Source organism: Pelobates fuscus, chromosome 6, assembly GCF_036172605.1.
Source record: "Pelobates fuscus isolate aPelFus1 chromosome 6, aPelFus1.pri, whole genome shotgun sequence".
NCBI classification, from domain to species: Eukaryota; Metazoa; Chordata; class Amphibia; order Anura; family Pelobatidae; genus Pelobates; species Pelobates fuscus.
In genome coordinates, this window is record NC_086322.1 from 146,827,907 (window position 1) to 147,116,264 (window position 288,358).

Consider the following 288,358-nt stretch of genomic DNA (forward strand, 5'->3'; position numbering starts at 1 on the left):
CTTGAAACAACTTTTCCATCACTATTGTGGCCAGAAAGAGTCCCTGTGGGTTTTAAATTTCGCCTGCCTATTGAAGTCTATGGCGGTTCGCCCGTTCGCGGAAGTTCGCGTTTGCCGCGAACGGAAAATGTTATGTTCGCGACATCACTACCTAAAAGGTAAAGGCGTCAACCTGGCTTCTCTGCTGATTGCCTCACAGGATATTGTGGAGAATAAGACTTATGCTTATGATGATGTGTCTATTGTGGTCAGATCTAGGGACGCCTGCCTAAACAGGAAACTGACTATTCCCGAGTTTGTACTGGCCTTTGGTATTTACCGGGATGTCATCTGTGCAGTCTATCCCAATAGACGAGAGGAGTTTTATCTTTATATGCACAAGCTGGTAGACCTGGGCAACAAATATGGTGGATCAGTCTTCTATGACTACCATAGGTCTTTTTCTGCAAAAGTGTCTGGAGCCTTCTCCTAATATGGAACAAGATCCAACTGGGGAAGGATTGATACCGTCATATTTTGCAGACACTTTGCAGGTCTAAGAACACCGGCTTGTGCATACGGCTCCTCTACGGCACATACGACAAATTTCTGTCCCAACACGGTGGACGAACATGCCTCCACACAAGGAGCTAGTTCCTCTGGTGTTCCAGAGAAATTGACCAGAGACAAACTGGGACGCCCGATCAAGTTTCTGGGCAAGTCCCAGATATGTAATAATTTCAATGTTGGGTCTTGTAACTATAGCGGTTGTAGATTAGTGTATATCTGTTTAAAATGTTTTAGAGCACATGCCAAAACCATGTGTCCAAATAAAATGTACTCCAAGCCTTATCTAACGTCCATTAACATTTCAGTATTTACAGCATTTCTGTCACATCACCCGTCTAAACACTTGGTAGACTTTATCTCTGGTTTAACAGAAGGCTTCCATACGGGTATTCTACACATACCGTCCGGGATTCTGGAATGCCCTAATCTACAATCCGCACAACACAACCCCACAGCTGTTGACACCCTCATAGCCCAAGAAGTTGCTTAAGGTTTCTTATTGCGGCCTTTCAAGGCTCCTCCGTTCAAAGAATGGCGCACTAACCCCATTGGTATTGTCACAGGGAAATCTTCCCTTAAACAGAGACTCATCATTGACCTGTCTGCACCACTCTCATCAGCTAACCCCAGTCTCAATTCCCTCATACCCTCCGAGGAATTCTCCCTGCAATACACTACCATAGATCACGCCATTACAGTTATCATACAAGCAGGGGTCGGAGCATGGCTTAGTAAGACCGATATTACTAACGCCTTTAAATTGCTGCCAATCCACCCCACACTGTGGCACCTGCATGGCATCAAGTGGTCCGGGAACTACTATTTTTTCTTCCGTTTAACTTTTGGGTCCAAAAGTAGTCCAGCTATTTTCAACACATTTGCCAAAGCATTGTGCTGGTTACTATTGAACATAGCCAGATGCCCTACTGTATTACATTACCTGGATGATTTCTTACTGGTCGAGGAGAACACTTCCCCTCCCAGTAGCCTCAAAGCTACCACCAAGCTATTCGAGCAACTAGGTGTCACAATCTCCCCTAAGAAAACTGAGGGTCCAGACACGATTATCACATTCCTGGGTATTCAATTAGACTCAACCACAATGCAAGCAAGCCTGCCACACGACAAGATAGGAAACATTCTTACCTACATCAACCACTACCTTCAACTCGGTTCTTGCAACCGCAAAGAGCTACAGTCCCTGCTGGGTTCTCTAAATTTTGACATGCGTATCATACCTCAAGGCTGCTCCTTCATATCACGACTCTTGTATCTTTTTCCACTCTTCCTACACGACACACACAGGTTGTCCTTAGATACTCAAGCTACGGTAGACTTACGCATGTGGAAGAAATTTTAACCACTTGGAATGGTAAAAGTATGTTCCTCCCTCAATTGACTGACTTATCACCTACCATTTGGTCAGATGCGGCATCTTCCACAGGTTTTGCAGCAATTTTTGGGAACGAATGGCTTTGGGGTAGCAGTTCAGGATTTGGAGGGTTTTTCCACTACCTCAGCTCTCTTTGAGATCTATCCCATCGTGGCGGCTACATGTTCCAGGTATATGTAACACAGCTGCTGACCGTTTCTCGTTTTAAATTTCAGGCATTTCATCAAGCACTCCCGTCAGCTGCGCTCACAGCCACAACTATTCCAACATTTCAACAACTAATACTGGACTAGACACCATCATGCATCATAACAGGGCACTGTCCCAATTGGCACTGTCAAAAAATACGCACAAAACATTCGACAGGGCCTTTACCTTTGGTGGTGGAGATAAGAAGTCAAAAAACAATACCTTAGTATAAAAATGCACAATAACTCTTTAAGATTTTCCTTAGTATGTGAATTCACAACAATTCTTTATGGGTTTCCTAGAGGTATAAACAGAAAAACCCAAACATAGTGCAAACTGTAACAAAGAAATAAGTAAAAATAGGAAGTTACAAAATTCCCACTCACACTTTCGGGAGCTATAGGGGTATAGCTCAATATACGCGTTTTCAGAGTCCGTAGAGGCGACTCTTATCCCTTCTTTAAATATCTTCCTCTCTTGTGTTCTGGAATGTATAAGGGAAAGTGCCTCTGGTGCAATAACGTAAGTTGTGTATTTAATAAAGAGTAAGGAAAATAGGGTACTTACAAACCCAGAGCCTTCCACATCGGCTCTGATCAAATCGCATATGTGGATTAAGGACCACACTCCTTATTTACAATTAGCAGGAAAATGCCAATAGTGTATAAAAAATATATAAACTTTATTATACTATGTGCAATAAGAATATAAATATAAAAATATATATCAGTACAATAAAATACACTATATAGGCATAAAAAGTCCAGTGTTCCAAAAGTCTTTTAAGCTCACAATGTTCCCAGAACGCGTTTCGCCTTGGTGGCTTCCTCAACTGGATGTGAAAAAAGTCTCTGTTTCCTCTTGTATTCAGCGTTGAATGACCCTCCCACCACACCACATTATAACATTTATTTTCCTTTTTATTTATTTTTCCTTGGTAAGCCCTCTTCTTTTTCAGGCCTACCTCATCGTTGGTTCCGGCACACCACAACCGACTTGCTATTTTACTATCCTACATTTCATTATGGTATTTTACTCTGTACTATCATGAGCACCTAACACAAATATATAAATATATATATATATATATATATATATATATATATATATATATATTTCGTTCTATGTGTATTTTGATATCAATATATATACATTAATATCAAAATATAGTTACAACGTAATTACAAATATTTTTTTACATATTCTTGAACGTATTTACATATTTATTTTATATTATATATTTAATCAATATTATTTGATGTGTACTTTGATATTAATATATATATATATATATATATATATATATATATATATACACTTAGATTACATATATGATCTAAGTATATATAATTGCATTTTACACTGTATTAATCTCTTATTTTTTTATTTTTTTTTTGGAAGCAGCAAGGGCAGTACCTGCCATTACAGGCACTACCCCTACTGGAATTGCTGTGGACGACTCTGCCATCCATGTGATTGTGAGGTCCTCGCAGAAAAATCTTATGTCCAGGTTGTTGACAAATTTAAGATTTAAAAACAAAGATATAGTAAACTCAAATAAAATGGCAAAACCAATTAAAAAGTTGTAGAACTTCAACACAACAGCCATGGTCCCACTTCAGAAGAAAGGATGCACATCTTATTAATAAGCTTTAAGAAGTTCCTATCACAGAGTTTAGCAACTGCAAAAGATTTTTGAGGCTAACAGGCACCTTTTCATCCATCATTGAACTTATTCGGTGGACTCAGTGGAATATTCATCCACTTCAGAGATACTTCCTTTGATAATGGAGCAGAAGATCTCAGGATTGGGATCAGAGGATTTATATTCCAAGTATTAAAAAGAGCGCTCCATTCTTGGATTCCGTACAACAAACTCTCCAGAGGATTTCCTCTCAGAGAGGTGTAATGGCTTGTGATAACTTCAGATACCAGTCTAACAGTCTGGGTTAGAGATTTCATTCTCCCTTATTTACTAATACCAAGTATTTTTTACTTCGTTTTAGTGAAGAAGGCTGGAAGATAATTTTGTACTTTCTTCCTTATTTACGCTTCCTTTATTGCACATTTTGTATAATTTATCTCCTGCTCTTTCACTAGCTATGAGCCTCCCCGGTGTGATTAAAGTTCATTTTACAGAGCAGGAGAGAAAATCTGTTAAAGTAAGTTACACTGGATTGAAAATAAACTTTTTTTTTTTTTTTTTTATGCAGGCTGTGAGAGTAATAAAGTTTCACTAAACTTCAAATACGCATATCTGCACATTCCAATAGCAGAAGAAAGCAAGACATTTCTAAGATACGCAATAAAATAAAAAAAATCAGATCCTTCATTTTCCGTTCAGAGTTATCCCGTTTGGTCTTTCATCAGTCCCAAGAGTGTTCACAAAAACACTGGTAGTTATTACAGTCTTCGACGTGGAATGAATATTATTCCTTACTTAGACAACTGGCTTTTAATAGCTCCCTCAAAATAACTTTTTCAGACCTAAAGACTGCTTTGAAGTTGTTACCAGACTTACGGTTGGTTAATAATTATCCAAAAAAAATATCCAAAAAAATCAGAATTGGTACCCACAGAAAGTATCTAATTGCTTGGTCTAATTACAGATTCAGTCCAAATGAAGATCTTTCTACCAGAGGAAAAAAGAAAAAAAAATCCCTATCCAAAAACTGAGAAGTCTAAATGCTATTTCAGGATCAAGGAAGGCCCTTAGTCTGCATCCATTCCGAACATCATTAATTTTTTTTTTTTTTTTTAACTGGACTTTGCTAAAGGGTTTTGACCTGCCACTCTCAAGGTTCAAATTTCTGCCATTAGTTTCTTCTCCTTTAGAAACGTGGGTACTAATATTCTAATTTCTAAATTTTTCAGGGATTTGTCTCATTCCAACAATTAGGGGGATTGTTCCACCATGGGATCTTAACCCCTTAAGGACGTCGGGTGTTCTATGCTGTCCTTTTTGGGGTGGTCCTAAACGCCGGCAGGTGGCATAGAACGTCCCCACCGTCCTTTGTACTTACCGGGTCCTCCTCAAGCAGACCCTCCTCTACCCGATCCGTATGCACATACATAATTAATAAAAGTGTATTTTATCATTAATATATTATATATTAATATTAAAATAAATGTAAAATTATGTTAAATATATATATATATATATATATTAGGGGAAAAAACAAATAGAAAAATAAATAGAAAAAAAGTTTCAAAGTTATATCCTTTTAAAATGCATTTTTCACACACAAACGGTACTTCCCCAACGATATAATTGTTGGGATACGTTTTACTATTTTGAAACGCTAATATTTGTGTTCGGCGAAGTATCCCGATTATAACAGTACACCCCACGTACAGTTTTTTATGGTGTTTTCAAAAGTTACTGAGTCAAATATAAGGCTTGTTTCCTTTTTTTCACATTGATATTTGTCCAGTTGGTTATGTTGCTTTTGAGACCGTATGGTAGCCCAGGAATGAGAATTAACCCCATGATTTGTAATACCTTGGGTTGTCTACTTTTGCAAATGGTATGCCATCATGGGGGTAATTCTCATTCCTGGGCTACCATACGGTCTCAAAGGCAACATAACCAATCTACATTTTTCAGTTTATACACATTCAAATTTGCCAATGTACTATATTTAACCCTGTGACTTTCCAAAACACCATAAAACCTGTACATTGGGGGGGGGGTAATGTTTTACCCGTGAGACATCGCTGAATACAAATGTGTACTTTATTGGAGTAACAGCTTAACAGTACTGTGACATTCACAGTTAAAGGGACACTGTAGTCACCAGAACAACTATAGCTTATTGAATTTGTTCTGGTGAGTAGAATCATTACCTTCAGGCTTTTTGCTGTAAACCCCGTCTTTTCAGAGAAAATGCATTGTTTACATTACAGCCTAGTAATAACTTAACTGGCCACTCCTCAGATGGCTGTTAGAGATCCTTCCTGGGTCATTGCTGCTAAAAATGCATCCAAACATACAGTATCTCCTCCCCTGTGCATGCAGACACTGAACTTTCCTCATAGAGATTCATTGATTCAATTAATCTCTATGAGGAGATGCTGATTGGCCAGGACTGTGTTTGAATCATGCTAGCTCTGCCTCTTTGTCAGTCTCAGCCAATCCCATGGGGAAGCATTGTGATTGGATCAGGCTACCACTTCTGCTTATGTCAGCAGGCAGTGGGCAGGTCTAAAGGAAACTGGGACAGAGCCAGCAACTCCAGACTTGAATACAAGTAAGATTTCTATATTTATGGAGGCATGAGGGGCCCAGGGGGGCTAGATGGTGGTTTTAACCCTATAGGGTCAGGAATACATCTTCGTGTTCCTGACCCTATAGTGCTGCTTTAAAATGCCATGCAGCACTAAATAAAATATTAAAATCTTTTTCTCACATTCTTTATATTTTATTTATATTAAATTATGCTTAATATACGAATATTTGATGTGACATGAAAGCAGTGTTTCTCCTGAACAAAATTATATATAATAATTGTGGGTACACATAATATGAAAGCGGTGAAATACGCCTGAACAGACATATAGCGCAAATTCACGGTTTTGTTTACTTTTTTTTTATTTGATCACAACTTGCATAATTGGCCCAGTCCTTACGGGGGTTAATATAGTTTTATCAGCATTATGCGAACCACCGTTTGATAATTTTGGAAAAAGCATCACTCTAAATTATCACTTTTAAAACATTATTTTTAGTGGCAATTACTTCAGCCAAGAATAAGGGTGAACTATAAGCACTGAATTCTGATCCTCCATTCCTGATATTCCATCAAGACAAAGTAGTATTAAAGCTTGATCCATCATTTATTTCTATTTATTAGCTAACATCAATAAGAGACTATTCTGCTAATTTTTGCCAAAATCCTTCTAATTCATTAGAAGAAAAATGTCACTGCCTTGAAGTTAAATGTGCATTACTGCAGTACTTGGAAAGAACAAGTTCCATTAGAATATGAAACAGACTGTCCTGTTCCAAGGTCCAAGAAAAGGTCTAATAGCATCAGAGTCCTCTGGCCAGATGGATAAAGGAATCTATTTGATTATGAAACAAAGAAATAAAGTATATACACTAGGAAAATACACATATACTGAGATGGTTTCAGGTGAACTTCACAACCACCTGTGGAAATATGTAACAAGAGAACAAAAGTGGAAACCACCCAGAGTATGTATAGTGAACAAAATACAAAAGGACAACCTGATATAGGTCAAATATCCTCAAATGGAATCTGTGTAAGAATAGAAAGCACTTTCATAGCGTAAAAAAGTTAATCCAAGTAGTGTTTAAAGTGAGATTAGAAATACACTCACAAACAAACGAATATTCAGGCCTTTCACCCTCTCAGGGGTAGTGTGATGAGCAAAGAAGTCCTCCGACACGATATATGTGGATGTAAAAAATGCAATATAGTGAAGATTGTTTATAAATATATAAATTCACATTTATTCATTGCACTTACAAATTAGCAGCCTAAAACAGGCATCTCTCCATACATATATGGAACTCCTGGTGATGATAATCGAGTATCCACAGTCCAGAGGCAGGGAGAAAATACAGCATTCAAATAAAAATAAATAAAAACAAATATAAGTACATAGAAGTAGAGTTATCCAACGCGTTTCGTCCTATTTGGATGTCGGACTTCTTCAGGGACCCAGGAAGCCTTGAAGTTAAATGTGCATTACTGCAGTACTTGGAAAGAACAAGTTCCATTAGAATATGAAACAGACTGTCCTGTTCCAAGGTCCAAGAAAAGGTCTAATAGCATCAGAGTCCTCTGGCCAGATGGATAAAGGAATCTATTTGATTAGCCTACACCTCCTCTCAGGTTACTCCTCTTTAATCTATTAAAGCTCATTCCACGAGAGCAATGTCCACATCTTGGGCCTTCAAGGATTCTGCTTCTCTTTCACAAGTTAGTTCCATAGCCACTTGATCTTCTCTCCACACGTTTACTAAGCATTTCCGGTTAAATATACTGGCGCAAGGTGGTTAAATAATTCCCGGGATTTAGGGATTGCTTGGTGATCCCTGATGTCATGCATTGCCTCTAATCTTTAGGGAAAAGCATACGTTTACTTACCCTAAATGTATTTTGCCTTTAGATTAGAGGCAGTGCACATATTCTCCCCATGCCCCCTATTTTATCAATTCGTTTTGCAGATATCTGTCTTTTGTAATTTCTGGGGTTTGTTTGGGTTAGAAGGCATTTTATAGTGCTGGGGGAGGATCTGTAAAATATTATCTTGGGTATGCCTGCCTGTATTTCACTCCAGATTAGAGAAAGTCCTATTGTCTGGAGGGAGGAGATATCCCCGACGTCAATTACTGCTATGAATAATAGCCAATAAAAGAGAGTTTATGGTAAGTGTAAACTACATTTTCCTTTAATATTGGGTGCTGGTAGAAAATTATGTATATGTTAAGATAACTTTTTTGTTTGTTTATTGCAATGTACTTTAGTTTGGTAGGAACCACATTTGTTTATTGTAAAACTACTACTTGAAAAGTATCTAAAATTCTCATTGTAAATAACACAGGGCTGCCTCTTTTTAAATATGTGTTTTTATATATACTCTGCTATGGAGTAATTTCACGTGTATGCTGCTTGACATGTGAAGTGGACCCCAATAAATTGTGGAAACTTTTATGCATTTCTCAAACTTAACCCAAGTGCAAGGAGATATGCTGTGGTGTGATGATGTACCAGAATATGATTTATAATATTTTTCTATTCCTATATCAGTCATCATCCTCGAAACCGTCACAATGCAATTTGTTTGTTGTCATTTTTGACGCATTTTAAAACTTTACCCCATAAGCTGGGTGCATGAAAATCATTGAATTGAGGTTTCTTTAGAGACTGTGCAACTGCAATCATCCATCTACTTCATGCCATTCTCCAAGCTTCCCAACACTGTGCCTCACCAAGGCACTGCTGAAGACCCCATCACCAAATCCAACTTTTGTAACAAATCTCTCCTTTTATGGCTCTGGTGGATCCTGTAAAGAATATTAGTGCCGCAACCCCAATCTCAGTGTCTGTGGTGACCTACTTCATTCTGATGTTTTAGATGGACTAATCCCAAATTAAAGTCTTACCACCTTGCTCCAAAAGGTCCGCACTCACTGCCATCCATAATATATAAAAGAGGTAGTTCATTAGTAGTGCATCTTTATTTGTTAAAAATATAACATGACGTTTAAGTAGCAGGCAGAAAAATGGACACAAAATAACGGGAACCCCTAGAGCAGGAGGCCGAAAAAAAATCTCTAGAGGCAATCCCCAAAGTAGAGTAAAGTCATATTATAAGGTAGGTAAAGTAAAAAGAAAACAAAAACCTAACCCTAGAAATACCTTAGTACCGTGGGAGATTGCACTAGCACCTACCTTGATACTGTCCCTGCCTAACAAAAAGAAACTTATAAAACTAAACAAACAAAAAAAGCATAGTCCAAAGTATAAAAGAAAACTCAGCGTGCCTATACACAAGTGAAATGAGACTTGTCTCATCCTGGTCTTAAATACCCTCTAAATGACAGTAAACCATTACCTACAGCTGAAGAGAAACATTATCCAATCGGAATAATGATACAAGAGGTGTGTGTATGTAGGATGTCATAGTTCACTCCCCCTATAATCAGCTGTGTATTAAGGTGAATGAGGATACACCACCCCATTGGACAGCTAGCATTAACGTACAGAAGTGTCAACCAATTCCGGGATTGACTATGTAAAGCTCAACCTATCGTCTCACAAGGGGAGTGGTGAGTACATCAGCCAACTCCACGGTGTAATATGATTGGTCAAAAGCATGTATGATCACGTCCCATTGGACGTGATCGTATATGCTTTTGACCAAACATATTACACCGTGGAGTTGACTGATGTAATCATATTACACCGTGGAGTTGACTGATGTACTCACCACTCCCTGCACAATAGTGCACAATAACCTGTGGAGTACTGTATTAAAATGTTCTGACAGCATGCTTGCTGGATGGGGGAACAATGCAAAGGCACCTTCCCAGCTCCAGCCACACTGCTCTGTGCAGGATATAAAATAATTTATTATTTTGGTAGACAAGGAGGATATATCAGCCATGCCTTGCAGCCCCAAGCAGTCAGATCTTGCAAACCTAGCCTACCTAACTCATTAACAAGGAACACATTTTTTTTAAATGCGGGACAAAAAGACATTTATTTATATAGCGCAACAAGACACCAAAAACCGGCAGCGTCTGCTGAAAATTGGGACAGTTAGCAAGTATTTGAGGGTGGGAGTAGAGGCTGCACACTGTGGATTAAGATTATAATCAAGGAAAATAAAAGGTAGATTTTCAATTATTTCATAGCACCATCACATTTGCAATAAGCTGTAGATGCCCCTTATGAAGGATACCACACAATAAAAAATAAACTGTCTTGCCACATTAGGCCCAGGCATTGCTTACTGTCTGATACATCACTGTTTTGGGGGCTAAACCATAAAAAAATTACCACTTTTTTTTTTAGTATACAATAGCTTTTTTTTTATTGCCATCACTCTGTACATAAACATTATATACAACTTATTCAACTGCTAACATCCTGTCAGACTTAACGACTCTTGTTTGACAATATAATCAAATGCAAATGGCATTCACATAGGATACTTTAGTTAAGTGACACTTACCCATATTTATATAATTTTAATTTTTTAAGGTTTTTTTTTCTGTACACAATATAGTTTTTGTTATTCTTGCATTTTTACATTTTTTTTAAAGCAAAGGCTGCAGTTTAAATATGTTAAATTCTTAAACAGAAAGTTAATAATGAAATTCTCCTTTCAAAAGACCCTTTATCAAAGATCTATGTTACAGCATGCACAACTAAATTATTTGTATTCATGATAACGCTAATGTAATCGAGGACCATATTTCTCCTAACTTATTTGATGCTCCTTTTGGCATTTAATAGATCCCTTGTGTTCCACAGCTTGTAACAACATTACATTTTTCTTGAAAGTAACACAAGAGCTAGCTTTATTTTTTGACAGATAACACACTTAGAGAAAAGCATAATTATTCAGCTACTGAGTTGTGTTTTTTTTTTTACTGTTGCAGCTAAGATTGTATCCATACACACTGCCACCGAAAGTGTTCTTGTTCTGTAGAGTTTTCATTAAAATAATGCTTATCTTGTATCAAACATGATAAGGAAGACAATGTATAATTGATTTTTTTTCCAGTAAAACTGGAATGGTAATTATTAATTGTAATAGAGAAATATGTCCACTAGAAGGTGCTAGAGGTTCTAAATTATTCACTCACCCACTTTGATTCAAGCAGATTGTTTCACCAAGTTTTTACTTCATGTCTAAATGTTGTTTTACTAGCTACTACCCCATTATATATTAACTATGCTAAAAGGGTTGAGTTTAAGATCTCTTTTTTTGTTTTATATTACACCAAAGGTTCAATCCAAAAAAATATCAAATTACGGTAATAATGGGATTTGAACACATAGTAATATTAGGTTATACAATTAAAATTGTGTTTTTACATTTCTTGCTTTTCTGATGTGTAGAATTTCGATATCGCTGTTTAAAAATGATTGCTGTATCGCACGTGTGTGTATGTGTGTGTATGTATATATATATATATATATATGTAATAGTTAATTTCATTTTTGTTGCAGGTACATATAACTGAGTCTTGAGAGATTCATCACGGGTAATTTCATGAAGGAACAACAAATTAGCCAGAGAAATCAATTATTTTATTAATCAACTCATCATGTTTGACAAAGCTCATTTTCATTTTAATGGCTTCGCCAATAAGCAAAATTGTCATTTCAGGGGTACAGAAAATCCACTGTTAATTTATCAGCGCCAACTGCGCCCTACCCAATGCACCACCACCTGGTGCGGGGGACCTTGCAGGAAGTTATCGGGCAGAAATTTGAGCACTAGAGCCTCAAACATTAACTAATGTTGTGAGCAATCAAAAAAAACAACTTTGTGAGGCTGCAATTGGAGCTCATTTAAAATATGTCATCTTCCATACCTAGTCAAACAAATCTCTATATGTTAAGCATTTATTATATGTAATATCATTGAAATGGGTTCATTATAAAAAAAAAATTGACTCCTCAAACTGAATTTTGGCCTTCCTTGTATGTTTGTATGCAATAAATATATTATATATATATATATATATATATATATATATATATACATATACATACACATTTGAAAAACTATTTTCAGTACAATATAAGTTTCTCAGTATAAGATGTAGACAATTGTATGCCTTATTAAATAAAATACAAAAATTAATGCAGTAAATAAAGCATTATTTATCTGTGAGCAAGGCATTGATATTATTATTATTATTTTTATTTATATAGCGCCAACAAATTTCGTAGCGCTGTACAATAGGAACGTGCATTTTCTGTTTGGCCTACTGTTGAGAAAAGTAACTCTCTTGCTTGCAATCCCCAGGCTCATTCATGACAAGTTGGCTATGAAAATAGTTTTCTTATGTACAATACTCAAAAAAATGAGAAACCCTCAATGTCAAATTATGGCTAATATTTTTTTTACTGTAATCTAAATTTGATAAAATGAAAAATGTATTATTTACAGGAAATTCATTTGGATGATGGAGTTGCTTAGATTACAATAACACCCTGTAATATTTTAATATAGAAGTCATAAAATACTATTTATATTTTCAAAGATAACATTACTAAAAGCTATGTTCAGCATGATACTGTAAACATTTTGATTATATACATATATTGGTATGTACTGATATAAATTAAAGGACCACTTTAGGCACCCAGACCACTTCAGCTCAATGAAGTGGTCTGGGTTCCAGGTCCCCCTAGTTTTAACCCGGCAGCTGTAAACCTAGCAGTTTCAGAGAAACTGCTATGTTTACATTGAGGGTTAATCCAGCCTCTAGTGGCTGCCTCCCTGACAGCCACTAGAGGCTGCTTCCGTGATCCTCAATGCAAAAATCGCATTGAAGACATGCTGATGTCCATAGGAAAGGATTGAGTAATGCTTTCCTATGGGTGGTTTGAATGCGCGCACAGCTCTGGCCGCGCATTCAGAGCGGACGTCGGCAGGGGGAGAAAAGGTCACCAGCGCCGAGGGAGCATGGTGCTGGATTAAGGTAAGTGGTTGAAGGGGTTTAAATCACTTCAGACCAGCGGAGGGGGGGACCTAATAACCCTATAGTGCCAGGAAAACAAGTTTTATTTCCTGGCACTATAATGCTCCTTTAAGTCACAACATGTATAGTGAAAGAAGTTAGATAATATATGGTTCAGGGTGAATCATTTGATCTGAATGTCAACAATGTCTTTTATGGCATACGTCACATTAGAACCTAATACATTTTGCTACAGTTTTGTTCGCTTCAAAGGCCATTAACCATTTTTTGACCTTTGACAATGTTGGACATCATTACTTAAGCAGGTTCAGAACAAGTTTACTAAAGCCAAAAGTGGGCCTATTCTATGCATATGGTTATAATTTAACCACTTAACCAAAAATTTTGGCAATTACAGTACATCAATATCTAGTGTTTGACCGGGATAATGCTGTACAAAGCTAAAGTCTGCTGTTACCTCTTTCAAACTGGCAACTGCATTGGATGCACCCGTGTGCCTTCCTCCTCATGAACTGAATGCCTGTCATGCACTAATTATAGAAGAAATGGGCATGAACATCTTTTTCTGGCAGTAACTCTAGCTGTTACAACAAAGCTGACAGCATACAGGAAGAGGTTAGAAACGTAATATAAGAATACAATTGTATCAATACTTTTGCTAGTAAAGTAACTAACAGCATATAAATTAAAATTTCTTATCTATAATTCAGATAATATATTGATCTGTATTTTTTGTACATGACATATGATTCAATATACCATAGAAATGAAGGTGAAATAATTTGAAAGGGTGCCTTTATAGCCAATGCCATCGAAGTAACACTGATTTGTGGAGTCTTTGTAATTATTTCTAAGTCCCTATACATGGCCTATCTGCTTGTAGGGTGGGGAAGAAATGGAAATGTATTTGCCTGAAATTCTGATTGTTGCCATTTTTTTTGGTGTTCATCTCCCGGCAGATGAAGTGACAAGCGAGAGTGCAAAATTGATCCTCCAAATATTTTTTCGCTCGGGCACAAGGGAAATGTCACTATACAGCAAATATTTTTAATGCTTACATAATACAATTTATTCTCTACATTGTCATATACATTCCATTTGATTGATTTAGTGTATTTTCAAGTTTTATAAAGAGTCTCTAAATATACTCTAAGCATCTTTTTGTATTATTTATGCTGCTAGGGAGATGTCCCTTTTACTCCATTAGCATTTTCTCAATTGCTAATTAAATGGCTAGAGGCTGGCAATCCTGGCATGGCTCTTTAAGGTAATGCCTTGGGTACATAGCTTAGCTGTAGACATTTAGATTAAATGATTGCATGAAAGTAAACGTGCACACTGTCCAATATTGGGAACATATATGTTAACCTAGCTACAAAACAAAACCAAAAAAGAAAAATCACTGGCAAAAAAAAAAAAAAAGAGTAAATAGATTTTGCCGTTTAAAACCCAAATGAAAAGCATTAACAAAGAGGTGTTATTTGTAAAATCTAAATCTACAATGACAGACATAGTAAAAGTAGTGTGTGCTATGCATCTACCAGGCATTTTTATTTCTTCAAGTATCAGATGCTTAAAGTTTTATTGCTGTTAAATCAAATCATCTTCCTCTGTTTTTCACTCGCAGCGTGACATGTTGGGACTGAGCTTTTCACTCAGTTTGTGAATCAAGGCAGACAATTCTTCTGTTGCTTGTGATTTATCTTCCAGCAGTTCATACCGGAGACTGGAGATATCTTGTTTTATTTCTTTCAATTCACCTGTGTTAATAAATTTGTAATTACTATTTTCATAAATTGTATTTTTTTTTTTACTCTTTTCTTATGTGTTGATTTATTTTTCATGACAGCATTTAGTTTAGTTTTTAAAACGAGCAGAATGCACAATAAAGCCTTATTTTTTTTCTGCTTCTGAGTGATCCTCTCTTATGATAACTCTTTTATGTGTGCTGCTGGGTTTTCTCTGTGTTCACAAAAGACTGCTTAAGAGAGAAACCTGTAGGATGCAGTAAGAAAGGAGGCATATAGCTAGAAGGCTGCTGTTTATTATACCCTTCACACCCAGAATATGGTTTGGGAGATGTAAACCTGGGGCTTTTCATTTACCGAGGTCCTGTAAACACCCAGTTAATATTTGTTTTATTCCAATAATTATGTACACCTGACTGCAAATACATGCATAAGGTAATGCTTCTATTAGCATAAGGCCGTGATTTCAAATCTGTGGGTCATGATTTTCCAAAGGGGGGGGGGGTTTAGCAGTTTAGCAGTTCATCTCTGAAAAGTTTGTTTGGACTTGGAATTTTACCCATACTGATTCTATTATCTACAGAAACATTTTAATGTGGGTGCCTTGGTTGGCAAAACCATTATTTATATAAGCTCTATCCTTTTTCGGAATCACTTTACATAAAATGTAGGTCAAATTCCCAGGGCACCATTTTTGTGACGCGCTATGGAGGCCACACTTATACCTCCCAGCATTTTAAATGGACAAAGATGGATGCCTTAATTGTAGGGGTGTGAGTGAAGGGTGGAGCTATACTGAGAAATATTAGATGGCTTACTAATAATTTATTAAACTAAAAAGTCATTTAGAACAAGAACAATGCATCTTATTTACACAGCCTGATTTCTAACATATTTATCGTAGTTTAAAGACACATTGCTACAAGTACTATTGCTATGGAGCTCTGCTACAGACTCAGCAGCTCCAAGAAAATAGGAATAGTGAGGGACAGAAGGATTTGGGTTCAAAATGGGACTGTTCTGCCTAAATAGGGACACTTAGGAGGGCTAAATGCTTATATGTAAGTATGCAACCTCTGATTAATGTGGTTTTGCTAAATGACTTTCTAACATGATGTGACCTTGCTGGGTCCTGCTAGACTCTCTCAGCTTTATGCATAGCAAAACATGTCCTATATTTGAACATGGTAAACGATTTATGCATACTGAATATGATCATGAATATGGGATTATGCTGGTTCAAGATCAACCACGAGGCGAATAGCAGATTGAGGTTGAGGTCAGTCAAATTAGAAACCACGCGTTGCCTTTGTAGACCTGCATGGGCTTTTGTGCACATAGCTTCATACATGTATGCATCACTAGTAATGTTTAAGTGAAGAATAAGGATAAAAATAAAAAATAAAAAAAAGCTTTAAACTTTAATTTGATTCTATTTAAAATTCAAACAAAAATGTATCTTACCTTCATTTACTTCATCATTTTCTCTGTCCACTTGTGCTCTCAATACATATCTCTTTATCAGTCTTTTCATAATTTGCTGTCAGAAAAAGTAAAATATATGGTCGTAAGGAAGAACAGAGTTAAGTTTAGCTCTAGTTATGTGCATGAACTGCTAAATCTCTCTCTTTTTTTTTTTTGCTCAAACATTCTCTAATGGGAATCAGTCTTAAAGAAGAATACGTCCGTGATGCTTGCTAATGTCACTTCTCTTTCAACCAATTTTTGTCTTATCATTTCTGTTCTTACAATCTGTAGACACTTTATTGCATTTTATTAGACAATAGATCATATCGGAAAGGAAAAACAATTACATGCCTCCTGTTTATGATTTGTATAGAATTACGTGCATATTTTGATTTGAGTTACAAAAGAAAAAAAACACTTACCTCGTAGCGAGATGGCTGATGGAGAATACTATTAAAACTACGCGACTCGAAAACCTTTGCATTGGACTGAGAAAAAAGATTTAACTGCAAGAAAAAAAGAAATAAAATTATCATTAAACTATCAGTTAATTAAAATTTGATAAAAATATGATTTAACAAATGCCAAGAATTTAGGGAACTGGTACTGCTGAATCTGTTTAGTGTCACTAGGTTAAATGTACTATTCACTCTCTAAACAACGACATTGTCATAAAGTTGTTTTAGGGAATGGAGCACCTGGACGCCATCTTAGTTTAAAGGGACACTATAGTCACCTGAACAACTTAATTAAGCAGTTTTGGTGTATAGAACATGCCTCTGCAGCCTCACTGCTCAATCCTCTGCCATTTAGGAGTTAAATCCCTTTGTTTATGAACCCTAGTCACACCTCCCTGCATGTAACTTGCACAGCCTTCCATAAACACTTCCTGTAAAGAGAGCCCTATTTAGGCTTTATTTATTGCAAGTTCTGTTTAATTAAGATTTTCTTATCCCCTGCTATGTTAATAGCTTGCTAGACCCTGCAAGAGCCTCCTGTATGTGATTAAAGTTCAATTTAGAGATTGAGATACAATTATTTAAGGTAAATTACATCTGTTTGAAAGTGAAACCAGTTTTTTTTTTCATGCAGGCTCTGTCAATCATAGCCAGGGGAGGTCTGGCTAGAGCTGCATAAACAGAAACAAAGTGATTTAACTCCTAAATGACAGTGAATTGAGCAGTGAAATTGCAGGGGAATGATCTATACACAAAACTGCTTCATTTAGCTAAAGTAATTTAGGTGACTATAGTGTTCCTTTAAACTAATCTAGTTTAAGCTAACCTGCCCATCTGCAACGCTTCCTCTCTCCGCTGCTCTGCCATTCTACACATCATGAATTGTTGCCTTGGACACAGAGTATCAGCTGATGCTTTCAGTCTATCACTGGCAGATAATTGCGAGTAACAATACCTATGTGAACCCACCAGCAAGAATATAAATTAAAACCTAAATAGTACATCTTATTAGATATCAAAAACATGGACAAGAAGACTCCTGGACAGCTGTGAGTCATATTTATGCTCAGGATAAAAAAAATTACCTGGCTTGTGCATATTCCACAGGTGTTGAATAATGAAATATGTGCAGACTAAACCTTTGGACTTTTTCTTACCCAACAGCAAACAGGAACGTTAACTTGAAATCAGGTTGCAGAACTTTGGGTGTGTCCATCAATGTCAATAGGTTTGTATGGGAATATGTCTTGAAAATTTAAATATAACTAAAAGCTTTTGTGGGAGGGGATTTTTTAGACATTTTAATAGGTCTGTAAAATGACATGCAAAAAAATGGGAAAAATAGTTTACAAAATAGGGGGGGCAGAGCCTGACACCGTACCGGAGCAAACATACCTTACTAGAGCTCCTTAATAGCCCATCTTAATCCACCAAAATCGGGGACATCCCACTACAATTCTGGCCACATACCCTGCCATAGCTCAGAGAGCGTCCCGTTGACACTGCCGATGTCGTTCTTTCTGATGCCTGGCTCCAAAAATTGAAGCCAAGGCGGCAAGGCCTACCACACAGAAGGACAGCAGTGAGACACAGCTGGAGGACTCTGTTTTTTTATGTTAAGTTGTCTATTATGTTATACAAAAGTTTTTCATATAATCTAATTTTAGTTAAATTTGATGTTGCAACTACCAAGCAACAGTCTATAAGACGAGAAAGGGGCATACTGAGGCTACACCTCCCTGCTCCGGTGATACCCACTTCCCCCCCCCACCCTCCCTGGGGTAAAAGGGTATTGAAAGCAACGAAGCTCCCTAACTTAGCACTGAGCTTTAAGACATATGTGCCACCATTAGAACTACGCCCTATTGGCGCAGCTCGATCCTCTTACACTCACACCTACCTAGACTCACACAGGGCATAGTTACAAAACCATGTCGCGACTATACATAGTCGTCACCACTATCACATAATAACCTGAGGCACACAGTGCACTACAACTACGAGCAACAGACACTTAGTCACAGTTGGTAGCCACCATTGGTGCAGGCCACATTAAAGCAAGGAGCCCTTCAGAGGAATGCCACACTGCACCACACGCTAAACATAGCTTATAAATAAGGTGCCACGGGGCGACCATAAACCACTAACCTTAAGAGGTAATACCGTGGCGTAACTACCATAGTTAGAGGCCATAGTCTATACCACCCACCCACCATGATAACTGCACTGATCCACATAGTCGGGTGTCTTATACCCCCACAGTTTTACTTGTTAATTCTTTCGTTACAACATATCAGTCCATTATAATTATACAATGTGTGCAAATTGTACCCCTGCCGTGCTGTGTATTTACTGTGTAATGATCTTGAATTGCGTGTATTTGCTGTTGTGGTAATACACATATGACTGTCATATAACCGGACAAAAAATAAAGAATAAAAAAAAACAAAAAACTAAACATAGTTTACAAAATAATGGTCTGAAGTAGCACTAGGCCATATTTGTCTCCTACTCTGGATTAAAGCTCCAGTGTTCCAGATTTGTGTGTACTAAACATGTGCAATTCGTTTCGGTCCGAATATGAATTCAGATGAATTTCGGGCAGTTCGGACATTCGGGTACATCCGAATAGCTGAATTGCCGAGGTCCCGAAGTTCCAAAATTACCGAAGTGCTGAAGTCCTGAAGTTGCCGAAGTTCCTAAGCACAGTATTGCCTAAGTAATAATATACTTACCCAGTGGAAGAATAAGAATGTTACACTGTATACAAGTTTAAATAAAAAGTATACAAACATAGCCAGGATTCAGCTGTAAGCATTTGCAACACTTACAACAATCAAGTAACACACATTCATATAAAATGTAAGTTACTTGGCCAGTCAATGTAATGACAGGAATGAATAAATAGATAACTCCCTAATTCCCACGGTAGTAGGGAGCTATCTACTAAAAGGCTGAAAGACCTGAATTGGTCTTTAAGCCAAATTTACTAATACTAAGTAAAGATTACTTAGTATTCGTAAATTATGCCCCTACTCGCTATACCGCGAGTAGGGGCATGTCTAGTAAACAGTGAGCAGCCTGTCCCCCCTCCCAAGCCCCCACCCGTGCCGCGCGAGTGGGGGCTTCTAACCTGAAGGGGGGACCTATTGCCCCCCCTGTCCCCCACCCCTGAACGGTGGGTGGGGGCCCTAAATTAGAATAAGGAGGGGGACATATTGTCCTCCCCCCGGCCCCCACCCCTGAGCGGTGGGTGGGGGCCCTAAAGTAAAATAATGGGGGGGGGGACCTATTGCTTTCAAGCCAACCAATCAGAGTGCTGTGACAGGTAAATGTAGAGACTTACCTGTCAGTCTCTTCATTTACCTGTCAGAGCACTCTGATTGGATGGCTTAAACCCACCAATCAGAGTGCTCTGAGCCTAATTGCAGGGCGGGGCAAGGCTTATAAGCCTTCCCCCGCCTTGCAGAGCTCAGTCTGTGCGGAGCCCTCCATGGGTGAAGAAGGATTATTTGTTATTGTTATTTTTTTTCTAAGTCGGTTATTATGGCTTTTTATTTGGCCTTTTTGGGGGCTGAAAAAAGAAGATTTTAGAAGAAAACATCAAATGGTATTTTTTTTTTTTTTTTTACAGGTACTTAGCTAATGGTCCCCCTTCATTATTTTTAGGGTGAGGGGAGTAGGTAGGGGTTAATTTTTTTGGGGGAGGGGGGTGACTTGGGGTTTGGGGACCCCTAGTAACCTGGGGAGGGGGGGTTAATTTTTTATTTAGGGCCCCCACCTGCCGCTCAGGGGTGGGGGCCAGGGTGGAGGACATTAGGTCCCCCCTAATTAGTATTTAGGGCCCCCACCCAGGACAATAGGCCCCCCCTTTAGTTTAAAAGGGAGGGGGGACCCTTTTTTTTTTTTTAACAGTGAGCAGCCACAGGATGCTCACTGTTTACTAGACATGCCCCTACTCGCGGTATAGCAAGTAGGGGCATAATTTACTAATACTAAGTAATCTTTACTTAGTATTAGTGATGTCCCGAACGGTTCGCTGGGGAATTGTTCCTGGTGAACATAACTTGTTCGGGTTCGCCACGGATGGCGAACATATGTGATGTTCAGTCCACCCCCTATTCGTCATCATTGAGTAAACTTTGACCCTGTACCTCACAGTCAGCAGGCACATTCCAGCCAATCAGCAGCAGACCCTCCCTCCAGACCCTCCCACCTCCTAGACAGCATACAATTTAGATTAATTCTGAAGCTGCATTCATTTATTTTTTTTATTATTATTTTTTTGTGTTTGTGTTTGTGTTTATTATACATTATCCTCCATAGCCAGTAACCTGTGTTTATTATATATTATCCCCCATAGCCAGTAACCTGTGTTTATTATACATTATCCCCCCCATAGCCAGTAACCTGTGTTTATTATACATCATCCTCCCATAGCCAGTAACCTGTGAATATTATACATTATCCCCCCATAGCCAGTAACCTGTGCTTATCATACATTATCCCCCCCATAGCTAGTAACCTGTGTTTATTATACATTATCCCTCCCATAGCCAGTAACCTGTGTTTATTATACATTATGCCCCCATAGCCAGTAACCTGTGTTTATTATACATTATCCTCCCATAGTCAGTAACCTGTGCTTATTATACATTATCCCCCCACAACCAGTAACCTGTGTTTATTATACATTATCCCCCCACAACCAGTAACCTGTGTTTATTATACATTATCCTCCCCATAGCCAGTAACCTGTGCTTATTATACATTATCCCTCCCATAGCCAGTAACCTGTGTTTATTATACATTATCCCCCCCATAGCCAGTAACCTGTGTTTATTATACATTATCCCCCATAGTCATTTATCGTTGGACCTAGGCAGCATGATGTCTTAGGCCGGCCCAGAGAGTGAGTGAGTGAATAATATAATATATATGTTCAGAAACATATTAGTAATATATGTAAATCGGGTTCATGCAAAGAGGGTGAAAAGGTATTAAAGAAAAACACACTTATTGCATCAAATTTACAAAGCCAAACTTTTAAAAGCTTTCCTCATTTATTTTTCGGGATGAGGAATATATCGGTTGTAGACTGAGGATTTCCATCTGCCCAATCTTTTAATAATATGCACTGGAGTGTCAGTGTTGAAGGAGACCAAAGCTGCCTCTATTCTAAATGAAAGACCCGAGACATGGATACAACCCAATCTTAGGAGTAGTGTTCTGATGTAGAAGATGAATTTAGCCGTAGTCAGAGGGATTCAATGAGAGTAGTGGTGAAATGTGTGCGGCATGACTGAGTGTGGGTAAGAGTCAAGTATTTTAACTGGGCACTAGTTCTAGGTGGGATAAAGTGATATAGCGGATGGATGAGTAGTTTGGTTCTTTTTAGAGGTTTGTAGAGAAAGTATATAGTGATCATGATTTTTAGCGATATCCAATATTTTTAAGGTGGTCCCAGTGCCACCACTCATATCTGGTGTCACAATAGCTTGCATTTAAAAAAAACAAAAAAACTTTTTTGACTGTAATATAATAGCAGTCAGTTTCCTTCACATGTGTGCATTTCAGGGCCTGCCAGGGCACAGTGTCACACCAGTGCAACTCATATCTGGTGTAACAGTAGTGTACATTTAAAAAAAATACAGGGGGCTTGTTGTCACCTTTCGGGGACCCTTGGTGTTGTACGTGGCTGGGTGAAGGAAGAGACCTTCAATGACATCAGTGAGGACAAGGAACGGGACATGGTTAGCTTGGTATCCAACCTTGTGCAAATGGGGAGTTTGCGGTTGTGCAAATGGACTGTTTGCGGTTGTTTGCGGTGCGTTAAATGGGGAGTTTGGTCTGTCACTGTGAAGCGGGTGTAACCCTTACACTACCTGATCGATACAACATCATACCTGATGTTTTAACGCACGTTATTCCAAACAATTTAGGACTGTTAGGTGATTTATGCCCTTTATGGATTAAAACCAGACTCTGCATCAACTATGTAATTTTCCATGTGAGTTTTGCCATGGATCCCCCTCCGGCATGCCACAGTCCAGGTGTTAGTCCCCTTGAAACAACTTTTCCATCACTATTGTGGCCAGAAAGAGTCCCTGTGGGTTTTAAAATTCGCCTGCCTATTGAAGTCTATGGCGGTTCGCCCGGTTCGCCCATTTGCGAACATTTGCGGAAGTTCGCGTTCTCCGTTCGCGAACGGAAAATGTTATGTTCGCGACATCACTACTTAGTATTAGTAAATTTGGCTGAAAGACCAAGTTAGGTCTTTCAGCCTTTTGGTAGATAACTCCCTAATACTGTGGGGAAATAGGGAGTTATCTACCAAGCGGCTGCAAGAGAAGTTCCGAAATTCCAAAGTTCCAAAGTGCCGAATTGCCGAAGTCCCGAATTTTGGAATGCCGAACCGAACCAAAACATTTTCCCCATACACATGCTTAGTGTGGACATTAAATGCATTCAGATTTAATTTTTGGTTTCTTACCAATCCCTGTAATGAGTAGATTATGCAATTTGTTTTTTTAACGGAACCTATAAGTAGACGTTATATTCATAATACGTCTTCTCTGGCAGATGCTGGAACCATATGGATAAAAGTATACATTTGAAGAACCCAGTGGGAATGTAACATTTAGTAAGGAAAGTTTTTTTTGTTGGGAAATGGTTTTCTGGATTTACTTTAAACTCTGCATTTTTATTTAAACTCTGACCTTGTCAATAGACAGAGATAAACAGCACTATCATAAAATCAGAGAGCAAAATAAGCATAATTAATAAATGTATGCAAAAATCGGAAAATCTCTCATTATGAATATATGTATTCATAATTATTACATGTGCTCATTTTTTATTTTCTAGTTTTTGAAAAATATAATAAATATTTCAGAAAGATTTCACTTTCTCATTCGACTGATAAACTAAAGATAGAAAACTAAATAAAGAGATGTATCAATGCAACTAAGGTTTTATAGTCTTCATACTTTGAGCTTTATAGGATTTTGAGCTTTTTACAAGAGAATAATCTTTGACACAGATAGAATGTTGATTCATTATAAGCACTTCTGGTTCTTTTATAAGATACAGATCAAAATCCTGTCCTAAAGTCAATATATCTTTTTAATTACTTAGCCATGATGAGCTACTCTCAGTTCTACCTTCATGACCTGCAGAAAAAAAAATTATACAAGGAAGTATGACTACATGCCAAGATATCTTGTATATGAAAATTATCTAATTAATCTTGCTTGTAGTTTATGTACTGATGTTTTCTTTTTTTTCCCTTCAGACCGTGTTCACAGTAAATTAACAGTATAAATATGTAGCGATTAAATGTTATAAATTTGGGGCGGAGCTAAGCGGCCATGCCGAGCGGTCGCACTGAACATGGGCTCCGTGCGAAATCGCTCTTAAATCGCTATTAAACCGACAAAATCAGCGCAAAACCGGATCAAAACGACGGCTGGGCGACCCGGAGAAGGGAGACCTAGCCCTATAGAGTCAAGAGCCAAGCATCCAGACCGTAAGCGGAGGCTCCTACCCGGGGATGGACCTGAGGCCTATCAGAGGCCTACCCAGATAAAGCAAGGGACTGCAGCCTCTCACCTGGAAGTCTCCCCGGAGTACATCTCCCCCCCCCCCCGCCGGAGAGGGATATCCCGGCACCTAAAGCGACGACTAAAGCACAGAGGTAACTGTCCTCCTGAGCCAGCACGGCACCAGCAATAGCCAGGTCTCTGAGAAGCAGCTAAGATGGCTGCCCAGCAAAGCACACAAGCCCAATCAACCCTAAACCCTCTCGGGGACTTTGACCGTCTTTGTGCGACCTTCTGCTCACTGCTGAGAGATCGCGGAATGGCTTTCAATCTGGCAGTGAAATTAGTGTCCAAATGGATCCGTCCAACGACCAGGCGGCGCCATTACAGGCATCTTCTCCAAGCACCCAGACAGGCAACCAGACCCCGCAAACGCTGTCAAGCCCAAGGGCGGGAAGCAACGCCATACCGCATGGGCACATACAAGGGCCCCCACACTCGAGAGAACACGACGGCTCAAAGCGCGACTTCACCACTTGCACGCAAGACTGGGGTTGTGGTCGGAGGAAAGAGGTGCCCTGTTCCGGGCAGAACGATATACCCCACGCTGACTGCAAACACACGTAGCCCGCCCAGGCTGAGGGCCGCACGGAGAGAGCCTCCGAAGCATCAGCCACCCTGCGGGAAGACTGCCCACCGATGGCGGCGACGGAACACCGGCAGCGACCGCTACACCCACAAAGGGACTGCCTCGAACTCACCGAGCTCTCGAGCCAGTGGCAGGAAGATGCCACCCTCAACACAGGCCTGGGGCTGGAGGGGACCCTCACACCAAGACTGCAGTTCCGACATCTCGATCCCCCACGCGTCTCCTACATCATTTCCCCTGCTGGGAATTGGATAAAGAAGGACTCACATCGCAAGAACGCACAGGGGACACGGTTTGGTACCTCTGCCGCAATAAACCCTTGCTGGTCCATTCTGCAACTCTTTAAACCGTGCTCTACTTCTTGGTATTGCTCAAACGCTTATGATCACTGCATACATCATTGATAACTGCATGTTAATATTAATGCCTTATGAGTTTTTCGTTAGCCTACTACTGGCCAACATTGTGCCAAATAGCCTATATGTCTGAGAGCTTACAGGTTGCCATGACCCCAGAGTTCAACCAAGTCGTATCAGCAAGTTCTTATTTGTTTGTTTTTCTTGTATTTTTGCTTAGTTTAATCGTAGGTAGCCATGCATACCCTATTAACGCTCCACGCTCACTTATCCTGTAACTACAACACACAGGACAGGCATGGAAAGCATGGAAATCAGCAACTTATGCACATGCGGAGTCACAAATCTGTTATCACACAGGCCTCACCTAAACTCACACAACATCTATTTTAGCTAAGCCTAGGCGTTCTCATCCCACAAAAATGACAATTTGTGACTCCATATTAGTGCCTCATATGCTATAACGTTTACCTGGCACATAAGATTAACTCTAAATAAAATTTAACATGTTCATAGATTCACTATAACTCACCTATGTAATTCTTCTTAGATAAGATGTTGATACTGGTGAAACTATTGTTACTCTTAATAATGTTACCCAAGCATAATCTAACTGACGTCGCTCATTTATCAGTAACTTTATCACATGCATGTTTAGCGTAGAATATGTAAAACGACTACTAATGTTACAAAGCTTGTAAGCGTACAGTTAATCGATAAGCTTGTTTTAAACCTTAACGAACTCTCGACATGTACTAGCCTAAAACCTAAACGTTGTTCATTTGTTGTGCTTTTCAAACTCTCCAAGCAAAGTTCATCATTACGGTTTATCTCCTTACTTTTAAAAAAAATTGTGTGCAAGATCTCATGTCTACCCCTATGTTCGAATTGTACCTAACGAGCTAGAGGATTGCCTTTGGGGTACCTCATAAGCAATTGTTATCACTGTGCGCACTTCAAAAATAAAGAATTAAAAAAAAAAAAAAAAAAAAAATGTTATAAATTTGAAGTACACGTGGCTGTTTAAACATAAATATTGTCTAGACAAATTAATTTTCATTTTTGTCTTAATTTGTTATCTCAAAATAGTCAAGAGGGAAAAATGCTCAAAGTCAGCTTTGCTTTCAGTTTTGCTAATCTGGCCTTAATTTTTAAATTCCCTTGGAATTCTCATGTTAGTAAACAGCCTTGCACGCACCAAAATCACAGCATCGCATCTTAATGTAGTAGCTTTGATGCCTAGATGTGGTCCCTTGTTTCTGATAATGTATGACATTGCCATTTTCGAGAAACAGAAATCCTTACATTTCTCTGAAAACATGTCTCTATTTGCTGTCAACCAAACAGCCACAAGGCTGCTTCCACCTACAGATCCTTCAATAATTGAAGGACTTTACATGTGACATTCTCATGCTCAGCATGCTGACACCAAACAAGGCTAATTTTCTCATGGAGATGCACTGGATTGGTGGTTCTTGGCAACTGCCACTTCATATACTGTAAGTCAGTACCACGGGAATCATTGGCCTGGACAAACATCATGCCTGATGATCTCACTGTGGTCAAATCAGGCTGTGGTGAGAAGACTGTCCTAGTGCTGTAATAAAGTTAAAGGAACACTATAGTCACCTAAATTACTTTAGCTTCATGAAGCAGTTATAGTGTATCGATCATTCCCCTGCAATTTCACTGCTCAATTCACTGTCATTTAGGAGTTAAATCACTGTTTCTGTTTATGCAGCCCTAGCCACACCTCCCCTGGCTATGATTGACAGAGCCTGCATGAAAAAAAAAAAACTGGTTTCACTTTCAAACAGATGTATTTTACCTTAAATAATTGTATCTCAATCTCTAAATTGAACTTTAATGACATACAGGAGGCTCTTGCAGGGTCTAGCAAGCTATTAACATAGCAGAGGATAAGAAAATCTTAATTAAACAGAACTTGAATAGGGCTCTCTTTACAGGAAGTGTTTATGGAAGGCTGTGCAAGTTACATGCAGGGAGGTGTGACTAGGGTTCATAAACAAAGGGATTTAACTCCTAAATGGCAGAGGATTGAGCAGTGAGGCTGCAGGGGCATGTTCTATACACCAAAACTACTGCATTAAGCTAAAGTTGTTCAGGTGACTATTGTGTCCCTTTAAGTTAAATTGCTTTATTACAAACTTTTGTTGTTGTTTTGTTTATAGAAGGGAGGATCATAATGTAAGGGCCACATCGGAAGTATAAATAATATAATGAATGTATCTGTTTATCTGGTTATAGGAGCAATGGATGTATTAGCATTAGTCGTTACAGCATATAATAAACTATAAATGAATCAAGCTACAGAAGGGATATACAGTACTTAAGCAAAAAATAAATGAATAATATATATATATTTATATATATATACACACACACAGGAATTTTTTACATGTGGTATAATCTATATATTTTCTTACAGGGTTATTCACTAAAGTCCAAATTGCCCTGTAGGAAATTGGATTTTGCAGTCGTCATGGCTCCCCATGGAGCAGAGTTGGTTTCGTCCCAACATTGTTCACACTATTTAACAATGTCAGACTTTGCAATTCAGGCACCAAACAGGCCTGAATTCGGTTTGAATAGTTTTTGGGGGTATACGCTACTGGATAGCTAAAATCCAGACCTGAATGTTTGAAATCCAAGCCCAGATCCCTAAAACACAGGCCCATATTTTTGATAATCCAAACTATTTTTCTGATTTTTTTTTTTTTTTTTAAATTTAATAGTACATAGTAAATAAAATTATAATAAAATGCTAATAACAAGATTTTCCAACATGCCCCCTCACATCTAATCATCAATAGGAAGGGTGATATATCTTATTAAACCTTTTGCAATATAGAAAAAAAACAGTAAAAATAAAATGTCATACTTATATTAACCAGCGTTATAAAATAAGGCCCTTAGAATCCTCATCTTCTGACAATAGAAATATAACATTATACAGTATAAAGTTTTTTTTAATGTTTTTTTAAAAACATTTTGAAAGGTCTCTTCTTTTTCAATACTAATTAGAAGTGTACATCAATTTTTATTATAGTTGAGAGGTTATTGCACTATTAGGTGACCATCAATTTGGGCCTGTTGTTTGAGTTACCCATTAATGAAGTTGATTATAGTCTTGCCAGTCGGGCATCCAGAAATTATTAAACTGCACCTATAGTGGCAAATCTTACCCTGTACAACTTGCTATATGAGCAATTCATCAGATAGTGTAAAAAAGGGGGTTTATATTGAATACATGAGAACCAGCAAATCTTAATAGGGTTAGATAACACAAATTTTACTTAAACCATAGCTATCGATAGCCTCTACATAATTTGGCTTCCTCTTTTCCTTAGCCAGTTCAGAAGACACCCCTCTCCACCGCCAGTACACTTTATGCATTCCATAAGATATACATGAGCTCACACCTGGCTTCTGATGGTCACTAGTATTGTATGTTTACATGTCAGATGGCTTGACATGCTGCATTTTATGATGACAGGCTGGAAGCCGTAATCTTCCTGACTATTATTCTGCTTCTATTTTTGTTGAATATTGTTAACCTTTTGTATGTCAGAAAAATGTAAATACTGTCAAAAAATAAATAATTAAGACAACAGTTGGTTAAGAATTGGATACAGAAATCTTAGAAAAAAAAACACAAATCCCAGCAAGACACCTTGTATGTACCGTATATCAAGCGTTTACTACTGTTGAATTGTTTGTGCTTTCTGCTAAAAATGTCAAAAGCAAAATATAACCAAATGTGGCCAGTTTAAATATGTGCAAAATCAAACCGATTTGATGAAGGGAAGAAGAAAAAATAATTGTTTCATTTTCATGAGTCTACCATAGCATCTTTTAAGAAAAGATCTATACAACAAGAAAAACGGAAGTTTCATTTAAAATCGCCACACTACACCTAGATGTCATGTTCATCTTATATGTGTGAGTAATATAACTTGATAGATACAGGTTGTGTGAAAACATGCATTGGTTTAGTAAGCTTTTATATTCCTACCCGAGATTTGGAATCACCCATTCCAATTTCAATATCCTTTTGCAACCTTCTAGTTCTGCACTTGGACAAGCTGAAGATTCTCAGGATGAGGTACACAAAGGATTTTGGACTTGGTACAAGGCTGAAGGGAGGAGGCAATGTTTTTCCTTCATCAAAATAAGATAACCAAAGCTTTGATCTTGCAAATTTCCATTCTACGTCACTGTCATCCTGAAAATAAAACACAAACATGTTATTTATGTCCATGCTATTTGTGAAATGTTTATTATATTTATATTAGGACTGGTTATATTCAAACACTTACACATATGTTTGCTTAGCTGTCTATTTCCTTAGAATTCTTTTAGCTAAACCTTTCATTTCAGTCTGTTAGACGTTTTTCTAGCTGTTACTGCAGTGTTGGATTTCATTCCATTAAATAAATGGATGAGAGCAAAAGTGAAGGCAAAAGCCAGAGGTGATGGATGGGGAAAGACATATTTCTCTTTTTGACCCCCAAAAAAGGACATAATATACGCTTTATTCCTGTACTAATTTACTTTTTTTTTTGCCTAGGCAATTCTAATTACAACACGCCGTCAAAGTGACACAGAGGTGAACAAAGCAATGGGGAATTTACCTCCCTTCTTTAGTGGTTAATAAAATAAGGCAAGCAGAATTACCGGTATATCTATTCAAAAAAAGAAAAGAAAAAAGGAATAAAGAAGAGACTGTGGATACATCCTCTTTCATACATTTTGTTTGTTTTGTTATGTCTCCATTCAGACTGTGCAGGGCAGGGCCCTTGATCTCAGGGCAGCATTAGACATACATACAAAAAGTGCAGCTAGAACAAGATATGTGTGTTCACAAACCAAAAAGTGCAATTAGTGCAAATGAGATGTTAGCAGGCAGAACCTTCCCTGTATGGGGTGAATCTGCCAAAGGTACCCTGAAGACTTCCTCCTGTCTTCCACAAAGTATATATACAACACATAGGGGATAATCTGCTGAACCAATAAGAAACAAGAAGACATAGCGTATAACTGTGTGGATAATGTGCCACAAATGTTGTTTCCCCAAATGGCCACTCACACTTTCACTGAAGTATTAATGCATTTAACTTAAATTCCCTCCAAGGGTCCAGTCTTCACAGTGGGTTCAGATCACCATGTGTTGGCTGGAGCACATTTACTCAAAAGAAAAGATAAAATTGTAGTGCACAATCGAGTGTGTAAAAAAATCTCTGATGGAATTCGTCATATTATCTCTTTAGAGTAGCATTGGGAAAGTGATAAAATACAATTTTTTTGGCCTTCATTGTCATTCAAGTTGGTGAAGCAGGGCTGATGGGTAGAAAAGCTCAGAACATAAAAAAAAAAGTTCTAAAATAAGAATACTAAAATAGATTTATCAAATATTATACATTTGGGCTATATTGGATGTGCTATTATTTAACATGTATTGATCTAACTGTCATATTTATCAAACCACAATCACTTTTAACTCTCACCGACCTCAGGAGACTGCTCTTTGATCACTATGTGTTGATTCATTATACTTTGCTTAGAAGAATAGGATATTTATCTGGTTAAAACCATAGAAACACTTTCAGTTATTTTATAAAAAGAGAATGAAAAACAGGTGTGAGGAAGGCTGAACTTGATGGACGCAAGTCTCTTTTCAGCTATCTAACTATGTAACTATGTAACATTAAAATAAAATAACGGTCAAATTTATATATATGTTACCAAGGCCACTATGAACCATCTTACGTATAATTTTGAATGAACATTGAAATAAAATTACTGTCAAATTTGTATATGTTACCAAGGCCACTATGAACCATCTTACGTATAATTTCGCTGATGTGTACAATATTTATACAAAATTTTATATTTATTTGATCGTTCTATAATTACAGTAAATATGGGGCAAATACAATTCAACAATTTGTTTTAAATCCTGTGTACAGTTTGTGAGGGACAGATTATATGTATAATTATGAAATAAAAAAAATAAAAAACATGATAAAATAATAATAATAATTGGCATTGAAGAGCATCCATTTTTAATGCTCCTACATACAGAGAAAATATGTGAAAAATCTGTAAGGGTAATTACATCGATTAAAATTTCAGTAGCTCGCATAGTAAATAAGAAATTTTAATGGGCCTGGGCTAAACTTGAATATAAATAATTCATTTCTATGTTTTCAGTCTATACTAGTATTTAGCAATATTATGTCACTGGTTAATGCTTGAACCTCTGCATCTAGTATGATATCATTTTATAGTGTTCCACAAAATGCATTCACACTAATAGAATGGGAAGGAGAAATGTCACACTATGACTCCCCATCCATGTCATACTGTATTATGATTAATATAAAAGAACATTAATATTCATAATTACACAATAATTTTAACATTAATTTAAACAGTATTGCCTTGTGTGTTCAGTCAGTTAATGTAGTCACTTGCTGGCTTAGTGTTGAAATATAAATTTTAAATGCTTTCAACAACTGACATAATTTAAATTAGCATCGTTCATTCAATGAGAATAGTTTTGTGTTCCAGATAACGTTAAGTGGCAGGCATATAAGATTATTACATAAGTGTGCAAATTACCTCTATTTCCTGATAAGAGCTGTTAATCATGGCAATTAACATATTTAGCAGAACGACAACCATAGTCACATTGTAGATACCATAGAGCACATAGCCGATGTTCTCTATAAACTTGTGATCATATTTCAGAACTACGGATGTAACTTCAGACAGGCCAAATATGGACCAGAATAAGGTTTTGAAACTTTCTTCAACTCTTAAAAATAGAGAAAAACAAGACAGCTGTTACTATATAGACTGTGTTTTCTAAGAAAAGAGAAAGAAGTAGAATAATTCAGAATATTTAACAGTATAGAAAAATACTTTATGATAATTCCCCATATTCAGGTCACATTGTTAGTGACTTTTTGCCATGACTGCCCACATTATATACAGTTACAATTAGATGAAGGGGCAAAATAGTAACTGCATACAACTGGGACATTGGTTGTCCATTCTGACATAGGGACCACTGTGAGACTTGCCCCAAACAAATTAGTACTATTCATAAACTAAGATTTCATAAGGTAAGCTTCTGAGTAGTAGAATCTCAGTTGGAATTAATCCAAAACCCAAAGCCTAAGTTATACCATAAATAAAGGGTATATCCGTCACCCAGTAGTTCACAATTTATTGCTTACCGGTATATTTCCAGCCTCTTAATCAGCATGCCACGATTCTGGCTAGGTTTTAATAGATATTAAAATATATGTTATTGTTATTTAAATGTGACCAGGGCTCATCTTGGTGGGGACGTAGATCACCCATGGCATGATGTGAACTTGATTCCACTTGGGGAGCAGAATTTTTGTTTTGCTGGTTGCAAAGTTCTCTCCCAATTAGACTTTTCTAGTTCAAGCTATTTTAAAGACAGGGATTGACAAAATATTGGCATATTCAAAAGCCATTGCCTAATACCTTAGTTTATCCAAGATAATTTATGTTTACTTTAACAGCTTGACGTTTTGCTTATACCAATTTTGGAAAAGAACAGGGTGCATGAGCGTATGCACTGGTCCAAATTACAGGTCTTATGTTTAAAGAAGAATATTGTTAAATGGTTTATTGCTACAGTGTTGAGTGTTTTGGAAGGATACTGTGGTTCAGAGCTTTAGCTCTGGCAGTAACCATTAGTATGAAATGTTATAACTGTTCAATAAAATACAACTATAATGATAGCATGTCTATTTATGTGTCCTGCTTGGTTTCTTTATATCCCTCTTTTATTTATTGGATAATAAATTGTAAGTTAAGTTAAAAAAATAATAACCATGTCAGTTGATCTAAGATTTAAGATACTTACGTTGTGAATGCAGAATTCACTTTAGCTCCAAGATAATAAGAGTACAGGATAAACATGCCGATCATGAATGCAAGAAACACCATGATAAAGAGAACCATGAATTTAAAAATGTCTTTGACTGTTCTCCCAAGCGATATCTGTAGTGGTCCAAAGCTCTCATTGGCTGGCAGGATATAAGCAATTCGAGAAAAGCTGAGTACTACAGCAATAGCATAGAGCCCCTCGGATATTATCTGTGGATCAGACGGGAGCCATTTATCTCTGGCTGAAAGAAATAAAGCGAATGAAAAACATCTAGTCTCATTATCGCATGACTGTCATCAAATATTGTGAAGATCTTTTTTAGGATACGAAGATGGAGAGATGGCATTCACCCCTTGATCCCTGTGCATTTCTCATTAAGTGCACTCATATATATTATGAATTATTTATTATAGCTTTCTTATGATACATATATGTAAATATAAATACAATTTAAAAAAATAAAATAAAATCTGAATTTTATTTATAATATTTTCTTCTCAAGTAGCTCAAAATGCATACATTAAATAGTTCTTATGTCTAGGATGTCAAGCAATTTTAGCAGTTATAGGTCAAACAATACAAGGAGAGAACTGCTTTTAAAGCTGAAAGTTTAATAGTAGGCAGAATAAAAGTCCAGAATACACATATTTATGCAATCAATGCCAAAATCACAGGTTCGATGCATATATTGTTTGTTATGGTCCAAAAATCACACATGCACCATTGAATTTTCACTATGATTAAAAAAAAAAAAAAACACTTTACACTGACGGTTTTCCCTCTTGTTCTCCCGCTCTACTCAACCCTTGCCTTATTCACCCCCCTTCTTTTAGCCTCGTACTACCCCATTTTCTTTTTTTTCTCTTTTCTTCCTCCCTCTCTTCTCGCTCCTTTTCCCTTTCTAGCTTCTTTGTCCTCTCTTCTTCTCCCTCAAAACCGAGCTCGAAGGCCTGACTGTTACGGTACCACCTTCCGAGCTCCATACACAGTCTTTAGTCACTTGTAATCCCGGTTCCCCCAATAACGAGACCAAGCTCCATTATGAGGGTAAAACATGAACTGAGGACTGGATCAGCCAGACTGCCTTTTATTTGCATTTCACACACACAGGCCACACCCAATCCCTTCAGTGAATAAAAAGTTACTCGAAAGTCCTTTTATGACCGACCGCAGGTACCTTTTCTTGCCCAAAATAGTTCCCTGGATTCGGGCTGTGCGGTCGGTCACTGGCTGGCCTAAAAATGGCTAAGTCCCGTTCGAAGGGGGTCGGTACTTCGACTTTCGTTGAACTGTCGAAGTATCGTCGAGATTACGGGTCGGCGGGTTCGAAGATAAAATGGCCGCCGCCACGTGGTCCTTTGTCCGATGTCGGCCACCTCGAGGACTTTGGTAGTTTTAACGCTTCGTTAGTTGTCCACTGTATTTGCAATGTCATTTGTTCAAAGTCACAACCCTTCGTATGATCTCTCAGGGACCATAAGTACGGGGCAAATCAGACGAACCCACTAGGCTTAGTCCAGACGGATGGGTCTGTCACATGGCTCCCTCCTTGTGGAACACTCCGGCAGACCCGGCTTGACCCTGTGGCGGGTCAACTTGGGGATGACCGGACTTAGGGAGAATAGGGACGTCTGTTTGCCGGGATAACCCATCCGCATTCCCATTCTGCTTACCGGGCCGGTAACTGATGGTGAAATTATAAGGCTGCAATGCCAAACTCCACCTCAGCAGTCTGCCATTGTCCCCGGAGACCCGGTTAAGCCAGACAAGGGGGTTGTGGTCTGTTACGAGAGAAAATTCTTGTCCGTATAAGTAAGGGCTTAGTTTCTTCAGTGCCCAGACCAGGGCTAAACACTCCTTCTCTACTGCCGCATAGCTCACTTCTCGAGGTAGTAACTTTCTGCTGAGATATGCGACAGGGTGCTCTCCTCCATCCTCCCCGACCTGGCTCAGCACAGCCCCCAGTCCATACATGGAAGCGTCTGTGTGGACAAGAAAACGTTTGTTAGGGACTGGGGCAGCCAGGACAGGGGCATTCACCAGAGCCTGCTTCAGGGCCTGAAACGCGGCTTCACAAGCTGGAGACCACAGGACCTGCCTAGGTAGGTTCTTTTTAGTCAGGTCAGTCAGGGGCTTGGCAATCGTGCTGTAGTCAGGGACAAAACGTCGATAATACCCCGCTGTCCCTAGGAAGGCAAGCACTTGGGTCTTGGTGATAGGTGTGGGCCAGTTAGCTACCGCTTCCACCTTAGCAGGTTCGGGTCTCTGGCTCCCACAACCCACCCTGTGACCCAAGTACTGCACTTCTGCCATGCCTAAATGGCACTTGTCTGGTTTCAGAGTCAGGCCGGCGGCCCGAATCTTGTCCAGCACTACCCCTACGTGTACTAGGTGGTCTTCCCAAGACTCACTGTAGACCGCGATGTCGTCCAGGTATGCACATGCAAATCCCTGGAAGCCATTGAGGAGCCTATCCACCATACGCTGGAAGGTAGCCGGAGCATTCTTCATCCCGAATGGCATAACCCTAAACTGGTATAGGCCAAACGGGGTGACGAAGGCCGACTTGGGGATGGCATCCTCGGCCAGGGGGATCTGCCAGTACCCTTTACATAGGTCAATGGTGGTCAGATAACGCCCCCTGGCAATGCGGTCTAATAGCTCGTCTATCCGGGGCATCGGGTAGGCGTCAGTGGTAGTCCGCTCGTTGAGCCGCCTGTAATCCACACAGAACCGGGTGGTCCCATCTTTCTTGGGTACTAGGACTACGGGCGACGCCCACGGACTATCTGAGTGCTCAATAACCCCCAGCCGGGTCATCTCCTGTATCTCCTTCCGCATTCCTTCTCGGACTGCTTCCGGGATACGGTATGGGGGTTGTCGTAGGGGGTTCTGTCCGGGTGTCTCGACCTTGTGTATGGCTAGGGGGGTGTACCCGGGTTCTTGGGAGAACGTCGCCTGCTTCTCCCACAGAAGCTGTCTTGCCTGGGTTTTCTCGGCCGGGCTTAGTCGGTCACCTAGCTGTACGAGGCTAGTAAGGTCGGTCTGGGGATCCCTTTCTAACAGGTCAGGTAAAGGTAAGTTCTCTGGGTCGTCAGTAGCTGGGGCACAAACTGCTGCAACATCCTCGGGTCGTTCCTGATACTCCTTGAGCATGTTCACATGAAAGGATCGTTGTACCCTTTCATCCGAACAGCTGGCTATGAGATAGGTAGTATCACATACCTGAGCTAATACCTTGTACGGGCCCTGCCAAGATGCTTGCATCTTGTTTGCCTTCACAGGTTTGAGCACTAGAACCTTCTGCCCAACCTGGAAGACCCGCTGTCGAGCACCCCGATCGTACCATCGCTTCTGTCTCCCCTGGGCCGCCCGGAGATTTTCCCTTACCATCAGGGATAGTTTCTCCATGCGGTCCCGGAGTTCCAGAACATATGGCACTATGGGGGTCCCTTCTTGCTCCGTCTCCCCCTCCCAGTGTCCTCTAATGAGATCTAGGGGTCCACGAACCCTTCTCCCATAGAGTAACTCAAAGGGGGAGAACCCAGTCGATTCCTGGGGCACCTCTCTATATGCAAATAGCAGATGAGGCAGGAATCGCTCCCAGTCTCTGCAAGTGTCAGTAAAGGTCCTCAGCATCTGTTTGAGGGTGCCATTAAATCGCTCGCAGAGACCGTTAGTCTGTGGGTGATATGGTGAACTAAGTAGCGGGTTGATGCCGCACACCTTCCACAGCTGCTGGGTGAGCACAGCGGTAAACTGGGTTCCCTGATCAGAGAGGATCTCCTGAGGGAACCCGACCCTAGTAAAGACTTTAACCAGGGCATCAGCAACCGTCTCTGCCTCTATATTAGACAGCGCTACTGCCTCTGGGTAACGGGTGGCGTAGTCTACCACAGTAAGAATATATTTCTTACCGGATGGACTAGCCCTGGCCAGTGGACCCACAATGTCAACGGCTATGCGGGAAAAGGGCTCTCCAATGATAGGCATCGGCTGTAGCCTAGCTTTTGGATGATCTCCCCGCTTACCTACCCGTTGACAAGTGTCGCACGTGCTACAATACATCCGCACATCTCGGTTAAAATTGGGCCAGAAAAAGTTTTGGGTGATTCTATGAGCTGTGCGGTGGGAACCTAGATGACCTGCCAACGGCACGTCATGCCCAATCCGCAGAATCTCCTGCCGATACTTTGCAGGTACTACTAGTTGTCGTTTCTGCGGAGGGGCGTTCGGTTTCGGGGAAGGTTTCGGGATCCTGTACAGCCTATCCCCCACCCACTCGTAGTGTTCCCCACCTGCTCCTTCTTCCCCAGCGTCGGCCCTGGCCCTGTACTTGGCTAACGTCGGGTCCTCCCTAGTTTCCTTCCCGTACATCTCTGGGGTATCCCAGCCTAACGGGGCCTGGTCTAAGGTACAAGTCGGGGTAGAGAGTCTTACCTGGGTCTCAGCAGCAGGTGGGCCGGCCTCAGCGGCACGAGTCTGGGCACGGGTTGTGACAGCGTCCACTGCAGCGGGGCCCATGGGAGCAAAGGCTGAAACAAGGGGAGCCAAGTCGTTGCCAAGGAGAACATCAGCGGGTAAATCCTTAATGACCCCCACATTCACGTGTCTAGCGCCCACTCCCGAATCCAAATGTACCAGGGCCACGGGTAGGCGAAATACTGCACCCCCGGCTACTCGTACTGCCACGGTATCCCCGGTATGTTGAGCTTCGGACACTAGGTGCTTTTGGAGCAAAGTCAGGGTTGCACCAGTGTCTCGTAGCCCACTGACTTCCCTTCCGTTGACCTTTACACTCTGTCTGTGGTGTTGTCGATTGTCTTGGTGGGCAGCCTGAACAGGGTCTGCCTCATGTAAGATGCCCCAGCATTCCTCTTCCTCTACACAGTGGGCTGCTGGAAGAGGTGCTCGGGGAGGGGCCTCCGTGGGTTTCCTCCAGGACTGGTTCCTGTTGGCACGGTTCATCGGGCACTCCTGTCGCCTGTGCCTTAGTTGATTGCACAGGTAGCACCGAAGGGGTTCAGAGTACTCTCGGGCGTTAAACCGGGGTGGACGTTGGTACTGGGCAGACGGAGGGGGTGCGGATGGTCTGTTCATGGGAGGCTGATAAGTGGTAGCGGCTGGTTGGTATTCCGCTCTGGCGGTGGCCTTGGTGATGGAATTGTCCAGTCTGCGAGCGTCGGTGTACTCATCGGCCAAGCGAGCCGCCTCGTGTAGAGTGGAAGGCTTACGGTCCCTTACCCACTCTCTGACCCCTGTTGGCAATTTATCAAAGCAATGTTCCAACAAAAACATCTGCAGCACCTCTTCCCCTGACACCGCCTGGCACCCTGCCATCCAGTGGGCAGCTGTGCGATGTACCTTGCAGGCCCATTCAACGTATGAGTCCCCAGTTGTTTTCGCAGTGTCTCGGAACCTCCTCCGGTATGCCTCGGGTGTGACGGCATACCGGGCCAGTAAAGCTTCCCTGACGGTCACGTAATCCCCGATCTCCTCATCCGGAATGGCCCGAAAAGCGTCGTTGGCCCGGCCGGATAACTTGCCGGACAGTATAGCAACCCAGTCTTCCGGGGGTACCTTGTGTAGGGCACATTGCCGCTCAAAATCCGCAAGGTACCCGTCGATCTCTCCTTCTGTCTCACTGAAGGCTTTGAAGGCCGCAAATGGCACTTTCGGTTTGTCCCCCGGGTTTGCTGTGACTGGGGCTGCTGCAGCACCGTTTTGGCGTAGCAGGCTGGCCTCCACAGCGGCTTGAACCTGGGTGATGATCTCCGCGGAGGGGTTGGGGCCATAATGGGCCAGCCTAATTCTTACCGCCCGGTCAAATCTTGCCTCCTCGGGGGTTCTGTCGTCTAGGCTGGGTCCATTGGTTCCCTCTGCCGCTGGTACTCCATCCATTTCCAGCAATAAAGCAATAATGTCCCTCTTCTTGAGGTTACTGGCCTGTCCGCCCCTTTGTTCCAATAAGTCTTTTAGGGTGGCTCTTCTCAGGTTTTGGTATTGTAGTTCCATTTATTCCTGGTCGTAGCGGTCTCTTTGTGCGTTGAGGATCATCCCGTCGCTTGCCACCAGTTGTTACGGTACCACCTTCCGAGCTCCATACACAGTCTTTAGTCACTTGTAATCCCGGTTCCCCCAATAACGAGACCAAGCTCCATTATGAGGGTAAAACATGAACTGAGGACTGGATCAGCCAGCCTGCCTTTTATTTGCATTTCACACACACAGGCCACACCCAATCCCTTCAGTGAATAAAAAGTTACTCGAAAGTCCTTTTATGACCGACCGCAGGTACCTTTTCTTGCCCAAAATAGTTCCCTGGATTCGGGCTGTGCGGTCGGTCACTGGCTGGCCTAAAAATGGCTAAGTCCCGTTCGAAGTGGGTCGGTACTTCGACTTTCGTTGAACTGTCGAAGTATCGGCGAGATTACGGGTCGGCGGGTTCGAAGATAAAATGGCCGCCGCCACGTGGTCCTTTGTCCGATGTCGGCCACCTCGAGGACTTTGGTAGTTTTAACGCTTCGTTAGTTGTCCACTGTATTTGCAATGTCATTTGTTCAAAGTCACAACCCTTCGTATGATCTCTCAGGGACCATAAGTACGGGGCAAATCAGACGAACCCACTAGGCTTAGTCCAGACGGATGGGTCTGTCACACTGACACCCTCTGCATTGCCGACCAGCAATGACATGTCCATTCTACCTCACCACGTACAGGTGGTCTCTGAGAGCTTTAATGCACTTAGCAACAGGGCCCAATCTCAAAAACTGGCAAAGGTAAATATCCTCCCTGACAAAGTAGAGAAGATGGTCCTTGTAACAGAGATCCCTGTAACCCAGCTGTGTACCTCCGACATGGACCGCTTCCTAGCTGGAACAGGGGAACACCTCAGTGCTTCTGCCCCAGTCGCCGTGGCTTGCCTGGGGTCTTCCTGGAGTCTCTCCATCCTGGAACACAAAGACAAGCACAGGGACTTGCCCTATTCCCTCCCAGAGACTGGATGACACACAGTCCTGGGAGTTCTAGTCCTTAAAAGACTTTCCCAGCTGAATCCTCCATGAGCTGGAACAAGGTGCTGAGCAGTGATTTTCCCTTACCAGCAAGTAGACAACACATAGTTCTGGGAGTACAACTTATTTTAATGAACCTATGAACCTTTTATGCACAGACCCCAGCAGGGGGTCTCCATTGTATTCAGCACAAGCCCCACCCAGGAATCTCTGGGCCTGTGAGATAATTAAATTAAAGCGCTATGGAATCTGTTGGCGCTATATAAATGGCAAAAATAATTGTGTTAAAGACCTGTAAGCTAATTATCTCCCAGGAACAGAGAGCCAAACACAAAAATATAAAAACATGTAGATACCCCAAAACATAATAAAAACATAAAATAACCCAACAAATAATACATCTTTAAATAACCCTTATCTGAGCGCCCAAGTTCTGCAAATAGCGCTCAGATACATGTAGTGTAGGGGAAACGCCACCGTGTTAAAGTCCTGACCAGCCGCACACATGGTCCAATGCCCCAAATAGTTCCAGGGCATTTGGTGCTTTTGCCAGTCAACTTTAGGGAGCTGCTGCAGCCACAATATGAGGTGCTCCGCCTGGCTCTTAGGTGGTGTTTGTTCCCCATAGTCTCAGGGACCTTCCCTCCAAAAAGTGCTCTCCTGGCGAATTTCAAAGGGGTTCAAAACCGCGAACCAAATTGTCCGGGAACCGTATGATCACCTCATGCTGAAAACAGTTCCATAAAATTTGTGGTTAAGTAGCGTTGAGGACTATTCATGGGTTTGGTTCATGCGTACGGCCGCCAGAGAGCCAACATTCCGTTCCATACGCATGGAGGGAAAGTGCCAAACCAGGGGTACCCAGGGCAAGCTATAAATGGCGGCTGGGCAGGGTAGCTCCCAAACTGTGTCCCAGACCTGGACCATGGTCCGTGGGCAGGAGGCCAGCTTCCACAGTCCTCCAGGAGTCCGTGGCAAATGTACATGGGAAAGAGCGTTTGCCACAGTCCTCATAGCTTCACCCCCCCCACACTACCTACCCCATAACACAGGATGTACTTCTACCACTACACTGAGATAATGAACCCCAAACAACTGTCTCCTATGCTGAGGAACCCTCTCACTCGACAAAGATTAATCCTATGTAAGAATGCTGCTTCCACTTGAATGTATTGACAAGTCCTTTACCCTTAATATTTCTTCTTTATTCTGTAGCCTAATTCCTTGATGACATTTTTTTAAAAACATACATAAATAAAGAATTTATTTAAAAAAAACAAAAAACACTTTCAAATTTAACTAAATCCCCCGAGATTAGTTAAAGGGTCAAATAAGAGACTACCAGGATTATTTACTAAAGTTAGAATTCAATTTAAAGTGCATTCAAAGTGAACTTCACATTTGGGGGCGTGGCCTGGAGCTCAACCGTGGCGGTCGCATGTCAGGGTAGCTCCTGCTGCACAGGCCTGAAACCACAGCACAACATACACCCCACTAGCCATCAAATACCCACAGTGATGTCCCAGCAAAAGGGCAGGCGCCAGATGGACAAAGGCGACAAATCAAGCTTTTTCGCGGTCCACGCGACCCAAACAAAGACCGCGGGAGCCCTGGAGGAGGCCCAAGATGGCGCCCACGACGAAATCGGCGAACAACAGAAAGAGACCACGGCAGACGCACCGGTAACCCAGGGCATACTGCAACGCATGCTGGATGTGATGCACACCAAGCTCCAAAACACCCTCCAGACCTCACTAAACGACAACAGATCAGATATAAGGGAGCTGGGAGAGCGCACTTCCATGCTGGAAGACAAAATGGCCGACCAGGCCGAAGCACATAATGGCATAAGCGCCAGTATGGAGGAAATCCAAACCAACATGATGGCATTGGAAGCCAAAATAGCGGATATGGAGGACCGTTCTCGCCGCAACAATCTCAGGCTGAGAGGAGTAGCGGAAACAGTGGGGGCGGCAGACCTGCACACTCATCTGCAAGGCCTATTCAAAGTCCTGGCCCCAGATATGCATCAAGACATGCTGCTGCTGGACCGTTACCACCGTGTCCCAAAAGCGCCCTTCCTAACATCAGAAGCACCGCGAGACGTCTTGGTACGGCTGCACTATTTTCATATTAAAGAAATCATATTGAGAGCGAGCAGACTACGTCCTAACCTACCACCTCCCTACCAGGGAACCACGATATATGCGGACATATCGGCAGCAACGCTGAAGAAAAGAAAAACCTTTGCCGCCATCACGGAACAACTACGGCTGCACAAGAAGCCATACAGATGGGGATTCCCAGTCAAGCTTTTAATTACACACGATGGGAAAACCACCACCATCATGACCCCAGAAGCCGGAGAGCAAGCCCTTAAAGACTGGGGCCTACCACCACCGCTGAACCCAACCAACGCAACAGGCCGGAACAAGCTCCAGCCGTCATGGAACAAAAGTACATAGAAACTGACTGAGTGAACGTTCATGGGCTGCAAGAGGTGGCAAGTACAAAAAAGAATGACTTTGGGGCTAACAAACATAGGGGGGGGGGGGGGGGGGTGAGGTGCACACAGGGTAAGGGACTACAGAGAGCACACCTCCCCGAACCCCAACATACATATAGATAAGCCATACGGTTGACCCAGGCGGCAACCACAAAAAAAATAAGAAACTTGAGTCCAGAAATAACCAAACGATATAGTTTACGGGTGAAAGATAGTACATGACACAACCAGAAAGGTTTCAGGCCTAAAGACCGCACCGCACAGGCATGGAAGCATAACGCTTCCTCCCTCACAGCGCCTTAGCTTTTTTCCAGTTTTTCTATTGTGACCTTCATTTTGAAATTCACCTTGAATTCTCACTTTAGTAAATAACCCTGTAGGCTATTTCAGTTTTCAGATAAGGAACAATCATAAAATAGTACAAAAAGAATAAGGTTTCAACCTTTCTTGGAAAAAAAATACTGGCCATGATAATTTGCATGACATCACAGGGAGCAGCATAAGATAAAAAAATAAAATACATTCAAAAGGAAATATTCCCTACACTAGGTTTTTTTTTTCTATACAGAGGGATTGCAATACAGCGAATCATACACAGCCAGCCACATCACTACTTACAGCTACCCACCACGCACACCAACATCACAGTAACCCACATAACACAAAGACAAAACACAAACATTACAGTCACACATAAGCGTCTTACACACACGGCTGCAGACAGGCATCATACACACAAATGACACACAACCATACCACACACAACCGGTCAAACATAGTGATCACACACATCACAGCACTGACAGCAACCTTGCACACACAAAACACATTCACACAACAGGCACACCATTTCTACACATATAACTCATTGAACAGAACAACAGATGTGAAAATAGACACTCAACATGTACAAATATATATCAAATAAATAAACAGCTGCACAAGAAATTCCCTAAATAGCTGTGTAGCTTTATAAACAGTATAGTAATCAAAATAGAAAAAGACAATAATGCGCTCATTAAAATATAGTGATACTTTTCAATGATATCAAGATCACTCCAAACAATGTAGACTACATGAAAAATAAAACAGACTACGCTATACAGAGCAAATAAAAATATAAAAAAACTAATGTTTACATAAACGTTCTAAATTGGATGCTTAATATAACCATATAAAACAATCAATGTTTGAGAGATAGCAGAACTCTATATGAAAAGAAATATATATATATATATATATATATATATATATATATATATATATATATATATATATATATATATATAAAGAAAAGAAAAATAGTGATTTGGAAAGAGAACTGATCTATAGAGGAGGCTGGAAAAAGGACATGAACCCCCAATGATGGAATAAATAGTATAATAATGAAAAACGATCCAGCCTGATTATATTTAAAATGTAACTTTTATTTTGAGTGTTAAAATATATATCAAACAATTTGTAAACAATTAGATTTACATCCAAAATATATTATACAAAAATAATGACCTTTAGAGTAAAGTTAATAGAACAGCCAAATAGGCTGCCTTGATCCTCAGAAATAGAATTTGTGAAGATTATATTATTCTCAATACAATTTCCATATAGATATATGTATATGAGTTAATATACTGATACAGGCAGGGGGAAGGAGTCATAGGTTGCCTCAATGATAAACAAAAAATAGAATTTAAATGAAATACAAATTTAAAAAAAAAGAAATCAAAATAAAATGAACAATGATAAATAAATAATTAATAGATTGTAAATAAATTTTAAAATGATGAGGGTTACTAACCTGTGTTTTCAATGGCACCTCTGTGCTAGAACTCCCCCCCCAGCTCCCTATGGTAACTGAACTCTAATATTGCTGACCAGCAAAATGAAAAATACAAGTTACAATAGAACAAAAAAGCGGTAATCAAATACTATTTACAGGGTATTAAAAGAAAAATCTCTGTGTGCGATCATTTGTATAAAAATCCTAAATTAATATGTAAACCCCAGAGACACACAGTAACCATATGCATGCAGGGGCAGACTGACCGGTCGGGCACTTCGGACATGGTCCGAGGGCCCGGCCGGGAGGGGGGCCCGCCATCAGGGGGCCCGGCCGCCCCTTTAAATGCTGCAGCCGCCTGAGCGCTCTCTTAAGAGCGCTCAGGCGGCTGCAGCTTCTCACCTCACCTCCCCTGTAGCGTGGCCGAGCTGCTGTGCGGTCCGGTGCCCGGCCGGAGTGATAGGAAGGTGCACACTGAGTGTGCACCTTCCTGTCAGTCCGGCCGGGTACAGGAAACAGAAACTCCTGTTCCGCGCGGAACAGAAGTTTCTGTTTCCTGTACCCGGCCGGTGTGCACCTTCCTATCACTCCGGCCGGGCACCGCGGACCGGAGTGCAGCTCGGCCACGCTACAGGGGAGGGGGTAAAAAGAGAGAGGGAGGGGGGTAAAAAGAGAGAGGGAGGGGGGGGGGGGTGGGGGTAAAAAGAGAGAGGGAGGGGGGGTGGGGGGTAAAAAGAGAGAGGGAGGGGGGGTGGGGGGTAAAAAGAGAGAGGGAGGGGGGTGGGGTTAAAAGAGAGAGGGGGGGTTAAAAGAGAGAGGGACGGGGTTAAAAGAGAGAGGGGGGTTAAAAGAGGGGGGTAAAAGAGAGAGGGGGGTTAAAAGAGAGGGGGGTTAAAAGAGAGGGGGGTTAAAAGAGAGAGGGGGGATAAAAGAGAGAGGGGGGTAAAAGAGAGGGGGTTAAAAGAGAGAAGGGGGGTAAAAGGGGGGGTTAAAAGAGAGAGGGGGGTTAAAAGAGAGGGGGGTTAAAAGAGAGAGGGGGTTAAAAGAGAGAGGGGGTTAAAAGAGAGAGGGGGTTAAAAGAGAGAGGGAGGGGGGTTAAAAGAGAGAGGGAGGGGGGTTCAAAGAGAGAGGGGGTTCAAAGAGAGAGGGGGGTAAAAGAGAGGGGGTTAAAAGAGAGAAGGGGGGTAAAAGGGGGGGTTAAAAGAGAGAGGGGGGTTAAAAGAGAGGGGGGTTAAAAGAGAGAGGGGGTTAAAAGAGAGAGGGGGTTAAAAGAGAGAGGGGGTTAAAAGAGAGGGGGGTTAAAAGAGAGAGGGTAAAAAGAGAGGGGGTAAAAAGAGAGAGGGGGTAAAAAGAGAGAGGGAGGGGGTAAGAGGAGGGAGGGTAAGAAGAGAGGGAGGGGGGTAAGAAGAGAGGGAGGGGGGTAAGAAGAGAGAGGGAGGGGGTAAGAGGAGGGAGGGTAAGAAGAGAGGGAGGGGGAGTAAGAAGGGAGGGGGGAGTAAGAAGGGGGTAAGAAGAGGGGGAGGGGGGAGTAAAAGAGGAAGGGGGGAGTAGGAAGAGGGGGAGGGGGGAGTAAGAAGAGGGGGAGGGGGGAGTAAGAAGAGGGGGAGAGTAAGAAGGGGGGTAAGAAGAGAGTGGGAGTAGGAAGGGGGTAAGAAGAGGGGGAGGGGGTAGTAAGAGGAGGGCAATTGCCCCCTTCCCTGTCCGCAGGCACCGTGCGGGCAGCCGGCAGGGGAGGGAGGAAGAGAGGACCCGGGAGCTCAGCCTGCAGCTCCTCTGGGTCCTTCTTGCGCGAGCACAGATCGTTGCCGCGGTTACCACGGCAACGTTACGGCTCTTGCGATAGTAAACTCTAGCCCTGGAGCTACGGGCCAGAGTTCACTCTCAACACTGTGACCACCAGGTATTCCTGGTGGTCGCAGTGGTGAGAGTGAACTCTAGCCCAATAAACACACTGCCCCCACACACCATACACATTTACACACATTGCCTCACACACACACACACACACATACACTGCCCACCCATACACACACAGCCCCCCATACTAACATTGCCACACACATACACAGCCCCCTCGTACACACATTGCCCCACACACCCTACACATTCACACACTACACCCCCTCACACACACTGAACCTTTCACACACACACTGCACCCCTTACACATTGCACCACTGCTCCTATACCCTACTACAGCCTCATATCCCAGCAGACCCCAGGTAAGTTGTCAAACTGTTCTTAAACGGTTTGACTACTTACTCTAGGAGGGGGGCCCGGCCCTCCTGGCACCATAACGACTACACAGAGCAGTAGTGGTTATTGTGCATGGATTATTTCTTTAAATAATCTACGAGTGCCCCAGTAGCCAGCAAGCCAGCCAGCCCACAGGCCGGCCAGCCAGCCAGCCAGCCCACAGGCTGGCCAGTAGCCAGCCAGCCCACAGGCCACCAGTTAGGCTTAAAGCCAGCAAACCCACAGCCTGCCAACCGCAGCCAGCAAGCCACAGCCTGCCAGCCGCAGCCAGCAAGCCACAGCCTGCCAGCCGCAGCCAGCAAGCCAACAGCCTGCCAGCCGCAGCCAGCAAGCCCACAGCCTGCCGGCAGTAGCCAGCAAGCCCACAGCCTGCCAGCAAGCCCACAGCCTGCCAGCCGCAGCCAGTAAGCCCACAGCCTTCCAGCAAGCCCACAGATTGTCAGCCAGTAACAGTAATTAAGGTAAGAGGAGCCAACTTGGCCTAGGTATCAGCGAGCTATGTTGTGTTGCTATATTGTGAATAGGAACCAGAGTGTTGGAGAGACCCCCCTCCAGGCCCCATTAGACTCCATTGTAGTCTCTAATGGGACCTGGAGGAAATTCTTTCTAACACACTCTCTAAAGGACACTGAGATAGCCTCTGCTAGAATGCTCCCCCCCTCCATGGCCCATTAGCCCTCAATTGTATTCTCTACTGGGGCCTGGAGGCGACTGTTTCCAGCAGGGACACTGAGATGGCCTCTGTTAGAAAGACCCCCTTCCAAGCCTATTAGACTCCATTGTAGTCTCTAATAGGGCCTGGAGGGTATTCTTTCTAACACACTCTCTAAAGGACACTGAGATAGCCTCTGCTAGAAAGACCCCCCTCCATGGCCCATTAGCCCTCAATTGTAGTCTCTACTGGGGCCTTGAAGGGATTATTGCACTTTTGTTCCTTGTGTCTAAAGATTGTGTAGGGTGTGGCTGGAGGCGGTGCATGGAGGCGGGACATGGGTGGCGCTTGCTGCGGAGTATGGGGGCCCTTTATTTATTTTGCCCGGGGGCCCTAAGGGTTCTCAGTCCGCCCCTGTATGCATGTATTTTATACCCTCACAGCTTTTATTTATTTATATTCAAGACCCCCACAGACATATTTTGATTTCAGAATTTGACAGTTTGATATACTGATCCATGTCATGTTTGGGGCCAAATTGACATTTGCCAATACAGATGGTCCTCCTTTTGTGCTTTACGATGGCTCGTACTTACGACCAGCTCTCTCGCGGGGTGGTAATTGCGAGCTGTTGTTAGAGGGTTTCCCTGCTCTGCTGTGTTCTTTTATGTTTGGGGAAATTTACCCAAGCATAGATTAGAGGGATTCCCTACTCTTGTGCGTTCGTCTATGTTCAGGGAAATGTCTCTGAACACAGACATGCGCACCAGAGTAGGGAATCCCTTAAATTTATGTTTTGGGAAATTTCCCCATACATACATTAGAGGGATTCCCTGTTCTGTTGCATTTGTCTATGTTCAGGGACATTTCCCCGAACATAGAAGAATGCAGCAGAGCAGGGAATCCCTTAACTCCCCACTTACCGACCAATTTGTTCTACGACCGGGTCGTAGGAACGCAACATGGTCGGTAAGTGAGGAGTGTCTGTATTGAAGTTAATAAAATCTGCAGAAATGGTTGCTCATAGATGCTTGCATGCTTTTCATAAATTGAAATTCATAGATATGTAGTTTTCTTTTTACAAAACAATTAAAGAGAAATGTATGGACAAGTATATATAATATATAGACATACTTCATGTTCAATGACTGACAAATATGTATATATTGAAGCCAAAAAGCAGTGTGAAGCTAAACTTTACTTTGTTTTTTTTTTGTTTTTTTTAGTATTCTTCACTTATCTTATGATTTATGATATTCTTTGCTTATCTTATGATTGCCTCTTTCACATATTGTTTATGATGTTGGATATTTTTTATTCTTCACACTTATTTAATGCCAAATAATAAAGGTACAGTGCATTAAAAAATGATAATTATATTTAGGAAGATGAACACTACACTGCCAAGAAAGAGCAGTCAGTTTGGCTAAAAAATAGAATGTCATTTTCTTTTTTTACTCAGAAGATATAAATCTTGGTTTGAGTGAATTATTAGGAGGGATTGATAGTCCTGCTATTGAACAGCATTGTATGAAAATCAAGAAAGTAAATCAGAAGACTGTTCTTATCAGATGAAAAATGTAGGAGTCTGCTCAGGGAAATATTATTTAGTGTAAGTATGACACGAGCCTCTGTATATGTGTATGATTTAAAGGGTCACCACTATTAAAGGGTTCTAATGTTTATTTTTCTTTAAACACAGCCTTTACTGTTATAAACATTTTTTTCCACGTCCATCAAGGCTTCCTCATCTATGTAGTTATAGACAGATATAAATATATATATATATATATATATATATATATATATATATATATATATATATATACACACACACACACACAATATCTATGTCTATCTATCTATCTAACTATATATACACACGCACATAAACATATGTATAGGAAGGGATAGGATGGCTAGAAGGTTGGAGGAGATGTTAAACTAGTGTTAGGAGGGGAGGGACATATAAATCTACGTAATGGAGATAGGACAGAAAGGAGATGGACTTTAGCTCAGCATAAGCGAGGTGGAGATGAGGGGTGGGGCAAGACTAGAACAGGGGAGGTATACAAACGTAATAACAATTTGAACAAAGTGACCCATGATGATATTAAATGTATGCTTACTACAAAATGAATAACAAAATGGGGGGATTAGAGGCAATAGCATACACTAAACAATATGATATAATATGCATAACAGAAACATGGTGAGATGAGACATATGACTGGGCAGTTAACTTAAATTTCTGAATAATGGGAAAAACAAGAAGAGTGGTGGGGTATGTTTGTATGTCAACCATGAGTTAAAGTCAAATCTTAAGCATATGGAGTGTGATTAGGAAAACGTGGAAGCTTTATGGGTAGATAGCTGCCTGGGCAAAAGAAGGGAAATCAATTATTGGTGGTTATAAACCACCTAATGTAAATATTAATGAGGAAAAACAGCTGTTAGAGCAAATTAGGAAAGCTGCACATCTGGGTAATACGTTAATTATTGGATATTTGAATTACCTGGACATAGTTTGGGGTAGAGTGACGAGTTGTTCAGCAAGGGGAGTCAGGTTTTTGAATGTGTTAAATGACACCTTCATCTCACAACTGGTACAATAACCAACTAGAAAGAACGCTTGTCTGGATCTGGTTATAACAAACAATGTTGATTTTTTGACCAACATTTAAGTAGGGGAGCATTTGGGAAATAAACTTAAAAAAGCAAAAGCACGTGGGGTATACTAAAGTGTATAATTTTAAAAAAGCCAATTTCAATAAGATCAGGGCAGCTCTACAACATATTGGCTGGTGTAAACTACTTAGTGAAAAAAAAAACACTGAGGAAAAATGGAATATCTTCAAACAATTAGAAAGGTATATACAATTGAGTAACACATATAACATAACAAATATATAAGAAACAAATTTAAACAAATGTGGCTTAGTAGGGCATTTAAGAAATTTAAATCAGACAAAAAAGTGGCATCCTATATAAGATATAAGGAAGCCAATAATGCTTGCAAAAAAGCAATTAAAGTGGCTAAACCAAAAACTGAGAAATTGATAGCCAAAGAAAGCAAAACCAACCCCCACATTTTTTTTAAAGTACATAAAATCTAAAAATAAAATAAAAATGAAAGTGTAGGTACACTGAAAACAGAGTTGGGAATGTTAGTTAATGAAGACCAGGAAAAGGCAGACATTTTGAATAACTATTTTTCTGCATATATATATTAATGAAGATCCTATGGCAAGAGATATGCAAATGATTGCTGCAAAAAAAAAAAAAACTTGCAGATAACTTGTGATTGGATCACTCAAGACAAGGTGCTACAGCAGTTAAAGAAAATGAATGTCAATAAAGCTCTGGGGCCTGACAATATTCACCTATGAGTACTTAAGGAGCTAAGTGTGGAAATAAGGGAACCTCTGTATTTAATCTTTCAAGATTATTTGCTTTCAGGAAATGTACCAGAAGTTTGGAGAAAGGCAGATGTTGTTCCTATATTTAAAAAGAGTTTAAAATCCTTGCCTGGAAATTATAGACATGTGAGCTTAACTTCAGTGACTGGGAAAGTATTTGAAGGGTTATTAAGGGATAATATTCAGAAATTTATTGGGAAGAACTTTGTTATTAGCAACAATTAGCATTGTTTTATGAAACATAGGTCATGTCAAACTAGCTAATTGCATTCTATGAAGAAGTAAGTAGAAGTATTGATGAGGGAGTTGCAGTGGATGTGATCTACTCAGATTTTGCCAAGGCATTTGATACGGTTACTCACAATAGGTTAGTCTTCAAACTAAAAGAAATTGGTCTAGATGAATATACTTGTTCTTGGGTAGAACATTGGCTTAAGTACATTTTCAAGCTGGACAAAAGTGGTAAGTGGTGTCCCTCAGGGTTCTGTTTTGGAACTGCTTCTATTTAACACTTGCCGCTTCAGGGCAACTTACAACCTAAATGGTAGTGAATTAGGGATATCAACACACGAGAAGGATTTGAGAATTGTTATAGACAGCAAATTAGGCAGCAATATGCAATGTCAATCGCCAATTGTTAATGCCATTAAAGTTGTATGTATAAATAGGGGCATAAATTCTCAGGAAGAAAATGTAATTATGCCTCTATATGAATGGCTGGTAATTTTGGGCACCCATTCTAAAAAAATACATGTCAAAAAAGTTATAAATTTATTTGCATGTCAATGAGTGAAATAAGTATTTGACCCCTTTGACTTAGTACTTGGTGGCAAAACCCTTGTTGGCAATCACAGAGGTCAGATGTTTCTTGTAGTTGGCCACCAGGTTTGCACGCATCTCAGGAGGGATTTTGTCCCACTCCTCTTTGCAGATCTTCTCCAAGTCATTAAGGTTTCGAGGCTAACTGTCAGGATCCTGACAAACAAGACTTTATGTTCAGTTTATTGTGTTCCTTTAAAACCAAGTTCCTGCACTAAATATGTTTTACCATTAGTGGTCTCCCTTGCCTCTAGTTCTGAAAACTTACCTTATAATGCTCACCTGCCTGGACTAATTGAGCAACCTACAAAAGGCTACAACCAACTCACCACAGGGCCTTTATAATGAAGTTGATGCTCATCCTGAAACATTTCAGATCCTGGCTCTTTTGAACCAACCTGTGGACTTGCCTTCTTTGCTTCAATCCTGCTTACTTTCAAACCTGCACAATACCAGCCTGAACTACTCCTAAATCCTTCTTACTTCCAACTCTGCTCAATACCAGCCTGAAAGGGACTCTCCAGTGTCAGGAAAACATCAGTTAACCCTTTAGAGCAGGGGAGGTTGAGACCTGAAACTTGACCACCTCATTCCATATATTAACCTAACAGCCTCAAAATTAAGGACATACCCCCAGCCTCAACCCCCGCTGTTTTACGCCTAAAAACAGCGGGAGACCCCACCAAAACCATTCAAGGCCTTTTCCACCACTTCCTGCAGGGCGAGATTAAAGAGGTCGAGCCCGATCTCCGTCAAGTGCATAATAGAAATAGATTGGCAGCACTCAAAAACCCTATGGCGAACTGGAATACCCCACTCAAGGCAAATCTAGAAACCCTCCTGTTCAGTTTCTGATGAAATTACGGGCGATAACCTTGGACCAAACCAGGCATACATCCGGGAATAAAACTAGGGTGCGTGCCATGTCCCGCTTAATGGCAGACACTAATTCCCATATGGGCACTGAACCCAGGTCATTCCCCCCCAGATGGATGACAAGGACACTCGCGAACCCCAGGATAACTGAACCAGGTCGGGGAGGAGCCGCACCCACCTCAGGTGCCGCTGGTGCCAAACCACCGAACCACCGCTTCAGAAGGTGTAAGACCCAACCACTCGCCTCCAGGCTGGACTGCCGCATACCTCCTGGCCTAATAGACATAGGATTGTCCCATGATCCATATTCTGGGGGGGATCTGGACCTGTGGAGAAAAATCAACTTAGGAGACCGGCAGGGCGAACATAAGAATTATTACGCCCTGACTACCACCTCCCAATTCTCTGAACTACCTGAACCGGCACACCAAGCCTAGAGGCCTCTGTAGCCCTGAACTCCCTGCTATCAATTCCCAGGAATTCGAGCTCCAAGCGGAACACCCTAATGAATTGGAAGTGGGAGAGAAAACTGCCATCCTTGTGAACTAAAAGGGTAGGGGCCGAAGAAGCCAGGTGGAAGGAACAATACTCACCGAAGGAAAAAGCGGGACAAATGCCGGAGCCAGGCACCGCACCTAAGCACTTACCCTTCCCAAAGATGTCAGTTTTCAAATCCTGAAGGAAATATGGTCCTCTGTGCATGGAACATCACCAAAAAGCACCCCCCCCACACCCACACGCCGACGACAAGGGCACACCAACTCACCGATCCGCATGGCCCCAAAGAATGCCAGGGAAAATGCCAGCCGAAATAGACAGGCTTCAAAGACAGAATGACAAACCTTTGGTAACGACTTACACAAAATAGCCAAGAGAGCACCCCTGAGACAGAAAACCTTGAGGTCCGAGAGGACACACCCTGCGTCAAGCCCTTAAGGGCCTGGCGAATCATAAATTCCTTGGTAGCATCCTCCCATCCCTGCAACTTGAATAGGAAGCTGAGCACTGCAAAGCGCAAAGAAATCACAGAGGGGGATAACCCAGCAGACTCCCAAGCCCCCAAGAGACGTAATAAACCCTGTAGGTGAGAGGACGAATCTTGGAAACCCCTGAGGGAATGCTCCCACCCGCCTCACTCACTCCACATCTTACTGTAGGATGCAGTCAACTGATTGATCGCCTGCACCACCCCCAGATTGTCGCAATGGAAAACTACCCGCCTATCTGTGAGTTGGGGACCTCACAATAGCGAAGAGCTCTAGGAAAGTTAGATTCCGCGTGAGCCTTGCTGCCTGCCAGCCCACTGGCCATGAGGCAGCACACCATTGAGAGCCCAAAATGGTCCCAAAACCCCCCCAAGTCTGCTGCATCGGTAAACAGGTGGATGTCGGTGTTAAAGACCTCCAGGGCCTGCCAGTATGTTCTACCATTATAGGAGGCCAAGAAGGAATCATAGATCGTTCGGTCATTCCGCAATGGGCGAGTAAGCCGAATAAAGTGCTGAGGGCGGGTTACCCTCGATGTCGCCGCCGCCAGACGCCTGTTAAAGATGCGCCCCATGGGCAAAATCCAACAGCCTACGTTCAGCTTACCTAGGAGAGACTGCAGGCAGCGCAGCTGAATCTTACATCGCCCCAGGGTCAGCGCCACCTTCTGCCTGAGGTCTTGAACCTTAGTCAGGGGCAACCGACATTCCCCAGCCATGGAATCGATCTCGATACACCCAGGAAAATAAGGCACGTAACCGGACCCACGGTCTTGTCATGGGCCAACGGAACACCGAAAAGCTGAAACACGTCCCCAAGAACCCTCAGTAGCAGTGCGCAGACGTGCGACTCTGCCGGCCCCACACACAGGAAGTCATCCAGATAGTGCAAAGGTGAGTTGACCCCCTCTTCCTCTCGCACTGCCCTCTCCAGGAAAGAGCTAAAGCACCCATAGGGGAGGCACATATCCACATAAAACTGATCAACAAAAGTACAGGAGATGATGACAATCCGGGTGCATCGTTAGCAGTCGGAAAGCCGATTCCCCATCTGCTTTCGCCAGCAAGGCCCCAGGGCCTGAAGCCCGGACCATCAGAACCGCCACATCAAAAGACGTGTAAGAAACCTGGCAACGTTCTGCAGAAATGTCATAATTTATCAAACCCCCTGGAGGGTATGACAAATGATGAATCAGGCGATATTTACCCTGCTCCTTCTTGGGCACAACGCCCAGAGGAGAAACCCGCAGATTGGGCATAGGAGGCACACAAAAGGGGCCTGCCAACTGGCCCAATGAAACTTCCTTGTTAAGCTCCTCCTGAACCACCTGAAGGAATTCCCATACAGACTCCGAACTGAAAGTAAGGGAGGGCGAACTGAAAAGGGGATCCAAAAACCCAGCTCAATACTCTCCTATGGGATCGGTGTAGGCCGACAATTCTTATAAAGGTCGTGCCATGGACGCATCACATTACGACTACCGGAGTCATCGCCCTTAGCCCCTATGTCCCCTTTCTTTCCAGTTTTGTCCCTCAGAAAACAGTAGGAGATGGGATGGGCACCACCGCAACCGGAGCACTTGTGCTTGAAACGGCACGAGTATCCCCACTTACAGTGACTGTCGTTGAATTTCCAACAAAAGCCTGGCCTCTAGTTGGGGGCCGATGAGGAGGAGTACGATCCCCTACCGGCCCCCTTTAGAAATGATGAAAAAGCGCCTTGTTGAGGCACCGGGCGAGTCATAATTGAGAACCAGAGGCCTATGGCCATCTGGTTCCAGGACAAAGAGGGTCCCACCACCAGCCGCTGACGAAATAGTTTGTCGTATCTCCACCAACCTAGCCCTCCATAGGTACAACACGTGTTCCAGATAGTGTCCTGAAAGCAGAAGCATTTTTTCAAGGGAAAGACCAGGGAATGGAGGGGGTGAAAGAGACAGAAGGGAGACAGGGGGAAAAGGGAGAGGAGGCTCCCAACCCGCATGAGGTCCTCCCCCCCAGCCCTCAATGGCGGTATCATGGTACCCCGCATGGCCCTGCAGGACCTACTCACCACCAGGGCCCTGGACACAGACCCGCCGTCCTGCCTGCCACAGGAGGATCTTGAAGGCCGCTGGGCGGCCGCACGCTGCCGGGGAGGTACATCCCCACTCCCACTGCTGCCGGCCCGCGTTTCAATGCTGGAGGCCAGGGCAGGCTGTGATGTGGATGCAGGCTGAGTAAGCCACGGGTCCTGCACGGCATTAGTAGGCCACATATCCTGCATAGCAGTAGCAGACCACGTGTCTGGAGCCCCAGACACACGGGCCTGGCAATGCCTCTGGCCTGGGCTCCTACTCCTCAACTGGGCCTGAGGTGCAGTGTCTGGGGACAATCTAACCGGCGGGTGGGAAGCGCCTCCAGTGGTTGTATGTTAGACAGACACTAGAGGTGGAGTTAACACTGCAATACAATTATTGCAGTTTCTCAATAACTGCAATAATTACAATTGCAGGGTTAAACTGACAGGGACCGTGCACCTAGATCACCTCAATGAGCTGCATAAACAAATGCCAGCAAACCTCAATGAACTGAAGCAACGTTGTAAAGTAGAGTGGCCAAAATTTCTCCACAATGATGTAAGAGAAGGATGAAGTCATACAGACAATGCTTATTGCTGCTAAAAGCAGTTCTACAAACTATTAAATCATCAAAGGTGTATTTAGTTTTTCACACACGACTTCTCAATTTTGGCTTTATTTTTGTTAAATAAATAATGACACAGTGTAATATGTCATGTGTGTTGTTCATCTGTGGTTGTATTTACCTAATTTAAAAACCTGCCAAGGAACAAATGATTTTTTCACCCCTCCAGCTGGTATATATTTTTTTTGTGTGGATGTGTGTTCCTCATTCTTGGGTCCTCTACCAAAGGCCTGGGAGTCTGAGGGTTTTGTGCAGTATCTTAGCTGTTCCTAGAACTGCATTCTTCTGGAAAAGCAATCTCAGATGTCCCACCTGGAATCTGCTAAATATTTTACAAAATATAAGTCATTTTAAACGTTTTTATAAAAAAATATTACGTTACATAGCTGAAAAGAGACTTGCGTCCATCAAGTTCAGCCTTCCTCACATATGTTTTTGCTGTTGATCCAAAAGAAGGTAAAAAAAAAAAAACAGTCTGAAACGCTTCCAATTTTGCAACAAAATCTTGACCCCAAAATGGCAGTCAGATATCTCCTTGGATCAAGCAGCTATTATCCCACTAATTAGAAATGATATCCCTGTATGTTGTGTTTTTGGAAGTATTTATTTGGACTCTGATAAAAAACACCTCTTCAGGCAGAGATTTCCACATCCTTATAGTTCTGTAAAAAAAACTTTTCTTTGCCTTAGATGAAATCTCCTTTCTTCCAGCCTAAATGAATGACCTCTTGTCCTATGTATAGTCCTGTTTATGACTAGATTTCCAGACAATGCTTTGTACTGGCCCCGAATATATTTGTATAATGTTATCATATCCCCTTTGAGGTGCTGTTTTTCCAAACTAAAGAAATTTAAATTTTCTAACCTTTCTTCGTAACTAAAATGCTCCATTCCTTTTATCAATTTTGTAGCTTGTCTCTGCACTTTTTCTTGTGCCATGATATCCTTCTTTAGAACAGGTGCCCAAAATTTGCACAGCATATTCAAGGTTTTGTCTTACTAGAGATTTATAAAGAGGCAAAATTAGATTTTCATCACGAGAATTTATGCCCCTATTTATACATGACAAAACCTTACTGGCCTTAGCAACTGCAGATTGACATTGCATATTGCAAGAAGTTAAGCTCACAGGTCTATAATTTCCAGGCACAGATTTTGAACCCTTTTTAAATCTAGGAACAACTTCTGCCTTCCTCCAATCCTCCTGTACAATACCTGAAACAAAAGAATCTTGAAAAATTAAATACAGAGGTTCACTTATTTCCACACTTAACTCCTTAAGTACTCGTGGGTGAATACCGTCAGGTCCCGAAGCTTTATTTACATAAATTTTCTTTAACTGCTGTAGCACCTTGTCTGGAGTCATCTAATCACAAGTTATCTGCAAGTTTTTTTGCAGCAATCATTTGCATATCTCTTGCCGTAGGATCTTCATTAATATATACTGAAGAAAAATAGTTATTTAAAATGTCTGCCTTTTCCTGGTTTTCTTTAACTAACATTCCCAACTCTGTTTTCGGTGTACCCACACTTTCATTTTTAGTTTTTTTAGAATTTCTGTACTTTATAAAAAATGTGGGGGTTGGTTTTGCTTTCTTTGGCTATCAATTTCTCTGTTTTTGGTTTAACCACTTTAATTGCCTTTTTGCAAGCATTATTGGCTTTCTTTTATCGTATATAGGTTGCCTCTGATTTGTCCGATTTAATTGCGTTAAATGCCCTTTTCTTATTTTTAATCTCTTGTTTTACTTCTATACTAAGCTACATTGGTTTCAATTTGTTTCTTTTATATTTATTACCCAATGGCACATACTGAGAAATGTACCATTCTAATATTTGTTTGAAAAGTTTCCATTTATCCTCAGTGTGTTTTTTTCATTAATGAGTTTATGTCAGTCAATATGTTTTAGAGCTGCCCTAAACTTATTGAAATTGGCTTTTTAAAAATGATACGCTTTAGCATACCCCACGTGCTTTTGCTTTTTGAGTTTATTTTAAAAATAGCCATATTGTGATCACTATTTCCCAAATGCTCCCCTACTTGAATGTTGGTCAAAAAAAATCAATATTGTTTGTTATATCGAGATCCAGACAAGCATCCTTTCTGGTTGGTGCTTGTACCAGTTGTGACATGAAGGCAGGGCCGGCCTTAGGGGTGTGCGAGCTGTGCGGCCGCACAGGGCGCCATGGAGCAGGGGGCGCCGTGCGGCCGCACAGCCGATTAAAAAAAAATATATATATATTTTTTTTTTTTTAAATTTGCAGCGGGGGCGGAGCTTACCGTGCGGCGGGGGCGGAGCTAAAAGCGCCGGAAAACGGCTGCAGGGGAAGCAGGAAGGAGTCCCTGCTTCCCCACCAAACAGTCACCAGGAGCTGCACTGCCTCAACAATGAACTCCACAGGTAACTGTGTGATTGTCAGGTGAGTGTGTATGACTGTCTGCCTCTGTGTGTCTGTGTGTATGACTGTCTGCCTCTGTGTGTGTGTGTGTGTGTGTATGACTGTCTGCCTCTGTGTGTGTGTGTGTGTGTGTGTGTATGACTGTCTGCCTCTGTATGTCTGTGTGTATGACTGTCTGCCTGTGTGTGTCTCTGTGTGTGTGTGTGTGTGTGTGTGTGTGTGTGTGTATGTATGACTGTCTGCCTGTGTGTGTGTGTATGACTGTGTGTGTGTGTGTATATGACTGTCTGCCACTGTGTCTGTGTGTATTACTGTCTGCCTCTGTGTGTGTGTCTGTGTGTATGACTGTCTGCCTCTGTGTGTATGACTATCTGCCTGTGTGTGTGTGTGTGTATATGACTGTCTGCCACTGTGTGTATTACTGTCTGCCTCTGTGTGTTCGTCTGTGTGTATTACTGTCTGCCTCTGTGTGTGTGACTGTGTATGACTGCCTCTGTGTGTATGACTGTCTGCCTCTGTGTGTCTGTGTGTATGACTGTCTGCCTGTGTGTGTCTGTGTGTATGACTGTCTGCGTGTGTGTGTGTATGACTGTCTGCCTCTGTGTGTATGACTGTGTGTGTGTCTGTGTGTATTACTGTCTGCCTCTGTGTGTGTCTGTGTGTATTACTGTCTGTGTGTATGACTGACTGTCTGCCTGTGTGTGTCTGTGTGTATGACTGTCTGCGTGTGTGTGTGTGTATGACTGTCTGCCTCTGTGTGTATGACTGTGTGTGTGTCTGTGTGTATTACTGTCTGCCTCTGTGTGTGTCTGTGTGTATTACTGTCTGTGTGTGTCTGTGTGTATGACTGACTGTCTGCCTGTGTGTGTCTGTGTGTGTGTGTGTGTGACTGTCTGCCTGTGTGTGTGTGTATGACTGTCTGCTTGTGTGTGTGGATGTCTTCCTGTGTGTGTATGGCCGTCTGACTGTGTGTGTGTGTGTGTGTGTGTGTGTGTCACATACAACCAATACACGCATATCACACACTGTTAATATACCCATTACAAATATCACACATAGCATACATATCACACACAGTCATCACACGTACTATTACATACACAGACAACACAAACATTACAGCATACATGGATGACGGGGGAGGGGGGGGGGCGCTGTGAAGATTTTTCGCACAGGGCGTCTAAATGCCTAAGGCCGGCCCTGCATGAAGGTGTCATTTAACACATTCAAAAACCGGATTCCCCTTGCTGAAGTACTAGTCACTCTATCCCAATAAATGTCTGGGTAATCAAAATCTCCAATAATAATAATAATAACGTGTTACCCAGCTATGTGCCTGTTCACCAACTGTCTCACCTCCTCCCACTCCACTACCTGCCCCCACTAAACTCTGCTCAGTGAGCAGAAGATTTCTCTCAAGATTGTAAATCTCCCTCAGTGTTGCAATTTGCCTCTCCAGATCTCCAATCTGAGCTTTCAGAAAAGCCACTCGCTCACACCCACCACAGAGGTATGGACCCTGGACAGATTCATCCAGGCATACATACATGCAGCTGAATGTGCACTGAGTAAAACTCGCAATCTTGCTAGCACTCATCCCCAGTTACCAAAAACACAAGCGAGCAAAATAATATTTACCCTTTTGGTTTAAACTTGCTTATAGTTTAAACTCCTGTTGTTTCAACTCCTACTTAAAATAGACTACTTTAAATAGCCTACTTTCAAGCAAACTCCAGTTGTTTGAAAAGTTTACCCTACAATATTAAATTAAGGGCTAAGTATGAATAAAATGGTAAAACAATTAATAACAGATAGTTTTGCCTATAATAATTTCTGCACAACTAAAGCAACAGAAGAAAATGGACTCAAAATAAATTAATTTATCAGTCGTGAATATTTCTAGAATGTCACTTAATTTTGGAAAGTATCAGACAATATGAAGTATGGTTTTAAAGGTTAACATTGGCAAAATTTGGTTTGCTGAGACTTTGGCTAGAATAGTAGTTACAAAATCAAACACCCATACACACAAGTTTATATTTATATACATTAGATCGCCCAGGGCATTTAACTCTATTTTGACATTTTTTATTTAAACATTTTATCATTAGCCTCTGAAAAAAATCTGATGGTTACACAATATATTTTGTGTTTTCCAAATATATTTTTTTGAGTAATTCCCATTGACCTCTGGTACAGTAGTAACCTCCATATAGACCTTCAAGATTTCCAAAACATAATAGAGGTGAATTATACATGTCGATTTCAGTTTTAACATTTTTAGTTTACACTGACTGCTTGACATGGTCCAGGTCATGTTTATAACAAAATAGCAACTCCATCACGATATACCATTTGTACATGACCGAATGCAGTGGTTTAATTTTTCACTCATATGGACCTTAGATGCACTAGCCATGGCTTGGTAAGTGCTTATGTAAACATACATATTCACTCTCCAACTTGAGGGTAATTAACAGAGCAACAAAAGGTCTGGCTCTATTTGAGAGATGGCAGCTATGAACTCTGCACTATCACCACTATCATGAACTGTACTGGTTATACTGTTTGTGTGCCCATTGAAAGGGACACTGTACCATTAGGAATACAACAATACATAAGGGAACAAGGACATTTCAATGATATAAAGTGGTTAGGGTGCCTATAGTGTCCCTTTAAGAATCACTATAAACTGACAAGTCGTTTGAGAAAACAGAAAATTTGTGCATCTCTGTTAAATTGTATACATGTAAAAAAATAAAATAAAAATTCAGTTGACATGTCCAGAATGAAGGACTAAAAATAACAAATATACCACGAAACCAAAATGATGGGATGCAATTTTTCCTGATGCTCTCCTTTATTCATGCAGGTCTTAAAGACAATCTATACAGAACTTATGTACAATACATCAGTTCAAATTGCTCTGTTGGGGAAAAGAAATACAATAGAAAAAGCAATCAGGTCTACAAAGAGCATTTAAAGATGTCCATTTTGCTTCTGATTCCTTCGAAGACATTCACGGAAATATACTGATGTGATCTAAACATAGGGACAATGACTCTTACTGTATATAAACATTAACATGGTATTAAACCTTTCTATGTATTCCTTAAACACTACTGTATATGAATAAACCTATTCAAAAGAAAAACAGCAACATTTAAAGGCATTTAATGGCTATTTTAAACATGCATTTCTGATGCTTTCAATACGCTTTCTTAACACAAAGACAAAAATCAATAACTGGTATGAAAAAGCAATCCAACCTATTCTAATACGCAATTGCTTTTTAATAGTTTTCATTCAATGCTCTTCAAGCTTCTTTAACCCCTTAAGGGCCAAGGCTTTTTTGAGATGCAACACATTTGTAACCGAGGCCTTCTACCAAAATGTTTTCCGAGGACCCATACATATTGTATATACATTTTAAATGACAAATAGGGTTTTCTTTAGATACCCTATTTATATACATAATGCTGTATTAAATATGACAAAATCTTAAAAACAAATGAGAAAAAAACTTAAAAAGCACATTGTTTTCTTAGTTTTACATGCAATCATTTCCACATACCAAGTGCAAGTAAAGAAAACTAACTCAACAGCTCCTGCACATCTGAGCTTAATCTAAGCATTCACACTCGAATCGACCAAAACTCAGAGAGGAGCAGATAGTGGATTGATAATACAGCGAGTGGGTACCCGTGGGTGTCCCTTTTTCTGTCTCAGCACCGAGGAAATCCACCATCCGAACATGCGGCCTAGTGGGAAGGGCAAAAAGGTACCTGGGGGAGACGGCAGATCTCCCGGTGCAGGGCCTGCTGTGATCGATGGTGAGTCTGCTGCCCTGCAACCCTCCCCTCTGGACCGGTGGGGGTTATCCCAGTCCCCCCAGGCTCGCCCCACAGACTCACCTGGCAACCAGGCAACCCACATGGCACCCCAGACAGAAGGGCCCAAGATGGCGGACGAGCTCTCCTTGTGGAGGCGCGAACTGCACAGACAAGAGTCGGTCTAACCGGGCTCGCCAAACTGTACACAACAACTCCTAGACAAAGCGTTCCGAAGATTCTGGCGACGGCTGGAGGATCGGATGTTGGCGTCGCAAGCCCAACCTCAGGAGAGAGAACGCGAGGCTGAGACCCGCAGAGGGCCTGGGCCTCCTCTGAGCAAAATGACTCCTCAATCCACTGGGAACCCCGATCCTGACCCGACAAGTCGGAGGCCCACTTTGAACAAGAAAGTAAATCGACGGAGGAGAATCCGCACCTACATAAGGCGACGACGCGGCACGAGATCTATAAAGCCCCACTTGTCTGCACACACAAGCGGGAGCCAAAGCGACAGACACCTGACCCAGAGCTCAGAGGTGGCCCACATCAAGCAGCAGGGATCATACCAACGCCATTGGAAAAACTCAGTGTATGACCGCTCACCACAGAAACACTCAAATCAGGCTGGGGAACCCAGACTGAGGACCAGCATGCGGCACAGACCAACTGGAGGGCGAAAGGAGACACCAGGCCGAGCTATACAACAGATTACTTATTAAAGCACATCAATGGCATCGAATGAAGATTTGCAGCTGCCTCCATTCGGGCTCCCAGCCTGTTCACAGTGCGGAACTTAATTGGCTGAACGCCCAGAGTAACAACCGTACCTTTTCATTTAATTTGTTCAGTTTACTTAATTTGTTTTATAAGTTGATGAGCAGTTAAACGGACCCATAATCTTGTACCAACACCCTGAGCATATCATGCCATTAACCCTCGCTGCCTTGCTTAGCCTGATACTATAGGTTCCTACCATAATGACTGAGCCTGTTTAACGCACTCTTTAAAAATGTTTAGGCATTTATTTTTTAGCTTGAGCCCTGACGCCAGTTAACCTACCTATTTGCTCTTACATGTTTTACTATTAACAATGAGGGGCGTGGGGGTTCCACGGGTATATGCATGGCAGAAATTAGCGACACATTTTCAGCATGTTTAATTTTCATTGGGGAACAGCAGTTTAGCATGTATCTAAATACCCGAACTAGCTTGTTATAACAACCAACATTTTGCAGCAACGTTTAACGAGACAAGCACGGTTAGCATGTTTACTACTATTACTATATGTTGTTATCTTCGCTACGACTTCAACCTGATTCACAATCTACTTACCTTATGTGTGTCTAAGACCTTGCATAGTCTAGTATTACTCTTAATAGTCTATCTAGACAGGCATTGCTTCTGTTTTTTTTTTACACGACATAAAAACAAAAATGAGGCATCACTATCCAGGAAATGTAATTTATCAATGTTAACAATGTATTAACCCTAAACTGTATACCACTCGTACATCTCCCTCTCTTAATTCTGTATCCCATCTTGCATGCCTTAAAGCGGCACTGTCATGCCGAATCCCGTTTTTTTTTTAATCCCCCTCCCGCCTCCACTATGTCCAATTGACCCCTTAGTCACCCCCAAATGCCCCTAAGCCCCCCAGATTACCTATTTATTAATCTGTATTTTCTGCCCCAATCTATATTCAGGGCGCCGCCATCTTTGTGTGGGTAGGTGAAGTCCCTGTGGGACACATCATCTGCCCACACTAGACAGACTAAGATTCCAGCACATGCCCAGTGAAACACCTGAACATGCGAACGGGAATTTCATCTATTCATTCATTCATCAGACAGACAAATTAATGAATAGAAAAGTCAAATGAACAAACAAACATTGAGTATCACTGTTCGTTTGTTCATTCGGTTTATAACAAGGAGGGAGCTACCGGCTTGCAGCTCCCTCCTTGTAATATGTAAAGATAGAAGCGGCAGGGAGCAGTGCTCCCCGCCACTTCATAAGCCCCCCAGGTCCCCCTCTCACTTTATGGGGTCAATATAACTCCCATAATAGCACAAGGGAGATTAAAATCTCCCGAAGGCCCTTACTCACTTTACCGCCAGTAGGGGCATGTCTACTAAACAGAGAGCAGCCTGTGGCAGCTCACTGTAGAAAAAAAATTACATAAATTACAATAAGGGGGGCGGACCTATTGTCCACCCCTCCACCCCCACCCTGAGCGGCGGGTGGGGGCCATGAAGATAATGAGGGGGTGGGACCTACTGTCATCCCCCCCAGGCCCCCACCCCTGAGCGGCGGGTGGGGGCCATGAAGATAATGAGGGGGGGGACCTACTGTCCCCCCCCGGCCCCCACCCCTGAGTGGTGGGTGGGGGCCCTAGATAAGAATGGTGGGGGGGACCTACTGTCCTCCCCCCGGCCCCCACCCCTGAGCGGTGGGTGGGGGCCCTAAAAAAAACGAGCGCAAAAAAAAAAAACCTGACAAAAAAAAAAAAACCTGACGAAAAAGAAAAAGCCCGAGCGCAAAAAAATAATCCATCTTCACCCATGGAGGGCTCCGCACAGACTGAGCTACGCAGGGCAGGGGAAGGCTTATAAAGCCTTGCCCCGCCCTGCAATTAGGCTAAGAACACTCTAAACACTCAAAATTTTCCCATGCTGTGTAAAATGACACAGAGCACTGTGATTGGATGGTTTTCACAGTGCTCTGTGTCATTTTACACAGCGTGGGGAAATTCCAAAGAACTTTCCCACGCTGTGTTTTTTTGCGCTCGGGTTTTTTCTTTTTCATCTGTTTTTTTTTGCGCTCGGGTTTTTTTATTTTTTTTTAAGTTCGACGGGTATGATGGCTTTTTGTTTGGCCTTTTTTGGGGGCTGAAAAATGAAGATTTTAGAAAAAAGAAGACGTCAAATGGTAAGTTTAATTTTTTTTTACAAGTTAGTTATTTTATTCCCCCCTCACTATTTTTAGGGTGAGGGGGGTAGGTAGGGGATAGTTTGATTTGGGTGGGGGGGGATTTTCATTTAGGGCCCCCACCCGCCGCTCAGGGGTGGGGGCCGGGGGGGACAGTAGGTCCCCCCCTTATTGTTTTTTTAAGGGCCCCCTACCCACCGCTCAGGGCCGGGGCCGGGGGGGAGGACGGTAGGTCCCCCCATTCTTATGTAGGGCCCCCACCCACCGCTCATGGGTGGGGGCCAGGGGGAGGACAGTAGGTCCCCCCTCTCTATATTTAGGGCCCCCACCCACCGCTCAGGGGACAGTAGGTCCCCCCCTTATTTTTTTTAGGGCCCCCACCCACCGCTCAGGGGTGGGGGCCGGGGTGGAGGACGGTAGGTTCCCCCCCATCTTTATTTAGGGCCCCCACCCACTGCTCAGGGGTGGGGGCCAGAGGGAGAGGACAGTAGGTTCCCCCTATCTTTATTTAGGGCCCCCACCCACTGCTCAGGGGTGGGGGCCAAGGGGAGGACAGTAGGTCCCCCCTCTCTATATTTAGGGCCCCCACCCACCGCTCAGGGGACAGTAGGTCCCCCCCTTATTTTTTTTAGGGCCCCTACCCACCGCTCAGGGCCGGGGCCGGGGGGGAGGACGGTAGGTCCCCCCCATTCTTATGTAGGGCCCCCACCCACCGCTCATGGGTGGGGGCCAGGGGGAGGACAGTAGGTCCCCCCTCTCTATATTTAGGGCCCCCACCCACCGCTCAGGGGACAGTAGGTCCCCCCCTTGTTTTTTTTAGGGCCCCCACCCACCGCTCAGGGGTGGGGGCCGGGGTGGAGGACGGTAGGTTCCCCCCATCTTTATTTAGGGCCCCCACCCACTGCTCAGGGGTGGGGGCCAGAGGGAGAGGACAGTAGGTTCCCCCTATCTTTATTTAGGGCCCCCACCCACTGCTCAGGGGTGGGGGCCAAGGGGAGAGGACAGTAGGCCCCCCCTTATTGTTTTTAAGGGCCCCCACCCACCGCTCAGGGGTGGGGGCTGGGGGGAGGACAGTAGGTCCCCCCCTATCTTTATTTAGGGCCCCCACCCACCGCTCAGGGGTGGGGGCTAGGGGGGGAGGACAGTAGGTCCCCCCCCTATTGTTATTTAGGGGGCCCCCACCAGCCGCGCAAGGGGGGGGGAGGTTATCACTGCTTACTAGACATGCCCATACTCGCGGTATAGCGAGTAGGGGCATATTATTTACTAATACTAAGTAATCTTTACTTAGTATTAGTAAATGTGGCTGAAAGACCAATTTAGGTCTTTCAGCCTTTTAGTAGATAGCTCCCTGATACCGTGGGAATTAGGGAGATATCTACTAAGCGGCTGCAAGATGCAGCCGCGGCAATGAATCGGATCGGAGTTTCATTCATTAGAATGAAATTGCGATCCGAATAAAGTGCCGAATTGCGTTCTAAAAGAAAATAACATACTGTTCTCATTCAGTTAGAACGCAATTCGGCAGTTTCGTCTAAAATGACAGGAAGCATCGCGGGAACACAGAGGAAAGGTAAGAATTATGGGAAAATTGCTCTGACCAGCGTAAATGAAGCACACTTTGCTCCTCCGCTGGTCAGAGCTGGTCAAGCGGAGGAATCCTCCATAAGGCAAAGAGTCCCTACTTTGTCTTATGATTTTAAAGAAAACTAAAAAAGACAGGAAGAAATGGAGAACAGATCCTGAGAGAAGAGGAAGAGATTGAGGAAAGGTAAGTTCAGCATGACAGTGCCGCTTTAATAAAAGAAAGATTGACAAAAGAAGACTAACTAAAAATAGATCCCCATATAATTCCACATGTATACCCTTTCCCTTAATCCTGCCCCTAATCCAACCCATAATCCAAGCATACATCCAAATACTATTCCAACTCATAATCCTAACTATAATCCAAGTCTTAATCCCACCCTGTAATCCCACCTTTCAAGGTATTCCCTCTGCTGATGTCAGTACTGCATCTTGGGGGCACTGTTCCAGGCAGGGGGTCCTAAAATGCACTACTGAGACATTTAATGGGCTATGAACAGAGCTTGTTGCCCTCCTGTCAGTCTGGGCCACAAACATTAATCTTTCCCCTTTTTTACATTGGAGGCTAGGGACAGTGAAAGAAAAAGATCGCTCAGCTGCGGGATTTAAAGGGAAAAATACCTGGGGATCCTCAGTACAAGTAGTGGTATTCACCCCTAATAATACCTTTACGGCCTGACGGTCTATGCTGTCAAGACTATGAACATCATGTGGTTAACCTACGATTTAGTGCACTAAAGTTGAAATATCGATCCTAGATTAAATAATTTGTTTCAAGACTATAAGAATCATTGGTTTGCACAGTCTAGAATAAAATAATCTAAATATTTGGAAATTATTTTAAAGCAAAATGAAATAGAACAGGTGGCAGACTACTACTTTCCCAAGGCTATCACAAATATAATTTAAAAAATTGTAGATTAAAAAAAAAATCAACCCAACTATTATTGCATTTCTAAGTCCACCACTCAGAACTGTAAAAGGGTTAACATTTACAATATAGCAATGCATAAAAGCAGATAACAAATATCCCCACATTTAAATCAAACATCACTTGCAATTTTGTTACCTACATTATTAGGATACTGCTGCTGTAATTCAGTCATTGGGGGCATATATTTACCTGTGCTAGCACTGGTAAAATAACCCCACTAATTTATTTGTGAAAAGAAATTATACCAATTGTCTCTTAAAGTGCCTGTGCTAAAATAATGATAAGAAAATCAACCACAAAATTACAAAATATATTTTCAAAGAACAAGTCAACAGATTCACTATTTCCTGTATGAATTGTACTTTTCTTGATTTATGACTTAGATTACCACTGTGTGTCAGAATAATGTTTTTGCTTGCAAACATTTTGTGTGTCTTGAAAAGCACATATTGGAATTGTGTAACACTTAACGATAATTAAAAAAAAAAAATTCACTCACTAAATGGAAAACATAAAAACTTAAATTATTATTGATATTGTTCACTTAATGAAGTTCCCTGTTTTTTTTTTCTCTTACAATAGATTTTACTGTTTCATGGATGTCTGTGATGAAAAGATGTTACATTGATTAATTTGGCATCCAAAGAATCATGCATGTTTGGACTTGCAGTTTATATAAAATCGCAACCCAGGTTCCAGATGAGAGTTTACACTGGTGTCAGTATGAAGCTTTGTGTGAGAATTTAATGATATAGCCCCAATCTATGAAATGTGGAGCTTATTACACAGATAGTTCAAACCTAAACCTAAAACAACTCTGGAAGATCATAGAACAAGAAGAGGAAGCAGCGCCTTGATATGTTTCTCAGGTAGATGCGTTCTCAGAGGTAGTATGGTATGTGGAGATAGAAAGATACAGCAGAATATAGTGTAGTATGTCCTGCAAACAGTGGCTAAATAAGAAGTTAAGATTAGAAAATTACTCTGTTGGTGAAATGCGTGTGTTTTTTACTGCTTCATACTGCTTTTTATTATTTTATTTAACTTTTATACTAGTTTATCTAATAACATTAACATTTTATAAACTACATTTTTAGGATTGAAAACGAGTTAATAAAAACATTATCTTTCTCAAAGTTACTAAGCAGAAATATGGGGAAAAAAAATCTATTTTATATGAGGAAATATTTCAGTAGGATTGATAAAAATGAAAGCTCTATATAGCTGAAACGTTTTTTTGCTATTGTTAGCAAATATTTGTTCAGTTATGATTCTCGCTCTTTCACACATAGGGGAATACTGAAATGAATTCCAGAAGATATAAATTAATAGACAAATATTAAATATTTAAATGTGTACGTACGTCATTATTACAACTCTTTACATTTACAAAATGCTCTCTCTCTCTGTTGATCTGTCTATTATTATAACCGCTGATGTTTATTTACAACAAAACCAATAAAACACCAAAATCATGCGAGAGGAGATTCTGACAAACAACATGAGATTATTTTGTTTAAGTGAAACACGGTAAAATAGCTATAAAGTCCAATAATGCTATTAATTAATATATTGCTATTAACAGTTTGCCCTTTTTTAGTAGCAATGTTGTAGGATAACAACTGTTGTATTAATAACGTGTTATTGTAAATGACTTCATCTGAGCTGTGACAAAATCCCTATTTTGCTTTCCCCAGAGTCATTCCTCTACCCCGTTCGGGCATTTAGTTACTATTTTGTTTTTTCATCCAAAGAGACTAAGTACCGACCACCCCCCTGGCTCATTAAGTTCAAACAGACCACAGGAATTCAGTGCTCTCTTTGTGTGGCCGCCGTTTGTATAACTGAACGCCACGTGGTGGAGAAAACGACCATCTTGGCGCACGAAAGCAGGCAGCGGGACTTGGTCGTTGAGTGCCTGGAACTCTGAGGCAGCCACTTGATGGCCCGAACACTGGTGAAAATGTAAGAACGCCTGCTTCTGTTAGCGGCAAGCCAGGAGAGCGCTGTTCGACAGATTGTTCCACGGGATCTCCTGAACAAACACCCACTTGGAGCCAGGGGACCCGTTCTCCTTGTTGGATTTGTTCACCTTTTATTTCATATAAAAACGCTCGAACTAGACCGACTGCTATCTCTGGGCAGACATCTCCAGAGCAGTCGATCAATTCTTCACCCCAGTGGCGATTCGACTATGTTCGTGGGATCTGAGCGCTTTTCAGATATGTTGTGCGCTCAGATCCAAGCTATGGGGGTTCGGTTGTACAAAATAGGATTTTATGTATTTTAAAGTGTTTTTGTGAGTTTATGAAAAAATGAATATTTTCTGTACCTGGAGATAATTGAGTTTAAGACAGCAATTTAACCCAATTATCTCACAGGTACAGAGGAGGGATTATACTGTTTATGTGGGAGTGTCCTGGACCTGGGTGTCATTGTCATTGGGTGAATGTTTTGTGTTACTGTCCCCACTCAGGTCCAGGGGAGAGTGCCCCTTGTATGGGGACCTGCATAAAAGGCCATCTGTGGCTTCAATAAAACAGAATGCCCCCCCTTTATGAAGTCTTGGCTCATGTTTGAGGGATTGGGAGTTATAATCACTACAACTTCTTCTATGCTTGGATTCGGGAGATTCTTCACAGATATACTCAACCGGAGTATAGGGGATCCGTTACATGAGCTATTTTAGAAAGAAGTGCATTGAGGGCTTTTCTTTCTTTTGCTATTTCTAGCGGCTTTAATTATATGTATCTTCAAGGGCTTATGGTAGCTTTAAACCCCATGCTGTTCTCTGGTGAAGATTCCTTACAGTTGTATTAAGTAGATGCTCTCTCCTTTCCTTTTGGTATGCTTTGGTTTCCTGTACTCAGAATATATACTTTCCAAGGTATCCTGACTGGAGCCACCTAGTTCTATTTCTGGTTTAATTCTAGTTGACAGATTATGGGCAGATGAAAATTCAGTCAGGCATCTTGGCATGTATCATATTATTTATTCCCATTATTCCCTAACACGATGAGGAGAAGCCCATTCATGGGATCTCGGGACCTATATATTAAAGGGACACTCCAGGCTCCCAGACCACTTCTGCTCATTAGAGTGGTATGGGTGCCAACTCCCACTACCCTTAACCCTGCAACTGTAAATATTGCAGTTTTCATAAACTGCACTATTTACATTGCAGGGTTAACTCCTCCTCTAGTGGCTGTCTACTAGACAGTCACTAGAGGGCACTTCCGGTATTATAGCACACAGTCCGTGTGCTATAGCGTCGCTGAACGTCCTCACGCTATGTGAGGACCTCCAGCGTCGCTGAAATCCCCATAGGAAAGCATTGAAAGCATTTTTCAATGCTTCCCTATGGGGAGGGCTAATGCGCGTGCGCGGCATTGCTGGCCGCGCATGCGCGATAGGTCTCCCCCGCGGATACGCGGCATTGATGGCCGCGCATGCGCGATAGGTCTCCCCCGCGGATGACGACAGCGGAGGAGGAGCATGGGCGGATCCTGAACCAGCGCTGAGGGACATCGGAGCTGGATACAGGTAAGTCACTGAAGGGGTTTTAACTCCTTCAGCAACTTGGGATGGGGGATGGGATGGAGAGGGGACCTGCAGTGCCATGAAAACGGTTTCCTGGCACTGGAGAGTCCCTTTAAATAACAGGATGGAAACACATACAGAATGCAAAAGATTTCATGAGCTCTAAAACTACAATGTATAACTTTGTATTGTTGTTGCTTCCTTTACAGAGGAGGTTTCCCCTGACACTTTTATAACAATACTCCAGCAACATTACTAGTAAAACAACATTTTGAGATTGTTTTATGGAAGAGAATCACGACTATAAGGTAAGACTACATATATAGATTTTCTTAGCACATAACTCAATACATTTTAATGCATGTATCACTTCTTCTACACACTGGGGATTTCTCTCAGCAAGGGGTTTACTAATGACATCAGTGAAGGCAGAGGCGTAACTAGAAACCATGGGGCCCTGGTGCGAAATTGCCCTGGCCCCGCCCCCTGTACAACCACCCCCCCCGCAACTCTCCCCCCATACGTCTACCGTCCCCCTCCCATACGTTTCCTTCCCCCATACATGCAAACACATACACATACAGACACACATAGACATACACACATACAGGCACCCACACACATACATACAAACATATACACACAGACATATATACACAGACACACAGACATACACATACAGAGACAGACATACAGACATACAGACACACAGCCATACACACAGACACATACATACACATAGACAGACACGCACACTGCACACATACACACAGCACACAGACAGACATACACACACATACATACATACCTTTCCCCTGGATCCAGTGGCTCAGCCTGATGGGAGTCAGAGTTCCCACTCTGGCTCCCTCGTCTTCTTTCTCCCACGCGGCTCCCCGTGGTTGCTGGTTGGAGTGACCGGGGCAGTCACTTACTCCCAGCGCAGTCTGACATAATCAGAGGGTGCCTGGTCGAGCTGTTAAAGCGCTGACCGGGCCCCCTGGAAATACGTGGAATCGGGTGGCCCTAACATCATAGGCCCCTTCAATGCGGCCCTAGCGGTTACACCGCGCGGGCCGGGGCCGCATTACTTAGCCATTGGGACCCGACAACAAATTGGGACTTGTTCATATTTAGTGATATTTCACATTGGGGAATATCTATAAATAGTGATTTCTCACACTTTATTGTAACCCTTACCCCAATGGTTAGGGTAAGAATACAGTGTGAGAGAGGTTAAAATAACTTTCCTAACCCTAATTTGAACCCTCACTTAACCCTAAATGTCCCGTGTGCCTAAGCTTAGTGAATGCACTAACTATAATGAAAGTGTAAAACTAGTTTTACTTACCTTCCAGGACCTTGCGGTGGAGGAGTAGCAGGAGTGCTAGCACAGGATCCAGCTGATTCCCCTCACCAGAAGTGACAAGGGTAGGGGATTTTCACGAGGTAGGGGAATATGATAGAACACTGGCATAAACCCAGCATAATATTGGCTAATGTAAGCCACAATCTTGATAAAAGCAGTCCAGTTCAGAACAAGTCATTTACAATAACACGTAATATTAAGAGTTTTTACAAAATGAGTTACGGGCTATTGTAATACAAGTCTTTGTTCCTTTCTGGTTATGAAGCTTCACGATAATGCAGAACAATGACAGGCAGAACAATGACAGGCATAATTTAGTTTATTGGGGAGAAGGGAATATATGAATGCTCAAAAACGGTCTTCAAAAGCAAAAAACATGCTTACCGTAAAAGTACACTGTGACTAATAGTATGTGGAGAAAAATGTTCATTACAAGTATGTGTTTATCACAATGTTTGCTCTAGTCTTCATTTTGTGTATTTTATTATAAAAACAATGTTTTTGTTAAGTGTAAAAAATAAAATTAAAAATATGCTGAACTGAGTGGAGACCTGTGGCTACCCACCTCGTGAAATTCTGGACCGAAAATTCCACACTCCACATATGTGGCCTAACGTGGAAGGCGAAAAACAGAGTTAACCGTCAAATACTATATAGCACGCAGTACCCTAGGTTTATAAGTGTACCCTTATAAACACTCAAGAAACAATTGTGACAAGAAAAAAGAAAAACCAAAGGTACGAACTAATGTGAATCACCAAAGTGATAATATGTAAATAAATATAATACCAACTGTAAATATGTAGAAAAAACTCAGATCCTGTTTTATTCTGCTTTTAAACCGAACTTGTATCTGTATTTTGTTTGGTGCTGCCACTACTGTTCCTGATTCTGTATCCTGATCGGTCCAGTTGCTGCTTTTGAATACCACCCAGTGTGGAGACATGCTGTTTTTACTTTGATACACTGTAAGTGCAATATATGCAATTAAATTGTTATACTTTAATACAATCTGCACTATCTATTGTCTTTTCTCTGTTTGGAGTGCATTAGAAGATTTTGTCATCCACTCATACTGAGAACCATCGCTGGAGGTTTCCTATATTGTCCAGTTCCCTAATTACAGAGGGAGATATGCCTGATTTCATCTTACTTTTGTGAGTTTTCCACCACCCATATCTCTTAGTGGTTCTTTACAATATTACCTTATGTATTGTTCATATTTTTTGCAGATACCATTCTGAGTTTTTTCTACATATTTACAGTTGGTATTATATTTATTTACATAACGTGGAAGGCGGCTGGGAGAGGTGGCCGGGAGAGGTGGCCGAGAGGTGGGGACCACAAGAAGCAGCAACTCTCCTGGCGACCCGCATCCCCTCCCCCCCCCCCCCCCCATCTGGACCGGCGGGGGATATCCCGGTCCCGGCTGGGGAAACCAACATGCTTACGTCCTGAAACTCCTCGGCCGGAACGCAGACTGCATGTCGGGCCCAAGATGGCCACCGAGCAACAACCCCTGCAGTCATGAGAAAGCCCAGAGATACAGGCGTGGAGAGAGTGCTTTGAAGCTCAGTTTGACCGCATCTGCCAGGACTTTTGGAGGCGCATAGAGCATAAAGCCACCCATCCTGTTCTAGCTACCACACAGGGGAAAGAGGCTGAAGCGGCTGCTTATCGATCCAGCGCCCACATGGAGAAGCGTCCATCTCGCCGACAGGCCCACCGGTGGACTCTCCAAGTGCTGAACCACACAGCAGCACGACATCACTGAACACGCACCTTACCACCTCACCGCTGCGTCCCTCCACAGCACTCATGAGGGAGCTTTTATGATTACTAATTGATCCTGCACGTAGAACTGCATCACACCTAGGATTAGAAGGTATTGTCTTAGAATGGCCGGACTTACCAGAGAATAGTAAGAATACTGCTAAGGTCGGGGTCACAGAATGGGACACAATGATAAGGGAAAGCCAAAAGTCAGGGATACCAGAATACAGGGAAGTCAAAACGAAGCCAAAGTCAATTACCAGAAATAAACGCTCAGGAACACACTCTTGGACAACAACTAAGGGAAACCACGACAGGGCAATGAGTAAAAGGAAAAAAGGAGTTTAAATAAGCCTCCTTCAGATCCAATTGGCTGTACCCGGTCTTTGACCCCAGAACGTGCATGCGTGTCCTTTACGTGACGTCACACACACACATCGACATTGTCAGTGGCGTGGGCGGACATGGAGATACATATTGGTGTGGATTCACAGCGGCCGGCGTCTACCAAGATGTCACAGGAGTCAGATATATTACTGCATGAGCGCTGAACGGCACTTCCGCATTTATCAGGAAGGCAAATACCGCAAGGTGAGGCTAAACAGGTTACTGGAGCTAACTCCACACTGGAATGCCGCTCAGTTGGAGAGCTTACATATGGTACCACAAATCAAGGGTACTGAGACGGACTGAAGGCCATTACCCAGTTACTGGACTAAGTGGCTTAGCGGTCGGTGAAGAACAAGACCACACAGGCACTTGGGACCGGCGGTGCCCTCACCTGCAGCAAGGTGGACTCAGTTTCCCAGGTTTGGTAAGCTGCCACTAGTGGGCATTGGTTAAGCAGCCTCAAGCAACAGCTACAGACCACCTAATGCAGTGATACCCACTGAAACTGGCAGTAGGCCTCTAGCCAGCCAAGCTAAATATACATGTTATATACCAGGTTATTGTTTCAGGAGACTGCAAGCTATTAGTGTATAGCAGCCATGTTTTAGAAGATACAGGAAGGAAGTACACAACCCAACAGGAAACTCGTGCAATAGAGAATAAACCATAGAGTTAGTTGCATGTAAACAAAACATAACATCCATTACATCTCCCTCTTTTAGTATTAATAAATCAACATTGTGAAACACTGTCCTTGTAATAACATTCTAGAGGTTAAGTCTCTGAGGTGGTTGCGAATGTCTGCCACTACAATTGACGACTGGTCCAGGTTGTGCAAATAGTCTTTTAGCCCTCTCTGAGGTTACTGGACTCTTCCCACCACTTACTGACATGCTTTGAACTTGACTGCTGTCAGGTCCTGCTTGCTCAGGGCTGTCATTAGTACTAGTCTGTGGTATCACTTCTTCTTCACTGCCGACATGTGAGTGTGTCCTTGGAACTCAGGTGTGTCTGGCTTGTCAACTGGATATTGAGAATTGTGCTTCTCAGCCACTCGCAGATCCACACGATCTAGACACGCAATCAAGAACTAATCTCAAAAACACATTCAAATAGATCTATGCACAAAACCATTCTCAGGCAACTAAATGAGCCATACACACATACAAAACAAAGCTGTCTCTCTAACACACTTACACAAAAATCAAATAAATTGTCTCAGATGTACAAAGCATAAAGGGTATGAATAAAACATTTCAAGAAGGGGGTGTCTTCTTAATCCATTGAATCACAATTAAATAAGGAAGCAGATAAAAATTTGTGATGTAAAATTGTTAGAAATTGGAAACTGTCACATAGCTGATGCACCCTCTCCTGAAATAAGGACCTAGTATAATGATGTTAGTTGGTAGTTTAACAGACTTCCCTCAGTTTCCCATCTATTAAGCCTGAAACATTGCCAACCCTTCCCATGACTTCCTTAATGTTTAAAAATTGTATTCCTACCAAAAGTTATTCCCAAAGTATTTATTATTTTACCTCAGACTACTCTAGCCACAAATATAGTTGTATTTTAGTACATCCAATGTCATCAGTCAAGAACCCCCCCCTAAAAATCAGAGTATGGAAGACATTGTGGTTTAGACATAGGTAAAGAGGAGCACTGAGGGCAGGATAGGTAAATTGCTGGAACACACACACACACTCACAAAAGTAATAATCCTTCTTTAACCCCTCAGCCTAATAATAGGCTGAAACGATCGTCTGGGGTTGCTGTATCTCTCCTGCAGAGAGCAGTTGCTGGAATTTCGGTTCTGGACTGCCCTTATGGGTGGGACCAGTCTAATATGAAACAGAATATGTTCTCTGTAATGGCACAAGTGAGCACAAACTATTTTGTCACATGAAAACATATCTTGTCACATGAAAAGATAATAAAATATTTACAAAATGTGAGCGGTGTACTCACTTTTGTGAAATACTGTATATATACATATCTCAACAAAACCAAAGAATATGAGAACTCTTAGAACGGACAAAAGTTTAGAGAAAACACAGTAGCTTGACCTTTGGTAAGTCTCCACTCAGGTCTCAAAATAGTAGTAAGAGTTCTCATATTCTTTGGTTTTGTTGAGATATGTATATATACAGTATTTCACAAAAGTGAGTACACCGCTCACATTTTGTAAATATTTTATTATATGTTTTCATGTGACAAAATAGTTTGTGCTCACATGTGCCATTACAGAGAGAACATATTCTGAATCATATTAGACTGATCCCACCCATAAGGGCAGTCCAGAAGCAAAATGCCAACAACTTCACGAGAGATACAGCATCCCCAGACGATCGTTTGGCTCGGGATTGGGGACCCATAGCCATCCACGGGTAAGGAGGGTGTCTATGCCACTATTTGGGGGTATGACAATGACATGTCCACACCCCCATTGAATAATTATTTAGAGCCCCCTGTCTGCTATTCATGGGTAGGTGCCGGGGGAGTGGGGGGGGAGGACACTTAGTTAGGGCCCTCACCCACTATCAATATGTGGAACCTGGGTGATGAGTCACTAGGGTCCCCCCTTTATATCACAATAGATTCCATCTGCTTTCTATGGGTGAGGGCAGGGGGGACTTAAGGATTTCATTTTCTTCCAGGGGGCTAGATAGATTTGTATTGTATTTATTTATTTTATTTACATTTTATTTTAAAGTCCCCTACCCAATACCCATGGCTTCCTACACTGATTATTTTATTTATTTTAAAGTCTACCACTTGATGTCCATGGCTGCCTAGTTGCTAGTTTTAAACATGTAGCAAACATGTCACCAATGAGGGCATAGGGAGTTTAAAACTTTTCTTTATAGTGATATGAGGGCCTTATTGATCCATAGGGTTTTTATTTATTAATTTAAGCTTTTTTTAACGTGGCAGCTGGTTAGCAAGTGCTGGTCAGCTGCCACACAATTAACATTTAACATTCACTTCAAAAAAAGCAAGTGAACAATAATTTGTGAATGTGCTGTTTGCCAGACAAATTTGGTTCAGAACTGTATTAATTTCAGAGCTTAGTGAATCTTTTTAATCCTATTCGTTGTATAGGGTTTGGATGCTAAAGCACTGATTTTAATTTGGACACTGAATGCATTCGGGTGATTGCTGCAGATTGCTCATACCAAAAGGTTTCTAACTTTAGTAAAGTTTAGAATTGTCATTGCGGTCAGAATTAGGAGATATGGAAAAAATCTGGTGTTTAGTGAAATACCCTGTTAGTGTTGATTAGGTGTTTAGAAGATGATAACATTCTAGACCTTCTCAAAACTAAACTGAGAAGGAAGACATATTTTAAGGTTCATTCCCACACATAAACTTTACAAACTAAAGCAAAAATGTGTGTAATGCTCAGCAATGTGCTGATAAAGCCCAAAAGGGTTGATAAAGCCCAGATTATCAGAGTTAAAACATTCTCCAGCTCTGCTCAAGTACGTTCACTGCAAGTCATTGTTTAGTAAATAAACACCTGAAATGAAAACCACTACCTGTAGATTTGTGTTTCCAATTAAGAGAGTAAAAGGAGCAGTTTTCAAAATAGGGTATGTATGTAATTGACTGCTTGAAGTCTTGTTCTTGGAGAACAATCATCATATATTGTCATTCAATTAGAATGGTGCTCTCTGCTTATTATATGTCAGAAATCTCTAGTACATACTAAATTACATCTAGCAAAATATGGAAAACAAAGACAGTTCCACTTAAGTGCTTTGATCAATTCTGTGTGGTGCAGAAACCATACCATTGCCGAAAGCATTAAGATTAATGACACACTTTCTATCTATATTTCTTTGGCCCAGCATAGTAATAGCATCTATTTAGACGATGTAACTTGATATAGATTACCAGTGATTTATTAATGTAAGTAGTCTGCCACACTCTGTGACTCACGAAACAGCATCATCGTCATCGCAGAACACAAAACAAAACAATATTGAGTTTAGCTATCAGTCACAAATTGAATTATCCCTTTCATGTAAATTACATCATGTTATTTAATTAAGTAAACTTTAATCGTGGCTAATGCAGGAAACGGAGCTAGTAGTATGCCGTCCTAGATCTAGTTAATGTTAATTACACCGTGCTTCAATACCTATTGCTTGATTATCTTAAAATTATATTAACCATTTAATTCTCGGTGATATTTTAAAAAATACTGCACAATTATCTTTTAAATACATTTTAAGTATTTCAATATCTAAATGTAATGCAACCTGCTTTAATAATACTCATCTAAATTGAATTGTATTAATGAAAGGATATGAAAATATTGACTGGTCAGTATGTGTCAGGGTTCAGCATCTTATTTCTGTACATAGAAAAGGCAGGCGTTTGTTCCAATCATAGACATGCACGGATGGCTTTTTTGAGGATCGGATTGACAATTGCATGTTTGAGGGAACAGGGAAATATGGCAGTAGACAGAGAGAGGTTGAAAATATGCATTATGGGTGGTACCACTCTAGGGAAACTGGATGGTGAGAGCAGAAGAGATCAAAAGGACATATCATACAGTTGTATAAGAGTATGTGAGAAATTTAGATGTCTCTTGCTGAGAGAGAAGGGTAAAAGAGTGGAAGAAGGAACAGAATAGACTAGGAGTATTGAAAGGGAGGAGGAAAAAGGGGAGATTGCATTCCTAATCTAATTAATCTTGTCAGTAAAATGGCATGCAGAATCACTAGCTGTGAGGTTAATTAATAGCTTGGTTGGAGTTAAAGGTATGAAAAAGGTGTTTGGGATCATTGGAGTAGATGGAGATGGCACTACTCCTGAGGAAGTCTGGTGACCCAGACGAAACGCGTAGAGACTTGAGACTTTTATTTGATTGGCATTTTATTATTTTATAACGGTATATCTGTTTTGCCTGCCTGACCTCTTTATAAGGACGTTTTGGCCCCACATTGATGGAAGAAACAGAATTGTTTTGATGAGCCTTTTTACAACTATCATATTGTAAGTGTAACCATTAAAAGCTGTGATTTAACTTTTTAAACAGTGTTGCACTATGATATTTTTTATCTTTTGCATGCTTAATCTACCATCCTAATTTCGAGGAATTTGATGAGCTCGAAAACTACAGAAATTCTGTAAGTGCGATATAAACACAAGGGGATACTTATGGTTTAACGTTAATCCCCTATGAGCGCTTTCTTTTATTTTTCTATAGGTCTAGATATATTCTATTTTGTCTTACATGTACTGTGAGGATTGAGAGGAATCCTTTTGTTATATCTGACCAAAAAAAGGAAGTAATTATTCTTTTTTCTCTAATTTTTATACACTGCACCTGGGTGGTCTAAATCTGTATTTGTGTATTATAATTTTTTCCTCTTGTAAATAGACCACAAACTCAAACATGTTTTCTGAACTAAAACAGAGAAGGGCGGATAAATTCCAATCCCTATTTACAGATAAGTGTGTTGATCCCCAAGATAATAAACAGGGAATCGATATGTTTTTTAAAAATCTAGAGAGATTATCTATCAAAGAGACTAAAAAGTGGTGGGAGATCTCCTTTCTGGAGGGTTACATTAAAGAAGGCCTAATACCAAGGGGCCTGAGGTTATCAAAAAATCCCGCGAACGGATTGGAGAACTCACGCCACGCTGATAGGTGGGACAAAGCCTTAGAAACATGCGCGACAGTTTTGATGGAAATTATAGTGGACTTCGAAAAGGAGAATTTAAATAATGTTATATAGGAGTTGGGTAACTTAGAAAAAAGCAATACTTTTGACAAAAAAAGTCCTGAGTTCATACAAAAAGAAAAAGTAGTATATGACAGGGTCCAAAAAATGGACGAGAGAATTGCAGAGACTAAGAATAATAAATATAGGAGAGATATAAAGGATAAGGAGATCCAACTTTTTTCCATAAAAAACAAAAAAGACAGACGCAGTATGCAAAATTTCCATTTTAACTATAATAAAAGAAAGCCAATTAGCACAATAAGAAATGATACTCATTTGCCAAGAGAAACTAATGAGAATTACAGACAGCATTCCCGGAAAAGAAATGTCACCCATTTGTCAAGGAAAACCAATGAGAATTATAGACAGCACTCCCCGATAAGAGACAGATATGTCCCTACTTACAACCAGCAATCTAAATGGAGTTTAAGAACACAAACGCAAAATGAAAATAGACCCAATAGAGTCGAGACACATCTGGAGAGAGAAACATCCCAAGATAGAGATTTTTTAGAGAGGGGACGAGACCAAAAGGTCAAGAAAAAGGGCATAACACAATATTTCGCTCCAAAGCCCAACAGAATGGATCTAACCAACCGATTCACTCCATTAGTGGATCAGGATTCCCCAGGAAAAAGAAGGAGAATAAGTCTAGAGAGGGAAACTTAAATATGGACCAACGTGTGAAAGAGGAATCGATGGGCATCTGTCAGGGTACCTGTTGTCTCTACCTCAGAGGAGGTGAGACACTTAGAATTCCGCCCTCTCAGAGGGGCTGACTCACTCGTTCCTCGCAGTCCTCTCGGCCGTTTACACGCCGGACGCCTCTGTTCCGCCTCCTTTTATGACGCGGCTCTAGTAGCCGACGTCATGACGACTATCCGTTCCGACCTGTCAATCAAGTCCTGAGCACGAATCAGGACTCGTCGGGGCGTGATCATCTATTTAGAACCAGGGTATAAAATAAGGTTTTGTGTATTGGTTCATTGCCCTGTCGTGGTTCTAGCTAGTCTAGTCACTCAGCGCTCTTATTTCTATTTGTCTCTTTGGTTCTGACCCGGCTTGTATTATTCTACCCTGCTTACCTCTATTACCATTTTGACCCGGCTTGTCTCTCGTTTACCTGCTCTCTCGTTCCCTCGACCTCGGCTTGTCTCTAGACCATTCTTTGCTTACTCCTTACGTTAGTCCGGCCATTCTAAGGTCCGGTATACGTAACTTCTCCTGTTTGTACTCTACGTGTTGGATCCCTGTCCCGATCCTGACATTACGACAGGGCCATGGATCCTGCAGGTACAAACACTCAGGTCGGTTCTCCTGACTCTAGATTTGAGGCCATGGATCATAGAATGGACCAGATGGCTCTAGCGTTGCAAGCCTTACTATCTCGTTCTAGTAACCAATCAGAAGAGATGCGTACTGCATCCATCTCTCCTGTAAGTTCAGGCCTAGAGGTAGCCACAGTAGGTGCTTCATCCCGTATAACTCCCCCTGTACGTTATGGTGGCTCTCCGGATACGTGCCGAGGTTTTTTAAACCAGATAGGTATTCATTTCGAATTACAACCCCGCTCCTACCCTACAGATAGGGCGAAGGTTGGATTCATAATCACACTACTCATTGATAAAGCTTTGAGATGGGCTAATCCTTTGTGGGAGAATGATAATCCGTTAGTCTATAATTATAACGCCTTTGTCACTGCTTTTAGAAGGACTTTTGATCCTCCAGGTAGAAAGGTTAATGCTGCTAGACTACTGTTACGTCTTAGACAACATAACCAAACCCTTGTTGATTATGCCTTAGAGTTCAGATCCTTGGCAGCAGAAGTCAAGTGGAATGAACAGGCTTATATGGACGTATTTCTAAACGGACTATCAGACGAAATTCTAGATGAGGTTGCCACAAGAGAGCTTCCTGAAAATTTGGAGGATTTAATTTCTTTTATTTCTCGAATTGATGAACGTTTAAGACAGAGACAGAACACTCGAGATAGAACCCGTAGACCTTCCTTTAGACTAGCTCCCTCATTCCAAAGTCCTGAATCTACAACTTTAGCGCTTCCAGAACCTATGCAGATAGGCAATACTCGTCTCTCAGAAGAGGAGAGACAGTACAGGAGAAAGGAGGGGTTGTGCATGTATTGTGGAGCAAGAGGTCACCTACGCCTAAACTGTCCTAACCGCCCGGGAAACGCTCGCACCTAAGTTCCTCTAGAGGACAGGCCTTGGGTGTTTCTATCTTGTCCTCTATACATGACTATAAAGATCATAGGCTTCTACTACCTGTTTCTTTAGCTTGGGAGAAGGGAGTATTAAATACTATGGCGTTGATAGATTCCGGAGCTGCTGAAAGCTTTATTGACCAAGTCTTCGTCACTAAACACTCTATCCCATCCCAGCTAAGGGATACACCCTTGGCCGTTGAGGCCATAGATGGTAGACCATTATCTGAACCTGTTATTTTTCATGAGACCATACCTGTTAACTTAACTGTTGGTATCTTACACGAGGAAGGTATATCTTTTATGCTTATTTCATCTCCTTCTGTTCCAATAGTCTTGGGGTATCCTTGGCTTAAGAAACATAACCCCATTATCGATTGGGAATTGGGTGAAATAGTCTCTTGGGGTCAAGGTTGCCAAAGCAGGTGCTTACAGAAGGTCTCACCGGTTTGCGTAGCTGACACACTGGTTAATTCTACCCAATCTACAGACTTACAAATACCACCCCTATACCTGGATTTAAAGGCAGTCTTTGACAAGAAGAATGCTGACACTCTACCTTCACACAGGTCCTTTGACTGCAAGATCAGACTCTTGCCCGGTACCATGCCTCCGAGGGGCACGGTATATCCTTTATCTACTAAGGAGAACCTAGTCTTAGAGGAGTATATTCGTGAGAACCTGGACAAGGGATTCATTAGGAGATCCTCCTCCCCTGCCGGGGCCGGGTTCTTTTTTGTGAATAAGAAAGATGGTACATTAAGGCCTTGTATTGATTATCGGGGATTGAATAAAATAACTATTAGAAATGCCTACCCGATTCCTTTGATTACTGAGCTCTTTGATCGTTTAAAAGGCTCCAAAATTTTCACCAAGTTAGATCTCAGAGGGGCGTATAACTTGGTGAGAATTCAACAGGGAGACGAATGGAAAACAGCTTTCAATACCCGTTACGGGCACTATGAGTACACGGTAATGCCTTTTGGTCTCTGTAATGCACCAGCAGTATTTCAGGACCTGATTAATGAAGTTCTTAGGGAATTTCAACATGATTGCGTTATTGTATATCTGGATGATATACTTATACACTCTAGTGAGATTGAGACTCACCACAGACAAGTCAGAAGGGTATTGCGCAAACTTCTACAACATGGATTGTACTGCAAATTGGAGAAATGTAGTTTTGACCAGTCTCAGATAAACTTTCTTGGGTACGTTATTTCTGGGGACGGGTTTAAGATGGATCCGGTTAAACTCCAGTCTATTTTAGATTGGCCATTGCCCAGGGGACTCAAGGCCATTCAGAGGTTTATTGGATTCTCCAATTATTATAGGCGCTTCATTAAAGGATACTCGTCTATTATTGCGCCTATTACCAATATGACTAGACAGGGGGCTGACACTAAGACTTGGTCTACTGAAGCTCTCGTTGCTTTCAAAACACTCAAGGATCTTTTTGCTTCAGCACCGATTTTAGTTCATCCTGATACGTCTTTGCCTTTTCTACTCGAGGTAGACGCCTCGGAGACAGGTATAGGTGCTATCTTGTCTCAAAGATTAGGTGTGGATAAACCGTTACATCCATGTGGTTTTTTTTCCAAGAAATTGTCTGGGCCTGAAAGCAGATATGACATTGGTGACAGGGAACTATTAGCGGTTATTATGGCTTTAAAGGAGTGGAGACATTTATTGGAAGGGACCTTGCACCCTGTTACTATTTTGACAGATCACAAGAACTTGTCCTATATTGGGGAAGCCAAGCGCTTGTCCGCCAGGCAAGCTCGTTGGTCCTTATTCCTCACTCATTTCAACTATGTGCTCACTTATAGACCTGGTTCTAAGAACTCTAAGGCCGATGCTTTGTCTCGCCAACATGAACCCTCTACTATATCTGATGCGGTTTTGTCCTCTGTAGTTCCCAAGTGCAATATTATCGCCAACACGAATCTCAGGATACACTCCCCGTTGCTTGCCGAGATCATGAAGGTACAGCATCTGGCTCCCAGACAGGCTCCCGGGGCACGGCACTTCGTTCCTCCTGAACTCCAACTGGAACTGTTGCAGTGCTTTCACAACAGCAAGGTGGCTGGGCATCCTGGCATACGCAAGACGTGTTCCTTGATTTCTAAAGATTTCTGGTGGCCTTCATTACGTAAGGATATTAAGGATTTCGTTGGGGCATGTGAGGTCTGTATGAAGACTAAGCAACCTCATACGCTTCCTTGTGGGCTCTTGCACCCCTTAGAAATTCCCGAGAGACCATGGTCCTGTTTGGCTATGGATTTCATTGTCGATTTGCCTATTTCTAAAAGACAGACTGTTATTCTCACGGTGGTTGACAGGTTTACTAAGATGGCTCATTTCGTGCCCTTACCTAAACTTCCGTCTTCTCCCGAATTGGCTGAGATATTCGCGAGAGAGATTTTTCGTTTACATGGTATACCCTCCGAAATTGTCTCTGATAGAGGTTCCCAATTTGTTTCCCATTTTTGGAAATCCTTTTGTTCTCAATTGGGTATCAAATTGAATTTCTCTTCTGCATATCATCCCCAGTCTAACGGAGCTGCTGAACGCACCAACCAAAAGATTGAACAATATTTGCGTTGTTTTGTTTCCGAACACCAGGACGATTGGGTCGGTCTGATTCCTTGGGCGGAGTTTGCACACAACAATCTCGTTTGCGATTCGACTCGTTCTAGCCCCTTTTTCATGAATTATGGCTTTCATCCTCCTATTCTTCCCTCGGTTTCCCCTTCCCAAGGGGTACCGTCGGTTGATGTCCATGTTGCCAATTTGAGGAAGTTGTGGGATCAGACTCGACAAATTCTCCTTCATAATTCCACGTTGTTCAAACAACACGCAGACAAGCGTAGAAGGGCGGCTCCGATTTTTGTTCCAGGGGATAGGGTATGGTTGAGTACCAGAAACATTCGCTTGAAGGTTCCCTCTATGAAATTTGCGCCTCGTTACATTGGTCCTTACAAGGTTCTGACTCAAATTAATCCTGTTGCGTATCGCCTTGCCCTTCCACCTGGCTTGCGCATTCCTAACTCCTTTCATGTTTCCTTGTTGAAGCCTCTAGTTTGTAACAGGTTTTCCTCCGCTGCACCCTCCCCTCGCTCTGTTCAGATAAAAGATACAAAACATCTATTACAAGAACTGGATTCGATCGAATGGTGTAAAGACTACATCTGGATAACGCTGGACGTTAGCTCTTTATATTCCGTAATAGATCACAGACAAGGGCTGCAGGCTGTGAGGGAAAATCTCGAGGGAGATTAAACATTGGATCCCAAATTCAGGTCATTCCTACTTGAATCAATAGAGTTTATTTTGACACATAATTTTTTTATGTTCAATGATGATTTCTTTCTGCAAGTCAAGGGTACTGCTATGGGCACCAGGTTTGCCCCCAGTTATGCAAACATCTTCATGGACAGTTGGGAACGTTCATTCATTTGGACCGATAGTCCATTTGGGGCAAACCTGGTGCTCTGGCGTCGGTACATTGATGATATTCTTGTAATCTGGAAAGGGTCTGATGAACAACTCGATGATTTTTTCTCTTATCTGAACAACAATACGTTGTCCCTAGTGTTTACACCAATTTTCAATCCAATGAGCATAGATTTTCTGGACCTGACCATTTTTATTGAAGATTCAGTAATAAAAACAAAGACCTTCTTTAAGCCCACAGATGTAAATAGTTTCATTCAATCAAATAGTGGACATCACCCTAAATGGCTCTCAGGAGTCCCCAAAAGCCAATTCACTAGGCTGAGACGGAACTGTACGAATGAAAAATTATATGAAGAGCAAGCAGACCTTTTGATTAAAAAGTTTGTAGAAAAAGGGTATAGAAAAGAGCAATTAAAGGCAGAGGCAAAAAGAATCAGGAATACCAATAGGGGGGACCTTTTGGTCAATAGATCCAAACCACCAATTAATACAAGAAATCCTTTTGAGTATTCTTTTAACACGCAGTTCAACTCAAAAGCGTTTCATATCAATAAAATCTTTAGAAAACATTGGTCCATCCTTCAGCTTGATGAATTTTTGGGACGTAAACTACCAGACATTCCCAAAGTTATATATAGGAAAGGGAGAAACCTTTCGACACATCTTACACCTAGTTTCTTTAAATTACCCAATACAACTGGAGGTAAAAGCAGTAGAAAGGGTTTTTATACCTGTGGGCAATGTAAAGCCTGCAAATTGAGACCAAGCCATATTGAAACCTTTAAAAGTACAACCACTGGAGAAGAATTTAAAATCAAAGGAAATGTAACATGCTTATCCACTCATGTAGTATATTTACTCATGTGTGGTTGTGGGGCACAGTATGTGGGGAGAACTGGACGGAAAGCCAAAATACGCTTTTTGGAGCATTTGAACAACATAAGGAAGGGGGTCCAGAACCATTCAGTCCCCACACACTGTAATCAGTGTCCCAGTTTCAGAACACATAGTTTGTCTTGGATTATCATTGAACACGTTGTTTTGGATGCAAGGGGAGGGGACATCATCACCAAACTTAGACAGTGGGAGGGATTCTGGATCCATAGGCTTAAAACCCTACAACCACTAGGACTAAATGTGGATTTTGATTTGATTTGTTTTTTATAATTTATAATTTATAATTAATGTTTTAACATATCTATTTTTATTTTTATTTTTATTCATATTTTTATTTTTATTTCTATTTTTATTTTTATTTCTATTTTTATTTTTATTTTTCAAATGTATATTTCATATGTATATTTTTGGCCAGTGGCTCCAGAATCTTTCCCTTTGCTACCATCACCTCTTGCATATACCCTTTTTCTGTTGCCCTCTCAATAAGTTTTGTTTTTCTTATATATTTAGACAACACTATATATTTTTAATATGTAAATAAGACAAGTGTAATTACAATACACAACCTTATCTATGGTACGAATTGCTCAGTAATGTTATAGAGCAGGAGATCTTAATATGCTAATGGACAGTATCTAGGTCCTGAAAGACCAATATTAATTGTGGGAATACAAAAATCCTGATCCTATTATGCCTTAGACTTAACCATACATTTGGGCTATAACAATACTTCATGTATAAAGAAAGAAACACGCTAAATTAACAATGACCGTGTATTAAAACTAACACGATTAAATTTTATTTTTTGTTTCCACTATGGGGACCTTTTGATGTTGATACGAAAATCGGATGAAGTGGAACGCACGTGCGTTCCAGTGACGTACGTCCGCTCAGATGGGGAGGAAGTGGATGCTTCCGGGTCTATGGAACGCACGTGTGTTCCACAAGCAGGATCCGGAACTCCATATATGGAGTGAATTAACAAACTAACACCCAGCTGATCGGAATTTGAAAATTGGATTAAAATACCGGCGGGGAGACCTATAAAAGGGAGTTGAAGCCCCCAGAAGGATTGAAGCACTACTCCTGAGGAAGTCTGGTAACCCAGACGAAACGCGTAGAGACTTGAGACTTTTATTTGATTGGCATTTTATTATTTTATAACTGTATATCTGTTTTGCCTGCCTGACCTCTTTATAAGGACGTTTTGGCCCAACATTGATGGAAGAAACAGAATTGTTTTGATGAGCCTTTTTACAACCATCATATTGTAAGTGTAACCATTAAAAGCTGTGATTTAACTTTTTAAACAGTGTTGCACTATGATATTTTTTATCTTTTGCATGCTTAATCTACCATCCTAATTTCGAGGAATCTGGGGATATCCATCAATTTGATGAGCTTGAAAACTACAGAAATTCTGTAAGTGCGATATAAACACAAGGGGATACTTATGGTTTAACGTTAATCCCCTATGAGCGCTTTCTTTTATTTTTCTATAGGTCTAGATATATTCTATTTTGTCTTAGTTGTATAAGAGTATGTGAGAAATTTAGATGTCTCTTGCTGAGAGAGAAGGGTAAAAGAGTGGAAGAAGGAACAGAATAGACGAGGAGTATTGAAAGGGAGGAGGAAAAAGGGGAGATTGCATTCCTAATTTAATTAATCTTGTCAGTAAAATGGCATGCAGAATCACTAGCTGTGAGGTTAATTAATAGCTTGGTTGGAGTTAAAGGTATGAAAAAGGTGTTTGGGATCATTGGAGTAGATGGAGATGGCAAGGGTGAGGGTGGAAGTATGGAATCTTAATATGAATTTGTAATGTAGGAAGCCAGGTGTGGTGCTTGTCTGGGGTGACTGTTCTTTAAATGTAGGGTAACTGTAAATGCTATAGCTCTAAGTGATGTGTGTTGCTGTGTAAGTAGCAGTAAGCAATGTGTGTGAGTAGCTGTGAATGGTATGTGCAGCTGTAATAGGTAGCTATGAGTGATGTGAATATCTATATGTGGGCACCTGGTTTGTGTCGCTATGTGTAGGTAGCTGCTGTCTGTTACTGTGTGTAGGTAACTGTCAGTGATGTGAATAGGTAGTTGTGGCTGTGTGTTGTTGTGTGTGGAAAGTTCTGAGTGATGTATGTTGTTGTGTGTAGGCAGTTTTCAGTGATGTGGTTGTGTTTGGCTATATTTGAGTGATGTGTGTGGCTGTGTGGCTTTGTTTGTTCCAGCCTCCCCACAATTTACTAGGTAATAAATGTAAAAACACCTTAGTCAGAGTAGATATGATCCTGCACCCTGGTGGTCCAATGGTGTAATTTTCCTGATCCATGGTGGTCTGGTGGGAGGAGCTAGTGGTCTGCAGCTCTGGCTGGTGCAGACCACTGTAAATGCTCCTTCCAGTCCAGGCCATAACGGAGTAATTCACATGATCTGCAGTCCAGGAGTTTCTCATTAAACAGGAGATCTCAGGGCCAGTCAGATCTTTTGAGCTCCCTGTCAATGCTTGCAGCTGCTGCAACGCCATCTAACAGCCGGTGCTAAGCTGTTTTAGGTTGTGCCTGAGCATATCAGGCACACCCTGTGCACATGCATATGGTCCCAATATACAGTAAATCATAAAGTGTTTGTGAATTGTTCAATGCTTGCTTATTAATTCAATCATATGTACTTTTGTATTGGCTGTGATGTCATAGTAATACTGACAAATAGATGCAATTATGTTTTAGACAACGTTTACATTCCTTTAAATAACTGTTTAGTAATATATTGATCTTACCATATGTAAAATATTCAATTTCAGGTGGTAGTGTGACAAGTGAAAGATCACTTTCTTGGATGTGTTTGTCCACATACTGTTGAGCTTTTGTGGCTTGCAGGAAAGCAAGGAGTCTAGCAGTAAATGCTGCAATGAAGATGGACAGCATTCCAAAGTCCAGCACATTCCATAGCTGCAGTATATATTCTCTGGGTCCTTCCAACCAGAGCTCCTTACACTCAGACCACATCATTCCTGTAAATGAAAACAGCATCTATGTGTCACTTGTACAACATAAAAATCGTAAGGTGCAGTATGTTTCCTATTCTAATTATAAAACACACTTGATGTAGTGGACTATGCCAATTTCACAGACCTACATAATGTGCAGCTGAAACTGATTTTTGTAAAACTGACATTTTGTATTCCCTGTCCTGTAGTGCTTGCTGCATTGGTTAGGGTGCCAGGTGTGCTCTGGCACGCTCCACCTCCTGAGGAACTTCCAGCAGAGTGAAGGTAGGGTGATATGCCCAACGTTCCTCAGGTAAGAAGAATAACTATTCAAAAACCTTTCTCATTTAAACATATTGCATTGGGGAGTCTGTTGCTTGTGACTTCTCTCTGTTGTCTCCATAAGTGGGATAGAGACCAAAATGACCAAGAGAGTATTATTGTCTCTGTAGAGAGTGAGCGTGAATAGGTGCTGTAAGGTGTGTGTATAGGGGGCATAGTGTGTGTATAGTGGATGTAGGTGCCATAAGGTATGTGTATAGGTGATGTAGTGTATTTAGGGGCTGTAGAGAGTGTGTATTTAATGACTGTACTGTAGTGTGTTTGCATACAGATGATCTAGTGTGTGTATTAGAGATCCCGAGTGTGTATATCAGGCATGTTGTATGTAGTTGGGGCAGAACGTGAATATAGAGGATGTATTGATTGTGCAGAGGATCCTGACTGTTTAGGAGATCTAGTGTAGTGGATCCACAGTGTGTATAATAGATCTAGTGTGTGTAGAGGATCAAGAGTGAGTATAACTAACGTAGTGTGTGTGTCTGGAATTGAGTAAGTGGTGCAGTGTTTGTATAGGGGATCTAGTTTGTGGAGGGGTGCAGGATGAGTAGGGGTGAAGTGAATGTGTAAGGCACAGTGCGTGTAGGGCACAGTGTGTGTGAGGAGTGCAGTGAGTGAGTAGGGAACAGATTGTGTAAGGTGCACCAGTGTGTATGACCTGTGCAGTGTGTGTGGGGGGTGCAGTGTGTGCATGAGGGGTGCAGTGTGTGAATGTGTTGAGAGGTATAAGCCTATATTGTGCTTTAGGGGGGCAGGTGGTATATTTAATAACCACAGCGATGTTCTGAGCTTGCAAGAGAAACACTCAAAACCCCTATATCCTCTTTCCACCTCCTTTCCGTTGCTGGTATGAATCACCATTGGCTTGTGAAGGCATACAGCAAGATCAGCACTTAGATAGCACCAACTTTGCCTGCGCTGGCAGGAGAGATCCTCTGCCCCACCGGGCATTTGCCTAGTTTGTACGATGGCCAGTCGGGCCTGTTTTCACTGAACAGTAGGTGAACTGTTAATGGTAAGTATTGGGAATTCTTAGAAACCTCTAAAAACCCAAAGGGGTACTGCACTCATTCTTATTACTTTAACCCCAATTGCCATAGAATTAAGCATTACTATAACAGATTAGGCATGGGTGCCTACCTACTATGTTTAAAGAATGGCCCAAAAGTCCAAAATCTCATGGACAATACATTTGTCCTAAATTCAAACTATAATCTCAGAGCTAGTGCTCTGCCCAGTGTGAAGTTATATTTGTAATTAACTCCTGGATTTCTCAGTAATTTAAACCTATTTCATAAATATACATTGTTTATTTTTATTTAAGTACCAATATGCATTATATTTTCTGGACGATTTAACTTATTGTTGGTGGTGCATTTTGTCATTTATTGATGACACCTGGTGCTTACTATGACAGAATGGCTCCCCCAAGATCTTAGCCAAAAGCATATTCTAGTCCTTTGATACCAACAGGGCTATCTCATCCCCCAAGAAAGTTACCAGTGGGCATTTAAGACCACACGTTCCTAGATGAACTAATTCCATTAGTTCCATGACCTTTCCCTATTATGTTAAATAACCTGCAATATAAAATATGTTAATTCTTAAATCCAGCATAGTCTTCAGATACCCATTTATCCTTATCTACTGCAAAACGAAAAAGACATCCATAATCATGCAGTAAATATCATACACACTCTAAATGCCAGCACAACCTTAAAATAATATTCAAAATACTTCAAAGTTGATGACAGAAAGATTAAATCTGATTGGAAGCGTCATCAGAACCATATGTCTTTGTAAAATATGTGGGTTGGTTCACCTCTAAAGCAAGGGATTGATTTCCACTATGGATCTAAAGAAGGGCAGATGCTATTGGTCATTTTATTAAATCAGTCACAAAGTTCCATTCATTTCTCATCCTAAATACCACAGGGGAAATAAATGGGGCAAAGTGATTGACTGGATGAATCTTGCAAATCATAATTGCCTCTTTGGCAAAGATACACTGATTGTCAGAGCCCTATGTCAAATCTGAAATAGCTATTTTAATGTAGCTGTGAGGCTGAGAATGTAGCTGTGAGGCTGCAGTTCTTTATTTTTATTGAACGTGGAGTTGAGGACTGAAGCTTTTGTATAGTATATTAGGTAGGAGAGAAGAAATCTTTCCAGGCTCCCTGGTGCACTTCAACGTTTTCAAAATTGTAGCCACTCAAACCTCATACACAGTGTGAAGGAATGGAGAAATGCAAATAAGGGATTAAAAAACATGGGGTCTATTGGGTTATTATTTTTTTTCTTGGACACATTTATTGTGGCTGAATAAAATAATTAGATTTTCATTCAAGATAATCTCAGGTAAGAATTAAACAAATTATTTTACATGTTTTGTTTTTTAAATTTGGCCAGTGTGGAGGAAGGGTTAGCGGCCACATCTAAGGCCTCATTGGTATTTATGGTGAGTGTGGAGGAAGGGTTAGCGGCTAGAAGACTATAATACAATGCAGTAAATGGGGGACAGAGTGACTGTTTTTATTCTTCGCCAGCAAGTGTTCTCTCTCTGGGTATACATTTCATTTGTTTTCTAGTGACACTGTTTGTTTCCACCTTCTAATGAATCTTATCTTGGTGCAAACATGCAGCATCAATAGATTAAACAGCAATGTTGTTTAGTAAATTATCTCCTTTGACTGAGGTTATATTCATTTATTTCATGGCTACTGCACAAACATACAGCTCCAATTTGTCTATATATTTGGTAAATTCAGTATAAATTGAAAGAAAACAAACTATGTAGATATTAACCAAGTTTTAAATTACTTTAGAAATGGTTACCTGTGTATAATTCATTGTTTTAAATGCATTCATATACCCAGAGCTATGGATAAATCTTAAGCCAACTAAATATGACTCTGTATTCAATTATTACTAACAATTCATATACAGTGAGGTAAAAAAAAAAAAAATTTGATCCCCTGCTGATTTTTTATGTTTTCCCACTGACAAAGAAATGATCAGTCTTTAATTTTAATGGTAGGTGTATTTTAACAGTGAGAGACAGAACAACAAATAAAAAACATCCAGAAAAACACATGTCAAAAAAGTTATAAATTGATTTGCATGTCAATGAGTGAAATACGTATTTGATCCCCTATCAATCAGTACGATTTCTGTCTCCCAGGTGTCTTTTATACAGGTAATGAGCTGAAATTAGGAGCACTCTCTGAAAGGTAGTGCTCCTAATCTCAGCTTGCTATCTGTATAAAAGACACCTGTCCACAGAAGCAATCAATCAGATTCCAAACTCTCCACTATGGCCAAGACCAAAGCTGTCCAAGGATGTCAGGGACACGATTGTAGATGTACACAAAGCTGGAATGGGCTACAAGACCATCGCCAAGCAGCTGGGTGAGAAAGTGACAACAGTTGGTGCGATTATTTGCACCACTCTCCTTCGGTCTGGTGCTCATGAAACATCTTACCTCGTGGAGTTTCAATGAGAACAGTGAGGAATCAACCCAGGTCAAAGTGTTGTGGTCAGATAAGACCAAAATCAAGCTCTTTGGCATCAACTCAACTCGCCATGTTTGGAGGAGGAGAAATGCTGCCTATGACCCCAAGAACACTATCCCCACCGTCAAACATGGAGGTAGAAATATTATGCTTTGGGGGGGAGGGGGTTTTCTGCTGCACCGCATCAAAGGGACGATGGATGGGGCCATGTACCGTCAAATCTTGGGTGACAACCTCCTTCCCTCAGCCAGGGCATTGAAAATGGGTTCCAGCATGACAATGACCCAAAACACACAGCCAAGGCAACAAATGAGTGGCTAAAGAAGAAGCACATTAAGGTCCTGTAGTGGCCTAGCCAGTTTCCAGACCTTAATCACATAGAAAATTACCAAACTTCAGCCTTGAAACCTTAATGACTTGGAGAGGATCTGCAAAGAGGAGTGGGACAAAATCCCTCTTGAGATGTGTGCAAACCTGGTGGCCAACTACAAGAAACGTCTGACCTCTGTGATTGACAAAAAGGGTTTTGCCACCAAGAACTAAATTGAAGGGGTCAAATACTTATTTCACTCATTGACATGCAAATCAATTTATAACTTTTTTGACATGCATTTTTCCTGGATTTCTTTTTTTTTTGTTATTCTGTTTCTCACTGTTAAAATACACCTACCATTAAAATTATAGACTGATCATTTCTTTGTCAGTGGGTAAACGTTCAAAATCAGCAGGGGAACAAATACTTTTTCCCCACGCTGTATAAAGCATCAACTTGTTCTAGAGTGCAGAAAATAGCTGTGAATTTTAAAAATGTAGACAATAGAGTAAACAAAAATGAGAATGCTATTACAAAGATAATGATTCTAAAAGAGATCAAGATAAAGAAAATTAACATCCAAACTTTATAGAATGTATAGTTTTCATGTTTTTTTAAATATAGAAAATATTTGCACAATCTACAAACCAAGACATACCTAGAACCCACACCATAATGAGCATCTCAGTCCATGTAAACCGTGTTGTTTTCACTCTGAAGATTTGCTTTGGATATTCAATAACAGTGATGTTCGGTAATGTTTTGATGCCTTCAAACCTGTCAGATGCATTGAACACTAACAGGCACAGGAAGATGATAAATGATGCAGCATGAGCCACAAACTTCATGAACGGACTACGGAGAACTTTGCCAAGCTGGAATGAAAGGGTGAAGATCTTTATAATGTGTATGGTTTGAACATTATCCAGAACATATTGTTTAGAAAAATCAAAAAGACCTTAGCATATATTTGAATTTATTTTAAATTTGTTTCTTGAAACTGAGCTTTTGTTGCATAATCAATGAGTAAGTGTAATAGATATTAAATCAAATGCATCTACTCTAAAATATAAAGGTCAATGTCGATGTCTTTCGCTCAACTTTAAACACTTTGTATGGATCCAGATATGCTATTACTTTTTATTTTCAGTCTATATGATACATCTGCAGTCTCTGACAGTTTTGTGACCTACCTGTATATGTTCACCAAATTCAAGCAGAATGGAAAAAAACTGCATACAATATATCATTGGTTCTATGTATGGCAAATGTGTTGAAATTAAACTATGACATTTTAATGACGTTCAACATAAATAGATTGCATGCTGTTCCTTATTCACATGTAAGAAATATAAAGAGTACTTTTTATATATAAGTTCTCCATTATAAAACTTTATGATCTTGTATAGTATAGATTGAAGCTACATAACTCATCGTAAGATTTCCATGATTTCATTCAGCAAAATCTCTCTCCTTATCTACCTCCCAATGCAGCAATAACCAAATTTCTAGAAGAAAGCAACTGCTCATATTTTGTTGATTGGATGTCTACGGTAGAAAATGTTGATTAATTATAAAAACCGAATTATGCTGTGTAAAATTGAAACCGAGAATAAGAACATGCTACTCTTGTATAATGTCAGTGTATGCATTTTAAAGGGTGATCCATTGCCTATTGTCTGCATGGCTGGGTGGAGACAGGTTGAGGGGAAGTGGCAGTTTTGCTTTAATGATTTCTGTTGCTATGGACACAGGAGAAAAAAGTTAAGAGACTTTAGAGAGAAAGATAATACAAGTGTGTGTGTGTGTGTGTGTGTGTGTGTGTGTGTGTGTGTGTGTGTGTCTGTCTATATACTTTTGCAATAGAAAATATTAGGTAATAACCACAAATGGCAAATCTTGAACTTAATTCTAATGTATAACACTGTTACAGTAATTTTGTTAAGGGGTGAAAAACATCACACAGATCTAGTCACTAGTCATACAAAGACATGAGGAAGATTTGCAATGTTTTCATGAACTCAAACAGTATTGCTTGTCTATTGAACTTTAGATAGCATTATATTCACTGGTAAAATAGTAGTGTTAGTCTGTATAAATGTTTTTAAGCTGAAGCTGTAAGTTGCTTTGGTAAAGGTCAAATTCTTATAGTTTATGGGCAAATATATATACCGTATTTTTCGCTCCATAAGACGCACTTTTTTCCCCCTCAAAAGTGAGGGGAAATGTCTGTGCGTCTTATGGAGCGAATATGAAGCTTTACTTACCTGTCTTGCAGCGTTGGCCAGCAGCACAGGGCGCACCGCGGTAGTGGAACTTGAATTTCATGTTCCGGTTTCCGGCGGGACTGAAAGGAAGTGTGCACAAGCTGAGTGCGCACTTCCTTTCAGTCCCGCCGGAAACCGGAACATGAAATTCAAGTTCCACTACCGCGGTGCGCCCTGTGCTGCCGGCCAACGCTGCAAGACAGGTAAGTAATTATGGGACAAGGGGAGGGGGACAGTATGGGAGAGAAGAATATGGGGAGGGAGGGGGATGAAGTCTATGGGGAGGGAGGGGGATGAAGTCTATGGGGAGGGAGGGGGATGAAGTCTATGGGGAGGGAGGGGGATGAAGTCTATGGGGAGGGAGGGGGATGAAGTCTATGGGGAGGGAGGGGGATGAAGTCTATGGGGAGGGAGGGGGATGAAGTCTATGGGGAGGGAGGGGGATGAAGTCTATGGGGAGGGAGGGGGATGAAGTCTATGGGGAGGGAGGGGGATGAAGTCTATGGGGAGGGAGGGGGATGAAGTCTATGGGGAGGGAGGGGGATGAAGTCTATGGGGAGGGAGGGGGATGAAGTCTATGGGGAGGGAGGGGGATGAAGTCTATGGGGAGGGAGGGGGATGAAGTCTATGGGGAGGGAGGGGGATGAAGTCTATGGGGAGGGGGGGAGATGAAGTCTATGGGGAGGGGGGGAGATGAAGTCTATGGGGAGGGGGGGAGATGAAGTCTATGGGGAGGGGGGGAGATGAAGTCTATGGGGAGGGGGGGAGATGAAGTCTATGGGGAGGGGGGGAGATGAAGTCTATGGTGAGGGGGGGAGATGAAGTCTATGGTGAGGGGGGGAGATGAAGTCTATGGTGAGGGGGGGAGATGAAGTCTATGGTGAGGGGGGGAGATGAAGTCTATGGTGAGGGGGGGAGATGAAGTCTATGGGGAGGGGGGAGATGAAGTCTATGGGGAGGGGGGAGATGAAGTCTATGGGGAGGGGGGGAGATGAAGTCTATGGGGAGGGGGGGGAGATGAAGTCTATGGGGAGGGGGGAGATGAAGTCTATGGGGAGGGGGGGAGATGAAGTCTATGGGGAGGGGGGGGAGATGAAGTCTATGGGGAGGGGGGGGAGATGAAGTCTATGGGGAGGGGGGGGAGATGAAGTCTATGGGGAGGGGGGAGATGAAGTCTATGGGGAGGGGGGGAGATGAAGTCTATGGGGAGGGGGTGGATGAAGTCTATGGGGAGGGGGTGGATGAAGTCTATGGGGAGGGGGTGGATGAAGTCTATGGGGAGGGGGTGGATGAAGTCTATGGGGAGGGGGTGGATGAAGTCTATGGGGAGGGGGTGGATGAAGTCTATGGGGAGGGGGTGGATGAAGTCTATGGGGAGGGGGTGGATGAAGTCTATGGGGAGGGGGTGGATGAAGTCTATGGGGAGGGGGTGGATGAAGTCTATGGGGAGGGGGTGGATGAAGTCTATGGGGAGGGGGTGGATGAAGTCTATGGGGAGGGGGTGGATGAAGTCTATGGGGAGGGGGTGGATGAAGTCTATGGGGAGGGGGTGGATGAAGTCTATGGGGAGGGGGTGGATGAAGTCTATGGGGAGGGGGTGGATGAAGTCTATGGGGAGGGGGTGGATGAAGTCTATGGGGAGGGGGTGGATGAAGTCTATGGGGAGGGGGTGGATGAAGTCTATGGGGAGGGGGTGGATGAAGTCTATGGGGAGGGGGTGGATGAAGACTATGGGGAGGGGGTGGATGAAGACTATGGGGAGGGGGTGGATGAAGACTATGGGGAGGGGGTGGATGAAGTCTATGGGGATGGGGTGGATGAAGACTATGGGGATGGGGTGGATGAAGACTATGGGGATGGGGGGATGAAGACTATAGGGGTGGGGGGATGAAGACTATGGGGATGGGGGGATGGGGGGATGAAGACTATGGGGAGGGGGTGGGTGAAGACTATGGGTAGGGGGTGAGTGAAGACTATGGGAGGGGGGGACACTATGGGACAGGGGAGAAAAAGGTTTGCTGTTGATATCCACTTACATGCTCGTTACTTTTCAACAATGAACACAACCTGATGTATTTGTGTAAATAAAATATATATAAAAAAAATCTATCTACATTGTGTTAAGACTACCAGGAGGCTTGTGAAAATGAACAAACTGATTTGGAAAAAAATATATACTAATATGTCAGAAACAAAAACAGATAACAGTGAAGATGAATAAGCACTTAAATTAACCTATTCAGTGCTGGAGTTACCTGCACCTGTCAGTGAAGATCTTATAAGATATCATTATAACATGTGGAATTCAATACCCGGCTACATGGTGCAATCCAATAACCCACAGCCAGAAGGGGGAGACCTAGCGCCACGACCAGTACAACGAAACACTTGATTGCGATGGGCTGTTCTCGTAATCCTGAGAGATTTTCATACCAGATTGTTAACAGTTGCTGCTGGCAATTGGGATGTGCCACAAACTGCAAAAATACAAAGTACAAATTTAAAACATTTCAACATATAATAAGAAACTGTATTCCATATATTCCACAATTATTATTGTTATTATTATTTATAAAGCCTCAATAAATTCTGCAGCGCTGTACAATGGGTGGGATGGACTAACAGACACATATTTGTAACCAGATGAGTTGGGCACACAGGAACACAGGGGGTTGAGGGCCCTGCTCAATGATCTTACATGCTAGAGGGAGTGGGGTATAGTGACACAAAAGGGTAGGGTATACATGTAGTTTGCTAAAATAGTATTCACCGAGGGCTTACTTTTTATTGAGGGGGGAGGAGGGACCTGGGGGCTTTTTTTTAATGACATTTGCAGAAGAGGAATCAGGGTGCAGGGAAGGAAAGCTTTTAACATTGTAAACATTTAAATACATATAGGGAATCAACACAGTAAAGGAGGAGACTATATTTAAAAGAAGAAAAACCACCACAACAAGAGGACATAGTCTTAGAGGGACAAAGGTTTAAAAATAATATCAGGAAGTATTACTTTACTGAGAGGGTAGTGGATGCATGGAATAGCCTTCCAGCTGAAGTGGTAGAGGTTAACACAGTAAAGGAGTTTAAGCATGCGTGGGATAGGCATAAGGCTATCCTAACTATAAGATAAGGCTAGGGACTAATGAAAGTATTTAGAAAATTGGGCAGACTAGATGGGCCGAATGGTTCTTATCTGCCGTCACATTCTATGTTTCTATGTTATAATTTGGCAATCGGAAGTTACAAAAAAAATCTATATTAATATAGCATATCATGAAATTACATTTAATATAAAAAGTGTTTTCCATAAATGTATGATCAAAATACTTTGGAAAACATTACAATGTAACTCAAATTTACCTTGAACTTTTTAACAGGAACTCAAATTACATATATGACATTTGCTTGGTGACCCATTGTTCAGTTGTATAGTTAGCACAGTGGCCTATTATTAGATTGTTATACAATATGTACTAACATATGTTCTTATATTCTTCGAACCATCTTTAGTAGATTCTACACAACATCAAAGGGTCTCCACTGCCCTAGGAACAGCAGTGCCTACAGAGTAAACAATACCTCGTCAACTGTTCCAACCAGTGTGGGAGACCACTAAGATAGCATAAAGAACCAATTTTAAACAAAATGATATATAATAAGTGTGGGTGCATTTAATATGAAATATGTAAATTATGATTGAACAGACATATAACTCAAATTCTAAGTTTTTGTTTGGTCAGAACTTGTACAATTGTCTCTGTTCTTAAGGGGTTAAAGCCGAACACAATAGCGTTAAAGAAGTTAATCCACCAAGCACCAACCCGCTTTGCAACAGAAGCATTATTTTTGCTGAGTAAAATTGTGTCACTGTCAGGATTTCTGTAGATGCCCAACACGCAGAACTTAAGTAGAAAACAAGAAAATACCTAAGATGTATTACCGGGCCTTAAAATGGCCGGATTTAACGTAAAAAGGCAAAAAGATATAAGATAGGGAAAAGCCAAGAGAAAGGTATAACGCAAACGATAAACAAGCCAAAGGTCAAGGAATGGAGAATTCAGAATAGTCAGGAGCCAAGCCAAAAGTCAAGGAATACAGAGATCGGATAGTCAATAAGGAAAGCCAAGGTCAGATACACAAGAAAAAAACAATAGGGGTGCGCACTCTCAGATAACCAACTGGAAACCACAACAGGGCACAGAGAAATGAACAAACAAGGTTTAAATAGCTAAAGGTGTTTCCTGATAGGCTGTAGGGAAACATGTGATCAAGCTTGTGTGTAACACACCCAAATTAAAGTTATTGATCTGGCCCTTTAAGGGTTAAACAGGAAACCCTTTATTATTCACAGCAGCAGCGGGCGGCGCCCTTAATGATACAGAGCCGGCTACTGAGAGAGGAGAGGTCACCTCTGGTGAGTGTTTGACAGTATTACCCTTAGTTTGTGGGAATACCGCTGTAGCGATACGTGCAGCGCCGGCGGGCGGCGTGACAGTCACATTGCATATTTTACTAAGAAAAACAAACCCACCATAATCAATTTCATGTACTAATCCTTAAGAAATGGTTGTGTCCTAATCCCAAAATTTGTTTCCCAATCCACCCTCAGCTTTAGTACCATATAACCTCTGAGAGTTTAAACACCTCATCCTTTGCCATGATGACTTCTACATCACTGCAGCCTCCACTCCAACCACCACAGCCACCACCACTAATAGTAGTATTCAGCCTCAGTATAGTGGGATTAGCAGCATGTCTGTTATGTCTAATTCACCACTTACTGTGGCAATTTTTCTTATCCGGTTCATGCTGCAATAACTTGTGCTGCCATTTCCCCCTGATACATTCGGCCACAGCTAGTTTAAGCTTTATACCTTTTTGGAGCCCACCCCAAGAAGCAACTAAGGGGCAAAGCAGGCAGAGTCTACTTTGTGGGGATCATCAGAGTTACTCTTTAGTGAAGAGTAGAGTACCAAAGTGACCTGATGTCTTGTCTTGGTGGTGGTGAAAGAGATGAATCTGGTGATGATATTTTCCCCCCACCTCTTCAGACATAGAACCTTTACCTTTGGCGCAGGACCTATATGACTATGATGAGCCAGTGGAATTATAAAAGGAGAGTGAGAAGATGATAGGCAGCACTCCAGCATTTTCTCTGGCAGCCAGTATCAACTTGCCTTCTACATCTTGTGCAGTATCTCTTAATCAATCTGTGTCTGCTTTGGAAACATCTTATTCATTAGAGACATGTCAAATTATCTGTCCCTGCTACCAGTGGCACAAGCAGCTCATCCACTGTCTTTATCACCACCATCAACATTTCCATTCACATTAACCAAGTGTGAGAGCTTCTACTGCCATCAATGCAAATCCACCTGCATTTTCCGCAGACAGAAGGAATAAGGTTGAGGGTACTGTATTGCACTAATGAAATAAGCTTTGTGATCACTTTGACTGCCTCCAAAAGGTCAACGTGCAAAGTGGAAATAGTGATGCAAGAAAGTAAATATTAGGCAATGAAAGGTTTTTTTAATAGTGCCAATATGTAGCAACATCTGCAAAGGCATCACTATGTTGTTTTATTGAGTGATGAGGCAGAACAGGAAAGCACTCAGTCAGGCAGCAGGCCCCCTGATGCTGTTTGTGATTCTACGGAATTGTCAACACCAGCGGCACCCTTCTCCACTACTACTACCATCACTCTTAGGCAGAGGAAGAGAGATGGTGAGGATGGTGCAACAGAAACAGGTTGGAGATTAAGTGTCAGACCCCTCATCGTCTGGTGAATTAAAAAAGAAAAAAGGAAAAAAAAAACATTTTCCTCTTGCCTATGCCAGTGCCACTTGCAGCCGCATTGGTTTACACATTTAAAATAGATTTATTAAATTGTGAATTATTTTTTTATTTTATTTCTAGTGAGAGACAGAATATTTGATTTGCTCTGTGCCTCTGTGCCACTGCTTGTGCTTTGAAAATTGCAAGCTTCTTCCCTCAACAGCATATTACACGGTATAGTTTACTGCACATGTGAACCCTGCCTGCACTGAGTGTACCAGGTAATTTATTTGTAGAGAAAAAGTATTCTAAAATGTGGTGGTAGTACTGGTGGTTTCAATGTTTTCAAATGCATTTCACTGTACAGGTTTTGTCCTGCCTGGCTGAGTCTTGTGTTTTTTGTGTGTCTATTTAACAATTTGCCTGCTTTCTGTTAGCGCTGCAGTAGTCAAGCATTTAGGCAATATTGTAGATGTATTTGCGATGCAGCAAACTAGTAGTCACAATTTTTCTTGCTTTCTTGGCTGCTCGAATTTCTTCCCCAAATTTGTTCCAGTAATTAAATTCTTACTAGCTGAATTGCAGAATGGAAGGAATTCTTCCATCCCAATTTTTTTGTTTATTTCGGACAAAGTGGCTGATTTTTACACCTTGCACAAAGTCTAATTAACACATTCCCAGCAATTACCAACACCAAACTGAAAATGATGGAGGCTGCAAAATTGATTGTACTTGTGGCACAACCAGCCTTACAATTACACAAAGGATCCAGGAAGGAGTAATACACACCTGTATCTTATAGGCTAAACCTAAGGTAGTGCTTCTGAAAGATAGATAAGGATATTGCTATTTTTATACACCAAATTATATCCACAAAGTGTACCCATGAATCATAATACTTTTTATATATATTTTAGTTGTAACTCCAAAGGTCAAAATGCAAAACACTGTATTACTGTAGAGATAAAAACAATTCTTAAAATAAACTTATTATTTTATTTTAATATACATATACATTAGGAATGTGAAATTTGATGGAAGCCAAATCCCAGGCATCCTAATTTAATAAAGCAGATTAAATGTTTATGAATGGAGTTCAGCAAGAGCTGCATAAACCACATAATAATAATAAGAAACAACATGTAAATTAAGGCAATTCTTTCTGAATCAATTCAAATGGACAACATTTGCAATTCCTTTCCATCTATTCTCTCGGTTCTTTCTGTCTGTTAGATGGCTTGATCATTTGCTTAATTCCATGATTCCTGTGTTCATACTTGGAGATGTTGACATATATACTGACAAGCCTTTACCATCTTCTGCCTCAAAAATATATTTCCTTATCCCTACCACTTCTGGACTCTACAGTGGAATACCTCTTCAAAACACTGTGGTGGTCACTCTATTGACCTTGTTGTATCCATCTGAATATGCTGCTAAGAATCTAGATATAATAAGACTCTTGAGCTGCCTGCCCTTATTTCTGGATACCTCCTCATCTTGACAATACTAATTTCAAACCAGTTCAACTCTCTTGCCACCAGCAAGTTCCCGACTTCCTACAACTTACTACAACCATACACTTATGTCTATTCTAAAGATGCTTCCTCTTTCTTCTGTAACTCAGTCCACCACTCGACTGTTGTAAATACGGGAAACACCATATACTACATATCAAATACTACAAATACATCCATACATGTTGTTCTGGTTGCCAAAATGGCTTTTCCAAATATTTTTTGGTACTGAAACTTCGCCAAGCTGAACATCAGCATGAACTTAATACATGTGTTGTTACACAATTTACAAACTACACATAAAAATATATACTTCCACGTGTCTTTTTCTCTCATTTTTATTAAAGTGCATATTTCTTTATTGTCTCTTTGATTGAGATTTAGGAGAGTTCCTGTAAATACACATATATCAGCTAAGGTCTTTGAGGTGAAAATATTAATGTAATCTCATGGTAAATGTATTAAACTGAAAGTCTTAAAACGTGAATTTTACGAGTGTCATTTGTATTAAATAACAAATGACATTATGAGCTATGGCATAGTTCCTTAATGCACAGTGGCTGATGGATGTAAGCTACAAAAACTGTTATTCATCAAAGTCACATTCTGTTTAGAAAAGCAAGTGAGTTTCTCTTGGCCATTGCATCTACTAGATCTTGAAGAAAATGTTATTATTCCAATCTAAAAAAAATGCACAATTTACATTAGGCTCCTTAAGTTGTATAAAGTCAAAACCAGAATAGCTGTCTTTTTGATGTCGACACAGATATTCTACTGAGATTTGGAGCTCTTGTATTAGTATATAGGTGCACACATGTGAAAAAGACCAGACTATAGGTATGGACTAATGTACTGTGCCCAGATCATGATAAGGTCGGCCCCTCCAATAACAAAGGTAGAACTATACATATATAACCACAGCAGCGCTCCAAATACAATTTATTTATTATAATTTGTAATAAAAATCATTCACAAAACGTTTAATCGTATATTGACAAAATATCTTAATACACACCCTGACATCATTCACACTTAAAGGGAATAAAGCAAAACCACCAACACAAATCTCACAATAAATGACATGAAGCTGGTCAAAGTAATAAAGTGTTACCTTCTAAAGTAATGACGGGAGCAGAGTATTCCACCATTTTGTCTAAAAAGCCTTTCTCAAGGGAGTTCTTAACAAATAAACAGTAGGTGCCCCTATATGTCTGGATCTTAAAAATGATCATAAGCTGCCCCAATATGTCTGCTGTTAGAGCAGAGAAAACAACTTGCTCTGTCCCTAGAGGAACTCTAGTTTAATGCTGCTAGGCCAGTTACGGGATTTGTAAGGCCAAATTCACACTAATATGATGGTTACTGTTTATCAAAACAATTAAAAATCTTCTTTTTGCAAATTTCCAACACTGCAAGACTCCCAAATGTTCCGTCACAGTACCGCCCCTTTGAAGGCCTGCCTCTTAATGTTGGGAGGCATGCCATTGCCATGACACTGTGTAAAGCAAATAAAAAAACTATATAGAGGAGAAAAGGAGCACAGCAAAATTAATTATTTATTAAAATGGACAGCATTGTAAACCAAAGTATTGCAAATAGAGATGTCCCGAACGGTTCGCTGGCGAATAGTTCCTGGCGAACATAGCTTGTTCGCGTTCGCCACGGAAGGCGAACATATGCGATGTTCGGTCCGCCCCCTATTCGTCATCATTGAGTAAACTTTGACCCTGTACCTCACAGTCAGCAGACACATTCCAGCCAATCAGCAGCAGACCCTCCCTCCCAGACCCTCCCACCTCCTGGACAGCATCCATTTTAGATTTATTCTGAAGCTGCATTCTTAGTGCTTAGTGCTGCTGCTGATTTAATAGGGAAATTGATAGCTAGGCTAGTGTATTCAGTGTCCACTACAGTCCTGAAGGACTCATCTGATCTCTGCTGTAAGGACAGCACCCCAAAAAGCCCTTTTTAGGGCTACAACATCAGTCTGCTTTTTTTATTTTTTTCCTTTGTAATCTAATTGCAGTTGCCTGCCTGCCAGCGTGTGTGTCAGGCTCACAGCGTATACTGTGCCCACTCATATCTGGTGTAACAGTAGTGTACATTTAAAAAAACAACACTTTTTTGACTGTGAAATAATAGCAGTCAGTTTCCTTCACGCGTGTGCGTTTCAGAGCCTGCCAGGGCACAGTGTCACACCAGTGCAACTCATATCTGGTGTAACAGTAGTGTACATTTAAAAAAAAAAAATACAGGGGGTTTGTTGTAACCTTTCAGGGACCCTTGGTGTTGTACGTGGCTGGGTAGAGGAAGAGACCTTCAATGACATCAGTGACAAGGAACAGGACATGGCTAGCTTGGTATCCAACCTTGGGGAGTTTGCGGTTGTGCAAATGGACTGTTTGCGGTTGTTTGCGGTGCGTTAAACGGGGAGTTTGGTCAGTCACTGTGAAGCGGGCGTAACCCTTACACTACCTGATCGATACAACATCATACCTAATGTTTTAAAGCACGTTATTCCAAACAATTTAGGAATGTTAGGTGATTTATGCCCTTTATGGATTAAAACCAGACTCTGCACCAACTATGTAATTTTCCATGGGAGTTTTCCCATGGATCCCCCTCCGGCATGCCACAGTCCAGGTGTTAGTCCCCTTGAAACAACTTTTCCATCACTATTGTGGCCAGAAAGAGTCCCTGTGGGTTTTAAAATTCGCCTGCCTATTGAAGTCTATGGCGGTTCGCCCGGTTCCCCGTTCGCGAACATTTGCGGAAGTTTGCGTTCGCCGTTTACGAACGGAAAATTTTATTTTCGTGAGATCTCTAATTGCAAACAAACTTACAATTAATCCAATACTATCACCCTAAACTTAAGTAACTACAACACCAACTGTTGTTATACACTGATCTGCACTGATATAAAAAAAATTGTTTATGAATAGCAGATTGTGATAAACTGACAAGGAATTTTTTTTAAAAAAAATGATGAAATATTGAAGTATGTTTGAGATTTTTCAAATTTTTCAAAAAAAATTCACGATTTTGGATATTTTGGTATATATTTTACAAATTGTTTGTCACCTAATATAACATAATTCATAGTTTCTTCATAAATCATAACACACAGCCAACATGTTTATTTGCCAACCATAGACATAATTATGGGACACGTAATACAAATACACGTAATTTTGTTGTAGCATATGCAGTTTGATATTCTTTATATAAAGTGTTATAAAAATATTTCAACCTACCTGCTGTGAGACCCTATTAACCATGTCATGTCCCCAGCAATCTAATTGCCACTCTTATCTATCTTATCTTATCTATCTCCCCTGGTCATCCATTGCATTACCACTACCTTGCAATGCCATAGCAGTGAAAAGATTGTACATTTTTTTTACCCCTGTGATGTGCAAGATCAAGGATTTCTCAAATCAAAGATCTCTCTGCACCTTACAAGCCAATGGCGAGGACTTTAGGAAATGTTATTTATCAGACGGTTTCTGTTTTGGAGTGTGCAAGCTATTAAACAGAGCATGGTCATATGGTGGCACGGTGAAGAATGTGAGACAGGAAAAGACATGAAATTAGAATCGGGACGAGGGAAACAGACTGCTGGGAAGGTAAAAAGGTGAAGAGAAAAATAGTCACATGACTATTGACTACACATACAACATGACATTTTGTAGTAAGTGCATCACTTGTATAGGGTTCCAAGTCCATCACTGTTTATACATTTTTTCTGGTAATAAATGTGTAAAAACTACCGAGTATAGTTATAAATCAATTATTCAACTGTTTGATAATCCACCATAAATCTATTATATTTGGGGCAGTTCCTAGGAAGGTAGGCCGTAAAGTATCCTAGGCAGAAGACATCTCTGGTTTATACCGCTAACTCTACATATCATCACTGCCTCCATGTCTTGGCAACTGGTCTCAAGCAGGATTCTTCACCAATATATAACTTCTAATGTAAATTTAAAAAAAAATTGAAAAAGAGATTTTACAATTCTCTTCAGAAGCCCAAGGCTGGTGCCTGGCCCACTATCCCTGGCTAGTTATAGTCATAACAAAATATCTGTTGATGTATTTGATTGTTATACAGATAGTCCTATATTAGTTCCTGAGGAACTCTCAATATCCCAACAAAACAATGAAGCAACATATTTCATTACCTTCTTTACTTCATATTTAATGGCCAGTTTGACTCGGCTAAGAGAAGGTCTATGAGAATCCACAGGTTCAGCATCCACATCTCCATTCAAAATTGCCTCTACTTCTTCTGAGTCTCGGCACAAATCAAGGACGCCTACCACAAAATCCTTGCATTGCATAGAGAGTTTACGGTAGTCATTCTAAAAAAGACAATAGGATTAATATGTATGTTTTCGGTTATAAACTTCAGCCAGTGCTAGTAATTACACAGCGCACATAAAAAACACATTGAGCATTATTTAAGAAATCGAATCAGCAAATATATCAGTCAAACAAATATTTTTCATTTATAATGTTCTAACAATTCAATGGAGCAGGAAAGAAAGAGTCAAGTCAATCATGTAGTGATTCAGCATGAAATAATTATGGTGACATAAAGTTCTTGAAGTTCATAAAATATAGTCTAACCTAGGCAAGTCATCTGTACTCACACATCACATTCTGTCTGAAATTGTGGCAGAAATACAATAGAACCAGGCTGGTTATTTTATAGCTGTTTAAGTTAACGTGTGTCATGTCCAGGCAATTTTAAGGAAATTAAAGAGGTTTGCAAGTCAGAGACAGCATCATCCAAGTGATACTACATTTAAGAATCATAGCCACAACTCTGGTTGTGACTTGCACAGCCTGCATGAAAACAAAATGGCTTAATTTTCAATCAGATGTTAATATAAGTTTTTATCTCCTTCTCTGTAAATTGAGCTTTGAGCTATTGAGCTATTAACAGTGCAGGAGATAAAACATTTTTATAAATTAAACTGACTGTGCAATAAGGGAAGTGTAAACATTACATCTCACTTAACAGGAAGTGTTTATGAAGTCTGTGCACTATACTCGAAGAGAGGTGTGACTGAGGCTACATAAACAAAATGATTTACCTCCTAAATGGCAGATAATTGAGCAGTGAGACTGCAGGGGCATGGTCTTCATTAAGCTAAAGTTGTTTTGGTGACTAGAGTGTCCTTTTAATTTTAATTTATACAAAGACTATTTATACACCAGACATCTGCTATGTTATAGGAGATTCAATACTACCCTACAAAGTGTGTAATGGCTATAGGTTTTGCTGTAGGGGGACAAGTGCCCCTCCCTCAAACCATACATTGCCCCCCTAAGTGCCCACCCCCCCATGAACCTCTAGGACTTTAAGACAGCTGTCTTTTCCTCATGTAGATCAGAACCTGTCAGCTTGTGTTGTCTCTGCAAGGTCTCTTTCTCAGTTTCCCAGAGGAGGTGCTATGTGTTGAATGAGAGAGGGGAATGAAATTACATCCCTTCCTCTCTATACACACATACAGAAGGCTCTTACCGCATGTGTCAGATGTGGGGAGGAGAGGAAAACAGCTCTGTGATGGCATGCTGCTGGAGAGGATTGAAAGTGAAAAGACACAAGGGGGTGATAAGAATTGTACTCACTATAGCCCCTATTACCCCTATATTAAGTACAACCCAGATTAGCCCCTGCATTCACTAGAACCTATATTACACCCTATAGTCTCTATTTTCCCTGCACCCACTACAGCTCATATCCCTGTGCATCCTTTACAGCCCCTATCCCTCCTTTATATCCACTATAGCTTTGCGGCCATTACTAATATGATTTAGTGGTGGGTTTTGCTTGCATCTTCCCAAAATCACGAAGTTCCGAAGTGCCGAAGTCCCGAATTTCCGAAGTGCTGAGCCAAATCGAAGTGCCGAAGTGCAAATAGATGAAGGAAAAGGAGAATTATTATTTTACACACCTTTGTTTTTTTTAGCTAAAAAATATATTGTATACTCTTGAGCTAAAGACTTAGTCACTTTTAAAATGCTGTCATGCGCTGTACGCCTACTATATATAGCAAAAAATAGCTTTTTTATCATACAATTATCTACTAGCTATGCACCCCATGTTTCAAATAACTCATATACTGATATTTGTTTAACAAAAGTTTTTGGTAGTGAAAGGTTTAACCACATGTCATTACGTCCTAACTCTATTGGGCTTTATGCCGTTAGAACATATTAACTAATGTTTAGGTGTAAACACGGTTAAATCCCTGTTGTCAGGCTGACTGATGAGAACTCAATGTGAGTATTACATATAGCCCTTTGTGGCGAAATTAACATCGCCACTTGTGCCTGGAGAGGATTACTTGCCAGCCTCTTGCCAAGCGATTTATGTGAATGTGATGCATACCTTTAAAGTTATGAATAATGTAGAAAAACTGTATTTCTCTGCCTGTGATAATTACATTACCCATTGTGTAAGGTAATTGTATCACATGCAGAGGAGAGGATTTTGTGTGGGAGTGTCTGAGTGTATTGTACCTGTTTATTGGTTGTTTTCCAAAACCCTGTGGGTGGTACTAATGTGTATATAAGAACAATAAACCCACAGCTCTGTCTGTTCCTGCTTGACCCTCAAAACGGAGCCTTGTCTCGTTCTTGTGGGGATTTATTGTATGCTGTTCCAGTTTGACTGCTAGGAGTGTAAACCTATTCATATGGTTTTTCCTATTCGGCTGTTTACAGCATTCGTATGTTTGAGAGCATTTATACGCTTCTCCGGTTCGGTGGATTGGTGTCTACACTAGCTGTGCATGTGTCTCTGGAAGGGGAAGATCTACTAAACGGCTGTTAACCCCTTTTATGCCTGTGGCGAATTTAAAATCGCCACTTGTGCCTGGAGAGGACTACTTGCCAGCCTCTTGCCATGTGATTATGGTCCCTGGGAGGTTTGGCCCTTTAAATACAAGATTTGGGCATAATGGATTTGTGTTGTGCTGCTGCTGGCCCTTTAAGAACCATCTGGAGACATACTGTGACTTTTGGGAACAATGCCCCTTTAAGATTATGGCCCCTGGAAGATATTGCCTGTTAAAGACTATTTTAGCAGATTGGATTTTAAAAGACTTGCTGCCCCTTTAAATTGTATTGGAGCAGTTCTGCAGCTTTAAATTGGCACTTCGGATGCAGCCGAAGTGCCGAAGTAGTCCAAGTGGCCGCCATTCGACAAATGAACACATGGCGGCAGTCATCTTTGTTCATTTGAACGAGGTCGGCGGTATGTGTAGCCAAATCCATGGAACTGAAATTGGCTACACATTTCAACGAACACCGCTGACCCTTACCTTCTCCTACACTCCGTTTTCAGCTGCAGAGACTAAGTCTGGTTTGGAAGTTTGAACTCACTGCTATACTAAGCTAAATGCACGAACAGCCCCGTTCGTGCATTCGAATGGGACTTAGTCATTTTTCTGTGTAAAATAGATCGACCGCACAGCCCAAATCTATGGAACTGTTTTGGGCAGGAAAATGTGCTTGCGGTCGGTCATAAAGGACTCCCAGCTAACTTTTTATCTACTGGGGGGATTTGTATGATTTTTTGTAATGTTTATATTTAAAGTATGCTGATTCTGAATATGTATGTTTTATGTGAATATGACGCATATAGCTTCTCTCTCACTCAAACTACTCTACACGCTTGCATACTCATTTTTGCACTGGTACTTTTTGTTTTGTTTCATGAATGTGATCGGTGCTGGGCTTTGTAATCAGCATGCTGGAGTTTCATCATTACCAGGAAATCCTGGCAGCAGCATATCATTCTCTTCTGTTTTAACTGTGAACCCCATCTGCTGATATCAGTACTGATTTAAGGTTGGAGTTAAGGTTAGAGATTGTATTAGAGTTAGTGTGAGGGGTAGGGTTATAGTTAGGAATAGGTTTATGGTAGGGCTAGTGTTAGAATGGGGTTCGTTTTAGGATTAGAGCTTATGTAGGGTTAGTGTTACTGTAAATATAGTATTAGGGTGGTTGGTATTTGGTAAGTGTTAACTACCAAAAACTATCAAAAGACATATGAGTCATTTAACAATCAGGACTAATACATGAATCTATTTTGAGCTCGTATTATTTAGTTATACTAAATGCATAAAAATTATTATAAGCAAAAATGTGACGAAAAGCAATTTCCCTATTTTTAATGTTTTCTGCACACTTAATGTTGTGTTACATTTACATATAGGTTATTAAAAGTCAACCTACTTCTGTCCTTTAAAAATCAATAGATGATATGTATGGGGACATTTAAAGAGAAAAACTTAAATTACGGTTGACTAAACTCATTATGCAAATTTTACTACGGTTCTGAACTTGGACAATCGCCTTTGTCCTTAGGAGTAAGAGATATGTTATGAGAGTGGTGCATTTAAAAAATATATATTTATTTGTGTACAGGTACATATGAAGACATACAGTTGCAAGAAAAAGTATGTGAACCCTTTGGAATGTTATGGATTTCTGCACAAATTGGTCATAAAATGTTATCTGATCATCATCTAAGTCACAGCAATAGACAACCACAGTCTGCTTAAACTAATAACACACAAAGAATGAAATGTTGCCATGTTTTTATTTAACACACCATGTAAACATTCACAGTGCAGGTGGAAAAAGTATGTGAACCCTTGGATTTAATAACTGGTTGAACCTCCTTTGGCAGCAATAACTTCAGCCAAACGTTTCCTGTAGTTGCAGATCAGACGTGAGTAATTCTTGACCATTCCTCTTTACAGAACTGTTTCAGTTCAGCAATATTCTTGGTCTGGTGTGAATCGCTTTCTTGAGGTCATACCACAGCATCTCAATCGGGTTGAGGTCAGGACTCTGACTGGGCCACTTCAGAAGGCGTATTTTCTTCTGTTTAAGCCATTCTGTTGTTGATTTACTTCTATGCTTTGGGTCATTGTCCTGTTGCAACACACATCTTCTGTTGAGCTTCAGCTGGTAGACAGATGGCCTTAAGTTCTCCTGCAAAATGTCTTGATAGACTTGGGAATTCATTTTTCCTTCGATGATAGCAATCCGTCCAGGCCCTGACGCAGCAAAGCAGCCCCAAACCATGATGCCCCCACCACCATACTTCACAGTTGGGATGAGGTTTTGATGTTGGTGTGCTGTGCCTCTTTTTCCCCACACACAGTGTTGTGTGTTTCTTCCAAACAACTCAACTTTGGTTTCATCTGTCCACAGAATATTTTGCCAGTACTGCTGTGGAACATCCAGGTGCTCTTGTGCAAACTGTAAACGTGCAGCAATGTTTTGTTTGGACAGCAGTGGCTTCCTCTGTGGTATCCTCCCATAAAATCCATTTTTGTATAGTGTTTTACGTATTGTAGATTCGCTAACAGGGATGTTAGCATTTTCCAGTGACTTTTGTAAGTCTTTAGCTGACACTCTAGGATTCTTCTTCACCTCACTGAGCAGTCTGCGCTGTGCTCTTGCAGTCATCTTTACAGGATGGCCACTCCTAGGGAGAGTAGCAGCAGTGCTGAACTTTCTCCATTTATAGACAATTTGTCTTACCGTGGACTGATGAACAGCAAGGCTTTATTTGGAGATACTTTTATAACTCTTTCCAGCTTTATGCAAGTCAACAATTCTTAATCGTAGGTCTTCTGAGAGCTCTTTTGTGCGAGGCATCATTACCATCAGGCAATGCTTCTTGTGAAAAGCAAACCCAGAACTGGTGTGTATTTTTTATAGGGCAGGGCAGCTGTAACCAACACCTCCAATCTCATCTCATTGATTGCACTCCAGTTGGCTGACATCTCACTCCAATGAGCTCTTGGGCTCTGAGATGTCATTAGTCTAGGGGTTCAGATACTTTTTCCACCTGCACTGTGAATGTTTACATGGTGTGTTCAATAAAAACATGGCAACATTTCATTCTTTGTGTGTTATTAGTTTAAGCAGACTGTGATTGTCTATTGTTGTGACTTAGATGATGATCAGATCACATTTTATGACCAATTTGTGCAGAAATCCATATCATTCCAAAGGGTTCACATACTTTGTCTTGCAACTGTAGATTGACACATTGTGTACCCAATTTTCAGTTTCACAACTTTATATTACCAGCGTCAGTGACAAAATATGTTTTAAGTGTTGTCCAAGTAATGCTTTGTATGGTCTTATAAGTTCGATATTTGGTACGCGTAGTTCCAGTACACTGAAGCTTGAAAATTGCTGTTTAGCCTATTCTATTCATATGATCATCAAGAATACCAACAAAAAATATAAAACTAACAAAGAAACAAATAAAATACCATACCCATAACACAGTACCCTCTGCAAGACCAGAGCAAGCTCTATGAATACGAAGTCCCACTCCCTTAGCCACAAGACCTTTTTTTTTAAAATTTATTATGGCCGTCAATTTATCCACAAGGTAGTTATCGGTTATTTCGTCTTTTACCTATTCTATAGTGGGCAGCGTCGCCCATAACCAATGCTGTAAGTAGCACATTTTTATGCAAAGATATTATTTCATAACTGTAATTAATGCTGAGATTTAGAACTTGCCTTTTTGCAAACTATATTTTAAATGTATATAACTTTTTTTAGTAGTGTCCAGTCAACTTGAATACAAAGCATTTTGCATACCAAATCTAAAAAGAAAAAAAAGAAAGAAATAACAAGATGAATTATAGCAAATGTTTCCTCTCCTAAGAAAACTTTCAATAACTATTGTCCTTATGCAACGCTTGCCACAGATTTGCAACCTTAACCCATTAACCACTCACCAAATGACCTGTCTTTATATGTTTGTTGCATTGGGCAAACACAAATATCACAAATTCATCTTCTAATACATTTTCTTGTCCACTTTTGGCTAATTAGGTTGCTCTTAAATAGCAACATTTTCATAAAAAATGTAGTTTAGAAAGCGTCCCAACATACACATCAATAGTGCCATCTGTTTTATTCTTGCATAAACTACAAAATACTGTAAACAACATGTGTATACGTAATGCAAAGTATTGTTTACATCTGGACACTATACTGAACTCTACACAAAATAACTGGCATAGTGAGGTTCTTTCAGAAATTCATACAAAGTTGCCCCATGACTGTGTCCAATGCTGCCAACAATTATTGTATTATATGAGTCCTGTTTTACAGAGAATACGTAAATATAGAGTGTCAATTATTTATCTATTGTGTTCTCCTATGTTCACATTTATTGACTTGAACAATGCATATGTTACCGCATTTTGTTAACTGCAGTTTATCTATTTGATCTGCAATAAACATGACAATTTTCTTCCGCTTGTTGACATGTTTTGGCTACCACAAACTAATAATACTGCGCTGAGATTGACATGGTGTCCATATAGGACGTATACTTACTTTTGGGATAAAGGATGCTTTTGTATATATTATTCTTGTGTTTGAGCTATCTGTATATTTTTTAATGGAATATAAGTAAATATATTAAAAATGTGGGATATATTTTCAGCCTATCGAGGTTAGAAATTATTTCCATTATTTTATATCCCAAACACTAAACTTGAACACACAGACAATTTACTGTCTTTCTGCAGAACTCTGAGTTTGCTTGTGCGTGCATATGCATGATTGAAGATTAGTTGAAAGGAGTAACAGAGTTCAAAAAATTCTTAGAGCTAGAGAAGCAAATATTGAAGAGCATAGGGAAGCAATACTATGTTCAAAGTCATGAAGATAGCAAACTCTAATTACTTGCCAGCCCTGGAGGAAAACTGGTTATTTTCCAAAAAGTTAAATTACTAGTAATACAAAGAGTTTTATGCAGGTATCACAATTTGAATTTTATAACAAGACACAGAGGCTCATATTGCAAAACCCTTTCTTTACTGTCCACCAATAGCAGAAAAGAACACAAAACAGTAAGAAAAAATATGATATACATAGTGATATAAGCCACTCCCATACCAAGTCCCAGTATAATGGACAGCATCTCCCTTAACACTTCCTCTTTCTTTGCTGCTCCACATTCAGTTAAGTAAAATGTTTCTGTCTCTTTAGATTTGAGTTGTACTATTTTGGTAGATTTCTAATTGTATGTCTGGGGACTTTGGTTTAACTTATACTTTAGCTTAATGTATACTTTAGTTTCACTTATACTTTGGTTTAAATCATAGAACTGTTTTTTGTACCCGTTATTGTGTACTTGCTTGTTCTGTGCTTGGGGTCCCAGAACAGCTGTTTTTTTTCACTTGGGGTTGTGTCTCCTCATTTGCTTCCTTCCCTCCTTTTTCTGTGATTTTTTTCTGCTTTCCCATCGTGAACACTTGTTTTCTCTTTTTTCTGTCTTTCGCTGCCTTTTGTACCGGGTCCCTTGTTCGATTTGGCGCCCTTTTGGTTTTTTTTCTCACCTCCGTTCGGCACTTTTCTCGTGCCGTTTTAAAAACTGACGTTCGGACGTTCGCATGCAAATCATGGACCACGGATCCATTCATGCACGCTCCGCATCCTGAGTTGGATTCCATTGGGAACGCACCTAAAAAGGCTAGCCATAAAACTAGGCATGTCTCCCCCTCTGCCTCCAGAAACATTATGATTGGCGTACCAAGCCCCTGAAAGTGTGTCCAATTCACGCAAAAGAGCCTTTCCGCGCCAGGCATAATGAGCGCAGAGATAGAAATGTGCGAGAGCACAGAATGAGAATGACTCCGACTCAGAAATCGGGTCTAGCGGGGAGGCTGGAATTGAGTCCGATAATGGCTCGGAGAATGTTAATGGGGACTTGGGTCTTGACCTCTTTGACGTCCGCCAGAGCGGGGATGATGAGAGGCAACCCTGGGGCTGATCCTTCCGAGGGCATGGGGACTGCCCTCATGGACCCGCTGGGCAAGCCCTTGTTCGACTCGGATGTAATAAGCTCAGGCTGAGTGCCCTAGACCGTTGGTACCTAACAAGGTGTGTGACACCCCGGAAGTTGACCTCAAGATGACACAATTCTTGCCTAAGCTGAACTGGAACCCACGTAAGGGCCTAGATTCAGCAGTCAGGTCATGCCAAGACAAGCATCTGGATATTTTTGGGCCCCTGGCCAAACTTTTTGATCTGGCAGAGGATGCCAGGGCTGATAACAGGCAGGTTGACCCAGAGGAACTCGATGGAGCGAAGTAAAGCCATCTTATTATTATTATTCGAACCGAAACTGCCCAACATTGCACTCTCTGAGGCTGGTAAAGATTCCCAGGGCCTCCTATTTTGGGATTCATTTATTAAGGACCTAGCCCGTTTTGTTGGGGCATTTACTGCCCTAGATAAAGCCCAGTCCTCCATGAGGACGGTGTTCCAGGGGCGGGTCTCTACCATGGCCGGCAGATCCAGGGGCTGTCTGGCTGGCCGCAGCTACTTCTATTCCCATGGCTCGGGAAGAGGCTCCTTTAACAGCGGACCAACTACCGGGAGGCGAAGACACGAACTCCCTTCTTCCCTTCCCATGGTCGACCATGTTGGTCAAGGGGATTCAGAGAAAATTCAGAAATTCCGATGGCAGATGACCGATCTCTTTTTCACTTCAGGATCGCAGGTTGATCAACAAGGAATTGTCAGCCTTACTTTCCAAAGAGGCCATAGAGTTGGCTCCACTGCACCCATCGGGGGTCATCAGCAATATCTTCCTGGTAGAGAAAAAAGGTGTCCAGATGCGGCTGGTGATCAATTTATGCCCGCTCAATTCCAGGGTACGCTACTGGCGTTTCAAGATGGAGGGCATCCACCTCCTCAGAGATTTGCTCCTACATGGGGATTGGTTGACAAAGCTAGATTTCAAGGACGCATAAATGACGGTGTCGGTGAACGAGGTTTCGAGGGACCTCCTGCGCTTCCTTTGAAGGAATTGAATATGGCACTTCACCTGTCTTTCATTTGGTCTCTCTTCGGCGCCTTGGTGCTTCATCAACTGCTACGTCCTGCGATGGCCAGGCTCCGCAGTCGAGGAGTGCCTTATTGTGCATCTGGACGAAATTCTGATCATGGCTCAGGACCGCTCCGTCCTCCTTCGACATCTGCGATGGACTGTGGATCTGTTGACCCGACTGGGTTTCCTCATCAATTGGGAAAAATCCTGTCTGACGCCATCTAGACGCATGGAGTTCTTGGGTTTCCTTGTGAACTCGGAAGAAGACTCCTTGGGCCTGCCTATGTCCAAGATTCAAACATTCCACAAGGAACTCTGCAGGGCACTCACCCGACAACATCTCTACCTGCAACACTTGGCGAGAATTATCGGACCGTTGGCATCATCGATACAAGCGGTGTTATGGGCTCGTCTTCACTATCGAGCTCTCCAAAGGTTAAAGATTGCACATCTCCGCGAGGGGGCGTCATATGCGGACCTGGTCTCATTGGACAGCTGGAATTCACATAGACTCGGACGCAAGCCTCCATGTGTCTACAGGAGGGCGCTGGTCGGAGAGCAAATCCAGGATGCACATCAATGCCTTGAAACTTCTAGCGGGATCATTTGTGATTCAGAGTTTCGCGAAGGGGACTGCCAATGCCTGCATCGCCTACGTATGGGCAACATATCAGTAGTTTGGTATGTCAACCACATGGGTGGAACTCAATTGGCATTTCTGGCTCACCTGGCAATGGATTTCTGGGAGTGTTTGTCTGAAGCAGAATTTAGTGGTCCAAGCGGAATACCTACCGGGCCTGCAAAATATTCAAGCGGATTGGAATTCACGTTATCTCTCAGATAGCAGAGATTGGAGATTGGCTGTAGAGGTATATCTCATGCCTATGTGGTCCTTTTGCCATCAACACCCAACTACCTAATTTCTTCAGGTGGCGTCCAGACCCGTCCGCAAAGGCGGCAGATGCTTTTCTGCAAGATTGGCATGGCCATCTCTTCTACGCCTTCCCTCCATTTGCCATGATTACCAGGGTACTGCTTCAGGTTCGCCGCCAAGGGGAGGGCTGGTTCTTTTAACCCTATTCTGAGGGACTCAGTCGTGGTTTTCTCAACTTCTGGAGATAGCAGTGGAGATGGCAGTTTTCCCAGGTTGTTGCCGACCCATCCGGACTTGCTTCGGGATCCAACAGAACGTCACAATCCTCTCCTCCTAGAAGGCTCCCTACTGTTGATAGCTTGGCGGATTTCGGGGGACCCTGGCAGGTCTTGGGAGTTTCGGACGTAACTCAACCACTCCTGGCTGACGGAACTTGACGATCATATGCAGTGGCATACATACCGCGGTCGCAGGGGTCGCAGCTGCGACCAGGCCCGGCACTCCAGGGGTCCCGTACATTTTGCGGCCCCGGCCCGCACGGCAAACCGCCGGGGCTGCATATGGAGGGGTCCATGCTGTCAGGGCCACCCGATGGATATGGATTTTCAGGGGGCCACCCAATGGATATGGATTTTCACAGGTAGGAAACATTTTGTATATGTATGTCTCTGTGTGTGTCTGTGTCTCTCTGTATGTATGTGTGTGTGTCTCTCTCTGTATGTGTGTGTATCTCTGTATGTATGTGTGTGTGTCTGTCTCTCTGTATGTGTGTCTGTGTCTCTCTGTATGTATGTGTGTGTGTATCTCTGTGTGTGTGTTTCTGTATGTATGTGTGTGTGTCTGTGTCTCTGTATGTGTGTGTGTCTGTGTCTTTTTATGTATGTGTGTGTGTGTTTGTCTCTCTGTATGTGTGTGTCTCTATGCATGTGTGTGTGTCTGTGTCTCTGTATGTTTGTGTGTGTGTCTGTGTCTCTATATGTGTGTGTCTGTCTCTCTGTATGTGTGTGTGTCTGTGTCTCTGTATGTGTGTGTGTGTGTCTCTGTATGTGTGTGTGTTTGTTTGTCTGTGTCTCTGTATGTGTGTGTATGTATGTGTCTCTGTGTGTGTTTGTCTGTGTATATATGTATGTGTCTGTCGGGGGTGTATGTGTGTGTGTGTCTGTCTGTGTGTATGTTTGTGTGTGTGTGTCTATGTATGTGTCAGGGGGAGAGAGGTGTGGGGGGGCCCACGGATCAGTTTTGCACCGGGGCCCCATGGATTGTGTGTACACCACTGATCATATGGGTCAGCTTGGAGATATTGGGCTAGCTGGTGCCTGGCTAGGGACATGGATTCCATTTCAGCCCCATTAACAGCAATTCTCCAATTCCTCACATCTCTTTTTGAAGCTGGCTGGGCTTACCGAGCAATAAATGTATATAGATCAGCCATTTCTTCAACCCATCAAGGTTTCGAGGGTTATCCAGTAGGACAACACCCCTTAGTATGCCGTTTTCTACGTGGCTACCGCCTCTCTCGTCTGCCCAGACCGAGGTATTCCTCCACCTGGGATGTCTCAATCGTATTATCGCTATTTGTCTCGTGGTCATCTAATGCAGGCCTTTCCTTATGCCAATTGTCTGTGAAATTGGTCATTCTTTTTTGCCTGGTGTCCTGTAAGAGGGTTCTGGATGTGCGTGCCTTGGATTTCAACGCACATTTCTTCACTCCAAATGGGGTGACTTTTAATATATTCAGACGCATAAAAACTTTGATTAGATCGGTATCTTATCCGGCTTTTCCTTCGACGCCAGTGTTGTGTCTGGTGGCCTGTACGAGTATGAGGTTCGCACCGGGCCGCATCGGTCGTCATCTACTCTTCATCTTTTTCTTCCCATTCGGCCTCCATTTTCCCCAGTGACGAGTACTACCCTGGCGCATTGGTTGAAATGGGTATTACAGCAGGCGGGCGTAGACACTTTGGTGTTTGGAGCCCACTCTGCCCGGGGTGCTTCGGCTTCGTCAATGATTACCTCGAGGGCACAGCTAGAGGACCTGATGAGGACAGCCGACTGGTCTCAGGAATCTGTGTGTTTTTTTTTCTATGTTTTTTCTATGGTTGTCAGTCAGCTTTAAACTGACTGAGCCTCTGTGTCTTGTTATAAAATTACATGATTTTGCTATTACATGACGAAAAGTCATGATTTTATTAAAGACATGGAGGCGAGTATTGTCCAATCCTAGCTATACTTCTGAACTGGTTAACGTCTTCCCTCCCTGATATACTTCTGGTTGGATAAGGTTGATATTACGGTAAGGGGGTGTATTATTACACTATGCTTTGGTGGTCAGTATATTTTTTGTATGTAAGATTGTTCAAGGTTTTCACGTTTGTTTGATATGTTCGGTCTATTTATGCTTTACCTTTGCACTAAGTTGCAATGGTCGAAGTAACCAGGTGGCTCCTGTTCATTTATGTTTTCACAGCCCGATTCAGATTTATTCTGTGGATTCCTGCTGATCATCGAATTCTTGTTCCTGTTATGGATTTTTTCCTGGCTCGTTGGCTTGTTGCCTGGTTGGACTTCAACTGGATTTAACTGCAGAGTTATTGTGCGGTTAGATTGATTCATCGGTTCCTGTTTATTGTTTGTTTATCGTGTTCGCATCTCCAACGAAAGAGGATGTGTTAAGGGAGGTGCTGTCTATTATACTGGGACTTGGTATCCGAGTGGCTTATATCACTATGTATACCATATTTTTACACTGTTTTGTGTTCTTTGCTGCTATTGGTGGACAGTAAATAAAGGGATATATATGCAATACCCGCCTCTGTGTCTTTAATAAAATCATGACTTTTCGTCATGTAATAGCAAAATCATGTAATTATATAAAATTATAGCATTGTCACTGAAAAATAAAAAACTGAGGTTTATCACTCATTCTGTCAATACTTGCACAATTATAATAATGATCAGAAAGTAGATAAAGCAAACAGGCTTGTACTGCACTCATGTAGTATTCAATACAATTTCACAAGAAAATCCTATGGAGAGTGATGATTAAATGGTTATACAAAGCAAAGATCAGACCACATAGGTGCAGAAGAATATAGTGACTAAAAAAGAAAGGTACACACATCTGAACATATAGGAAACGGAGAACAGCAATGCTAAAGAAAAATGGGACGCATTTCGCTTCGACTAACACTTTCTCAGCAGTTAGGTGACTAAAAAAAAGGCTAGAGGAAGGGATGATACACTTTACCCACCTAATTATCTGAATTGTTAAAATACCCTTTGTGCACAGATACTTATGTGAAAAGAGGAGTGTAATACATGATTGGAACTATAGATTGCCTTATCACAAAATTTAAACCAGGGAGATAGTAGCCCCAAATTAAAATCTGAGCTACATAAAACACCAACTACATTGCAAAGGTAGGTTAGTCACCTTTTGCAAAATAGCACACAGAACAATTCTAATCAGAGAGTCGGAAGAAATTAAACTTTTATTGTTTGTTATTATTAAATTGTCTGGGTCTACTACCACCTTATCAAAAAGATTCTGTAAACACAGACTAAAGTTAAAGTAACAATATGCATTCAAAACATAGTGGATACAGAATCCACTAAAGTGGAATTACTATTCATATCAGTATATGTTAAAAGTAGATGATAAAACTAAACTTCATGTGAAATTAGTAACCTAATCTAATAGGTCATTATCCTATAGTGAAAGCATTTTAACTGCATGAACCTAAATTTGTATCTGGGAACTATCTGTATTAGGCAGAAGTAATCAATGCATGATTCCAGAACTAACTCTATTAGTAATGCCTCCTGCGTGTGCACAAGCCTTCAAATCAATATCAATGATCTCGGCCAAGTAGGTGAGGCCAGCCACGGAGACTGGTGCTGTGAAGGAGAAAAGCAAAATTAAAAACTTTTTTTTGTCCTGCAGTTGGGGGACGGTCACTTAAATGGCAACTGGGGCGCTATAGCGTTTGGAATACACATTTGTATTCCCAACACAATAGTGTTACTTTAAGTATATTTTGTTTACTTAATAGATCACTAGCCAATACTCAAAAAACAAGTTTGAAACGTTTCTACATACCGGTACATTTCTTATGATAAAATGGAAAGGGACAAGTAAATTCACATACGAAGCAGAAGAAATTGTAATGGTCTGTTTATTTAATTAATTTTGAAGCCACAGATTGGAGAATTTGCTAAATTTATGTCAATACTGTTTGGTTGTACAATATCTTGATCTTCCAATACAGGTATTGAATCATATTATATTTTCTTCTATAGTCTTGGTTATTATGTGCGGCTATTAATTTAAGTTTTCATCTATGAATGCTTTTTTATACAATTTTACTTATAGATTTTAAGGTACGCTAAAGTGTTCATTAAATTACCCACAAGAACCTTATGATTTCCTGTTTAACATTATAATTCTGTAATATATTTTGTTAAGCCATCCTCTCATTTCAAATGTTCTAAACATTTTTAATTAACTGTGTGTATTACCATTTAGATAAGCAATTTATCATTTCTTTAGTTTTTCTAGTTAGTTAGAAATATATTTATATTGGTCATTAACGTTTAATTTTCACAGGAGAATAGAGGCAGGGAGTGAGTACATAAAGGATGGGTATCTGATGGGTGCAAAGTATGGGTTATTCTGTTAAGTGGAAAGAGAGCTAAGGTTGAAAATGTTTGAGTGTATAGTCATTTAATGACGCAGGACTCATCTACTGGAAGTAAAACGCAGAGAAATTGCTGAAGCTATAACAGGGTTGATGCCTTGTTCAATCCTGTGGGAAATATAAAGGGAAAGGCTTAAGATAAAATGAAAAGTCTCTTGGCTTGCACAAGGGATAATTAACACAATAAAATAGGCAATTACATCTTCCAGGTCAATCTGAAGAAAACTTAACTGATTGCCCCCTGCGCTTTTTAAAAGACAGAGGAAACATGGCTACCCTGTTTCCCCTTTAATAAAGAACACTTATAAAAATGTATAAATCACTAAACGAGGTGCTTGCTAAGTATTACAAATGCAGTTTCTTTAAAGGGGGGATTACAGCAGTTCGTCCAGCCCAGCGTAAATATATACAGAAGATAGAACAAAATGACAGAAAAAAAAACATAATTTACCTAAAGGTTATTTAAACAGCATTGTATGTCCCCAGTTGGCCTCTTCTGAAAATAATCATACCTTACTTGCATTAGCAAGATGTTCCCAAGAAATGCCAACACTTAAATGTACTTTTCTAGCATGTTGGAAATTCAACTGCGTATTTAGTGGAAGTTGAGAATTGCTTGATATGTTCAGTATATACACACAGACACATACATACACACACTGGCACATACATATACACACAGAGGCATACACAGAGATACACGCTGACACTAACAGATACACACACAGACACACATAGATACACATACCTACACATACACACTGGAACACACAAACAAAAACCAAAACATACACACTGGCACACAAACAATTTGCAGTTTACATATTGTTAACTACCATATTGTTAACTACCCTGCTTCCATACCATTTGGTTGCATGGAGGTGACTTTCCAGGGCGGGCTGCCGCTGATAGAAGTCTTAGATTGACTGCCTGCAGTACTCTCCTTCCTCCTTCTCAGTGCCTCCTGTGTATCCTAAGCCTGTGCGGTCTCTAAGCGGGGAAGAAGTGACAGATAGTCACTTCCTCCCAGCATTCTCTGCAAACATTAAAGGGGCAGCACCCGACAGGTCCTTGGGGGGGATCTGCTTGGATTCCTTCTGGCATTACTGACATTACAGGGAACCAGTCAGGTTTTTAAAGGGTCACGGCACCCAACCAGGCCTCTGTTTAGCAATAAATACCCATCTGGTGGCCTTTAGTGCATGGGCCACCCAATGGGCCACCAAGGTGTGCGGGACTTGATACAGCCTTACCGGCTGTAGTTCAGCCACTGATCACATTCATGGGAGTCCTAATTCTTTTGCAATCATTTTTCACACATGATCTTTTTTTTTTCTATAAACAATGTATTTTATGAAAATTAGGTTTAGCATACCAATTTTTGTACACGGGAAGGTGCTGGTTGGGATTTGGCAGCAAGAGAGTGAAATTAAATACAGTGTAAGATCTTTGGAAGAAAAGGGCAAACGTATGAGTACAGTATGTCCTGATAGATGACGAAGCAATTTTCACTGAGTGATAATCAAAAGGATAACTGTGTGTACTGGATAATAAGGCTAGCAGCAGAATATCAGGCGAACCTTAAATCTATGAACAAAAAAGTCAGAGACAAATTGGGTAAATAGGTTGTATCTTGAGAGTTTAAAGGGACTCTTTCAGCATCCACACCACTTCCTCTGAATAAGGTGGTCTGGGTGCCATGTCTCTTGTCTTTTTAATCTTGCAACTAAAACACTGCCGTTTTGTAGGAACGGCAACGGTTTAATTGCAGGATTAACATGTCTGTAGTGGTAGACAGTCACTCGAGGCGCTTCTACACCAATAACCAAAATAGAGCATTGCGGCATTTTGGGGTGCATGGGCACTATCCTGCCAATACTTCCCTTATGAGAAGCATTCGATTGGTTGAGATTGACACTGATGACCTCTGCCAGGATGGGAGAGTGACAGCATAGAGACTTGCGTCTGCAATATATAAGATAAATAAATCTTGCCCGGGGTGGGGGGAACCTATATAGAGGACACTTACATAAGTAGAGCAACACTATCGTGTTAGGAATACATCTTTATATTCCGAAAGCTATAGTGTTTTCTTAAACTAGCCATGATACGAATTAGGCAATCTTGGAAAGATTGAAAAATACAAACACTATAGACGTTAACGGTGATGTAGCTATGACACCCACTGAAAATGATTTCCTTTTGTTGAATGTCATTGATCCAGCACATTAAAATAAAGACACAGCAACGAAACATCGATTTGACAAGTTTTGTACAAAAGCACTTAATCAAATGAGAAATGCAATGCTGTGAGAACTGTAAAAACAGCAATGCTTTGACAACAATGGATGTTCTGAAATGGTGGTTTTATGACGACATAGTTGCAAATTATGGATTTATATTCTGGTGACCATGGAGTGAGCAGGAAGGAGATCTTTTTTTGTCACCTTTAGCTCTCCTGCTCTCTAGTTATACAACAGAAGACCTCTTCTCTATATCTCCTTATCCATAATTGAAGGTCAGAGAAATTTTTCATCCACTACACGAGTGCCACACCTTAGATACAAAGTAAATACAATTACAATTTAGGCCTCAGTGGTATTCTTGGATATGCTTTCTAAATTATTTAATATTTTTGGATAATTTTTTAATGATTTTTCAAATATATGATATATAATGTATTAATAAATCAAAAATATCAAATAATTACAAAATTTAAATCTGTTTCATAATATTCCACTATACAAAAAATGTATCCAAAAATATGAAATAATTTGGAAAGCTTACCCGACAATATTAAATAGAGGCCTTAATGACATAACAGAAGTGATCCAGTCCTGGAATTTGAAGGAACGTTTTCCTCCTGTTCCCTCCCCAGCCACACTGTAAAAGTAAAAGTTTTTTCTTTTCATTTTTTAATGAAATGAGAAGCCATCTTATGATACAGAGACCTCTCTATTTTCTCACAAAGAATCACACAGACAGCCTTAGTTTGCCATGCAAAATTGTTTTGCCCATGCACTGACCTCCGAAACCCCTGGTTTGGAGTACTACCCCACCAACTTCAGTCATTTACTGATCCAATAAAAAAATATAATTATAGATGTTTAGCAATAAACTCATCCATGCTACTATATGCATATTCAGTATATTTTGTGTTTCCCATTTTAAGATCTATTTGAATTACTTTCTGAATGATAATCAGTCTTAATGTTTTCCAGCCTTACTTTGCCATTGCATTTAATTGTAATTCAATAATACTTAATCTTGATTTGCATTTAAAAGTTCCCTTTAGCAAGATTGTAAGTGTGAAAAATGGGCTGTAGTTAATGAAATCAGCAGCAATAATTTTAAATGCACAACTGATTTTCAAATTTGTTTTTTATTACTGTGTTTTAGTTGCTATAAACATTTTTAGTATCTTTTTTTTAGCATGCAATGTTTGCAACATAGGCATAACTTCAATATCATAAAAATTGTAAGTACTGTTTCTTTCTAAGGGCTTGGTAGAAAGATAGGATTACAAAGTGAACACATACAAGGCAGCATTTAGGATGGAAATTGGGCACGCAATCGAAATGGCAAAAAAGAGACTTTGCTTTAGAGGTTGTGGCTTGAGGTGTGGGCAGGCTTATTTCAGAACATTTTAAGTGACTTAATAGACTTAATGACCAAAAGTAATTTGTTTCCAAAAAACAAACCCCAAAAACATTTTAAACAACATTACATTACATTACAGTATATTATTTCATTAAGTGATTTTAACAAACTATTTATTGCAGTTTATAGTTTTATTTACTTTTAGATTTCTTGCTTTCACTGTTTTTACAGAAAAGTTAATCATCGAAATGCTAAACTTATGGAAAAGCTGGAAATTAGGAAAGAAAAGAAAACAAAATTGGACTTGGATCATAAAGCGGGACTGTTAAGAGGCACGATTTAGTCCCTGACTACCTGGTGTGGGCATAAAATGGTTACTATCAGACTGGATGTTTGCTGACCACTGGACCTTCTGTGGCTATGGGTGGGATGGTTATAATTCTACACATTATATTATTGTATTTCTTCCACTCCTGCACGTAATTACATTGTAAAAAATTTAGATTAGGATGCACTATACTAAAACATTACAAAAAACAATAAGGAGCCACACCACCAAAATAAATGACAAAGAGATGGACTCCGCCTGTGTGGAACTGGCTTTGTGGCCACAACAGCAAGAACAAGCCAATGCAAGCATTTCAAAGTAAAAAAAATACATCATGGCAAAACTGCAAAATCTTTTGGTAAAGGAAATGAAAACTACATACATTGAGATTTCCACTGAGAATATAAACAATGCTATAATGCCATGCCACTCAAAATACAAAAAACAATTAACCATAGCAAAAAGAAGAAAGGCAGACTGGAGTAGAGTAATATTAGCAAGTGGTGTAACAAACGTTTGCATCCACATTTTGAGCGGAGTGCTAGCCCTCCCTATCTGCTTTGTACTAATCTAAAACATTAGCTTACAGAAAGTAAAATACATGCATAACCTCCAACCCAAACTTTCGGGATTGACAAATGCTTTTCTCAAGGGACAAGAACCGTAATTTACTATGAAAATATGGAAGCCTTATTACTATTTTGTATGTCTGTGGATGGTGTATATAGTTACAATTATTTTATAGCATATTTAAACACACACATTTAACCCCAAATAACCACATTACACACACACTATAAACACCCTGCACCTATAATGGGCACAGTGACATAGACATAGGAGCCATTTAGGAACCACTGTAAACTGTCCTTCTGCTCCCAGTGATGGTGACCATCACAATGTGCATCCTCATATTAATTACTACTGAAAGATTAACATCTGCAATCGGTGCTTATAGAACCCATATTCTGAAGTAGGTCAGAGTTTCTTTCTGGTTTAGTGCAAGAGCAAGAGGCTACCTTAACACTGCTGTCCAGTACCGTAACTCTCACAGAGTTAGGAAGGGTTCAACAAAAACAAGTGAATTCTAATCATTTTGCTTTCATATCCAAAATTCATTGTTTAGAAAATCAAATGCTCCATGATTACATTGTTCCCTTTGAAAAAATGTGATTCTAGAATTTTAAAAACCATGTATATGAATTTTCCAAATTCAACGTTCATGTTTAAAAGATTATGCATGGCACCCTAGGTAGCGAGCTAATGTAGGCTCACTAAAGCAATGCAAGATCCTCTTACTACAATAATTTATACTGCATGAGAATGAATGGAAAATATTACATGACGTAATGTGATTGCTGCAGGTGATAACCTGTACCTAAAATTAGCATGATTTATGCCAATCTTATTATTTTTTTTTAAATCAGCTGAATAGCTTAATGACATTATGTATTTCGTGTTATACAATTTGCATTACTGCTGTAATGTTTAAATCCTGCAAAAACAGAGAAATGATAAATAATCATCATGCCAATCAAAATTATGAATTGGATCCTGTAACCAGCTAATTTTCCCTCTGCCGCTATTACTTTCTCTATTTGTGATTATTCTGCACATCTGGTAGTGTATTTCTTCCAGATCTGCACATCATTAACCTGTTCATATCGCCTATCCCTTGCCTGCAGCCACAACCAATCTGCCAGCCTTTCTACTATCCATCTGTCTCATCAAAGTGGAGGTTGCACACAGCTGTGGAAAGTATGTGAGTGTTTAATGTACTTTCAATATAATGTCAATCGTAAGACAAATGCCAGTTAACTAGACTATACTAGACGGGGCTTTGAAACTTTGTTCATATAGCAGTCAAAGCATATATTTGCTGTATTCATTAAGATGAGATCTTTTTGTGCCAGGAATTTGTCCAGGCATGGTATGGCAGACTTTCTATTGTACAAAAGAAAACAGTATATATATTTTAAAACAGTTATGACTGCAGATATCAATTTGAAATGTTTACAGGATTGAACAGAATTAAACACAAGCCGCACAACTGCAGCAATACTATTACCAGACTTACATAAAATGATGCTCACATAATATGTCGAAAAAAAGAAACACCCCCTTACGGGGATAGATTCAGTGTGCCGAGATCTTGTCTCGATAGGGGATAACCCTAATAATATATAGAAACACGAACAAAAGAAAGTGTAGACCTAGGACCAAAGGTCCAGGAAACACTAGGTGAGATATAGATCTCAGTTGTCTGTTAAAAATATCATTTTAATCGGTATACATAATCATGAACACACAAAAAGAGATAATGAAAAAAATAATAATAATAATAAAAGTGAATATAGATCACCCACTCTGGAAGGGAGATCTAAGGAGCTCCGGGAGCTATAGGAGGAGTTTGTATAGGAGTATACAGCTGTAATCACCAAATCACTCTGTCAGCCGAGAATATACCGTGCTACCTCTAAATAGAGGGCTGGTAGTGGTGATGGTGCCTACAATTTATTGAAAGGGACACCTAACTCCTAGTAAAGACATAGAGCCTACCCCTAGCACACACTGACTAGTAATTGCAGATAAATCCTCGATGCACGCTCCCTACTAAAGGGGTAGAGACAATCAGGTCTCAGTGGTGACTGTGAGAATACTGCTTAAAACAGTGTTACAAAGTAGCTCATGTGAAATACTAGGTATAGTTCAGCATACTATCGACACTTTGGAATCACACTAGGTTCATGACCGCAGAGCAAACATCAGTATAATATTACCAACATTAAAGTGGGAACAAACGTGCCTTTCATAGAGGCTATACTGAGGAATACTTAGATAGAGCGGTGTTCTTAGGTAACCAAGGACAACAGGTGGGTATGATTTCTCAGACTCCCAGTACTAGGTGGACAGGAGAAGTAATCAATTAAGAGTTAAGGAGACATTCCGGTATTTGACAGTTCATACCGATTAGGCCTTCGAGTCACTATGATCTGGATCTAGATCAGTATAATGAGTGGATAAATACTGATAAGTAACTTGAAAGAGCTCTTAAATAGTAGAGATATAGCTCGTACAATAACCCCATCCAGCCCAGTGCTGGCTAAACTGCATACCCAGATAGCAACCAGAGTGTCAATGGTCTCACACTGTCTACCTGTCAGACAGTCGGTGAAAATTCAATCAGGATTATCGATAGCACGTCCCCTATGAATCACTCCATACAGGCTCCAACTCTTACTTCCCTAACTAAACACCTCAAACATCGTGAAGAAAAGAATTAAATTAAAGTGCTGTGGTTATAAAAACATTATCTGCCTGCCTAACGCGTTTCGGCGCTACAGAAAGCGCCTTTCTCAAAGGCTGTAAACGGGCAACTGCTCGTACTTGGATTTAAATATGTATCGCGGTTTCTATTTGGCCAATCAGTGATGGACGTAGGAGGCGCTTAGTTTGTGTGTGCCCCTAGTTCATTGGTGCGTGTGTGAGCCGTCAATCATAAAGGCTCACGCCAATCAGAGCGGGTCGAGGGCGGTGCTAAATGCCGATTCTGAGACGCATGCGTATTGTGTTCTCAGGGCATCAGCTGAAATCCTCAGAGGACTCCGGTGATTAGCTCGCATTGTTAGTGCCAACTCAAATAATATTAGTGTAGTACAGTGTTTAACCCCTTATTCAGAGTAGTCATCAAATATCACTAGGACTAACTAAAAAATAGTCGGTCCCACATATTTAAAGGATTCTATATATTTTGTAGGCTTTGGTACCCCACAAAGTATGAACAGTTCCTAGTGAAAGAACTAGTTGCTGAGTACTCTGTAATTAGAGAGGTGTAATGTCCCTAACAACATTCAAGTGGTTGCTGAGTGGCTAAATTCTGGTTTTTGACCGCTTTTATTTGGTTCATGAGATGACATATTGGCATTATGATAAATACAGATTCACTGTATATTAACAGACAAGAAATGTAAGTCCATTGGAGGAATGGAATTCTAAAAAAATATATATATATAAAGAATTTTTTAATACTCTTCTTTATATTTAGTTATTATTTATCAAGTTATGAAATGAAGGGGGTGAAGGTGAAACCTTCATTGAGGCCATTAGGGGACAAGGTATTAAGTGTCTCAATCCAGAAGCATTCTCTCCTCTTGAGGATTAAGTCAAGGTCCCCCCCTCTTTTGCCCACATTGACCTTTTCAACCCCTGCAAATTTGAAACATCTGGAGGTATCACTATGGTGTGTTCTAACATGTCTGGCTACGGGAGTGTCTCTCTCTGATGAAACCGAGTGGACATGTTCCATCATGCGCCTCTTGAAAGGGCGTATAGTTTTCCCTACATATTTTTTACCACATTTACATGTTAGGAGATACACTAGACCCATGGAGTTGCAGTTGAAAAATTGTTTGATTGGGGTTTTATGTAGGCCGGAGGAATCAGTAATGAATTTGGAGTCTCTATCTATGTAGCAACAGGCTACGCAGCGTCCGCATTGATATGAGCCATAAACATTCAGCCAATTCTTCTTTTTCTCAATTTGTTTCGAAAAATGGCTGGGTACCAGCATATCCTTCAGATTTTTGCCCCTTTTTGCAGTTATTGAAACCCGTGACGGAATCACCTCCTTAAGGTGACGGTCTTGGGTGAGTAGTGGCCAGAATCTAGCTAGGATGTTTTTGGATGCCTCCCAACCTGCATCAAAGTTCGCTATACAGCGAATTGTTTTAGGGGGGGAAGGTTTTGGTGTGTTATCAAGCAGGACCTCGCGATCACTTAGGAGTGCCCTTTGATATGCCTGTTTCAGACACCTATTTGGGTAGCCTTTGGCTTTAAATCTAGCTCTTAGTAGTGCTGCTTTTGCTACAAAATCTTCCATAGAGGAACAGTTCCTTTTCAGTCGCAGATACTGTCCCACTGGGATCCCCCTCTTCTGTGGGTTGGGATGATAACTGTTCCAGTTGAGCATGTTATTGGTTGACGTCGGTTTACGGTATAGAGAAGTTTGTATCCTGAAATCGTCACTGATAGTAAATGTACAGTCAAGGAAATTCAGAGAGGATATACCGATTTCCATCGTCAAACGTAGGTTGAGATCGTTTTTATTTAACTCTCCCACGAATTCAATAAACAGCTCCTTTGTACCTGTCCATATGACCAAAATGTCGTCTATATAGCGTTTCCAAACGTGAACGAAGTCCATATAATATTTCATATGCTCCGAGTAGACGATATATTTTTCCCACCACCCCAGGTGCAGGTTCGCATAGGAGGGGGCACAAGACGTCCCCATCGCAGTCCCCTGCACCTGGTGGTAAAATTTGTTATTAAAAAGGAAAAAATTGTGGGTCAAAATGAACTTTAGGAGGTCAAGAACGAATGTGGTATGGCGTGAGTGACTGGGACCCCTTGTTTCAAGAAACGAACTTACGTGTTGTAAACCACCCAAGTGGGGTATCGAAGAATACAATGACTCCACATCGAGGCTACATAAAATAGCTCCCTGTGGTACTGCAATTGTCGTGATGCATCTAAGAGTGTCTTTGGTGTCTCTAAGGTAAGACGGTAAATTCTCTACGTATGGACGAAGAATTTGGTCAACATATGTACTGCCTTTGCATGTCATGTTGTTAGTGCCTGACACGATTGGTCTAGCTGACAGTGGCTCATAGCCCTTATGCACTTTAGGAAGACAGTAAAATGTAGATATTACAGGGTTTTTAACAAAGATACTTGCATATTCATCTTTTGTGAGTACACCATGGTCAAATGCTTGGTCAAGAAGAGTTTTGAATTCAGAAAGGAATTTGATAGTGGGGTTAGACGGTAAGACCTTATATGTTTTTACATCACTAAGGATCCCTTCGGCCAGCTGGATGTAATGGGGTCTATTCAAAATGACAATGTTTCCCCCCTTGTCCGCAGGTTTAATAATGACATGTTCGTTTTCCCGTAACTCGGTCAATGCTTTCCATTCATTTCTAGTAAGGTTATTTCTAGGTTTGACCTTCAGAGTATCTATCTTAAGATCTCTGATCATATGGGTAGTGGATTCCACAAACATATCGATGTTTTTAAACTCCCGGATGTTAGGGGTGAACTTACTTTTTGGATGCAGATCTGTGTAGGGTGGGGGGGAAGCATTGTCATTTGTCTCTAGTAGTGACACCAGGTCTAGGAGGCATTGATATTCTTTATCATTAAAGCCTAGTTCTTTGGCTTTTTTCTCCTCCTTTACTTTAAAGAATTTATGAAGGGCAAGTTTTCTCCCAAATAAGTTTATATCTTTGATCCATTCGAATTTGTTGAATGGTGGAGTTGGGACGAAAGATAAGCCCTTCATAATTACTTGTTTCTGTAAGGTTGTGAGTGGAGTGTCTGAGATGTTAATTATTCTAGTGTCCCCTTCTAGTGACGTCTGCGGTATCTCCCCCTGTTGCGGGTCTGTCTGTACTGCATCTGTTGTTCCCCCTCTCGGGGGAATTGTCCTAAAAAAGTTACTCCTTTTTTAAGAATACCTTTGCCCCTCTGTGTATTTTGTCTAGTTTGGGGCACTGATGTCGCCTCACTGTCTGTATCTGAGGTCTCGTACTCGGATGTCGTGCAATAGTCAGAGTCAACCCTTGAGATTTTTTTGAAATGTCTATAGATTTTACCTGATTTGTAGTCATCATTATCTCTAATAAACTTTTTATGTTTACGAGATTTAATGATATTCTGATATTTATTTAGATTTTCTTGTAATCTCTGTTCTTGACTCTGAAATGAGGGGTCGCTAGAACATTTTTGAATCTCTTCCACCGCAGTATTGACTTTATCGTCAATCAATTTTAACCTTTCTGTTTCAAATTTGACCAAGATTTCCATATATTTTTTTGAGCACACATTAGATGCATCCTCCCATTCTTTCAATAGGCCTGGATCATCCATTTGGGTATTGGGTGTAGTTTGTATCCTCAGCCCTCTTGGAATCATAGATTTACCCAGATAGTTCTTCAGGGAAGTGATTTCCCATCCTATCCTGATTTGCTGTTTGCATAAATTACTTAGCGTCCTAAAGGGGACACTAGAATAATTAACATCTCAGACACTCCACTCACAACCTTACAGAAACAAGTAATTATGAAGGGCTTATCTTTCGTCCCAACTCCACCATTCAACAAATTCGAATGGATCAAAGATATAAACTTATTTGGGAGAAAACTTGCCCTTCATAAATTCTTTAAAGTAAAGGAGGAGAAAAAAGCCAAAGAACTAGGCTTTAATGATAAAGAATATCAATGCCTCCTAGACCTGGTGTCACTACTAGAGACAAATGACAATGCTTCCCCCCCACCCTACACAGATCTGCATCCAAAAAGTAAGTTCACCCCTAACATCCGGGAGTTTAAAAACATCGATATGTTTGTGGAATCCACTACCCATATGATCAGAGATCTTAAGATAGATACTCTGAAGGTCAAACCTAGAAATAACCTTACTAGAAATGAATGGAAAGCATTGACCGAGTTACGGGAAAACGAACATGTCATTATTAAACCTGCGGACAAGGGGGGAAACATTGTCATTTTGAATAGACCCCATTACATCCAGCTGGCCGAAGGGATCCTTAGTGATGTAAAAACATATAAGGTCTTACCGTCTAACCCCACTATCAAATTCCTTTCTGAATTCAAAACTCTTCTTGACCAAGCATTTGACCATGGTGTACTCACAAAAGATGAATATGCAAGTATCTTTGTTAAAAACCCTGTAATATCTACATTTTACTGTCTTCCTAAAGTGCATAAGGGCTATGAGCCACTGTCAGCTAGACCAATCGTGTCAGGCACTAACAACATGACATGCAAAGGCAGTACATATGTTGACCAAATTCTTCGTCCATACGTAGAGAATTTACCGTCTTACCTTAGAGACACCAAAGACACTCTTAGATGCATCACGACAATTGCAGTACCACAGGGAGCTATTTTATGTAGCCTCGATGTGGAGTCATTGTATTCTTCGATACCCCACTTGGGTGGTTTACAACACGTAAGTTCGTTTCTTGAAACAAGGGGTCCCAGTCACTCACGCCATACCACATTCGTTCTTGACCTCCTAAAGTTCATTTTGACCCACAATTTTTTCCTTTTTAATAACAAATTTTACCACCAGGTGCAGGGGACTGCGATGGGGACGTCTTGTGCCCCCTCCTATGCGAACCTGCACCTGGGGTGGTGGGAAAAATATATCGTCTACTCGGAGCATATGAAATATTATATGGACTTCGTTCACGTTTGGAAACGCTATATAGACGACATTTTGGTCATATGGACAGGTACAAAGGAGCTGTTTATTGAATTCGTGGGAGAGTTAAATAAAAACGATCTCAACCTACGTTTGACGATGGAAATCGGTATATCCTCTCTGAATTTCCTTGACTGTACATTTACTATCAGTGACGATTTCAGGATACAAACTTCTCTATACCGTAAACCGACGTCAACCAATAACATGCTCAACTGGAACAGTTATCATCCCAACCCACAGAAGAGGGGGATCCCAGTGGGACAGTATCTGCGACTGAAAAGGAACTGTTCCTCTATGGAAGATTTTGTAGCAAAAGCAGCACTACTAAGAGCTAGATTTAAAGCCAAAGGCTACCCAAATAGGTGTCTGAAACAGGCATATCAAAGGGCACTCCTAAGTGATCGCGAGGTCCTGCTTGATAACACACCAAAACCTTCCCCCCCTAAAACAATTCGCTGTATAGCGAACTTTGATGCAGGTTGGGAGGCATCCAAAAACATCCTAGCTAGATTCTGGCCACTACTCACCCAAGACCGTCACCTTAAGGAGGTGATTCCGTCACGGGTTTCAATAACTGCAAAAAGGGGCAAAAATCTGAAGGATATGCTGGTACCCAGCCATTTTTCGAAACAAATTGAGAAAAAGAAGAATTGGCTGAATGTTTATGGCTCATATCAATGCGGACGCTGCGTAGCCTGTTGCTACATAGATAGAGACTCCAAATTCATTACTGATTCCTCCGGCCTACATAAAACCCCAATCAAACAATTTTTCAACTGCAACTCCATGGGTCTAGTGTATCTCCTAACATGTAAATGTGGTAAAAAATATGTAGGGAAAACTATACGCCCTTTCAAGAGGCGCATGATGGAACATGTCCACTCGGTTTCATCAGAGAGAGACACTCCCGTAGCCAGACATGTTAGAACACACCATAGTGATACCTCCAGATGTTTCAAATTTGCAGGGGTTGAAAAGGTCAATGTGGGCAAAAGAGGGGGGGACCTTGACTTAATCCTCAAGAGGAGAGAATGCTTCTGGATTGAGACACTTAATACCTTGTCCCCTAATGGCCTCAATGAAGGTTTCACCTTCACCCCCTTCATTTCATAACTTGATAAATAATAACTAAATATAAAGAAGAGTATTAAAAAATTCTTTATATATATATATTTTTTTAGAATTCCATTCCTCCAATGGACTTACATTTCTTGTCTGTTAATATACAGTGAATCTGTATTTATCATAATGCCAATATGTCATCTCATGAACCAAATAAAAGCGGTCAAAAACCAGAATTTAGCCACTCAGCAACCACTTGAATGTTGTTAGGGACATTACACCTCTCTAATTACAGAGTACTCAGCAACTAGTTCTTTCACTAGGAACTGTTCATACTTTGTGGGGTACCAAAGCCTACAAAATATATAGAATCCTTTAAATATGTGGGACCGACTATTTTTTAGTTAGTCCTAGTGATATTTGATGACTACTCTGAATAAGGGGTTAAACACTGTACTACACTAATATTATTTGAGTTGGCACTAACAATGCGAGCTAATCACCGGAGTCCTCTGAGGATTTCAGCTGATGCCCTGAGAACACAATACGCATGCGTCTCAGAATCGGCATTTAGCACCGCCCTCGACCCGCTCTGATTGGCGTGAGCCTTTATGATTGACGGCTCACACACGCACCAATGAACTAGGGGCACACACAAACTAAGCGCCTCCTACGTCCATCACTGATTGGCCAAATAGAAACCGCGATACATATTTAAATCCAAGTACGAGCAGTTGCCCGTTTACAGCCTTTGAGAAAGGCGCTTTCTGTAGCGCCGAAACGCGTTAGGCAGGCAGATAATGTTTTTATAACCACAGCACTTTAATTTAATTCTTTTCTTCACGATGTTTGAGGTGTTTAGTTAGGGAAGTAAGAGTTGGAGCCTGTATGGAGTGATTCATAGGGGACGTGCTATCGATAATCCTGATTGAATTTTCACCGACTGTCTGACAGGTAGACAGTGTGAGACCATTGACACTCTGGTTGCTATCTGGGTATGCAGTTTAGCCAGCACTGGGCTGGATGGGGTTATTGTACGAGCTATATCTCTACTATTTAAGAGCTCTTTCAAGTTACTTATCAGTATTTATCCACTCATTATACTGATCTAGATCCAGATCATAGTGACTCGAAGGCCTAATCGGTATGAACTGTCAAATACCGGAATGTCTCCTTAACTCTTAATTGATTACTTCTCCTGTCCACCTAGTACTGGGAGTCTGAGAAATCATACCCACCTGTTGTCCTTGGTTACCTAAGAACACCGCTCTATCTAAGTATTCCTCAGTATAGCCTCTATGAAAGGCACGTTTGTTCCCACTTTAATGTTGGTAATATTATACTGATGTTTGCTCTGCGGTCATGAACCTAGTGTGATTCCAAAGTGTCGATAGTATGCTGAACTATACCTAGTATTTCACATGAGCTACTTTGTAACACTGTTTTAAGCAGTATTCTCACAGTCACCACTGAGACCTGATTGTCTCTACCCCTTTAGTAGGGAGCGTGCATCGAGGATTTATCTGCAATTACTAGTCAGTGTGTGCTAGGGGTAGGCTCTATGTCTTTACTAGGAGTTAGGTGTCCCTTTCAATAAATTGTAGGCACCATCACCACTACCAGCCCTCTATTTAGAGGTAGCACGGTATATTCTCGGCTGACAGAGTGATTTGGTGATTACAGCTGTATACTCCTATACAAACTCCTCCTATAGCTCCCGGAGCTCCTTAGATCTCCCTTCCAGAGTGGGTGATCTATATTCACTTTTATTATTATTATTATTTTTTTCATTATCTCTTTTTGTGTGTTCATGATTATGTATACCGATTAAAATGATATTTTTAACAGACAACTGAGATCTATATCTCACCTAGTGTTTCCTGGACCTTTGGTCCTAGGTCTACACTTTCTTTTGTTCGTGTTTCACATAATATGTCAGCTAGAATAAATTTTGTGTTGGGATTGTAGTGTACGGCTATGGTCTATCCATTCTTATTTATGATTAAGGTATTGTGACTGTATTTTATTTGCTCCTGTGGGTACATTAGTTATCACAAATTTCTTTACTGGCAAATCTAGACAAAAGGAACCCACAATTATTATTTATGAATAGCTCAAAGGCATTACAATAGGTTATTTCTGGTCCAGGTTTCATTTAAAATACTTACTTATATATAGGGGCAAGATGATATATTTTTGCAGTGTGGCAGGGTGCATTATCCACACCACTGCCATCGGGGAACACCACAGTCATGAATGTGGTGTATGTGAGCTGCAACAATCTCTAGGTAGGTCATACGTGTCAAAGTACCAGGTTTCCCAGCAGAACATTGCCCAGAGCATAATACTGCATCTGCTGGCTGGCCTGCCTCTTTCCATAGTGAATCCTGCTACCATCTCTTCCCCAGGTAAACCACACATATGCATGCACGCATGCACGCACACACGCAGACATTAACCTGATCTGAATGAAAACATAAGACCAGGCAACTTTCTTCAATTGCTCCATGGTCCAGTACTGATGCTCATGTCCCCAGTGAAAGCGCTTTTGGCAGTGGACAGGGGTCATCATGGGCTGTGGCTACACGCCCCCATAAGCAGCAAACTGTGATGCATTGTACGTATGACACCTTTCTATCATGGCCAGCATTATGTTTTTCAGCTATTTGAGCTACAATAGCTTTTCTGCGTGAATAGTCTAGTCGGGCTAGCCCTTGCTATCCACGTGCATCAATGAGCCTTGTGAGCCAACGACCCTGAAACCGATTTACCGGTTGTCCTTCCTTGCACCAATTTTGTTAGGTACTATCCATTGTATACTGGGAACACCCCACAAGACTTGCAGTTTTGGAGATGCATCACGATTTGGCCCTTGTCACTCATATTTTTCCTGCTTCCAGCAAATTAAATTGAAAAACTGACTGTTCACGTAATGCTAAATATATCTCAGCTCTTGATAGGTCCCATTGTAACAATATAATTAATGTTATTCACCTTACCTGTCATTTGTTTTAATGTTGTGACTGATCAGTGTATTAGACATTTTTACTTGCTTAGAAAAAAAAAGTCAAATATACTAAAAAGGAAAATATAAGAAGAAAATTAAATGAATCATCAATTTGAGCAAATAATACAAAAGTTAATGAAATATGCATTATCCAGTTCCCAAATTTGTATGTGTATAAACCCCACAAACTATGCACTTGCTATTAACTATATATATATATATATTTCAGATCTTGGTGCTTAGATCATTATGTTGTAGTAGGGGTTGCTGAACCAAAACTAAGCACTAAGCACATCCAAAACCCGAAACCAAGGTCTTGCTGATCTACTAAGTACTAAGTAAAAATTAACAAAAAGTGATCATTTTTTTGTAAATGTTCTGTAGCCTATAAAAACTGTGGCAAAAAAATAAAAAAATATATTGAGTGTTTTCATTTAAGAGATCCCTTCCTACTTTCTTTCTGGCTAAACAATTGACAATTGTCTGCTTTCTCTGTTCTAAACCAATAACTTTGATCATATTGCATTGCAGAGTTTCAGAGGCCAACTTTTAGCAGAAGGCATAGATACACAGCAGGGTTTATTTCCTAAACAGGGAATGTAATTAATTATAAAATAGCAGAGTTGGTGAAATTCTTCTTTTGTTACTGGACTATTTTGGCCTATTCACTCAGAACGTCCCCATACAGATTCACTGACTGGTTTCTATTCTCAGAGTATTAAAATTTGAAACATTTCATCATGCTAAGAAAACAAGTGAAATATTATCTGAGATCTGAGCCAATGTGCCCAGATTTCTCAATTAAGGTGTCATGCAGATAAAATGCATACTTATTTATTTTTTTTCTGATATAGTATATTTACCTTTAAATAAGGCATTTCAACAACATAATCCTCATCCAACAAGAATTTGGAACTGAATGCACAAGAATATGAATTAATTTTTGGTTTATTTTCTTTTGCTTAAACCATTTCTCTGTGATTTCTATACTGTTGTTTCTATACTGTCTATTGACTGTTTAGAACTCTTTGTGAATAGCTCCCAGAACAATGCTGAGAAAAGATCTTTAACCCCTTAAGGACACATGACGTGTGTGACATGTCATGATTCCCTTTTATTCCAGAAGTTTGGTCCTTAAGGGGTTAAATGGGCATAAAAATGCTTAAATGTGTATACCATTGCATTAATTAATATTTATTCTGCTTCTGTTAGCTATTCTTTATAACACTGACCCCATAATATAATATATTAATATAAATGGCTTCACAAATGTGTCTGTTGTTGACTAGAAAACTAATGGTAACATAAAAACCCATTTAATTAATGCTAAATTAATAGAGCTGGTTAATGGAAGTTTTAAACATAATTTCAATTGAAAGTAAAAGCAAAAGCAAAATAAAAATGAGTAGGACTGGGCTATGATTTTCTCTGGCCTAGTTCAGAGACTCAGCATTACATAAACCCTAGACAGAAGCCTCCTCTACAGTGCACATGCCTGATTACTTAGACAAAGTCTGTACCACATTTCTATTGATTTATTTTTTGGAGATTACGTTCAAAGACTTGAAATAACCATTTTTTTCTGTTATACAAATCCAACTATTTTGACTGAAGAAAAATATTTTTTTCTTTGGCCCAAATCATAGAGAAAACCAGATTTAGTATATTTAATTAAACACTAATTTAATTTGATCAACTATAAGTGCTTTCAATGAGAAGATATTTAGAAGTCTAACGTATAATTGAAATAATGTACCGTAGGTTATTCAATGAACACAATGCTTTTGAATTTCTGTTGTTACAAATGTAGCATTGCTCTTTAGAAAATAAAATTGTAGTAAATCTAATTATGCATACATGAGTGATTGAACTAAATATTTTGCAGTGGAACCAGCAGCTCAGATGTTTTATGAAAATAACATTTCTACTGTTAGAATAACAGTTCTTTATGTCTTAATATTACTGACCAGCAATGCAATTATAGATAACTGAAGAGGATACGTTTCTTATATACATTTAGTAATTTATAAAAATAGAGGAAGGTAGTGCCAATATATTTTTTTTTACCGCTAACAGGTAAAATATGTAAAATATGTAAAAAAAAAAATTGTATTGTACAAGTGAAAAGATTCTTATTTCTTAAAAAAAATTAGACAGTAATTGTATAGAAATGATAAGCATTGCTAATGACAACAAACTGTCTACTGTTTACTTACCCAAACTTACCGATAATTTGGCTAGTGTTGACATATTTACCAAGCGTGAATTTAATGTGAACTTAAGTTGCAATAAATGTAAAATAACTAAACAAAATTAAGTATATAGCAAGGTTTTAAAATAGGCATGTGCATGGGGAAAATTTTCGGTTCGGTTCGGTATTCCGAAATTCGGGATTTTCGCAATTCGGGACTTCGGCAATCGGCACGTCAAGACTTCGGAACTTCGGCAACTTCGGAACTTCGGCAACTTCGGAACTTCGGCAACTTCGGAACTTCGGCACTTCAGCACTTCAGCACTTCGGAACTTCGACACTTCAGCACTTCGGAACTTTGGAAATTCGGCAACTTTGGCACTTCAACACTTCGGCACTTCGCTCAGGGGGGAGGATATTAGGTCCCCCTTATTATAATTTAGGTCCCCCCTTATTAGTATTTAGGGCCCCCACCCACCGCTCAGGGGTGGGGGCCAGGGGGAGGACATTAGGTCCCACCCCTTATTTTACTGTAGGGCCCCCACACCCGCTCAGGGGTGGGGGCCTGGGGGGAGGACAATAGGTCCCCCCCCATTATTTTACATTAGGGCCCCCACCCGCTGCTCAAGGGTGGGGGGCGGTGGGGGCAATAGGTCCCCCCTTTAGTTTGACCTTATTTTTTATTTTATTAATCTTTACTTAGTATTAGTAAATTTGGCTGAAAGACCAATTTAGGTATTTCAGCCTTTTAGTAGATAGCTCCCTAATACCATGGGAATTAGGGAGTTATCTACTTATTCATTCCTGTCATTACACTGACTGGCCAAGTAACTTACATTTTATATGAATGTATGTTACTTGATTGTTGTAAGTGTTGCAAATGCTTACAGCTGAATCCTGGCTATGTTTGTATACTTTTTATTTAAAATTGTTTAAAATGTAACATTCTTCTTCTTTCACTGGGTAAGTATATTAGTACTTAGGCAATACTGTGCTTCAGAACTTCGGCACTTCGGCACTTCAACACTTCGGAACTTCGGCAACTTCAGAACTTCGGCAACTTCGGCACTTTGGTACTTTGGCACTTTGGAACTTCGGAACTTCGGATATTCGGTAATTTCGGAACTTCGGGACCTTGGCAATTCGGCACTTCGGCAATATGGACATTCGGAAGTACCCGAATGTCCGAATTGTCCGAAATTCGTCTGAATTCATATTCGGACCGAAACGATTTGCACTATTTTAAAAGTAATGGAATATTTGCATCAAACATACAAGAATAAAAAGCCAAGAATTGCTCAGATTGCATCTATCTGTGACATAAAAGACTTGGTCACAGAGACTTCAAGGCAATTCTCATCTATAGAGTAAAGGTTTGACAAGAGAAAGAGACATAAAAACTTGCTAGTAGGATCTCAACAGATAGCATGTGAATGTTCTCTTAGAAGACCCCTTGTTCATAAACAAAGTCAAGTGAACTCAACAAAGCCTCTGCAATTAATTTCCTCAGATACATGTTATCGAAAACAGACAATTTTTTGTGGGTATTATAAGTATAGATTAGCATTTATTGATTGGTATTCCAGAAAGTCCATGCCATATCTCATGAAAGACAAAGCAGAAATTGCAGAAAGTGTCAAGAAACAGTTTGGGCTAAAGTCTAAAGCAGCCAACCGATAACAATGGTAAGTACATGTCACATCATATTACATCATATTACAAGAGAAGGGCAGATAATTATTTTTTCTAATGCATGCATTATCTCTAAGCTCCACAACACTCCACGTCCTCTCTCAGATCACAAACTCTTATCATTTGTTCTTGAAAGACCCCTCACCCAACAGCCTCACCCTAACCCCCTCAAATCATAAGATTGTTATGACAGGCAACTCTCAGTTCTCTCTTTTGAGTAGATTCAGTCTAGCTAGGATAAAAAGTATGCCAAATATTGCAAAAAAAAAACTCTCCACAATATGCTTTTATTAGAATATCCCAATTGTTTTCACAATTGTTATATGAACTTAGCAATATGGGTTAAAATCTATTTCATGGGGACTCATCCTGGAAGTTTGCACAGAGATATAATGTGAGAGTGTCCATATTTAACCCCTTAAGGACCAAACGTCTGGAATAAAAGGGAATCATGACATGTCACACATGTCATGTGTCCTTAAGGGGTTAAATAAGCAGAGTCTCATTTTGAGAACTTGTTAAAGGGAGATAAGATTCATTAAGAATATAAGTTGCTTTCCATTAAAGGTCTAAGCTGTGCAAGGTGTGCATATTCAGGCTGATAATGCTCCAAAATGTATATAAAAGAAAATACATTTTCACAATAAGGCCATTATAACACAGATCAAATGGTCACATCAAAATCATAAATTGCAAAAAAAACATCATCTATCTGTCTTAGATGATTAATACACCAATCCCATTGTATTCCTTACTAAAATGTACCCATGACTACCTTTACAGTCACACATACATTATTCACACTCCAGAGACCCTTATTCACATGACAAAGTAAATCTGCATAACTGTTCACTTACTAAACTATTAGTTAAAAATCTATATCTACACAAAAATAATTCCATACACACACTACACACTTACTAACCATCACTAACATTTATGTAATTCGGTTATTGCAACAAGAACAGAAGATATGTTATCACGAACTGACATAAAATATTCTTTAAATCTGTACAAACCATCTAGATTACCATGCTTCAATTAGAACGTGGAGAGCTTGACAGTGATGCAGGGTATGAGTGGACAGTCCAAGCAGAGCAGTGTTATCTCATACACTTGTTGTGTAATGTTAGATGAATGTTGACCACAGTTGGTTTTTCCCACAAGCAACTTGAAAAAAAAATTTAATAGCTTGCCTGTGGGAATACTCTTTGGATTTTTGACTGGTTAAAAATAGGTGCTATTTTATTTATCAATATACTTATTTATGAAAATTACCTACTGTACTTCCTCTACTTGTTTAATTATAAAAGTAACCTATTAAAGGTTCTCTTCTCGCTGACCATTATTCATTGTCTTCTTAACCTTTGAGCTTTTACCAGTAATGTGTCTGTGGTCCTGACCTCTGCCTGCAATCATTATTTATCCATTTGTTAACAGCATTGACCCGTACTATTATCTCTTTTGTTTATGTGACAGCACTGTCTTGGTTCATTCCGTGTTACACCTTCATTCGGTACTTCACACTAAATTAAAACTCCACTCAGCTGTGATCTGTCACTATAATAAATCACATTCAATCATTTAAGTATTCTGAATGTGACTCTAAATATTTTATAGTTACAGCTTAGGTACAGAAGAATAGAAACAGTCATGCTATTGAAGATGGAATAAGGGACATGCCAGCTTGTTCTAAGTTGGGTTTGTATCATTTGATTCTGGGTATTACACTAAAGTTTGTCTTGTAAGTCTTGAGTTCCTCTTGGGGGAGCTGATGATGATGGACTGGACTGGTAATATTAAATTGCTGGTATCTACTATCTTCCATACACAGACTATAAAGTGTTACTCAGCTCCTTTTTGATCTTATCCAGCCATGATTCAGCTTAAATCATGCCTCTCCTCCAATTAAATGTTCCTTAAGTCATCGTATTCTTCTCTATTATTGTACTGCAAGGGTTACCTTTATTGCCGTCATACAGAGTTATGCACAAAAGACTGGATTTTGTCTAGATGGACCAAACCAGTGGCAAAACCATCCTTTTGCGCCCCAGACGTACTAATTGCCTATTGGCTGCTAGTGCTGCCACTGGGCAAATAGTTCAGATTTTTTTTTTAAATTCTGTCCCAGATTTTAAGTATTCAGTCTGGATATCAGCCTTTTGGCAGTGTTTGGTCTGGCTTAAATCTGGACCAAATTTAAACCTTAATGGTCCCATATGCTGCCAGATGGTTTTGCCTCATTCGTTAAGAGGCCATTCAGAGATTAGCATATAACATCCATAGTGCAGGTCAGCACTGGATAGACTATATTAATAGTAGTAGAATTTATAAAGTAGTCATTTTCTGTAGCTCTGTAAATTCATTAACACAGGTTTGACTTACATGAACAAAATGTAGTACGAGTCCTGCTCATAAAAACTCACAATCTAAACAACATGGACTTGCTTTGGCCCATCAGCACCTATTCCATGTGGTAACAATCTGCATCCTTGGTCTTCTCCTCATTCATTAATTTTAATAGGAACTAAGCTCACATATTAACGTTATAACATTTAACAAATACTTTCAAGTAGACAAGAGTTACTGGTCTGCAAAGTCTGTGTCACGGCACAGCCCAAGCCCTGCAGACAGCAAGGCATGGCTGACCCCTTTAAGAGACCTGGCTGGGTTTGAACTCACAGCTCCAGCATCCCAGTCAGGTTTGCTGCGGTGCTGTCCACCAGGGGGCTTCAGTTTCTGTTTGCATTATTCTGCTTCCTGACTCCTGGCCTGGATTAAGCAGTGCTGATCCAACTGTAGCCCTTTTCCAATAAGGGTCAGCTGCATCTAATTAGCAGGCTGTAAAAGCCAGCTCTGCCTGAAACCTAGCATCTGGTCATTTTGCCTGTTTGGTGTTTCCTGCCGTATCTTTGCTACACTACAGACTGATTTCCTGGACTCTGACCTCTGCCTGCTTTACCAACTTCGTTACTCCGCTGCCAGCCCTGACTTCTGCTTCTCGTCTGACCCTGCCTTTGGATTTCCCCTTGATCTGTACTGAGCTTCTGGTTTTTGCCTCCTTCCTGTGCCATCTCCTGCAACTGGGCTCCAACTCCTGGTAAACTGTTACATAAGTCCCCAGGTGACTGTTACAGTCTGCAGCTAAAGTGAACTATGCATTTAATATTGGCAAGAGAAATGTGAAACTTTCAGATAAACTCCAATAAATTGTTAGATTATTTGGTCTAAGAGTAATTCAGTGTCCCATCTTGGGTCAACTCAAGCCAAAAGCCAAGTGAGTAAAATACGCTTGAAATAAATGTGGTAGAATTGATTATATTGTTTAAAGTTATGGGTGAATAACAGTTTTTATGTTTTTTCATTAAACTCATTTGTACTGACTCTAACTCCACAACTGAGGTTAAATTGCCTTTTCCGATAAATGTTCAAAGCAGTACAGTTCTTGACCAGACATCAATGACTATGTTTCTCAGGATTCTTGTAATTACAGTTTGGAATGCTTCAGGAAATTTGTTCTCAACGATATGAGATCCTTATATTTGGACACAAACAGAATAATAAATCAGAAAAAAAGACATAGAGATTTATACTTTTACAAAATATATATTTATATATTTTCACTTGTAATCCTTGCCTGTGTGAGAAGGGTTACTCTCTAGACATGTGTGAATTTTTATATAACCACAAATTCACTTTGTGGTCTGAAACCTCAACTACTTTCTGCAGTTTTAGAAAAATACAATTAAATATTTAGAAAAAGGGTGGAATTGTGGATTAGAGAACATATCATGACATGATAATATTGGAATAAACGAGTACTTTAAAACTCTTTGAAGCTGAAAGAATTTTCTCATCTTGTATTATTAGGAGATAGTTGGGGTGTGCTGCACAGTGTTATCATACCCAAGTGACACTAAAATAAACATTCATACATATTAGAAAGAAAAGTTTTGCCTCTGCACACATTTTATTAGCTGGCATTGTGCAGGGAAAGTGCATGTCAGAAAGATGAAAGGAAGCCATAAAACTCAAATATAAAAAAAAAAGAAAAAGCTATCTGACTGGTGCTTGGAGCTCACTGCTATAATGATGCTTCTATGACTACATTTAGCTAACTTGTGGCTGCTATGTAGGTTAGATCAGTGTGAAATCTGTACTTAGATGACACCTGTCAATCTCAGAAAGCAGCGTGCCAGACATGATTATAGTCCTGCTAGTGCAATGCTTGAAAAGTAATTTTACGTTGTCTTTTTTTTCATTTCTTACTTGTTTGCGAGGAAATTACTAACCTAGATAATGTATAACATCATGGATCACTTTAGACCGTAGACTTGCAAATTTCACACACATCTTTTTTAGAATAGAAAATGGGGGATAAAATATAATTTCATTCATGGATGTTGAGAACCCAAGAGTCATGACTTATGATATCAGTACATCTCAACCAGAAAAGGTAGAAACATCCATAATGCAATGCTTCAGCATGCTTGCCCCTCTCTTTCTCCAGCCCCTCCTCTAGAATCCTCAGGTCTGTTTCTGCCTCCCAGGAGGAAGGTGGATTTGAAGAAGCTCTGACAGAAGTAAGTAGATTTTTTTTGTATTTGTTTTTATTTGTTAGAGGTGCTCCTCAGTAGCAGCTGGTAAAGTTTAAAAATGGTGGGCATCAGACTCCTTCCTCAAAATTGTGCTCCTCCCTATACAGTACAGAGATACTTATACAATACAGAGAGCTGGGCATATTCCAGAGATGTTCATACAATAAAACAAGGTGTGCGCAACATAAATACCGTATATCTATAAAATACATAGAGTTGAGTACAATACAGACATAACCATAGCACAAACAGAGCAGAGAAAAAATGTAGATATAATACACAGAGCTGGGCACAACACATCTTTACATGTACAACATACAGAGATATCCATACAACAGGTAGATCTGAGTAAAATACAGAGAAATAACAGAGTTGGACCCAATATAGAGATGACATACTCCCACACAGCCAGGATCACTGCACTTGATTACACAGAGCTGCTATAAAGTACTTGTCTCTGTAAAATACTTTAGCTCTATCTCTATCTTCCTAGCCCTCTCTTAGCTATCCCTTTCATGATCTCATCTTCAGTAATGCTCCTGCTATGATAACTTTAGCTTTCTATTAAATATTACTGATGTTATGAAATATGACAGCTACTCCAATAACTCTTATCACACAGTGGTTAAAGCAGCAGGATAGTGATATACTCTGAATTACCTTTGCAGCTAGCATAATAGTCAGTAATCTCCAGTGATAATATGGAGCCAAGAATCAACAATCATTACAGATGAAAACAGACTAAAATCACAATCAGCTCAGTCCTCAGAGTGACAGCCCAAGTCCTGCAGTTTGAAACTTCAAAACATTTTAACTAGCCACTGCATGAGTGTCTCAGCTGTAGAGTGACTAAGCACTTTAAATAATATGGTGGGTATGTGTAGTTATTAAAACTATTACTGATAGGCAGCACAGTGCTCTGTGTCAAACATGCCCCTTCCCCTTGTCATTCCTGGGCTTTGCTGGCATTTTTCATAGTAAATATATATTTGAGTAAATCCCTTTTCTTGAACAGCCCCTAGGCAGTTACTAGGGCAAGGGGAGGCGGGAGATAATATTATGCACTTAAAATTGGCAGTTGCCAGGAGCTGCTGCAGCTGTGCTCTTCTTATGCTGCTTCCAAGATGGCTGCTTGCTTCTCTTTCATGTGGGCACTGTAACCCCACCACATGGTGCTATCAGCCAATGATAGCCCTTGATAAGAGAGAGCAATAGCATGCCTCCACTCATGGGAAGCTGGCTCTGCTGCCCAAATGACAACTTAATGAAAATACCTAATATTCCTTTTCAAAGGACACTAAGCATGTGCAAAACCTTCTGAAACAGGGCAGATTTCAAGCCAGCCTCAAGCTCAGAGTGATTTACCTAGATCTCCTCCCTTGGCTGGAATTTCTTTTTGAGCATTTAACATCACAAAACGCAACTGCCTTGATAGAATTTCCAAAGATAATCTGGTGGGTGGAAGCTTGTAATGTGATACTGTCATGGATTCATATTCCTGGTATAGACAATTCGGAGGCAGACTAACTCCAGTGTCAGGCCTTTTACCCGAGGGAATGGAATTTCTAGCTACATATCTCCTTTTGGCTTGTTCAGCACGGATGTTTCTCTAAGATAAACCCAATGGTCTCACATTTCAATGTTCAGCTTCTGGTGTATTGGACCAGGAGAAGGGTCTCTGGTTCAGTCTGTAAGGCCACCCTTTGATTCTGACATTCCTGTGTCAATGATTACCATCCTCATCCCTCCAAATGCTAGTGTTATATTGTGAAAGCACTTAATATTTATGCACCACTCTCATCTTTACATATTTTTTTAAGGGTCAGATTGAGTGGTCTTTCATTGATATTGATGCACCCACATCAATTTCTTGCCAATCTGTTCCATTTAGGCGCAGCATCATTTTCAACAGGTCATGCTCACGTCATTCAGCCCTCAAGCTATCCTAAGATGCAAGCAGGAAACTTTTGCGGCTTTTATCAATATTGGTTGACGCACTGCACCTGTGCAAGACCAACACCATTTTTACAAAAGGGACTAGGTCCTTTTAAAACTCCTCTAGGTTTGGGACCAGTGCCCTTACATGGTCTCACAGCCGTTAAGTGCATTTAGTGGTTATTCTTGTCCTTTTGTTCCTGTTCTGGCTTGTCCTTGACTCCTGAATCTTTTATGTTAGAGCTGTTTACCAAAACCACACAAAAAACAACTCTTTGCCGAGATAGTGAGTGATACTCTAAAGTGCCTAAAAAGAAGAAGCAGCTCAACACAAAAAGTGGAACACCCTTATCCACAGTAAAGTACAAATATTACAGAAAAATGTCTATACCTTTTTCTGTAATATGTTTACCAAAACCAATCTGGACCAGATTATGAGATTGTCCAGTTCTGTATTCCACTGTTCCAGACCCAGCTACACCCCTGACAGTGCTTTTTACTTTAGTCTTGTGTTACAGTATACCAGACCCAGCTTGTCGTGATTTTACTTTTTCTTATTCTGGCCTGTATTTTGTTAGGGTTTAGCACTGATACTATATATTTCTGTATAGCATTAAGCTTGGCCACTCTAAGAACCAGTAATACACCTGCCAATCTTTTCCCACTGTGTCTTTGGTAGGTTGCTAACTTATCTTATATTGCTGAAGATCCTTCTGTATCCAGACACAGACTTCATAGATATACTGATCAGCCACATCATTAAAACCACTGACAGGTGAAGTGAATAACATTAACTATATGTTTTCAATGGCACCTGTCAAGGAGTGGGATATATACTGATCAGCCACAGCATTAAAACCACCTGCCTAATATCATGAAGGGCCCCACGTGCTATTAAAACAGTTCTGATGCATCAAGGCATGGACTCCACAAGACCTCTGATCATGTCCTGTGGTATCTGACACCAAGACATTAGCAGCAGATACTTTTAGTCCTGCAAGTTGTGAGGTAGGGCCTCCATGGATTGGACTTGCTGTTTTAGCATATCCCACAGATGCTCAATTAGATAGAGTCTTGGGAATCTGGATGCGAAGGCAACACCTTAAACTATTTGTCATGCTCTTTAAACCACCTCTGAACATTTTTTGCAGTATGAAAGGGTGCATTATCCTGCTAAAAGAGGTCACTGCCTGTAGGAAAACCATTGCCATGAAGTGGTACATGTCAAAGTAACATCAAGAATATATGCCAGGATCTAAGGTCTCCTAGCAGAACACTGCTTCCACCGGCTTGCCTTCTTCCTAATGTGCATCTTGCTGACATCTCTTCCCCAGGTAAAAGACGCGCACGCACAAGGCCTCTACCTGAACTAAAAGAAAACATGATTCATCAGATCAGGTAACCTTCTTCCATTGCTCCATGCTCCAGTTCTGATGCTCATGTCCCTATTGAAGGTGCTTTTGGAGGTGCCAGGGGTCATCATGGGCACTTCGACCGGTCTGCAGCTAGGCAGTCCCATACGCAGCAAACTGCAATGCACTGCAAACTGCAATGCACTAGGCAGTCCCATACGCAGCAAACTGGCCATTATTACATTTTTTCAGCAGATTGAGCTACATGGACTCCACAAGACCTCTGAACATGTCCTGTGGTATCTGACACCAAGACATTAGCAGCAGATACCTTTCTATCATGGCCATTATTACATTTTTAGCAGATTGGGCTACACTAGCTCTACTGTATCCAAGTGTCAAAAGCACTAGCTTTACTGTGTGATCAGACCAGATGCTCCCCATGTTTCCCAATGAGCCTTTGGTGCTCAACCCTGATGCCAGTTCACTGGTTGTCCTTCCTTGCAGCACTTTTCTTAGTTAATAACCAATGCATACTGGGAACACCAGACAGGACTTGGCGTTTTGGAGATGCTTTGACCCTAGTTGTGTATTTGTCCCTTGTCATAGTCATCAGATCTTTTTGCTTGCCCAATGATGTTACATACAATGAATGTCTAACGTATGGAGATTTGTTTGACTAAACATAGAAGACATCTTTTAAATAAGCTCTATTTGCAACCTTGTAAAGTCAAGCTCTTTTGATTGCATTGTTCATAATATTAATGTTTGAGGCTCTAGAGCTTGGATTTCTGCATGGATATTTTCTTTGAGCTGCTCAAGTGTAGGCGGTTTGTTCATGTGCATCCGCTCCTTCAGATATCCCCACAGGGAGCTTAAAGGCTAGGTGAATGTGGTGACCAATTAATCTGGGAATTTTTTTAAATCATCCACTCACCTAACAGTTGTCTCAAGAGGTCCATTGTGGTCCTGGAAAACCACATTCCACTACAGGACAGACTTTTTTTTAATCATATCCCAATAAGTAAAATTCCACTTTTTTTTTACTCTTTGTTCTTTTTTGAACTTACCATGATGAATCTACCAAGACCATAATATGTACCTAAAACAACAAAAAATGGAACTACTAATAAAAAAGTTATTTACCTATCAAATCATATTCAGAATTTTGGCCTGCATTTGTTTTTATGTCTGCAAAGCCCAGTTAATACATTTAATAAAATCACGTTATCTTGTCTTTTTGGATGGGGAAGCAGTGGACACTTTATGATATGTGGTCTGCAATGTAATTTCCTAAATCCTTAATATAAATCTAAAGAAAACAGATTATCACATGAAAAAAAGAAAGTTATAGGTCATTTTTACTGTTTCACTGACTGACATAATTTCCCTAGAAGTGACAGTTCTCCTTGAAAAGAAAGTTTATTTAAAAAAAAAAAAAAAATATATATATATATAGGGTCATCTCAGGTGCTTGAACCAAGACCATGAAGCTATCAAAAACAATTGAATATTTGGAAAAAAAAGAGTTTTTCAACCTTAAGAAAAAAAATCAATGAAGCTGTCTTAAACCAACCTTAAAGTTCGCTTGATGCTGATTATCTGAAGTATTTCTCTTTGGCTTCCTATATGAGTTGACATGTTCAGTGATACGTAGTGTCAAAAAAAAAAAATGAGCAGCGTTCCCAGAACCACTGCTATCAAGGGGGATAGGCTAGGTTGTTCTCAATCTGATTATTCTTTACCAGTTAAGCCAAATAACTAATGTTTCACAGTGACACCAGTCAATGCAATTTTCTTTTCAGTATGACAGTTTTATTTTTCCCATTTGCTTAAGATTTCAATAATTTTTTTAAAGGATGACTTTTTTGTCAGAAGATGATAATGGCATTTGAATTGAGCATGGCCAATAAGATTTAAAAAATATATATTTTTTTTTTTTGCAATAAAACATATATTTTAATACTGGCTAAATTTATACTTCATACCTGTATAGTTAGGTCCTTGAATATGAGAGGCATTATGTGAAGTATAGTTTCAGATAAGATCTACATTTACTGGTCCCTAAGTGCAATAAATAAATAATTGCATGACTATGTAAGAGCTTGCTTAACTTTCAACTTAAAAACTATATGATTTTTAGTTCCCCAATGCTCCTTTCATCTACTCTGTGTCTTCTGAAAGAAATTAGTTCATTGGTAATTTACTAACATGGAAATTTCGATTATTCAAGTTACATATCAAATTTTAGGCTAAACTGAAAATATAGCTGACTTTTAATTTTGTGAAATTAGAATTTTGCTTAAAATTCATTTTAAATTCCTGACAATTCACATGTAAGTGAATAATTCTGTGTTGTCCGTGCAGAACAGCTACCATTTTAGTGATCAAAAGTACAGAAAACAGCTAGTGTGGTATAAACAGGACATATAAATAGGGAAGAAGAATATTTATCGACTACAGAGGCATCATATATAACAGACAGTATAACATTCAGTGCACTGCAGTATATATGCATAATATAATATTGTGTATACATTTTGCTATACACTGATAGGAGCATTGTATTGCCATTTAGTTCACAGATTAATTGAGAAAAAAAAGTAACCAGGAGGTTGGGCCTGACTGCCATGGTGGTAGGACACATCTTGCATGAGGTCCTCCGCTATTCTACTAACCAACACATTCTGCACTCTCATCACAAATTCAGAGAAGTTTTGGCTTCTAATACTTACCTGCTACACTGAGCAGTGGTCAGCAACTTGTATGAGATCTTGGTTACTCACCTTTTCTCATTCAGCATAAATATTGTGAATGAGCTGTAGGGCTAATTTCTTCCATATGTTGCTAATTTTGACACTTTCTCTGCTGTTTATTGATTTTTTTTCTCTCACTATTTTGCCTTAGTTCTTATTTTGCCCTTTTATCAACTTGACACCAGGGGGTCCTCCTTGGGGAATTATCCCTGTACCCACCTGAACTCCTCAGGTTTAGCTTGTTGTATAGTTTTACTTGTTTAGCCCCCTTTTCCCGTTATGACATGTAAACAAAGCCTGTTTCTGTTTCACATTTATTTTTATTTTTTAAAATGAGGTAATACCAAAAAAGTAACCAATAGAGCAGTGGTAGGCAACCTTTCGGCATTCCAAATGTTGTGGACTAAATCTCCCGTAATTCTTTTTCTGCTATTATACACCTGGAGTGTCAGAATTTGCCTACCCTTGCAGTAGAGAACAAAACATTCAGAATCATGAATCAGAACAAACATGTCTGACACAGCGTCGCTCGACTGATTGTGATTCGGTTTTGAAGTCACCTGATCGGCCCAAATTCTGATTTGCAGTTCACCAAAACTAATCTCCAAGTCTACTGTTTTCCTTGTGATAATTTCTCAAATACACAGAGTACTGAATGTAATCATTTTACTGCATTTTCAGTTTTGATTTCGTAAAGTAAAAATGTCAGCAGAACAAAACACATTTAAAAAATAATCTATATATGTGCAATGAAGAATATTATATGAATTGTACATTGAAACATATTTGCATAAATCAGTCAGTCAATAAAAAATAAAAAGTATGGCAAATACATGTATGGGTGAAGGGGGATAAATGCATGTACACTGGTACTGAAATTGAGGTGGAACTTGTATTGTGTGAACATAAAGTCGGATTTATAGAACGTTTGAGATGATAGAAAATTAAGAGTTTTATATTTGTATTTTTAGAGGCCCAGGATTTGCAGTTCACCACATCTTTCAGACAGGCATTCTCCAATCCTAAATTACCCTTCACCCTATGTCCTAGTAGTCATAAAACCCCAATAGCTTTAATCTTTAGCCCCAAACTGTAATTAACCCATATGCATAACATTTCCATTATTAACTTATCAATTGTCTGCTGTGCTGTAATGTTGCTATTTTTATATACATTGACATTTTGTTGTTACTGTAACTACGGTTCTAGCATATAAAATAGTATTTAAAATGAAGACCGTGATTGGGAGAGGAAACTTGTGCTTGGTCAAGTCTCTTGCAGATCAGAATAAATCACTCTTTAGACTTTAAGGGTTATTCAGAAAAGTGAGAATTGTTGGAAACTCAAAATTAAAATTAAAGTGCATTTCAAATGTAAGGTTAAAACAGTCCCAGTCAACTATGCTTCCAGTTTGGCTTTACATTTGAAATTCACTCTAAATTCACTTTGAATTCCAAACAATTCTCCCTTTAGCAAATAACCTTGATTCCAGCAAAGGTTTTCTCCAAGACTACTAAGGAAACAGTTAGATGAGTCAGTGAAAAGAGGATTTTCAGGCCATTAAATGAAAATATTTTTTTTTTAAATGCAACCAGAGTGATCGCCTGCAGATACAATACAAATTACTTCTTCACAGTAGAGGTTTGGTAAGATTGAGAAATACACAAACGATAGTTTCTATACAGGTAATTACATTGCTCTGGTGCAGAAACAGAACAAAGAAAATATATGTTGTATTGCCAACTACTTGCTATATTTTATTATAATTAATTTCTCTTTCATGTAGAAGCAACTTGTCATCAGGAACAGATTCCCAATTTTCAGTCAGCGGTGGATAGAATATGGAGGTTTGAACAAATGAAGTACAGTTTCCTGACAACATTTAGTGAAATAAATTATTATAACAGTGGTATAAATTATACAATATTTCTGTGCCTCTTAGCAGCAAACATGTTAACATATGATCTTACTAGGGACATAATTAGAATAAATGAAGGTACATTACATTTACGGATCCTGCGTGATTTCCTGTTGCTCAAGTTTCATCAACATTATTAATTTAAATTAATTTGCAACAAATTCTCCTTATCCTGGGTCAGAATCAGTTTCAGGTTTCTTTTCAAAGACACAATCATGATTTTCCATTAATATTATTTTGCAGTTGAGTACTAAAGATAATCCCCTAAATATCAATGTTCTTACCTTGAATTCTTTCTCGATGTTTGCTAGCTTAGCAAGCTCATTACTCAGCTCCAGTGCTGTATGAACCGGATCCTCACTAGATAGTGACAGGTAGGCTGGGCTCGCCAGTCCCTTGTAGGCATTTATCCTTGACCTTGAGTGACTGAAGGAGTCATGCTTCTGTTTTTCTGTACAATCACTGCACTTGCAGAAATAATCATGAGGTCTTTCTATCTTCGCTCCTTTTATCAACAGCATGTGGACAACTTCATATTTCTGGCAGTGAGCAGCAAGTATGATTGGGGTAATATCTGGTGAAAACCGGGTACCATCTTCATCATAGGAAAAAAAATCATCATCCTGAAGCTCCTGCTCACAAGGGCTAAGGGTGAGTCTTTTACTTGCCACAAAAGCTGAATGATTCAAAATGGCCTCCACTATCCTCACGTATCCTTTGCTGATTGCAAGAAGAAGAGCATCTCCTATACGCGCCAAGTTCTCCTTCTTGAGCAACAGCTCTGTCACCTCTAAATGTTCATTCCCTACAGCCAGCTGTAGGGCATTTTGACCCATGTAGTCGACACAGTTCACATTCAAGGTCTTTGACTCTTCCAGCATCTTTCTGACCACAGGAATGTTTCCATATTCTGCAGCATCCAGAAAGCGCTCCTCCTCTGCGGTCAGATTTGGACCCCTGTTGTTGAACATAAATGCTGGGCCTCTAACAGCCTGCCTCCGTCCCTTCTCCCTCATCATGGTAACACGCCTCATGGATGGGCTCCCATCACCTGCTCTAAAATAGAAGCAAGAGAAAATTAATCAGATGGAATTTCCAGTGTCCTATCTTTTATGTATCTACAAACCAGCTAATGTCAAATGTGTAAATATAGCAATGGTGATAAATATCTCATTTGATACAATAGTAAAACTACTTCGTTTTTTTTTTTTAATTTTTGCTTGATGGACTCGAATGGGATCAAATGTATTATGCAAATTCAGGGACAATATCTGAATTTGTCAATTTAATGAACAGCCTAATTGGAGTTTTATAGCCAATTCGACTTTTGTAACTGAATTTTAGGCAACTTCACAATTGTAAATAAGTGACGAATATCATAAAGAAACACTTATTTTAGCAGTGTTTATATACCTATAAATAAAATCTAAAAGCATTATACGTACAATATGACTAAGTGGCACTTAAAGTAAAAACAGTATATGTGGTAATACAGGCATGGTGATATTAATTACAGTGCCTCTGCTCGATGGACAGAGACTGATCAATGCAGCCAATGAGGTGTTGTGCTGTTTTCAGCAGAGATCACACACAATTAACAAAGAAATACGTCAAGTGCAGCCAGATGGGAGTGGGAGTCCCAAATACCACAAAAATGAAATCAAATTCCCAAGCACACTGATCAATTAAAGTGAGCAGACTTTATTACTTGATAAAGACTCTATAGCCAAGCCAAACCACCGCTCCAATAAAGTCAGCTCACAATAAATGATCAGTGCGCTCTGGAATTTGAGTAATACATATGTGCAGAATGGGACTGTCAAGGAAGGAGAAGACAGCTTTAATTTGTTTTGATCTTTAAAACAAAATCAGCGCAGTGAGTGCATGACGTTACAGGGGGTTTCTCTCTCATGTGTATACTGTACAAGGGGTTGGTTACGACAGGAAAAAGACAGTGATACAATTTAGATCACATAGCTTTTAATAAAAAAATATTTACATATGTTTAAAAGAATGTGATAATGGAAAAAAATTTAATGACTAGAGCACATTGGGAAGAAAAAGTTTGCGCTATCAATCATAACATGCTTACATCAGAGTTATTTTGTTAGCCATACAAATCATAGGAGGAAACAGCCAGCCTTTTATCTAAACTCCAAGAATAGACCCAGAGCAAAGTATTTATTTTAATGCCAAGAAACAGTTCCTACTACCCAGCAGTGAAAGCGGATCATTCATTTCTACGTCTAGTGGGTTGTAGGTGGAGGAATGAAAGAGGAAGTATGTATGTGCATGCTGATTCTAATTGTTAGAAATCAGAAGAATGTGTTTAGCACACAGTGTATTACAGGAGAAGCAGGACAAATACAATAGAAATTCAAGGCACACAAAATAACATCTCTCTTTGGTGCTCCTTATGCGGTCAGCCACAGACTGAAGAAATCAATCATAACAATGAGAACTATGTTTTGATCAGAAAAATGAGAGCTATGTAACGATAAATACCTGGTCACTTTTCAATGCCTTCTTTGTGAGCGAACAGCAAAATGTCAAAGTATTGAATCTCCTGCATACCCTTTACCCTATTTAGACATATTAAGCAGTAGGCACTGCAATTAACCCACTAAGTGCATACAAAGGCGATGAGCAATATGAAACTGAATGTTAATGACTTAAAATGTATCATTTCAAATGTGCCGTATTACTGTCAGTCACTTCAGAATTGCCTTAGCAATAGGGGACCATTAAATAAAAGCTAAAGGCATTAATTGATCTTGTATTTAATCAGTGCATCCAACCCCCTGTGCAATTAGCAGCAGTTTATTCATCCATATGCATCTGTTACCAGTAGTGATTGCCAGAAAAAAATTTAGATGGATACAGTATTATACTTGTCTGACCTTTACTGATTGATTGGCATTTTGTGCATTGGTAAAAACATGGCGCTGCTAGGGAATCTCACAAGGGGATACGTATGAAAGAAATAATTTGGGAGTATTTCAATGTAATGCTTTTATTTTGTTCAAAATGTTTGCTTTTGGCACAAAGCAGTACAAAACAGTTTGTAACACTCAGTCTAGGTTAAATGGTGGTTGCAAAAACCACTTATAGAAAGATAATGTATTGTGTCAAAACAATTGATCACTTGGGAATGACATCTTAAGATATATTACTGAACAGACTTCACAGAAATTGGGTACACTGGAGAATTGCTGACACATATAATCCAACATTAGATATTAAAAGGAATGCAAAATGACTAGAAAACATAGTAACATTCTGGAAAAAAGTCGGATAATGCAATTTAAAGAGCTAAATTTAATTATTTTAATCTCCACAAAGGAAATTATATGTATACAAGGGTCATTCATTAAAAAGTGAAGTGTCAAGAATTTAAAGTTAATTTTAGGTCACAATTGCTGAGTTGGAAACATTCCTCATTTCAGTTATGATATCAGGTTGGTTATTTTTCCTTTAAATTGTAATCCCTTTCTAACAAGTCACACTTTTGTCTGGAAAATTGCGAATCGGCTTGTTCATTTTGGGAAATTATGAATTTTATAAACATATCTCCAAGCAGTCATCGTAGATAAAGATATATTTTAAAAATGACTTTTATTTCTTCATTCACCACAACTTGCTGTTGCAGCACTGTACAAAGACAAAAACAAGACAATCAATTCATTCTAACAAAACCACATTTTCTATATGAAAACAGTGCACTTACAACCTAAAACTAAAGGTTGATTGTAGTGACTTGAAAACTAAGTTGGAACATTTACAGGTGTTACTAAAGGGAGAAATGTCCGGAATTCAAAGTGAATTTAAAATTTGGGACCAAAAAAGATTAAAAATTATCCAAGTCTGCTATGCTTGCATTTCAGCTATTTAGGTTAAGCCTTTCAACAATTCTCACTTTAGTAATTGGCCCTCTGTAAAGTTACTCACAAAAAATGGCGCACTAGCATCAACCTAGCCGAGGTTGCGGGGGGGCGGAGCTTGCCAGCCAAGCGGAGCAGACGTGCCTGGCTGGAGCTCCTGCGACTGGCAGCAGATTTCGGGACAAAAACCCCTACTACCCGCATTACCCAAGCGACACACAGCAATATTCGAGACGGGGGGTCGATGCACTACCTGGTGATACCCTACATAAGCACCCCGGAACCTGAACAGGCCAGCCCGAGGCCTGCGGCCTACGCTTAAACGAGCCGAGGTGAGACGGCCGCTCACCCGGCTCCGTGCCAGCAGCGGCAACAACCAGCCCGAGCCTCTCCCCCCCCCCCTCTGGACCGGCGGGGGTTATCCCGGTCTCCACTGATCGGCTCCACGCATCCCGCCTGCCTACCTAACGCGACAACCACGCGGTTCCTCTCAAAATGGCGGACGTGCCTCCTAGCTTTGAGATCAGGAGGCAGCATGAAGCGCCAGATAGATGGACGGCACATGAGCAAACAAAGCTCCGACTAGACGCAATATTCGCCCGTTTCTGGGCGCAACTAGAGGCACGAAACAAAGCAGCAACCCGACAAAGCAAAAGTGGAAGGGGGGAAAACGGAGAGTCACCCTCGGGCCCAAACGCCCGTCAAGCGGAAACATACCCAGCACTGAGCCCGCCTGGGCCAAGAGCCGACGGGGTTGATCTCCCCAAGCATCACCCACGGAGGTGGAAGATTCGCCGCAAGCAGCGACAAACCTGGCGACACAGCCAAATCCCGCCGGAGAAGGACCTGGCCCCAGGTATGCATAAAATTATTGGTTGGCGCAAGGCCTGTACCATGCGGAGGCCAGCCCGACGCCCTCAAGCCCAGAGAAGCCCCCGGCTAACCAGAGCCCGACCCCACCGACACTCAGGGGCATCTCTCTGAACGCCAAAGCCCAACCCAGCCCCACAGCAAATGCGGGAATCTCCCCAGCCACACTTCTCTCGAAGACCAAACCCAGCTGGAAACCGGGAGCGATCGGTGCCACGGCTCAAGAGGGATCATCCACACTCCCATGCCTCTCACCCGCGACAGAACTTACCTCTAGGGGCACCAGGGCAACCGCATGACCAAGCTCACAAGAAGCTCCACATTCGGACCGACGACACCCCCGGGCAGGCAGCCTCTCACTACCTAAGCAAGCGGACATGGGGGTCCCCGAAACACCCAGACCCGACAGCCGAGATAGGTGAGCCCCTAAGTGGAAAATACAGCACGGCAGATATTCTCAAAGGCATAGGATAAAGGGGACACTCTGGGACATGAGGCACGAAGCATGGGATGCGCAGCCTCTCGCGGTGGCATACAATAGTTCCCGCTTTAAGAACCTACCGACACACTTTTCCACAGCTGACTCTCGTATTTCACCTACCTAGCCCATCCAAGCCTATGCAGGACTTCCTAACCTGTGAAACTCGGATACTGGCAAGCTTATATTCATATGTTCTGTATACCTAGCCAGATAATTATAGTGACTAGCTTTATATTGTATGTATGATATTCCTGTCACTTGCATTGTTTTGTCACCTATCATACGGTTAAGAATGACATGCTACCGCTCATGGGCATAATTCCCTCAAGCTTCTTGTTAAGTTTTCTCCCCTTGTTACTCATGCTCAAGATATGCCCGGTTTAACTGCATACATCCTCTTAGCCTGTCACAAATTGAGAGCTCTCTCTGATGTTAGCTATAGCATAGTCAGATATTCTATAAGCCTGATTTGCTAGCCTGATTTACTAGCCTGATTTACTAGCCTGATTTACTAGCCTGATTTATATGCCTGTCGTCTAAGCCTGTTTTATACACCTGTTATTCATGCATATTTCATCTTTACAAATAACAAAAAAAAAGTGCATTGTCTATTTACCCCCTACTGTAACTAATGTCTTGAAACCTGCATATGGAATGCCGTTGGGGTACCATATGTATGCCTGTGACTACTATACGCACTACAAAAATAAAGAATTAAAAAAAAAAAAAAACCTAGCCGAGGTTGCAAACAGCTAAGTCCGAAATTGAGGCAGCTGCATCAATCTAACAACAATCACAGCAAGTTCAATAAAGCAATATCAGTACTAGGTCGCGTCAAACCAACCAAAAATGCCAAGCTGTGGCCTTCATGACTTACTAGTTTTTCTCAGTGTCTCTATTAACACAAAGTGCATGCAAATATGATATATGTGTTGATGCATATATGATGCTAGAGGCATTATGCATTTTGTTTCTTTGGGCTATATCTAAAAACAGCTCGCAAAACCTGCAGTTCTCCAGTTCTCTTGCATGCTGCCTTTGCAAGCCCTCACCTTCTTCCTCAGGCCATATATTATGTGGCTGTCCAATCACTGACTTCCCAATGTAGATCAATGAAAAATCTTTGCAAGGTAAGTGCTCTGGGCAATTGCTGCCTCTTAAGCTTAGCTCAACTGAGTTAACCAAACCAGGAAGTAACACGACTGGTTGTCTGATTGACAGACAGGGGGTGTAACCAGGTTAGTTTATAAAAGTGTCAATTTCTATTGAAATTTATTTAGTAAAATAAAATGTAAAAAATACTCTTCACACATAAAGCATTTCAGCAATTTAAAGCTCTTAAGAGATCAATTTCAAGATCTTTTCACAAAATAATCAATGGCGTTCCCTTGAAAATCAACTTGTAAAAAATACTTAACTTGTCTGAGTTGGAGGTTTTATCCTACTCGGCTAATTATCCTCATTCTTCTAAATCACTAGAACTTGCTGTTATCCTTACTTAGCTCGTGAAGAAATTCCATAAATACTAATAAATTGTGCATGTGCATATTGTTTTATACATGGGACTCCTTGAATGCATTTAATTTCACGTATGCGGTTGTTAACTAATGTTTGTTCACTGAACTGGAAATATGGAGAACTGACAAGTAAAAAGCAAATTTCAAGTTAAAATAAATATATATTTGTTTAAATGTTCCAATACAGCTATTTTGGCTTAAAATGTGTGATTTCCCTTCCCAATTCCATTTAACAGTCTCTTTAATAAATAACCATTTAAAGCAAGGAGAAATGACAAGCAGATTTTTTTATTCTGCTATTTTGGCCAAAAATCTGGAAATCAATTATCAATTTTCTACATTATCTGTGTTATTCACTAAAATTATGTCTTTTTTGAAAACATGAATTTGTTCATTTTAGACATTCCTTTTTGTAATTTTTAACAAAAAAACACGGTGGACTTGTTTCAACAGACTGGACTACTCAATTTATTGAGTAAGGTTACTAGCCAACCACAGTTATAAATTAGCCTAATTCCTGTTAATTTAACGAATTTGTTACTATTTATCGATTTCTCTTAGTGGTCCTTGACTACTTGCGTTGAAGAACTATGAAACAGATTAACGATCGAGATACTCTGCTGACCCCATTGTCCACTAGTTTAATGAGTTTATATATTAGCAATTACTCGTTTTGAAAGATAAACGGCTTTGTAATGGTAAATTTGTAATGTCAATGAAAGGGCAGCTAATGCTAATTGTAGCAATGAGGGAACTTGATGTAATGATTACTTCACAGATTTTGCATCTCTAATGAAGAAATGTAATGTCAGTTGCTAAATACCATACAATTATCATTTATGATTGTTACTTTTGAAAGGGCTCTTATTTGTGATTTGTGTATTTGTTATTATGTTGTCAAATGTACACATGTGATATTATATTTGTGATATGTATGTATGTTTGTTTTGTTATGTCAATATGTACCTGTTCTGTCTTACTTACAGTTACAAGGATACTAGGGCATCTGGGCATATATTTTTTTTATTTTGCAAATGATTAATTTTAGCACCAGTGCTTGATAAGCAGATTCTAAGTAAACCCCATTTACAATGTTGCAGCCAAATGCATTCAGTTTCATGACTATGGACGGATAAATGCAAAGGCTTGGCCTGCAGTTGTGGGAGGGGCATGTTACCCTACTTAAACCCCCTACTCAACTTCCTCCGTTCCATACGTGCTTTTAGCGATCCGCATGTCGCTATTTCCGGTCGCCATCTGCTTCCCTTGTGGTTCTCCTAGCCTGGCCGTTTCGTCCACGCTCATTTCTGGGGCTTTGCTCTGGTCGGCTGTCTGTCCTGTCATCTCGTTTCTGTTGTCGTGAGTTACTTACCTCCATTCAGGAGTTTTTCCTTTCCCCTTGTTTCCTGCTGCTCGCTTGGTTTCGCATGGGTTCGTGGCTATCGGGCGTTCGCCTGTTTTCCCTGACTGGTCCCGCCATTTCTCCTGTCTTGCTTGGTTTCTGCACTATTTGCTCAAACATTCAGGGAGCCCATTATGCTTCATGTGTGCACACGGTCACGCATCGGTTAGGGGACTTTCACTCACAGTGCGCTCAGTCTGCCTTACATCCGAGCTACATAAGGCAGAGCGGGTGGTAGCAGGGTTTTTGTTACAAGGCATCCACCTATTGATACAATGTTGCAAGGCTCCCCAGGCTTTTCAGGGTGCGTTAATACATTGTGCAGCGCGGTAGCGCCGCTTGAGCCATAGCCTATACTAGGGTTTCACACTGCTTGTTTCTGACTGGGAGTGAGGTAGAGTTGCCCTCGCTTTGCATTAGAGGCCACTGCTCCTGGCTACGTTTTCACACTTTATACACTTGCCCCGTTTTTTTTACTTATTTCACGTATCTTGAGCGTGCATGTCAGCCATTGGTTTCTCACACGTGTTCTGGAGTTGGTGGGTTTGACTGGATGTATTGCCTGCATACGTGGAGGAACTACCCACTGAGCTGTTTAGGCCTACTGATTGTTATTAGTCGATTTTGGGCTTGCTTGTCTGCCTTTCCCATCCCACTGTTAAATCCTCTCCTCATATTTGGGGTCATTTACTATTTATTTTGTTACAAGTCGGTTTTGCACGTTTACAGACTTTTTAGGGATTCCATTTGTATATGTTGGTTTTGTGCATGCTCCAATTTATCTCAATTATTTTTCATGTTCCCTTAGTTTTTCTCTGTCCTGGGTAAAAGGGAAATACGGCCTAGTCGCAGGGTCCGACCCACGTTCTTCTTTCAAGTTTTTTCTTGTTTCTCTGCTTGGCCGGGCCAAGTTTGCCCGTCTTTACTCCTCGTGCTACGTTATTTTCCTGAACCCCCCACGTTTTCGCTCCGCGTTCCTCAGGTACGTACTCTCTCACACTCCCTTCCCTCCCCTCTTAGTTAGCTGTTGCTGGCTGTCAGGATCCTAGGTGTCCACTAGTTGTAATTCCCCTGGCTTCTTCACCTTAGGTTAGTGGTCCCGCGAGGCCAACACCCATCCTCATACTCGGAGGTACTACGCCCCTCAGGCCAACTCATAGTTAGTCGCCTCGCATTGTGGCATAGAGAGGGCCTCACCTGTCACTCCCATTCTATCTTATGTTTACCTGTCACCGAGAGGCCAACACCCCGCCAACGCATAGATAGAGCCTCTCACGCCGCTTGGCATCTAGCAGGGCCTCACCTGTCACCAAAACCTAGTTTTAATTGTTTCGCCTTTTTGGCATTAGCTAGTATGCCAGCCCACACACAGACACAGACACACACACAGACACACACACAGACACACACACAGACACACGCATGCTTTGGGTCGCTTATACGCTGTCTATTTGTTTCTTTTTTAGCGGGTCTCCACTGCCAGGAGCTGGCATACTATTTTTCCCCCCCGGCTCTCTGGCTAGGTCTGGTACTCATCACGCTGTGGAGTTTCGGCTACTTCTACCTTTTTTTTTTTTTCGTGTCAGGGTCTTTTTCTTGCTTCGCTGCGGTTCTCACGAATCAACCTATTCCCTCCCCGGCAGCCTTTCGGACAGCTGAACTCTCAGTGTCTGTCCACCTCCGTGGGTAATGCTGTTGCTGGAGGGCACCCTGAGAACACTCTTACTTCTCCGTTGTTTGCCCCCCTGTTTTGTCTTCACTACTGTCATCTATGGGGGTAGATTCGGATGGCAGTTTGGGTAATTGGCATCTGCCGCTCTGGCTGGATGCGAGCCAGATTTCCTGCACATTTTTCGTACGATCTGTCCTGTGCCTCATCTACGCATTTCACATGGCTCTGCCTACGGCCTCTCCCGTAGCCACTGCGTTTTCGGGGTTTTTACTCGCTTACTTCCAGCATGGTCGGCTCGTGGTAATTTTTCTTTCACGTCTGGCTCTTTCTACTAATGCTCGCGGTACATGTGTTAGGTACATGTCTTCTCCTTTGAGGCCCCTTTTTTCATGTAAACTGTTACTGTCTCTGTTGCTATGTTGTCTGCAATTGGTTTTCGCTTCTTTTGCCACCTCTACCTTGCATCAACTCTACCTATCTGGTTTACAACTGCACATGAATATGCAGGTTTTACCATTCATACGCAGCTTCATGTCCTCATACCAGATTAGTACCATACTCAGGACGTTTCAGGTTCCCGGGTAAATTTCACATTTTACAGATTTCCCATCAGCATCCAATTAGTTCAATCAATATTTGACCTATTAGATGCCCTATAAACCAGGCACCACCCTTCAATGTAGGGTTATAGCTGCTTGATCCAAGGATAAATCTGACTGCCATTCTGGGGTCAAGAAGGAATTTTTCCCTAGCTTGTTGCAAATTGGAAGCGCTTCATGCTGGTTTTTTTCGCCTTCTTTTGGATCAACTGCAAAGAACAAATGTGAGGAAGGCTGAACTCGATGGACGCAAGTCATTTTTTCGGCTATGTAACTACGTAACCTAGTTGAGCCGTTATACCTGCTTTCATGGTTTCTTGGGTCCCACATATTTACCACAACCACCACATCTATTCCCCATATGTACCACGTACCGTCAAGTTTTTTCAACAGGCATTTTCTATATAGCTAGGCAATGTAAGGTCTTTTGTTTTATCAGTTGTTGATTGTTCCACGCTTCTGGCATGTATCTATTTTTTGCCCTCTTTTATTACAGGCCTACCACAACGTTGGTTCCGGCACACCTCAACCGACTTATTTCCCCCTTTACTATAATACTCTTTGTATACTTCCTATACGGCCTTATTTGCCCCTCACACAAATGCAAAGGCTTGGCCTGCAGTTGTGGGAGGGGCATGTTACCCTACTTAAACCCCCTACTCACCTTCCTCCGTTCCATACGTGCTTTTAGCGATCCGCATGTCCCCACCCCCCACTCCCTCTATCTATACTTTTTATTACACCTCATGGGTGGGCCCTCTTTTATTACAGGCCTACCGCAACGTTGGTTCCGGCACACCTCAACCGACTTATTTCCCCCTTTACTATGCTACTCTTTGTACATTCCTATACGGCCTTATTTGCCCCTCACACAAATATATTTACTGTGTGTGTTCTAAATTATTTTTAAAACTGTCCTGCATTTAGGGCAATATTAATCAAAACTCAAACAGCCAGTATTTCTGTGCATTATTTAAGATAAGGGATAGTCACCACTGTAACCAGTAGAGTTCCATGCATCTAAGAATTTAGCACTGTCACTGAAAATAACTTTATCTTGAGTAATGTGGCCTGTAGCAAGCAAATTAATATCAGCAATTTGAAAATATAATATATTAGGCAGGTGGTTTTAATGTTGTGGCTGATCAGTGTATAGCATAGAAATACAAAAAAATAAGGAAGGTAAATAGAGAAGTAAGAAACTGAAATAATAAAATTTACTATTTTGAGGCAAGGCACCTACTTTGCCTTGTTAAAACCCCCCCTCCCATACATCCATATATGTTCCATAAAAATTAAATATGAAACACAATAGTTCTCTCTGAAAATGAAATTTTAGCTAGCTCTAAGAGGGATTATTGACACCAATGCATTTATTTTACAGAGAGGACCATAATGTTTTATATTTTATTTATTAGAGAACATTTATCAAAAGAAAATAGAGTATAACAATTAGGAAATATCACGTTCTTATTTCTTTATCCTCCTTACTTGTTTTTGTACATTTCTGCTGCTGTCCAGGAATATCTGCCTCCGGGACATATGAGAGCAGATTGGAGGGGATGCCATGCTACCATTTCTAGAGCGCCTCCTAGCCTCAATGAGCATCAGAGGCAGCGCAGATCTAGGGATATTAACTCAGCATTCAGAATCTGCAAAGTTGCTTCTGCTCCTGCGGGCGCACCAAGAAACATAATTGCAGTGACTAAAGACATAGAATAGCAGTACGGTCTGCAGTCATGTCCAAATCCAGAGAGCTTGAAAATTCCCAATTTGAAGGCTGTGACACAGCCATATACGGAGACCTCCCGTTCGCAGTACTGACAGAGAAGAGGCAACTGCCACCGGTGGCTAGACAGCTGAGGGATGCGGCAATCAGATAATGTTGGGGGTGGATGACTCCCTACTATTCCCGCAGGGAGATGACACACTCACCCAGAGACTTTCCTCCAGAGACTAAACTTGCCAGTACTAAACCTAGTGAGTGCTCAGAAGGCTGGGGCCAGTGCACAGCGCCAACTCAAAGTTTACCCTCTATACTCACAGTCCCAATTTTAGGTCACAACCGTACTTCCCTTGAAAATGCTGCCACCATAGTAAATCACTGTTCCTGCCCTCCATTAGTTTTCCAACTCAGTGCTCAGTGTCACAGAGCATGCATCCCCTGACATATTTTGTTATCTCTGCTTAGGTTTTAATTTCAGTATTGTTTTGTTTTACAATCCCAGACCAGATCAGGTTGAGACAAGTTAAAAATAATTGACATCACCTGTCTCAATAGCTAGAATGTCCTGTATAGCGTGTTACCAAAGTTATGTTATAGGTTACACATACTGCCTCTAGTACGAAGATATCTTAACAATGTATTTTTTTCATTGTTCATACCATGAACAAGCTGTATTTTGAGTATAAAAACTCCAATAAAATACAAATTGAAAAAAAAAAAATATGTAGACAAATATCCCCTGAAAAACTGGTCAATACTGGAATTGTGATATAAGGTCGCTATAATCTGCATAATGCATAGGAAATTTAAATGCTACCTTGCCTCTCCACTCGCTGTAAAGGAGCCTCTTTGGCTAAGTGTACATTGGCTGTACATTGCATTCTGGCAGTGAGTTCAGTACTTATAAGGTGGGCATTGGACACATTACAGAGCTTCTTAGCAGACTGAAATAGTAGTTTGCCGTGCCTTGTATATTACAAATGCCTGATTTTAGACAAGCAGTAGCTACCCTAATAACATTCAAACCAAGCAAAAATAATGCTGATAAATAAGAAAACAATTATTAGTAAGTAGATATAATTAAACATATTCAATACATTATAAAAATATGATAAAACAAAGTAAAAAAGGTGAGAAGTAAATGCACACCTTTAAGGAGTATAGAACCAAGAAAAATATTATTATCCATCTTCCAATTGCTGTCACAGAGATCACAAGTATGCCCATGGGTGTAGGAACCCCAAAATATCTGTGGGGGATAGCGTTTTTACTCGCTGGGTGTATTCTTATTCCGTAAACTAGGAGTTGTTCATCCCATTGTACAGCGCTACGGAATTTGCAGTCGCTATATAAATGATTAAATAATAACATTAAAGGGTTACTACAGGGAAGGGGTTTTACTTACCCGGATACAGCACCGGGATCCTCCTGATTAGATCCACCCCTACCCCTCCCATGAATATTAGAACCCCACCTACCCCTTCCACGCATATTAACCCCCCTACCCCTTCAATGCATATTAGTACTCCCCTAACCCCTTCCAATAATTTTTCTACCTCCCCCCTCCTCCTATCCATATTAGTAGCCCCCCTAAACCCTTCCAATTATTTTTCTACCTACCCCTCTCCCCCTATCCTTATTATTAGCCCCCCTAACCCTTTCCAATAATTTTTCTGCCATGTTAACTAACGCCAGTGCTGGAGTGCCGCCGTGTTTACATTAAAAGGCCTGGAGGGACAGGCTATAGACACCAGAACCACTACATTAAGCTGCAGTGGTTCTGGGGACTATAGTGTTTCTTTAATGTGAGGTAAATTAGAGATTAGTTCCAAGAATAATATGCTAGATTGCCTACTTACAAACAGATGAGGATGATGATGGGCTCTAGCTGCAGTCTGGCTCCACTGGTCTGGTGTAGAACAGACTCTCTGGAGGCTGTTTGTAACTGTGGTCACAAAAATCAATGTTCTGGGAGAACAGGAAGCAGCTCCATTTTTAGGGGGCCCTTTACACAGCTCAAAATCTGGGTCCCAGGGTCGACCTTCATGTTCCACCAATGAGTTTGTTCACAGGGGGTGGAGTGTGTAGGGGATGTCCTGATATGTGTGTAAGGAATGTATTGTGTGAATCTGTGTTTGTATGTGTAAGGGCTGCAAGGTGTGTTTCTGTGTATGTACGGGATGCAGTGTGTGCGTCTGTAAGGGGTGCATTGAGTGTGTGTACAGGGTGCATTGAGTGTGTGTAAGGAATGCATTGTGTGTTTCTGTGTGTGTAAGGGTTGCATGATTGTGTGATTGTGTGTGTGTGTGTGTGATGGATGTCAATCTCTCTCCCTCCCTTGTCACTCTCTTTATCTCCCTCCCTCCCTCCCTTGTCACTCTCTTTCTCCCCCTCCCTCCCTCCCTTGTCACTCTCTTTCTCCCCCTCCCTTGTCACTCTCTTTCTTCCCCTCCCTCCCTTGTCACTCTTTCTCCCCTCCCTCCCTTGTCACTCTTTCCCCCTCCCTCCCTCCCTTGTCACTCTCTTTCTCCCCCTCCCTCCCTTGTCACTCTTTTTCTCCCCCTCCCTCCCTTGTCACTCTTTTTCTCCCCCTCCCTCCCTTGTCACTCTCTTTTTTCTCCCCCTCCCTCCCTCGTCATTCTCTTCCTCCCCTCTCCCCTACATCTATAGTAGCATGGCCAAGCTCTGTATGATCCGCGGGTACAGGGAGATTTTGTTTCCTGTACCCGGCCGGACTAAAAGGAAGTGCACACTCTCTCAGTGCGCACTTCCTGTTAGTCCGGCCGGGTACAGGAGACAGATGCTCCCTGTACCCGCGGACCATACAGGGCTTGGCCACGCTACAGTGAGGGAGTGACAGGAGGGAGCGCTGAGTGCTTCCCTCCTGTCAGACCCTCTCCTCACGCTGCGCAAAATCTGCTCAAAATCTGGGTCCCAGGGTCCACCTTCATGTTCCACCAATGAGTTTGTTCACAGGGGGTGGAGTGTGTAGGGGATGTCCTGATATGTGTGTAAGGAATGCATTGTGTGAATCTGTGTTTGTATGTGTAAGGTCTGCAAGGTGTGTTTCTGTGTATGTACGGGATGCAGTGTGTGCGTCTGTAAGGGGTGCATTGAGTGTGTGTACGGGGTGCATTGAGTGTGTGTAAGGAATGCATTGTGTGTTTCTGTGTGTGTAAGGTTTGCATGATTGTGTGATTGTGTGTGTGTGTGTGTGTGTGTACGGGGTGCATTGAGTGTGTGTAAAGAATGCATTGTGTGTTTCTGTGTGTGTAAGGGTTGCATGATTGTGTGATTGTGTGTGTGTGTGTGTGTGAGGGATGTCAATCTCTCTCCCTCCCTTGTCACTCTCTTTCTCACCCTCCCTCTCTCCCTTGTCACTCTCTTTCTCCCCCTCCCTCCCTTGTCACTTTCTTTCTCCCCCTCCCTCCCTTGTCACTCTTTCTCCCCCTCCCTCCCCTGTCACTCTTTCTCCCCCTCACTCCCCTGTCACTCTTTCTCCCCCTCCCTCCCTCCCTTGTCACTCTCTTCCTCCTCTCCCTCCCTTGTCACTTTCTTTCTCCCCCTCCCTCCCTTGTCACTCTTTCTCCCCCTCCCTCCCCTGTCACTCTTTCTCCCCCTCATTCCCCTGTCACTCTTTCTCCCCCTCCCTCCATTGTCACTCTCTCTTTCTCCCCCTCCCTCCATTGTCACGCTCTCTTTCTCCTCCCTCCCTCCCTCCCTTGTCACTTTCTTTCTCCCCCTCCCTCCCTCCCTTGTCACTTTCTTTCTCCCCCTCCCTCCCTCCCTTGTCACTTTCTTTCTCCCCCTCCCTCCCTCCCTCCCTCCCTTGTCACTCTCTTTCTCCCCCCCTCCCTTGTCACTCTCTTTCTCCCCCTCCCTCCCTCCCTTGTCACTCTCTTTCTCCCCCTCCCTCCCTTGTCACTCTCTTTCTCCCCCTCCCTCCCTTGTCACTCTCTTTCTCCCCCTCCCTCCCTTGTCACTCTTTCTCCCCCTCCCTCCCTCCCTTGTCACTCTCTTTCTCCCCCTCCCTCCCTCCCTTGTTACTCTCTTTCTCCCCCTCCCTCCTTCCCTTGTCACTCTCTTTCTCCCCTCCCTCCCTCCCTTGTCACTCTCTTTATCCCCCTCCCTCCCTCCCTTGTCACTCTCTTTCTCCCCCTCCCTCCCTTGTCACTCTCTTTCTCCCCCTCCCTCCCTTGTCACTCTCTTTCTCCCCCTCCCTCCCTTGTCACTCTTTCTCCCCCTCCCTCCCTCCCTTGTCACTCTCTTTCTCCCCCTCCCTCCCTCCCTTGTTACTCTCTTTCTCCCCCTCCCTCCTTCCCTTGTCACTCTCTTTTTTCTCCCCCTCCCTCTCTCGTCATTCTCTTCCTCCCCTCTCCCCTACATCTATAGTAGCGTGGCCGAGCTCTGTATGATCCGCAGGTACAGGGAGATTTTGTTTCCTGTACCCGGCCGGACTAAAAGGAAGTGCACACTCAGTGTGCACTTCCTGTTAGTCCGGTCGGGTACAGGAGACAGATGCTCCCTGTACCCGCAGACCATACAGGGCTCGGCCACGCTACAGTGAGGGAGTGACAGGAGGGAGCGCTGAGTGTTTCCCTCCTGTCAGCCCCTCTCCTCATGCTGCGCCCGGGCGGTGCGCCCTCATGGACGCACCAGCCTGGGCAAAGCTGCAGCCGCCTGAGGCTCTCTGCAGAGCGCTTGGGCGGCTGCAGCATGAGGGGGGCCAGCGGAGCTGGGGGGGGTTTCTCCAGAACCTGTCCCCCCCCGCCTGATTTGCTAGGGTGGATGCGTCCTCCCCACCCCTCCCCCCGGTTCCTACGCCCATGAGTATGCCTATAATATACATAATAGATAGTTCATTTAGCAAGTGGTAATTTGCCCAAAATGTGTTTTTCAATCCTGCTTTCAAATAAATGTTATACTAAGTATTAAAAAAGAATGGATCAAAAAAGAGTCAGAGTGCTGATGGCTTGCTAAATATGGATCATGGTTTTTACAAATACACAAGTGACTATGTATATGCGTATATGCTTGATGCAAGTACTGAATTAGTTTATACTGTTGCCCAGGAAATTGCTTCACACAGCCATTCCAGGTATGCAAGATGCCTGTTTTATTGTTTAACAATGTAAATATTAAGCAAACAAAACACAAATCCTATCTCAGCAGAGTGCTAATTAATAGAGAAGTAGCTCTATTGATGTATGGTTCTCCTGATTGCCAACAAAACACATCATTAAATAATATAAGACAAATCCCTCTAACTTTAACTCTTTTAGCCATCACCTCCAAATTTCCCCTACTACATCTTGTCTCAAATCCCCATTTTATCCTTTAGATTGTAAGCTCACGGGCTATGGAGCTAAGCACTTTGTATAAAAGAGCTCCAATGGCTAGTTATCAGCTTACGGGCAGGGCTCTCTCTACCTCTTGTATTTTTCTGTGTATATTGTATGTTCTCCACTAACTGTACAGTGCTACGGAATCTGTTGGCGCTTTATAAATAGCAGTAATAAATAAATAAATAAATACTAACTTCTTAGCAGCCTTCCCAGTGACACAACTCTCTTTCATCTGGGAATGGAATCCAAGTCTATCCTCGGGTCAGGGAAAGCGGCTGCCTGATTACTTAGCTTGTCAGGTGAATGAAATTACTTATTTGAAATGCTGGTTCAATGAGCAGGCACATCTTTCACCATTTGCTTTTTTATGAGTTATGTAGGACTTAAATTTTTATTATTTTTATAGCCCTTTATATAGCGCCAACATAGCACTTTACAGCTTTACAATAAATGACCAATAATGCTATATTAGGAATGGTGTTAATATGATATTAGACAGTTTGTATGAGAAAACATTAAATGGGCACTCTGTGTAACATAACCACTACCGCTGACATTTTGTTGCCTATAGTTTCTATAGTTCCAATGTGCCATTCACCACTTCTTTATAAAGCTGTTTCGGAGCAGTCTGTCAAGAGTCCAGGTCTCCCCAGCACTAAGCAGTGTCTAGAGGTTGGTTAGTGTCCTTTTAACCCCTTAAGGACACATGACGTGTGTGACATGTCATGATTCCCTTTTATTCCAGAAGTTTGGTCCTTAAGGGGTTAAAGTATTATCTATCATGCATTTTATTTAAAGGTGGTATGAAGGGGTAGAACTCACAAAACTAAACTGACACATTTAAAATACATGCCATCAACTGTCTGTTCCCACATAAAGTATCAGGGCTGCAGACACCGAGAGTGGGTCGATACACTAGAGCTGACATACTTGCTCGGATTCCGATGTGAGGACCTAGGTCTGTTAGCCCTTATTGTCGACTACACAATGAGAGGCCTGAGAGATCGAAACAGTGGTTAACTCCTCATGGTACGAGACCTACGTGTCTCATGAGCAGAGAGATGTTTATTATGGTTTTTACAGTATGATACACACCTGTTAATGTTTATTCCGCAATGCAAGTCCTGTAAATAGGGACCTGCGCGTCCCACTGTGTATATGTTTTGATATAACTCACTTGACACTACCATGAAAAATGAAAAATACTAATAAAAATATATTAAAAAAAAAAAATACAAGCCGTGTTTTAAGTGGCTGTTGGCTTTCACCAATCAGAAAACAATAGGAATTCATATCATACTCAAATCTATAGAGAATGTTAAATGAATAGTTTGCTGTAAAAACTGCTGTAAGATGCACATTGTCTGTTATATGTAGAAACAGCAGGGTGGATTTGATTTAAATCAAGTTCACAAAGCCTAGGCTGGACCTAGAGCAGCCAAAAAACTAAATGTATTAAAAATATATATAATAAAATGGCTTCTGAGTTTTAAATCACATTACCTTGTACCAGGTAATACATCCAATGCACTTAGTGCATAACCAGCAACCAGGGGCAATGCTAAGAGACAAAGCAACATTAGAGCTTCAACAATTAACTATATTAGGCACACACTTACTGCAGTGGGGCCTGTTTTTTAAAAGTGTTTAGGAGATGAGTTGTGGACATGTGTATTCTTTATTGTTAATGTCAATTATGCACCTGAAACAGACAGCAGTCTCTTTTCTTACCATTATCCAATATGATTTCTCTCCTGCACTAAAACAGTCATTACGATGTGAACTCACAAGTATGACAATACTTGCTATATCAAAAAAAAATCAGCCGCTGTTTTCTGTGTATGTCATATAGACGATACGTGCATGCTCACCCTAAAGCTCAGATCCTACATTTCTTTGTTTTATTAGATTCTTATAATACACATTCCACATCTGTTAATAACTGTATTATTTCCTAGCTTCAATGTGGCAAATGAGTCTCCTTATTCAGTAACGAATGTGTGGCCTAGCTCTGAAGGTTAATCCTTATTTATTCACAGATTCCGAACCCAGGTTATTTGCTATTAGATGATTAGAGGTATTTTTTTTATTTTTTTTTAACACAGGGCCATCTGCTCCTCTGCTTCCATTAAAAATATCAGTTATATTTCCCAAGGTGTTAGTCTCATATCACATGTAGGTGAATTACAGCTGCAGCTATCAAATAACATTAAAAATATAGATATATATTCCATTCTGACACAATGTGGAAACCTGCATTGAGTGTTTTAAAATGTATACTGTTGCTTATATAAATATACAATTAAAAAGTGCAATAAATATTTGTGTTAACAACACTGCATATCTATTGAGTTAAAAAATATTGGACAACATTTACACAAACAAAATGTTTAATTTATAATTGGTTTTACTCCATAAGTTCTCAGTAAAAAAAACCAATAATATATTTGGCCAGCCCCCATTTAAGATATACTACCCAGTTAAGAAAATATTTTTGTATATGCCTATGGACATTACTGAAACTCCAGTTTCTATTTTTTACTATATCACCATTATTATATATTTTTTAGATAAGTTTTATTTACCAATATTTGTTTTTTTATATGTGAAATTCTATATATTGCTTAGTTTACCAGGAATTTATATTATTTTAAAGCAAGCTGGGAATCATTACGTTTGGGTAATGATTCCCAGCTTGCTTTAGACCAGGGGTGTCCAAAAGCTAGATCACTAAATGTTGTAGAACAACGACTCACATGATGCTTTGCATGCCTTTAGAATGACAAAGTATCATGGAAACTGTAGTTTTAAAACATCGGGGGATCTACCTTTTGGATACCCCTGCTTTAGACAGTAAGCACATTTCGATTGTCCCTCAACATTTGTTCCTAATTAAAGAAGTATACTTTCACCACGTACGTCCTCTCACAATTAGGTGCAATGGGTAGCCTGGAGTGTCCATAACAAATATACCCATATTCAATAATGCAAAAATGGATTAAAAGACTTTGCATATGGGGGGCGGAGCTTAGCGCCGGAGCCGACCACACGCGTTTTCCCGCGGCTCAGTGGAAAACTACAAGAAATCGGCAAAATTTTGGGGTAACACGCGACAAGCGGACCCGCACACGACACCCCACCGACTCCGGAGAGGGGTAGCAACAGCCCCATGCCTTTTTTATACCCGAAAACGGGTCAGAAAGCCAGACGCACATCTCGGGCCTACCTGAGCTACACAGCCACACGGACCGCCGCAAGGGAACTAGAGGCTGAGCTGGCTGAAATATATTACACTGATTGGCCACCCGATCACCTCCCAAAGCCCACAACAGACATGGGCCGCAAAACCCAGAAATCACAGCCGGGCACCAGCAAAGAATCCCACGATATAGGGGAGATGCTGCAGCGTCCGAACTCCAAGATGGCGACCAGGCCAGAAGCTGGTGAACACAGAACAGTCCCCCAAACAGGTACAACCACCCCTGGGGACTCACCCAGCACGTCACCTGCCATGACTCCCCTAGAGGCAATGGCAGACCAAGACCCACAAGCTCCGGCCACCAAGCAGGATATAGCCAACCTCCTGCGGGAACTCAGACAAAAGACAGCAGCAGACCTGGACGCAGTCCGCACCGAGATACAGGCGGTTAGTGCACGCACGCAGACTACAGAAACCGAGGTCCAAGACCTCAAGCGAGATGTGCAAGAGGTGAAAGACCAAATGCACACCCTGCTGCATTCCCACACTTCCCTGACACTAAGAATGGATATAGCGGAGGACCGCAAGCGACGTGCCAACATTAAACTCCGAGGGGTGCCAGACACCATAGATCAGGCAAAACTGCCACACTACCTAAGACGGCTTATGGACTCACTCCTACCACATTCGCAAGCCAAGAAAATCCAGATGGAAGGGTGCTATAGGATAAACATGTCACAACAGGCCCCCTCCAAAGCTAGCCGAGACATAATTATACGCTACCAGTCTGTGGCGGACAGGAATCGCATCCTAGCAGCAGTAAGGGGCAAAACTCCCCTGGACTTTGAAAATTCCAAACTGACGTTTTTTCAAGATCTCACCAGGAACACACTGCACTGGCGGAGGTCCTTGGGTTCGATCAAGAGCAGACTACGGGAACACCGAGTCGAATACCGATGGACCTTACCGCGAGCACTCACAGCCAAAACGGCCGACGGCAGGGAGCTGAGACTCACCACTATAACTGATGTGGCAGCATTCCTACAAACTCTGGGACTAAACCCACACTCAGAGGAACCCACCACCTCCTCCGACACCCGATTCGGGGACCTGAGCCAAGCGAGATCTTCCACGCCAGGAGGAAAAGAAAATACGAGAGCAGTGAACGCAACCTAGCCACCAGCCAAGCACATTACTGCAACTGTTTACTTTGCTCCCTTTTCATAATTGTTAAGAGAATGTTCTTACTCATGCCTCTACACAACACAAACCCACAGTAGCCACGCTTACCCTGACAGTCACGACACAAGGCGGCCGCAAAAGAGACCGGACCACCGAGCAGACCCCGCAATCTCCCCCCCCCCGCAGTCCCCCAAGGTTAGGGGACACCATCGTACAAATAGCAACGCAGGTACCTACCCCTATGCCGACCCTCCTGACTCACACACACGACCTAAATGCGCAATATATTCCCGAGTCGAGACACTTACTGACTGGACCGGACTTCACACGGGCCAAAACCAACACCTGACCCTGAGGTACCACTTTCAAACGCCACCAACATACAAGTCACACGACGCCTACTTCAACTGGACACACACACGAGAAAAAAAAAAGTAAGAGGCCTGAAAATGTTGTATGATTGTACAAGTTCATGTTATATGGTTTTCGCCTTATCACAACGTATTGAGTGAAAATGATGACCTTGTAAACTTCCCTCAATAAAACAAAGATTGACAAAAAAAAAAAAGACTTTGCATATGAACAACATCTGATCAACAGAATCTTTTTTTTGTCTGTTAATTGATAACACACAGTGTAGTTTTGTCCAATTAATATTTTTTGTTTATATTTGCCTCCTTAGTTTTGTCATCATTCAACTAGAATGGAGCAGGGCATAATCCCTATCTAGGCTTGCAGCAATCCTCTGTTGTTCTATTAGATTGATAAATTATATGTTTATAAGAATCCAGGCAAAAGCCTAGTGCTGTACTATAGCTAATTTATAGGTGCAAATTAAATCCTATTATCAGGGACGATTCTAGGGTCACAGGCGCCTGTGGTCATCTTTCTAACCCCTCGCCTTTGCAATGACTCCACCTCTCTATCTAGACACACACTCACTGAAAGTCACACACAATCACAGAGAGACACACACACTCACTGATTTGACACACAAGGACAGAAACATTTTCATACAGAAACATTGACACACACTCTCAATGACATACACAATCTCACTGATTTGAAACACTTAATGACAGACACAAATGCTGAGAGACACATTGTGGTACACAAAACAAGGAAGTCCACCACTCAGCTTTTTAAATCACAACATGCATAATCACACAATTACACACACACTGCCCTATGCATGCCTAGACAGTCACACACACATTCATACTGTCATATGGACACTGTATCAGTCACACACAGACACACACACTTACAGTCAGACTGACAGACACACACACACTGACAGATACACACACTCACTTACAGATACATTTACTGACAAACACACACACTCACTGACAGATACATTTACTGACAAACACACACACACACTCACTGACAGATATATTTACTGACAAACACACACACACACACACACATTCACTGACAGACACACTAGCTGACACACACAAACACTGACATACACATACTCACACACACACTTACTGACAGATACACTTACTAAAAGACACACACTGACAGACACACATTCACTGACAGATACATTTACTGACAAACACACACACACACACACACACACTCACTGACAGATACATTTACTGACAGACATACTTGCTGACACATGCAAACACTGACATACACATACACTCACACACATTTACTGATATATATACACACACACAGACAGACACACTCGCTGACACACACACACTTACTGACAGACACACACACACAGACACACTTACTGACAGACATACACACTCACTGACAGATACATTTACTGACAAAAACACACACATACTCACTGACAGACACACACTTACTGACAGACACACTCGCTGACACACACACGCACTTACTGACAGACATACACACACAGACACACACATTCACTGACAGACACACACACACTCACTCACAGACACTTACTGATAGACACAAACACACTCACAGAAACTTACTGATAGACACAGAAACACTTACTGATAGACTGTCAAGGTTTCTTTGCTGTTTTAAACAGCAACCGTTCCTTTTTTCAGTGACTGAGTTTTCAGCTGTAATTACGATCAGCTCCTTCAGTATGTTGCCACGGTTACTCACCTGAGAGTAGTAATCAACCCTGCTGCTAATCAGTTCAGCCTATTTAACAGCAAATCCCAGAACCTCCTTGCCCTTGCATGGTTTCCTGTTCCCCAAAAGTCTCCTTGTTCCTGTGTTTCCTGTTTGTTCCTGGTTCCTGACTCCGGCCTTGTTCCTGACTCCACTGCTCTCCGTGTTCCTGATCCTGGCTTGTCTGACTACCCGCTCTGTTGACTGACCCCTGCTTGATTCCTGGACTTTGCTTTTGGTTATTTATTTGTTATTTATTAATAAAGGTGTTTTTGCATCTAGTTCTCTCTCTGTCTGGTTCCTGGTTCCTGGTCCCTGACATAGACACATACACACTTACACAGTCTTGCACACATGCTCACATATTAATTGTATTGCTTGTTGCTTCTGGGTCCTCTCTCCGTGGTTCAGTGGCTTTCATGCTCTTCCTGCGCCTCTCTCCTCCCTCGCACTGTTTAGTGATGCGGGGCCGGAATTACTTCATATTCCAGCTCCTGGCATCACCCAGTCAGCAGCAGCCCCACTGGACCCCAGGAAAGAATCCACTCTAGCACTCCAAAAGGTAGGGAGGCTGGGTGGATTGAACTTTAATTTTTTTTTTTTAATTATGAGTGTCTGTTAGTGAGTGTGTTAGTGTGTGTGTGTCTGTTATTGTGTTTGTCTGTTAGTGTGTGTGTCTGTTAGTGTGTTAGTGTGTGTCTGTGTGTGTGTGTGTGTCTGTTAGTGAGTGTTAGTGTGTCTGTTAGTGAGTGTTTTAGTGTGTGTCTGTTAGTGAGAGTTAGTGTGGGTCTGTCAGTGAGTGTCTGTGTGTTAGTAAGTGTGTGTCTGTCATTGAGATTGTATATGTGTTGGTCAGTGAGTGTGTATGTGTGCTCGTCGGGGAGAGTGTATACGTGTCTATCAGTGTGTGTGTATCTGTTACTGAGAGTATTTGTCTGCCAGTGTGTGTATGCATCTGTCAGTGTGTGTATGCGTGTCTGTCAGTGTATGCATGCATGTCTGTCAGTGTGTGTATGTGTGTCTGTCACTGAGAGTGTGTGTCTTTCAGTGAATGTGTATGTATGTTAGTGTGTGTCTGTTATCTAGTGTATGTGTGTCTGTCAATCAATGTGTGTCTGACATTGAGTGTATGTGTCTGTCAGTGAGTGTTATATATATGTGTTTGTCAGTGTGTATCTGTCAGTGTGTGTGTGTGTGTGTGTCTGACACTGAGTGAGTGTACGTCTGTCAGTGAGTGTGTATGCATTTCTGTCAGCGAGTGTGCATGTGTGTCATGTCAGTGAGTGTGTATGTGTCGGTTGGTGAATGCGTGTCTGTCAGTTAGTGTATATGTTTGTCTATCGGTGGATGTGAGTGTGTGTGTAACTGTGAGTGAGTGTAACTGTGAATGAGTTAGTGTGTATGTCTGTGAATGTGTATGTTTCAGTGAAAGTGTGTGTTGGTTAAACAGTGTGTGTGACAATGACTGTATATCTGTAAGTGAGTGCATGCATCAGGGAGAGTGTGTGTCAGGGAGATAAATTTGGAATGAGGGAGTGGAGGTGGGATGAAGGGGGTGGGGGTGCCAAGTTTTGTCATGCCTAGGGCAGCACGAAACCAGAATACACCACTGCCCTGGATTGAACATCATACATTTTGAATTATTGCACGGATGAATAGAGAGAGAGAGAGAGAGAGAGAGAGAGAGAGAGAGATGGATAGAGATATAGATTTATGGAGAGAGAGGGAGAGAGGGAGGAATAAATGGATAGAGAGAGAACGGGAGAAAAACTTGTTCCATCAAGGGGGCATATCCTGACCGAGCAAGCAATCGCACGCATGTAAAGACAGCATTTATTACTACCTCAACCAACGCAAATCAGGCTACAAATATCTTAAATACCTGTCTGATTTCCCCTACTGACACACTAAAGCCTCCATACCACCCAGACTAACCGGTCACCGGAAACAGGATCTCCACTTACAGACCCAAAATCCTGACTATGCAAATGTGCCCTCACCCACAAATCATTCACAGCGTCGGAGTCTGAGATTTTGGCACAGCTATGTCCTGCCTCTGAATTGAAGATCCACTCCAAGCTACAAGACCTCAGACCTCAGAGCCACACTGCAAGAGGATTTCTGATCCATAACCTCTGACACACAAAGACCTACAGACCCTGGGAAGGGCACTGATCATTTAGAGGCAAAAATGGATGAATTGTGCAATGCACATAATGAAGTTGTCAATAAAGTAACACCACTGGAATCCACACAGACCCTCATCCTCCAAAAAATTACTGAGCAGACTGCTCCAGGCAGAATAACGTAAGGTTTAGAGGCATACCTGAGAATATTACCACAGAGATGCTGAGATCATACCTGGTGAAGTTTGCTTGGGCTGTCCTGCCATCACTGCCTCACATTGATTGTCGCCTAGATAGAGTACATAGGCTGCACACAGCAAGAAACCTCCCTACCGAGATACCAAGGTTTACCATTTTCCATTCCCACTATTACAGGCCTAAAGAAGCCCTGATAATAGCTGCACACAAACAGTGCTCCTATCCTGACCCATATGGAGTGCTTTTGCTATACGCAAATCTTTCTGCTGCCACAATGCTAAAGCAAAAATAATTTGCATCTCTCACCAAAATATTCAGCAATAATGCAGCCAACTATAATTGCCTGAGAGACCCAAGGAACCAACTATGCAGTGTATCAGAGGATATTACAGGCCCAGACACAGGGAAAAAAGACTCCTCCAAAGACCGACACAGACCTGCTTTCCAGAAATGAGGATTGATATGGTTCGTTTCCATACTAAGCAAGGTCAACGTTTGTAAGGTACTTGCACAGAAAGTTATAGACATGCAAAAAAATAAAACAGCAAATAACATAAAATGAACAAAAAAAACCTCTCAAACCTTTTGCTAACTAGAAATTTATTATCCGTGTCTATCATAAATGATGTGTGTTTCTCAGCACTGTTGTTAAATGGTTACGTTTACCTGTGTTAATCGCAATACTATTATCTAGTACTATATAGTAAAGGCATGGACCTTGCATCTAACATATAAACTTACCTCACTAGTTGAGTACCCACAAAACTATTCCTTGGGACATACAACATAGACTTAGACAAACAATCCCAATGTATTCACCTAGTATGCGTAACTCTGTTTAGAACAAGAACAACACATAAAAAAAAATCTGGCTTGCGGTCACACCTACACAAGTCACCTCCCCCTTTCTACACAGTCTTACAGAAGACTCACAACCTGCTCAAAGTAGAGAGGAAAAGCCACCACCAACTAGGGGAGTGTTCAGATGTCTGCATTGGAAAACAAACTGCAAGCTTCTATTCAGATGATACAAAGTAGACAAGCTCATATATACCTAAACTTATCTCCTAACTGCTGGAGGTGCAGCATAGCTCCAGGGAATCTCTCACACACCTTCTGGTATGGCAAAACATTACAGCCATACTGGAGTAGAATACACCAACTGATAAGGGACATAATATTCCAAAGCCCCCAAGTATTTATTTTAGATATGCTTCCACCACATGTCCACAAGGCTGATAAGGCCCTAATTCTGCATAGATTAGAAGCAGCTAAGAATAACCTAACAGGTCACTGTAAAACCATTACCGCACTACCAATTGAGTTACTGATGACCTCCTTACAAAATACGAGAAACTTTAAAGTAACATCTCACAGGATAACACAGACAACACATACATTTGCAGCAGTCTGGAATACATTTAAAGCATTAATCAATGCTTATAATAATGCTCAACTTAACGCATGTCAAATTCTCAAAATGAAATAGCCCAATATTTTACTGACTGGCTGTTTTACATGAAAACTATCAATAAACACTAACTTTGAAAATACGTGTTCCATCAAGGATTCTCCCTACTGATCCAGATAAAAGAAAACAACTTTATCTCAAAATACATAAACTTGCTGTAATTATTGTTGAACCGAACATTTCTGATAAAATATGCTGCTTCAACACTTTTGATAAAACTGTATAAAACGTTATCAACAGTATTTTTCCAGAAATAAATAAATAAATTGTAATTTCCATTCAACTACAAAATAATAAGAGAATATTCAACGTATAGCAGCCTGTTGTCTTATCTGTTAATCAGTTTCCTAAGTAAAAAGTGCTTCCCTTAGGCCTAGATGTACTTTTTGTGGAAAAACATGCTGTATGGCCGATGAATGAAAATCATGTGGAGAATCTAAATAGCCATCATAATTTGTACTGCTTCAGTCTACGTTACTATTCATTAAATTATATGAGCCCATTAGGTTAATTTGGCAAGAGCTATGCTTTATAACCATGTTAATTGTGTTTGTTTTCCAAAACAAATTATCTCAGCATAACATTTTGCATTATTCTGTATACATTTTAAATAAATTTCCCCTCTGCTAACGGCACATTAACTGTATTTCAAATCTTCCAAAATATTAACAGCCATTGAATTTTTTTTTTTATTGGACTATAAAACACATTTTGATGACTTTATTACTTATTTAACTTTGTCTTTTATGTCATCGGTAACAACCATCAGAATTATCATACTTATCTGAGTGGTGCACCTTACCCTCTACACCTTTGGGTATTTACCAAAATGTAAAACTTTTTGGTCTTTGTACAAAACACCATGTCTGGCATAAAGCCGGACATGGTGCCAATTTTTTTTAAGTATTACCACATACATGGTGAGACATAAAAAAACTGTTTCAGTCTGACATCTGAGACTTTACATAGGTTCCCTTTCCAAAAGGATAAAGACCTTAAACAGGCAAAGCTACAGTGGAGTGAATTAAAACATATTAACCTAGTAATATAGTTACATATCTATGTTGACTCAAAATAGACGTACGTTCATCAAGTTCAAAATTTTACTGTTGATCTAAACTAAGGCAAAAAAACCCTGTTTGAAACACTTTACAATTTAGCAACAAATTGGGAAAATAGTTCCTTGTCGACAGCAGAACGGCTTTTGGATCTCATCTTGGATCAAGATGCTGTTAAACCACATATTAAAAATTATATCTTTGAATATTATGTTTTTGCAATAACTCATCCAGATGCTGTTTAAACATCTGTACATAGTCTGCTAAAACGACTTCTTTAGGCAGAGAATTCGAGATCGTTTTTCATTATTGTTCTTGGTGTAAAGACTTTCTTCTAGTTGAAATGGGTGACCATGTGTCCTAAGTATATTCCTGTTTATGAACACATTTCCATACAGTGGTTTGTATTGGACCTGAATATATTTGTAAAATGTTATAATATCCCATCTGACGTTTTTTTAAACTAAACAGATTTAAATTTGTTAGCCTTTCTTCATAACTAACATCTGCCATTCCTTTTAATAATTTTGTAGCCCGTCTTTGCACGTTCGTAACCCAAAACTGGGTAAAATTCAATGTGTGGTGTTACTATTGCTTTATAAGTATGCAAAATTATATTTCCATCCCAAGAATTAATGCACCTTTTAATGCATGACAATACCCTACTGGCCTTAGCAACTGCCTAGTTTGTTGTCTACAATTCCCAAATCCTTCTCATGTGTGGTTATCTCTAGTTGACTACCATTTGGGGTTTAAATTATTTATGCATTCTTCACCCTAAAGTGCATAACTTTGCATTTATTTATATTACATTTCTTCTGGCATTTGAGTGCCCAGCCCTCTAATTTATCTAAATCCCTTTGCAGCAAAGTAATATCCTGCTCACATTGCATTGCCTTACCACGTTTTGTGTCATCTGCAAACATTGAAAATGACTTTAAATGCTTGAAAGCCCTGAAAGAACCTGATTGTCATCAAATGGCTCAGTCAAAGCCCAGAACTTAACATGATTGAAAAGCTGTTAAAAATTAGTCTTAACTAATATTTGCCTTTGAACCTGACAGAGGTTGAGGAACTGTGCCAAGAGCTGTGGTTAAAGAATGCAGGATCCAGGCACGCAAAGCTGGTAGACACAAACCTCAAAAGACTCACAGCTCTAATTGCAAAAAGTGACATAGGGAAGTTGAACTATGCAAATAACAAATGTGTTTCCTGGTTTATGTTTACTTGCAATAAATATTTTACTTATTAAAAGTGCTAGGTATTTTATGTAAAACAAAAAGTGAAAAATCCAATAAAGATTCAAAATGAATTCGAAGTTATTTTCAAATTTAAGAACAAAAAATGTCAAACTGGAAAAATTCTCCAAGTCAGTTAGTCAATGTAACAGATCCCCTATACTCTGGCTGAGTATATTCGTTATGAAGCACACAGGTCCCAAGCAAAATAATGATTATAGCCCAAGTTCCCACAGTCATCAGCCTAGACTTGATGAAAGGGTAAAACATATCTGTTTAATCCAGGCTCAGTGGCATGCTTTTATACAGTACAAGGAAAACTAACCCATGACACTCCCACAAACACACCCACAAAATGTCCCAAAAATGCCATGTCACCATGGCTAAGTAAAAATGACAATTTGCAGAAAATACACAAAATCGCATATTTCCCACCCATGAACCCCCATAGTTTATACATCCCTGGATAGCCTGGATCTGAGCGCCCAACATGCGCTCAGATCCCATGAACAGAGCCACCAGGGTCAAGTTCTGACTGGCCGCACACATGGTCCTTTGCCCAAAACAGTTTTAGGGTGTTTTGTGCTTTTGCCGGTCAAGTTCGAGAGTTCCATACTGAAGAAATACCGAACACACACTCTGGCTATTTAGTAGCATTTGTTTGTATGGTTCATACGAACAAACCTACTGAACGGTGCTCTCCTGATCTGTGTGGGAAGGAACCAGGCGTTCATCAAAGTTTAGCAGTGTTCGGGAGTTTCCGTGTCCGATTGCCTGCATTCCCGCGAACAAGATGGCCACCAACCCAGTTCCCACGTGTTCGTGCATACGAACGGCGGCCACCCAGCTGCACAATGCTTGAGAAAGCCCCGAGAGGCGGGGCGAAACATATAGCACGCCAAACCCAGAAGTCACTACATGTGGATGGAGAGTCTGTTATCGCTGGAATACACAGTGTAATAGGACTTGTATGGTTTATTCACTGATACCCAGGACTATATTTGATCTACTCCTACACCACTTTTCTAACTATTTTTACCATTGATATATTTGTTTATTTGATAATTAAATAAATATTTTCGTATACTTCAACTATTCGGCTGAGAGTGAGTTCATCAAGCACACTGCACCTGGATCCTACGTTCTCCAGGGGCTGATCCTCTCAGAGCCTGATAGTTTGGAGTGGTACTTCAACCACTCCACAATTGTGAGTTTTAAATTTTTACATATACCCTGCAAAAGACTGTTTTACAATATTGCACTAGGTTCTTGTTTTTATGTATTTTAGATTAAGCTGTTCCTGTGTACAAGTACAAGTGCAAGTATAAATTTGCTGTTTACATTACATTGAGTCTCACATCCAGTTTGTTGCCAAGTCCTGTAGGTTCCAACTCAAAAACATAGCCCGCATCCGCCCCTTTCTTACGCAAGATGCTACCAAGGAGCTTGTCCATGCTCTAGTAATTTCCCGCATGGATTACTGTAACCCTCTCCTGATTGGTCTCCCCAAAAGCCGTACTGCCCCGCTACAGTCTGTAATGAATGCTGCAGCTAGACTGATTTTCCTATCCAGTCGGTCCTCTCACACCTCGCCCCTCTGCCAGTCCTTACGTTGGCTCCCTGTATCCTATAGGAGTCAATTCAAAGTGCTAACCCATACATTTAAAGCACTGAACAATTCCAGCCCCTCTTATATCTCTTCACTGATCCAGAGGTATGCCCCTCCTCGTACCCTCCGCTCTGCCCGCGACCACCTCCTGACCGCTGCTCGCACCCGTACGGCCAACTCACGCTTGCAGGACTTCTCACGGGCGGCTCCTCTCCTATGGAATAACTTGCCTACTGCCATCAGACTCTCCCCTAGTCTTCAATCATTTAAGAAGGGCCTTAAATCCCATCTCTTCAGGAAAGCGTATGGCCTCCCAGAGTAATCTCTCCCTTACATACCTGTCCCTATGGGATAGTGCTTTGCTCTCTCCTCCAGCTCTGCTTCACTCCTACTTGATATTTCCTATCCTAATGTTTCTAATACCCCACTTCCTATAGACTGTAAGCTCATTTGAGCAGGGTCCTCTTCAACCTATTATTCCTGTAAGTTTTCTTGTAATTGTCTTATTTATTGTTACATCCACCCCCTCTCAAAATATTGTAAAGCGCTATGGAATCTGTTGGCGCTATATAAATGGCAATAATAATAATAATAATATTGTATATATTTTGCCTGACCACTTGGTGTTTTATGCATGCTTCAGCTGCTCACTGATCTTGTTTTTATTTCTGTATATACGTGTATGTATATATTGGTATATTTCTCATACTATCTGTTCAAGTATATTTCTCTGGTTGCTATTTTTCCAAATAACATTGCGCACCTGCACCTTTTGGATTTTTATTCTTGATCCAATGACAGTGCTGTGGCGAAACCGACCTCGCCACGTGTCCTTGGAGGGGGCTGCTTGCCCGCCTCTTGCCTTTGGACTATGGACCAGACTTTATGTGAATGTGTTAACCCAGATAGCTATACCATGGAGCCTATTCATATAATGAAAGACTATGGGAAAGACTTTGGCTCCATGGCGATTAAACTGTATTCGGTTGGTCTGAGTGCCATTCACCTAATAATGTGCACTCAGACCTGAGCTATCTGGGGATATGTGAAATGTCTGTGTGTTATGTGTAAAATGTGACTTTATGTATTTTAAAGTGTTTTAATTCGTTTTGCAACCATGTGGTTAATGGAGTCTGCCTCTAGTCCTGGATAATTAGATTACTTCCCCCCATTGTCTCCAGGATAGAGGGGAGGGCTATGTGTGGGATGTAACTATTGTGTGATTGGTTAATGTACGTTACTGTGTGTGTCCCTCCCCTTCATGGGAGCACCTAATAAAAAGGGCTGCAAGCTAGCAGCCAGAGAGTTCCTGTTTTAACCTCAAAGTGATGTGTCGTCTCATTATTGGGGGAAGGATTTATTGTATGCTGTTCCAGTTGACTGCTAGGGGTACAAGCCTATTTGTATGGTTCCTATTCAATGGTCTACAGCATTCATACGCTTGGGAGAATTTAAAGGTTTCTTGGATTCGGTGATTATGGTGTCTGCCAGAGTGCTTGGAGCCCTCAGGAAGCACTAGGAGCATCCATTAACGGAGGTACCAAGTCGGGGTGCCAGGTGATCCGTTACAAGTGCTTCCCCATAGGATTGGCTGAGACTGACAAGGAGGCAGATCAGGGGCAGAGCCAGCATGATTCAAACACAACCCTGGCCAATCAGCATCTCCTCATAGAGATGCCTTGAATCAATGAATCTCTATGAGGAAAGTTCAGTGTCTTCATGCTGAGGGTGGAGACACTGAATGTTTGGATGCTTTTTAGGCAGCCATGACCCAGGAAGGATCTCTAACAGCTATCTGAGGAGTGGCCAGTGAAGTTATCACTAGGCTGTAATGTAAACACTGCATTTTCTCTGAAAAGACATTGTTTACAGCAAAAAGCTTGAAGGTAATGATTCTACTCACCAGAACAAATTCAATAAGCTGTAGTTGTTCTGGTGACTATAGTGTCCCTTTAAAGTTTGCTATGAGTTGTACTTTTTGAAATTCTCAGTAGTTTAAATTTTTTGCAATTTACATACCCTGCCTGAATTTTGGGCATGGCATATAAATTCAGCTAAGGAACAACCAAGTTTGCATGTAGCTATTACACTAATTGTAATAGCTTAGCATGTTTGCTGTCAGAATCTGAAATCTATATAAACCTTAATATAAAATACTTACTAAATTATTAGTTTACATTTGTGCCACAAATGCAGTTATTTTTTTTTCCCTAAGCCCTGATCAGTTTACCAAGAACACGAGAAAAAACTAATAGAAATTCTGAAAGCTGATTCTTCTAAGTTTACTATTAATCACACTTGGCAGTACGTCAGTTTGGATCAATAATGAAAGGGATTGGAAGGTTGGAAAGAAAATACCTATGTTTGTTTAACTGCATTGAAAAAAAGACCTGTTTTAATTTTGACTGTTTTATATCTTCTGAATGTATTTTGTTTGGTGGTTTAACCCCTTAAGGACCAAACCTCTGGAATAAAAGGGAATCGTGACATGTCACACATGTCATGTGTCCTTAAGGGGTTAAAAGAAGTTTAACTATCCTTTTCTACCTTTACTCAAAACTGTCAGAATGTCAATGTTTAGAATAAGGATCATGTTCAGATAACATTGTAAGATTCCTTTCCCTCCTGTCTATGCTGAATAACATGATTATGTACACACTTGAACTGTGTATTATAGTTAAAATGTGTTTTATTGAGACAATCTAAAACTCACTTTCTGGTGTCAAGATTGATATTCTTCATCTGTTTGGTAGTTTCCCTTAATGGGACATTCCAGACCCTTTAAGCTTTTTGGATTTCGAAAGTGCTTTATGTGTAAACACTGTGTCTTTTATATTTTAATAAAAGTGCAGTTTTCAAAAGATATTGGCACTTTTATAAATGAAACTTGCTATACCCTCTGGTTGTCAAACAGAAAACAGGTCCTGTTACTGGTTGTTTAGCTTAGTGGAGCTAAACTCAAGAGACAGACAATTGCCGAATAACCTGCCTTGCAAAATACTTCTCAATGAGGTGGTCTGGAGAAAAATGGGAGGGCTGGCAAGACATCTGCAGCTTTTGCAAGCTGTTTAGATATACCCCAATAAAAATGCATAATGATATGCATGCACGTTTTTGTTAGGATACTAAAGAGTGGAATTTATTTTTTTAACCCATTTACTTTTGGACTTGGGCAGAGGAATGTCCCTTAAACCCATTCACTAGCATGTTTTCTTTACAAAAGAAAAACAAATTGTGTTGTTTTGTCCTTAATTTTTTGTCAACACAACTCATTGCTTTGTAAATAGACCTTTTAGGTTACCCCACTCACATACTCACATACTAATCATGATATTTAAGTGCCATATTAGTCCAGTAATGTAAATGCAAAATAGTAAAGTATTGCCGTTTTCTTTTATTTAAAAAGGTATTACAAGAAGCTGCAATAATTCATTGTTTTGTATCTATCACTCACATACAAAAGAGCAATGTACATGTTCTGTATAAATCTGTCTAACCTATGGAGCTCTAAAATTAATAATACAAAGGGAATCCATTATGCCAAAAAACACAGATGAACACAGCAACAAAAAAACTAAATACTTACATTAAATGTCATCTATCGCCTACAATATCCTTCAGCACTTTAGCATGCATGACAGCCATGCCATTAAAAAAATGTTGATAAAGCTCACTGAAAAACCAAGTAAGGATGATGACTTTGTTGGCATGGTATGCCAATAAATATGAGACATCTCATTTATATGGACTTACACATTACTAGATTTACAGCAGATTAATTAGGCACAGAAAGAACCAGGCTCTGCTTAGAAAATATGTCAGATACAATGATTACACATCATTTGATAAATATCACCAGAGGGGACCATTTATGTTATAGTTTAATGACATAGAAAAGGGGCTTCATTGCTGGAGTGGAGAAATTCAAAGGCATTGCTAGGGGGCTTTGAGTGCTGGGAGCTCTTTAACCTTGGATCTTTATGGTTGGTGTAGAGCACAGGAGGATATTAGTGTTTTGGAGGACTTTCAGGGCTATTTAGCCTCAGATATCTATCGTTGGTATAAGTGACAGGAGGATATTAATGTTTTAGGGCTATGTAGCATCAGGTATCTAAGGTTGGAGTAAGGGATAGGAAGATATCAGTATTTTGGGGGACTTTCAGGGCAATTTAGCCTCAGGTATCTATGATTGGTGTAAGGGACAGGAGGATTTTATTGTTTTAGGGCTATGTAGCATCAGATATCTAAGGTTGGAGTAAGGGATAGGAGGATATTAGTGTTCTGGAGGACTTTCAGGGCTATTTAACCGCAGGTATCTAAAGTTGGAGTAAGGGATAGGAGGATATTAGTGTTTTGGAGGACTTTCGGGGCTATTTAGCTGACACTATAGAATCCTACAGTGCCTCCTCCCCATCCCCCTCTCGCTCTCTCGCTCCCCCCTCCCACGGAGGGGCTTTGTTTTCCTAGCACTATAGAATCCATTTAACAGAGTAAAACTCCTCTGGGGACTCAGACGTACCTATAGTGGCTGTCTAGAAGATAGCCACTAGTATTGGAGTTAACCCTACAGTGTTATCATCACAGTTTCTCAGAAACAGCAATGTTTAAAATTGCAGGGTTAAAAAGACAGGGACACTGCACCCAGACCACTTCAATGAGATAAAGATGAAGTACCTGGGTGCCTATAGTGTACCTTTAATGTCAAATTGGCGATTGGAAAAGTTCTAAAACAAATATATTGTTAGCTAGCTTTCCTATAAATTTTGAAATATGTTTGTCAAGTAGCCATAACGTAATATTATTTCTTACTAAATAATAACTTTAGTGCTGATCAATGGTTTCTTGTTGTAGGCCTTCCTATAAATTCTGCATTTTTTTTTTAGTTATTGGTTGATTAGCCTGCATTTGCCAAATACCTAATTATAAGATTCATATCATGAACTATACAGTGTTTGTAAGACACAAAAATGACAAATATTACTCCTAAATTATAGTCTTGTTTTCCCTTTTTTGATGTTCTAGAAAACAGAAGGGAGCTAAGTTCATTTTGGGTAGTGCATGTATTATATGTGCTTTAGTGCTCTTAATTATGGATTCTAAAGATGAATTTTTAGCATTGCAATATATAAAGGGGCTGCCATCAGAATTCTCTAGGACCTTTAAAAAAAAATAAAATAAAAGTATGGGCCATCCGCCAAGATACACACTCCTTGCCATACACACAGATAAACGTGTAAGTTGTCACACACACACACTCTTCTAAAAAACACAATGTATGCACACATACACAATTAGACAATATTAGACATACACACTCTATAAGACACACATGCACAGATTTCCACTATTAGACGCACACACTCAAATGAACAATGTCAGGCACACATGTCAGACACATGTGTACACACACACACCGCTAAGATACACAGTCAAAAATACACACTAACACACAGACAAATACCTTGATTTAATAAACTTTCTAAGTTATTCAATACTTTTAGAAAAACTTTCCAAATGATTTATCTACAAAAATTTCCATAGACTTGAATGGCAACATTTGTAGATAAATCATTGGAAAGTTTTTCTAATAGTACTTGTGACGAAGTGCCCTTCGCCACTTTGTCCTGGAGAGGCCTGCTTGCCTGCCTCCTCCCCTGCGACTATGGCCCCGGGACATATTGCATTTTAAACACTATATTTGGGCATATGGATTTGTATTAGGCTGGGTGTCCCAGTCCTCAGTTCTTCTTGACCCTTCAAAACGTAGCCTTGTCTCGTTATTGGAGGGAATTGCTGTATCACACTGGGGATTGCTATGCTCTGCATATTCCCCTGAGCTTAATCACTTAGCTCTTTTAAGAGCTTGTTCTGGATATGCTCTCCTGGAGGAGAGGTCTTCCCCACACGGTCCTGGAGGACAGAAGCCGATCCAGGGTGGAAGGAAGACGGCGCGGCTCCAGTTAAGCTATGGCGGTTGTGGAGTCTGCGGTGGTTGTGGTGTCGTCTGCAGTGCTTGGAGTCCTCTGTAAGCGCTAGGAGCATCCATCAACGGAGGGTACTCGGTCGGAGTACACGGAGCTCCGTTACAGTACTACACACACACACACACACACACATACCCATTCTCTACTCTCCTTAGTATGCATCCAAAAATATCTCCTGCCCCTACCATTTTCTTCCATTTCTCCAGGTAGTCCTACCTCAAACGCCAACCCTGACAACAAGTTAAACTAATTGGTCAGCAAATTATCCAACAAAGCATTGGGTAGCCACATCCCCATTTGTGTATGAGAGTGTTTAACTAACTGTATGCCTGGAACTGGCAGTGTTCATTGGGGTGTTGCATGTTGGGGCAGTGTGTATTCTATAAATGTGTATCCTATAAATGTTTATCCTATAAATGTATCTGGATTGAGTAACAGAGTGTGCTTGACTGTCTCTGTCTGGAACATGTGACCTACAAGTACTAGGATTGGAGATTCATTTTGGACCTAATTACAATAAAAACAAAATCATGCCAATTTGTTTGCAGGAGATTGGATTTCTGAGTCACCACATACCCAGATTCTCGTGGGGTGGACTTGCACAAGTCTGAAAATGCTTGTTTTAGTTCTCGATTGGAAGTGCTGTAGCAAAAAAACTAAACAAAACAGATGATTGATGATTAGGGGACAGTCACAAAATGTGGATTTTACTCATTTATCAAGTGACAACTCACTTGTAAAGAGAACAAAAAGTAGGCATTGAAAAACAAACCATACTTCCAAGCAGAATTTTTCCAGACACTTTGACTGCCGCTACTGAGGGAGACAGACCAGCAGTGATACGTGTTTTACCCTTGCTGTGCCTGTGTGGGAGTGAGAGGAAGCCTGGACCATTGATTCTAGTGTAGGACTAGGTTTAGCTTGCTGTTGTTTCTAGCTAGATAGCCAATATTGCCAGGAGCACGTGAAACAACTTTGAATAGCAGATAGGAGATTGACATTATTTCATTGATCCTACAGTGAGACTAGGTTACCAATATACAATTTTTAAAGGATCACTACAGTGTCAGGAAAAGAAACTAATTTTCATGACACTATAGCATCCTTAGGAACCCCCACCCTCAGGGTCCCCCTCCCTTGGCGCTGAAGGGGTTAAGACCCCTTCAGCCACTTACCTTTATCCAGCGCCGGGCTCCCTCGGTGCTGATGACCTGTCAGTATATTTATATCAGCAGACATTTTGTGTCAAGATAGAAATTAAAAGTGTATACTGCCAGTCACCCTCAGAACAGACACAAGATTTCTCTCTCTATCGCTGTATTCATTCAAGTCTGAGCTAAGGAACGCGACTTATGTAAACACAGATTCACACAAAAAAAAACAGACAGACACCAGATAACACTAAGTAATTAATTTTACTTTCTAAAAAAAAAAAAAAATTTACGGAACATTACTAGTTCCATTGTAAGAGAAAAGGTGAAATTAAGGTTAGGAGGTGTCAAATCTAATTTTACAACCGAAATTGCAGACATCCAGAGTGGGAAAACGCTTTGACGTTGAAAGGTTTTTCTGATATATAGTAGCTATAAGAGATAAAAAAAATTACGTCAAGCGCATCACAAAATTCAGTTAACTCATTATACAAAAAGGTAAATGGACCCCCTGACAAGAATTTTCTGTGATGTAATTGCGCCATCTACAGACCAAAAACTAGATGATAGTCTGTAGGGAAGACACACTTACAGTTCCCTATTGCTCCTATTAACTAGTGACGTGCAGAGAGTTTTCCCCTTTAAAAGTAAGGACAAAGGGAAGAGATGGACATTCGCCTCATTAGATACTCTAAACACTCTCTTTGACTCGCATCTAACAGCTAAGATCTGACACCTGAATCAAAAGCTGGACACACCTAATTCTTCCTATTACCTTTTTCAACTAACACAACTTCAGAACTCTGAAAACTTTTCTATTTTCCACAATTCTCATCATACCTGCAATCGAAATTCCTGGGATATATCTACACATCTGATAGAAAATCTGCAACCTAACTGGTAATTATGCTGGTTGTATTTAATTAAATTAAATCAATTCATTTTACTTATAGCAGGAATATATAGCAGACATATATATCTGGATAAATTCAATTATTAGAAATAATAATTAGCTAAGGAATATATGGTTATAAAAATTCCATTCCTGCAGGTGGAATAAAGATAACAATATATTAACGATAACTTTGCCAAATGTCAGCATACCACATTTTTATCCAGAGGTATTGACTTGTTCTGATATAAGATAGTAAATCTTAATTAGGTAAGTTAGAATTCGGCAAACGTAAAATCTGGTAGAATTATTCTTATTGGATGGTCCAAGGAATGGTCAAATTATCTGGTATAAGAAATATTGTATTTTTAAAATTGCAACATAATAGGATATCTTGCCTATGAGGATTGTAGTCAGCAGTGGAAGAGTTAATTCAGTGTGATTTGATTATCAGCCAAAGTTTTTATTGCTTAACGCTGCACTGCTATGTTCTGTGAAGTTTTGTCTTCTCTGTGAATTTGGTTTCTAAACAGTGTCCTATTATAAATCTTGTTGACAACTGGTTGCTTTTCACTGTCTATATTGTGTTGAAACCATTGCTATATTATATACTTATGTTATACCTAAATATTCACTGATTATTGTCACGCATGTTACATATTATTATTATTATTATTATTATTGTCACAATAAATTATATTTTTATAATTAATTTGTGATTACTGTGTGGAGTTAAATCCTCTAGTGTAACTTCCTCTAGGATCTAAGAGAATTAAAATCGTAGGTAATTCTCAGCTTTATATCATTATTCGGGGAACAGTGCCAAGATATAAATTTTTTATATAATAAAAATTATTAAATTAATTTTTGATAATTTTAATGAAAATATTATTTTTTATATTTATCACCCAATAAATATCCTCACAGACCTCTCCTCCCCCGCCGACATCAGCTCCCGAGTAGAGCGGAATGCGCATGCGCGGCAAGAGCCACGCGCGCATTCAAACAGTCCATAGGAAAGCATTTCGCAATGCTTTCCTATGGACGTTCTGCGTACTGGATGCGAATTTTGGGTCCAGCATCGCAGAAGCTCCTCTACCGGCTGTCAGGAAGACAGCCACTAGAGGCTGGATTAACCCTGCAATGCAAACATAGAAAAAAGAAAAAGGAGGCCTCCCACATACAATCTACAACAGCATGTGATCATACAGTGGAATGCTTCCCACCACTCCATTATCATTGACTCCCCACTGGGTGTGAGCATTGGAGAATAATAGGGCAGGTAGTGTCAGTTCCTATTCCATTTTGGATTTTACATATAGTAAATAGCTGTTTGATAAGTCTCCTGTTAAATATCTCAAGTGATGTGGAAACTCAATCATTTTGCCTTTATGTCGTTTAATACCTTTAAACGCGAATGATACCCATCTCTCAATTATTGAAACTTTGGGCTGTCCTTCCACTTGAATAGAAACATAGAATGTGATGGCAAATAAGAACCATTAAGCCCTTCTAGTCTGCCCAATTTTCTAAATACTTTCATTAGTCCCTGGCCTTATCTTATAGTTAGGATAGCCTTATGCCTATCTCACACATACTTAAACTCCTTTACTGTGTTAACCTCTACCACTTCAGCTGGAAGGCTATTCCATGCATCCACTACCCTCTCAGTAAAGTAATACTTCCTGATATTATTTTTAAACCTTTGCCCCTCTAATTTAAGACTATGTCCTCTTGTTGTGGTAGTTCTCCTTCTTTTACATATAGTCCCTTCCTTTACTGTGTTGATTCCCTTTATGTATTTAAATGTTCCTTTCATATACCCCCTGCTGCATCTTTCCTCCAAGCTATACATATAAATAGTAAACTTAATCTTTAAAATGTTCCATTTTACTAATTTATTCCCCATGTATGGATTAAAATCAATATGGCAACATACAACACAAAAGGCTTGAGATACACCAAATTTACATAAGTTAATGTGTTTCGTACTTCAGACCTAGACTCAATTTAAAACCCAGCTCTCTTATAAACCCACGAGACACTCAGTCTTATAATCACCAATCAAGATATACCCTGGTATTTCAGTTGAACTTGCTACAAAAGTCTTGTTTTGTATTTTTTCCAGGAGGAAGATGTTCTTGGTCTTTTACCTGGGGACTAGGGCTACATGGGGATCAAATATGGAATGGGACATCTCCTTCCAATAAAAAACTGTAAAAAAGATTACAAGCAATCACTATAATACTAGGTGTGCTCAATTCCTATTAATTTTAATCCATCCAGATATACACCGATCAGCCACAACATTAAAACCACCTGCCTAATATAGTGAAGTTCCCCCTCATGCTGCCAAAACAGCTCTGATCCATTGAGGCATGGACTTCACAAGACCACAGAATATGTCCTGTGGTATCTGGCACCAAGACATTAGCAGCAGATCCTTTAAGTCCAGCAAGTTGGAGGTGGGGACTTCATGGACGAAACACATCCCAAAGATGTTTAGCCAAATTGAGATCTGGAAAATTTGGAGGCCAATGCAACACCTTGAACTTTTTGTTATGTTCCTCAAACTATTCCTGAACATTTTTTTGCAGTGTGTCACATTGCATTATCCTGCGGAAAGAGGCCACATCCATCAGGGAACACTACTGTCATAAAATGCTGTACGTGTTCTGCAACAATCTCTAGGTAGTTTGTACGTGTTAATGTAACATTCAAAGCAGAGCACTTCCCAAAAAATAACAATGCCTCTGCCAGCCTGCCTTCTTCCCAAACTGCAACCTCCTACCATGTCTTCCCCAGATAAATTATGCAAATGCACCTAAAAGAAAATGCGATTGATTCATCACACCAAACAACCTTCTTTCATTACTTCATGGTCAAGTTCTGATGCTCATGTCCATATAAAAGGCACTATTGGTGGTGGACAGGGGTCATCAAATCCCAGAAGACATGACATTTCAAAGATGCTCAGTTCCACTGGCCCTTGTCAAAGTCATTCAGATCTTTTAGCCTTCCAATTTTGCCTGCTTCTAACACATGAAAACCAAGAACTGGCTGTCACGTGATGCCTCATATATCCCACCCATTGACAGGTGTCATTGTGACGATATAATAAATGTTATTCTCTTCACCTGTCATTGGTTTTAATGCTGTGGCTGATCAGAGTATCATAATATAATTTTGGCAACTCAAAAAGTGCTGCTAAAAGGTTGCTGCCCTGCTCTAGGACCTATTAATTGTTAAATTCAAATTGTGTATGAAAAATGGACCATTAGTGGATTAGGAAATGCTCATAGAGACAACATTGATAAAGTGTTAAACCCCCCCAAAAAACCTCACAAATATATCCATAGCATGTTGTCGCTCATACATCCACTGGGTCTACTGATTTACCAGGGTGCACGGTATCTGCTTATTGCAGTGAGCGTACTGGCCAATATGCTAAGACAGACTTGCTACTTCAAAAGTTGTTTTGTGAACTGAGTGGTACAATGTCATGCTTTGTAAAGTCTTTCAACCTCTAGATCAGGCTTCCCCAAACTCCAGCCCTCCAGATGTTGCTGAACTACAACTCCCATGATTCTCAGCCTATCTATTTAATTCATAGAATCATGGGAGTTGTAGTACAGCAACATCTGGAGTGCCAGAGTTTGGGGAAGCCTGCTCTAGATGTTAAAGTGATCACATTAATTCTGCTGTAAAAATCCCTTTTTGATTATCTCTGTTATATTTAAATAATTTTACTTACTAAAAAACCTCCTTGTCTTGCATCACTAAACAGTTGGAACATCTCAATTTGTCTCAACATCTAAACATGGAGCTACATTTTTCAACTAATTTGAAGTAATGGACAGGCTCACAAATTAACTTTTTACAATCTATAATTCTTGCCTGTTATGAATTTTAGCCTCATCTTTATACCTAACGTTATGATCTTGTGATATGGATGTTCTCTGGCTTAAAATGGCAACTCAACAAAGAAAATATATTGATTGTTAAATAAAAAAAAATCAATTACTCATATCTAGAACTCATTTATAAGCATTAGCCATTCTGAATAAATCCCATTAGCGCTCTGTGGATGTTTATAAAGATCTTAACTATTTCTCTTATATACAAAATAGTATTATTAGCATTTCACTTATAAATGTCTTGCATTGGAGTTTCTATTTTAGTGCAGGTTAAAAACATATTTAATTGACTATAATCGAAACCAAGCCAGAAGGTAGCATAGATACAAATATCAATGCTTTTTGGAAGAAGTTTTTAAATTAGATTTCTTTCCCTGAAGCTCCAAGTCCACGAAGAATTACATTGCAGTTTGCTCCTACTAACAGTGAAATTCACATTCATGGTTCAGAATACTATGATCGTTTTAGTAATCCCTAAAAAACGGGATGATTATATAAAGTCTGCTACAAACGAATGGAAAAAGAGCTTCAAATATGGTTAAATAAAGTTTGAGGTGGGTGTGTGATTAACTTCAAAGCTCTCAAGGTTTCCATGCATATAGTTTAAACCCGTCAAAACTGGGTTTTATTTGATTAAAAATAAATAAATAAACTGTATATTTATTTAAGGCATGGGTTGTATACATGGAGGCGTACTCACACCCTGTTAGAATCATTCATATAGCGCTGACATCATCTCACCTTCTCAAATTGTGTAAAGCACAAAAAGTACACTCCTTCACTTTCTTATCCCTGTTCTGCCCTTCTTCCTTCCCACCCTTACTCCCTGGAGTGCGCATCCAGCGCACTAGCCTCTACTTTTCCTTTGTCATCGAACCTCTTTTTATTCCTACCCCTTCCTAACCCCATATCCAAACCAATGGTATTTGTAAATAGTTCTTATTCCCCCTTTTTCCTTAAAGTCATCCCTATACCCCCCTGGCCATCATTCATGACTCCTTCCTTCCCCAAACCAGGCACTGTGGAACCGTAGTTATTGTCACATGATAGCTAACTCTCAAGATCAAAACCAAATGAAACCACAAATTTCACATGGGGGGGTGTGAAGCTCCCTATTACCAGTCACTCCCCATCACCAGTGACATTGAACACAGGCTTTAATTTTATGTGAGACAAGTGATAACCTAACTATAATTGTCAATAGTGAATCATTTTGGTGTGGTGTCCACCCTTTTACTGTACTGTAATACTTTATATGTTTCCCTCTTTTTTTTTGGTCTCTCTGTGAACTTTTTTATTTGCTTGTATATTACTTATGATTACAAAAAAATTAAAATAAAGAATACATTAAAAAAATGGGGTGTATAGTGACTCATAGATTTAGGGCAAAGTCATAATTTCAACTATGAAGTTCACGGTTATTTTTAAAACAAATATTACCCTTTTCATGTATTCATTTATCTTTTTCATTTTTATTTATTTATTCACCCATGAACCGAGGAGTATAGATTACACAGTATCTTCATAGTAAAGACTATCAAGTTAAACACTTTTTGCATATTAAATTAATTTTTAATTATGCTTCACAAAGGGGATTCCACATATGAGAGGTCTTGCCAATTATTTCTAAAGAGGTAAAATTACATTTTCAATAAATGCTTCAATACCCCAATACAAACATCATACTATTATACTGGACCTTAAAGCTTTTGACTGCAATTGCACATTTTTTTAAATTATGATGGTTACCACCATTTTCAAGTTTTAACTGCAGCTATTTGCACTAGATCTTTAGTCCAGTTTTCTACTCATGTACAAAAATGTCTCTGTAATCTTCTACCTATTTATCCCCCATTCATTTATATATATCAAATTATTTAACAAAAGGTAAATAGATGCACTGCTGACTCCAGAAATGGCAACAAACTCTGGTACTTGGATACCCTAACAATCCAAAGACATATAGTGAAAATAAAGGAAAACAGGTTGTGCCAAATAACTACACTGTACTAGTATTGCTAAGGAATACTGTTGTATGCAAGTAGTAGTAACTGGAATCTATAGTTTCAAAGAATGTCCTTGTAAAACAATAAGAAAGTCTTTGATAACGGTGGTAGTTGTAGTAGGTAGTTCAATGTATTTTACCGATTAAGATAGGTTCCAAGATATGAAACGACAATAAATAACAGACAGCATGAACAATAGTGGGATATTGTTTGTAACCAGTGCAGAAGCAATCATTTTTATAAAAATACACTCACAAACAATGAGCCGTCTGTTGGCTCGATTGTATCTGCTTCTGACAATATAATCCTTGTCACAGAATATTAGGTGAAGAATCACAATAGGGTTTTTGTAGGGATACTTATACGTCTTATGTTATCTTTACAGCATACGCAATCTCACATGAAATACATAAAAAGGGGATCCAAAAGTGTAACTCAATAGAACAAACCCAGTGTGTAAATAAAAAGAGAATACAATGTACTCACAAACAAAGAGCTTCCAATTCAGCTCTAAGTAAGATCTTAAAGCGGTATAATCCCCGCTCATTGATATAGCTTGTAAAGGATGTTCATCTGTATTTTTCAATATGTATATAGTAAAATATAGAAATAAGGAGAATAGTGCTCTCTCTTTGTATTGGAAAATACAATTTGTAAGTTAAAGTAAATTGTACTCACATTTAAAGGAGCACATACATGCTCGTTGGAATCAGAATGAGTGGTACAATCCCTACCTAGGATATGTAAGTAGATCAAATGCAGTGCTGTTAGCAGGTATTTTCCAAAAATGATAAAATAATCAAGGATAAAATGAAATAAAAAGCGGGACCAAATAAAATTAAATATATTGAATGGTAAAATCCGCTTTAATTAAAATTAAAAATTATTATTTATTTATTTTAATTAAAAAAATTTACCAAACAAATAATAAAAGATAAATGCATAAAATACTTAACAATCTGTTAAAATCACAAAGCATTTCGTCCAGATAGCCAGAAGACTTTTTCAAATGACTCCTCTGTATAAGTAACAAATGATCACAAACAGGGAGTGTATTAGCCATTCCACTAATATGTAATAGTGTTTGATAACATTTTCAACAGATTTTTAAAACTTAATTTTATATTAATATATGTTGGTCATGTGTGTTTTAAAATAATGTATCATAATCTAAAAACAGCCATTTCTAATTATGGTAATCAAACATATATAGTTTGCTGGTTGGAATTACAGTATGGTTTAAAATAGAAATAGATGTCTAACAGTCCTTTTGATTTTTAAGCTATTTCTGTTATCTGCAGAAACACAGGTTTGCCAAGTCGTGGTTGAATTATGAAAAACGCTCATTGTATTACAACTGCTCACACAAAAGGTATGCACCTCTGGAAAATATTGCTATTCATAACTCTGAGAGGTTTATAATCCCCTGCTGTCTAAATGAGAGCGTTATGGAATATTTGAAAAATAACAATATATGTGATCACTGTGTCTTTTTTCTCCATCTGAGCACTGCACAGTTCACAATACATTAACCTACTTTTTCCATCTAATGGATTTGCATGCACAAATCCTTAAAAAAAATCAATGCTTAAATGTGTTGTATACAAGGGGTCACCTAAAACAGGAAAACAGGAGCAAAGTTACAATTGTCTAAATAATTTGTATTACTAGGTTAACACTTTCCCTTTCAAGTACTTTTCAGTTAAAAACAGATGTACCATAATTTTTTTTTGAAGCATAGTTACCACATAACAGTCAAATAAAACAGCAAATTTGGGTACATATTTTGGGTAACAGGAAATGTGGTGGAATCTCGGTAAAAATAAATTTAGTAGGCCGAGATTACCACGTGGCATGTGTACGTGCATATGCTGACGTATCGATCAGTTGGTTGCACGAGGCAAGATACGATCAGTAGTGTACGGAGCATGTGCAAGAATACAGGATGTAGTATTCCCCCTCCTCCATTGTGCTGGACAAGCCATGCGGTCAAACAGGAAGTTAATTCTTATTTGTGTTGATTGGTTAAGAGAATGTGCGGGTGGAGCTTAATATGGGAGGAGTTATGTGCCTATATAAGGAGCCTGCACTATTGTCCGGGGCTCAGAACTTGCTGTATTTTGGTGACGTTAGTCCCTCTGAGTCCCGATCGGTGATCCAATAAAGAATCTCTTCCTTCCTGAAGAAACCTGTGTCCATCTCTCTGTGCTTCGCTTCCGTCAGTTTCTCCGGTATCATTTGGTGCATTGGCCGGGAAGCTCATCGTTCAACGGTAGCTGAGAGGCAGAGGCGTGAGACGGTCTATCTTTGCCCACGTTCTCTACGGCTGCACCCCTGAACTTCTGCGTGGACCTCCCTTCGTCTCGGCGCCACTGGTCTGTTGTCCAGGAGATCATCGGCCTCTACGTAAGAAGTGCTGGGGTGTCCCCGTCGATGAGTGTGAACTCAGGTTCAGGAACGAGGAGGTAAGACAACTGCTGTTTTAGACGGCAGGACCCACTAGGGGTATACCGATTGTGCGGTAGGCCCAAAGGGTTTTGAATCTGTGTATCTGCCCCCTCTGTCGGAGGGAAGGAGCGAAGGCGCACCGCTCGATCGAACGCTCTTTAGTCAGACCGTTTGATTTTGTTAGTCAGGCGGGGTCCTGGTGTAAATAGCCCTAGCCGGACACCGGTGTCTTGTCTAGACTAGCGTTCTAGGGTGTATATTACGTTCGCTAGGTCGGAGGGATCGGGAGACTAAGCGGCGCCTGTGTAAATTCGGTTCGCTAGCTCTCAACCTATCTGGGCTAAGTGGGAAGGCGTGTAAATTTGGAACCCACTAGACTTTTGATAGTGCGACTAAGAGGCGCCTGTGTAAATTCGGTTCTCTAGCTCGCTATATGTGGTGATTGGGCAGTGTGGCTAACCAAAACGGGTGTATATAGTTTTAGGTAGTCCATTCAAGGTACTGGCCAATAGTTTAGTTGGGAATTGTAAATGTGTTAACGATTGTTTAGTAAAGTGTATATCTTGTTAGATAGCGCGAGCTCAGCCGTCTAGCGAGAGTGTTAATAGTGTGTTGCTGTATTATAGTGCACGGTACCATAACCCTGTATATTTACTGACACTGTATATAAGTACTAATCATTGTCGTCCATTGCATGTTTAACACCATAACCACTAATAATTGTATTGTGACCTTAACTTGTGCTTTGACCTATGCTAACCGTACTGTAACCGCTATTTGTAAAAGACGATGTTACTGGGGTGTGTTATAGACGGGTAATTCGTATATAGAGAATTATAGCGTGGGTGACTGTATAGTTACGCCAAAGGGCATAATATTGATTATATAGTGACTGGTGTAGCAGCTGTGTGTGTACGGGAATTCCCTGAGTGTTTATTGTTATTGTGTACGTTTCACTTGGTAACCGTACCACGTGGTGCTGTTGCCAGAGGAAACGGGTGTGACTGTTGAATAGTACGCGTGCATAGTATTCGTTGTCGACGACGTTCCATTGTTAAGTATGGGTGCGTCGCAGTCAACGATTCCGGATCCCTTAGGTTGTATGGTGAAGAATTTTAAAAAGGGATTCAAAACTTGTGATTTTGGGGTTAAAATGTCTCCTGTACGTTTGGTCACTTTGTGTACTAGGGAGTGGCCTACTTTGGTTGCGGCATGGCCGCCACGTGGCAGTTTGGATCCAACTCTGGTACAGCGCTTACACGTGGCTGTATCAGGTAGGCCTGAACTTTACGGCCAGTTTCCTTATATTGATTGTTGGAGACAGGCCGTAAATGACTCGCCAAAATGGCTCCGGACATGCCACGAGGAGCAGTGTCGCCTCATGGTAGCTAGGACTTGTTCGTCCACTAGGACTGGTGTTAGGCCCATTTTGGACACGCCCCCTGAGTCCGAGATCCCTTTGCCGCCCCCTTACTTTCCGTTAAGAGGAAGTGACGCAAACGCAGGAAGTCCTGCAACCCTCCCCTCATTACCCTCATCCACTTCCGCTTCCTCCTCCAGTACAGGATCCACCCCCCCTCGTACTAAATCTCCCCTTCCGGAATCAGAACCAACCCCCATTAAAAACGAATATCCTGAGTTGGCGCCACTTCAGACTTCCGGTCAAGCTTCATCTAGCTCGGCTCGAAGTGTTTTATTTACAACCTTTTCCCAAAACCAAGCTCCCATATCCCCATACCCTATTTCTCCCCGACTGGAACCTATGACTGACGCCCCTCCACGTAGCCCCATACAGACCCGACAGTTGACCGGTGCCCAACAATTAAGACACTATCAGATGCCTCTTCGTCTGAATCCTGGGTCAGCCTATATCGATGCCGCAGGCCAAATGGCACATGCTGACCCAGTCTTTGTATATGTCCCATTCACGACAACCGATCTTTTAAATTGGAAGACCCACAATTCCTCGTATACTGAGAAACCACAAGCTATGACTGATCTGTTCACCTCAATAGTACAGACACATAACCCGACATGGGCTGATTGCCAGCAGTTATTAATGACTTTGTTTAACAATGAGGAAAGGACAAGAATTAACCAAGCAGCCATTAAAGCACTAGAGGATAGAGCCCGTGCTTTGAACCAAGCTAATCCAGCAGCATGGGCCGCAACACATTATCCCAACACCGATCCCGATTGGAACGTAAATGGTGCTGATATGGTCCAACTCAGAGCCTATAGAGACGCTATAATTGCTGGCATGAAAGCCGGAGGAAAGAAAGCTATTAACATGTCGAAGACAGTTGAGGTGATTCAGAAAAGCGATGAAGCGCCCAGTGTCTTTTATGACCGATTATTGGAGGCATACCGCTTGTATACCCCCTTTAATCCGGAAGACGCAGATAATTCCCGAATGGTGAACTCCGCCTTTGTCAGCCAAGCTTACGGAGATATTAAGCGCAAGCTACAAAAGTTAGAAGGGTTTGCAGGTATGTCAATCACCCAACTAATGGAGGTAGCGAATAAAGTTTATATGAATAGGGAAACAGAAAGTAAGAAAGAGGAAGAGCGCAAGATGCGTAAAAAGGCTGATATGCTAGCGGTAGCGATCGCAGGCGTAGATAGACGGGGCCCAGATAGAGGCGATAGTAGATGGAGTAGGGAGCCTTTGAGTAGGAATCAGTGCGCGTATTGCAAGGAAGAAGGGCATTGGAGGAACGAATGTCCGCAAAGAGAGCAGTACGAGAGAGACCTACCCAGGGCAGGCTACGGAAACTTTAGAGGCAGAGCGAGAGGTAGAGGAGGCCCCGGAGGGAGTAATGGTAATAGAGGGAGTAATGGGAACAGAGGAAGTGTTAGGGAAGACAGGTATATTCCAGCAGCGCAAAGGTCCCGCGATAGAGAAGGTAGGGACTTCGTAGGATTGGCTGACACGGTCATGGAGGACTATTGATACCTACCGGGCTCCATCCCCCTTGGTCGAGCGGAGCCTATGGTCGATGTATCAATAGGGGGAAAAAGGAGTGCGTTCATGATCGACACTGGTGCTGAACATTCAGTGGTGACTAATCTAGTTGCTCCTCCATCTGGAAGGACTATTACTGTGATAGGAGCAACTGGAAGAAGTGCTGAAAAACCGGTTCTTAAAAGTCGACTCTGTACATTGGGAGGCCACGTAGTAAAACATCAATTCCTCTATATGCCTGAATGTCCAGTCCAATTGCTGGGACGTGATATGCTATCAAAATTACAAGCGCAGATTACGTTCCTACCAAATGGAACAACATCTTTAAAGTTTAATGGACCTTCAGGTATCATGACATTATCCGTACCAAAGGAAGAAGAGTGGCGACTTTATACAGTGTTGACTAGCCAAAACCCTAGGAGTGATGAGACATTATTTAACATACCAGGAGTTTGGGCAGAGAACAACCCACCAGGACTGGCCCGCAATATTCCACCTATAAAAATTGAACTAAAACTTGGGGTTTATCCAGTGAGCCTAAGACAATACCACATCCCGCAGAAGGCTAAGAAGAACATCCAATCCTATCTGGATAAGTTCATACGGTATGGTATCCTAAAATTCTGTACTTCCCCCTGGAACACCCCATTGCTGCCTGTTCAAAAGCCCGGTACAGATGAGTATCGACCTGTGCAGGACTTGAGAGCAGTCAATGATGCGGTTGTTAGTATACATCCAGTTGTACCCAATCCATATAACCTGCTTGCTTTAATTCCGGGCGGGGCTACTTACTTCACAGTCTTAGATCTCAAAGATGCCTTCTTTTGCCTCCGAATTGCCGCAGAAAGTCAATGTATTTTCGCTTTCCAATGGGAGAACGCTGTAACGGGCTCAAAACGCCAGATGACTTGGACAAGACTGCCCCAAGGGTTTAAAAATTCACCTACCCTATTTGGTTCAGCCCTAAGTCAAGATCTACTGGATTTCGAGTCCATCCCAGGAGAGTGTGTATTGTTACAATATGTAGATGACTTGTTGATAGCAGCAGTTACAAAAGAGATCTGTCAGCAAGCAACGCACGATCTACTACACATTCTCTGGAAGGCAGGATACAAGGTGTCTAGAAAGAAGGCTCAGTTGTGTTTGCCAACTGTCAAATATCTGGGATTCCATATCTCTGAAGGTCAAAGAATTATGGGGCCAGAGAGAAAAGAAGCTGTCTGCCAAATACCAATACCCAAGAATAGAAGACAAGTGCGAGAATTCTTGGGGGCAGCAGGCTTCTGTAGGATATGGATTCCCAGCTATGCGATACTGGCAAAACCTCTGTACGCAGCTATCAAAGGTACAGAGCACGACCCCTTCTTATGGACCCAAGAACAGCAAACGGCATTTGAAGATGTGAAGAAGGCTTTGATGAGTGCCCCAGCATTAGGTCTACCTGATCACACACGACCATTCTACTTATATGTACATGAGCAAAGAAGAATGGCTGTGGGAGTATTGACACAGTACTTGGGATCATGGCAAAGACCTGTTGCCTATATGTCTAAGCAATTGGATGCAGTGGCCAGCGGACTTCCACCTTGTCTAAGAGCCGTAGCTGCAGCCGCCCTGCTAGTAGCTGAAGCCGATAAACTCACTCTGGGTCAAGAACTTTATGTACGAGTCCCACATGCAGTACAGACGTTGTTGGATTACAAAGGAAATCATTGGTTTAGTAACAGCCGTATGACCAAGTATCAAGCAATGTTGTGTGAAAACCCAAGAGTGGTTAAAGACTGAACCAGGAAAGTATTTGGAGAACAAGTGGTATCAGCTAGAAGATGGAAGAATAGTCATACCAGCATCACTAGCGGTAGAAATTGTCCAAAATTATCATAACGGGACACATTCTGGGAGAGACAGCACTGAAGAATCTCTTAGAAAACATTTCTACATACCAAGATTGTCCAACTTGACTCAGGCCATTGTACGAAGATGTGTAACGTGTGCTAAAAATAATGCAAGACAAGGACCAGTAAAGCCACCAGGAGTCCAGTTTATGGGGGGACTCCCCATGTCCGATCTACAAATAGACTTTACAGTGATGCCTAAATCGGGTGGACATCGTTACCTGTTGGTAATTGTGTGCACCTATTCAGGCTGGGTAGAAGCATGTCCTACTCGTACAGAGAAAGCAGGAGAAGTTGTAAGATTCCTGCTACGAGAAATAATACCCCGATATGGACTACCCTGTTCTATAGGATCGGACAATGGTCCAGCTTTTGTTCATCAGTGCCTACAACAACTGACTCATATGCTTGGTATAAAGTGGAGGCTTCATACTGCATATAGACCCCAGAGTTCTGGTAAGGTAGAGAGAATGAATAGAACTATTAAGAATCAGTTGGCTAAAATGTGTCAGGAAACCCAACTTAAGTGGAACGTTCTCTTACCCATAGCTCTATTGCGAATCCGCAGTACCCCTACCAGAAGGATGGGCCTCTCTCCTTTTGAAATCATGTATGGACGACCACCTCCCGTACTTGGTAACTTAAGGGGGGACTTGAGTCAGTTGGGAGAAGGAATTACCCGGCAGCAGGTTGTAGAGTTGGGTAAGACTATGGAGGAGGTACAGAAATGGGTACAAGATAGATTACCTGTGAATATTTATCCCCCTGTTCATAGTTATCATCCAGGAGATCAAGTGTGGATTAAAGAGTGGAATAATGTACCGTTAGGGCCCAAGTGGAGAGGTCCTTATGTTGTTCTTTTGTCTACCCCTACAGCGATAAAAGTAGCCGAAGTGACTCCGTGGATACATCACTCCAGGGTTAAACCAGCAGCAGTCGATTCTTGGCAAGTTACAGCAGATCCAGAGAATCCCTGCAAGATCCGGTTAAAACGCACTACTCAGTCGGAGTAACGAGGAATCGTGTGGATTACAAATTGTATTGTTACAGGGATTTGGTGCGTGAGTGAGAAGGCCATAATAAAGCCTGTCCGCTTACCAACACATAGTATATAAGCCAGGAAAGTCTCGAAGGGACACCTGTGAAGACGAGCAGGACTCCATTCCCTGCAGCCCTCACATCCTGGAAGCTGAGGCGCCTTCGCACGGACGAAGACTGAGGATGACGGCGAAAGATGTGCTTTTGATAGTGTTTATTTATATGTGTTTTTATATTCAGGAAGGTAGAGGTACCGACACTCCTAGCTGTGAGGTATGCATTAAGACTACGAGAACAGGTAACCATATTTCCCAAACCCTAATTTGGCATTCACAATACGAGTGTAAAGGAGATGTATCGAGATGTAGATACTTAAATATAGACTATAGTGTGTGCCATTTAGGAGTAGGAGAACCTAAGTGCTTCAGTCCAGAGTATCAACCTCGTACAATTTGGTTGACTCTCAGGAATGGAGATCCTCAGGGGACCCTAATTAACAAGACGGTGTTAGAATCCGTACATTCTTCGGGTGTTCTGCTATTTGATGCGTGTAAAGCGATATCGAGTGGTAGAAAGCCGTGGAATGTATGTGGGGATCTTAGATGGGAGAGGACGTATGGGTCTAATGATAAATATATTTGTCCCAGTAGTAAAAATAAATATGTGAGTCCTAGATGCCCAAATAAAGATTATAACTTTTGCCCATATTGGTCTTGTGTGGGGTGGGCGACTTGGGGACAGACAGTAGACAAAGACATGATAGTGACTAAGTTGCCGACTAGCCCATATTGTAAGTCTATGGAATGTAATCCCATCCATATACTTATAAATAACCCCGATAAGTTCTTAGACAAATATGGCAATTTATTTGGGTTTCAGATATACGGGACGGGTTTAGATCCTGGGACATTATTGTTTATAGGGATAGAGACTGATACGGTATCCTCCCAAACTCATCAAGTATACCATTCCTTTTATGAAGAGATGAGTATAGATAATAAGATCCCCCATAATGCTAAAAACCTGTTCATCGATTTAGCCGAAAGTATTGCCGGTAGTCTTAATGTTACCAACTGCTATGTGTGTGGAGGTACTAACATGGGAGACCAATGGCCTTGGGAAGCAAAGGAGGTAATGTCCGGTTCTGAGGCAGTTGACCAACTGATATCTACACAAGCCGATTATCATATGAGTGTTAGAGGTAAATCTGAGTGGAGATTAAAGACCTCCATCATAGGTTATGTTTGCATAGCAAGGAAAGGAATAATGTATAATACTTCTGTAGGAGAATTAACTTGTCTAGGGCAAAAAGCTTATGATGATGATACAAAGAATACAACTTGGTGGTCGGCTTCAAATGTCTCGGAACCATCTAACCCGTTTGCTAGATACGCCAATTTAAAGGATGTGTGGTTTGATTTATCCATCACATCTACCTGGAGAGCCCCAGCAAATTTGTACTGGATCTGTGGTAAGAAAGCCTATTCGGAGTTGCCACAGGACTGGGAAGGGGCATGTGTGTTGGGTATGCTCAAACCATCCTTCTTCTTGTTACCGATTGAAACAGGTGAGACTTTAGGTGTTAAAGTGTATGATGTGAATCATAGGAAGAAAAGGGGACCCATAGAGATAGGCGCCTGGGAAGATAATGAATGGCCTCCCCAGCGTATCATAGATTATTATGGGCCAGCCACGTGGGCTGAGGATGGTACCTTTGGTTACAGAACCCCTATTTATATGCTCAACCGTATTATAAGATTACAGGCGGTGGTTGAGATTATTACTAACGAGACATCACAAGCGCTCAATCTTCTAGCAAAGCATAACACCAGGATGAGGACAGCAGTCTACCAAAATAGATTAGCCTTGGATTACCTTTTGGCAGTAGAGGGAGGTGTATGTGGGAAGTTTAACCTGAGCAATTGCTGTCTTCAAATAGATGACGAAGGGCAAGCAATAGCTGAGCTTACTAGCCATATGGTTAAACTAGCGCATGTGCCTACTCAGGTATGGAAAGGGTATAATCCAAGTAGTTGGTTTGGTAGCTGGTATGAGTGGTTTGGAGGGCTTAAGGCAGTGGTAGGTGGAGTCCTACTGATTTTAATGTTGTGTCTACTCCTGCCGTGTCTTATACCCTTAGTAGTTAGGTCTGTGCAAAGCCTGATAGAAAATATAGCAGAGAGGAAGGCTGCTGCACAGATAATGGCGATTTATAAGTATAAGGCTCTAAATCAGGGAGAACCAATGCAAGAAGATGAGTGTTGAAGATTCACATCATAAGATAAGTCTGGTCTGGTTCAAGGTAACTTGCGGTGTATGCAAACCAAGGTTAAGTGATGCCTCAAGTAATTGTGAAATATCAAGAGGCATCAAAGGGGGGAATGTGGTGGAATCTCTGTAAAAATAAATTTAGTAGGCCGAGATTACCACGTGGCATGTGTACGTGCATATGCTGACGTATCGATCAGTTGGTTGCACGAGGCAAGATACGATCAGTAGTGTACGGAGCATGTGCAAGAATACAGGATGTAGTATTCCCCCTCCTCCATTGTGCTGGACAAGCCATGCGGTCAAACAGGAAGTTAATTCTTATTTGTGTTGATTGGTTAAGAGAATGTGCGGGTGGAGCTTAATATGGGAGGAGTTATGTGCCTATATAAGGAGCCTGCACTATTGTCCGGGGCTCAGAACTTGCTGTATTTTGGTGACGTTAGTCCCTCTGAGTCCCGATCGGTGATCCAATAAAGAATCTCTTCCTTCCTGAAGAAACCTGTGTCCATCTCTCTGTGCTTCGCTTCCGTCAGTTTCTCCGGTATCAGAAAGACCCAAGGTGCAGATTGTGGCCTCTGAGACAATCCAGTACATAGTAGCAGGTTGCAAAATGTAAGCAGGAACAGCCTACACTGAGAGGCACAACCAAGTTGCTAGGATTGTGTACCGAAACATCTGCACAGAATATGGGCAGGACGTACCTAAGTCCAGATGATAGATATAACACAGGGTAGTTGAGAATGACAGGGCTAAAATACTGTGAAGAACCCTCAGGCTCACAGACCCATATAGGTTATGGTGGGGGAAAGTTTGGATTGAAAACCCCTCCACCTGAAGTCTGTGGATAGTTAACACAATGTTAAACAAAAATCTGCACAACAGTCAAGTCATAAGACATGCTTTTCCCCCAGAAATCTGCAGTGATGTTACAACCGCAAAGGATTCTGGGTGGTGATTTCTGTGGGAAAGGCAAGTCTTATGGCTTGACTGTTGTGCAGATTTTTGTTTAACATTGTATTAACTATATATATATATATATATATATATATATATATATATATATATATCATTATAAGCATGACAAAAAAAAGATTAAATAAACATGGTCAAATAGGCTGCATATGGCTATTTGTGAGGAACCTGATGGTATTACTGGGAATAGTGCTTTCTGAAAAAAATAGAAAGCAATATATACGTTTTTAAAGCCCATTGAAGACTGCATGAAGCTATAACGTTTTATACACAGAGATAAAACAGGGTCCTTGCAATGAATTGTATTTCTTTGCAGGATAAGAAACATAGCAGAAGAAAGGGGAAAGTAGATATATGTGAAGAAAAGTGGAACGTAAGTCATACTTTATGAGCTAAATGTTTATATACATATACACGTATACACACACGTTGTTTGGAAGGGGCTATGATTGTCATTTATGTATATGTTCTTCTCACATACAGTTACAAACTATTAGGATGACCACAGAGTGGGGATACCTTAGGCATTGCGGGATTCTGTACAAAGCATTTTGGGTGTAGACAGATGCACACAGCAAGCATCCAGAGACCCAGAAGAACACTTTAGTTACATGTAACATTTTACATATTAATACACAATGCATACTGCTAACCATGCCTTATTAGAATTCCCTACCAATGTATTATCACAAACTGTGCTGTGACTTTGACAAGAAATAAAAAAAGACATCTTGTGATGGTGCTATTTTTTTTAACACAAGACTGTTTCGCGTTTACAAGCTAATGCACAATTGTATTACTAGTTTTGCTTGCAGAGTATATATTTAATGTTACTATTAAATGAAACTCACATTGTCACCCACATATTGTGGATGGCAGATAATCTTTTAATGTTGATTCTACAGCAGTGTTTAAAAAAAGAGAGTTTTGTTTTAGTGCATACGTTTCACCAAATTTATAGATATAATTCAATCTTATCATCTATGCAGCCATTAAGAAGAAGGAATATTTCCTTTGATTAAAAAAACATTTCTACTAGTTATGTGAGTTAAAACTCCTGAGCTAATTAACTCAGATATCCAAGCTACTGCTAATAGGCACAGAACAGAATACACAGGGTTGCCTTACAATTACAGAAGGTCAGAAGGTATGAGAAATAATAAAGAGGCATTGTTAATGTCAATGGTCAAGATTTAATGTGATATTGAAACTCAGAACTCCATTTTTACAAATTAAAAACCTGCTACTTGTGTCTTCATCAAAGAAACTGTATTTCTTTTAGTAGGTTGTAAAGCTCAAATACTACTACTTTGATGGTGAGTTGTCAAAAGCCTTTAAAAGAACGTTCTAATACATACAAAGAATTGTTATGCATTACATGATGTGATCATTGCACTTTTAATTTTTCTGATCTTGCAATGGGCATGCTTTAATAAGAACCATTTGTTCAACCCATCTAACATCAGCCAGTCAAACTGCACGTGGCAAATGAATGGTCAAAACTCACTGAATGGAACATCCCAGCCAATCACACTGGCCTTACTGCCATTATGTATTTTATAGTCCTTGTGCTAAGAAGTGTCTCTACACTCTTCAATTGGATCAATTAATTCAGCTAATCATGGTAGAAACCTTGGAAGCAGGGCGTGTATAGAAAAATGCCTACAGACTTCCTTACACCAAATACTGGCCTTGGAAGGGTCTGGTTGTCTTGAAATTGTGCCAAACTCAGATACTGACCACTATCTTTACTGGAGTAAATAAGTAGACCTCCCTGGAACTGTGCTGGACATGTGACAAGTCTGAAACCAATGTGTTGTCTTTGCTACTAATGCTCTATTATTATAAAATGTAATCCTATGGTTTTGATTTGTATGGTTTGAAGGACACTCAAATAGATTAAATGATTATGGTGTCTAGAAGCACCTGGTGGCATCCCATTGTTGGGTTCCTCTCTTGGGCTTTTGTGTTAGCCAAGCCTGAGAGCCATACAATGCTTTTAATAGGTGGAGAGGATCAGCTGGATGTTCTCAATATGTTACCACCTATTTCTGGTATTAGTTGGAAAGGCTAATAGGACTGTATTCTCCACATTAGCTTTATTCTTCAGTGGGGGGGCAGAGACTCTCATTCTCTGTCACACCATTTAAAAACAGATTAAGATTGAACAGTTGGATGACGCAAGTGGACTCCAGTCAGGATAACATTTAAATGAAATTAAGTGGTTATGGTTTGTAGAGTGTCCATTTAAAGAAAGCCAGGAGAACAGTAAGACAGTAAGGATAGTAAGTCGTTGCAATAATTATGCTAAATAATTCACGCTACCTGCACCTGCACTAACTCCCCCATGTCTAATGTATGTGTTTATCTGGAAAAGGAGTGTCCTGCAAAACGGTATCACTCAATTCCCCCAAAATTGTAAAGGTGTTCCTGACACCAATGTGTAATTATTAAATAAGTCTCTGTCTCACACAGCCTCTGTCCAGGGGCTTTGCAAGCTGCACTAAAAGGAAGGACTTTGACAGCAGTGATATGTGCTGGAAGTATAAATATTTTTAGTTACATTGCATAGGGCTGCAGAATATGTAAATATTTTAAAAATAAATGATAACAATAATATAATTGTGAAGCAGAATCTGTAAACTGTGTGATTTGCGCAGGTACTTCAAGCTGTATCTTATTTGTACAGCAGGGGGCGCTGTTGCTAATTTTAACTTCAAACAGCATATATACAGTTTATTAAATAGGTAATTACTTAATTAGACACACAGATAAAGGCAATGACACATTCCAGGCTCCCGGTCCCCAATTATCCATCTCTGTGTTTCTACGCTATTAAACTAAACTTTGTCTCTTCTCAGAGCTGGTTACAGAGAGGTATCTAGTCACAGAACATTGTGTGATAAAAGGGACTGAAATAAATTGTGACTGCTCGATTAAACTTTTTTTTTTGAGAAAAATGTTTTGACTCCTGAGTGGTGAACTGATGGTTGGATAGAGATGCTGGATTTTAAGTAAAGTTCTGTTTATGAAATATGGTATGTTACAGCCAAAGAAAGTCATAAGACAAACTCATTGAAGTATTCATGATGTTTTAGAAAATAAAAATGAATATCAGCATTTTAGCTGTATATCAAAATCCAGTCTTCATGGTGCAAATATAGTTCTGATCATCAAAAAATCTGTGTGTGTGCGGATTCTGGGCCCTTCTTCCTGACCCATGGTCCGGAGAGAGAGAGAATGTGTGTGTGTGTGTGTGTGTGCGTCGGGGGGTGGATTCTGGGTCCTCCTTCTTATACCAATGGTCCGGAGAGAGAGAGAGAGAGAGAGAGAGAGAGAGAGAGAGAGAGAGTGAGTGTGTGTGTGTGTGTCTAATAAGGACCAGTACATAGATAAGAGAACACAGACACAGAACACAACATAACATGTTAATTCATTCTGAAATGAATTCAATTAGAGGACAAAAAAAAAATTACAAGATGCCTCTTATATGAATCAGTTTTCTGAGAACAGGCCTAACTGAGCAAACCAGGAAATGTGTTTGTTCTCAATATAAGTTCACATCATGCATATATAATATATTAAAATGGAAATTATGTCTGGCTAGCTGTCTACCTTATTCTACAGCATAGCAGCAGTGAGAACCTGCAGTCTGACCTAGTGAACCTAATCTTTGCTGTCACACTGAGGATCTAAGTCACCTTTGAGAGAAGGGCACCTGCCATGCATAAACATCATTGTGAAGCTCCCCTACCAGCCGTGCCCTGGATACAGAACCGCATTAAGCAATGTATTACAGTATATTATTCTACTCAGCTCCTCGCTGATGTCATATAGCTGTCATATCACTACTCATAGCCATTAGATTCTGTAGTTAGGGTCGGAAAATTATCAGCATAATTGGGACCCATAAATTGAATAAGGGTAGGGTTCATTACATCCTGATTGAATGATCTTCACAGGGTGAATTAATTGGTTTCATTCTATGTTTGGTGACACAAAGCTGAGTGATGTGATATTCGATCACATGTCATATAGTTTTAGTTTGGCAACCCCAAAACCAGTTCAAACACCCCCATATTCAAAATTGAGAGATTACCCACATGTAAGCTCGTTTGAGCAGGGTCCTCTTCATCCTATTGTTCCTGTAATCTTTTATAATTGTCTCATTTATTGTTAAATCTCCCCCTTCTATAATATTGTAAAGCGTACGGAATTTGTTGGCGCTATATAAATGCCAATAATAATAATAATGTGTCAATATGGGAAGTAGAAAACAGAACTGTATATAAAATACAGAAAATAGGGCGCCACTTATCACCACATATGAAAACTGAATATAATTACCCTCCAGCAAGTTGGTTGGAATATTCACATGGAAAATGTACACATGGAAAATATAAAAAGAGAGAACATCATAGTGCAAACAATTTAATATTTAAGTGATAAAAGACACATAAATGAAAACACTCACAAACGATGTGGCACAATTGAAAAGATCAATATGTGCTAAAATGCTGATGCCTTAAATAGGCTAAAACTCCCGGTCTGGCAGTCTGTGGAGGTCTGTGCAAAACTTTGCAACCAATATCGACCAGTTGATTCACCATCCGCTGCTTCAGATCTTCGGGTTGGTAGCTGAAGCAGCGGATGGTGAATCAACTGGTCGATATTGGTTGCAGAGTTTTGCACAGACCTCCACAGACTGCCAGACCGGGAGTTTTAGCCTATTTACGGCATCAGCATTTTAGCACATATTGATCTTTTCAATTGTGCCACATCGTTTGTGAGTGTTTTTATTTATGTGTCTTTTATCACTTAAATATTAAATTGTTTGCACTATGATGTTCTCTCTTTTTATATTTTCCATGTGTACATTTTCCATGTGAATATTCCAACCCACTTGCTGGAGGGTAATTATATCCAGTTTTCATATGTGGTGATAAGTGGCGCCCTATTTTCTGTATTTTATATACAGTTCTGTTTTCTTTTTTTGCACTTGTGGCTAAGGGATACAGGGAGTGCATCCCCATTTATAGTGGCTTGCCTGCACTAATATAATAATCAGTTTGTCTCACTATCCACCTTTGGTTTATAAATATGGGAAGTAGGCATAAAGCAGATGGGCCTCAAAGAACTGCTATAGATGCAATGTTGCACACGAATGATGCATCAGTATCTGTCAGAACAAGTGCAATTATCCACTCCAATGTGAATCTCCCATTTGCAAAATCCATCCCACTGAATACAGTTATTTTGATAAGGTTTGTTGTTTTTTTGTCTGTTACAAGCTAAGACTTGAATTCTCTTCCTTAAAATGATGTAAGAAGACACCAGAAATATTCACAATAGTTAATGTGTATCAGGAATATCCATAGAATGCAATAAAAGAAATTAAATAAAACAAGTTAAAGTGATAGTTTCTGCAATTTAACCCGTCGCATGCTAGATTAGTTTGCAGAAGCCTTATTGCTCCTCTCCTCATAATAATAAAACCATATTTAATAGAATCATTTTTATTAATCCCTTTTGTATTTTTCTTTTAAAATTTGCATTGTTACACACTTTGGGAAAAAAAAAATATTTCTTTATAGTGTGGTATCAGGCAACGAGAGTAATTCATAATGATAAATGGTTAATTTAAATAGCAAGGATGCTGGCTAAGCTTGCTGTGAGCTGCATTCCATAATATTTCATATTACAGAGGTTTCCCATACACACCCTGATAAATGCGAAATAGGTTAAAATGTTGATGCTCATCAAACCTCTCTACTATTTAGCATTGATCACCTGATCATGAGCTGACTGTGTGTTTACATGGCTGTTGGCACAGAAACAGTTACAATTACAAAGTTCCATATTCTGCTACACAAGACTACCTTTTTCATCAGGCAAGCAGTTACATGTCGGACTGCCTCAGAATCATTGCACAAACACACAGTACTTTATAGTAAGGCTGGAAAAGCATTGTATGAGTTGTAGATCTAAATATCTGGGAAATGTCTTCTGGCCACCCACCCCCATGTACATGTTTATGTAAAACTTCAGAACAACCGGCAACTAGCCCAAGGAGGAGATGTTCTTTGACAGCACCATGGACGTTCCATCTAGAACAGTGATAGGCAACCTTCGACACTCCAGATGTTTTGGACTACACCCTCTCCTCCCTCCCCATGGGTTCTGACACCCATAGTGCTGGCAAAGCATCATGGGAAGTGTAGTCCAAAACATCTGGAGTGCCTGAAGGTTGCCTATGCCTGATCTAGAACATACAGAATTCCAAAACAGGTACAATGTATACTCACAGAGAGTGAAATTGGTAACAGTCACTGTGAGACCCCCCTGCCATGAATGAGCTGCTCTCTGCAGGTAGGACCAGTACTCCCATGGGTTGGGGCAGAGGAGCCCACTGCCCCCCATTTTTTGCCAGCCATCCCCTACTCTCTCCCAACTCTGGGAAGCTGACCCTGGCAGCGGGCAGCTCCTTGCATTTCCTGGCCTTCGTGGACATACAGGAATCCCCAAGACTTCTATGGCTCCACAACAGAGGACAGAGTCACCTAATCCAAAGCAGGGCAATTTTTGAGCAGAATGAAATGTAGCCTTCAAAGATGAGGGGTACGGTGAGTGATGCAGAGAAGGGATGCCAGGGGCTACTTTGAGATGACAAAAATGCTGTCAGCCTGTCAGTGCATGCAGCCTGGTACCCGGACTGAGTGGAACAGCAAAGGAACAAATGCAGGACCAGTAGCAAATGTTCATCAGCTTCTCTCCTCCAGCCCTTTATTCATCTTCCCCCCCCCCCCTCCCACCTCCCAACCCCCTTTCCCTTTTCTCACCCCTTCCCTCTCTGCTTTCCTGCCTCTATTTCTTAGCCATCAATATTATCCCTTCTGGACCACATCACTATTTAGAGACAAGGCAAAGTCACCGAGCGCAAAGACAACTGTTCACCGTATTAAAGAAGTGCTAGCAATGGGTGTGTAGAGCTATCATTCTATCTTCCAGAACACAGATGTTAACCCCTAGTGCACCTACAGCATCTTTGTCCAAATGCCAGATCAGCAGCTGTATAATTAAAACTTCCATGATGATAAGCCAGCCGTAAAAAAGCACAGGATAGTGAGTGTTTTGGCCATCCTTGCATTGGACTAACTGATAATAATAATAATAATAATAATAATAATAATAATAATAATAATAATACCATACACTGCATATATGTAATAAATATATTACATATATTTATTAAGAGATAAGAGAGTGTTAACTCCATTTTCTGCCTGAAACCCAGTGGATAAATAGTTATTCGAATAAGATTTTTTTTTTTTTTGTCTATTACAAGTTTAGAATTGAATTATCTTCTTTCCTTTGATGTAAGAAGACATCAGAAAACAAGTAGTCAAAGTTTATCACCAATATCCATAGAATGCAATGAAAGGTATTAAATAAACAAGTAAATGTAACAGTTTCTATAATTTAACCCTTTGCGTGATAGATTAGTTTGCTGAAGACTTATTGCTCATATCCTCATAATAAAACCCTATTTCATAACATAATATTTTTTAATCCCTTTTGTGTTTTTATTTTAAACTTTGCATTGTTAAACACTTTAAAAAATACAATTTCTTTATAGTATGGTACCAGGCAACGAGAGTCATTCAAAGGGATAAATGGGTAATATTTTTTCTTTATTTTTAAAGGATGCTGGCTAAGCTTGCTGTGAGCTGCATTTCATAGCAGTTCATATTACAGAGGTTTCACATACACACCTTGATAAACGCTTAATAGGTCAAAATGTTGATGCTCATCAAACCTCTCTACTAGTTCACCTGATCATGAGCTGACTGTGTGTTTACATGGCCGTTGGCACAGAAACAGTTACAATTACAAAGTTCCATATTGCCCTTTTCAGCAGGCAAGCAGTTACATGTCGGACTGCCTCAGAATCATTGCACAAACACACAGTACTTCATAGTAAGGCTGGAAAAGCATTGTATGAGTTGTAGATCTAAATATCTGGGAAATGTCTTCTGGCCACCCACCCACCCCCATGTACATGTTGATGGAAAACTTCAAAACACCCGGCAACTACATGGGGAGGAGATCTAGCCCAATGAGGAGATGTTCTTGCACAGCACCATCCAGAAGAACATACAGAATACTAAAACAAACAGGTACTATGTATACTCACAGAGAGTGGAATTGGTAACCGTCACTGTGAGATTCCCCTGCGACGAATGAGCTGCTCTCTGCAGGTAGAACCAGCACTCCCCTGGGTTGGGGCAGAGGAGCCCAATGCCCTCCATTTTTTGCCAGCCATCCTCCACTCTCTCCCACCTCTGGGAAGCTGACCCTGGCAGCGGGCAGCTCCTTGCATTTCCTGGCCTTCGTGGACATACAGGAATCCCCAAGACTTCTATGGCTCCACAACAGAGGACAGTCACCTAATCCAAAGCAGGGCAAGGTTTGAGCAGAATGAAATGTAGCCTTCAAAGATGAGGGGTACGGTGAGTGATGCAGAGAAGGGATGCCAGGGGCTACTTTGAGATGGCAAGAATGCTGTCAGTGCATGCAGCCTGGTACCCGGACTGAGTGGAATGGCAAAGAAACAAATGCAGGACCAGTAGCAGATGTTCATCAGCCTCTCTCCCCTCGCCCTTCATTCAGTCCTCCTCCCCCTTTTCATTTTCTCACCCCTTCCCTCTCTGCTTTCCTGTCTCTATTTCTTAGCCATCAATATTATCCCCCCTGGACCACATCATTACTCAGAGACAAGGCAAAGTCACCCAGCGCAGAGACAACTGTTCATCGTATTAAAGAAGGGCTAGCAATGGGTGTGTAGAGCTATATTTCAGAACACAGATGTTAACCCCTAGTGCACCTAGAGCATCTTTGTCTAAATGCCAGATCAGCAGCTGTAGAATTAAAACTTCCATGATGATAAGCCAGCCTTAAAAATGCAGATGATTGTGAATGGTTTGTCCTGCAAGTGCTGGGGACCTATCTTCTGACCATTCCTTCCTGCATTGGACTAACTGATAACATATTATTAATAATAATAATAATAATAATAATAATATCTATTATTATTATTATTATTAATACTATTATACCATGTACTGCATATGCATGTATGCATTGTTTAGCAATCTGTTCTATCTGGCACAAAGAGAGTTAACTCCATGTTCTGCCTGAAACCCATTGTTAATGGATTTAGCACTTTGTTGATTGGAGCTTGTTATCTGATATTCATACACATAGATTTGAGAAAGACATCTCTGCACTTCCATGATTAAGGACAACTATGTTTATCAATTAAACAATTGTAAACTCCAAAACAATTTCCCTCCTTCCAGCAGCATAGATCCAGAAATCTCTGTCTTGTGTAAACCCATATGCATATACACAGGCAAGCTGCTAATGGATTCATGTTATTGTCAAAGAAAGTGCACACTGGGGTCTGCCCATATGGGAACCTATAGACAATGGTAAAGCTAAGAATGATTTTATTGTTTTTCATTTGTTTGTTTGTTGTTTTTTTGTTGTCAGCTGAAACAATATTCTAGTGTATAAATTATGTATGTACTTAGGAGTGATGATGTGTCCTTGAATTTGCCAATTCGCACTTTCAGATGTGTTTGACCTTTCCCTGGATTACTGTGACCCTTCCAACAATATGATTAGATTTCTGTTTATAGTAGAGACTAAAAGAAACAACAGAAAATAAAAATGCTAGGCAAATAAACAGAGAATAAACAGAGACATTATTAAAGCTAAAGAGCAAACATCTGACTATTTCAAAGAAATAGATTCTTGCATAATTTCATCAAATTCAATACACATTTTTGCACCTATTCCCCAAACAGCAAATACATGTGAGTTAAGAAACAACTAGTAAAATGAAGTTTACACATTGAAAGAAAACAAATTGTGTTGGATTGGGGTTTTTGTTTTCTTCAAATCTGTTATATTTGACACAATTGTGCAAGCTATTTTTCAATCCACTACAAACTCACCTATTGAAGGATAATCCTCTAAATTTATATACTTCAGAAAGTGCATTGTTGACTGTGTACAAGCCATGCCTTTAAGTGACAAGGTTGTGATTTTTTTTCTACTCATTATGCCCCTTGTATCTTAATGATTATACTTCTCTCCTTGCCACTTGCCTCTATTTGTTATCTTTTTTTCCCCTTGTGCTGGACCTCACTATCTGGTTGCCGTCATTCAGTGGCGGACTGTCAGAGATCAGGGCTTCCCTACAAATTTAGTTCCTGAGCTCCCTTGTCGAATATACACACAAACAAATACAAATACTTGCTTTTTCACTTAATGTGGAATATTGGAGAACTGACGATAGAATTTAAATACTCAAGCTAAACAATATTCAAGTTGGATTTTTTTTCTAATTTGGCTATTTTGACCTAAAATGTGCAATTCTCTTGTCAGTTTTGTAGTTTGGTGAATAAATTGTGTGTGTGTGTGCATATAGTGTAAAGGTAATGTGTATGAAAACATGTCTGGCTGTGTCTATTGTGAGTATAGGTAGTAGTTTACGTATTAAGTACCACTGGGGATGTATTGATGCATAAAGTGTTTCTGTAGATATATATGTGCATTTGTTTGTAATATCTGTATGTATTGAATCCAATAACACATTTGAGTAAGTGGATGCAAGAATGCTTTTGTGTGTTGTGCAAAATTGTCTATTTGAGTGTTATGTGTGAAAATGCAGAGTGTCTCGGTGTGTGGACCAAGTACTAGTTTGTATGTTTAAATGTAGGAGTATCGTTTTTGGCAGTTCAATGTGTGCAAATTTGTGTGAATTCAGGAGTTTGTGAAGATCGTTAATGTAAGCTGATGTTGTATGGGTTTTGTTTGTGTGGGTTGTATCTGTGAAGTGCATCAGTGTAAGGGTGAGTAATATGTTGGTGTTGTTTGTATATAGGAAGAGCAGGATTTGTGTGATGCAAGTGTGTAATTCTTTTTTTTTTCCTTTTGAATTTCTGCTTTCTCCATTGCATTATCTCTCTAGCAACATCTAACTAGCCCTCACTGCACCCACATATTTTTTCTTACACTATTAAACAGTAATGACTGGATTTGTGCATACCAAATTTATGGGTGTGTGTTCATAAAACATGGATTTTGGAATCCTAATCCCCCCATTTTTCGCATCATTTCCCTCTAATGCTTTTCCTTTCCTCCCTTGCTCTCTGCATTCCTCTCTAATTGTGTATATCCCTATCCCTCCTTTACTACACCCACATACCATCACCTTTCCATCCCATTACTTGCGTCACATAGCCCAGCTGGACTCTGTAGATCTAGTCAGCTTTTGCCTGTTCAGCTCTCCCCTCTACGCAGACCCAACACTTTGTCTCCAGTGCATGGCTCAGCTGTTTGGCAGAAAGGAGATATTCGTGTATCATGTCACCACTCGCTCCACACAGCAGCAGCTACGCACTGGATTGTAGGCTGAATAATGACAACTACCTTAACACCTTGACCACACTTTACAACTCAGCTAAGAATGAAGGGCATTAAACTGAACTGGGTGTCGTAGTCAGGTGGCCCCACTAATTACAGCTGAACAGTTGGTGAGTTTTCCAACAGGAGTTTAGTTCCCCAACAATTAAATCATGCACGGGACTCCGAGAGTCTCAGGCCCTTGCTCAGTGACAGATTTTCCCAAGTGCTCAGTACACAGTACACCCCTGCTGCCATTTTGCTCTTTTGTCCATGATTTGTTTACTATGGGATTATTTTAACTGATGTATTGTGGATAAATTAATTTACCAACTGAAATGGAATTCAAAAGATTATGCTCCCCCATACTACAATGTAGTCAGTACATTTTATTCTGTATAATTGTTAAAAAGCTTTTACCCCTTGTGGAGTCTTAAACCTTGGCATTGCAAGCTATATATAACTTTTAGAATGTAGCATGGACTGCAAATCAAACCAAGTTACCAAGTTACATGGTATACAAATAAAAGGAACAGTTAACTAGTTAGTTAACTGGTTGTCCCCTCTCTATTTATGAAAATGTTGAAAATGGCTGCATGAGTTTCTGCTCTTCGAGACCCCGTGACAAAAAGTAGTTTTTGCCCAACTGTCAGTGCACTGTGGGGAAATCCACCAGGTCATCTGGAGCGGGAAATACCCACAAACATGAGGGCCCACTTTCCTCATCACTGGGTCAATTCCAGGTAACCCTGCTGAATCTGTCAATGCCACCGCCGGACTTGGGTGACTCCGTCCTCTCCGAGCCCTGCCAACCAAGGCTGACCTGAGGAATGCCACAGCTGAACTATGATCCTCCATCAAAACGGACAATTGGGCCTTGCGGGCAGAATTCCAAGGCCTCTAGGACTGCATGGTGTGTTGAGACCATGTGTGATGCACTGAGGGACTCACGGAAGGCATGGATGCCCATTCAGACCTCTTGCAGGGGATGACCCTCCTTGTGGAGGATTTTAATAACAAACAACATCCTGCTCCATGGCCTACAATAAAGTGAGGAGTCCATGGATCAACTCCAAACTTACCTCAAATAAATATTTGTGATGATTCTTGGCCAGGAACCGCCTGTCCCTATTAAATTTGTGCGGATGCATCGTGCTCTCCATCCGAAGTGCTCCTTTGACAGCTCCCCTAGTGATTTAATATGCTTCCTCACTATTTTTGCACTAAAGGAGGACATCCTGAAACAAGCCAAGAATTGTTCATCCATCACATACCACTTCTGTTACCTGAAACTTTTCCTGGATATGTCATCAGCCACTCTGGGGTACTCCAGAGCACCGAAGCCTTTAACTAGAATTCTTCAATCCCAGAAGGTCCAATATAGCTGGCAGATGACAACAGGATTACTGATCTTCACCCGATCAGGCCCCCTCTTGGTCTGCATGCATATTTACTTTGTGGGCCTAGGCTGCGACCTACAAATGCCAGTAATCAACAGCTCTATTACACGCAACCCAGCCTCTGTACCCAAGACCTGCATTGCTCCAACGGCCCTGCTGGAGACAACAAGATTCCATTTGCCCTTCAGGCATACCTCGCTAAATACCCTTCTTCAGCCACAGGCTTCATACGCAACTCCACTTACATCTGTACTGCTTTTAGGGTGCACACACCCATTAAACCTTGTACATCAATTTGTACATCAATTTTCTTGTTTGTAAATATCTTTTTATTGGATATTTTTCAACACATAGTATTTCAGCGTGGAAGCGCAGGTCCCCTTGTTTACTTGTACTCGCATATACACTGTAAGGTACAATCCTGTAGGTATGTGGTAGCCGCTCGCAGGTCGCTTTATGCGATGTATAACGTGCACAATTGACTCACAGGTCCGGTGGTACATAGGCATATATAAGCAGTACTATTTTACTTCTGATGGGTACCATATTTACATTGGGTTGGGTTTTAGATCCCGAAGGATCACTTCTGTACCTTTCTTTTCCCTTTTCCAGCACCCACCTCGGGACCGTTAAGCGTTAGAGAGACTTGCAGATCTCCCCTTTGTTCAGGATCCCCTGTAGACACGCAGGTCCCCAGTGGTATCGTGCCTAGTGTCCTATGTGACAGTGCAGTGAGGTATTGCCTCCTCATCACGATTTTATCAGAATCTGCCTTGCGCTACGTACAGTGTTGATGAAGCTACCATAGGGAAACGTCCTGCGATCCTATGTTAACTAATAAACTTCATAACAAATTAAACTGATGGGTTTCAGCCCCATTTGCGGTGGTGTTTAGGTTAATGTCCGCTGACCGGGCCATCTCCCCGGTCAAGGGGAAGAACTGGGGACTCGCAGCACCCTGCATGTTCAGGAGGGTACGCGCCAGTCCCCACTCCGATAATGTGAGTGCATGTGGCCATAAGCCATTTTGGGTGTTGCAGGTGACTACACCCTGACGGGTATAGTGGTGTAACCCCAGCAGTCTGGTCGGGCATGCGCTCTACCTCTTGTGCACCCCGGTATACCCAGTGGGGTCAGTTTCTGGGGCACGCCCCGGGCTCCAGGGCACACGCTCCACACAGGACCTGTCGGGGGTGGGGAAGGGGTGGTAAGAGGGCTTGGTGGGTCGCCGTACACTGGAAGCGGGTATTGGTCGTCCAGTTAGTCTCCCTGTGTCCCCTGCTGGTGGTTGGCAGTTCCTCCCCCCTATGGTCAGATACATGGTCCGAAACGTCTCTGTGCCCACTCGCACTAGCCAGGGCGTCCATGTGTCTATGTGTGTCTGTGCTCGGTCCTGGGCCGTGTACCAGAGCTCCTCTGTAACTCGCAACTCCTCTATTTTGGTAAACCAGAGGGAAAGTGTTGGGATTGTGTCCTTTTTCCAGTACAGGGGTATTAGGTGTTTTGCAACATTCAGAATTCGAATGGTCAGGGAGCGTTTGTATCGTGGTGTAGGAGTTGTCGTGTGGTGTAGGAGGTAGGGGGCTGGCTTAAAGGGTGGTGTGTTGTCCGTGAACAGGGCCACTACGGAGACTATTTTTTCCCAGAACGGTACTATGAGTGGGCATTCCCACCATATGTGGAGGAAGGATCCCACCCCTCCCCCGCACCTCCAGCAGAGGCCATCTGTATCTATGTGCATGCTCTGTAGGCGTTCCGGTGTCAGGTACCATTGCGTGCGAACCTTATAGGCCATTTCCTGGGTTTTACTAGCAATTGCACAATGGTGCACCAGATCACAGATCTTGTGTCACTGGTTCTCGGTGAGTGTTTCCCCTATAGCGGTTTCCATTTGGACATGAAAGGGGGTGGGGGATGCCCCTGTTGTCGTTGTAGCATTGAGTAGAGGTAGGAGATGCTGTGGGGCATAGGGTCCGGGTCCTGGCACAGTTGTTCGAATGGCGTGAGATCCCTATGGATGTCAGGGCGTTGGGTTATAGCGGCAATGGAGTTCTGAATTTGGGTGTATCTGAAGCCCGTCATGAAGGTGTGGTTGGATGTGCCCGTGATTGTCTGTAGTGGCAGGATTTTCCCATTAGTGGTTATGTCGGAGTCTGGGTATGTCTTGGGGGAGGATGCAGCGGAGGTTACCCGGTCTCATCCCTGGTTTGAAATCAGGGTTGTACGCCAGGGGCAGTAGTGGGGATGGGAAGGAGGAGAGACGAAGTTTCCTCGCTTGTGAGTGCCATATAGAGAGAGTGGCTGTAACGAACGGTTGTTGGGAGACTAGCCGTCTGCCGATGGTGGGGTAAAGCCACAAGAGGGCTGAGAGGGGCCGGACCACGTGATGGACTTCGATGGCCTTCCAGGGTTTGCATATCCCCTCCTTTGCCCATTCCAGGGCCCGTTGCATATGGCATGCTTGGTAATACAGTTTGAGGTCTGGGACGGCCAGGCCTCCTGCTGTTTTGGGGAGTGTAAGTTGTGTGTATTTAAGTCTGGGTTAGTGCCTTTCCAGATAAATTTGATGAGGAGGGTACGGATTGACGAGAAGAAGGCAGCGGGGAATGGGATTGGTAGGGTTTGAAACAGGTAAAGTACCCGTGGAAAGATGTTCATTTTGGCAATGGCCGTCCTACCGAGCCAGGAAAAGTGGGATGTGGTCCATTCTGTCAGATTCTTCCGTATAGCTCCCAGCAATGGGGTAAAATTTGTGTGGTATAGTTTGGACAGGTCGTCCCTGAGCCTCACTCCCAAGTATTTAATAGTGATATCCTGCCATTGAAAGGGGAAATTTTGTCTGATCTGGTCTGCCCTCCTCCGGGGGGTGCCAATGTTGAGGATAGAGGATTTTGCATAATTGATCTTGAGGTTGGCGATTTGGCCATATGTCTTAAATTCTGCCATGAGGTTTGGGAGGGAGATTTCTGGGCTGGAGACGAAAAATAGCATATCGCCCGCATATGCCGCTATTTTATGGTGATCTGCCCCCACCACTACCCCCGTGATGTCTGGGGTTTCCCTAACTGCTTGTAGGAAGGGTTCGGGGGCCAGGATGAATAAGAGCGGTGATAGGGGGCAGCCCTGCCTGGTTCCGTTTCTGACCGGGAATGTGTCCGTATAGACCCCGTTTATGCACACCCTAGCCGTGGGGGATGAGTAAAGAGACACCCTGTCGAAGGCCTTTTCTGCATCGGTGGAGAGGAGGAGAAGGCCCTCAGAGGTACATTGCGCGTGGTGTATCAGGGACAGGGCTCGTACCGTGTTGTCCCTGACTTCTCTGTGTGGGACGAATCCTACCTGATCAGGCGAGATCAAGTCTGGTATGTGCGGACCCAACCTCGCTGCCAGTATTTTGGCGAACAAGCGTAGGTTGCAATTAAGCAACGAGATGGGCCGGTAGCCAGTGCAACGTTCCGTATCTCCCCCCTCCTTTGGTAACAGGGTGATGTTGGCCGCCAATGTCTGCTGAGGGATTGCCTTACCCTCTGGTATGGAGTTGAAGGCCGAGATAAATTGGAGGGACAAGGTCGCCGAAAAGGCTTTGTAGTATTTGAAAGGAAGGCCGTCCGGGCCTGGGCTTTTGCCCGTCTTTGAGGTTTTGATGGCAAGGGCCAGTTCCCCCTCCGTCAGTGGTGCCTCCAGGGCCTCCGCTACGTCCGAGGAAAGTTTGGCTTTTGTGTATTTAGTAAGGTATGAACTTATGCGCGATGCCCTCGGTTTCAAGTCAGCTCGGGGTGTGTGTGAGGGGAGTGCATATAAGTCTGTATAAAAGCATGTTACTGCTGTGGCTATTTGGTCTGGCATGTGGCATAGCTGGCCCGAGGTGTTGCGCATGCGCGCAATATATGTAATTGAGCGTTTTTTGTGGATCATTCTAGCAAGTAACCTGCCACATTTGTCTCCCTCCGCGTGGAAAAGTGATTTGGTGCGTTGAAGGGCCCTAGTGTACGATTGTCTCAGGACCCGTGCTAATTCTGCGTGTGCTGCCGTGAGTTCCCCTCGGAGTGTGTCATCCAGTGTTTGTTTGTGTGCCTGTGTCAGGTTCCCTATGTTGGTGGTTAGTTCTTGGATCGTGCGTTCCCATGCCTTTTTCAGGGCAGAGGAGTGCGAGATAAGGATCCCTCGGATCACACATTTGTGAGCCTCCCATATCAGGAGGGGGGATGTGTCTTGTGGTGGGTTCTCGGCGAAGTAGTTTTGGAAGGTTTGTTGGACGTCTTGGGCCACCTGCGGGTTGGATAGGAGGTTTTCGTGGAGCCACCATGTCGTGGTTTTAGGCTTGTATAGTGGTGATGTTAGTTGTATCGTGAGTGGTGCGTGGTCTGACCACATCGTCCCCCCGATGGCGGAGTCCCGTAGTCTGGGTAGGTAATAGTATGGAAGGAAAAAATAGTCTATGCGTGTGTAACAGTCATTTGGGGCCGAATAGAAAGTGTAGTCCCTGTCTGTCGGATGTGTCGCCCTCCAGCAGTCCGTAAGTCTGTACTGGTGGAGGAGTTTGCGTATTTTGAGCAACGTGGGAAGAGGTGTCGATGAGTGGCCTCTGGATGGGTCCACTGTCGGGTGCAGGGCAATATTGAGGTCCCCCACTAGAACCAGACAGCCCGTCGTGAAGTCGTGGAGGGCGCGTCCCGCAGGAATTTGTCCTGTCGCGTATTTGGAGCGTAAATGTTGGCAAAAGTATAGGTTTCGTCCAGGATTCGACCCCTGACGAACACATATCGGCCCGCGTGGTCTGTCATGGTCGAGTCAGCCACAAAGGGTATGGATTTATGCATGACTATTGCTGCCCCCTTGGATTTTCCGTCTGGGTTGTGGCTATAAAATCCCTGGGTATATGCAGTGGCGTACTAAGGGGGGGCGGAGAGGGCGGCCCGCCCCGGGTGCCACTGACTAGGGGGGTGCCATGACGTCCGGTGTCATGTGTCACCCCCCGGCCCCCATCATTACGCTGCGCACAGCCGCAGCACCTTTGCGGCCCGGCAGGACTTACTACATGGATGAGAAGGGGAGGAGTGTTGCGGGCCGCGGCGTCGCGCAACGTGATGACGTCGTGCGCAGCGCCGTCAGCCCGCCTTCACGGATCTTCAGCGGAAGGATCCGGGCGGTGAGGCACCCAGTCGGTCAAGGCATCAATAAAATGTAAGTAGTAATTTTATGTGATGGGGCTAAATTAATTAAAGGGGGGGTGGATAATGGATTAAAGAATTAAAGGGGAGGGAGGTTTAATTAAGGGGGGGTGTATTAATTAAGGGGGGTGTATTAATTAAGGGGGGAGTGAGTATTAATTAAGGGGGTTGTATTAATTAAGGGGGGTGTATTAATTAAGGGGGGAGTGAGTATTAATTAAGGGGGTGTATTAACCCCTTAAGACCGCAGGACGTACTATGCCGTCCTTATTTTGGTGGCTCTAAACGCCGCAGGACGGCATAGTACGTCCTGGGCGGTCTTCAGCCCCACGTGGCCGGCGGAACATGGCCGCTGCAGATCGCGGTCGGGGGGCATGCCTGGCCCCCCAGGCAGCCCCCCTGTGCCTGGGGACCGCGGTCTGCAGCTTCCGATCGCAGTGACAGGCTGTCACTGCGATCGGTATTTACCATGTGTCAGCCGATTTGAAATCGGCTGACACATGGAGCCGGCCGCATTCTTCTGCAGCAGATCGCGGTCGGGGGACATGCCTGGCCCCCCAGGCAACCCCCCTGGGGTCAGTGACCGCGATCTGAACTGTCAGGCTGCAGTCTGATCACACTGACAGGCTGCCATAGCCTGTCAGTGCGATCAGTGTTAGTATGTGTCAGCCCATTGGCTGACACATGTAACTGCAGCCATTAGCCCCCTACAGATCGCGGTGGGGGCATGCCTGTACCTCCCAGGCATCCCCCTGTGGCCAATTACCGCGATCTGTAGGAGGTGATCACAGTGACAGCCAGTCACTGTGATCACTGTTAGTATGTGTCAGCCAATGATCTCAGATCACTGGCTGACACATTGTCTCTGCCCCTCTCCTCACCTCACTTCGATCTGAGAGAGAGAGGCAGAGAGATCGTGGTTTTTGCAGCTCCTGTGGAAAAAGAAAGTTTAAATTTTTTTTCAAAGTTTTAAAATTTATATTTTATTTAACCCTTTCAGTGCTGATCACAGCATATTACTGTGATCAACCTGATTAGGGTATTTATTTATTATTATTTTTTTGGATCAAAAAAAAATTATTTCAAATTTTTTTTGATCCTTTGTGCCAGTCGCAGCAACCCAAATCTCCATTACCCTTTCCCCGCTGCCGTGATCACTATACTGTACAGTATATCTGCTGTACAGTACTGTATCAGTGATCACTGTGATCAGAGGGCTCTCTGATCAGACTGACCTTTTTTAGGGTTATTTTTACATATCAAAAAATAACCCTTTCAGTTTTAAAAACTTTTTTGGGTCAAAAAAATTATTTCTAATTTTTTTTGACCCTTTGTGTCAGTCGCAGCAACCCAAATCTCCATTACCCTTTCCCCGCTGCCGTGATCACTATACTGTACAGTATATCTGCTGTACAGTACTGTATCAGTGATCACTGTGATCAGAGGGCTCTCTGATCAGACTGACCTTTTTTAGGGTTATTTTTACATATCAAAAAATAACCCTTTCAGTTTTAAAAACTTTTTGGGGTCAAAAAAATTATTTCTAATTTTTTTTGACCCTTTGTGTCAGTCGCAGCAACCCAAATCTCCCTTAACCCTTTCCCCGCTGCCGTGATCACTAAACTGTACAGTTTATCTGCTGTACAGTACTGTATCAGTGATCACTGTGATCAGAGGGCTCTCTGATCAGACTGACTTTTTTTTAGGGTTATTTTTATAGATCTGAAAATAACCCTTTCAGTGTACTGATTGCAGCTGCCTATACTGTGATCAGTACATTTATATTATTTTTTGAGGGCGGGTAGTAGGTGTTAGGCAGGTAGATAATTAATTACCCACTTTAGTATATAAATTAATTAATTTGTCCCCCTAGAATGGCACGTCGCTACTCAGCCGAGGAGGCGTATGCCATTCTGGCAGGCAGTGATAGTGACACTCTGCAAGACAGTGACACTATCACTGCCTCTGACATTGAGCCTCTGAGTGAGACCTCAAGTGATGGTGCCCCACCACCACTCACAAGAGGACGCTCAGCAAGCCCAATGCCAGGCGGAGACTGGGTGCCTCCAAATATGATGGCCCCAGAAATACCGCCGTTCACTGTTACACCTGGCATCACTGTAACAGTGGACGACTGCGAGCCAATTCGTTTTTTTGAGCTCTTTATGTCAGACGATATATTTGAGCTCATGGCTCAGCAAACGAATTTGTTTGCTATGCAGTATCTCTCTGCACATCCGGGGTCCCATCATGGTCGCAGGAATATGTGGAGACCCACGGATGTCGCAGAGATGAAGCGGTTTTGGGCTTTAACCCTAATGATGGGTATTGTAAAAAAGCCCAGTATCAGGTCCTACTGGAGCAAGCAACGTATCCTGGCTACACCTCTTTTCCCTGAGGTTATGTTGAGGGATCGCTACCTGCAACTGCTGCGATTCCTTCATTTTAATGATAACTCGCTGTGTCCCCCTAGAAACGACCCACTGTTTGACAGGCTATATAAAATTCGGCCCTTTATTCAACTCCTGTCAGACAAATTTTCTGAAAATTATGTCCCCGATAAAGATATTTCAATTGACGAGTCCCTTATGAAATTTAAAGGTCGACTGCTATTTAAGCAATATATTCCATCGAAGCGGTCCCGATATGTCGTTAAATTTTATAAATTATGTGAATCCTGTACTGGTTACACATGGGCGTTTCGCATTTACCAGGGGAAGGATAGCCATCTTGACCCACCAGGATGCCCTGATTCTGTGGGTACAAGTGGCAAGATTGTTTGGGATCTAATCCTTCCCTTGTTGAATAAGGGATATAGGCTATGGGTTGACAATTATTATACCAGTATAGAATTATTTAAAAATTTATATTGTTTTGAAACCCTAGCCTGTGGCACAGTGAGGAAGAATCGCAGGGGTTTCCCCCAAGCCCTGGCAAGTGGCAGAAGCAGTAGAGGTTCCTCTTCAGCTCTCCGCCAGGATGAGTTGCTTGCTCTTCGCTTCAGAGATAGGAAAGATGTATACATGCTGTCTACGATGCATGACGAAAGTACAGTGCCAGTGTCTGTGAGAGGTAGCACTGAGCATCTGGAAAAGCCGAAGTGCATTGTAGACTACAGCAAGTTTATGGGGGGAGTAGACTTGGCTGACCAATGCATACAGCCCTATCTGGTGAACCGAAAAACTAGGACCTGGTACAAGAAAATTGCAATCTACGTGAGCCAGATTGCAATTTTCAATGCCTATGTCCTCTATACAAAAGAGGTCATAGGTAGGCCCTGCCCTTTCCTCGAATTCACATTAAGCATTTTGTCCCGTATGTTATTTACCCAGCCCCCCAATCCCACTTTGGAATCAGGAGATCTCCAAAGAATTTGTGGCAAACACTTCCCTTCCCGAATCCCATCCACCCCTAGTAAAAAAGCTCCCCAAAAAAAGTGCCGTGTTTGCTACAAGAAAGGAGTCCGAAAGGACTCCAGTTTTTATTGTCCAACCTGCCCATCTCTACCCGCCCTCTGCATAACAGACTGTTTCAAAGTCTACCATACAGAGCTGAATTTCTGAATCACTCTGTATGGGACTTTGGCAGTTTGTTTGCTTGATTTACCTGGATTTCTGACCTCGGCTTGTCCTGACTACGCTTTGTTAGCTGCCTGTACCGACCCATTGGCTTGTTTTACCGACTACTCTGAATTCTGGATTCCCCTGACCTTGGCCTGTCCCTGTTTACGCTAGCCATTCTAAAGTGGCTACACCAAACAACTCAAAATACTACATTTGTAGTACTTGAAATGTGACTTCCCAATAAAAAACTGATCACAGGGTTAATGCTGTGATTAGCACTGAAAGGGTTACAAAAAATAGTTTTTTTTTTCGTTTTTTTTACTTCTCAAACTTTTCGCACAGTGACTCTCTATGTGATATCAAAGATCTATCTGCCTCTCTCTGCCTTCAGATCAAAGTGTATGTGGGGTACTGTTCTATTCATGTGATATAATAAAAACCTGGAAACATGGTACATGTAGGTACTGTTATATTCAAAAGACAGTGTTAAATCAAAATACTAAGTCTCTAGTGCACTAACTAATATCAGGATTATGACATTTCCAGTGAAAATGCTATTTATCTGATTAAAAAGACAAAAATCAAAGTAGAAATCACTACATGGGCCCAGCATTTCTGTTAAAATGGCTAGACCTAACATCTCAAATTATGCCATTTGTTATACTCTGGGGTGCCTACTTTTGAAAATGGTTTGCCATAACGGTGGGAATGTTATTACCCAGGCTGCCATACTCTCTGAAAAGCTACATAGGCCCAGAAAATAATATTGGCAAACTTACAAGCTGAAAGGGCATCTAATATATTTCGCCCTGTGACTTATCAGTAAAATCTGAAATAATAGTACGTGGGGGTACCGTTATATTCAGAAGACAGTGTTAAATCAAAATACCAAGTCTCTAGTGCACTAACTAATATCTGTATTATGACATTTCCAGTGAAAATGCTATTTATCTGATTAAAAAGACAAAAATCAAAGTAGAAATCGCTACATGGGCCCAGCATTTCTGTTAAAATGGCTAGACCTAACATCTCAAATTATGCCATTTGTTATACTCTGGGGTGCCTACTTTTGAAAATGGTTTGCCATAACGGTGGGAATGTTATTACCCAGGCTGCCATGCTCTCTCAAAGGCGAGATAGACCCAGAAAATCACTTTGTTAAATTGCCAACTTTGAAAAGGACATCTAATATTTTTGTCCCCATGACTTCCCCCCCAAAACAGAGAATCTAGTACATGGGGGTACTGTTACATTCAGGAGACAATGTTAAATACAAATAGTGAGGCTTTGTTGCAATAACTCATATCAGGAATATGAAATGTCCTGTGAAAATGGAGTTCATGTGCGTGAAAAAGCACAAATAAAGCTATAACCCCTATGTGGGCCCTTCATTTCTGATAAAGTGGTTAGACCAAACATCTTGCAATGCACCATTTCTTATACTCTGGGTTGCCTACTTTTGAAAATGGTATGCCATAATAGTGGAAATGTTATTACCCAGGCTGCCATGCTCTCTCAAATGCGATATAGGCCCAGAAAATCACTTTGCCAAATTTCAATGTAATAAAGCCTAAATGGATAAGCCGTATATATGACCGTGTAACTTTCCAAAACACCATAAAACCTATACATGGGGGGTACCATGGCGCTCGTGAGACCTCACTGAGCAGAACTAGGAGTGTTTCAGGGCAGTAAACTATATACTAACAATAATATTATCAGTGAAAGTACAGATTTTATGTGAAAAATGCAAAAAAAAAAAACCAAACACTAAATTTGGCTAGGGTTTGTGCCCAAGTGGCTACTAGAAAAGACTGGGCATACCCCATTTTGAATACCCTGGGATGTCTACTTTTTCAAATGGTATGCCATGATGGGGGTAATTTTCATTTCTTGGCTGCCATACGGTCTCAAAGGCAGCCTGGACACTGCAAACTAATCTGACAAATTTCAAGGTGAAAAAGCATAAATGGATAAGCCGTATATATGACCCTGAAACTTTCCAAAACCCCATAAAACCTATACATGGGGGGTACCATGGCGCTCGTGAGACCTCACTGAGCAGAACTAGGAGTGTTTCAGGGCAGTAAACTATATACTAACAATAATATTATCAGTGAAAGTACAGATTTTATGTGAAAAATGCAAAAAAAACAAACAAACACTAAATTTGGCTAGGGTTTGTGCCCAAGTGGCTACTAGAAAAGACTGGGCATACCCCATTTTGAATACCCTGGGATGTCTACTTTTTCAAATGGTATGCCATGATGGGGGTAATTTTCATTTCTTGGCTGCCATACGGTCTCAAAGGCAGCCTGGACACTGCAAACTAATCTGACAAATTTCAAGGTGAAAAAGCATAAATGGATAAGCCGTATATATGACCCTGAAACTTTTCAAAACCCCATAAAACCTATACATGGGGGGTACCATGGCGCTCGTGAGACCTCACTGAGCAGAACTAGGAGTGTTTCAGGGCAGTAAACTATATACTAACAATAATATTATCAGTGAAAGTACAGATTTTATGTGAAAAATGCAAAAAAAAAAACCAAACACTAAATTTGGCTAGGGTTTGTGCCCAAGTGGCTACTAGAAAAGACTGGGCATACCCCATTTTGAATACCCTGGGATGTCTACTTTTTCAAATGGTATGCCATGATGGGGGTAATTTTCATTTCTTGGCTGCCATACGGTCTCAAAGGCAACCTAGGTCACTCAAACCAATCTGTCAAATTTCTATGCAGAAAATAAAATAATGGACAAGTCGTATATTTGACCCTGTAACTTTCCAAAACCCCATAAAACCTATACATGGGGGGTACTGTTTTACTCGTGAGACATTTCTGAATACAAATATGTATGTTTTATTGCAGGAAAACCGAATAGTATTCTGACATTAACAGTTAAATTGCCATGCTGAAATTGAAAAATAACAAGATTTCATAATTTTTTCAAGTTTTTTAGATTTTATTCATATAAAATGGAGTTCCATACATGAATGTTTGATATTAAATGAAGCCCTGTTTCCCCTGAACAAAATGATATATAATAAGTGTGGGTGCACTTAGTATGAAAGAGGTAAATTATTGTTGAACAGACATATAGTAAAATTCTGTGGTTTGTTTACATTTTTTTTGGATCACAACTTGTACATTTGGCTGCGGTCTTAAGGGGTTAATTAAGGGGGGTGTATTAATTAAGGTTTGAATGAGTATTAATTAAGTGGGGTGTATTAATTAAGGGGGTGTATTAATTAAGGGGGGGTGAGTATTAATTAAGGGGGGTGTATTAATTAAGGGGGTGTATTAATTAAGGGGGGTTTATTAATTAAGGGGGGTGTATTAATTAAGGGGGGTGTATTGATTAATTAAGGGGGGAGTATTAATTAAGGGGGGAGTGAGTATTAATTAGGGGGGTGTGGATTAATTAGGGGGGTGTATTAATTAAGGGGAGAGTGAGTATTAATTAAGGGTGGTGTATTAAGGGGGAGTGAGGATTAATTAAGGGGTGAGTGGATTAATTAAGGGGGATGTATTAATTAAGGGGGGAGTGAGGATTAATTAAGGGGGTGTATTAATTAAGGGGGGTGTATTAATTAAGGGGGGAGTGAGTATTAATTAAGGGGGTGTATTAATTAAGGGGGGTGTATTAATTAAGGGGGTGTATTAATTAAGGGGGTGTATTAATTAAGGGGGGAGTGAGTATTAATTAAGGGGGGTGTATTAATTAAGGGGGTGTATTAATTAAGGGGGGAGTGAGTATTAATTAAGGGGGTGTATTAATTAAGGGGGTGTATTAATTAAGGGGGGTGTATTAATTAAGGGGGGAGTGAGTATTAATTAAGGGGGGTGTATTAATTAAGGGGGTGTATTAATTAAGGGGGGTGTGTTATTTAAGGGGTGTATTGATTAATTAAGGGGGGAGTATTAATTAAGGGGGGAGTGAGTATTAATTAAGGGGGGTGTGGATTAAGGGGGGTGTATTAAGGGGGTGTGGGTTAATTAAGGGGGTGTATTAATTAAGGGGGGTGTGGATTAATTAAGGGGGTTTATTAATTAAGGGGAGAGTGAGTATTAATTAAGGGTGGTGTATTAAGGGGGAGTGAGGATTAATTAAGGGGTGAGTGGATTAATTAAGGGGTGAGTGGATTAATTAAGGGGGTGTAATAATTAAGGGGTGTGTGGAGTAATTAAGGGGGGTGTATTAATTAAGGGGGTGTGGATTAATTAAGGGGGTGAATTAAGGGGGGTGTATTAAGGGGGAGTGAGGATTAATTAAGGGGGTGTATTAATTAAGGGGTGTGTGGATTAATTAAGGGGTGTATTAATTAAGGGGTGTGTGGATTAATTAAGGGGGGTGTATTAATTAAGGGGTGTGTTGATTAATTAAGGGGGGTGTATTAATTAAGGGGGGTGTGGATTAATTAAAGGGGGCTGTGGATTAAAGAATTAAAGGGGGAGGTTTAAATAATGGGGGTGCAGTATTCTATTTATTAAGGGAGGATGTGCACTGCAGATTTTTGTTTTTTTGTTAAGGGGGTGTGTAGGGTTTTTATAAGGGGGTTATGCAGGTTTTTTGTTATTAAGAGGGGTTGTGCACGTTTTTGTTTTTTATTAAGGGGGTGTGCAGGATTTTTATGTGTAGGGAGTGAATGAAATTTATGTGATCGGGGTGCAGGGTTTTTATGTGTAGGGAGTGTATGAAATGTATGTGGGTTTTTATATGAAGGGCGAGACAAGGGGCTTTGTAGAAAGGGGCAGGGCAGGAGTTTTCTAGAAGGTTCTCACCAGCCCCTTTCTACAAAAGCACTGGTATTGAAAATATTGAAAAAATATGTGGGTGTTTTCTTACATTTTTATTATGGGGGGGGGGGGGGGGGTGCCACACTCAGGGTCCGCCCCGGGTGCCAAATGCTCTAGGTACGCCCCTGGGTATATGTGGTTACAGAGTTTCGGTGCCGAGTCAAGTTTAAAGTGGGTTTCTTGGAAATAGACCACATGGGCTCTAGCTTTCTGACAGAGGCGTAGGGCATGTGACCTCTTTTCGGTGAATTGAGACCCTTGGCGTTTAGGGATAGGAAGTTGAGTGCGGGTGGTGCATATTTGGGTGTGTGCAGGGCCATGTTATCAGGTCCCACGAGTGTCTGTGTCGCCCCGTGGCTGTGAAGGTGGGGAGCGACTCAGGAGGTTAGGGCCCGGAATAGGGGGAGCAGAGCTCCGTGCTTTGGTATAGAGTCCCACCCGGTGTCGTGCGGTAGCGTGGGTGCTGCCCCGGAACCCTGGGCACGGAAGGGGTCGCCCCCGGAGGGGAGCGGAGGCACCGGTGTCAGGGGGGTAGGGATCTCCCGACCCAGAGACTGGAACGGACGATACCCCCCTATACAGAAGACACCGACCTCTCGGGTAGTGGAAGGCACCTTGTCAACCAGCCGGCTGTGATGACTGTGGATCACAATGAACAATAAACGATAACTGTTGTAACTCAAAAAAACGTGGCTTCTTCCTGTCACCCTCGCGGCGGGCGAACAGGTCACCACCTTGGGGTGAGTCCCCGGGAGTATGGTCAAGTCTCAACGGGTACTATAACTTCTCAGTGCTACTGTTGTGTACCTGTGAGAACACACCCCCGGGTCCCGACACTTTCTAATCTAATAAAAGAATGTCTTAACTGAACCAGTACCTACTCCCCTTTTTACAGCTTGTAGGCCTGTGTTAGAAATAAGCCTGACCCCCAGAATCCCCCTCCATCCCCCCAACCCCCCCGGTCTGCCCCCCCTATGCGCGTCCCCCCCCACATGCCCGCGCCGGACTCCACCCTCGCGAGCGGGAGGAGGGGAGATGTGTGCCCCCCCAAGCTATAGTGTAGCTCCCCCTCTGGGTGCGCTCTATGAAGCCCGTGGGAGTATCAAGAGTAGGTAATCCCCTATTGGGCTTCCGCCATCAGTGTGTTGCTGGACCGCGTAGCTCCGGTGTTAGCAGGTCACCAAGTTGTGTGTGCAGGCAGATATACAAAGTCGTAGACAATGCAGTATACAGTTCTAAGTAATGCAAATACCAGCAATTATTCCGGCAAGGCTTACGGGAGGATAAGGAGAGAGAGGGGGGAAGAAGAAAAAAAAGGGGGGGGGAGATAATACATGTATTATTTTTTAGGTGCAAGTGTAAGATGTCCAATATGGCGGTTGGCCAAGTTTGTGCCTGAGGGTGGGTGTACATCAATTTTCAATTTGTATCAACTTCTCAGATCTCTTAGTTTTTGAATAAATAATGTGCCATGCACTACTCCTTCATCTGGAATCTGACCTTGTTTCCAGTGCTATGCACCTTGGTTACTGATAGTAGGCGACGTGAGGAGGACTGGGTGAACATTCCTACACCACATTAATACAACTAAAACACACAAAAATATATATATATATATATATATATATATTTATATACATATATGGAAGGCGGAGCCTGTAGTTGTGGAAGGCGATGTTGCTATAAATACACAGACCTCCCCTTCCTCTGGGCTGAGACTGTCTGGTTCAGTACAGAACCATCTACTTCCAGTTCAAAGGTCATCAACACAAACTGCCTAACCCCCAGACAATCTGGTCTTGGCCTAGTGTGGCCCACGCGAGTATTCATTTTACCTCACTCTAGTAAACAACAGCCTCCACCTTAGAAGCTCATGGGGCACCGCTGTGTCTGGCCCAGCCGTGGCTGTTACTGTTCACACATTTTTATTTTTTATTTATTTTTTTCTCTACAAACTTTAAGTTTGTTCGGATTCGGATATGGCAAATTTCACTACTAATGCAAATTCAGCCTATTTCAATCTTACATAGCATTACAGCGATGCCTCAATTAGGTTCATGCTTTTACTTACTGTATTTGGCCATATCTACTTGTATCATGCAATTCGGTTGTCAACCTTTCTTTTTATGTGTTTCTTTGTATGCCTTCCGGGTATTCATGCACTCATTAGGCCTACATTATTTAGTATTTATGTGGCAAGGTGTTGCAACTGTCCAAACTCGGGCCTATACATGTTGTTGAGGGAAGAAATATATAGACTTTTTATATGTTTTCTCTGAAAAAAAAATCCTTATCCTGTTTCAAGGGGAATATCTTCTAAATGTCTAAAAAATCAAAAAAATCTTCTAACTAAACAAAATTTTGCCCTCTGAGTATTCAGGCACTCGTATAATCTATATTATTATGTGGCTAGGTGTTGCAACTCACTGCCTAAATTTATGTCAGGCCCAAACTCTGGCCTATACATGTGGTTTAAAAAAATAATAAAAATATATATATATACCGTATTTTTCGCTCCATAAGACGCACTTTTTTCCCCCTCAAAAGTGAGGAGAAATGTCTGTGCGTCTTATGGAGCGAATGTGAAGCTTTACTTACCTGTCTTGTAGCGTGGGCCGGCAGCACAGTGCGCACCGCGGTACAGGAACTTTAATTTCAGGTTCCGGTTTCCGGCGGGACTGAAAGGAAGTGCGCACTCGGTGTGCACACTTCCTTTCAGTCCCGCCGGAAACCGGAACCTGAAATTGAAGTTCCAGTACCGCGGTGCGCGCTGTTAAGCCGGCCCACGCTACAAGACAGGTAAGTAATTATGGGACAAGGGGAGGGAAGAGGGGGTGCACTATGGGACAAGGGGAGGGGAGAGGGGAACACTATGGGAGGAGGGGAGGAACACTATGGGATGAGGGGGAGAACACTATGGGAGGGGGGAGAACACTATGGGATGAGGGGGAGAACATTATGGGAGGGGGGAGGGAACACTATGGGGGGAGAACACTATGGGATGAGGGGGAGAACACTATGGGAGGGGGGGAGGGAACACTATGGGGGGAGAACATTATGGGAGGAGTGAGGGGGGATCACTATGGGATGAGGGGGAGAACACTATGGGAATGGGGGAGAACACTATGGGATGAGGGGGGTTCAAAATCCTATGGGACAGAGAAAGGGGGGGTTAAAAATCACTATGGGATAGGGGAGGGGGTTTAAAGATCATTATGGGACAGGAGAGGGGAGTGGGTGGTAAGGAACACTATGGGACAGGGGAGAAAAAAAATATTCTGAACAAACTTTCCCATAGTAAGAAACACTATGGGATAGTTTGTTCAAAATAATTTTTTTTTCTGGGTTTCCTCCTCTAAAAACTAGTTGCGTCTTATGGTGTGGTGCGTCTTATGGAGCGAAAAATACGGTATATACCGGATATGTTTCACTGTAACAGCCTGTTTGATATGTGTTTGGTCATTGGGATTTGTTTATTGCATGCTTACTAAGTACTAAGCCATCCCTGCATATTTAAGCCTTAACTAACTGTGGCTCGCCAATGTTGTCCTGTTTTCTCACATGTTTGCCCGAACTTACTTTCACATTTTTTCTGCAAATAACATTGTATTAATAGTTTGCTATTGTAGGTTATTCCAGGGTCATTTTGTACCAATAAAGAACCAATAAAGAAAAACTAGGTATTCACTATTGGCCATTTCACAACACCTGCACATTGGTATGCTTATCCTTTTTTTGTGCGTTCCATACATCCATACCCCTTCATACAGCCCTATTTCTCCATCCACCAGCTCAGGACTAACATTGTTGCCTTCCACTACAATACCTCTACACATGGCCCTCACTAAGCCTTCACTCCATACGTTTACACATGGCCCTCTACAGGCACTATGGCAATTCCAGCCCCTCATTTGGGCAGTTACATACGTCAATTTCGGCCCCACATTTGGGCAATTACATACGTCAATTTCGGCCCCTCATTTTGGCAATTACATACGTCAATTTTCTAATGTACTAGGGTCAAAGAAATACAACCTTTCATACTACATTCCAATATTACACATGGCCTCGTTAGGCCCACGCAAGTCTTTTTCCTCTCTTGGCACACACCCGAGAACCTGGTACCTATCACTATGCATTTAACATATCCAGGCTTCTTTGGTCTGTCCCTACTTTAACTGTTTAGTACCTCCACCTTAAGGCACTAGTTCTGGTATTTCAATTCCTAGTGTACACTATGGGATTTGATTAATGTGATGGTTGGGATTTTTCAGGGTGTTCTTTCTCATACACACTTCAGGTCCTTCTAGTGGAAGGATGTGCAGAGGGAACTCATGCCTAAATTTGGTACAAACAGGTATTGGGTCGGGGCTTTTGATGAAAACTGTTAATTTTCAGTTACTCCCCATGTCTGCACTGTTATGTTTTATAATATGCCTTTCTGTCACAATGCCACTTGCGGCTGATAATTTGGGAACCGCACCCTCACCTCCTGACATATACTTCACAGGGGTCTTGTTGTTCAATTATTCTGGCCAATCTTTCATGACCTATATCATGAAAGTCTCACCAGGTATGCTTTATGCCGACCATTGCATATCTGGGGGTATAGTCAACTGAGCCATTTATCACACTGTTCAATTTCCTTTGTTAGTTTGGTAACAGATATTAATAGAGTATTTTGGGTTCTGGGCTCCTTGCACCTACTTACCTTACCGGCAAACTGGTGCATTTTCATTGGTGTTGGTGTCGTAGTTCTGAATTATGAACACTAAGATCTTGGGTCTCTCTCTCTCTGGTTGGATTTTGGTTTTGGATCTCAGTAAACCTTTTTCTTTTGCCCTCCACTTTCCATTTACCTATTCTTACCATCAATTTCTAGCATAGCTTTCATTTATCTGCCAGGTGTATATCTTATCATGCCACATTTATTCTTTTGCATTTAAGTTTTTTAAGTCACCACGTAAGTGACTCGCTTTACGATACTACCTCCATTCTTACAATAACCACGCGCTCTACATAACTTATCTTTAGCTTGGCCTGGCTGTTAGGGTACCCTAAGTGGCCATAAGTAGTTTTCGGCTTCTTGTGCCATTATATAGCTGTCCTGCGAGGCCAACTCCCATCCTCAACTACGGAGATATTCTTCCCTCGGGCCAAATCATAGTTACTGCCTCGCATCTCCGCCCTCTTGGCAAAGCAGATAGGGTCTCACCTGTCACAGCCAACTTATTTTAAATCTCTTTAATCCTCACCGAGAGGCCAACACCCCGCCACAACGTTCGGTGGCAAACATACCCAACGGGCCAAATCATAGGTAGAGCCTCTCATCGCCACTTGGCAACTAGTTAGGTTCCCAAGTCACCAATTTAGCTTAATTGTTTCACCACTTGGTATAACATAGGTCAGCCAGTATCTTTGTGTTATAGAGTATCTCCCACTAACCAATTTTCTCTTTCAGGTATAGTTATAAATGCTGATAAAATGTATTGATGGTTTAATGTAGACACGTATTAAGGTGTTAGACTATTAACTTTTTGCCCTCTTTTTACAGGCCTACCCGAATGTCGGTTCCGGCACACCACAACCGACTTGTGCACCACTAACATAACTCGGCTTATTGTCCCTGACCACAAATGGAAGACGGAGCCTGTGGGCGGAGCCTGTAGTTGTGGGAGGGGATGTTGTTATAAATACACAGATCACCCCTCCCTCTGGGCTGAGACTGTCTGGTTCACCCCACCCTCCACTCCCTTTATCAAGCCATTTAAATTGGTGGGCCCTCTTTTTACAGGCCTACCCTAATGTTGGTTCCGGCACACCACAACCGACTTGTGCACCACTAACATAACTCGGCTTATTGTCCCTGACCACAAATATATATATATATATATAAATGGCTGGAATAGAAGGCTGCACTCCCATAAAATATAACTTTTAATAAGTCTTGTTAAAAGGATCAACGGTTCAGTCCTACTTTTCATCCATGCACATGTGAATACCACCGCTCCTTTGCTTCTCCTGAAAGTGATACCAGTGAAACGGTTAATAATGGGAAAATTAGACAGACTCCCTTACCTTACATTAGTGTTGCAAACACACTGAACAGAGATGACATACATTTTGTTTTTCTTTTTCTTAAAACACATGCGATTCCCACCGCTCTTTTGTTTCTCCTGAAAATGATACAATTGACAGCACTGCAATACATGATTGCAGATATGGCTAACAGCAGTAAAATTAGATGCATTCCCCTATCATACATTAGTATTGTGAACATGCACTGAACAGAGATGACGTACAGAGCTTGTTTTTTTCCAGATATTTTCTCAATGCACATGCTGTTCCCACTGCTCATTTGTTTCTACTAAAAGCGATACCATTGCCAACACTGCAGTACATGGCTGCGGTTGAACTTCAACCTAATAAACTGTCCTTTAGGTATATTGTTCAATCATGGGGCAAAATGACAGCTATTAGAGTCAATATAGCTGTTCACATATGCTTTTTTAAATGTACAAGATTTTAAAACATTATTCTCAATAAGAAAAAATAAATCTAAGAAGTGTACTTCTTCTGTACTTACTTCCTGAGTTAGTTTTATTCCCCAAGTATTAGAGTTAAGAAAATGTAAGAAAACAACGAATGAGGCAAGGACTCTAGTTGAAACCAAAAAATATATCATCAATATATCTCTTATATAGGACTAATTTGCCCCCCATTTATAACCTTAAAATAACTAAAATGTTTTCCCAAAATGACATAATTAAAATTGCATAACTGGTTGCAAACTTTGTCCTCATGGCTGTGCATCTTAATTAAAGGTAAATCTCCCCTTTAAACCAAAAAAAAATGTGATTTAAAATAAGGCTAATTCCTTCTACAATACAATCAATTTGTTCCTGCTTAAAACGTTTGACTCCTTTAAAAAGAAATTAACAGAGATGACGTACAGAGCTTATTTTGTTTTTTCATATATTTTCTCAACTCACATGCTGTTCTCACTGCTCATTTGTTTCTACTAAAAGTGATACCATTAGCAACACAGCAGTACATGGCTGCGGTTGAACTACAACCTAGGAAACTGTCCTTTAGGTATATTGTTCAATCATGGGGCAAAATGACAGCTATTAGAGTCAATATAGCTGTTCACATTTGCTTTTTTTAATGTACAACTTTTTAAAACATTATTCTCAATAAAAAAATTCAATCTAAGAAGTCTACTTCTTCTGTACTTACTTCATGAGTTAGTTTTATTCCCCAAGTATTAGAGTTAAGAAAATGTAAGAAAACAACTAATGAGGCATGGTCTCTATTCCAAACTAAAAAGATATATATCTCTATATCTTCAATATATCTCTTATATAGGACTAATTTGCCCTCCAGTTATGACCTGAAAAAAACTAAAATATTTTCCTAAATTGACATAAATAAATTTGCATAACTGGGTGCAAACTTAGTCTTCATGGATGTGCATCTTAATTAAAAGTAAATGTCCTCTATAAACTGAAAAGAAATAGTGATTTAAAATAAGGTGAATTCATTCTACAATAAAATCATTTTGTTCCTGCTTAAATTTGTTTGACTCCTTTAAAAATAAATTAACTGATTTGCAGCCCATGTTCAATTATAGTTTAGAGCATGGGTTGTCAACCTGGTCCCTACCGCCCACTAGTGGGCATTTCAGGATTCCAGGTGGGCGGTAGAGATTTTGACGGCTAAATCCTTTTTTTGAGAGGATTTCTTCTTTTTAGAGTGGGCGGGCGGGCACGAGTGGCTTGGGGGCGCAAGAAGTGCTCCCTCCTGCCAGACCACCTTCTGGACCCCCAGACGCGACAGCGTTCTAATCCGAGGCGGCGAGGGAACTCTAACCTTTCTGCTCTGCTCCCTCGTGCGATGTTTGCTGATGCCGCAGGAGCCCGGATATGACGTCATATTCCGGCTCCTGGCATCAGTAGACAGCCCACGAGGGCAGAGCAGAGAGGTTAGAGCACCCTCGCTGCCTCGGATTAGAACTCTGCCACCCACCAAAGTGAAGCCCCACTGGATCCCAGGGACAGATCCACACCAGCTCTCCAGGTAGGGAGGCTGGGTGGACATTTAATATTAATAATTTGTGTGTCTTTAAGTGTATTTGTGAGTGTGTATGTGTGTGTGTCTGTAAGTATATGTGTGTGTCTTTAAGTGTATGTGTGAGTGTGTGTGTCTGCAAGTGTATGTGTGAGTGTGTTTGTCTGTGAGTGTTTGTGTCTGTAAGTGTATGTGTGTGTGTTTGTCTGTTAAGTGTATGTGTGAGTGTGTGTATGTGTGAGTGTGTATGTCTGTAAGTATATGTGTGTATGTGTGAGTGTGTGTATGTTTGTCTGTGTGTGTGTGTCTGTAAGTGTATGTGTGAGTGTGTGTGTTTGTCTGTGAGTGTGTGTGTCTGTAAGTGTATGTATGAGTGTGTGTATGTGTTTGTCTGTGAGCAGAGTACTTGTAGAATAGAAGAAAGAAGGAGCAGAGTATTTGTAGAATAGGAGAAAGAAAGAGCAGAGTACATGTAAAAAAGGAGAAAGAAGGAGAAGGAGAGAATTGTTGTTGGCTAATAATAGTAAGTGAGCTACCTAGCTCAGCCTTCCTACTGGGCATTGCTATAAGGAAGGTTAAAAGATAGAAAAAAGGGGGGGAAAGATGGGGAGGGGAATTGAGGAGGGAGAGGAGGGGAGCTGATGCACAGATGAGAAATCATATTATGAGCAAACCGAGAAGTCGTCTGAATATCACCAAAGAGGAGCCCTTCGTTTGTTCCTTACGAAAATCGAACCAGATATCAAATATCAAATATTTAGTCTCGCAGCATTAGCCTCAAGGATCTCATTAATCACTAGTAAGGGTAATTTCAATTTTATAACAAGACACGGACGCTCATATTGCATAACCCTTTCTTTACTGTCCACCAATAGCAGCAAAGAATACAAATATAATGAAAAAATGAAGAACATACATTAACATAGGCCCCTCCCCGCTCAGGTCCCGGTATATTAGGCAGCACTTCCCTTCCATAACCCTCTTTCTTTGCTGCTCCGATCAAAGATAAGTACATGTCACTTCTTTCAATACTGTTTTACATTTATTGATATATTTATATTATCAGTATTAGTTGTTTTTTCTTTATAACCGTTAACTATCGTTATTGTTATTATTGTTATTATTACTTTATTGGTATTTTATATATTTTATTAATATTTTATTAATATTTTGTATTATCATTTTTTTTTCTATCCTGATTACCTTATTGATTCTTACTTTTATGGTATTTCCTCTCTACTACACTTGGTAGTTGTTTTTTGTGCCCAGGGTCCAGACCTCTCTGTCTTCTCTTACTCCCCGTTTTTCGCTTTCTTCATTGCTTTCCCGCATCGGCGCCATCTTGCGCACATTTTTCTCTAGCTGTCTTTCATAGTGCACTCTCATCGCTATCACCGTTCGGCAGTTTAGGCCATTCGGCTGTTTTGCCGCGTTCGCCTGTTTCTTGCAAACGGCCCATTCGGCAGTTTTGCATTTTGTCCTATACTCACCATTGTTTTCACTTAATTCACCTCTTTTAACCGAATGTTTGGTTTTTTCTTTTATTCACCTTACTTCATTTTACCGCGAATCTCGCGAGATTCTCGGCGGCCATTTTCTAACCTCCTGTCTTCTTCCCTATTCCCTGTCAGAGTGTGCACTGGTCTGGGCCCTGGTGAGATCGCTTTTTGTTTTGCTTGTTAGAACTTTGGGTGACTAACCCAAAAAACTGTTCCTTGTCAGTTTTTCTTTAGATTTATTGATTCACTCTATTTAAATGCCTAAACCCAGACTAAACTCTGGTTCACCTCCCTCTGGGGAGTCTGATACCCCACTCAGCAGGGGAGAAGGCCCTGTCACCTCAGGTAATTCACCTGCTCACTCCGACAGAACTACCCACTCAGATGGGACTCAGTTCTTAGCGCTACAGCGCTCAGTGACAGACGCCATTATGGCAGCCATGGGGTCCATGTCCTCTACTCTCTCCCACACCATTTCCCAGGCCCTCCAGCCACGTCCTTTGGACGAGCGCTACTCGGGCTCCACGACGCCTCAGCCGCGTCCTCCTGTGGACCCACCGGGAGATTTACCCAGGAAAGCTACCCACAAATCTAAAGGTCCCTCTGCCTCCAGAAACACCATGACTGGCATACCTTCGGTCGCCCCTGAAAGCGTGTCACAACCACGCAAGAGAGCCTTTCCGCGCCAGGCAGAACGGGTGCGGCTATGGAAATGTGCCAGAGCACAGGTAGAGAGCGACTCCGACTCAGAAATCGGGTCAAGTGAGGAGGCTAGGATTGAGTCTGACAGCGACTCCGAAGCGGATACCGCTCATTCAGGTTTTGACCTCCTTCCCTCTGCCCAGGCAGAGACGCCCGGAGGCGAACCAGGGACTAGGCACTCCGCGACCGCGGAGTTCGCCCTTGTGGACCCGTCGGGCGTTCCACTCTTCGACCGGAAGATTTACACCATCCGAGATCGGCAGAGTGGCTCGCGGCTGACCATGTTGCCACATATTTAGAGAAGTGGGTGCGACACCCACTTAGTAAAGCGGCACGCAACAAATTGAGGGCAGAGTGTCCACGGCCTGTTGTGCCTAACAAAGTTTGCGTCACTCGAGAGGTAGACCCCAAGATGACCCAATTCCTTACCAAGCTAGGCTGGAACCCCCGTAAAGGGCTTGAATCCGCCTTGAAATCCTGCCAGGATAAGCACTTGGACATATTTGGCCCTTTGGCTAAACTTTTTGATTTGGCGGAAGACGCCAGAGCGGAAAACCGCATGGTTGACCCTGAAGACCTACGTGGTTGGGTCCAGAGAGCAATCTGTATTGCAGGGAATGTTAACACCTCTTTATCTATTGAGAGACGTAAGGCTATCTTATTTAAGATAGAGCCCAAATTGGCGAACCTCGCCCTAACAGAAGCCGGTAAGGACGCCCAAGGCCTCCTCTTCGGCGATTCCTTTATAAAAGACTTGGGGCGTTTCGTTGGGGCATTTACTGCCCTGGATAAGGCTCAATCCTCTATGAGGCGAGTTTTCCAGGGACGGGTCTCTACCAGGGCCGGCAGATCCAGGAGCCGTCTGTCCGGCCGGAACTATTTCCAATCCCGTGGCACGGGACGAGGCTCTTTTCACCAACGCTCCCAATACCAGGAGGCTAACACCCGCCCCTCCTTCTTCCCATCTCGAGGACGCCCGTGGCGATCTAGAGGCTTCCGAGGACAACCTGGTTCGAGACGACCCTACGGTGAGTTACCTCAAGCCTCATGTTTTTTCTCATGTTTGTGTAGGGGGCAGACTCCGACATTTTTTGCCAGCTTGGTCACAAATTACCTCAGACCCCTGGGTACTGACTACCATTCGAGGGTTTCACATAGAACTGATAGACAACATCGTACACATTCCCCCTCCTCGACCGATCTGCTTTTCACTCCAGGATCGCAGACGGATCGACATGGAGCTTTCCACCCTTCTTACCAAAAGGGCTATAGAAAAAGCTCCTCCCGAACCCACAGGGGTCATAAGCAATATTTTCCTTGTGGAAAAGAAAGGCGGACAATTGAGGCCTGTCATAAATATACGCCCCCTCAATGCCATAGTCCGATACCGCCATTTCAAGATGGAAGGTATTCACCTATTACGGGACCTTCTCCTTCACGGAGACTGGCTAGCAAAGCTAGACCTCAAGGATGCATACTTGACGGTGCCAATTGCCTCGGACTCCCGAGACCTCCTACGCTTCCAATGGCAACGAGAGACTTGGCGGTTTACATGCCTACCCTTCGGCCTCTCCTCAGCACCGTGGTGCTTCACAAAGCTACTACGTCCTGTCATGGCATGGCTACGCAGCCGGGGAGTTCGTCTAATCGTATACCTAGACGACATACTCCTTATGGCTCAAGATCGCTCCACTCTCCTTGCCCACCTACGGCTGGCCATAGACCTCCTCTCCCGCTTGGGCTTCGTTATCAATTAGGAAAAGTCATGCCTAACCCCCGCCACGCGAATGGAATTCCTAGGATTCCTCGTGGACTCAAAGGAGGCGACTCTGAGCCTGCCAAGGTCCAAGATTCTCACCATACGCAAGGAGTTACGCAGAGCTCTAGTTCGGCCCCAACTCACCCTGCGACAGCTGGCACGGCTCATTGGCCTACTGGCCTCATCTATACAGGCAGTGTTCCCAGGCCCACTCCACTACCGGGCACTGCAGCGCCTGAAGATCGCACACCTGAGAACCGGTGCGTCTTACGCAGACCAAGTGTCACTGGACACCGAAACGAAAGACGAATTGCGTTGGTGGATTCTCAACCTCTCTGCATGGAACGGCAAGGCGATCTTCGGCCCGCAACCGGAATTCACAATCGATTCCGATGCAAGCCTCCACGGATGGGGGGCCCATTGCGACGGGATATCTACAGGGGGTCGTTGGTCGGCAGCCGAGTCACGGCTACACATCAACGCACTGGAACTTCTGGCAGGCTCCTTCGCCATCCGCAGCTTCGCGAGGGACAGAGCCCTAACCTGCATCCGCCTACGAATGGACAACGTCTCGGCGGTGAGATATGTCAACCATCTGGGGGGTACACAATCAGCAGTGTTGGCCACCCTGGCGAAGGACTTTTGGGAATTCTGCCTGGAACGGAACCTGATGGTTCACGCGGAGTATCTACCTGGTCTGCACAACGTCCAAGCAGACTGGGGGTCACGTTATCTCTCCAGACTCCAGCGACTGGAAGTTGGACACGGAGGTGTTCTCCAGTTTATCATCTCTCTGGGGTCCCTTTTCTATCGACCTCTTCGCTTCCCGACTCAACACCCATTCTATCTCGATTCTTCAGCTGGAGGCCAGACCCGATGGCGGAGGCAGTAGACGCCTTCCTGCAAGACTGGAGCAGGGACCTCCTATATGCCTTTCCACCGTTTTCCATGATTCCACGCTCCCTCCTTCAGACCCGCAGACACCGGGCAGAACTAGTCATGGTAACCCCATTCTGGGACACCCAATCTTGGTTCCCCCAGATTCTCGAGATGACGTTGGACTACCCACGGTTGCTACCGCCACACCACAATCTGCTGCTAGACCCGACGGGACGGTGTCACCCGCTCCGGTTGGACGGCTCCCTCCCACTCCTGGCATGGCGGATCTCCGGGGACCCTGGGAAATCCAAGAAGTTTCGGACACAACTAGACGCCTGTTGGCGGAAGCATGGGCCCCAGGAACTAGACGAGCCTATGGGTCAGCTTGGCGAGCTTGGACTGGCTGGTGCATGGCTAGGGACGTGGATCCCGTTTCGGCCCCTGTAACCATGGTTCTGCAATTTTTGACGTCCCTCTTCGAGGCGGGGAAGGCTTACAGGACTATCAACCTTTACAGGTCAGCCATCTCGGCAATTCATCAAGGTTTCGATGGATGCCCGGCGGGTCAACATCACTTGGTGTGCCGGCTCCTTCGGGGCTCACGTTTCTCCAGACCACCCAGACCTCGCTACTCCACGTCATGGGATGTGTCCATTGTACTATCCTTTATCTCGTCGTGGCCCGCTAACTCAGCGCTCTCCCTGAAGCAACTTTCTGCCAAATTGGTCTGCCTGCTCTGCCTCGTATCCTGCAAGAGAGTTTCGGACGTTAGAGCCCTGGACTTCGATGCCAAGTCGTACACCCCGGACGGGGTCACATTCAACATTAGTCGCCGGACAAAAACCTCTATCAAGTCAGTGTCCTACCCCGCTTTTCCTACCTCTCCAGCGTTATGTCCCGTGACTTGCCTTCGCGAATACGAAGATCGTACCAGATGTCATCGTTCACAGGTATCCCCACAGCTGTTCCTATCCTTTCGGCCACCTTTCCGTCCGGTCTCTAGCACCACACTGTCACGATGGGTGCGATGGTTATTGGATCAGGCAGGCATCGATACCACGATCTTCGGCGCCCATTCGGTCCGGGGAGCCTCAGCATCCTCGATGATGACTGCAGGGGCTCGTCTGGAAGATATTATGAGGACAGCCGACTGGTCTAGGGAATCTACCTTCCGTGAATTTTACTTTCGCTCGGCCCCACATTCTTTTACGGCCGTAGTTAATCAGCTTTAAACTTGCAATATGAGCCTCCGTGTCTTGTTATAAAATTGCATGATTTTGCTATTATATGATGAAAAGTCATGATTTTATTAAAGACACGGAGGCGAGTATTGTCCCACCCACGTTTATTATTCATGTCTCCCCACCCCTTATTTTGTAGGTTGCAACGAGTCACATGGAAGATTTGGGTACGGTAAGTGGGGCCATGTCTCAAGGATAGGTTTATGTTTTGATAGGCTTACTAATCACACTAAGATGTGGGTTTGTATTTATTTGGAATTTTTCTCCTCAGTTGGTACCTGACAATAGTTGCAATTATCGATCTTAACCTCTCGGCTCCTGTCTCTTTATGTTTTCACAGCCTAATCCAACAAGATGGCATGCTGTTATCCAAGTTGAATGGACTCTTCCCGCTGAAAATCTCTGGTCCTACAGCTCATCTGGTCGTGCTTCCCTGTTATGAGAATCTCTTATTTGGACTATTGGACTCTGTTTTCGTTCTTGTTCGGACATTGTTACTAAGTCGCATCTTCAGAAAGAGGGTTATGGAAGGGAAGTGCTGCCTAATATACCGGGACCTGAGCGGGGAGGGGCCTATGTTAATTTATGTTCTTCATTTTTTCATTATATTTGTATTCTTTGCTGCTATTGGTGGACAGTAAAGAAAGGGTTATGCAATACTCGCCTCCGTGTCTTTAATAAAATCATGACTTTTCGTCATGTAATAGCAAAATCATGCAATTTTATAGCATGACAGGAGGCTTCATATTTGCTTAAGTCTCTCTTTACTTGAACTCCACAGCGGCACATTAACATAGAGAGATAAACACCAAAGACAAAAACATAAGGCATCTATGTAAGGCTCCTCCTAAGCCACCATTTCCTCTTTCTTTGCTGCTCCACAGACAGTACAGGTCAGAGTACCACTGCCTCCTGTTTTATATGGGTGGCTGTATGTTTTATTACTATATCCTTGGAGTGTTAATACTGTGTTTTCATTACAGTTATTTATTTCTGTTAATTCTATTCTCTGGTGTTTTGTTTCCTCCTCTTTGCCGTTTTTTGCTTTGCTTTCTCCTATTTAGTTTGTATTTTGAGGCTCTATTGTGCCTTCTGTCCCTTTATTTCATTTTATTCTGCCTTTTTTGTTTGCCGGTCACCGGGAAGCGGTCACCCGACCTCCTCCCGTGCCGACCGTCGCGACCGCGGAGTAAGACTCCGGCGGCCCCACGTGCTGGTTCCCACTTGCCGTCTTTCGGCGCCGTGCGGGAACCCTCTTCCTGCTCCCCTGTCGCTCTTCTGTCCCTCCCAAGTCCCTGCTCGCATTTGCTTCTCGGGCGGCGTGGCGAGGGATCAGGGAGCTTCTCTGGTGCCTCTTGGCTTCGGTTTCTGTGAGCCCTTCCCCCGTGACCGCATGGTCGTGTCCGGGGGTGTGCGGCTAGCGGCTCTTCCTGCCGCATGTGCGCCCTGCAGTTAAAGGCGCAGGACCTCTTTTTCACTTTGTGTTGCTTTCTTCCCAGTGCCCATCCCTACTGCTACAGTATGCTTTCTACTGATATTAAAGTTTTCTTTCTGCATTTTTCCCCTCTCTATGCATGTAGAAGTTAAATGCATGCTGTTTGATACTCTGCTAACTACAGTAACACAATCATTGCATGGATTCTATGCCACTTCTGCTTTATCCATGCATGCTACCTTGACTGATTGGGGATTGTTTTATACATTGCCTCTGCAAGTTTCCTGCGTGGGACCCTGCTTGGTGACATTGGCCACACTGGTCTCGGCCTGACCTGGGGACCTGTTACATCTCTACCCTGCACGCCCCCTGTCAAGATTTACCTGCATGTCACCTATGGAGATTTGGGTTCCTGCCTCCATTTATCACTGAGCCGGTAATACCCGTGCCCGTATACTGGCCAGCTTTGTCTGTGCCTTATGATTGGCCTGCTTTGTCTGTGCCCCTTGATTGGCCTGCTTTGTCTGTGCCCCATGATTTGGCCTGCTCTGTCTGTGCCATATTACGCATACTATTGGCCGGGTGGCTCCATACCCTGGATCCCCGTGTGTGGAGCCTGCATGCGTTTACTACTTGCCTCTGCCATTACAAGGGATGCTACCCCTGCTGCCTGCTAGTGATACCTGTTCTTTTTCTCCTTAGGTATCACGTATTATCTCGGACATTATGGAAGCATCTGCACAGGAGCAGAATTTGCAGGCATTAATTAATGCTGCGGTGGCCGCCTCGGTGGAGAAAGCCCTGGCTAGGGCCCTCCCTCAGCCGCAAGCGAACAGAGGAAGCCCCCTTTTGGCAGACGACTCGGCTGAGTCAGACTCTCAGGAACGAGAGCAGGCAAGTGCGCAAATGCGCTATTGGAAGCGTGAAGGCCCTGAACCTCGCTCCCGGAAGGGCAAGGCTCCGGTGAAGCGGCAAGGTTCGAGGTTATCAACCTCGCCGGCCAGGCGCCACCGTCTATCGGGCGCAGGGGAGGAGGCCTCCTTACCCCCCCCCCCCTACTATGGCCGTGCTGGATGAGTGGCGGGCAGACCAATCTCCCTCAGAAGAAGAGGATGATTGGGAGGAGGAACGTGGGGATGGACCCGGTTGGCGCTGGGAGGATGAAGACGCGCCGACGACGGAGGCCCCCACGGCGGTGCTGGGGGACGATACCTTTCTGGACGCTACGGGAGAACCTCTGTTTGACCCTCTGTCTATACGGCACCCCAGATCCTCGGAATGGTCACTGGCCGACCACCTGGCACAATTCGTGCACTACTGGGTCTGCAGACCCCTTGAAGGGGAGGTCCGCAAGAAGTTACGGGCGGAATGCCCCAGACCCGTCCTGCCAGACAAGGTGGCAACAACCCCGGATTTTGACCTCCTGGTGGCCACATATTTGACCTGTACAGGTCGGGATCCCAAGAAAGGAGTGGAGCGTAGCCTGCGTTCAGTGCAGGACAAACTGCTGGATATACTGGGCCCTCTGTGCAGGATGTTGGCCCTGGCAGATGAAGCCTTCACTGAAGGTACGAAGCTGGACCCGGCCACCATGAGGGACTGGGCGCTTCGTTCCATTTGCCTGCTAGGCAACGCCAATGTGGCCCTTTGCACGGAACGCAGGAAGACGGCTCTGTTTCGTATGGACAATAAGCTGTCGGAGCTGGGGTCCAAAGAACTGGGCCCCCTGGCTAAGGGCCTGCTGTTCGGGGAACCCTTCATTAAGGAGTTACATAAGCACGTCAATCTGTTTACTTCCTTCGATAAAGCTCAATCTTCCATTAAGAAGGTATTTCGGCCGCAATCATCCCGGGTTTTTGGACGGGCTGGACGACAGCGGGGTCGTGTCTCCAGTCGCGGCTGGTCTTCGGGCCACCACAGATCCCGTGGTCCGTCCTTCTTTCCATCGTACCAATCCAGAACCCCCTACGCTCAGAGGGCGGATAGAGGTTGTGGATACCGCGCAAGAGGACGGGCGAGATTTCCTACAGGTGAGTGCAACTCCTGCCATTTTTAATCTCCCTACATTGCATGCGGGCAGACTGTTTCACTGCAGAGACAGGTGGCGGGAGGTATCTTCAGATGTATGGGTCCTTCAGACGGTGCGGGGTTATGTCATAGATTTCCATTCCCCTCCAACGCAGGTTGGTCCTCCAAGGATCCCCATCATCGCAAGGGATCAACAGTCCTTGATAGATACGGAAGTTCGGGCATTGTTCGCCAAGGGCGCAGTCCAACGGGCCCCAGATTTGGGGGGCTCCTTCAGCTTGATTTTTCTGGTGAAGAAAAAGTCCGGAGAGTTCCGCCCAGTGATCAATTTACGGGAATTGAACACCTTCGTGGTCTACAACCACTTCAAGATGGAGGGCATTCATCTTCTTCGTGACCTTCTCCGGCCGGGAGACAGGTTCACGAGGCTGGACCTGAAGGACGCTTACCTCTCCGTCCCGGTGGATGAGGATTGTCGCACATTCCTTCGCTTCATCTGGAAGGGCTTTCCGTGCCAATTTACATGCCTTCCCTTCGGCCTCAGCTCGGCTCCTTGGTGCTTTACCAAACTCCTGAAGCCGGTGGTCACCCGATTCAGGTCGGAGGGCGTCCGCTGCATAATATATCTGGACGACTTGCTGATTTTTTGCAAGGACCCCTCCAGGCTCAGATCTCAGACTCACTCTGCGATCTCCTTGTTGGAACACCTGGGGTTCGTGGTCAATCTGAAGAAATCGGCTTTGGAGCCTTCCCAGATGGTGGAGTTCTTGGGCTTCGAAATCGATGCGAAGGAATACGTTCTACATCTGCCCCTGGCCAAGATAGCGACCATTCGGAAGGAGATAAGACAGATTTTGCGGCAAGACCGGATCCCCCTTCGAATGTTGGCTCGCGTGGTGGGTCTCCTCTCTGCCTCGATACAGGCGATTTACCCGGGCCCACTGCATTACAGGGCCATGCAACGGCTGAAGGCTCACTTCCTGCGCAAGAGACCCTCTTACGACCAGTTGATCTCCCTGTCCCGGGACATGAAAACCGAACTGGCTCCTACATATGTCCGCCTGGAACGGCAAGGCGATCTTCGGACCTACCCTGGATTTAGTGCTGGAATCGGATGTGAGTCTTTGGGGCTGGGGCCTCACGTGCGCGACCGTGTCCACGGGGGGCCCATGGTCGGACAAGGAATCAGAATTCCACATCAATTGTCTGGAGTTGATTGTGGGTTCGTTTGTGATTCGGAGCCTGGCAAACCACTTGTCGGACTGCTGCATCCTCGGATGCATCCTTCGGATGGACGATGTCTCCGCGGTACAATACATCAACCGCTTGGGGGGCGCTCAGTCTTGAGCACTATCGGAGGTGACAAAGGAGATTTACAGTTTCTGCTTCCAATGCAACATCACTTTACAAGCGGAATATCTTCCGGGAGAGTCGAACCTGACGTCGGACTGGTTCTCCAGACATTGGAGGGATGCCAGCGACTGGAAACTCTTTCGGCCCATCTTCCTCGAACTCAGGTGTCAGAGGGGTCCATTCACAGTGGATCTGTCCGCATCCAGAACGAATCACCAGACCCAGAAGTACTTCAGCTGACTCCCGGATCCAGCGTGCGCAGCGGTGGACGCTTTTCTCCAGGTGTGGCCTTCGCAGGGAGCGTAGGGACCCGCTAGTCTGCAGACTTCTGCGTGGGATGAGGCTGGCACGTCCTCCGGCGCCTAAGTATTCCTCCCTCTGGGATGTGCGTATGGTTTTAGCGTTCCTTCAGGAATGGCCGGATAACCAGGACCTTTCCCTTCGCCAGCTATCGGCTAAATTTGCCCTCTTGCTGTGTTTGGTCTTGTTCAGACGTGTTTCGGATGTCCGGGCCTTCGATGTCGACGCTTTTTTTTGTTCTCTCCAGAGGGGGTCTCCTTCAAGGTGGTTAGACCTACCAAGTCGGATTCGACGGTTGTGTCGTATCCTTACTTCAGGGATTCGCCTAAACTTTGTGTAGCGAAGACACTGGCTTGTTATGTAGCGGTTTCCGCTCCATTTCGCTCTTCTCATTCTGGCCAGTTATTGCTTTCGTATGTCAGACCCCACAAACCGGTCTCGTCCCCTACCCTAGCTCGGTGGATAAGATGGCTACTGACACTGGCGAGGGTGAATGCGTCCTTCGAAGCGCATTCGGTTAGGGGCGCCGCGGCTTCCGGAGCTTTCATGGCAGGCGCTTCCCTTCAGGACATTTTGCGTTCGGCGGACTGGTCCCGTGAGGATACCTTTCGCCAATTCTACTTTAGACCGTCGGACCATGCTTCTTTTGCTTTGCTGTCGGAGCATTAAAACAGGAAATATGAAGCCTCCTGTCATGCTATAAAATTGTAGATTATACTAGCTTTAGTGTAACTATAATCTTAATTTTATTAATGACAGGAGGCGAATATTTCCCACCCAGTTTTCTTCCCCCCCCTTGTTTGGATGGAGTACCTCTATTGTGTTTCTGTTGAATTGTCTGGTCGCCTGGGCTAGGTTTGGTAGTCTAGGGTTATGTATGGGGAAGTTGGGGGAGGTGTCTGATATATTGTATTGACGGTGTTTGGTGATGGATTTCATGTCTTTTATACTATCAGTACTGGATCGTGGGATTTATGTTTTGTCAGTACATTTCGTTCACTAATCAGTGTTTTTCGACTCTGTTTATTTCGTTTCAGTTTAATGGTTGGACTACAGTTCAAGGAATCAATGGCTTTGCAGGATGAGGTTCAAGATCACATCCATTCTCCGGAATTTCTTCCGGATGACATTCATTGTTATGTTATATATATTTTAGTTTTTTCGTTTAATTGGTTTACTGACATTGTTGTGTACGTTATGTTGTCGCAGCGTGAACGAGGAAATGGTGGCTTAGGAGGAGCCTTATATAGATGCCTTATGTTTTTGTCTTTGGTGTTTATCTCTCTATGTCAATGTGCTGCTGTGGAGTTCAAGCAAAGAGAGACTTAAGCAAATATTCGCCTCCTGTCATTAATAAAATTAAGATTATAGTTACACTAAAGCTAGTATAATCTACAATTTACTTTGTATAATTAAAATAAAAATAAATATATCAGATTTTACACCAAGTCCATTGAAGCCTCAGGTACCTTCATTGGGGGAAGTGCCATCCCCCTAGAGTGGCACAAAGCCTACTACCCTCAAAGCCAGGACCTTAAGGCTCTGAAAAAGGTGAGCTTAATACCTATTCACATTTATCCAAGATATCCCTAAAATAATTATACTACACATTGTATGTTACTATTGTTTTTGTTTCCAGCAGGAAATGGTGGTGGGATGCTGCCCTAAAAAGCATACCAGTCCTGTTTTACAATCTGCACTTTATTATATATATATATTTTTTTAATATAATTCTTTATTTTTTTTTTGTGCATGGAATTAACAAGCATATGTAATGTGCCACAACAGCACGCATATTTTATCTGTCAAGATTCACAATAAGGCACTGAATTTCTGCACATTTTTTTGTTAACTTTTAGGAGTGAGCCATACACATTTAAAAGGCAAATGTTGATTATCGTGTGATAGTGTGTTAGGTGAGTAGCTTAATGCACGTTAGGTGTAGCTTGTTGTGTATGAGTGGGTGGTATGTATGTGGCCTGGCTGTCGTTGGCTAATCATGCTATACCTCTATGGCAGGCTGCATCAACGCAATGAGGCATGTATAGATATTGTGTATGTTAGATACAGGCTAGTCGTAAGCTACCGATTAGATATAGCACCTGCCTATATAGTGTGTGTGTATAGCATGCAAGGTATACATTTCTAGTGCCAGGCATGTGGGCTTCTCTCATGAAAAGTGTGAAACATAACATAAAGAAAGAGCATGGCTAATGAACAAAAGTAAAGTAACTTGGTCTTTGCACACTGGGGTATCTGAGTGTGACTTATACTGATTAGTTTGTCGAGGTATTCACCTGATATTAATGCCAAGTCAGCCTTAGTGCTTGTCAAAGGGCTGTGCTGGGTAAGTTTACGCCTTGCTGGGGCATTCTTACCGGTGCATCGGGCTGAGCTGGTGTCAGGCGGGGGAAGGGGGTGGTAGACTGCGGTCTGTGGACCGTCTACTCGTGTGTGTAGCGGGTAGCTACCTGCAACGTGTGTTGGCATTCTTATGTTGCGCAACAGTAAAAACATTATGCATGGAAAGAGGTAAAATCAAAGGAAAGAAAAATCAACAGAAGGAACTTTAAGGCAATTTGTCTATCAGACTTTTGGGGAGTCCAACTTGGTGCAGTCTGGCAATGGTTATTAGTCCGCTTCAAGTAGTTTCTGCTGCGGCCGGAGCGTCTTTTGGTTTGCGCGGGACAAAGGGAGTCACTCTGTCAGGGTTCCATCGGTGTGTTGGCCCGCTTGTACCCGCCGTCTCAGCAGTGTGTAAGGAATCGTGCATTAGTCCTATGATGGGCATCAGGGTTGCCGCTTCGTGTGTGTCGTGGATCTCATGCTTGTCAGTCCCATTAAGTATCTGCAGCTTTCGGGCCTGTAACCATTTATATCTCAGTCCTTTCTTCTGTAAGAGTGTCGTGAGTGGCTTAAGTGACCTCTGCCAGGCTAGTGTGCCCCCTGTGAGGTCTGTATAGAAGGTTAATTCCATTGATTCGAATTTGTAGGGTGAACAGTCCCTGGTCGCCACTGCAACAGCTACTTTGTCTGTGTGGTTCTGGAATTTTATGATTAGGTCCCGTGGTGCTGTGTTTGGTGCTTGGGACAGTTTTGGGGCCCGAAAGAAGCCATCCAGTTGGACATTTCTGGCTTGCTTTGGGTGCAACAGGGCTGCCAGAAGGCGTCTCAAAAAGTGTGGCAGCTCAGTTGCTGGTATGTTCTCTGGGACGCCTCGTACCTTCAGGTTATCAGCCCGGCATGCGTCCTCCAAGGCCGCAAAGCGGCGTTCATGTGCCGCGTTCTGGCTTTGTAGCTCTAGGACCTCTTGTCGTAGCATTTGATTTGGTCCGAGCTAGCGCTGGTAGCAGTTTCTAGCGCGCCCATTCGGCCTGTCAGGCCGTGTATGTCGGCCCGGAGCGAGGCAACGTCGGTCTGGAGCGTCCTCTGCAGGTCTGCGAGGAGTGATTTCAATACTGCAGTGGTTACTGGCGCGTTGTCGCCTTTCTGGGCTGCCGATGCCTGCTTCTGTACCGGATAGAGGTCGGCCTCTTCTCCCTCTGAGGAGAAATTGTCTGATAACTCGGAGTAATTGTCAGGGTGAGCGGCCATTTTGGGCCCCGTGGCCTCGCGTTTCTGTCTCAGAAGCTCCGCAATGTTTGGCCCTTGCCTCGACTTATCTGGTTTCAGTTTTTTTGTTTTTTGCCCCATCTTGGCCACCGTGCTCTGCTCGCTGTGAATATGTCCACAAATGGTAATTTTGATGCCTGAAATTGGTATGCTTGTGCAGAAGTTTGCAGGAGCGCTCGTGCCATGCGTCCACTCCCTATATTATATTTTTTAACTTTTTTATCTGCATTTGACGTACACGATGCAATCAAGATCTCGTGAGGCAATTCCTCAACACTTATAGCGCTCCACTTGAGGTATATGTATATTATATACCAATTACTTTTTCTAATGTAGAGAGACAATTTAGAGAAGTACTAGTAAGACCTAGGAAAGAATTGTTAACATATAAGAAAAAGGTTAAAAAGAAACATGAGGTCACTTTTGTATGTACCGTATATACTCGAGTATAAGCCGACCCGAATATAAGCCGAGGCCCCTAATTTTACCCCAAAAAACTGGGAAAACGTATTGACTCGAGTATAAGACTAGGATGGGAAATGCAGCAGCTACTGGTAAATTTCTAAATAAAGGAATGCAGTGTGTGTATGAGTGCAGTGTGTGTATGAATGCAGTGTGTGTGTATGAGTGCAGCGTGTGTGTATGAATGCAGTGTGTGTGTATGAGTGCAGTGTGTGTATGAATGCAGTGTGTGTATGAGTGCAGTGTGTGTGTGTATGAATGCAGTGTGTGTATGAGTTCAGTGTGTGTATGAGTGCAGTGTGTGTATGAATGCAGTGTGTGTATGAATGCAGTGTGTGTATGAGTGCAGTGTGTGTGTGTGATGCAGAGTGTGATGCAGAACCTTGGTGGGGGGTGGGCATTTTTGTTATTATTTTTTAATTATTATAATTTTAATATTAAATTTTTTTGTTATATTAATATATTTTTTTAATTTTATTATATATATTTTTAAATTATTATTAGTATTTTATTTAAATTTTTATTTATTTTTTCGTCCACCCTCCCTGCTTGATACATGGCAGGGAGGGGGGCTCTCACTCTCTGGTGGTCCAGTGGCATTGGCAGTTCAGTGGAGGGGGGCTGGTAGGAAGCTGTAACTTACCTTTCCTGCAGCTCCTGTCAGCTCCCTTCTCCTCCGTGCCGGTCCGGTCAGCTCCCTCTGCAAGTCCCAGTGTAAGTCTCGCGGCCGCGCTATGACCCCGCGGCTCTCGCGAGACTTACACTGGGAGCTGACAGGGAAGAAGGGAGCTAACAGGAGCTGCAGGAGAGGTAAGGAAATGCTCCCTGCCAGCCCCCCTCCTACACAGCCCCTTGTCTGTATTATGGCAATGTAAATTGGCATAATACAGACATTGACTCGAGTATAAGTCGAGTTGGGGTTTTTCAGCACAAAAAATGTGCCGAAAATCTCGACTTATACTCGAGTATATATGGTAATTATGATTCACAGAGCCAAGTTTTAATAAAATTTAAATAAAACCTTGGCATATTTTAAGACAAAATTGGGTTTATGTCAATGCATAGGAAACAAACCAAAGGTGATATATAGGAAAGCTAGGAATGTTAAACAGGTTTTAACTAAAAGCTGTGTTTTAAATGAACGGGGAGATAAAGATCTTTTTGTTAGTAAATTTAACTGTAAGAGGTGTCAAGCATAAAAGTAGACCACAATAAAAAAAAATGACTTTATTGCTAATGTAACAAAGAAGAAATATGAAAGTAATTAATCCATTACATGCAACACAAATAATGTGATCTATCTCTTAACGTGTGACTGCGGTTTGCTGTATGTGGGGAGGACCATAAGACCATTGAAAATAAGGATCAGTGAACACATTCATAATTTAAAAAATAAAGTTCAAAATCACTCAGAATCTGCTCATTTTACAGAAAGACACAATGGGAAAAAAGAAATTAAATAAAACAGAGATCAGATGGATCTAATTAGAAACCCTATCCTCAGGGGAACTAAACATTGACTTTGAGATTTATACTTATATTTAAGTGTACGATGCACAGTTTTATATATAGGTGTACTATGCACAGTTTTATTTTGGATGATATTATACAAATATTATATTTACCTCTCTAAATATGTGCAGTCTCGCATTCCTGCAGATTCGCTTGAGGCCATAGAGGCCCCTATCCCACAGGAAGAATTAACATATTAACATATAAAGCATTCTAAGACCATTGGAAGTCTAGGCCCAGACGGCCTACCCTTAACATACTACAAACACTTTTTACCTTTTCTGTCACCAGTGGGGTACCTCAGGGATCTGTACTTGTACCCATTATCTTTAATATTTTTATTAGTGATATTGCAGAAGGTCTTGATGGTAAGGTATGTCTTTTTGCTGATGATCCTAAGATATGTAACAGGGTTGATGTTCCAGGAGGGATAAGCCAAATGGCTAATGATTTAGGTAAACTAGAAAAATGGTCAGAGTTGTGGCAACTGACATTTAATGTGGATAAGTGCAAGATAATGCATCTTGGACGTAAAAACCCAAGGGCAGAGTACACAATATTTGATAGAGTCCTAACCTCAACATCTGAGGAAAGGGATTTAGGGGTGATTATTTTTGATGACTTAAAGGTAGGCAGACAATGTAATAGAGAAGCAGGAAATGCTAGCAGAATGCTTGGTTGTATAGGGAGAGGTATTAGCAGTAGAAAGAGGGAAGTGCTCATGCCATTGTACGGAACACTGGTGAGACCTCACTTGGAGTATTGTACGCAGTACTGGAGACCGTATCTTCAGAAGGATATTGATACCTTAGAGAGAGTTCAGAGAAGGGCTACTAAACTGGTTCATGGATTGCAGGATAAAACTTACCAGGAAAGGTTAAAGGATCTTAACTTGTATAGCTTTTAGGAAAGACGAGACAAGGGGGATATGATAGAAACATTTAAATACATAAAGGGAATCAACACAGTAAAGGAGGAGACAATATTTAAAACAAGAAAAACTACCACAACAAGAGGACATAGTCTTAAATTAGAGGGACAAAGGTTTAAAAATAATATCAGGAAGTATTACTTTACTGAGATGGTAGTGGATGCATGGGATAGCCTTCCAGCTGAAGTGGTAGAGGTTAACACAGTAAAGGAGTTTAAGCATGCATTGGATAGGCATAAGGCTATCCTAACTATAAGATAAGGCCAGGGACTAATGAAAGTATTTAGAAAATTCTATGTTTCTATGTTTATACCCACTCTTCACCCACATTTAATCAGCGCATTTAACTCCATCACTTAGGGCCACCAAATTGTTACTCAAACACAAGCGGTGTACATTGTTATTTTACCAAAAGAGGGCAGAGAAATTGTTGAGCAGTGCGCAAGCTATCTCCCCACCTGCTAAACTGCGACTTAAAATTGTTTGCAAAGATCCTGGGATAGGCTGGGGTCTCTCCATCCCCAGCTGGTATCCTTAGACCAAGTGAGGCTTGTCCCTCACAAGGAGGCATAAGATAACACCATACGAGCCCTGTACCTGATACATCAAGCACAGCATGCTTCTTAGAGCCTTTTCCATCGTATCCACAGACACAGAGAAGGCTTTTGATAGGGTGGGATGGGACTTATTTTTTTGCAAAGCTAGTGGAGGTGGGGATGGACCAACTATACTATATGGCCCTATACTTATCATCTACAGCACAGATATGCATCAACTGGATATACACGGAGACATTCCCTATACGTAACGGAACCAGACAGTGCTGCTCTTTGTCCTTGCATGGAACCATTCCTACAGGCAGTACAGGAGAACCCTGATATCAAAAGGGGGTGGTGGGACCTGAAGAATAGCATTTGATGACAATGTGCTTCTCTTCATGTTTCTCTCCTGAACATAATGGCAGAATTCAAACTATACGATGACCTATCCAATCTAAAAATTTACTTCTCCAAATCCACGATACTGAATGTGGGCACCCCGCAACAGCGAGCCATCCCGATCTGTTAGAGCTTCCTTTCCCAAAGGAGTGATTTAGCAATCAAATACTTGGGTGTATGGCTCATGGGGGACTTGACACATTTTGTACCCTTAATGGGCACTATCACAGATCCAAGATGTGACAGAAAACGGTAAGTTGATACCTCTTGCCAAACTTATAGACCGACCACATGCCACCTTCGTGATGCAATTCTGGTATGCCCCAATAGAGGATTATAGAACCAAAATCACTTAACAACTCAACCTATATAGGTGTCAGGATTACTGTATGATCCAGCACGTAGAATAGTGTAACACAGGAGACAATTAGGTAATGTATACCAGGCCTTAGAGTGGCCGGACTCACGTACCAAAGAATAGTCAGGAATAGCCAAGGTCAGGGGACACAGAAATGGACACAACCATAAAGGAAAGCCAGAGGTTAGGGATACCAGAAAACAGGAAAGTCAAAATCAATCAAATAACCAGAATAACCAGAATAAGGAACGCGCTCTCGGACAACCACTAGGGAAACCACGACAGGGCAATGAGTGTCAGGTATAATGAGGTTTAAATACCTGTTCAAATCTTCTGATTTACCAAAATCGGTCTTTGACCCCAAAACGTGCGTGCGTGACATCACGCACCGACATTGTCAATCACGTGAGCGGACGTGGGGGTATATTTTGCCGTGGATCCGCAAGGTGAGGAAGAGTATGTTACATTACCCCCCACCTGAATACCGCCCACCGGGCGGTCAGGACCAGGCGTAAAAGGAAATTTAGCATGAAAATAGCAAATCTTGCAGCCAGCATGTATATCAGATGCTGGAACCCAAGAACTGTCAGGGTACCTGTTGTCTCTACCTCTGTGGAGGTGAGACACTTGGACGTTCTTCCTCGCAAAAGGGTTGAATCACTCGTTCCTCGCGGTTCCCTCGGTCGTTTACACGCCGGCCGCGAGCTATCCTTCCTTTTATGACGCGGCGTTCAGTAGCCGACGTCATGACGACAACCCAACCCGATCTGTCAATCAAGCCCCAAGCACGAATGAGGATTCGTCGGGGGCGTGATTACCTGTTTGGAACCAGGGTATAAAATAGGGCTTTCTACATTTGTTCATTGCCCTGTCGTGGTTCTAGCTTGTCTAGTCACTCAGTGCTCTTGTATTCTGTTAGTTTCTTTGGTTTTGACCCGGCTTGTCTGTTCTACCTCGTTTACCTCTATTACCCTTTGACTCGGCTTGTCTCTCGCTTACCTGCTCTCTCATTCCCTCGACCTCGGCTTGTCTCTAGACCATTCTTTACTTACTACTTACGTTAGTCCGGCCATTCTAAGGTCCGGTATACGTACCCTGTACCTGTTTGTACTCTGCGTGTTGGATCCCTGTCCCGATCCTGACATTACGACAGGGCCAATGGATCCTGCAGGTACAAACACTCAGGTTGGTCCTTCCGATTCTAGATTTGATGCCATGGATCACAGAATGGATCAGATGGCTCTAGCGCTGCAAGCTTTATTATCTCGATCTAGTAATCCACCAGAAGAGATGCGAGCCACGTCCATCTCCTCTGTAAGTTCAGGTCTAGAAGTAGCCACTGTAGGTGCTTCTTCCCGTATTATACCTCCTGTACGTTATGGTGGTTCTCCGGAGAAGTGCCGTGGTTTCTTAAACCAAATTGGTATTCATTTTGAATTACAACCTCGCTCTTACCCTACAGATAGGGCAAAGGTTGGATTCATTATCACACTCCTCATTGATAAGGCTCTGAGATGGGCCAATCCTCTGTGGGAGAATGATAACCCGTTAGTCTATAATTATAATGCCTTTGTCGCTGCTTTTAGAAGAACTTTTGACCCTCCAGGTAGAAAGGTCAATGCAGCTAGATTACTATTGCGCCTTAGACAAGATAACCAAACCCTTGTGGATTATGCACTAGAGTTCAGGTCTTTGGCGGCAGAAGTTAAGTGGAATGAACAGGCCTATATAGACGTATTTGTAAACGGATTATCTGATGTAATTCTAGACGAGGTGGCTACTAGAGAGCTTCCTGAAAATTTGGAGGATTTAATTTCTTTTATTTCTCGTATTGACGAACGTTTAAGAGAGAGACAGAACACTCGAGATAATATTCGTAGACCTTCCTTTAAACTAGCTCCTTTATTTCAAAGTCCTCAAACCACTATCCCAGTTTTTTCTGAACCTATGCAGATAGGCAATACTCGCCTCTCAGAAGAAGAGAGACAGTACAGGAGAAAGGAGGGGTTGTGTATGTATTGTGGAATAAGAGGGCACCTTCGCCTAAATTGTCCTAATCTTCCGGGAAACGCTCGCACCTAAGTTTCTCTAGAGGACAGGCCTTGGGTGTTTCTATTTTGTCCTCTATACACAATTATAAAGATCACAGGCTTTTGCTACCTGTTTATTTAGCATGGGAGAAGGGAGTAATAAAGACTATGGCATTGATAGACTCCGGAGCTGCTGAGAGCTTTATTGACCAAGTTTTTGTTTCTAAACACTCTATCCCATCTCAGCTAAGAGACACCACCTTGGCCGTTGAGGCCATAGATGGTAGACCATTATCTGAACCTGTGATTTCTCAGGAGACTATACCTGTTATTTTGACTGTTGGTATCTTACACGAGGAGGGTATATCCTTTATGCTTATCTCTTCCCCTTCTGTTCCTATAGTTCTGGGGTATCCATGGTTAAAGAAACATAACCCTATTATTGATTGGGAGCTAGGGGAGATAACTTCATGGGGTCATGGTTGCCAGGACAGGTGTTTACAGAAAGTCTCACCACCTTGCGTAGGTAATACACCGGTTAACTCCACCCAGTCTACAGACTTACAAATACTGTCTCGGTATATAGATCTAAAGGCAGTCTTTGACAAGAAGAATGCTGATACTTTACCTCCACACAGGTCCTTTGATTGCAAGATTAATCTCCTACCTGGTACTATGCCTCCGAGGGGCAATGTATATCCTTTATCCACTAAGGAGAACTTAGTCTTAGAGGAGTATATCCGTGAGAATCTAGACAAGGGATTCATTAGGAGATCATCCTCGCCTGCCGGGGCCGGTTTTTTTTTTGTGAATAAGAAGGATGGCACGTTAAGGCCTTGCATTGATTACCGAGGTTTGAATAAAATAACTATCAGAAATGCATACCCAATCCCTTTGATTACTGAGCTCTTTGATCGTTTAAAGGGTTCCAAGATTTTCACCAAGTTAGATCTCAGAGGGGCGTATAACTTGGTGAGAATTCAGCAGGGAGACGAGTGGAAAACAGCGTTCAATACTCGATATGGGCACTATGAGTACACGGTAATGTCTTTTGGGCTCTGTAATACACCGGCAGTATTTCAGGATCTGATCAATGAAGTTCTTAGGGAATTTCAACAGGATTGTGTTATTGTATATTTGGATGATATACTAATACACTCTAGAGAAATTGAGACCCACCACAGACAAGTCAGAAGGGTATTGCCCAAACTCCTACAACATGGGTTGTACTGTAAATTGGAGAAATGTAGTTTTGACCAATCTCAGATAAACTTTCTTGGTTACGTGATTTCTGGGGAAGGCTTTAAAATGGATCCGGATAAACTCCAGTCTATTTTAGATTGGCCATTACCCAGGGGTCTCAAGGCCATTCAGAGGTTTATTGGATTCTCCAATTATTATAGGCGCTTCATTAAAGGATACTCTTCCATTATTGCTCCTATTACCAATATGACCAGACAGGGGGCTGACACTAAGACTTGGTCTACTGAAGCTCTCGTTGCCTTCAAGACACTTAAGGAACTTTTTGCTTCTGCACCAATTTTAGTTCACCCCGATACAACTTTACCTTTCCTACTCGAGGTAGACGCCTCAGAGACAGGTATAGGTGCCATCTTGTCTCAAAGGTTAGGCGTGGATAAACCATTACATCCATGTGTTTTTTTTTCCAAGAAACTATCTGGGACTGAAAGCAGATATGATATTGGTGACAGGGAACTACTAGCTGTTATCATGGCTTTAAAGGAGTGGAGACATTTATTGGAGGGGACCTTGCATCCTGTTACTATTCTGACGGATCACAAGAACTTGTCTTATATTGGGGAGGCCAAGCGCTTATCCGCCAGACAAGCTCGTTGGTCCTTGTTCCTCACCCATTTCAATTACGTACTCACTTATAGACCTGGTTCTAAGAACTCTAAGGCCGATGCTTTGTCTCGCCAACATGAACCTTCTACTATATCTGAGACGGTTTTGTCTTCTATAGTTCCCAAGTGCAATATTATCGCCAACACTAGCCTCAGGATTCATTCTCCGTTGCTTGCCGAGATTATGAAGCTACAACATCTGGCTCCTAGACAGATTCCTGAGTCACGGTATTTTGTTCCTGCTGAACTCCAACTAGAATTGCTACAATGCTTTCACAATAGTAAGGTGGCTGGGCATCCTGGCATTCGTAAGACATGCTCCTTAATAGCCAAAGATTTCTGGTGGCCCTCCTTACGTAACGATATTAGGGATTTCGTCGAAGCATGTGAGGTCTGTATGAAGACTAAACGACCTCAGACGCTTCCATGTGGGCTTTTGCATCCCTTGGAAATTCCCGAGAAACCATGGACCTGTTTGGCTATGGACTTCATTGTCGATTTACCTGTTTCTAAAAAACAGACTGTGATTCTCACGGTGGTTGACAGGTTTACTAAGATGACTCATTTCGTGCCCTTACCTAAACTTCCATCTTCTCCTGAATTGGCTGAGATATTCGCTAAAGAGATATTTCGTTTACATGGGATACCTTCCGAAATTGTTTCTGATAGAGGTTCCCAATTTGTTTCCCGTTTTTGGAAGTCATTCTGCTCTCAAATGGGTATCAAATTGAATTTCTCTTCTGCCTATCATCCCCAGTCTAACGGAGCTGCTGAACGCACTAATCAAAAGATCGAACAATATTTGCGTTGTTTCGTTTCCGAACACCAGGACGATTGGGTTGGTCTGATTCCTTGGGCAGAGTTCACACACAACAATCTCGTTTGTGATTCTACTCGTTCTAGCCCCTTTTTCATGAATTATGGCTTTCATCCCTCCATTCTTCCCTCGGTTTCTCCTTCCCAAGGAGTACCGTCGGTTGATGTTCATGTTGCCAATTTGAGGAAGTTGTGGGATCAGACTCGACAAATTCTTCTGCATAATTCCATGTTGTTCAAGAAACACGCTGATAAACATAGAAGGGCGGCTCCAGTCTTTGTTCCAGGGGACAGGGTATGGTTGAGTACCAAAAACATTCGCTTGAAGGTTCCTTCTATGAAATTCGCTCCTCGTTACATTGGACCTTACAAGGTCCTGACTCGAATTAACCCAGTTGCGTATCGTCTGGCTCTTCCATCTGCCTTACGCATTCCTAACTCCTTTCATGTTTCCTTGTTAAAACCCCTAATATGTAACAAGTTTTCCTCCACTGCATCCTCTCCTCGCTCTGTTCAGGTTGAGGGACAAGAGGAGTATGAAATCAATTCCATCATCGATTCTCGTATCTCCCGGGGGAAGTTACAATATCTGGTTGATTGGAAGGGATATGGTCCTGAGGAGAGGTCTTGGATACCTTGGAGGAGTATCCTGGCTCTCCCTCTGGGAGAGAACAGCCCCTACCCCTGTCTCTGAGGCATCAACCTCCAGTATGAAAGGTTTACTGGTGTCTGGATGTATTAATACACTGCTCAAAAAAATTAAGGGAACACAAAAATAACACATCCTAGATCTGAATGAATTAAATATTCTTCTGAAATACTTTTTCTTTACATAGTTGAATGTGCTGACATCTAAATCACACAAAAATTGAAAAATGGAAATCAAATTTTTCAACCCATGGAGGTCTGGATTTGGAGTCACACTCAAAATTAAAGTGGAAAAACACACTACAGGCTGATCCAACTTTGATGTAATGTCCTTAAAACAAGTCAAAATGAGGCTCAGTAGTGTGTGTGGCCTCCATGTGCCTGATGAGGTGGCGGATGGTCTCCTGAGGGATCTCCTTCCAGACCTGGACTAAAGCATCTGCCAACTCCTGGACAGTCTGTGGTGCAACGTGACGTTGGTGGATGGAGCGAGACATGATGTCTCAGATGTGCTCAATTGAATTCAGGTCTAGGGAACTGGCGGGCCAGTCCCTAGCAGCAATGCCTTCGTCTTACAGGAACTGCTGACACACTCCAGCCACATGAGGTCTAGCATTGTCTTGCATTAGGAGGCCAACCGCACCAGCATATGGTCTCAAAAGGGGTCTGAGGATATCATCTCGGTACCTAATGGCAGTCAGGCTACCTCTGGCGAGCACATGGAGGGCTGTGCAGCCCCCCAAAGAAATGCCACCCCACACCATTACTGACCCACTGCCAAACCGGTCATGCTGGAGGATGTTGCAGGCAGCAGAACGTTCTCTGCGGCGTCTCCAGACTCTGTCACGTCTATCACATGTGCTCAGTGTGAACCTGCTTTCATCTGTGAAGAGCACAGGGTGCCAGTCGCGAATTTGCCAATCTTGGTGTTCTCTGGCAAATGCCAAACGTCCTGCACGGTGTTGGGCTGTAAGCACAACCCCCACCTTTGGACATTGGGCCCTCATACCACCCTCATGGAGTCTGTTTCTGGCCTGCTGGAGGTCATTTTGCAGGGCTCTTGCAGTGCTCCTCCTGTTCCTCCTTGCACAAAGGCGGAGGTAGCGGTCCTGCTGCTGGGTTGTTACCCTCCAACGGCCTCCTCCACGTCTCCTGATGTACTGGCCTGTCTCCTGGTAGCGCCTCCATGCTCAGGACACTGCACTGACAGACACAGCAAACCTTCTTGTCACAACTGCATTGATGTGCCATCCTGGATGAGCTGCACTACCTGAGCCACTTGCGTGGGTTGTAGACTCTGTCTCATGCTACCACTAGAGTGAAAGCACCGCCAGCATTTAGCAAAGTGACCAAAACATCAGCCAGGAAGCATAGGAACTGAGAAGTGGTCTGTGGTCACCAACTGCAGAACCACTCCTTTATTGGGGGTGTATTGCTAATTGCCTATAATTTCCACCTGTTGTCTATCCCATTTGCACAACAGCATGTGAAATTGATTGTCACTTAGTGTTGCTTCCTAAGTGGACAGTTTGATTTCACAGAAGTGTGATTGACTTGGAGTTACAGTGTGTTGTTTAAGTGTTCCCTTTATTTTTTTGAGCAGTGAATGTCTGCAGAGGCAAACCTTTGTTTGAGAACTTCAAAAGCCTCTATAGCCTCCTTAGACCATATCGAACAGTTAGCCCCCTTGCATGTCATATTGGTGATGGGGACTATTACAGAAGAAAAACCCTTTATAAACCTTCTATAATAATTGGCAAAACCAATGAACCTTTGAATGGCTTTTAACCCAGTGGGTAAAGGCCACTGTAGGACTGATTCCAGTTTTTTAGGATCCATTTGAAACCCCGAGGCAGAAATATTATATCCTAAAAACTGTTCTTCAAAACTGTACTTCTGACTGATCAAAGATGCATTTCTCCAATTTACAATAAATGTGATTCTTCAACAAGGTCTGCAAAACTTGTCTGACATGACCGTGGTGAGTTTGGAGATCAGGGGAATAAATAAGGATGTCATCCAGATAGACTAAGACAAACGAGTAAATGTAATCCCTGAGTACGTCATTAATAAAATCTTGGAAAACTGCTGGAGCATTGCACAACCCGAATGGCATTACCAGATACTCATAATGTCCACTTCTGGTATTAAATGCAGTCTTCTATTCATGGTTTTCCTTGATTCTTACTAGATTGTAAGCTACTAAGGTCAAGCTTAGTAAATATTTTAGCGCCTTGGAGCCTGTCAAACAATTCAGAAATAAGAGGAATGGGGTAGGCGTTCTTAATGGTGATTTTGTTCAATGCCCTGTAATCAATACAAGGGCGTAACTCAACAGCAGGTGAGGATGATTTGCGTAGATGGCCTTTACTCAGTGAGTCCTTAATATACTCCTCCATTATTCTACTTTCCTGTGGGGATAGAGCATAGACTCCTCCCTTAGGTGGCATAGCACCGGGTAGTAAGTTTATGGAACAGTCATATGGTCTGTGGGGAGGCAATACATTAGTCTGAGTCTTGTTAAATACTTCCTTAATGTCCTGGTATTGTATGGGAACTTCAGGAGTTTGCGGAGTACTAGCAGGTACTTTAATAGTAGCTACTCTCTTGGTGATATGTACTATACACCTTCCCTCACAATCGTTACCCCATTCCAATATTTCCTCATTAGCCCAATCAATATGAGGCTTATGCTTACTAAGCTAAGGAAAGCATAATATGATAGGACAGGAAGGGGATGCAATAACCTGAAACATTATATCTTCCTTATGCAAGGCTCCAATGGACATACTAATGGGTAAAGTTTTGGGCATAATTAATGGTTGTGAGAGTGGTCTCCCATCAATAGCCTCTACAGCTAGAGGTGATAGTCTCTCCATGACAGGGATAGCATTACCCTTAACAAATTGGACATCAAAGAAATTTCCAGTAGCCCCTGAGTCCATCAGGGCTTTGCATGAAAAGTTATTTTTGGCAAGGAAAATCGAAATATTAAGGAGAAATCTATATTTATTATTTTCAGAGGACGTCTCCATTACACCTAAGACCTGTCCCCTTAAGGCACTTCGGTGCGGTAGTTTTCCGGACGAATGGGACAATTGTTTCTCATATGTCCTTTACTCTCCTATATTATCTCTCGGCCTTCCGACAGTCTAGTGACCCCCAGCTGCATGGGTTCAGGTTCGGACTGCATAGGAAGGTCAGGAACAACAGGTTTGAAGAAACGGGGTGCTAAAGGCATAGTCATACGTCTGGTCTTATTTTTAGTAGCTTCTCTGGTTCTTAGTCTATTGTCAATTTGCATAACAAATGTAATAAACTCATTACGTTTCTTGGGCAGATCTTTGGCAGCAATCTCAGCTAGCATATCTTCAGATAGTCCCTTTTTAAATGCAGAGATTAGCCCACTGTTAGTCCTGTCTACCTCGGAAGCCAAGGTACGGACTTCTATGGCATACTCCGAGATAGACCAGTTCCCTTGTCTGATGTGCATCAGGGCAGTGGAGGCGTCTTCCTCCATGCCTAATGGTTCAAACGTAAGTTTAAATTCCATGAGGAATTCCTGGTAATTGTGTGCCACACTCCTATAACTCTCCCATAATGGATTGGCCCAAGCTAAAGCTTTACCTTTTAGTTGGTTCATCAGGTAACCAATTTTAGCTCGATCTGTGGGAAAAGGTCCCGGTGAAGCCTCAAAATTATACTCTATTTAGTTAATGAATCCTCCGCATTCTTGAATATTAGCATCAAAAGGCAGAGGAGGAGATAGAGTGATGGTGGGTGCCTTGTGTACCATAGGTGGAGGTACATAAGGTGGAGGTGAGACAGTAGGAGAGGCCGCAGGTTGCAGATGTGCTGTTTGGGTAAGAAGCGTACTGAAGGCCTGGGCAAATTGATCCATGCGGTGATCATTCTCCTCTAGTTTCCTTTTGCAAGCAGCTATGTGCTCACACAATTCTACAGGATCTATGGCCATGCTGTAATGTCAGGATTACTGTATGATCCAGCACGTAGAATAGTGTAACACAGGAGACAGATAGGTAACGTATACTGGGCCTTCGAATGGCCGGACTCACGTACCAAAGAAAAGTCAGGAATAGCTGTGGACAGGGGACACAGAAAGGGACACACCAATAAAGGAAAGACAGAGGTCAGGGATACCAGAAAACAGGGAAGTCAAAATCAATGCCAAAGTCAAATAACCAGAATAACCAGAATAAGGAACGCGCTCTCGAACAACCACTAGGGAAACCCGACAGGGCAATGAGTGTCAGGTATAATGAGGTTTAATACCTGTTCAAATCTTCTGATTGGCCGAAATCCAAAACGTGCTCGCGAGGCGCGTGCATGACGTCACGCACACGCGTAGTTGTCAATCACGTGAGCGGACGTGGGGGTATATTTTGCCGTGGATCCGCAGCGGCTGACGTCCATTACATGCCGCAAGTGTCAGACATGCAGTTGCACGGCCGATGACCGCAAGGTGAGTCAAAGTAAAGTATGTTTCAATAGGGACCTTACACATTTTGATTTATTGTACCAGGATCTGGACCCCTTGGTTCATGGCATATCCTACCTGTACACAATACTCCAGAGGGACTCTAAATGGGAGCAAGCCCTAGGAGAGACATACATGGAAGCTCAATGGCACAAAATGTGTGATCTAGTGCACCACTGTGCAATAGCCAGTAAGACCCAAGAAACTGCATACAAAATCCTCTCTTTTTGGTATGACACCATAGTGTCTCCAGAGGATGCACACTGACTTGGATGGCAAGTGCTGGAGATGCAATGGGACACTGGGCTCCTTCCTTCACATTTTGTGGGAGTGCCCGATTATAGAGTGATTTTGGAAACGCATTGCTCCTATTATTAACAAATTTACTGACAAACCACCAACTTTCTTCACAGTCGCCTATCTACTCCACCATAAACCACACCCACATTCCAATACAAATGCTCACTGACCATTCGCATCCTAAATGTTGCAAAACAACTGATACTGTACTGGAAGCAGGATACAATGCCACGTTCACAAGGATGGAGAAACTGAGGGCTCTCGAGGATGGAGAAACTGAGGGCTCACTGACCATTCGCATCCTAAATGTTGCAAAACAACTGATACTGTACTGGAAGCAGAATACAATGCCGCGTTCACAAGGATGGAGAAACTGAGGGCTCTCGAGGAGCTCTGGCACACTGCACAGGATAGGACATAGGCATAAACAGGCATTTGGGTGCCATGGTTACCTATGGTTCTGTCCCCCAAGGGGGGGGGGGGGTTCTCCACCTTCCTTTTCTTCTCCCAAGCTCTCTACTCTGTTACAAAAAATAAATAAAAATGAATAGTAGATGACTCCCTAACTTGATATCCTTTTGGGGGATTTTAATATATAAAGATAGCAAACTACAGATCTATCTACTAAATAGTTGAATAATCAAAATAAGAAAAAAAACTTTTCTTAATGTTCATAGTCCAGTAGTTTAGTAGATAACTCCCACATGCAACCATATCTCCAGTCTCTGGCTTGGCTGGAGGACCTCAGTGGATGAGACAATACTAAATTGTAATTGGAGAAGATGTGATAAAGGTAGATGCACTATGGTGGTCCCAGGAGTCTTTGAATGCTCTAAGGTTCTCACTGGCCCTGCTAGGGCCAGATGCCATAATGTTAGTATACAAAATTGCAGAAGGTAGACATTATAAGGCCCATGGGCAATCTAAGGTGCATGGGCAATATATGGCAGATCCCCTAGGGTAAAAAGAAGTCAAAATACAAAAATCTATAGCTTTTGGCCTAACTTGCAATAACAGAATTAAGGTTTAGGTTGGCAGACATGAGGTTTTGTTTTTTAATTTTCACAAAACAGAACTAACAATTAGTTCTTGATAAGACAATTAAAACACATCTTGCTAATCATCTTGCACAAGCTAATCCTGTGTAGTTGATTGCATGTCATATGCTCCATTGTGCCTCCAGTTGCTGTCCATTTAGTCTAGTTGAAGAAGGGGGTTCTGTCCATTTGGCTTGTGGTCATGGCAGAACATAAGGTTGGCCCTCTGGAAGATAAAAAAAAAACAGTGTAGTTGATATTTGGTTTGTGTTTTTAGATCCCACACTATAAAAATAGATTTTAGGATGTTAAGTTTTTATTAGGGCCCACATATAAAAAAGTTCTCTTTTTCAGCTTGCTGCTTCACATGATGCATAAACCCATGGATTAGCAAATACACATTAATTGTATCTGCAGTTAAAAGGTAGTAAACCAATAATCTCCCATTTCCCTTAAAAAAAAAACAAAAAAAAACAACTGCATTGTTTTTAATCATCAATCCTGTACAGTTCAGCCCCATGCACCTCTACTGGAAGGCTTTTGTATGCATGCGTAACTATTTCTGATGGTACTAAGATAATGCCTTTTATTGTCAATCCCCTCTTTAGACAGAACGTGTCTTCTCAACCTTTATTAAAGTGGTGCTGTCATATTCAGTTATTTTTTCTTTCAGTCTTATTATACACCTTGTGATTATACTCCTTTCATAGCCACTTGCCTTCATTTACATTTATTATCTTTTCTTTCTTGCTATGTTAATACATGGGTGCCGTCTCTTTATTCTCCTCTGTCCATGGTGTCTCCATTTTGTCTTTGTGTGGGATTCTTTTGCTAATGGATTGTAAATTAGCTCAGCAACTGAAATGGAAGATTACATTTCAAATGAGAAAAGGAAGTCTCTTACTTTTTCTTACTTAGAATTAAAAAAAAATAATAATACATAAAATCAAAGAAAAATAGAGGGCAGAAATAATTAATTCAACACCAAAATCTGCAAAGTGATGGAGGTTCCTTAATTCCCTTAAAATATTGCTATGTTTCTATCATGTAATATGTATCCTTTTTCCATCCCACACATTAATAAACAATATAGAGATTCTACAATAGTTCATATAGCTGGATTTCACTTCATTGTTAAAGCCATCTTCACCACTTGGACAAATAAAGGGTAAAATGGAGATGGTGCTTTGGTATATTGGACAAAAACTATTGATTGTCTGGAAAAGCCCTACTTTTGGCAGATGGTCCTGCTGTGACTCTAAGCTGCACAACTGAACAATTTATTTATTTTTTTCCTTTGGCAATTTAGAGAGTTGAAAAAAGGATACAATACACAATATGCGGGAGAGAAAGTGTTAGCAACCAGTGCTATAAACCACCTGAGAGGGAACCCCTTATACCACTCTAAATATCAGAATACAAATACATACAATTGGTGGAACACTTTGGGCGAATAAACATGGAGCCAAATATAATCATAAGGCTCTCATGAGTAGCGCAGGAGGACTCTTTTAGGACGTCCTCAATCCTGCTTCTTGTTGTGTTTGGTGCAGGTGATAGATGAAAAACGACGTCTTTGTGAAAGGACAATTCTTTATTGCAAAAGCAAGCACCTATATATAAGTGCTGGTAGTGGTTAAAATAATATATGTGGGATATCTCTATATGGGTACTGTCTGAAATCAGATCAGACCCAATCATACAAGTCCCAAAAGGAAAACAAATTAAAAGTCCAATATGTCGTGTGAAAGTCCAAATGGTATCTTAGGTAGCTTCTGTACCAGTGCCCTGGTGCACTGGTACAGAAGCTACCTAAGGTACCATTTGGACTTTCACACGACATATTGGGCTTTTAATTTGTTTTCCTTTTGGGACTTTTATGATTGGGTCTGATCTGATTTCAGACAGTACCCATATAGAGATATCCCACATATATTATTTTAACCACTACCAGCACTTATATATAGGTGCTTGCTTTTGCAATAAAGAATTGTCCTTTCACAAAGACGTCGTTTTTCATCTATCACCTGCACCAAACACAACAAGAAGCAGGATTGAGGACGTCCTAAAAGAGTCCTCCTGCGCTACTCATGAGAGCCTTATGATTATATTTGGCTCCATGTTTATTCGCCCAAAGTGTTCCACCAATTGTATGTATTTGAATTTAGAGAGTTACTCAAGCAGTACAATGTAATCTGTGATAAACAAGCAGAAATTATTTAACATATAATGTAGCGTCAGGTAAGAAATTATTAGGGCAGCCATTAGTTATTACACTATTAAGTTAATTCCTGGCTCAACAGTTCAACAGGCCGTTTTCTATTAAGGCTCTTACATATCATAGATGCATTTAAAATAAACTCACATTACAGGAAGTGGCAACAGTTTTATCGTTGTATATTATATTTATACGTAGGGCTCCAATTAACACAGTATTTGTATCCTAAATAAGCAGCTGTATTTTTTGCATGCCCAATTTTATATAGTGTTTGCAAAAATAAGTAAATGTTTTGCAGCATTTACATCTTTCCAATTTTAAAATGCTTTCTTCTTACTAATTCCTATATCTGCCGACTGTTTCCTTTCTGCCCTCCTTGCTCACCTGCGGTGTCCAATAACATAGAAGTACATGTCAACAAGAAGCACAGCAAGATTTTCAGGGAGTTGTAGTGCTGCTTACAGTTTTTATAAATAAAAAGCACAACAAGCACAAGCCTCTCAGGTGTCCCTATTTAGGAAGGACAGTCCTTCTTTTGGGCCCAATCCCTCTGTCCCCCTTTTCTATCATGATGTTCCATTTTCTAGAAGCTCCATATTATTGGTGTGTGAGTGTATAACATAGCACCACAGCAATAATCCACACAGTAATGTGTCTTTAAACTGCAATAAAAGTAATTAGAAATCAGTGTAATATTTTCGGTGTGCGCATTTAAGGTGTAGAGCAGGAACTTGCACTACTAGTCACATATCAGTTCTTTATTCAGCTCCCATGCAAACAGGAAGCGAGCAACCAGACAACTGAAACTAAACTTAACATGGCCATTGACCCTATAGTTTTCCCACAAACAGTTTCAGACTGTCCTATCTTTCATTCTCTCAAGAGGGCATAATTCCCTTTAAGTCTGTGATGTTTTGTTAACAGTTTCTGCAGAATCTCCTTGGTCTCTATTTGAATCTAGCATTTTAGTCTCTGAGTTTGAATTTTGTGTAATTGTTGACTCTGCTCCTCTTTCAGTTACAAGTAACTGTGGCTCTGAGTGGTCTTGATCATATGTGTTATCCATCCTGAGATGATGCCGGTGTCTCCTGTACTTTCTGCCATCCGGTGTTTCAGTTACATATTGTCTTGGCTAAGGGTTAACAGATGATATCTTCGCCGGCAGCCAACCTACTCTCGTCTCCATACGCACACATTGCATCCCCTTTTTGGAAGCCTGACAGTGACTTAGAGCCATGATCATAATACACCCTCAATGCTTTGATATGGGAAAACATTGGAATGGCTGAGATTGTTAAATTTGATGATCTCAGTCAGGGAGGCAGAGCCAGCCATGATGAGACCAGTGAGGCACTTGAAGAAAGGTGAGTAAAATCACCTTTTTAAATGCAGACAAGGCAAGCCAGAAACCTAAACATTGTTTTTAAAACCATGGTGTCAGGAATACACGTTTGTATTCCTGACACTATAGTGTTCCTTTAACTTGCAAGTAATCCTACTTTTTATCAAGGATGGTGAATATGATTTTGCCAGCAAGTTGATTCTGTGCATCCTCTGCAGCAGGGATATTAAAGTGGTGACTCCTTATAGCCTTGTTAGGGCCACAGGGGTCAACACAAACCCTCTGTTCACTGAGTCAGTGGGAGTGTGTACTTTAGCAATGATCCTTTTCTAACTGCATGAGAACATCTTCGTGAGATAAACAGACTGTACAATGAAGGAAGTGTAAACATTAGATTGCACTTTACAGGAAGTTTTTAGCAAGGCTGTGCAAGTCACATGCAGGGAGGTGTCACTGGGACTGCATAAATAAAGTGATTTAACTCTTAAATTGCAGTGAATTGAGCTGTGAGGCTGCAGGGGCATAATCTGTACTCCAAACTGCTTCATTAAGCTAAAGTTGTTTAGGCAATTATAGTGTCCCTTAAATAGAATGGGTATGCCATTAATTTACAGCAGAGTGGTTTAGCTTGTGTCTTTTCCCACAGTTAGTAGTCTCATGTATCTGTATTGTTGAGATAAGTCTTGACAGTTTTCACGTTTTTCACACTCCTGGCCCTGTAAAGTGAAAGTGTAAAGTGATTGTGTAAAGTTATTCATTTTGTTGCAAGTGCAAACAATACAAATGCTGAGAATCTTCGAGGTGGGTGTACATTCCACTGTTGCTCTGCCCTTGTAGCATAGTGAGGCTTATTCTTGCTGCCTCTAGAAGACTCTACTGGTTTAGTGCGTGCAAGTTTGTATTAAAATACATTAATAGTCTGGAAAAAGCCTGCTGGCATGTTTGCAGCCATCATTTAAACCTGGTCTTCAGTGGCTTTGGCAGCCCCAGATAACTCTACTCTCTTTTGTAGTGTGAGGTTAGTCTCTTTGAGCAAACATTCTTTAAGTCTATTAGTAACACTAAAACTAATTTGTCTGTTAACATGTCCTCAAGTATGGCACCGAATTCACAGTTCTGTCATAACTTTCCATATCTTGTCCCTCCAGATGTGGAAGAGCCAAAAACTGGTGTCACTCAAACATCCATTTTTCCCTTAGATTGCAATGGTCCCTGAACAATATCAACACTGACTCCTAAGTTCTTTCAGCAGGCAGGGCAGATTCTACTGAGTTGTAAACGTTTTGGCTTTTCCCAAATGTCCAAGGCATATGCCTATGGCAATCTGAATTTTCTGCTTCTTTTTATAAAGTTCAGCTGCTTCAGCATGAATTAAAAATCTTTTTCCCCATCTCCTCCAGTTTTCACTTACATTTCCTGTGAAGTAGAAAAGTTCAGGTGGTCTGAAAGTCTCCATGCTGATACTGGATAAATTGCAAATATAGACACTCCATACTTAACGACCAGGTTCTGCTCTTACGACCCGGTCATAAAACGAATTGGAAGGTAAGTGAGGATGCGCTAGTGAGCATGTGCAAGTGAGCAGGTCTACATTCGGGGGAATTCCCCCGAACATAGACCAGTTCACTAGCGTAGGGAATCCCGTGAATCTATGTTCGGGAAAATTCCCCGAACGTAGACCAGCTCTCTACAGTGGGGAATCCCTTGAATCCCCACGCTACAGAGCTGGCCGTAAATGCGAGCCGTCTTAAAAAAGGTAGGTTGTAAAGTGAGGACTACCTGTAAAGTCCTTTATACAATGTTGTTACTCAGGCAAGACCTTTTCAGCACTTCTGCCACCATGTAGTATTTTCTGTGTTCAGATTTAATGTAAAGTGCAGGAGCAAGCACTACTTGGCAGTAGGTACCAGAGCATTATTTTATTTTGCTGCCATGCAATCAAGAAGCAAGCAACTGGACAATTAAAACTAAACTGAAAATGGTCCCTGACCATAGCATTCCATCACAAACAGTTCCAGAGTGTCCTTTCTTAAAGTACCAGGATATCACAATTGTTATGTGTAAATAAGACACACTGCTCTTTTTTAAAATTACATTTTAGTTGCATAAATTGTTATTAGTAAGTCACCTAACATTGCTCTGAACAGCTTTGCTCATGGCAACATCCCCACTCACAGCCCTAAAATAAAAGTGTCCCTCTTTGTCCATTTGAAATGTTGGAAGGTACGCAAGCAGTAACCCCATCAATGATCAGACCAGAGAATGTGCACAGATAGCTGCTTTGAAGTATATTATTCAGCCCATCCCCCTGCATAATATCCATTCTTTACTTGGTTAAAAATGTCAAGTAGTTCAGACTCCATAGATCGGATTTAGAAGTTTATAATTGGACAAGTTGCTTCTTAGTTTGGGGAGTTAAAGGCGAATGATTTACTCTATGGGGATATGCTCAGAAAGGAGAAACCTTAAAAATTCAATGTCTTTTAATTATATTTTAGTTTTGCTGTTTAGAATATCTTTTACTCATTATCTATATAATGCAGTAAGAAAAAGAGTGCCTGGAGTGTACCTTTCATTTTCAGGCCCTTCAGCCTTTTCCCAGACCTAATGTCAACATATAGTAAAAATGGCAAAAACAATCCAATTAGCATCAACCTTCAGTTTAATCTAACTTCCTGCCAGTTTTAATGATGCTGATTCGCCTTCTTGTTAAAGCTGTTGACATGACAATGCTGTAGTAAAAACATAGCAATCCACTTATGATGTTATTGACTTTGCTGATATAGATCCCTTGCGATACTTCAACAGGCTTATTTTGTTTTAATTTTATCTAATATAATAATATAAACCTGGCAAATGCTGTGATGAGGTACACTTTGAAGTGTCTATCAAAGACAGCAGAGTTGGACAAGTATGTATCTACAACAATATTGATTGTATAGCATTGATTTTGCTTATTGTTCTTGTAAAAATATATTCTGTCTGCTATTTTTTTTTTTAAATTCTTTATTTTTGTTGTGCATAAGCTTTGAACAGACGCATATGAGGTACCCCAAAGGCAATCCTCCAGCATATTGTAAACAGTTAAACATAGAGGTACATGGTATATCTAGCACATTTTTATGTAAGGATAGGTTAGGAGTTAAACAATATGGGTTTCCATTGCAGAGGTTGCTTAGGCAGTTTCATAACACATGTAATAGCGCTTTACTATCTAGTCATGCAATTATTATGCTGTGTCAAGAGCTAGTGTGTGGTTACGCAGTAAGTTTAAGGATGAGTTAACAACGTGTATAGGTACCTGCAAATAAACTAATTTTGGGACATGTAGTCCTATATGCTCACTGAGGTTCCATGCTAATGGCAGGTAGGTGCCTATGTCCAATTATATCGGCTTGGCCTCAGAGTAGCGGCACCTGTTGTTAACAAAGTAGGCAATATAAACATTAAAATATAAATAGGCTTCATTTCACATTCCCAAAGTTAAACAAAGATAATACTTTGGAGGTTAACCAGACACAGGCATTGAGCGGCGAGTCTGCTAGGTGGACAGGCTTGGTCTGCTGTGGCATTAGAGCACCGTCCATGCGTTATCTTTACCCATAGACTATACTCAACGCCACATCAGCGTCGTCAAGCGGGAAAAGAGGAAAAAAAAAAAAAATGTTGTAGCTCGTGTATACAAGCTTATGAATGCGTTCCTGACCTCTAACTTAAAGTTTAAGCCAAGTAGTTATTTTATGTGTTAATATGTACTGCGGGGCACTGGTGTAAATAACATAAGATGATATAATTGAAAAAATAAGTAAATAACTATCCCTAGCAACACAGTACAGAGATGACCTTAACTGAAAGGTTGGATTCCCGTGACAGCCGTGTCGAGGCCCAGTAAAAAATAAAAATAAAATATGAATAACAATAACCCTGATGATGGTTATTTGCTGAAAAGGGGGGACCTGAAGCCTGGTCAACCCTTGCCAGTTCGGGGTAAGTCACAGCCCCATGGTGTAGTCAGTGTCCAGAGAGCCTGCAGCTCAGACATGGTGATGTGCCAGGTGCAGGTAAGGTGTTCGCTGGGGTGTAGTGCCGTGTAGCTGAAGTCTGGGGTTTTCCCACTTCGAATCCGAAACCATGCCCCTGTCTCTCAGGACTTTGTCGTTTATAGGGTCCCCAGGTGATTGCCGCTGGGGCTGACTTAAGCCTCCTCCGGTGTCTACGTCGCGTGGATGCAGGAGCTCGTCGAGGTTGCGTGGTGCGGCTTTTGCTGGGGTTCAGCTGCCTCTGTGCAGAGGGGTTAGCACGTGGACTGGTTGCTGGAGGTCGAGGAGCGGATCGGGAGGGCATCTGTGAGTTACTCTCTGAGGTATGCTTTTGTTGCCCTTGAAGCATATACTCCAGCTTCATCCAGAATGATTCAAAGTGGTTTTGCAGTTTTGTCACTATGTCGGGTGCCTTGTTGTCGATTCCATTGCCACAGGCGGTATCCGCCATCTTGTGTGGAGTGCCCTTCGCGCTCTCTGCTTTTACAATGTCACTTCGCTCTTCTGCCTGCTTTGCGTTGTGTCTCTTAAGTGGATCGGGATCACCCCCACCGATCCGAGGGGGGGGGGAAACGGGGCTTGCTTGTGTTGTGGACAGCGTCTACGCAGCTCCGGGTCGTGGGAGTGGCCGTCTCCCCCATCCCATGCGTGCCAGGCCGCAGCCTCTGCCACGATACCAGCGGGTCTCGGTCGGGTCACGAAACACCCCACTGCACTCCTCCCGGTATGGGGGGCCAGTGGGTGCTCAGAGCCCTTGCTTGTCTTGCTGAAACCGGCTGTAATATGCTCAGATTGCCAGATTTGTGCGGGAGCCCATGCGAAACACGTCTCTCCGCCATGATGGTTAGGCCCCGCCCCCCTGTCTGCTATTTTAAAGCAGTCACTCTGTCATCTAGGATGTTTGTTATTATGACAATATGGGCACTTGGAATTTTACGTAGAATGTTTGAAATATACAATATTTAATAAATCATGTTAAAGCATTCAAACATTAGAAAAGTGACCTCAACAAATATGAAAACTTCTCCATACAAACTTGTTGATGAAATAGCTGATTTTTTTCTTCTTCCTGGAATTAGAATCTATAGGGTTAGTGTATAAATAATGGTGTATAAAGATGTATAAATGTATTTAATACATAAGAAGTAAATGTGTCAGGCGTACTACTTTATGTCCCTCATTTGGAACCATTTTTTTCTTAAATTGGCAAACATTACTTTACCATTTACGTTGTCTCTCATAGAGTAGATAATGCCGTAGAGAATTGTCCAATTCACTGCAGACAGTACAGCTGAAACCTTTAAGCATAGAAACATAGAAACATAGAATGTGACATAGAAACATAGAAACATAGAATGTGACGGCAGATAAGAACCATTCGGCCCATCTAGTCTGCCCAGTTTTCTAAATACTTTCATTAGTCCCTGGCCTTATCTTATAGTTAAGATAGCCTTATGCCTATCCCACGCATGCTTAAACTCCTTTACTGTGTTAACCTCTACCACTTCAGCTGGAAGGCTATTCCATGCATCCACTACCCTCTCAGTAAAGTAATACTTCCTGGTATTATTTTTAAACCTTTGTCCCTCTAATTTAAGACTATGTCCTCTTGTTGTGGTAGTTTTTCTTCTTTTAAATATAGTCTCCTCCTTTACTGTGTTGATTCCCTTTATGTATTTAAATGTTTCTATCATATCCCCCCTGTCTCGTCTTTCCTCCAAGCTATACATGTTAAGATCCTTCAACCTTTCCTGGTAAGTTTTATCCTGCAATCCATGAACCAGTTTAGTAGCCCTTCTTTGAACTCTCTCTAAGGTATCAATATCCTTCTGAAGATAGGGTCTCCAGTACTGTGTACAGTACTCCAAGTGAGGTCTCACCAGTGTTCTGTACAATGGCATGAGCACTTCCCTCTTTCTACTGCTAATACCTCTCCCTATACAACCAAGCATTCTGCTAGCATTTCCTGCTGCTCTATTACATTGTCTGCCTACCTTTAAGTCATCAGAAATAATCACCCCTAAATCCCTTTCCTCAGATGTTGAGGTTAGGACTCTATCAAATATTTTGTACTCTACCCTTGGGTTTTTACGTCCAAGATGCATTATCTTGCACTTATCCACATTAAATGTCAGTTGCCACAACTCTGACCATTTTTCTAGTTTACCTAAATCATTTTCCATTTGGCTTATCCCTCCTGGAACATCAACCCTGTTACATATCTTAGTATCATCCGCAAAAAGACACACCTTACCATCAAGACCTTCTGCAATATCACTAATAAAAATATTAAAGAGAATGGGTCCAAGTACAGATCCCTGAGGTACCCCACTGGTGACAAGCCCAAGCTTCGAATATACTCCATTGA

General features: G+C 41.7%; 1 protein-coding gene across 2 annotated transcripts; it reads right to left on the reverse strand.

Annotated features, from left to right (window-relative positions):
* Positions 1–14,583: 14,583 nt before the first annotated feature.
* On the reverse strand, positions 14,584–222,342 carry TRPC3 (transient receptor potential cation channel subfamily C member 3). 2 transcript variants are annotated; one of them, XM_063458397.1, is made up of 12 exons: positions 221,901–222,342; positions 156,754–157,525; positions 108,449–108,628; positions 99,288–99,452; positions 95,367–95,583; positions 90,334–90,567; positions 33,475–33,739; positions 32,193–32,388; positions 29,584–29,793; positions 16,966–17,049; positions 16,541–16,616; positions 14,584–15,088 (listed from the first exon to the last, which is right to left on the reverse strand). In XM_063458397.1, exons 1-12 carry the CDS (start codon positions 222,104–222,106, stop codon positions 14,946–14,948), a joined length of 2,748 nt encoding a protein of 915 aa, XP_063314467.1. In that variant the 5' UTR covers positions 222,107–222,342; the 3' UTR covers positions 14,584–14,945. The 2 variants fall into 2 exon arrangements, with proteins under 2 accessions (XP_063314467.1, XP_063314466.1); XM_063458396.1 differs by lacking the exon at positions 221,901–222,342 and adding an exon at positions 220,012–220,316.
* Between the last annotated feature and the right edge of the window lie 66,016 nt (positions 222,343–288,358).

What these genes read in the sequence shown, in the direction of transcription:
- TRPC3 (XM_063458397.1), bottom strand. Translation starts at nt 222,106, where the DNA reads ATGTCCACGAAGGCCAGGAAATGCAAGGAGCTGCCCGCTGCCAGGGTC. An exon ending in ACATCGAGAAAGAATTCAAG is followed by an intron (nt 108,629 to 156,753) that starts GTAAGAACATTG and finishes TGTCTTTTTTAG; the next exon opens with AATGACTACCGTAAACTCTC. An exon ending in CATTATGGTGTGGGTTCTAG is followed by an intron (nt 90,568 to 95,366) that starts GTATGTCTTGGT and finishes TTTCATTTACAG; the next exon opens with GAATGATGTGGTCTGAGTGT.